The following is a 288358-nucleotide window of genomic DNA, read 5'->3' on the forward strand; positions in this document are numbered from 1 at the left end:
AGAAGGAAAATGGGGAGCAAAGTGTGGAAGGGTACACTGGACTATATGGGTGCTTTGGTGGTAGGTGTTGTGGTAAAATACACTTCACTAAGTGTGAACCTGTACCTCTGAATCACATATAATGCTACCTCAATTAAAAAAATTTACAATTACTCAGACCTCACTAAGAGAAAAATCAAGGCTACAAGAAACATAAGGATTTCTCTAATATGAAAGAAAAATGGAAAAATGCATCAAAAATGACAAAGATGAAAAGTTATAAAAACATTATCAGGCGATATCTTGCAAAATTAGTATTATAGCATCAGAGATAAAAATAGGTATTTCATTTATGAAATGGTGCCACCAAAAATGAAGATTATTTAAAAGAGCACTTGGAAATTGAAATTATGCTAGCAAAAAAAATTTAAATCACCTGAGGGGTTAACAGAATTGAGAAAAATTCCCAGAAAATAAAAAGACAAAGACATAAAAATAGAAAAGAATCAGAAAATTAGATAACCAGTTCAAAAATTCCAGAAAGAGCACAGAAAAAATTAGAAAGCTAATTATCGAATTAGTAATGTATGCCAAGTTCATAAAACTGAGAGATAAAAGTTTCCAGATTTAATACGTTAACCTAGTAACCCACCCAATGAATAAGATCAAAGACCTGCCATCAGTACATCAGCAATAAAAAACTATTGAAATGAAAAAATGTCATCACAAAGGAATCAAGAGTCATCAAAGTCCCACACCAATCAATATTAGAAGCTAATATTTTCAACTAGCTAATGGTTTCCAATTTTCTTACCTGCTACATTATCAATTGTGAAGTAGACTTTTTAAATATGCAAATCCTTGATAAATTTACTTGCAAAGGTCACTTCTCCAGAATATACAAAATTAAAAAATATTCTTCACCAAAATGAAGGCATAAAATAAGACAGGGTTATAGAAATAAAGAAACTGAGGATACAACAAAGAAAGAAGCAAAACAAGTCTTGAGATGGCAAAGAAAGGATGTCCTGGGGTGATCACTGTGCCCAGATCCAGAAAGTTTTAATCCAGACTGAGTAGAAGCAAAGAGGGCCCCCAGAAATTCACCAAAAAAGTAATTAAAACAAGCCAACATATTACCTAATATTTTCAATGTATTAAGACTTATTTAGATATGACAGGTAATAACAGTGAAAGCATATATGATTATTTAGAAATAAATTTAATAATACTTGAAAGTTGCTAAGAGATGTTTTAAATGTTTTAAAAGTTTTCACCACAAAAAACAATATGAGATGATGGAGGTGGTTATCATTTTGCTATTTATGAATGTATCAAATTAACATGTGTGACTTAAATTTACAGTGTTACAAGCTAACTCTATCTTGAAAAGCTAGAAAAAAGTTTTTCAAAGAAAATAGATATATTTAGGCCCTCCCCAGTGGCGCAGGGGTTGAGCGCTAGGCTGAGAAGCTGCCCGCAGCCTCTGCAGCGCCAGTTAGATCCCTGGCCGCCAGCGAGGGTCCCACACGGTGCGCAGACCTCTCCTGCTGCACCCACTGCTCCCCTCAGCAGTGTACTTCGTTGGTCTGCCTGTTCTGCTCCCGCTCTGTCTCTGGTGAATTCTCTCACCCTCCCGCACTTCCGACTATACCCAGTGCTTGTATAAATAAATAAATAAATCTTTAAAGAAAAGAGAGAGAGAGAGAGAGATTTAGATATGCCAGAAATTTGGGAATACTTTTTTCACTCATAAAAAAAAGGAATGGACTCGCATATTTCTAAATCCTTTCCAATTCAAACATTCTATGATCTGTAACCCCTGACCCAAATTCTTTAAAGATGAAAATCCATATTTTAGGAGCAAGGTCAAAGAAGTATGTTCGCGCACTTACCCAGGGTGGGGAAAGAAAAAGCCAAACAGTAACATTTAGAAAATATTTTATTTACATCAGTATTTTAATAGTTGACTCTTTAGATAAATAATCTGTGCTTTATCCAGTCAAATCACAACCTACTTCACCACGCCTTCCTAGCACATATTTATTTTTAGGCAGTTTCATCATATAAACTAACTGGAGTTCCCAAGGAAAGAGCCATAAACACATGAGAAGAAATGCTCTTGCTAAGACCAACATCTCCCACAGACAAGCTCACTGACTTGTAAACAAAGAAAAGTTAAGGGGGAAGAAGCCACACAAGCATAAGACTCATTAGCCAGCTTACCCTTGCATTTGCTAATGACCAAAAATGAAACCTTAACTATGTATGGAGTGTTCTAAGAAACTGGAAATACATGTGTATTTTCTGAGAAAACATTTTTTTTCCTTTTAAGTCTCCATATAACTATTAGAATCAAGGCTAGTCATAGATTTATTATTTAGTGGAAGTGATCTTCCAAACAGTGATATAAAAAGCTAGTTTCTAGCTTCACTTCTATGCTAGATGTTGCCCTCAATTGTATCTTTCTTGTTGCACCCCTATCTGACCCTCTCTACTACATACTCCACCATACTTGGTCCATCTGTCTTCAGATACCCTGTTCTTCCAGGATGATTTCCAACGCTGCTATTGTTTACAACTAGCTACTAGAGGGTCACTATCAACAAGTCCTGGGAACAAAGATACTGGTCAAGAACAACATGCTCAGGTGTTTCAGGAAATTAGAAAAAAAAAAAACTGAGAGAAAACTCCAGGTTTCCCCACAAACTTTGTTCTGTACCATATTCAAAAAGTCACATGAAACCTTGGAAATCAGAAAGCCCAGGAATAAAGCAGCCAAAAGCTGACCAAATCTGACTTGGAGTTGAGGAGGTATTCATCTAAAAGTGTGTTTTTGAGCTGCTGCATTCACGTGAACACTGTAAATTTTAAATCTAGCTAAACTGGGATTCTTAATGTCTTGGGAGGAGCCTTCTTCTGAATTGGTTATCTGCAGTAAATTAAGGGACAGCTCAACAACTTGAAAGTATTTCATGCAAACAGCAGAGGGAACAATTTATTACACTAGAAAACACTTCTAGATTTATATTTCTCTCTACACAAAGCTCACATCAAGAAATCGCTGACATCCATGACAGAGTGTGAATTCACCTGCCTACAGGAGTAACAGAAATGACTGGCCACATGTAAGCATGGGAGTGAAGGAAAGTATAGGGAATTATGGAAGAGCAGCTGCTGTGAAGCTCTAGCCAACTGCTGTCATGCAACAGTATATGCCTACTGTCATCCTATGTTTCATTCTTGAACTGAAAACTTTCCCAGTTTTTAAAACACTGGAATGAAAGAGAAAATCTGGAGACTTACACCAACCTAATCTAGCACATTATGGGGAATCATACAGATTTTTTTTAAGATTCATTTCATTTATTTACTAATGCATACAAGAACTGGGGTGTAGGCCAGAGGTGCGGGGTGTAAGAGGATTCACCAGAGACAGAATGGGGAGCAGAATGGGCAGATCTATAAAATACATGGCTGAAAGGAGCAGCAGGTGAGGCAGAAGAGATCTGCTGCTCCATGTGGGTTAGTTCCCTGGTCGGGGATTGAACTCATGCCTCAGTGGCTGGCAATAGCTTGATAGTGCCGAGATTTTAATCTCTGCACAACCAGGGAAGCCCCGGGTTTTAATCTATCCCAGTCAAATGGCTCTTCAAGAAGAGAGTGGGCATCCTCATACCAAGGTTTAGGGAATCCTTTGGAAGATATTTCCAATTTCTAATACTTCAAAGGTGACCTCTGACTCTTGACATGCACTTCATTCTCATCAACATCAGCAGGAGTCCAGAATTCATCAGATCAATTATATCAAGATTTTTAAATGTAGACCTTCTTTTTATGTCTCCTATATCAAACACATTTGTTTCATATTCCTTTGAAGTATGGATGTTAGCCTAGACAAAGAATATTGAATTGTTTCTATTTAAGAAAATATTTGTACTGATAGGAAGCTAAAAGAGTGAATCACATAAGATTCACATTCTTATGTGAATCGACAAAATAGCAGTTCTCTGATCTTCTGTGGTTTCCATTAAAACTTTCAACATCAAATTAGGTAAAAGTGTCAGGAGGTATTCATAAAAGTTTGACTGTTCAGGAAGGATTTAAGGATATGAGTATACAGTCAAACATTAGGACATTATCAGTATTTTTTATTGTATTATTTTTATTGAGATAATATTGGTTTACAACACTGTACATGATTTATAAGTATAGATTCACATATTTTCAAATGTCTGTTACCATGCCACACCCACCATCAAAGCACCCATGATCCTTCACCATAGTCCTTTGGGTCCCCTCCTGCTGTGTCCTCCTCCCCCATTCTGGTAGCATCAATTCTACAACCATATTTCTAGGGTTTGCTTTGATTTGGTTTTATCTGACCCTTTATTATATTTCTCTATCTTCCACATATGAGTGAAATCATCTGGTATTTATCTTTCTCATTCTGATTTATTTCACTTAGCATAATCCCCTCCAATTCATACATGACATCAAAAATGACAAGATTTCATTTTTTATAGCTGAGTAGTATCTCATTATGTATATATATATATATACACACACATATATATATATATATATCACATCTTCCTTATCCACTCATCTGTTCTTGGGCACTTAATTTGTTTCCAAACTTAGCTATTGTAAAAAACACTGCAATGAACATTAAGAGTGCATAAACCCCTTCAAATTAGACTTTTTGTATTCTCCAGGTAGATACCTAGCAGTGAAATTGTTGTATCATATGGTAGTCTATTTTTAATAGTTTAAGAAACCCCCATACTGTTTTTCACAGGTGTTTACCCAGTTTGCCTCCCTACCAAGAGTGTACAAGTGTTCGTTTTTCTCTTATCAACACTTGTTTGTGATCTTTTTTATATGGGCCATTCTCACAGTTGTGAGATAATTTCTCATTGCGGTATTTTTCCTCAGAAAATATTTTGCAAAGATTATTTCTACAGGATATGACCATCCAGTCCCTTCATTTATCTCACACTTGAAAATTTTTATATGCTCTAATTTGCCTATTACCAGATTAATTTATTAGTAGCTTTGATAGATTACAAATTAAATCCCTTCATCTAAAGGAATTTTGGGTTTGTTTCTCTCAAAACTAAACAGGTTTTTTAATATAAATATTTATTTTATTTATGCATACAAGAACTGGGTGGGGTCTAGGATGCAGGTACGGAGGAGGTGAGAGGATTCACCAGAGACAGGCTGGGTAGCAGAACAGGCAGATCTATTGAAATACACTGCTGAGGAGAGCAGTGGGCAGGAGGTCTTCTGTGTCATATGCGGGTCAGCTCCCTGGCTGGGGATTGAACTCATGCCCTGCAGTTACTGGCCATAGCTTGATAGCTCTGAGGCTTAATCCCTGAACTACCAGGGAGACCCCAAAACTAAACAGGTTTTAAAGCACCATATTTTATTTTATATATTTTTACATCATTTTTTATTTTTGCACAATGTATGCATTTTCATCTTGATTATATTCCCCATACAAACTTAAAATTTTAACTACTACTTTAGTGGGCCACATATTTTAGTGAAGACCATGAAAAGAGAAATGGGTTAGAAAAAGTTAAAATTGAAACACCTAGCAACATCATAAATTGAATTGCCTTGCAATAACCTAACAACAAGGTTATAAAGTTGAAAACACTGTAAGGGTCAAAAGCTCAAAATCATCCAGGATTTCTAATTAGCAAAATTCAGACCACAGAAAGGAGCTAAGTTCTCAAGATTAAATCCAGATGATGTTCTTGACCTATCTACTTAACCTATCTGACTGAACCATGGACTCCTTTCCCCTATTAGATATTTGAGTTACATTGCTTTGGACAATTACCACTAGTAGGTTATTTTCTAAACACCCACCCATAAGTTTTAGATTTACTATGAGTCAGTTATGTTTTTCTCAGATCACTTTATGCCAGTTTTCTTACCATTGCAATTATGTAATTTAATTAAATATTGCATAAGCTGATTAAGTCTGAGTATGAAGAGAGAATTTTTAATTTCTATGAAAACCTAGTTGAATTCTTTAGAAAAAAATGTTTATAAAGCCATGTCTGGAAAGAAAATTCTTGAGGAAGGTATGAGTAAGATATTTGTGAAAGAGAAATATTCATAAAGATCTAGACAGATTCTTTCAGACTGCTTCACAACTGTCTTTAACTTCTACCTCTACTTTTAGTATGTTGAAGCTAGTTGAAACACAAGACAGAGCATTGTGGGCACTGCTCATCCAAGAAAGATGACTGAGCACTCTCAATAAGTATGCTTACACTCAAAGACAAGGCCTTGAATTCTTGAAAATAAGCGAACAACAAAGACATGTAAAACATGGTATTTTTTTTCATGACTCCCTTTTCAATTCAGTGATAAATTTATTGTCAGTGCCAATCACTTCAAATAATAGAAATTCTATTATGGTCATCACAATTACAAGGTAAGATTTCTACCAAAATGTTTGATGTCTGTGATTTTTGAGTTTTAAACCTTTGTCACAAAAGAAATTATTATCTTCGGTTTCAATATCCTAGCAGGGCAATCAATTGCAAAGTTTAGGCTTTAGTGAGCTGAAATCAGGGTAAATTTTACAGAAAATTTGCCTCTATGAAGTTGCCTTTTTCTCCTTGATCTAGTGAAAATTGCTTATATAATAACTAAACTTATCAATTGGCTTATATTCTCTGAAATGAACTGTGTCATGGGTAAGTTGGGTAAAAGAAGTCAACAATAAGGTAATGGGTGGAAACCACAATTCTGATGATGAACATAAGTAGTATATATGGAAGTTTATTTAAAGGGCTGTACACCTGGAGTTTAATTAATGTTATAAACCAAAATTACTTTAATAAGTAAATAAACAAACTAGTTATGCTAAATAAAATCTCTATAATATTCATAATTAGGTCAAAAGAATTAAAAATCACTGGTAATTTTATGTGCCAGACACAGCTAAAAAAAACCTCTATATTTATACGCACTCATTTTATCAATGAGAAAATTAAGGTTCAGAGATAATAAATACACTGCACATAGTCACTGTCTGTGATATGAGAGGCAGAACCAAGGCTTATCTCTGGTCTCTTAAGCTCCAAAGCAGGTGCTCATCATCACAATTCTATCAGGAGTCCCGCAGTATGTCTTTTGCATGCTACTCAACTAAAAGCTTTCAGATTCTTTAAATTATTTGGATTTTATTTTAAAAATTGTTCCATACAGCTTTTAATCATTGGCTTTAATATGCAATTATATAAATACAAAACACTGGATTCTCCTTCACACAATTTCTTCAGATCAGAAAGGTACACATATATATTGCTAATCGAAAGTACTTCCTTCCATCGAAAGATATGCGATGAGATGGCGGCGAGGAGACGCTGCGAGTAAGATCTCCCATTAAAAAAAGTTAATAGGGAGGAAAAGCGGCAGGTCCCAGTGAGAACTGGGACACGGAAGATAAACGGACGACTCCAGCAAGCTGCCCGAAGAAGAAAGTTGCCATAAAAGAGGACGAGAAGGGAGGGAAGCGCAGAACCCTGCTCCCCTCCCCCGCCCACAGAGGCGGCACTCTCCGACCGGCAGAGACGAGGGAAACAACAAACCAAAACGCCCAACAAGAAAAACGGACACAGCAAGCGGGACTGTGAGTGGAAAGGAACTATTTCAGCCACCACACCCCGTGAACAGGAGCTGAGGCGAACCCTGAAGGATCCGCTGCGGAGGTGAGCTCCAGGCGCCATTAAAGAGAGCCCCGCCCACCAGGAGGAGACCAGCACCAGCACACAGCCCCAGCCGCCCGGTAAGCTTGCGCAAAAGCAGCGCTCGGATTGCAGCTGCCCAGGGCCCTGCGCCTGCGACCTAGGCTTGCGGGGAGACAGCGGAGGCCCTCCCTGAGTGAGCAGGAACAAGGTGCCCAGGCAGGGGAGCGGGATTCAAAAGGCGCCATTCCCGCGCCACTGATCTGGGCTACAGCCCGCGTCCTGGAACTGAGGGCTTTGGAACTGAGACCCGGGCGGAGGCCCTCCCTGAGTGAGCAGGAACAAGGCGCCCAGGCAGGGGAGCGGGATTCAAAAGGCGCCATTCCCGCGCCACTGATCTGGGCTACAGCCCGCGTCCTGGAACTGAGGGCTTTGGAACTAAGACCCGGGGCACGAAATTAGGGGCGTGGGTTCCCCACGACGGTGGGGCACAAGGCAGACACAGCACCCCAAAGCCGTTGAGGTGTACCCTACCATCCCCGCTCTGCTCCCTGTCCCACAGGGTGGAAAATCAGCTCCCCAAGGGCTCTAGGAGAGATCTCTGGTGCCACCTAGGGACTTGACCCCAGCACAGGCTACTGAAGGAGCTAGTGGCCAGCTGGGGAGTTAGCCCACACCGGGCCCCTTCTGAACAAGTAGTCTGAGCCCACAGGGAGAGCGAGCACCCACAGCCGGGGCAGACCAGGCGCGCAGAATAGTGTGCCTGAGACCAGAAGCGCAGGGAGTGTGTCCCACATCACCATTTTAGAACAGGGACATTTCTTCAGTAAAGACTACCTGCAGAAGGCTTCCTCAGGAGCCAGAGGTGAGCGGGGGAAGTTCGCCCACGCCAGACCCCCTCTGGCCTGCAGTCCAAGCCCAGAGGGGAGCAGGAACCCACCGCCAGGGCAGACCAGGCGCACAGGGGAGTGTGTCCCCACATCGGCATTTTAGAACAGGGACCTTTCTCCAGTAAAGGCTGCTTGAAACTGACAGATGACTCCTGGAAGAACCAGAGGGGAACAGAGAAGCCCACCCAAGATGCCGGCAAGTCCCAACAACACAGTGTCCCAACGCATACGGCAAATTAGAAAACAGACAGTAGGGAGGAGAAGAACCACACGCAACCTAGCAACTCTCCAGAGAAAAAGCACACCACAAAAAGAAAGCCAGCCCCCAGATTGCAACGACAATAACTTGGAAGAATTTCTGAGCCTTCCAGAAAGAGAATTTAAAATTGCCGTGATTAAAAAACTGACAGAAGTCATAAAGGAAAACAAAGATAAGGGAAAATAATCAACGATCAGAAGAATGCAATTGAGTCCCTAGAGAGGGAAAACAATGGTCAGAAGAAAGAAATTGAGTCCCTAAAGAGGGAAGTAAAAGAAATGCAGGAGATCAAAGAATTAATGGAAGAACTAAAGAATTCTGGGAAAAGCAATGAAAGCAGAATAGATGAAATGGAAGAACGAATAAGTAATCTTGAAGACACAGAAATAAAAAGAACCAAAACAGAGAAGGAAAGAGAAGTACGAAGGAAAAAGAACGAAGAAAGACTTCGGGAACTATCTGACTCCATGAGGAAAGGAAATATAAGAGTTATAGGAATACCAGAAGGAGAGGAGAGAGATGTAGGAACAGAGAAAATATTCAAAGAGATAATTGAAGAGAACTTCCCAAATGTGAAGAAGGAGCTGAAAATTGATATACAAGAAGCAAGAAGAACACCAAACTTCCACGACGAAAGGAAAAATACAGCAAGACACATAATAGTAAAGCTCCCAAGAATCCAGGACAAGGAAAAAATAATGAAGCTGGCAAGAGGGAAGAAACAGATAACATTCAAAGGAAAACCAATCAGGCTGACATCAGACTTCTCCGAAGAAACACTACGGGCAAGGAGAGAGTGGAGGGACATAGTCAACAGACTCCAAGAAAACAGATGCCAACCAAGAATACTCTATCCCGCAAAGCTCTCCTTCCTCTTTGAAGAAAGAATATGGACCTTCCCAGACAAACAGAAACTCCGGAATTTCATTGCAACTAAACCCCCACTCCAAAAAATACTACAAGGAGTCCTAAAGCCAGAACCTCAGAGCGACAAATAACAATGAAAGAAGGCCAAAAAAAAAAAAAAGTTATTAAAAGAATAAATAAATAAAATCAAAGGAAAGACAAACACAATGGCAAATACAGATGTTAACATATCAATATTAACTCTAAATGTAAATGGACTAAACTCTTCAATAAAAAGACACAGAGTTGCAGCCTGGATTAAGAAACAAAACCCAACCTTTTGCTGTCTCCAGGAAACACATTTAGCTACAAAAGATAAAAATAGGCTCAAAGTTAAAGGATGGAAAACAATCCTACAAGCAAATGGACCAAAAAAGAAAGCAGGAACAGCTATACTTATATCAGATAAAACAGATTTCAAACTCAAAAAGATAAAAAGAGACCCCAATGGTCACTACATTATGATCAAGGGGACAATACTTCAAGAAGAAATAACACTCATTAACATATACTCACCAAACGAAGGAGCACCAAAATATATCAGACAACTGTTGTCCTCTCTGAAAACAGACATCAGAGAAAACACATACGTAGTGGGAGACTTCAACACACCACTATCAACAATGGATAGATCAACAAGACAAAAAATAAGTAAAGAAACCAAAGCTCTAAATAAAGACCTAGAGCAATTGGGCTTAACAGACATCTATAGAACACTAAACCCAAAAAAACGGAGTACACATTTTTCTCAAGCGCACATGGATCATTCTCCAGGATCGATCACATACTGGGGCACAAGACAAACATCAACAGATACACCAAGATTGAAATCATATCAACCATCTTTTCTGAACATGAAGGCATCAAACTAGAAATAAACCATAAAAAGAAGGCAAGGAACTTTCCTACCTCATGGAGATTAAAAACCACACTACTGGAAGACCATTAGACTAATGAGGAGATCAAAGAAGAAATTAAAAAATTTTTTGAATTGAACGACAAGGAGGACACCAATATCCTAAATGTATGGGATGCAGCAAAAGCAGTAATAAGAGGAAAATATATAGCAATAGAAGCTCACATCAAGAAACAAGAAAGAACGCAAAGAAACAACCTAATCTCGAAGCTCAAAGATCTAGAAAAAGAACAACAAGAAAACCCCAAAACCAGTAGAAGAAAAGAAATAATAAAAACCAAAGCAGAAATAAATGAAATTGAAACTAAAAAAACAATCCAAAAGATCAATGAAACCAAGAGCTGGTTCTTTGAAAAAATCAATAAAATAGACAAACCCCTAGCCAGGCTCACAAAGGAAAAAAGGGAGAAAGCACAAATAAACAGGATCATCAATGAAAGAGGAGAAATCACAACGGACACAGCAGAAATCAAAAGAATAATCAGTAACTACTATGAACAGTTATATGGAAACAAGTTTAACAATCTAGAGGAGATGGACAAATTCCTACAACTCTACAATCACCCAAAGCTAGATAAAGAAGAAATAGAACACCTAAACAGACCAATTACAATTAGCGAAATTGAAATGGTAATCAAAAACCTCCCCAAAAACAAAAGCCCAGGACCTGATGGATTTACAAATGAATTCTACCAAACATTCAGAGACGAATTAGTGCCTATCCTTCACAAACTCTTCCAAAAAATTGAGAAGGAAGGGACAATACCAAACACGTTCTATGAAGCCAACATTACACTAATACCAAAACCAAACAAGGACAACACAAAAAAGGAAAACTACAGGCCAATCTCCCTAATGAACACTGATGCAAAAATCCTCAATAAAATTTTAGCTATCAGAATCCAACAATGTATCCATAAGATAATTCAGCACGACCAAGTTGGATTCATTCCAGGGGCACAAGGATGGTTTAACATCCGAAAATCAATCAACGTTATCCAACACATCAACAAAAAGAAATATAAAAACCATATGATAATATCAATAGATGCTGAGAAAGCTTTCGACAAAGTGCAACACCCATTCATGATAAAAGCCCTTGAAGTTCTTGGGATACAAGGAACATACCTCAACATCATAAAGGCCATCTATGACAAGCCAACAGCCAGTATCATTCTCAATGGTGAAAAGCTGAAAGCAATTCCATTAAGATCTGGAACAAGACAAGGATGTCCACTCTCACCATTGCTTTTCAATATAATACTGGAAGTCCTAGCCAGGGCAATAAGACAAGAGAAAGACATCCAAGGAATCCAAATAGGAAAAGAAGAAGTCAAACTATCACTATTTGCAGACGATATGATATTATACATAGAGAACCCCAAAAACTCCACAGAAAAGCTAATTCAACTCATCAATCAGTTCAGTAAAGTGGCAGGATACAAAATCAACACGCAAAAGTCAGTAGCCTTCCTATACACAAACAATAAATCTGAAGAAGAAGAAATCAAAAAGACCATCCCTTTTGTTATTGAAACAAAAAAAATCAAATATTTGGGAATAAATCTAACAAAAGAGGTAAAGGACCTATACAAAGAAAACTATAAAACACTGTTAAAAGAAATAGAAGAAGACACAAAGAAATGGAGAGACATCCCCTGCTCATGGATTGGAAGAATAAACATTATTAAAATGGCCATCCTTCCAAAAGCAATATACAGATTCAATGCTATTCCAATCAAAATTTCAATGTCATTCTTCAAAGAAATAGAAAAATTATTGATGAAATTCATATGGAATCACAAAAAACCCCGAATAGCCAAAGCTCTCCTGAAAAAAAAAGAAGGGAATGGAGGCATCAGACTCCCAGACTTCAAACTATACTACAAAGCCATAATCATCAAAACTGCATGGTATTGGAACAAGAACAGACATACAGACCAATGGAATCGAATAGAAAATCCAGAAATAAACCCACAGATTTATGGTCAACTAATCTTTGACAAAGGAGCAAAGACTATGCATTGGAGCAAAGAAAGTTTGTTCAATAAATGGTGCTGGGAAAACTGGGTCGCTACATGCAAAAGAATGAAGCTTGACCACCACCTCACACCATACACAAAAATCAACTCAAAATGGATTAAAGAACTAGACATAAGACCTGAAACCATAAAATATATAGAAGGAAATATAGGCAAAACACTACGTGATTTGCACATCAAAGACATCTTTACAGACACATCACCCAAAGCAGTGATAGTGAAGGCAAAGATAAACAGCTGGGACTATATCAAATTAAAGAGCTTTTGCACAGCAAAAGAGACAATAACAAAAACAAAGAGAAACCCCACCAACTGGGAGAACATTTTTGCACCCAACACTAATGATAAAGGACTGATCACAAAAATCTGCAAAGAGCTGATGAGACTCAACAACAACAAAGAAAATAATCCAGTCAAAAAATGGGCAGAAGAGCTTAAAAGAAACTTCTCTGAAGAGGAAATGCAAATGGCCAACAGGCATATGAAAAAATGTTCAACATCACTTGTCATCAGGGAAATGCAAATCAAAACTACCATGAGATACCATCTTACACCAGTGAGAATGGCACATATTAAAAAAACTAGCAACAACAAATGTTGGCGAGGGTGTGGAGAAAAAGGAACTCTTCTGCACTGTTGGTGGGAGTGCAAACTGGTCCAACCACTGTGGAAAGCTGTGTGGAGATTTCTGGACCTACTAAACATAGAGCTTCCATATGACCCAGCAATTCCACTCCTAGGTATTTACCCAAAGGACACAGAAACATCAATTCCAAAGAACACCTGCACCCCTATGTTTATAGCAGCACTGTTTACAATAGCTAAGCTTTGGAAACAACCCAAATGCCCAAAAATAGATGACTGGATCAAGAAGATGTGGTACATATATACCATGGAATATTACTCAGCATTCAAAAAAGATAAACACATGCAATTTGCTGCAACATGGATGGCGCTGGAAGGGATCATGCTCAGCGAAATAAGCCAAAAAGAAAAAGAAAAATACCGGATGGTCTCACTCATAGCAGGAATCTAGAAAACTTAAATAATGGACCAGGAAAATAAATAACTATAAGAAAGTGAAAATCAAAATCAGCAAAAAACTATGAACCAGAGACACTTAGGGGGGCGGGGGCGGGAGGGGAGGGATTGGGGTCAGAATGGGGGGCTGCAATTGTATGGGGAATATAACAATAAAATTTATTAAAAAAAAAAAATAAAAAAAAAAATAAAGAAATCAAAAAAAAAATAAATAAATAAATAAATAAATAAATAAAAAAAAAAAGAAAGATATGCGATGATTAAATCTGGGATTTTTTAACTCATTCATATAAGCACCTACTCTGTGCCTTGCGCTTAGCACTGAGAATAAAAAGGTGTCTAAGATATTGTCATTGTCCTCAAGGAGCCTATGGTCTGGGTGAAGAAAAGATACTGAAGTAGTTGTAACATGAAAAAATAGTAGTTCTTATAGAGACCCATACCAAATACTGAGAAACAAAGAAAACTTAATAAATTGAGTACAGAAGGAACATACTTCAACGCATAAAGGCAATATATAACAAGTGCACAGCTAACATCGTACTCAACTTCAATGATCAATTGGGAAATGCAAATCAAAACCACCATGAGATACTACCTCATATCTTTTAAAATGGCTATTGTCAAAAACACAAAAAATTGACAAGTGTTGGTGAACATGTAGACAAAAGCAAGTCCTTGTACACTGTTAAAGAAAATATAAATTGGTGCAAACAGTATGGACAGCGGTATAGAAATTCATAAAAAAATTAAAAACAACTACTACCACTGTTGAAATTCTACTTCTGGGTGTATATCAAAGGAAATGAAACCAGGATGTCAAAGAGATATCTGCACCCCCTTGTTCACTGCAGCATTATTGACAACAGCCACAATACAGAGATAACCTAAATGTCACCAACAGATGACTGGTTAAAGACTATATGGTAGACATATATAATGAAACATCTTCAGACATGGGAAAGAGTGAAATCTCACTACTTGGGACAATGTAGATAGCCTTTGGGGCATTACACAAAATGAAATTATTCAAATAGAGGAAGACAAATGCCATATGATATGACTTATGTAACAACCTATAAAAGTCAAGCTCACAGGGGGCCTCCCCTGGTGGTGCAGGTGTTGAGTGCTGGGCTGCAAAGCTGCCCGCAGCCTCTGCAGCGCCCGTTCAATCCCCGGCCACCGGCGAGGGTCCCACATGGCGCAACAGACCTCAACTGCAGTGCCCGCTGCTCTCCTCAGCAGTGTATTTCGTCAATCTGCCTGTTCTGCTCCCCGCTCTGGCTCTGGTGAATCCTCTTACCCTCCCGTGCTTCTGACTGTACCCAGTGCTTATATAAATAGATAGATAGATAGATAGATAGATAGATAGATAGATAGATAGATAGATAGATAGATAGATAGATAGATCTTAAAAAAAAAAAAAGTCGAGCTCACAGAAACAGAAGAAAAGTGGTGGTTACCAGGAGCTGCAGGGGAGGTGGAAACAATGGGGAAATGTTGGACAGAGTACAAACTTTGACATATAAAGTGAATAAGTACTGGGGATCTAATATATAGCTTTGTGATAACAGATGACAATATTCTACTGTGCACTTGAAAGTTACTTAGACAGTAAATGTTCTTAAATGATCTTAAATTTTCTCAATCGCAAAAAAGAAATATAACTATATGAAATGATAAGAGGTGTTAGCTAACACTACAGTAGTAATCATATTGCAATATATTTAAGTATCAAGTCAACATGTTGTACACCTTAAACTTAAACAAATGATATGTGTCAGTTATACCTCAATAAAGTTGGGAAAAATGCAAAATGGTGATAAATTTGTAAAACAGTTCTCCATAGAGAAGCATCATTAACATTCTTTACAATTACTGACACATGTTATTAATAAAAAGCAGATGACCTTTAGTCAATTTTGCTTTGTGTTAAACTCTCTGCAGACAATGCATTGGCTTCTGCCAGCACCCAGGTGAACCATTCCTACCACCAATGCCTGGATCTGTCACTATGAGTTTGAACTAAGCCTTGTAAAATGGAGATGACAAGGGATGTCATTTCAGACAGAGTTCTGTATTTGGGCAGGCATGGTGGTATGAAAAAAAAAAAAAAAAAACAGTAAGGCAAGAAGTTTTGTGTAGCTAAAGACCAGTTTCAAGGAACCAACTTCATATAAAGATAACATATAGTCAAGCCAGAATCCTAGCTGACTGACTCAGAAATCCTGATTTTACCTTAAAGGCAATGGAGAGACCGGATAACCTGATGTTCTCCAGAGTCCTAAGTTCAAATACTGGTGGTCATGACAGTTCATGGATCTGACAGTTCATGAACCTATCAAATCAAGATAATAACATAATCCATATAGTTGTATGGATTAAAGGTGATGATGAATGCTAAATACTTTGCATAGTATGAATGGACAATATACAAAGAACTCATTAAGGAGTTCAAGCAGAAGAATGTCAAGATTAGATCTATAGTTTAGAAAGATTTCTCCGGCAACATGTAGAACAATAGAGATGAGTGAAAAAATTTATGAAAGTACAGGTAGAGAAGGGGAAGATATGAACTCCAGTTGTGGTATTTGAAACAGGAAATAGTTTCTAGAGGTATTTGGATGAGGAAAGAAGGACTAAATATGAAGGAGGGGAATATGGACACAGGCCACATTTTCTTAACTTGCCAACAGTCCAAAAAACAATGATTCACACAGTATATATGGTGATTTTTTTCACTCTAAATGCTTATTTTACCTTTCAATAAAAAATTATGCATTTTGATTAAAAAATCTCAGGAATCAAGTACACCAAGTTCAGTTCTGACTCAGCCCAGGTTAGTTCGAATTTCTCTATCCCGTTTCCTCATTTGTAAACATGAAGAAAATGCTTTCTATAAACCTGCTTATTGGATTTTGAAAAGGGTGAAGTATTTCATTACCAATAATACTGTTAGTTTCATAAAAGGCATTGAATTAATAAAAATGCAGTTTTTCATGTTTATTGTATGTAAAGGGTAGTGGAAAATCTCTACATTATTTTTTAGCTTTTCTGTAAATTTCAAATCATTTCAAAATAAAAAATTAAAAAACAGATAAGAGTATACAAATGCACCTGAAATTCATGTGTGAGTCTAAATAGCTATTATCAGAGATGCAGTCTGCAAAGAAATGGGACTATTCAAGCTGAGTTTAAATGATGTTCCCCGGTGGATTGAATGACTGCCCAGTGACACACTGACTCTTGGAAACTCCCTTTTCGTAGTATTCTTAAGTCTGTTCTTGCCAAACATTTCTTTCTTTTCATGTAAGAATGACAGTAAACAGCCAAATCAAACAGGAACTGTTTGGCTTGTTTTAAAGAAATCTTTGGAAAACTGCTTTGAGTTGCCATTTGTCATTGCCACCCAATCCTGGAGATGTGGGGATAGAAAACTGCAGTGTCATTCCTCAGCCTATCTCCAGGAGCTTTTCTTTTTTGTTCTTTTACACAAGATCAGAAGATCCATATGGAGTTCTTGGAACACAAGTCTCTTAACATAGAAGGGTAGATGGGCATTTTTTGTTAATCAAAAATGATATGTCCAAACACTGTTTATCAATTTTCATTTTTCCTTGAACAGAAAGGCTTGTTAAAGGTCTTGATTAATAGGAGACATTAATAGAAAAATTAGATTTATGTGTGTGTTTTACATGCTCAGGTAATCTGAATATGCACAGAAAAAATACAAATAACCACTGCTTACTACATATTTATAATGTGCTAGGCAACAACATAGTACCATTTCCTTCCAGCCCTTATGGGAGAAGTATCAAGGTTCCTCAAACTATTAAAAATAGATACCATATGATCCAATAATTCCATTCCTAGGTATCTAACTGAAGGATACAAAAACACTAATTCAAAGAATATATGCATGCCTATCTTCATTTTAGCCCTATTCACAACAGCCAAGCAATGGAGACAACCTAAATGCCCAACAACAATTGAAAAGAACAGGCAGTATATACACTTAAAGGACTCCTACTCCACTCCTTTGTTTAATATGAAATATTACTATTTGCAACTACATGGATGAAACTAAAAGGGATTAAGAAGAAAAGGAGAAAAACAAAAACCAGATGATTTTATCCATATGTGGAATATAAAGAAAACAAAGCAATAGACCAAATCAAATTAAAACAAACCCTTGAAATCTGCTGAACTGAGGCTACCAGAAGGGGAGGGTGAGGAGACAGAAACAAAGGGAGAGGGAGCCCAGTGGACTACATTTGTAAGATTTTTATGACTTTGGTGGGAAGCATGGTGTGATAACATATATTTATAGATATAACCTATACCATTAAAACATATACAGTGTTATAAAACAATGTTACCTCAATAAACATAATAATTAAAAAAAACAGGCTTTCTTCACTGTGAAACTACTCTTGGGAGCCTGACCTAAAATCACGCATCTCCATCCAACCACAGGAAAAAACTTTAAAGCTCCAACAGTGAAGCAGAGCCTCTCCAAGCACACATAATCACAGGATTACAATTCTTCTCACATACACACGTGCAAAGGAAGGCCTTTCAAATGGAGCAAATACTCCATTAAATACTCAATTAAAGCCATTTCCAGAATGTACAAGAATGTGATTTAGGTCACACATATGATGTCAGAACTATGGGTTGAATCTCATCAATGCAATGAAGCAGAAGAAAATAAGATTGAAACCAGTTGTTTGGCTTCATGTAGCTAAAACAACTGCCTGATTAACTAAATTTTTCTCTTTCTAACTGGTTGTCATGGTATTGTGCTGATAGAATCTTAGACTGAGCCTGCAGACAACAACAAATGTGTGACATTCTGCCTTGACCCTTATATTGCAATTATATTAGGGCTGTCATTCTTAGATGGCATGGAATCACGATAGTATTAAAAATTTCAGAAATTTAGGGATGGAAAAGCCAAGGCATCAGTGAAAGGGCATATTTTAAATTATTTTAAAAGATGGCTTCATTATTTTCGAATATTATAGACATCCAAAACTCAGATATATGAGTACTAAAAATAAATTCAATTAAGAAAATGAAAATACAGCAAATGGTCTGCAATACATAGTAATATGTCAAAAATCTAGTTATCTCACTGCACAGACACCAGTTGCTTTATTCTGGGATAAAGGCATTTTTACTCAAGGATAACTGCAATAATGATGATAATCATTAAAAAATTTTTGGATATTTATAACATACCAGAAGTTCAACATATATTTTCTCATTTAACTTCCCCATAGCTATTTGAGAGATGGTTTAAGAAGATCCCTATTTTACAAATGAAGAAACTGAATTCAGGTTTCTTGCCCAAGATCACTGTTATCAAGGGACAGTGCCCCTTCCCACTAGTCTCCATGGCCTAAAGCCTTAACTCCACCCTGAATAACCTCTGAATGAGCTGGTGTCCAAATTGCTTATGTCCAAAGTTGATTCCTCTTCAGACACATTTCTAATCCATTCTCAGTCCCTATTCCTATTTCATTGAGACCAGAGGCCACCTTTCAAATAAGGAATCAATGAATGATAATACACAGTTAACAATTTTCAAATTGAATATTAAGGCTGGACATCGAAAACAACTAAACTGAAATAACCAACTCAAAGAAATTTTTAGTAGGGTAATAAAATCCAGGATTTTAATCCATTTCCATCATTTTTAAGAGCTATCTCTATCTCTATCACCCTCTGTTTCTCTGGCTTTATTCACTGGAGCAATTAAAACGAAGGCTTAAAACAAAGAAAAATGATTTTTCTCCCTAAGCCAAGAAAATTCAAATTCCTAGGATCCACATTTGATTTCATCCTTTCTGTGAAGGTGTGTACAGTGGCTGTGGAAGTTTCTCTACAGCATGATTCCCCAGATACTGCAGAGAGAGGGTGGAAGTGACACCACGCGCTCTAGAGACATAAATAGATACCAAAAGAGAATTAAATCAGCAAGCACACACCAGCACAGAGACTCTTTTATTTGCCCCAAGAGGTTCAAAAGTGGAAGAATGACAAAGTATGCACTGTGTCTCAACTGGCAGAAGAAACAACTCATTATTTTAGAACAATTCCTAATGTTCATGACTTAAAAATAAAAGGAAATGGGCAATGATTTTTCATCTATAATGGGTTGACAGATCACAGCTCCCCCCTACACTTCCCCTCCCCACTCGATTATTAAGTAAAACGTCAATATGACTATGCAACTAAGTTGTGTCCTGCTTTCTTTTTGGGGGCTAACTGGTTTGTGCTCCTAATTCCCAACAGAATCAATTAACTGCATGATTTTAATAGAATGCTTGAAAGTATAGGGCTGTTGCTGTAAAAATTAATTGTCTTGAGCTGATTTCCTGTAGACACCGTTAATCAATATTATGCCATCTCACACGCAGCTGCTCACCTTCTTTCCGGTTATACAAGAGAGAAAAGAATGTGACTAAGATGGCCACGTGCTCTGCAGGTGTGTGGGTGACATTTGAATTTTTAACATCTTGGAATGTAAAATCCTGGAAAGAAAATTAATAGTTTTGTTTTTTAAGCTAAAGTTCTTACATTTTCAAAGTGAGTTAGATTAAATGATTCATTTAAACAAAGTATGAATGGAAACTTCTTGTAATAATAGTACCTAAAATTCGATCACTTGTATGTATCAAACTCTGGGCATTATACCCATTGATATCATAGAGTATTGTATATAATGATTTGGTATGTTCAGAAATAAAATGATGCAGTATATATCACAGAGAGTTTTCTAAACTTCTAGATGAGCATAAATATCTGAAAAGAGCATTCACTTTAAAATAAGACAACATGAGGTCCAGATCTGGCTCTGCCATCTTCTATGTAACCTTGAGTGAGACAATGTTGGTCAAAATTTCCTCATCTGTAATGTAAAAGAGTGAGTAAGTGACATCTAAATTTCTAGTTCTAAACCTACTTGATTTAATAGAAAAATCAAACAAATGGTCAGATAAAGACAAGTTTTAAAACCAACCCCTGAAAGTGGACCACAAATCTATGACTTTGAGGAGGGTAGGAGCAGAAGGGCTGAGAATGCGGCTGGGAAGTGGGAAAGAGTACAATGGACTATGCGGGAGGACTATGGGCTTCAGAGATGGGGATGCTTCAGTGACTACACCTGAGGGGTGAAATCCTACACTGTCCAAACACTAGCAAGAATGTAAAACAATGGTATCTTGATAACAATATTTTCTAAATATAATGAAGAGAAATCCGAGAAATTATAGCATAATTGACCCAATAAACACTGTGTGACCTCACAATTCATTGCTTGTCAAGAACAATAACCTAATAAATATCTAAGTGATGAAAAAAATATAAAGTTACTTGACTTAAAAACAAAGGACTTGGGACAATTCACACAAAGATGGAAAACCTCACATATACTTCAGCAAATGTTAGATAACTGGGTATGCTAGTTAACTAGGACTATGCTGTCCAACACTGCAGCCACGAGGCCAATGTTAATTTTTTAATCCCCTCTAGTAGTTTTTTAGCTACAACTCTTGTATTTTTCCAATGATCGCTACACATTACAATATGCTTTATCATATTGTAGACTACTGCTATTTTTTAAAAAAGTAATCTTGAGATAGCTTCTTTCAATTATATTTTATGCCCAAAATTATGGGGTTATAGCTCCAAGAATGACTAAGTCACTGAGCACTTAAGTGTGCTGTAAGAATCAAATATACATATAATTACAAAGACTTAGTTTGAAAAAGTGCAACATATCTCATATTTTTATATTGACTACATGTGAAAATAATATTTGGGATATATTGAATTCAATAAAATGCATTATCAAAATTAATTTTACTCATCTTTTTTACTGTTTTTAATGTGACTACCAGAAAACTTTAGGTTATATATGTGGCTTGCATTCTCCTGTTACTGGCCAGTATTGTTATAGGTTCTAGTTGCTTAGCAACAAGCAAAACAAGCAAATCGCCCCGTCCCAAGGAACCTGCACTTTAATGGAGGCAGGAAAGAATAAATAAGCAAGTAAATAATTAATTTCAGATAACAGTACTATGAAGATAATAAAATAGAAAATTGTGCCAGAATATTTTTCTTTAGATAGACTGGTCAGGAAAGATCTTTAACTGAAGTGACATTGAAGCTGAGACCTGAATGATTAGACATGGCAGCTTAATACAGATTTGAGTGCAGAATGGCCCAAGAGGAGGGGCACGAACTTGGGAGCAGACTTGAGATGTCTGTTTTTAATGGACATTGAAATACATATATTTATGACACAACATTTACCAGAAGTATTATCTGTAGGGTCCATAATGGATTTATCAGGAATTGAGCATTGTTTTAGGAACTGTCATATATATTACTCCATTTTGTCTACCCAGTGACTCTGAAACGGTGCAAGTTCAGAGAGACAAAATATCACGGTTGGAGTGGGTTCTCACCCATGCGCTTACAACCGCAATTGCAGGACACGACTCAGGCTCAGGGTTCAACAATCGCAGGGTTTATTTATAAAGGGGAGAGAGATAGAGAAGTTGGCAGAGAGGAAAGAGTTAGAGGCAGGCATGGAGACAGTAGCAGCGGTCAGGTGGCAATTTGAAATAAAGATTAGACATGAAGGTCTGGAAGGCCAAAGGTCTGGAAGGTCTCTGAGAAGGTGTCTCCAGAGGTGGCACCACAGCAGTCAGCAACAGAAATCTGAAGACCAGTCTGGCAGCACTAGACACCAGACCAGTTGGCACCAAAGGCTACAGCACCACAGGTTGGCGCCAGATATGTTAGTGGAAAGAACCAGTGTTACAGCTCTACAAAGATCTTCCTGGGAGAGAATCTGGCTGAGTCTGCCTGACTGCCTTCTTGGAAGCTGACTGGAGCCTGGCTTATATACTCTTCAGGGTGCCCACCTTTCAAACCAGATTGGTCCTTTTTTAGTTGGTTTTTTTTGTTGTTGTTGTTGCTTTTTCGTGGGACCCTTGCTAGTGGCCGGGGAACGAACCGGCGCTGCAGAGGCTGCAGGCAGCCTTGAAGCCCAGCACTCAACCGCTGGGCCACCAGAGGAGGCCCGGTCCTTTTTTTAGTTGACTGACACACAAGGGAGCTCCAATCAGATCGGTCTGTTTACAATCCCAGTTATTTGACTGGTGCTGGTCTAACCTTACCTGTGTGTCCAACCTGAACTATACTGAAGTTGGACTTCAAAACTGAACACCAGGAGCCCCTTTGGCAGCGGTTTAAGTATAAACCTGATTGGTCCCTATAGGAGTTTCAATCAGATTGCTCCATTTTCAATCCCATGCTGATTTCATGGGCTCCTCTGCCATCTCTATATCTAAAATTGTGACTCAGTTTCCACTATACTGATGAAGAAACTAAAGCTCAGAGGGCTTAAAGGACCTGCCTGAGGACACCCCAAGCAAAGGAACAATGAGGCCTGAAGCTCCTATCTTCACACCTCAGATCTAGGACTCTATCTATGGCAGCCCTCTGTCATGTCATCTTCACCCAAAGTACACAGGATAAGCACACGAGATTTCAGAGGAGATAAGGAGGTCTCTGCTCTTTTTTTCTGGCTGTTCTTTACTGCTCAGTGGCTCACAGGAGTAAGTTTAGAGAAATGCAAGTTCCACCATCAACCACTTGACAAATTGGGAATACAAATTTGCCCTTGGGCAACACAGTTACTAGACATCATTGTTCATTTTTGGAAGGAAAGGAGGAAGAAACCCTTAATCTCTCACTTTCCTCTCTTCCTCTTAATTATTAAGCATTTATCTTATTCATTACACTTGGTTACTAAGCAAGCATTTTTGTTTGTCCATCCTGCTGCAGATCAACATGTCTTCATTATAAACTTTTCTCATTGAGTGACAAAGATTACAAGGAGTAAGCTAAAAGACCCATTTTCTGCCCATTTTAGGACAGGATTATTTTCTTTGTTGTTGTTGAGTCTCATCAGCTCTTTGCAGATTTTTGTGATCAGTCCTTTATTATTAGTGTTGTGTGCAAAAATGTTCTCCCAGTCTGTCGGGCTTCTCTTTGTTTTGGTTATTGTCTCGTTTGCTGTGCAGAAGCTCTTTAATTTGATGTAGTCCCAGCTGTTTATCTTTGCCTTCACTATCACTGCTTTGGGTGATGTGTCTGTAAAGATGTCTTTGATGTGCATATCATGTAGTGTTTCGCCTATATTTCCTTCTATGTATTTTATGGTTTCAGGTCTTATGTCTAGTTCTTTAATTCAATATGAGTTGGTTTTAGTGCATAGTGTTAGGTAGTAGTCAAGCTTCATTCTTTTGCATGTAGTGACCCAGTTTTTCCAGCACCATTTATTGAACAAACTTTCTTTGCTCCAATGCATATTCTTTGCTCCTTTGTCAAAGAGCTAAAAAGAAACTTCTCTGAAGAGGAAATGCAAATGGCCAACAGGCATATGAAAAATGTTCAACATCACTTGTAATCAGGGAAATGCAAATCAAAACTACCATGAGATACCATCTTACATCAGTGAGAATGGCACATACTAAAAAAACTAGCAACGACAAATGTTGACCAGGTTGTGGAGAAAAAGGAACTCTCCTGCACTGCTGGTGGGCATGCAAACTGGTCCAACCACTATGGAGAGCTGTGTGGAGATTTCTTAACCTACTAAACATAGAGCTTCCATATGATCCAGCAATTCCACTCCTAGGTATTTACCCAAAGAACACAGAAACATCAATTCCAAAGAGCACCTGCACCCCTGTGTTTATAGCAGCACTATTTACAATAGCTAAGCTTTGGAAACAACCCAAATGCCCAAAAATAGATGACTGGATCAAGAAGATGTGGTACCAAACAATAAATCTGAAGATGAAGAAATCAAAAAAAAAAAATCCCTTTTATTATTGAAACAAAAAAAATCAAATATTTGGGAATAAATCTAACAAAAGAGGTAAAGGACCTATACAAAGAAAACTATAAAACACTGTTAAAAGAAATAGAAGAAGACACAAAGAAATGGAAAGACATCCCCTGCTCATGGATTGGGAGAATAAACATTATTAAAATGGCCATCCTACCAAAAGCAATATACAGATTCAATGCTATTCCAATCAAAATTTCAATGTCATTCTTCAAAGAAATAGAACAATTATTGATGAAATTCATATGGAATCACAAAAAACCCCGAATAGCCAAAGCTCTCCTGAAAAAAAAAGAAGGGAATGGAGGCATCACACTCCCAGACTTCAAACTATACTACAAAGCCATAATCATCAAAACTGCATGGTATTGGAACAAGAACAGACATACAGACCAATGGAATCGAATAGAAAATCCAGAAATAAACCCACAGATTTATAGTCAACTAATATTTGACAAAGGAGCAAAGACTATGCATTGGAGCAAAGAAAGTTTGTTCAATAAATGGTGCTGGAAAAACTGGGTCGCTACATGCAAAAGAATGAAGCTTGACCATTACCTCACACCATACACAAAAACCAACTCATATTGGATTAAAGAACTAGACATAAGACCTGAAACCATAAAATACATAGAAGGAAATATAGGCGAAACACTACATGATTTGCACATCAAAGACATCTTTACAGACACATCACCCAAAGCAGTGATAGTGAAGGCAAAGATAAACAGCTGGGACTACATCAAATTAAAGAGCTTCTGCACAGCAAAAGAGACAATAACAAAAACAAAGAGAAACCCCACCAACTGGGAGAACATTTTTGCACACAACACTAATGATAAAGGACTGATCACAAAAATCTGCAAAGAGCTGATGAGACTCAACAACAACAAAGAAAATAATCCAGTCAAAAAATGGGCAGAAGAGCTAAAAAGAAACTTCTCTGAAGAGGAAATGCGAATGGCCAACAGGCATATGAAAAAATGTTCAACATCACTTGCAATCAGGGAAATGCAAATCAAAACTACCATGAGATACCATCTTATACCAGTGAGAATGGCACATATTAAAAAAAACTAGCAACAACAAATGTTGGCGAGGGTGTGGAGAAAAAGGAACTCTTCTGCACTGTTGGTGGGAGTGCAAACTGGTCCAACCACTATGGAGAGCTGTGTGGAGATTTCTGGACCTACTAAACATAGAGCTTCCATATGATCCAGCAATTCCACTCCTAGGTATTTACCCAAAGGACACAGAAACATCAATTCCAAAGAGCACCTGCACCCCTATGTTTATAGCAGCACTATTTACAATAACTAAGCTTTGGAAACAGCCCAAATGCCCAAAAATAGATGACTGGATCAAGAAGATGTGGTACAAATATACCATGGAATATTACTCAGCCTTCAAAAAAGATAAACACATGCAATTTGCAGCAACATGGATGGCGCTGGAAGGGATCATGCTCAGCGAAATAAGCCAGAAAGAAAAAGAAAAATACCGGATGGTCTCACTCATAGCAGGAATCTAGAAAACTTAAATAAGGGACCAGGAAAATGAATAACTATAAGAAAGTGAAAATCAAAATCAACAAAAAACTATGAACCAGAGACACTTTTTGGGGGGTGGGGGGCGGGAGGGGAGGAATTGGGGTCAGAATGGGGGGGTTGCAATTGTATGGGGAATATAAAAATAAAATTTATTATTTAAAAAAAAAAAGAAGATGTGGTGCATATACACCATGGAATATTACTCAGCATTCAAAAAAGATAAAAACATGCAATTTGCAGCAACATGGATGGTGCTGGAAGGGATCATGCTCAGCGAAATAAACCAGAAAGAAAAAGAAAAATACCGGATGGTCTCACTCATAGCAGGAATCTAGAAAACTTAAATAAGGGACCAGGAAAAAGAATAACTATAAGAAAGAAAATATCAAAATCAACAAACAACTATGAACCAGAGACACTCTATGGGGGTGGGGGCAGGGAAAGGAGGGCTTGGGGTCAAAATAAGGGGGTTGTAATTGTATGGGGAATATAAAAATAAAATTTAAATAAATAAATAAATAAACATAATGGAAAAAAAAAGAAGACCCATTTTCTTCTCAGTAGAGAACTGTTTAACTCTATGGAGAATATGCAAAATCCAGTTCACTTAGAAATTGAGACCTTACATTCTAGGTGAAATAAGTGGCCCAAATTTGTAGTTTTCAACTCACGTTATCAAAGAATTTAGACCTTCCATTTCTCTCTGAAGGAAGCTGCTTTTCTGGTTTTATGTCCACCTTTTTGGGTGTCCTTTCTAATACACCCAGATAAAATGGCCCCCAAGTTGAGAGGTCTGAGAGTTCACAGAGTTAAAATCTTCTAGCAGAATTAGCCCCCAAAATATGGAGATCTGGGACATATAGGAGGTGCTCAATAGATCTGCCTTAGGTTGTTTTCCACTATCCAATTTACCAATCCCAGGAATAACTCGGTTCTTATCCTAAAACTATCCTCTAGCTGTCCATGATAACAAAAATGTTGAAGACTCAGCATTGTGAACTGGAATGATCACTACTGCCCTTAATGTCAAAGCCAGGTTCAAGCCTAATGTAAGTCTAACATGTAATTTCCCACAATTTTACCAGCAGTCCCTCTGAGCTCCTGTTTTCTTATTGATCAAGTGAAGCTACTACCTGCCTTTGGTGTCTGTCTGAATTGTGAAAATCAAAGGATATAAGGAAGATGAAATTGCTGTGAACAAGTGTTAAGTGTAATGATTCTCAGAGCACTAGATGCCTGAGTGGAAAATAAATAATATATGCTAAAAATTTCCAGCATCATAAAACATGGTACTGAGGCACAACCAGAAAAAAGGAGGGGAGAATCCTATGATAATATTATGCTGTTATTATTCTGGCCAATTATCACAGTTGTCCCAATTCTAGCCCCAAAGTCCCATGACCCAGGAAACCCCTCAATCCCAGACAAACATAAAATGTGAACCACTAGGACATCATATTCAGTTATAGGAAATTAAAAATGCTTCGTTAAGAATTGTTCAAGACTCAGCTATGAAATTCGCATTACCCCTCTTCTCTGAATATTAAGACCAAGAATGTGAGGCATATTTCGCTGAGCATGATCCCTTCCAGCTCCATCCATGTTGCTGCAAATTGCATGAGTTTATCTTTTTTGATTGCTGAGTAATATTCCACTGTGTATATGTACCACATCTTCTTGATCCAGTCATCTATTTTGGGCCAAGATGAAAATGCATACATTGTGCAAAAATGAAAAATATATAAAATAAATAAATAAAAAGAATGTGAGGCAAACCTAGGCAAAAGCTGTAAAACCCCCTTTTCGGCCTCTGAGAACCCTGGTTTATTTCCTACCGCATAGAACATTGTAAACAGCAGAAAAACATCAGCAAGATAAAATGGTGAGTAAAAAGGCAAAGTAAGAATATTTTAAAAATCAAAGAATACAATTTTACAGCCCTTCTGCTCTACCCAGCCAACTAGTACCTTACACCCTGACTGTCTGTGTGTGAAGGTTAAGAAGGTAGTTAAAGCTCAGTATCCACCATTACAAAAACTGCTGAGAAATGCAGTCACTGATTCCTAACATAGAATAACTCTACCACCTATTGTTTTAAATATGCACTTTCAAAATACAAGCAAGTAGAAGGCATTCTTTTCAACTCTATTTATTCTGATTGACTTTTCTGGTCAAGGCCCTTAGAGTATGAGTTCTCTTGGCGAAGACAGGAAAGAGTGTCATATTCAATATTCTAAACTATTCATCCCAAGTTCTGAATTAGGAACAGGCAGTCTGCCTGAATATACACTAATTCTAAAATTTATTCCAAAGAGGTAATTTTGCAGTGGGAAGAACAACTTCTTAAGAACTATGTGCAGAAAGCATACCAAGAAAAATGAAAAGCTTTGGAAAATTTCTGGTGTGCAACCACATTTGGAGGTTTCACCAAAATATTTATTCTGGTCCCTCCATCTCTAGAACAGATTTTTGAACATATGGCTTAAGGACATTTTCTCTATCTTTCTGCTGCCTCACAATCTCATAATTCCAGTTTTGTAGGTACAGACATATATGAAAATGATGTGTGGGGTTTTTTTTTCCTTCAAAATAAAGGGAAAATTAGAAGATAAAGTATACTAAAAAGTGCACTCTTAAAGGACTTATATAAAAAGCTTGCAATGCGCCCTACTGACAAGGAAACTATAATGGCCCCTAAGAATTTGTCTAATATTATTCTTTCTATATTCCTTGTAGATTGCATATAATTGTGCTCATATGGAGCTAAAAATAGTTTCAAATTCTGATGAGGTATAAAAACAGAATAAAATGACAGGCCTGGTACACTTACTAAAATAATCAATAGTACCTCATACTTCTGTATTTTTACAGCTCCTTGAGAAAAATGATCTATATATACCAGAGTGGATTATTGGCTGGAGGAGGATAAAAAGGCCCTATTAGCCCATGATGAATTCAAAAGATCATAAAAAGACATCATTTGTCTTTAAAAATAAATCCAGTAACTTACACCCTACACATTTCATCATAAGGCTTAAGTTTATGATGTGGCTTTTAAAAAAGGTGTTCTGGGGGCTCCCTGGTGGCACAAGGGGTCAAGCACAGCACTGTGAAACTATCCACAGCCTCTGCAGCACGAGTTCGATCCCCAGCCAGGGATCTACCCACATGGCATAGCAGACCTCTCCTGACTCGTCCGCTGCTCCCTTCAGCAGTGTTATCTCTGGCAGTCTGCCTGTTCTGCTCCCAACTCTGTCTCCAGTGAATCCTCTCACCCCCTGCAACTCTGGCCTGTACCCCAGTTCTCGTATGCATAAACAAATAAATCTTTAAAAATATAAAAATTAAAAAAGGTGTTCTTTTATATGGTATTCTTAAAAATAGCTTAGCTGTGGTTTATTTCTCTGTAGGAAATCCTAGTATAATCTGGCCCTGTGTTTTGCTTTGTCTCTCTCTATGCAACCTCATATTAATAGCTCTAAATGCATAAAGAAAGTACTTGTTATGTGCAAAATCCTATGAAGTTTATACATATAAACTTAATCTTAACATTAAGGATACTAAGCACTATTTTTATCCCCATATCAGATAAGAAAACTAAGCAAAGAGAGATTTTCCCAAGTTCTTCAGAGTTAGTAGGTGCTAGAACCGGGATTAAAAAGCAGACAGTTCAGCCATGATCTTCACTACCACCTCCCAGCCCAACCAATTGCTACCTATATCCCAGACATTTCTTGCTTCCCTATCCCTCAGTCTTTCAAAGGTTCTTACCAGACTCAGCACATTTGGACATGTTCGTTTTTGCTTGCAGAATTCTTCACTGCTTGTATCTTCTTATCATTTCTCTCTGAGTCTAAATGTCATGTACTTAAGAGGAATTCCTTGCACCCCCTCTAAAGTTAAATGTCTCTTCCCTATCGTGTCCTATCCTTGCTTATATCTTTTATAACATTTATCACAATTTGCAGCAATTTAATTCTTGCTTGTTTCTGTCAGACTCCCCAACCAGAACATTCTCTCCGTGAAAGCACTGCTTGTTTTGTCACAGCTGTATATCTAGCACTAGACTAAGCACAGTACCAGGCACATAGGAAAAGTCAATAAATATTCACTGAATGAATGAATATTAAAGACCTCTGTACAGAGTCTGAAAAAAAATCACCTCCCCGGGGCAACTTTCAGGTTAAATTAAAGCTAAGTCCAGCTATAGGTTCAGAAAAGACATTATGGATCAAGGTTATTTGAAGACCAGGCCCTTAGCATAGTCCATGAATGTGAGTGCAATCTCAAGACCTTTCAGATTTCCATCGTCCTGAAAATGGTGAGAGCCACATTATTACATGCTGCATCAATTGCCAAGCAGTCACATACCAAGCACCTGCTAAATTCAAATGTATACAGAAGAAGGCTGAACAAGTGGGGAGGTTATTTTGTCATCCCCTACTCTCTTATGCTGCCTATCAATGCATGTTTCCACCTCAGATTCTAACTTTTATATAAAACTCATCTAAAAGTTTGGTGCTGTAATGGCTATTAAGTCCCCAATTATTCTATCAACCTTTAAATGATGATAAGACTAGAAAGTCTTACATTCAAAGCATTAGCACATAATTATCTTATCTGAGTTTCTAAACCGTATAGCCATTAGTCCAGAGTTATGCTGAGCAGAAATTACTACTTTCAATTACCAGTATTGCAGGCCTTGCCTCAGATCAGAGGGCCTCCTACCTGTTTTCCAGTCCAACACTCTGAAGAGGAAAAGTTTTTTAACTACAGAATCTATTGACTCTCAGAATCCTACAAAGTTAGGCCTGGGAAAAAGTCACTCTAACCCCAAAGTAACATCAATCAACCAGTGACTGTTCTGTGAAGGTCATAACAGGAAAGAGATAGAAAACTCAGTGGGTAATCTAAAGAGAATTTAATAGAAGAATTGTTTATAAAATTATGCTCAGGGTCTATGGAAACAAAAACCTAATAGTGCAATATTCCAGGACTAGCCAGTGATGTGCATATACCACCACTAAATACGACAGTGCAAGAGGAGCCAGCAGTTCCCAGAATCAGATTCCAGAGGAATTGACTGTGGGAGTAGGTATATGGAGCAGGTCATCTGACAAAGAGATGCAGATTGCCTAGGGTGCCATGGCAAGGAGGAAATGTGAATACACACCCCAACCTACTCCTACACCCATTCATTCAACCCAACTGGAATACAAAGGGTAGGGAACCACATTCTGGAATCTAGAATGGATGAAGAATGATGTTAACAGATTTACGGAGGAAGAGGGGAAGGAAGTTATCAAGAATAGCGACCCTGAGTTTCTGGGAGTGAAGCATAGCTATGGTGACCAATTAGTCCCAGCAGGTCCAAGATATTACCAGTTTAGCATTTAAAACCCTGCATCACAGGAAGTTCCTCAGTCATGGGCAAATTAAGATGGTTTATCACTCTCACCTCCAAAATATGTCAGGAGTGCTAGTGGCAGGCCGTGGTGGTGGTTCCCTCCAGACATGGAAGAAGTTGTGCTGCAGAAGGAAGATACTTAGTGGTGTGAGCTTATGTCCTGAAACACCCACTGTCTTAATGGGCGCTAGTGAACTTGCTCTCCATGAACAGAGTGAAGTAGCTGGGTGACTAGTAAGGGCACAAGATTTCAAACTAAGTGTCATGTATTGCTAGGTTACAATGAGCTTCTCCTCCTCTAGTCCTGAGTCTTCAACTATAAAATGTGGGTTTACAACAAGACCAGAATTTACCAAAGTGTTCGCTGCAAAACACACAAGACTGTTGATGAAAAGCGAACTCCATGATTACATATTATGAAAAGTGCTACACACTGTGCCCCCTCCGGGAGAGAACATGCCCTGGTATCCTATGGTTTCAGAGAAGTTGTACAGTCAGGAAAAGTGTTTAAAGATGTGACTACAAACTTTTCCCCTGCTAAGTCACACCTTTCAGCATAGAAGTGGTGCTCCATGGAATGGACTTTGGAAAATGCTGGGGAAGGTGACTTTCTGTTGTCTCTTCCAGTTATAGCATTCTGTGACTTTGACCAGTAATGAGTGAAAAGGCATAAAATTATGTGACTGAAAGTCAAGCAATGACATTTTCACTTCATGATAACCAGCATTAAAGACCCACAATTCAGAATGGAGTCCTTGGCCAGTGGATTAACAACTTGAAAAAGGAGTGGGGGGAAGTCTTTTGGATAAAATAGTTGAAACTCATCCAAATTTCTTTTTTAAATGAGACCGGAGGTTAGGAAGAATTCACAAGAACCTATTAATTGTCTTCCCAGAATCATGATTGTGACAAGGGGTTCATACCAGAAGCTCCTAAATATAATGAGACTAATTTGTAAATGTTCCCATAATGCACTAATTCTGAAGGAGCTCGCTGTCAGGGGAAAGTTTCTCCTGACCTCAGTTAATGACCTCCTTACATCGTGAAGCATGAAGATTGATAGATCTTGTAATTTTATCCCTGTTAATTTAACTGCAGATGCTATTCTTGGGCAACTTGGTGATCACAAGATTTGAAATATTGATAAGAATCTATAGGACAGCAGTAAAGAAATAGCGGTTTTTAACAGACTGTGAAGGAACTTACAGCTTGTTAAAGAAAACTGGCTGCAGCTCAAAAATTCATGGGAAACTGACAGAGTGGGAAGCATTTAAGATAGAGTCAAGGAAGTAAACCATAAAATTTATATTTATGAAGCCAGCAATGCCAAATGAGCAACAGAATCCAATGTGGCTGAGTGTGGAAGGGAAGACACAGAAGCAGCAGCGATATGAGACTTATTAGAAAAATTAAAATGCACATGACTACAGTAATACATATTTTACCAACGCAACATTTGTTCTCAGAATCATTGAAAATCTTCCTGACTTGGAGGTAGCTCTGCCTGGGATAGGATTGGACTACCTAGTACCCAAACTATTCCAGCACCTGAGAAGGGCATTTATTAGTGATCCCTATGCATCCCTTGGCCCCTGCTCCCCTCATTCTGCCACTATGCTGGCTCCCAAGACCTTGTATATATGCAACACCAGTTATCATGTTAGGAAACTCAACTGCACAACTCTCTGGGTTGTGAAATATAACAGCCTTTGTGAGAAGGCCTCAGAGTGTAAGAAACTGCATTTTGTATAGGATATATTTCCTTCAGGTGTTGTCAGATGATGTTTTGTTCAAGATGTAATCTACCCCTGAAATATGGGGGAATTTTGATGCTCAGCTATGAGGGGGAAAAGAAATGTTGATAATTGCCAGTTCATTTTGGTGTTGTTCTATTGAAAAGTACTGCATTATCTCTACTTCAGAGATAAAGAAAACAAAATGGAAAATGGTTCAGTAAATGGGACCAGCCAACTAAGCTGTGGGAAGTCACCAATATACCCAGGAGGGAGATAATATATACACTTTTATTACATTTGAAATCTTTACCCCTCGAACTTGAGAAGGTATTAAAAATAGTACATTGAGCTCTTCTTCCATTTCACTTTACTCATTCCTACTGACTATGCTGAAAAGGAAAGAAAAGTTGAAGAGGAATTGTAACGTAAATACAAAAGAGAAGGAGAAGAGAGATGGCATTAAAGTCAAATGGTCACATTGGTGGTTACAAAGCCTCAAGTCTGTGAGCCTGTGTATGGAAAATCCTGTGGCTGGAACTCTTTAGGGAAGTGGTTTCCATCTGCTCAGAAATGAAGAAATCAAATTATATCTCTGGAAATGAGGCACCATCACACAAATGCAACAACACTACACTGAAAAATCCAGTGGGCCGGATTTTAATCCCAGTTTTGCTATAGTCTGTGTGACCTGGAGCAGCTATGCAAGCACTCTATGGATCAGAGGTGGTTTACTTCTGTCTCAACCCCTCAAGTGCTGTTCATAACTGGAACATATTTAAACCAATGGCCAAGCAAAATTGAGTTTTTGAAGAAAGTCTCCCTTCAGACAGCTGACAAATCAGCACCCTATGGTTTTTGTTAGCTAAAAGCTATATTCAGCAACCTAAGTCCCCTGGATCTCAAGCAATATTTTTCACTTTTCTAAGAGGTCTGGGATAACTGAGCTCCTATCTGTCTGCCATGTCTTTGGGGTCACACATTGCCCAAAAAGAGACCAGGTTAAAAGTGCTCATATGGTCTAAAAAATGAGGAACAAGATGCTACAACATAGAAGAATTTGCTGAAATCCAAACCCACCACTATTATCATGGAGCCCAAGTATTTACTCCACATACTAGAACTCATAATAAATGCAGTTAACAGACTATTTTTGTCAATCTGTTTTAAGTTCTACATATCTTGAATGCAATAGCAGAGGCTTCCTTTGTTTCCTTGTAAAAGACATTGCCTGACAAGCACAGAGAAAAGTATAGTGACATGTTTTTATAGAATATATCACCAAAGACTTATTATGAAGCTTGAAGCATTAGGGTTTTGAATATATATTTTAAATAAATAGAGAAGTAATGATGGGCTCCCAACAATTGTAAAATTAGAGGTTCCAGCACTATTCTAACAGATGGCATCCTGCTTTGTGTTATCGTGTTTGAGTTAGCAATAGTCTTCATTATAGAGAGATATTCTTCATTGTGTGATCTTCATAATAGGGATTAAGTAAAGGATATAAATGCAGTAATTTAGCAGATCTTATTGTTAGAAAGTGCTCATTTACTACTAACTTGCAGCATGATTCTGTTGCTTAAAAAATGTTTTCCTGCTGTTTTTTAGCAGCAGGGAGAATACAACTCATTGTTGTTAAGGTTGTTGGTTCTAACAAGCTTTCATTAGGTATAAAAACCCATAAAGAATCAATAAATACTTTGTGTTTTTCTAAAGAGCATTCAAGGGTGGGTACTGTTAATGTGTTCATTGTGTCCAAACAGTATTAGCCCAAGAGAAATAATGAGAAAAATCATGAATAGAAAATGGAAAATACTGTTAGTAATGCTTTCCATGCAATAAAGCATTTTAAGTCAATAACTTACTACTTATAAGCTGGCACGATTTTTTTTAATTCCCTTACATAACAGACCGTTTATGTTTAATAGGATTTTCTGCACAAAAATTACATAGTCCTGATGTAGCTATTAGCTGTTCATGGCAACCGTCCATCCTGATCCTATTCCCTAAGTTAGCCTTACCCATCCCACCCCACAAGGGGAGTAGCCAATTTTTTCTTTAAATGTCATGGCTTCTTCAGCTCTATCCCAACATTGCCTGTTGACCCTACAAGACCTATTACAATGCAGTGAACATGTTGGTGCTCAATAAATGTTTCATGTGTAGAAATGAATCACCTCTAATAACTAATTTATTTTCTCAAAATTGCTTGCTTGTGGTAAATTTGGATTCGTAGGAACGCCATCTGTGGAAACTGAATCAATAAGCTCACTACTTACTATTCAAATCATTTTTAATATTACAGATCCTTTTGAGCAATTTATGAAAGTAATGAATTCTCTCCCCAGAAAAATTTATATGTACACATACATATCAGGTTCATATAACAATATTTTTGCTTACATCTTTTTAAAGAAAAATGGATTCCCTGACCTTCCAAAGCAACAAAATGCTCATGGAAATGCTGTTGATACACATGCATCAATTTTGTTGGTCTATACTACACCAGATTTGAGCAATGTGTTAAAGAATTCAGTTTTTAAGAACAACCATTATGTGTATATCACAGGGTACTTGCATTTCAGAGCTAATTATTTGCTTCTCAAAAAAATATTTCAATCTACCCAAAAAAAGACAGTAAATATCTTGAAGCCAAAGATTGAATCCTTAGTCCCTGCCAAACAGTTGGCCTTGGTTTGTTTTGTGTGTTGGAGGAAGACATGGTTCCCCTGCAGTTTCTGTAAACAGCTATGCTTCATTTAAGTATCTGCATTTAGGTCATTAAATGCTTGTATAGAAGTGCAAAAAAGCCTCTGTCAATTGAAGATTACTCAGAAAAGAAGATAAAGCATATCTCAAATTGTAATGTAAGTCAATGGAAAAAGTGATTTACTTTACAAAAATGAAATTTACACAAAACTAGTGCATAAATCAATATCTCCTCACTCTCATGAATAATTTGAGTCACCTAGTATAATTTATAGCCTTTGTCATGAAACCAATTTAAAACACTATTCCAATTTTAGTAGCACAAATCCTGATACAGGAAACTTGTCTGAATTGCATTAATTTCTCTCCAGAATAAGGGATGTGAGTTCTTCAAGCATCAGGATTTTTGTTTTGTTTTGCTTTGCTTTGCTTTTTATCTCTTTGCTAAAACAAATTTTGAAGTTTGCTATATCATTGTCACAAATAATTTTCTCTATATGAAGGTTATACTATAGCTACTACTTCCAACTAAAAAAACAAACAGTATATTGAGGGGGCTTAGTTACTTTATTCTTCTTATGGAAATAGTAGAAAATTCCAGTTTCCAACATCACAAGAATTTTTTTTTTTTCAATCAGGAATGTCTTATTATGGAATATTACTCTTTCCCAGTAAACCTTTCAGTTTTGAGGTGCCAAACTGACTACCCATTAATTCAGCTTCCTCCACATATTAATTAATTAGTCTGCTAGGGCTACTTTAACAAAATATCCAGACTCAGATACTGGCTGGAAGTTGAAAATCAAATGGTCAGCAAACTTAGTTTCTCCTAAGCCCTCTCTCTTTGACTTGTAGATGGTCATCCTCTTGCTGACACTATACACAAACACCTTGGTGTCTTTTCCTCTCTTTATGAGGACACCAATCTTGGTAGATTAGGACCCTATCCTAAGGGCCTTGTTTTCACTCTTTAAGGACTATATCGCCAGGTATAATTACAGTCTGAGAAACTGACAGTTGGAATTTCAACATATGAATTTTTAGAGGACACACAATGTTATGCTATGGGTTAACACTCCAGAATCCATGAATCTGACAGCTTGCCTTCTCTTATCTTGCCTATCTCATATTTCAGACGATCTCTCTCTTCACTCACCACTTCTGGCTAAGTTTATTCTGCAGAACCAAGTTTAGAATCCCACGGCCATGGTGTCTCTCAAGTTATTATATAGTTACTTTTGCTTACTTTTCTACTATTGCCAAAGTAACAAGGGGCAAGGAAGAGAGTTCTAGGTAGAACTCTGAATGGTTTGTTTATTGTACTTGACTGTGTATGTGCACACACTCTTTTTGATATAGAAAACAAACTTTTAGTCCTTTGTTGGAATTTAAACATCAGTAAATCAATGACAATAATTCCACTTACATTTGTGTTAACTCTACATTAAGAGGTGAACTCTGGAAGAAAACCCAACAACAGAGAATGAAAAGGAACAGTCAGACAAATGGGAAGAGGTCTATGGAAAATGATGTCAAAGGAAAATGAAAGAAAGAAGTTCATATGCTGTGCAGATGACTTTAGGTGTGTTGACCAATAAAAAGTCACAGGGTTTAGAAATTAAGAAATCACTGAAAGTCTTAAGATCAGATTCAGTGGAATGGAATAGAATTTTTGAATTTTATTACACACTCTTCTCTGGTACACATATAACATTCTCGAGGCTAGAACACATGTCAGTTACAAAGCAAGTGTCAACAAATTCATGAAGATCAAAATCATAAAAAGTATCTTCTCTGATCACAATGGAATCAAACTAGAAATCAATCACAAATGAAAACAGGACAACCTCAGTATGTATTGACTGAAGAACACACTACTAATGATTATTAGGTTAATGAGGATATCATTATTAAATGATATTTAAAAATACCTACAGACAAATGTAAACCCAAGACACAAACTATTGGCACCTATTGAACATAGCAAAAGCAGTACTAAGAGGACAGTATGTAGTAATATATTTACACAACAATAAACTAGAGAGATCTCAAATAATCTTACCTCTCCACTTAAGGAGCCAAAAAAAAAAAAAAAAACCCAAGAACAAACAAAATCAAAACCCAGTGGAAGGAAAGAAATAATAAAAATAACTCAGAAGGAGAAAGACAAATATAGATGGTTTCATTTTTATGTAGACTATAGAGAAAGAGAAAAAATGATCAGATGAAACTGAACTAATAATAAACCTTAGAAAACTGATATGGAATTGAGGTTACCATATGGGAGGAAGATTGTGGATAGCAAAGTGTGGAGGGATACTGGCATAGGGCTGAGGGTGCCTTGGTGTTGAGTGTGGTGTGATGGCATGCATATGAGGAGGTGTGATACTATGCCTTTGAATTACATGCAGTGTTGTAAACCAATGTTACATTAATTTAAAAAAAAAGAAAAACAGTATAGAGATTTCTCAAGTATTAAAAATAGATGTATAATATGATCAAAAAATTCTTATTCTAGATATCTAGCCAAAAAATACAAAAACATTAATTAGAAGCAATGTATGCACTCTTAATTTCACTGTAGCACTCTTTACAATAGCTAGGCTATGGAAACAACCTAAGTGCCCAATGACAGATGTGTGAATTAAGATGAGGTATATATACACAATGGAATACTACTCAGCTGTTAAAAAAGAAGACGAAATCTTGCCATTTGTGATAACATGGATGGAACTGGAGGGTATTATTCTGAGTGAAATAAGGCAGAAGGATAAAGAAAAATGCAGGATGATTTCACTCATTTGTGGAATATAAAAAATAAAGCAAAGGCAAAAACAAAAACAAACTCTAGAAAACTGATGACAAAACTGAAACTACCAGGAGGGTTTTGGGATAAGAACAAGAGGAGGGGGACTAACTGAATATGGTGGAGGATTATTGGGGTTTTAATAAACATAATTTTTATTAAAAGATACAGAGGGAAATAAGATAGCAAGTAGCATGTGGTGCAAGGAAATGAGTTTGTGAAGATGGGTAAACATTATTATAGACTTAGAAAGGGCATGAAATATAAAGAAATATTTGAGAAATAGAGTTAGAGAGAATATAACAAATGAAACAAAGTGTGGGGGGAAAGAAATGGCATTCAAAGGATGAAGTTCACAAGAAAATACTGGGAAATTAAATTGTGTTGAAGACTTAGTAAGAAAGAAAGCCCACATCTTTTCTAAGTGGGGCACATCCAGAGAGAAGGATTCCAGCATGACCAAAGGAAAGGCCTCAAGTCTCTCCTGGGGTTGGTAATACTAAACAACTTCAGTAGTTCTCATTCAATGTTTATTTCAGATGATACATAACATGTGTCAGGTGTCAGCTGGGATAAGCAAAGACTTGGGAAATGGGTTCTTCTTCAAAGAATCATTTGACTAAAAAATCAACTAAGCAAAGAATCAATTTATCAGATGCACCCATTTATTTGAATTTTTTTCTCTTAACTATGTATTTGTTTTAAATACTACATGAGATTTTGCTGATTTTTTTTAAGATTTATTTATTTATGCATACAAGAGGTAGGATGTAGGCCAGATGTGCAGGGGGTGAGAGGATTCACCAGAGACAAAGTGGGGAGCAGAACAGGCAGATTGACTGAAATACACTGCTAAGGGGAGCAGCGGGTGAGTCAGGAGAGGTCTGCTGCGCTATGTGGGTTCTCCTCCCTGGCTGGGGATCGAACTCGTGCTGCAGTAGTTGTGGATAGCTTCATAGTGCTGACACTTAAGCCCTTGCGCCACCAGGGAGGCCCCAGATTTTGCTGATTTTTAAAGATTTGGGAGATATTTTGGTTGACTGATTTTCATTTTGTGTATTATATCATCATTCTAAAGAATTTAATTTGTAAAAGTTAAATGTCATGGAGTGCTTTGATCTAATTATGAACATATATAATATTCAGAAAAATATATTGAAGTCATACCAGGTAGTCACTGAAATTTCAGTGTTTCCCTTGAGAGTTCAGTTTATTCTGGTTATAGTATATTTTACTCATTTTTGACTTGTCCACACAGGCATATTTAAAACACTTTTACCAATTTATCAAATAGAATAGCCCACCTTATGTTGTTGTCACAGAAGTTTGCAGGCAAAATTTAATATGTAATATAAACGCTTTTATTACTTGACAGTTATTTTCCCCCAAGAAAGTACAGCATTTCTAAGATGCAAAGGGTAATGAACCTGTCAACTATTAGGTATAACTTTATCACAGAGAATCATCCAATTTGTATTGAATCATCCAATTCCATCTTTAAAAACTCTGCTGTGACCTTCAAAATTAAGAATTTTTTTTTTTAAGAATATGCCTATCACTTAATGCATAGCTGTTTACTTGGATTCTTTATGACTCTAGAAGCTGCAAGCTTGAAATTTCCTGCAAAGGTACTGGGAGCCTCAGGCAGCATCAGCTGCAAGGTCACTGGGGGAACAGTGATTCCAAGACCAGGATGTATATATAATCGGCCCCTTAAAAAACTGCGACACTAGCTCCCTCAAGCCTAGAAAAGACCTGAGCAGGAGTGACCACCTGGGGGCACTTTTAACTAATGTATCATTTGATCTCTCCATCAAATGTTGTCTTTAGAGTGGATATAGTTCAAATTTGAAGTCCTAATAACATGTTCCTTTATAATAAATGCATGTGAGCAGTCTCATTTTCTTTCCTATCTTTAAATGGTTCCAACCTTTCCTTTTTCTGCAATCGTCAACAAGTTGGTGTCTCTGGAGGTTTTGCATAGCAGTATAAACATTCATTTTTCAAAACTCTGATATAGAATATATGTGTGTCAAGATAAATTTTATTTAGGCCAAAAATATACTTCTTATTAATGATAATAATATATTGGATTAATATATCTTTAGGGATGGAAAACAGTATCCCCTGATCCAGACATTCTGATCATTGACCTCATATGGAATCTGGAACATGATTCAGAGTCATATTGCTGGGCCACAATCACAAAGTCGGTCTCAAAGTATTTAGTTAGGGGAACTTTCCATAATGATCAAGCATCTGCAACCAGGTTTCCCAAGTTTATGTTCTGATCAGCCATAAGTTCAGATATCTTATTACTTAATATTTGCAAGTTTTTTAATATCTTTCTGCCTTTAATTTTTCATTCATGAAAGTAGGTGAGAATTGGATGAGTTTACATATATGTGTATAAAAATATATAGATACATAGACATAAGGAAACAGATATATAGATATAGATAGATATAGATACCAGGTATATAATGTGCACTCAATATTTTATTTTACACACACTGGAAGAGGCTATATAGATCATAAGCTATGATCTATATACCCTCTGTGTATTTTTCTTCCATGTCTGCTTTTCACAAGTCAAGGCTAAAAGTTGAACTTAAACGCTGTTATTGCTCTGACATGGAATCTAATCATTCATCCAAGAAATATTTATTGCATGCATACTATATGTCATGCTTTGTGAAAGCGTAACCAAAAAAATAGTGACAAATAAAACTGGTGTGTTATAACCTCAAGGAGTATACAGTCTAGTAGAGAATGCCTCAAACTATAAAAAAAAGCACAATTAGAAATCATGTAATGAGTGATGTGAAGGAAACGAATAGATGTAAAACAGATGTAAAATGCAAAGATTCTCTCCATTTAAACCTGCCCTATGAAAGCTGGTGACCAGATCTGTTACTAGGCAAGAATATAAGTGTTTTATTCTCTACATCAAATGATATCCTCACAGAAAACTAACCACATCCAGAGTTAGTCTCCTTTATCTTTATCTGCATCTGTATATGTTGAAGTAGCTGTGGCAGGATTCACCTATCTCAAAGGAGTTAATTATTAAAATAGCAGTGAAATCTTTCCCTGAAAGAAAAATTCAGAGAGAATTAATATATCATAAAAGAGGGAGAGGGGCCTCCCCAGTGGCACAGCGGTTGAGCGCTGGGTTGTGAAGCTGCCCGCAGCCTCTGCAGCACCAGTTCAATCCCCAGCTGCGGGCAAGGGTCCCACATGGCGCACAGAATTCTCTTGCTGCCCACAGCTCCCCTCAGCAGTGTACTTCGGTCCTTCTGCCTGCTCTGCTCTCCCCACTGGCTCTGGTGAATTCTCTCACCCTCCTGTGCTTCTGACTGTACCCAGTACTTGTATAAATAAATAAATAAACAAACAAACAAACAAACAAACAAACAAATAAATAAATAAACTTTTAAAAAAAAAAAGAGGGTGAGAAGTATAGAAAGAGGGAGAAAAGAAAAATTAGAAGAGGATGAACACTCCCCTGACTCCTCTCCATGCTTAATCTTCTCTGCCTAGGAACCACATTTCCATAACCACAGGTTATGTTTATATCCTCACTGGCAGCTGGGAGGTCTGAAGAGTACACTCCAAAGAGTCTTGGGCTCCTCCACAATATTGATCCCCTTGAGCATAGCTTCTCAGAACTACTGTTCCAGAGGAGGCATTGATCCCTTGAACATAGTGGTGTTAGGCCTCCCTGTGCCAAAGGAGACACAGAGGTGCATTAGTATTATCAGTGACCAACTGTCTCAGTTCGCCTGGGACTGGATATCCCAGTATGTGAAACTTTCAGTGCTGAAAGTAGGACTTCCCTGAGCTAATGTTCATAGTTAGCCATCCTAATAGCAGGTAGTATCACCAAGGCACACATCTTATTTGCTTTATACTCTGGAGTATCTCTAATATGGGCCTCTAGTAATGGAGCATAGTGGTTAAATATCGGTGGGGGTTGGGGGGATTCTTGAATTAAACTACATATGTTCAGATCCAACTTCCACTTACAAACTGGGCAACTTCAGACCTTTTTCTGAGTCTAAATTTCCTCATCTGTAAAATAATGATGTACTTCACAGGTTTTTAAAATAATGGATGCAAAGCTTTCTACACACCACCTGGCACATGGTCAGTACATTGTTTGTGTTGGCCACTAATTTACTATTTTAACAGATCCTCAACAAATATTTGATGAATGAACATGTAATTGCATGTACTTTTGATGGTTTTATCATGTTTCTGAAAGTTTCCCTATGACAGTTGGGAGTATGAAATAATGGGAGTAATGAATAAAACACCCCTACCCCAGTAGCCCACCATCCCCTTCCTACACCACTCTATATCACAACTCCACTTAAACCTTCTAGATCCACCAATGTGGCTCTTAAAAATATTTCATCGTTCCAGCAATAGGGTCACATTCTCTCCCTCCCTTCCCTACCTTATCAGCCCACCTTCTCAGGAAGACTTGGCTACCTTGTAATCATTATTACAGTTAGTGTGGGAAATAGTTGGTCAATTCAGCCAGTATCCAAGTAATAAACACAAAAGGAAGAAGATAGGAGAGGCCCACAGTGTGCTATTTCAGGGTTTGGGGAATTGTATAACCAGAAGCCAGGTCACACTTAATCTGCCAGGAGAGAGGTTGTATTTCAAAGGCTGACTTCGAAACAAATCAAATATGACCCATCCAAAAAGGTCTGCTGCATAAATGAAAACACCAACGCTTACTATATAAAGAGTAAGTCTCATGAGGAAGAATCTTAACTTCCAAATTAAAAGCTGTTTGGACTCCCAGTAAAAAATGTAAAAAGCATAGAACAAAAAATGTAAGTACAGAATGTAATACCAGCCTTGACTTTCAAAGAGTGACAGACATTCTGGATCATTTTAAAATTACACTCAATAACCCCCACCAAAATTCTGATACACCCTCCTTGGAATCTCATCCTCCTTCAAACACACACACACACACACGCACATGCACATGCACACGCGCACACACACACACACACACACACACACCCCACATCCCATCTAAGTCACTGGCACTGTTTTCTGTGGTTACGCAGGGGAGTGTGTCTCATCTGGCAGGAGTGATACTGGTGGGAAAACAGGACTGAGAATCCACAGGTGGTGGTTTGGAGCACTAGGTTAGAAGATTAGAAATACTTATTTCCACCCAATCCATTTGTGACTGTGGTAAATCATCCACTTCTTTGTTCTTTACCTACTCCAGCTTTAAAAGAATCACAGTCATTTCTGTCTAGGGTACTATATTATTAATAAAAATAGGTTTCAAAAGTTCTGCTTAGAAGAGTTTGTCAAAAAGCCAGGAGAATGTAATTCCTCTATAATGATATCAGTCCTCTGTACCACCTAAGCTTTGGAAATATGAAGATATTTTTAAGCAACAAGAGCTCACAATAAAATCACTCTCTACTACATATTATAAGTTTATTCCTCCTTCATAAAGTAGTTCATTCATATTGAGAGAAACAAGTGGTTTCTGATTACAAAACATACCAAAAATACAACTATCACCAGATAGTATATGTTGGGTAAATAACACTCAATCATGTGAGTCAGCCAACTACTGTGGATACAAATATATATTTTGAGACATGCTGGCTATTAATCAGTAGTAACACCAATGAAAAGAATGAAAAATTTCATTCCAAGTTGACAATTGCAATGTTGCACATAATATTTACACATTCATCCTCCACATAATTAGTCACATTGCTTGTTATGATAAAAGGGCTTTTTTCACATATCTTTTCTGATTTCTTAGGTATAAAGGCGTGTTCTATAAAGGGACAAACACATTGTCTGCTTTTAATTTTCCCTGTGATTTGAAACTTTGTTCACTGAAAGTCACACCTGGAATAATAGGTGAGTCATTCTATGAGTCTATTATGAGCATATCAGTCCAGTGATATCAAGTAAACATTGTCATCAATAAAAAGTACACCCTGTTTTCTGAGTCATTGTGCCTGGTGCATTCTTTTAGAACAGAGTCAGCAGCATGGGGTCAATATCTTGACCTTACAGAATAAGATCCCAACTTACCTGCCTTTGCTGTTTAAACCTACTATCTATTCATGCCTGAGTACCTGAATAGTTTTCTCTCTTGAGTGTTAGAGACCAGATAGAATCAGCAAGCAATCAATAATTATTGACAGAGAATCCTTTTCACAAACTGAGCACTGACTTATCTCTCCATTTTGACTTCGCTCCTCACTTAGATGAGACACTCTTCCTACTCTCAAAGAGATCAATGTTGAGTGAAAAAGTCAAAACATACACTTGGAAAATTAAATAACCATGCAAAATTTAATAATGTGGCTGAAGTAGGAATGTCTAAAGACAATAACTGACTAAATGCTAAGTGAATGATATTGAGGCCACTTTGCAAACAGTGGTCCAGGACACCCAAAATGGAAGGTCTCAAGGCTGCAGCAAAAAAAGAAAAAGAAAAGCACCAAAGAACTGGACCTTCAAAAGATAGATGAGTGACTTAGGAAGACGTGGCATGAATACACAGTGGGATACTGTTAAGCTACCAAAAAGAAAAAAAAAAAGATAAACTCTTGCCATTTGTGACAACGTGGATAGAACTGGTGGGGATTATGCCAAGTGAATTACATCAAAAGGAGAAACACAAATACCAGAAACAAAACAAAGGGTCAGATAAGCCAAACCAGTAACAAACTCTAGAAATCTGACTGTAGAACTAAGACTACTGGGGTCAAAGGGAAGGGACAGAGCAAAGTGAGGAGGGAGCATAATGATTATAGCGGAGGACTGTGGGTGTCTTGCAGTGGGTGCAGTGTGATAACAACACATGAAGGGGAGATCCTATACCTCCAAGTAATATACACTGTTTAAAGTAATGTGGGGGATGGGGAGGAAGAGGGAGGGAGGGAGGGAGGGAGGGAGGGAGGGAAGGAAGTGCACTGCAAGAAAAAAGAAGAGCAATTATGAGCCATCACCTTGGAGAGGAGCCAAACCAAAAATCCATGGAGTTGTAATTTCATGGGAAGAATCCATGCACACATATGAGATGTCAAACAAGTATCAGAAAACTCACAGAACAGGGAGTTGCCTAGTAAATGGGTAGAGCTTGAATGGGAGTTAGTGTGGGTGGGGTTTCTGCCCCAACTAAGGCAAATATCAGAGCTAGATCAGTTCCAGAAATTGAAAGTGAGAATCCTAGCTTGCTAAGAAACACTGGAATGGCAAAATACAAAGATTAGGTCCACTTTTCCCAAAGGCCCTGTAGTCAAAAATTGAGTAGGCACCCTCTATATGAGAAGTGAGCAGAGGAAGCGCTGCAAGATGTCTTGACACCATTTCTCTCTTCAGTTGCCCTTTGGAATTAGGAACCCAGGAAGATACCTGTTCTGCCTGAGAGACAAAGTTGGAAGGTGTCAAACACATTCTTCAGAGCACTTGCAGCAAATAATCCAGACTTGGCAAATATTATCTAAGCATAGGTAATGTGGGGCTTTTTCAAGCAAGATATAAGCACATCATAAGTATTCTTGAGCCACATGTGCAAAAAATGCATAATTTAAGTATAAAATATTAGAAAAATATAGGAGTTCCTTGTAGAATTAAAGATAATGGGCAACAAAGTTAGAAAGGATAAGAAAGGGGCTGACAAGCTATACCTCCCAAACTGTATCATTTTTGTAAATGAATGGTAAATCAATAAAAGTTTATTAAAAACAAAAAGAATAGGGCTGAGATTTGGGGATTCTCAGCAGGGGACACCTGGGGAGCCTCTCTCCAGAGGCTCTCATTAAGGAATTTTCTTCATATCTGCGTGAGTTCAATAACATTTTTTTAAATTCTCCAGAAAGTATGATTGCCTGTTACGAAGGACTTTCAATCCTGATGCAATCATTTATAACAAGAAGAAAATGTGAGTAGAACAAGAGGAACTCTGTGAGCTGCGAAGCCTCCACAGTATATACCGATTACATACACCATCATTCACTGGACTAGGCCGCATGAGAAACATCAACTATGATGAACTGGAATACAATGAACCAGCCAGCCAAGTACAGTGGTCTTCATGACAATGCAAATGGAAAACAGAAACAGGCACTTTTCTCTTCTTTAAACAGGGAGAGCACTCCCCGTTTAATATTGAGATGAGCACTCCTTCAGGGTATTCTCATACATAACTGTGCTTACCTGCCTAACATATAATTTATATAGTTATAGTTGCCCTTTCACATTTTTTTTTTGTCCTTAGACTGGAAGCATCTCAGAGATAGGGATGGTTTCTTGTTCACCTTTGCATTTCTAGGACTGTAGCAGGTAATTGATCAGTAAACATTTCTTACATGTCTGTTAGACTAAGGATGGTTGTGGCTATTGATCAGACTCAGGAAAAGTGGTGTTTTGAATAAACAACATAAGGCTTGAAGATGGAACCCTTTATCCAGGACCCATGAATGCAGTCCTGCATTCATATTAGCATTCTAATATGCTAATTAGAAATCATTCTCCATAGGCAACAGAGCCCCACAACACCAGCTGAAGCAAATGAGCCCTTAGAGTAGTTCTAGACTCTGCTCAATCAACCCCTAGGCAAAGCCTGGATGACCTTATTAGAGGTTGGACCTTATCAGAGGTTGGGCAGATAGGTTCTGTCACATCAAACGCTAGTTCCTCCTCCATTCACATTTCCTTTTTCTAAATATTTGTGCTAAAATGGGAGAAATAAATGGGGGAGTGAGGGGGTTTTTTGTTCCGCTTGAGCCTCATCCCCTAACCAAAGAGAAATAAGTTAATATTTTACATCTGTATAACCCATCCGTAAGTTATAAAGCTATAAAACTTGACATCTGGGCAATGTGATTATATCTTCTGCTCCCCAGTGAGATTTCTTCCAGTCTTGTGGTAAGGAGCTTTCCTTTTCTAAGTCAAAATTTGGTTGACCCTCCCAAAATTCTATATAATAACAAAACCATATCCACCCAAGCAACCAGTTAGGCCCACTAGCAACTATTGCTTTTTTGAAAAATGCTTCCAATATAACAGACCCTTCCCCCAATTCAGGTCATCAGTGATCACTCTTAGCATTAATTACCATGTTCTTCAAGTTAATTGATCATGGTCAATACTATAGAGTTAATTAATCCTCATGGATCACAGCCATCTACTCAGAAATTTTTTTATGATAAAGGAACATGGGTTATAATAGGACTGACTATGGGCTCTTTATGCTCTTCATGTGACTTTTTAGCAATATTGTTCATGCTAATTAGTTGCCAGATCTTTGGAATATTATCAAAAGAAATCCTCTAGCATCCAGACTAAAAGTCCACAGTTGATGCAGAAAACAGGGGTGAGAGCCCAAGAGAAGAAGTTTCATCTGTCCTGGCAGGGAAACCCAAATAGGGAATCTGGGTAATAAGGCAGACAGCTTCTACAGTAACATTAGTATCAAAGTAAAGGATAACAATATTATTAAATCTAGTATAAATACATAAAATGTAACCATATTTGAAACCAAATAGCAACTGTCTTTTAAAAAAAGCATTATATTGCTTTCTGGGGAAGCATATATCTAAAATTATAATAATTTAGATTGCTTTAGATTCTACTCAGAAGCATTTTGTTAAAAGATTGCCTTACATCATACTTGAAAAACATAAGCAGACTTTTACCAAATATAGACATAAGGATCATAAACTGAATATAGAAACCAGAAGATAGGCTCAGTGGAAACCAAGGGAATATTGACATTGTATTATACTTGGCAGGGAAGAAATAGAAATTTATAATGACTTACTACCCTTACATAAAAATAAAGAATTAGCTGAAAAAATACTCGAACTATCAAAAATAGTAAGACACATTTTGGCAATAAGTAAGGAAGAAGATTTATTTAACATTGAAGAGGGTTGGCAGACAGGGACTAAAATAAGAAATAGTAATATCACATATTAACTTTGTTCTTAAACATCCACACTTAATGTATCAACTTTGGCTGTTGTTATGTGCCTTGGCAATTCAATAAAGTTACTGAAATGGAAAATTGAAAATTTTTATTGTGATATTTCCAATTTCTCCACTAGTAGAGTAGTTTAATAATAAGCCATTGCATATGCTTTCAGCATTCTCATTAAAATGAGTGAGCTATCATTTTTCTTTCTATTTCTAGCTATCAGCAACTTTATTTACCAGTGCCTATTAAGTAGAACACAAAGTTCAGCTAACCATTTGTGGATGTTATTTCTGAGCAGGCAAGTATTATCTATTGCAAAGATACAGAGTTAAAGCTGGAAGGAATCCTAAGTGGTTTCATATTCCATGTTTCATATTATCAATGAGAAAACAGAGGTTTAGAAAGGTTAAGTAACTTGTCCTGAGTCAATGACTAGTTGATGGCAAGGTAGTTGCTATACTTCTAGAAAGATCTATTAAAGCAGACTATCCTAGAATACACATATTTCAGTTTTTGAACACAGGCCTAAACATTCTTGTCTGGCACAAAAAAAAAAAAAGGATATAAAAACAAAAAGTGACCCAAAAGGAATCTTAATTTATGGAAAGTCTACTTCAGCCTTATCACATGGAATTCCACCATGCAAAGTAATCAGATTCCATTATATTTACCCTAGTTGGGCATGGATATTTTCCTTTTGGCTTTTATGAACCTGCCCCCATTTTATATACTTTTAATGTTCTATAAAATGTCTCTTTGCATTCATATCAGAGTTGTGTGGAATATCGATGACGTCCTGATCTGTAAGGTGGTATTTTCATAAAGCTGCATTAATTCCTTTGTTAGTCTTTGCAGAGTAAATCTACTTCTAATCTGGTACCTGCCACTAAGCTGCTCATATCACTAATTTATTTCCCTTTTAAACAGCAATTTAGGCATGTTTTCTTTGGCTCAGGCTCTACATAAAACATTTATATTAACTATTAACCCTCCTAAGGCATTGTGCTTCATCAGAAGAGAAGAAAGAACCAGGGATGGATCCAACTCTTAGTTCAAGTTGCCAATAAGTATTACGACCTTGAGCAAATCATTGATTTTTCTCTGAGACTTTCTTTATGTGTAAAATGTACTAGGTCAATTTCATGACCCCAAACATCTAAAACTACATTTCTAAAAAGATTATTTTAAAGTCATCTTTCACAATAATTATTATGTTTATATCCTAAACTTGAACCCCATTTACCTCTATATATCCAGTGTGTATGTCAGTCCTAGTATTGCGGCAAGTAAATAAACAACAGTAAAATGCGATGTCTCTCTTACCACACGGTGAACTCCACAAAAGGTTAATTCATTTTTATAGGCTTTGTGCCTGGCAGAGTTGACATTCTATAAATGTTTGATATATGGGTGGATGGGTGGATGGGTGGATGATTGCCACAGCATAATAGTAAGGAGTGCTTAAGTGTATGAGCTTACATTATGTCTGTAAATAGCGCAGAGATCATTATCTCGAATTTTATCAGCAGAGCTAGCACTTATATGTAATGTTGCCTGTTTATAGCATAATGGACTACACAGTACATCTTTTATAATCTGATCTCTTCCTACCTAATTTTATATTTTTAACCTTCATTCTTGACCATAAGCTTTTTTTTTTTTAGATTTATTTATTTATTTATACAAGCACTGAGTACAGTCAGAAGCGCGGGAGGGTGACAGAATACACCGCGAGGAACAGAACAGGCAGAGTGACGAAATACACTGCTGAGGGGAGCAGTGGGCAGCAGGAGAGGTCTGCGCGCCATGTGGGACCCTCACCAGTGTCCGGGGATCGAACCGGCGCTGCGGAGGCTGGGGGCAGCTTCGCAACCCAGTGCTCAACTGCTGCACCACCTGGGAGGCCTGACCATAAGCTTTCGAGAGCAAGATCTGTGTCTTGCTGATTCACACTATCATTCTGTACCTATTCGTATGAGGTCTTTCATCAACTTTAACTAATTAAATAAATTCAAGAGTATTTTCAATACAATAGTGGCCAAATAAAATAAAATGATATATTTCGTACAGAGTAAAATATTTTTTCAGGGAAAAATGTTTGCAACAAGTTGTCAGTGATAATAAAATTACTTTTCTCTTTTTACCCTTTTTTAATCTCAAAATTTCATCCCTATAAATATCATTTATTCTTAATGACTTTAATTTCCTTTATAAACAGTCAGTTTATAATTAGTGTAATATAATTAAACCTAGTGTAATCTATTGAGAGCTCACAGAGGAAAGGAAGCATGAAAAGTCCTTTATCTCTCAACTGCATTTCCAAAAATATCACAGTAAGAGTTGTATTTGTATAGTTTCAGTTTATATAAAATACAGTGGAAATGTAAAAGCATTCTCTCTGCCCTGCATGTAAATTATCTCTCTATTGCTTCAATTAGACTCTGTCAGATGTTAATGGTTCAGTACTCCAAATAACATGGAATAGTACCTGAATATTGACTCTTGGTGGTATGCCCTACCCTCTTTTGACTTATTATCATGTGATTCTAAGGCATTTTCTTTAGGAAGATGTCTTTTAGTTATCAGTATCTCAGTGTCCATTTCTCTAGTTGAGGTATGCTTTTCCTTCATGCAATTCTCTTTATCAAGCAACATAAGTTTCTTGATTGCTATCTCTTAACTCACACACACTCACAATTTCATATTGGCATAAAGAGTCTATATTAACACATACATAATGTTAATATTTTCTATCTCACTTTTTAAATAGTCATCACAATTTTAATTATGCTATTAATCCATTATAATTACACTCATTATTACAAATATGATTTGTTCATGGGGGTCTCCATTATTATAAGCAGTATTTTATATTACTGTATAATAAATGCTACCAATAAACCATAATTGTTAAAAACTCCCTTAATGTATTTACTATTTTGTTTCATCAGGTCACACATAATCAACATGGGTATATTTACGTCTATATAAGCTGCAAAGGATCTAGAATAATTCCTCACTCTTAAAAAATTACTGTCATGTTAATAAAAATAATAACTAAGATTTATTGAGCAATTGCCACATGCCAGTTGCTGTGCTCCATCAAATGCATTAATGTAGATTATCTCATCAATGTTCCAAGAAGCCTAGAGGTAGAGGCTTTAATTATCCCTATTTAATAGATAAGAAAACTGAGGCTTTAAAAAATTAAATAATGACTCAATTGTTTTCAGCTAGATAAATTGTTTTCAGCTAGATAAATCTAGACCTGGAATTCAGATAATTTTAGCCCATGTTATTGTGCTGGGGGTAAAGATAAACCTGCTCATTTTGGGAGATAGATGGCTTTTGAATGTATGGCATTATTTCTCTAACTCAGGGTTGCATATCTTTTAAATTCTGTCTTAAAACCAAAAGTATATAGAGTGCAAATTGAAATGTTTGCAATAGGAATTACAGGCTATCAAAAATATAATGAATCATTATTGCTGCAAAATTAGCAAATAAGAGTAAATCAAAGTAGAATCATAATAAGTATTGTACAATTACAAGCATAATTTCATAACTGTGAATTTGCCAGTATCACCTGATTAACTTATAGTTAATAAGCTTATTAGCTATGTACCTTAGCAGCTTTTTCTTTTTAGTGTGTAAGGTTTAAAGTTTAATTTCTTTTCACAAAGATTAATCAAAAATTTTCCAGCTGCCAAAAGATACTAAAGCCAAAATGATTAAAAGTAAATTTAAACACAAAGGTTTTGATATAACCACATTACATCCCATCCATTTATGAACAAAAAAGCAAATATGTAAAATGTGATATTCACTGTTTCCTTTATTTTCCATTTGCCATTGTCCAACTACTATCACAGTCATAAAGGTTATATGCATAAAATAGATATGAAATCATATTCCATTTGAGTGTTTAAAGAATGTAAAAGCCTTTTAGAAAATCTGCCTAATATATTATCTTAATAAAGGCAACTTACGAATCAGAAATACTTCCTAGATTTATGATTTGAAGCCAAAATTGTATACAATTTAAGAGCCAAATATGTCTTGTTTTTTAAGAGTATGAAACATAAAAAGTTTAAATATTTCACTGGAAGCAAAAAAAAATACTTTGAGAATATAAGCATTCACCCAAATAGCCTTCAGAACAAAAGAGTGCATTGTGATTCATTTCAAAACTGCTGCTCTAAACAGCAAAAACTTACTGAAGGTTTGTCCTATTCAACTCCTCGGAGGTATACATACTCTATGGAATATGCCCTCAAACAACTTATGTTTTAGACTGTTTTGTTTGTTTTTCCTTTTTTAAATTATAAAAAGAATATAACAGACATCTGTCTCACAACAAGATTAAGAGAGTTTAAATATTTCTTAGCCTATTTTTATTACATAAAAATCCAGGTAGATCTTACCAGAACCAGTAACTCAGTTTTTCACTTAGAATTCCTTACCCTCAGACCTTCTGAGTCCTATAGTAGTATTATACTTTTGTTTACAAAACCAGTCTACAAAAATTTCCCTTCACCTGAAATATAGTTGGTACTTAGGCATAAGGATGATTTAACATGAGTATATTTTTAAGAGGTATACTGTTTTCAAAATGAAACTGAGGTAGAATTAGAGCAAGGATAGCATAGTCATTGGTTACAAGTTTGGATCTATAAGAGGCTGAGAGGGATTCCAGTACTAGAATACCAGACATATGCCCTTGAGGAAATTATTTAATTTCATTAAGCCTCAATTTTGTCATCCATAAAATAGATATGATAATGTTATTTCCCTAATAGAGCTGCTATGAGGACTAGGTGATATAAGTGAAATAGAATGTTACTTAATACTGGGAACAAAGCACATGTTCAATGAATGGTAGCTAGTCTCACAATTAGGAAAGAAGTAAACTGGAAAGAAAAGGTAATAGATCAATTTTCAGGCATGTTGCAACAACAAAAAACCATAATAAAAATAATTTAGATGACAGTTCATGCTTCCCTGGTGTACTATTATAAAGTAACTGTTTGGGTTGGACCAAAGGATAAACTGCAAGTAACTTTCATCACCATGCAATTAAGAAATGACTATTTGACCTAAGGAAGAACCACATGTTCTGAGGGAATTATGGATAATTACTCGTTAAATAATTCACTAAAATTAATCACTTGTCATGTTGTGAACCACTTGGTCATGGTTGAAAAAGTTAAGTAAAACAATGATGCCTGCATTCAAACTTCTATGTACCCAATTACTTACTTGAAATGAGCTCAAAGATCCCATTAGAAGACCTAAATTAGGGTTACAATAAGGAAAATATGTAAAAGAAAAGCCAATATACTAGATATCTTTTTCAAATGCATTTGGAAAATGTAAATAGGTTTTCCTTCTTTAGTCACATGGATTTGATTTTGTAAGACTAAGTGTAATATTTTAATGGAACAGTCTTGGGGGATTATTTTTTATTAAGGTATAATTAACATAACATTATATTAGTTTCAGGTGTATAACAAATTATCCAATATTTGCACATATTACGTAATGATCATCATAGTAAGTCCAGTTGATATTCCTCACCTCACAAAATTACAAAAACATTTTTGTGATGAGAGCTTTTAAATCTTTGTTACTCTCTTAGCCACTTTCAAATATCCAATGCAGTATTACTAACATGCTCTATATAACATCCCATTGCTTGCTCATTTTGTGATTGGATGTTTGTATCTTTATACCCATTCACACATTTTGTCCACACCCTCAATTCCTCCCCCACACATACTCTCTGGCAACCACTAATCTGTTCTCTGTATCTATAAGCTTGGTTAGTTTTTTGCTTTTATTTTTTTTAGAACCCACATATAAGTGAAATTACATGGCATTTGTCTTTCTTTACTTGACTTACTTCACTTAGCATATTGCCCTCAAGTTCCATTCACGTTGTTGCAAATGTCAAGATTTAATTCTTTTTGATGGATGTTAGCTGAACATATTGAGATAATCATTTCATAATGTATGTAAATCAAACCCTCATGCTGTACACCTTAAACTTTACAGCGAAGTATGTCAATAAAACTGGAAAGAATAACCTTATACTTTTTATGCCTAAATAATATTCCTCTGTGTGTGTATGTATCATAATTTCTTTATCCACTCATCCACTGACGAGTGCACTTAGATTGTTTCCATGTCTTGGCTCTTGTAAACAATGCTGCAATGTACATGAGGTGCACAGATCAACCTTTTCAAGTTTATGTTTTCTTTGGATAAATATCAAGAAGTGGAATTGTGTGGTTATACAGTAGCTCTAATTTTTAATTATCTGAGCTCCCTCCATACTGTTTTCCATGAAGTCTGGACTAGACTACATTCCCACCATCAATATACAAAGGCTCCCTCTCTTCCTATCCACACCAATACCTGTTACTTCTTCCTTTTTTATAATAGTCATCCTAACAAATTTAAGGTGATGCCTCATTTGCACTTTCCTCATGATTAGTGATGTTCTGTGTCCTTTCATGTACTTGGTCATCTATGTATCTTCTTTGGGAAAATGTCTAGTGAGATCTTCTGCCCACTATTACATTGGATTGTTTGCAATTTTTGCTATTGAACTGTGTTAATTTCTTATATATTGTGGATATTAACCCCTTATCAGATATATGATTTGTAGCTATTTTTCCCATTCAATAGGGTGCCTTTCATTTTGTTGATGAGTTCCTCCACGATGTGAAGCTTTAATTTTATCCAGTCACACATGTTGATTTTTGCTTTTGTTGCCTTTGTTTTGGGTGACAGTTCCAAAAAAATCACCATCAAGACTGATGTAAAGGAGCTTACTACCTATATTTTCTAGGAGGAGGTTTTAGGTCTTATATTTAAATCTTTAATATATTTGGAGCTAATTTTTGTGAGTGGTATAAGATAGTAGTCCAATTTCATCCTTTTGCATGTCCAGTATTCCCAACGTCTTTTACTAAAGATATTGTCACCCCCCTTTGTCCAAAATTACTTGGTAATATATGTATTGGTTCATTTCTGGACTCTATACTTTGTTCCATTGATCTATGTGTCTGTTCTTATGCCAATGTCATCCTGTTTTGATTACTATAGAATTGTAATAAAGTTTGGAATCAGGGAACAAAGCCTCTAGCTTTATTCTTTCTCAAGATTGCATGGAATATTTGGTGTCTTTTATGGTGCTGCACAAAGTTTAGGAGTGTCTGTTCTATTTTTGTGAAAAATGCCATTGGAATTTTGACAACGATTACATTGAATTTGTACTTTGCTTTTGGGTAGTATGAAAATTTCAACAATATTAATATTTTCAATCCATGACCAAAGAATATCTTTCCATTTATATGTCTTCTTCAATTTTTCAACAATGTCTAATAGTTTTTAATGTATATGTATTTTACCTCCCTGATAGTTATTTTTTGTACCTAATATTAACTATAAGAATGAGCTATAGGGCCTCCCCGGTGGCGCAGCGGTTGAGCGCTGGGTTGCGAAGCTGCACGCAGCCTCTACAGCGCAGGTTTGATCCCCGGCCACCCGGCAAGTGTCCCATATGGCCCACAGACCTCTCCCACCTCCCACTGCTTCCCTCAGCAGTGCACTTGGTCCATCTGCCTGTTCCATTCCCTGCTCTGACTCTGGTGAATTCTCTCACCCACCCACACTTCTGACTGTACCCAGTGCTTGTATAAATAAATAAATAAATCTTTTTAAAAAAATTTTAAAAATGAGCTATATACATTTGCTACTTTTATAAGTTTAAAAATGGTTAAATATCAACAATTTTATTAAGTTCAACCTAATCATCTGGGATTTTCATAACATACTATTAGTTCAGGGCAGGATTGCAAGTCTCACACAGCAGACCATGAAATAGCATAAATCTATCTTTTAGGAGAATTATCAAAGTGGGAGGTTAGAAAAAATAGCAAATACAGAATCCATTTTTTGATGGAAGGTAAAGAGCATAAGATGGCATTATGAAAGTGGACTTGGCTATATCACACCTATGCTTGAGTAATCCTTGAGCTGCCAGTTTGAATTATTGAGTAGTCAGTAGCCATATTTTACAGGTTACCAATTGACATAGTGTGAAGGCCTCCTTTTGAATAATTCTGCACTCTGAGCTAAGTTTTTTGCTTTAAAAAAGTTAAATTTCAGGGAATGATAGACATAACTCGTGCACACTAATATCAGCGTTTCTCTCCTCCTGGAGAACATGAGACATCCCACTGTCCAAAGCACTTGCCGTTAGCTGGGACCAAGTGAATAGTTGTGACCAATGAAATATGAACAGGAAAAATGAGCATCACTTTTCATATCTAAAGAATGGAAAAAGGTTCCCACTTATATAATGAAAATATCAAAGAGGTCTTGAATTAAGATTGCAGAGTCACAAGAATAATAGAGCCTAGACTGCCAAGTCCCTTCACAGAAGACCACTGCTATGAAGAGTCACCCAAACCCACTAGATCTTTGCATAAGCTAGAAATGAACTTTTACTTTGAAAAGACATTGAGAATTTGGGACTATTTGTTACCACAGAATAACCTAACTTATCCTAACTATGGATATCTGCAAAAAATAACTGATTATCCCTCAGGTCTTCTATAGAATTGTGTGTTATACAGTAGCTCTAATTTTTAATTATCTGAGCTCCCTCCATACTGTTTTCCATGAAGTCTGGACTAATAGATAACCTAACAGATAACCTGTAGGCTATCAAAACAATGCATAGAAAGATACTTAATGTAAAAACTCTAAAATGATATCATGAGTGAAAATATGATTTTTTTCTAGTTCCCCAAATTTTCTTTACTTTGGGAATTTTTCAAAAAAATAAAAACAGAAAATTTAAAACTCTTAGCATTCTCCACACACACTCTTCCACCACCATCACGCCCACACACACTCCCAGAAAAGATTCAATCATGTGGGTTTTTGGTTTGGGTTTTAGTTTTGATTGTTTTGTTTTGTTTTTTTGTTTTTGTTTTTTTTTTGTTTTTTTTTTAGTTTTAAGGAAAAGTTATTTAGGGTTTGAAGCTAAAAACTTGAAAATAGGGCCTGAGATTTGAGACTGAAAATGCTCAATCCTGTTTTCAAAAATGTGTCAAAAGATGAATTAAAAGCTTTTGGGGGCCCAAACACTGGAAATATTTTGTTTGATCCTGACCCCTCTACTATATGTAATCCAATAGGTCAAGCAAAGTCATAAACATTTTTTAGGAAATTCTGCCTAACAAGATACATAAAATATCAAAATAGTTTCAAAATTAGCCAAGTTAAAAAAAATCAGCCATAGGGCCTCCCCGGTGGCGCAGCGGTTGCGTGCTGGGTTGCGAAGCTGCCCACAGCCTCTGCAGCGCCGGTTCGATCCCCGGCTGCTCCCCAGCCACCAGAGGAGGGTCCCACATGGTGCGCAGACCTCTCCTGCCGCCCGCTGCTCCCCTCAGCAGTGTACTTCGGTCCTTCTGCCTGCTCTGCTCCCCACTCTGGCTCTGGTGAATTCTCTCACCCTCCCGTGCTTCTGACTGTACCCACTGCTTGTATAAATAAATAAAAATAAATCTTTAAAAAAAAATCAGCCATAAAGACAGTTTCTAGACCTGCTCCTGGGGTTTTAAACCAAATAGAGTTGTCTGTGTATAAATTTGTCAATAAAAGCAAACACAAGGCACTGAGATGCCATTGGCAGCAATTTGCTCTCACAAATTCTACCCAAATTCTGAAGTTTGGATGTTAGTGTTTTGAACTTAACCAAAGAATTTGCTTCCTGGCATTTGATTCCCTGCACACTCCAGGAGGCAGAGTATACTTGGCCACTAACCAACACTGCTCTTTTCTCATTTTGAGGAAAATCTATTAAATCTACTATTTAGCTGTCACCATGTGTTAGGCATATGTTAGACACTTTGTACATATCACCTCAATAGATACACAACAGCCCTGACTGATAAGGATTTTTATCACCTTATTGTAATTGAAGGAACCAAGTAACTTGCGAAAGATACAGCAAGAGGTCAGGATTTAGTCATAGATCATAATCCTAAGCTTTTAACTATTGATTATATTATCACTGCATCCATATTTTCATCAAAAATAAATATTTACTGAGCATTTATTATATTCCAGGGTCTGTGCTAAATAATGGTTATACAGGTGTGAACAATACAGGCTATCTCTAATTTCATGGTAATTGCATGCTAATAAAGATCATGTCATAAACATGTAAACAAATAATATTTCTGCAAGTAATTAATGCTATGAAGAAAATAAATAGGTTAAGTGATAGAGAAGGGCTAGAGGGGCTAGAGGAGTAGATAGCAGCATTACATAGCTGATATAGAAAGGAATATTGGGAAGGATTCTGTCATTTGAAAATCTGGGCTGGGAACATTCCAGACTGAGGGAATTGCAAGTTCACAGGTGCAGGGTCAGTAATGAGTATGTTTTCTTCAAGAAACACAAAGTAGTCTACTGTCACTGAGCATAGTGACACAGGGAAAGATCTATGAAGGAAATGAAAGAGGTGGACAGAGCCCCATTCTGCAATGCCCAGTGCATACGCTAATGGCTAATGTTTAGGTATAGGTCAGAGGAGAAAAGTGACATAATTACAACATAATTTTTTTTAAAGATTTATTTATTTATTTATACAAGCACTGGGTACAGTCAGAAGCGCAGGAGGGTAAGAGAATTCACCAGAGCCAGAGCGGCGAGCAGAGCAGGCAGAAGGACCGAAGTACACTGCTGAGCGGAGCAGCGGGCAGCAGGAGAGGTCTGCGCACCATGTGGGACCGTCCTCTGGTAGCCGGGGAGCAGCCAGGGAGCAGCCGGGGATTGAACCGGCGCTGCAGAGGATGCGGGCAGCTTCGCAACCCAGCGCTCAACCGCTGCGCCACCAGGGAGGCCCTACAACATAATTTTTTAAAGTTCAGATAATGCATCATTGTTAGTAATGAATATGGAGAGAGAGAGACTAGAAAGACATGAATGTATAACATAACCCAAATCCTCAGGTACAGAACCCTTAAAGCAAATGGGTTTTCTGCACCCTCAGCAATCAGTTCTATCCAGGAAATAGTGAAGTTTATTGAATATGAACGATCAGATTTTAATTTACCAATTTTTAGTGAAATTGGGCCTCCCTGGTGGTGCAGGGGTTAAGTCTCAGCGCTAACAAGCTTTGGCAGCATGAGTTTGATCCTTGGCCAAGGAAATGACCCATATGGCGCAGCAGACCTCTCCTGTCTTGCCCGCTGCTCCCCTCAGCAGTGTATTTCAGTCAGTCTGCCTGTTCTGTTCCCCACTTTGTCTCACCCTCCTGAATCTCTGGCCTAATTCTTATATGCATAAATAAAATAAATCTTAAAAAATATGTTTAGTGAAATTTATGGGTGTCTTCTCTTCAGGTTGGGATATCCTCCCAAGGTGAAATATCCTTTATCACATTAGCACTCGAAAATTATGTTTGTGGAGGAGGCCTCCCTGGTGGTGCAAGGGGTTTAGATGCAATCTACGAAGCTGTCTACAGCATCTGCAGCACGAGTTCGATCACCTGGCCAGCCAGGGAGCAACCCACATGGTGCAGCAGAACTCTCTTGACTCACCCGCTGCTCCCCTCAGCAGTGTACTTTGGTCAATCTGCCTGTTCTGTTCCCCACTCTGTTTCTGGTGAATCCTCTCACCCCCACACCTCTGGCCTGTACCCCAGCTCTTGTATGCATAAATAAATAAATCTTTTTAAAAATTATGTTTGTGGAATTGAAGACAGCCTCTGCAATAAATTCCAGGCTCCATAGTTTACTTACACAGCATGTTATAGGTGGAAAATGAAAACATTACAACCATAAAATAATTTTATTAAACACTGCATATTGAGAAAGTAAAACAAACAGAATCCTTATAATCCAGAACTTGTCTTACTTTTTTGGAAGGAAAAATGATAGTACCATGTGGACAAAATACATCTGGGTAGAAGACATTACAGAGCTATCATTTTATCATGCAATATCTTTGTTTGAAATAAAACCAAGATAGCATAGTACTGTAAAAATATAAACCCCACAACTTCTGAGACTGTTAATAAGAAAATTAATGAAATTTTTCACAATTCATGGGAATCTGGCTATGGAATTTACAGTTTATAGTCTTATAGGAACTAAAGGCAAATTTCTAAATTTCTTTCAGAAATATACCCCATTAGCAGCTTCCAAAGTTCAAAGTGGAGCATGTACCAAGATCCGAGAGATAAGATTATAACCAAATCTTAGCAGTTTTTTCCTTTACTCAAAACCATAAAATCTGATATGAATCAAATTATCAGGAATATTATGATAAACATAACCAGTTTATATGAAATCTGGAGTATAGAGCCAGAAATTTATATGTAGAAGGAAACACAGCAACTAAGGTGAGTTCAGAATAAATATGAGTGTCCTAGAAGAAACAAAGAAAGATTCGCTGTACTTTACACTGTAAGGTAACTTTGTGCCTCTGAGAAAAAGAAAATCCTTATTTTCTCATGAAAGAATAAAGCACACACACATTTCAAGAACCATGAAAGCCTTAAGTAAGGAAAGGCCATCTGGGCAACTAGATTACCTTTATAATCCACTCTTCACTATTTCATTTGGTACTATTTATGTACCTCAGAAAATTAGGTTTCAAGGAGAGTTCCTTGAAAATTTCCTACCAAACTATATTAACGCTAAGTAGTAACCAATAATCCCGATGACTAGTTTAAATTATACCATATGTCTCTGTCTCAGTGATATATTTATTACTATTTTTTCATTAGGGCTGTATTACCAAAATACATTTTGGAAGGTTACAGTTCTGATTGGGAAAACAGTAGCTGACAGTGGCTATCAGTGAGTTAAATTCTGAGAATCCGAGGAGATAATACTATACAAGATCTCTTCTCACCTTTTATTAATTGCAAAATAAACAATTATAAATAACAATCATTCTAGAAGAGAATGATACCTTTTCCTTCATGGGTGCCCTTTGGGGTAGGATCTTTGGGGAATTCAAATGTCCTGGCCTGCCAGACCCATATACATATGGATACAGTGAAGCATAGTCAAAACTATGTTTCATTCTCTAGCATACTTACAAAAGAGAAACAGCATTTTCATCATCTCATCTCATTCTGAGATAGCATGTTACAGTGGAAAGTATGTAGGATGAGAAGTGAGAAGACTTGGAGTAGTCTCAGCTCTTCCAAGATCCAGCAGTTTAACAACATGGAGTCTCTCTGGTATACGGAGCCTCAGCTTCTTGGTTCACACGATAAACTTAAATCACTTTCACCCTCCAAATTTTATGATATGATTATTATAAATTCATCTAAGTAGACAGAGTTAAACAGATAGTCCTTCTACTAAAGATATGCTGATGAATATAAAATCACATTATTGTGATCTGTAGTAATTCAAAACTAGAAAGGCAGGGTAACCAAAAAACAAAGAAACCTAGATCCCAAATTCCTTTTATTTGTAAGTTTAATATACTCTGCCAAGTATCTTAGCAAATCAACCAGGTTGCTATTCTTATTTCCCTTGAAATTATGGAATGATCCATAAATTATGGAATGATTCCTAAATTATGGAAAATTAAGGAAAAGAGAAAAAAGGTATTAAAAGGTGCTGAATAATCCATACCCTAAATAATTACTCTATGATCAGAAGGTGGTTTTATTTGTTCTTTTGTTTCAGGACCAGGGTTTGGGGTTCTAATAAATTACTTTACCCCTTATTACATAAAGTAGTTTTACATTATAGTAGTTTCCAAACTTTTCTGATAATGTACTCCATTAGTTAAAAATGTTCAGTATTGGGCCTCCCTGGTGGCACGGGTGGTTGAGCACAGCGCTGTGGGGCTGTCCTCAGCCTCTGCAGCACAGATTCGATTCCCAGCCGACTAGGGAGATACTCACATGGCGCAGTAGACCTCTCCTGCCTTGCCCGCTGCTCCCCTCAGCAGTGAGTTCGGTCAGTCTGCCTGTTCTGTTCCCCGCTCTGTCTCTGGGGGGTCCTCTCACCCTCCTGCAAGTCTGGCCTGTGCCCCAGTTCTTGTATAAATAAATAGACCTGGGGCCTCCCTGCTTGTGCAAGGGGTTAAGCACCACACTATGAAGCAATCTGCAGCCTCTGCTCAATGAGTTTGATCCCTGGCCGGCCGGAGAGCAACCCACATGGCACAGCAGACCTCTCCTGCCTCACCCGCTGCTCCTCTCAGCAGTGTATTTTGGTCAGTCTGCCTGTTCTGTTCCCCACTCTGTCTCTGGTGAATCCTCTCACCCCCACCCCTGTGCATCTGGCCTGTACCCCAGCTCTTGTATGCATAAATAAATAAATTTTTAAATAAATAAATAAATAAATCTTTTTTTAAAAGTTCAGTATTCATCTCCCCATTATTTATTCATTAATTTATTAACCAGTTTGCTTATTATTACACATACCATTATACATTATAAACACACACAAGCAAAATTGTTCAAAATAATTCAATGATAAAATAGATGACATTTGTTATTATCTTGCTGACCACAGTCTTTCATATTATCATTAGCCTATATCTCAAAGTACAAAATATTTATAAGGCAAGCCTTATTGTTAGTAAAAAGAGGATATAAATACGTATTTGATATGTATTCTTGATTATTTCAATGGGGAGGGGAGCGGAATTCTTATACAGGTGAATTAAATAGATCAGCAGTACTGTTTGCCTCTGCATTATGTCCAAGAATTCTTATTACAGTAGAAAAAACATCAACTCCACCAATTCCCTGGTGTTTGCTTAAGCTTATATTGTTAGTCTTACCTCCTTTGCACTTTCAAGATACTTTTCTACTTTCTGACTATTGGGTTGATTAAAACATGATAATGGAATCATTAATTCTTTGAGTGAACATACATAAACACCAATAAGATGTAACACAATGAAAATGAAGGAGGTATATGGAAATATAGCCCCCACATGCTGCAAATCTCCCAGTGTTTCCTCAAGACACTTGTGCAAAGGACAACGGAGAATACTTGACCTACGGGCAAGTGAGGGTGTCAGTATCAATATGTATAGTATATACTTACAAGAACTTAAGTTTTTTAAATAAAAAACATAAATTAAAGTTCAAATATTCATTCCTACTTTACAGCCTACTTTGGAGACCAAGGTTATACATGGTTATGATAAGTAACCAAAGTTGCTATATTAAGCATTTGATTTTTGAATTATCAATGGGCTATAATCATGTTCTAGGTACACAGCAGCATACAGGGAACTTTAATGGAATCTAAAAGCTGAGCTAGCTTGAAAAAGCATTTTTTACCATGGCGACTATATGATTCTTTTGCCTGTGCTTCAATCATTGGTGACCTCAGAAACAAACAATAACAGAAATAGTTGGAAAAGACATTTCTTTATTTTGAATACTTATTCTATTATCAGATCAAGATAGAAACTTTCAGGTCTTGATTATTCTGCGAGGTACTGCAAAGGTTTGTTCATTGCTTAAAAAACACACCATTACATGATTCTGTTCATTGGTAATCTTGAAATGATTAGTGATATTCTATGAGTATAGATTGTATCTAAACTTTTATATTCCTTGTAATTTGTCTTAATCCTCTCAGGTTGCCATATCAAAATACCATAGACAGGATAGTTAAAAAACAGAAATTCATTTGTCATAGTTTGAGTTCTAGAGGTCCAAAATCAAAGTCCCAGGGGATTCAGTTCCTAGTGAGAACTATCCTCCATCTTTGAAGACAGCTACCTTGTGGCTATGAGCTCACGTGCCTCTTCACAGTAGTGGAACAAGCTCTCTGATGTTTCATAAATACAATAATTCTATCAGATCAGGGCCTTACCCCGTGACCTAATTTAATTTTAACTAATCCCATAAAGACCCTATCTCCAAATACAGTCACACTGGGGGTTAAGAGCTTCTAGGTATGAATTTTAGTCACAAAATCTCTCTGCATAATTAACATGCTTTCTTTCAACAAATATTCATTGAATGCCTTTTATATCCCTGGCACTATAGCCAAATTGGTGTTCTCATTCTAGAGAGGGAGACAGCAGACAGTAAGTGTGTGTGTGTGTGTGTGTGTGTGTGTATCAATAGGAAAATTTAAGTAGATTAAAGAGATAGAATTTGAGAGGGCTGAGAGAGAGTGCTATTTTAGAAAAGGTACTACCTCTCTGATAAGGGGCAAGGGATTAAATATCTAGTGTAACTGCGGAGGAGCAAGCCTTTCAAAGTTTAGAAGCAGGAAGTTCAGGCTCAAAGGCCAAGAGGCAAGAATATGAGGGTTCAAAGAACAGCAAAAAGCCCAGAGGCTGTGGCAGGGTATGGGATGGGAGAAAGTAATGGAAGGGGGTAGCAGGCAGGTAAGGCCTTGCAGGTTGGGGTCAAGATTGTGTTGTATTCCGTGAACATTAGAAAGTCACTGGGTGGCTTCTGAACAGAGGATTGACCTAAGTTAACATACATACTTTCAAAGGGTCTTCGTAAATGCTATATGGATAACAGAACACAGGGGCAAGGCTACGAGCAGGAAGACAAGTTTAGAGACTTTTTCACAAATACAAATGGGTGATGCTGGTTTGGAAGTGTGACAGTAGAGGAGGCTGAATTTGGAACACTTTCTGAAATTATATGAGATATGAAAAAAATGATAAAAAAAAAGTCTTTGCAGGACTGAAATTATTCTAGGTTCACATGAAAAGAGGAATCTAAAAGTGACCACTTGAAGGGTGTCCTATCCTAGTCTTCCATACTAATGCATACAACATTTCACGAGTGCAATTATATTTGCCCTTGTCTATTTAGTCTCTCCTTCACTGTCATGTGAACTGCTGGGAGATAGGACTTGTTTCTATCTATGTAGGTCACTCTTAAAACACCCGCACCAAGTTCAATACCAAAGTCACTGTCTGAGACGTCATTAAATCTTTTAAAGAATGAGTGAACTTCCAAAGCTTTAAGCAATCTTGAAATGATATCTCATTAGAAAGAGTTGAAGGAAATAGAGACACTAACATATTTTCATTAGATAGCAGGTAGCTCTATAAAGATTGGGTAATCTTTCCTAGCTATCGTTTCATATTATTTAAGTCTAAGATAAAACCAATTTTATCCCTTCAAAGACATGCTGTGTCTCCAATAATATCACCTCCTTTTGTTACACTTCTTGTGGAGTTTTATCCTGATTTAACTTCATAATCACATTATACATTTATTTACTAATTCTTAGAAAGGTATTATTTCTGCTAAGAAAGAATAATAGAGGGCCTCCCCGGTGGCACAGCGGTTGAACGCTGGGTTGTGAAGCTGCCCCCAGCCTCCGCAGCACCGGTTTGATCCCCGCCACCGGTTGAGGGCCCCACATGGCGCGCAGACCTATCCTGCCGCCCTCTGCTCCCCACAGCAGTTTATATCGTCAGTCTGTCTGTTCTGCTCTCTGCTCTGGCGAATTCTCTCACCCTCGCGCTTCTGACTGTACCCAGTGCTCGTATTAATAAATGCATAAATAAATAAATAAATCTGTTTTTTAAAAAAGAAGCTATTATCTTAAAAAAAGAGAAAGAATAATAGATACCACTAGCCTTCATTATTCAAACTCAAGCAAAATGATAAAAATGGAGAGAACTACAGGTGATTTTTGAATCTTATTTTCAATGATTGCAGGCTGCCTCTCCCATAAACTTTTATACCAGCTGTTAAAAGCTCTCCAAATTGATTTTGTTACATTTCATTCCACCCTCCTTATCACAAGAGAAGTGAGAAAAAAGAAAGCAAAGCTACTGAGAGTTCTGGAGATGTGGAGGTGCATGTAGTGACAGGCCTAGGTAAACCTGAACATGGCAGATCTGAATTATTCTGAGGTGACCATACTTAGAGCAGGGAGCAAAAGTTACATGTAATATGCTGTTTTCTAGTATTCGGTTTTATTTAAAAATTAACTTCCTTTAATCTTTCCCCTGAAATGTCACTGGGCTGGGTTTTGAAAGGCAAACGTGCAGAAGCCTGCAGGAATGATGGAGTCTTTGTGTAAACTACACAAGACGACACCAAGTGATGTCAGTAGAACCCACGGATAGAATCGCTCGAGTTTCCAGCTCTTGACCAGAGAACGTCCGTACAAGAAAAGGTCCTGGACGCTGCCAGAAACTTTGCCCAGACTTGGCCTTGGTTTATACAAGTCGCTGCCCCGTCCCGGCGCCCCAAGCGAGGTGGGTGGGTGGGGACACCGACACTGGAGGGCGGGATCACGAGCACTCGGTCCAACGAGGCTGGGGCGAGGGGGGCAGGTCCAGAAAAGAGGCCGGCGCAAGTGGGGTGACAGCTTCAAGGCGTGGAGAGGCGGCCCAGGGGTCTCAGGACTGGTTTTGGCTCCAGGGCCCCACCAAGGGGTGGGAGGTGCGCGTAGCCCCAGGCCCGCTGGGAGGGGGCGGCGGGGTTACGGAGGGGGGGCGCGGGGGTTGGTGGTGGGGGGGGATCGAGGTTGGAGAGGGCGGGGTCGGTGGGGCGGGGTCGAACGCGTCCCCTCGCGGCTTAAGCCGGTGCGCTGGCCGCCCGCGGACCCGACAGTGAGCCGCCTTCCTTGTCACCGGCGTCCCGAGGTAGCGTTGGCGCGGGGAGGAGCGGGGCGGGGCGGGGCCGCTGAGGGGGGCGGGGGCAGACAAGGGACGCGCCCAGGTGGTCACGGTAGGGTGGGGGATGGGCGGTGCCAGCGCACCCCAGCCCCTGCCACCAGATTAGCAGACTCAAGGAATGCCAGGGCATCTTTTTGCACCCCTAAAACGGCTACCCTACAGTGACCCCCTGATAGCTGCCCAGCTGCTCTGAGAAAGCACAGGTCTCCAGAGGGTGCTTTCATTCCAAAATGTTTTGGGTATTTTCTGCACCTTCCTACCAAACTGCCCACCTCCCACCCCCAACACAAACACGCACACACACATACACACTGCAGGCGGGGGACTCGGGGTGAGGGGGGCCTAAGGGATTAGAGGAATAGAGTCACTGTCGTCAATCAGAAGAGATTAGAATGTGGGCCGGACGTGTCGGTGCTGGGGACTACAGAAAGTAAGCTCAGCATCAGCTCCTCGCCTCCGACCCTCAGGTGACGCCTGATTGATTTTTCTTAGTTTGTTTAGCTCTGAAAGCCTGGGGCTGTTAAAAGGTTTGGGTCTAGAATGAGACTTTGATCGGTAGAGGCTTTCTTTGTCCTGCCCTCCAGCAGCTTCTTGGGTCTCTAGAGGAAGGGTAGATTGGAAGATCCTAAAAAGTTTGAAGTAGTTTGCTTTAAAAAAAAAAATAAAAAATAAAAAGCAACTCTGAATTAGATTTTATTTTTCAGTTTACTTGTATGCATTATAAGAATCAATAACTGGTGATGTTAGAAAGTGAGTTCAGAGGGCATGGCATCATTAAAATTCAAAACTAAGTTTACTGTATAATTTTAGAAAAACTGAATTTCTGCCTTATGTGCTTTTTAATGTGCTGTATTACTGGGATGCTTCCTTGTGGGGAATCCTGTCACACCACCTTAGCCTTGTGGGACAGCATGTTCCCCTTCTTACTAGTGTTTCAGGTAGGTGGGACCCCCTCTTCCCAAACCTCTAGCCTGGCTCTCTGGTGAGAGGAAACAGGTATCAGAAATGTGCTATAGGCCAGTTTGGGAGCAAATACGGAATGCATAGATTTTTTTCTCCTCCTATTGAAGTTTTCACGTATTGGCAATTTAAAACTCAAAGTATTGTTTACCACCTGTCAGACTCCCTCAGAACTGTAAGGATTAACTAATAAAAGATTTGTAAAATGCTTTCTGAATATAAAATTCCATAAATATGCTAAATAGTAATAATCCACCCATTGTTAAATTTATGTAGCTGCTTCTGTCATGCATACAAGATGATTTAGAATGCATGTTTCCTGTCAATTAAACAATAAGTTTGGAGTAGAATAATGAGTTTAATTCACATCCTAGGAAACTTTGAAATAAAATTTCTCCCATAAGGCACCATCAGCAGAGAATCATAAAGTAAGCATTTGAAAAAGCTATATATGGGGTGGCATTTACCTTATGGTTAGGGAGAAAGGGACCGAATGAACTTGTGAAACTAAGAAATACTCAGCCCTGGTTCCTGTATGCCTGAACTATAAATATTCCTTGGGGTAAATCTATGGGGAGGGCAAGCAGGTTTTGTGGGATGGCCTTGTAGCTGTCTGCTTTAATCCATGAAGTAAGCCTGTTGGTATTATAAGGCTGAAGTTCACTCTATGGTTTTGTTCCTAGATAATGAATAAAATCCTTAGCTATTTGGATAAATTATTCATTCTTCCAACATCATGAGCTTGGTTTTTAAGCATACTCAGCATTGCAATCATTTTAATATCATGAAGAAAATTGAATTAGTTTCTTCCCAGTGGATTGAGTGACATGTGAACATAACATTTTTCTCTTTGCATGTATTTAGTAATGAAGTGTGTCATTCTTCTGTTTACTGGTCTCCGAAAGGAATACCTGTTTCTTAAATGCTAATTTTAAGTATAAGTACTACTGTGGATTGTCTTTCTTGTCTTATGAAGATTCATCTTTAGATTCACTTTAGATTCATCATTAGCAAATTAAGTTGTGAAAGCAAAACCATGAAGTTAAGGCTGTTTTTCCTTCCCCTCTTGGTGATCTTTTCTTCTTACAGTCCGTTCTCTCAAATGGAGACCTGCTAAATAGCCCCTTGTCTAGAATTCTACAAATCCCTCTCTACCAGCACCACTCTTCATATATTCAAGTAACTTAACCTCTGTCCTACTTTGTCTTGATTTTCCAGTATTTGGGTATATAGGAAAATGCACTAAGTGAAAAATCAAGAGCTTGCATTCATCAGGTATCTCTGATGTATCAGGTGCTATGCCACATTATCTCATTCATCTCTGTAACAATCTGATGCAATAGCAAGAGCTCAAAGAAGCTTTGGTGCCCAAGGAGGAACAAATACAAGTCAGAGAATCAAGAGCTGAACCAAGGTAGTCTGGCGCTTCCTGCTGCATTGTGAGCCTAAGAAGAGTTCATGTTCTGGACTGAAGCGTGGAAATGCTTTCTCATTATCTAACTTGTCATTTGACCTCAGATAAGTGCCTTATAATCTCTCTGGACCTTTGATTTTCTTTCTCCAGTTTTGAGTTAAATTGACTCTCAAGAGATGGAAAGGACTGTTTCTAGATTTTGTTTGCCTAGCACATAAACTGCTTCCCCCACACCTGGGATTACAGAATATGTTCTTCCTTGCTCTGCACTTTCTTCCAGCATCCCCACTTCCCCTATTTATCTTTATCTTTTATTCTTCCTTTAGTGTCAGGTATTTATCACCTCCTCAAAGAGGCTTTTCCTGAACGCCCTTCTGTCAATCTCTATCTCAGTCCTTTGTGAGTCCCTGTAACACTAATTACAAACTACAGTTGTTTTATTTATGTGTCAGATTACTTGTGGGTGCATTTATCTTCTCCTCCATAACTTTCCCCGTCAGACTGTAAGGTGCATGAGACCAGAGGTTTTTTTGGCCTAACTTTTTTCATTATTGTATTCCCAGGACCTAGCACTGTGACACATAGCAAACAGTTGGTGATCAAAAAATACATGTGGAGTGAATAATTATCTCTTATAAAAGACATGTGCATGGCTAATATACAGTTCCTAAATGAATAACCTAAATGAAAGATGATCCACCTCACATTGTTCTAAAGAGTGACCCTGAATTGTGATTGGCGATCCACACAAAGTAACTGAGACAGTAGGACTGTCTTCACACAGGACAATGGATGGACGTAGTGCATATAGTCCAACTCCATATTTTCTTTTATCAAAGAAAACTGAGCCTCCAAATGATAATAGAATCGTAAATATAAAAAATATTTGAGAAACCAGGTAATAGTCCATACCATTGTTTCATTGATGAGGAAACTGAAAAAAGCTGAAAAAGCTTTCTGAGCTAAAAGCTCAGAAAAAGCATCCTAAAGTTTAGAACCTACATCTCTGACTTCCAGACTTTCCCTATTTTCACCAAGAGGTCAAAAAGCTCAGGGACTACCCCGTCAACAGGGTTAAGGAGCTAGTGGTGCTGTTTCTCAGAAATTCCAAAGAATCTTAGGTTTCCCAGACCAATCTTGGGTAGCATCATTAGTACGTGGCAGAATATCCTACTTCAGATAATCTTACTTTAAAATTTCCTATGGCCTCTATAAACTTTAGTGACTCATTTACTCTCTTAATGATCTGTTAGGCAGCTTTTTAATACCTATCATTAGTTTACCAACTCTATTTAAATACTTAGAAGCTTCAAGTGGAAAATCTACTGTGCTGAGAATTTAACGTTAGTGTAACAGATTCAAGATACATTTAAAAGATGATTGAATTTTGAACTCCAAAATTCAAAATATGTTTATAAGATAAGGACTAAAATAACTTTTATTCTCTAACTTAGAGAGCAATCCTTGCTAGAGTATTACACCCCATATAAAAGCAGTTCTTAAACTTTAGAGGACATAAAAATCATCTGGAAGGCTTTTAAAAAACCCAGACTGCTTGGAGTCGTTCTGCACAGTTCTGTGAGATTGGAGCCAGACAAATGCATTTGTAACACCGTTGGTGATTTCTCAATCAAATGGTCTGAAGAAAGGTCTCACTTTGAGGTCCAATAATAATTTAGGTATGTTTTTGATTTTTCCAAATTCCTTAAAATAGGAATTATTTAAAACAAAGATATTTGAGGAGGAATTCAATGTATTTGAATCTAGATGATCAAAATTGGTGTACATATATACCTATGTGTGTATGTATATATATATATATATATATATGTTTGTATACATATAAAATGATACAGCTATTTGCTTTGATATTGGCTTCAAATCAAGAAAGTTTAAACATGTTTCCTGTAGACCACAAAAATGAACCACTAATCAGCAATAAATATTGAATGTGGAGAAATAATGAAGGCTTCTACACTGAGGATGATTACATTCAGTGCAGATGAAAGATAAGATTAATATCCAGAAAACATTCAAAGACTAGGTTGCAGATCAAGTACAGGATGTTCAGTTCAATTTGAATTTCAAATACACAACAAATGATGCTTTAGTATAGGTATGTTACATATATTTATTTGCTAAATCTGGCAACTTTGCTCAAGAAACATTAGCTTTTTTTTTTTTTTTTTTTTTTGTGGGACCCTCGCTGGTGGCTGGGGATCAAACTGGCGCGGCAGAGGCTGTGGGCAGCCTCGCAACCCAGCGCTCAACCGCTGCACTACCAGGGGAGGCCCAAGAAACATTAGCATTTAATGTCATTAGTTCCTAGAAAAGGGCAGAGGTTGGGTACCGGGTGATTATTAGGCTTTGAAAAATGATTAAAATTTCTGGACTCCTGAGAAAATGCCCAACAGAACTATCGCAACTATTCCTTGGATTTCAAGCTACCAACTCAGGAACATCATGGTTATCTATGGTAAGCAGAGGCTGGCTCTTCTAGCTACTTACTTTGGACCGGATGATCTGGAAAATGGCTTCGAAAACTAGAATTTGAACTGAGCCTTTAAAAGCAGGAATGTGGATTTACAGGGCTTAGGAATCTTTGAGGGAAAGTAGGTTCCTTATGGTTTGAGGATGTTTAGTGTGGAATACTTAGAAATTATTTTGGGCATGTTAAAGAAAAGTACATAAATTGTAAAAAATTCTAAAGGGTTTAAGGACTGCCCATGCTGGCTGGCAATAGAGTGTCCTCATTGACATTCAATTAGGAGAGAACATGATCAAACAAAGAAGATATAATGGAGAAATTGTAGGGAATCTGGGTTTCAGGATCAGCAGGCCCAGTATAAACTCCTCTATTAAGCTGTGAAGCTTTTGGTATGTGGGCAACTTCTATGAGTCCCCACCTCCTGGGCTGGGAATTGGGGATAACAGTAGATGCTACTAACAGGGTTGTTGTGAGGATAAAATGAAGTTGTGCAATGCTTGGCACAGCACATGATACAGCATAAATATTCAATTAATGATACCTAGTACAATGATATGCTATTGCAGCTACTACTGTCCTTTTATTATTTAATGGGGATTAGTCTCCTAGCCTTGCAAAAATAGTATTGGGGGAGTAAGAGAAAAATGATTGTTCTAAATTTGGATAAGGCTTTAAAATCTCCCTTTACCAACTTGAAATTTCATTGTCAAGAAGCAGTGAAGGCAGAAACAAGTTAGTAAAATAATGTTTGAAGTCAATACATTCAACTCTAATTTTTCCAAGGAGAGGGAATATTAAGAATTAACCAAATAATTTACTCTGATCCAAAGTCAAGTAAACTTTTTTTAATTGTTATGTGTTACCCTTAATAGCAGACTTCTGTCTCCTTTTGTTTTCACTAATATTTAAATTAATTTGCACCTGATAAGCCCAGACTAGTAGTTCAGAATGTTGTCTCCCAAGGCCTTTTAAACAGCAAGGTGAGATGAGTTTATCATCGATAATTCACAAAGCAAGCTGGAGGATGGAGATGATATCATGGTGCCTCTGGAGTCAGACTGCTTAGGTTACAATCCCTGCTGGGTCCTCTAGCTAGCTTTGTTATTTCCAAGGGTGTGACATAAAATTCTCACGTGGCTCCTGATACACAGTAAGGGTCACAGAGAATCATGTGACTTCAGTGTATTTTCTTATCTGGATATTAATTCTTTAATTTAGTCATAAAGAATTTAACTCAGGAAAACATCTACTACTGTGGGAGATTATTTATGACCTTCAGCCACATCTTAATTTGTTGATTTACACTTGCAGGGCTGTTAGAGCATTTCCAAGCCATAGAGTATGATGTTCTCATTTCAATTTTCGTTATATGTTCCTTTCTCCTGCTCATCCATCTTCATTTTTTTACAAGGTGATTGGTGCCTTTCTAAAGAGCTTTGGATTTCAAACTGTACATTAAAGCATTTGGGTCTTACAATTTACTTAGCTCATAAACCTGTGTTATGGAAAAATACAGGATTGGTTTAAGGTACATTATGGTTACATGTATGGCAGTTATATTTTATTTGGTCCGTACTGAGCAATTTGATGACATCTCCCACAGTGCCTTAAAGAAGTGGCAGATGCAAATATTTATTGAAGGAATTTAATGCACAATAAAATACATCACATTCCCTCACATTAGAAGATCTATTTTTTTTTTTCAGAAAAGGAAATGAAAACAAGGAAAAGATATCTAAACACCATGCAGAAAATCATTAGTTTTATAATTTTAGGCTGAAGTATTTCAAATGAGTTTTAAAAGTGAAGTTGGGGAGCTAACATTGACATTTTCTAAAGGGGCTATGGATTATAATAAACTTGTCATTCTTAATGTCTCTGTACTAGTAGGTTCTTCTTTCTGGAAAGTTCTTCCCTGAGATCTGGTATGGCCCAGCTGACAACTCCTAAGAGTGGTCTTCCTAACCACCCAATCTTATTTACTTCCTATTATATTACTTTATTTGTTATAGTACATTATCACCCAAGTACTCCATATTTGTTTTCCCAGCATCTATTACAGTGTCAGGCACCAGTCAGGAGTGAATACATAATTTTCCAATTGGTGGAATGATCTTTAAGGGTTATTCCCTCTACAAAGAGTAATTTTTAATCTTCTTGGTCCAATTCACTTTTCAGAATTGGATTAAAATCATGAAATTTCTCCTAAAAAATTTACATGCAAAGAATTTTGCATGTAGCATGAGTCGCAGACCTTAGACTAGGAATCTCAGCTGTAAAAGTGTATGTATAAATATTAACAAAATTAAACTGAAATACTGAGCTAAATATCTCAAAGGCTTAACTATTATGAACATCAGTATCCTAACGTTAGTACATTTATGGTAATATATCATATGATGTCTTAAAATATTTTGTGACCTCCAAAGGAAAAAAAAGGATGATCTATAAATGTCGTATATTTTATTTATATGCTGGGAAAGATTTACAGTTTATAGAAAAAGAATAATAAAAATATATTTCAAGTAGGCAAAAGAAAAAAATGAGAAAAGATTAAAAAATAAAAATAAAGTTAAGAATGTAAGATAGGGCCAGGAGAGAGATTCATACTCAAAATTTATGCCATGAAATTCAATTCTTGCTAGAAAAGAATGACAAATTTTGGTCTGTTTTTTAGCAGCCAATGTGAAAGAGGAAAAAAAAAATCAGTTATGCCTTGCAGAAGATCAGATTATATATACATGCATATATATGTGTGTGTATATGTATGTATATTTTATACATACATGTATATGTATATATGCATATATATTTTAAATATGAATATATGTTTAATAGCAAACTGTTTAATATACTCAAGAAAGAAATTTGAGTATAGTAATAAGGAACAGAGATTATATTTCCAATGTTTGTTTTTGGCAAGTGTCCATGTACCTAATACTGAAATAACCTACAATAAGATGTTCAAAAATAACTAGCACCTTGGATGTTTATAATTAATATTTTATGACTTTCTGTAATTTTTTGTTAGCAGTCAGTCTTATGGAGAAAAAGAAGCCTTGCTAGGTCAGTGAGACCCACCTCGATCTCAGGAAAGGAGGGATGGTTGAACAGACAGGGAAGACAAAGGCTTTCTCCATTTTCTTACATCCCCATTGGACTCCACCCCATTCCATACTTTCCTCTATTGAACACTATTTAAATAATGTGCAAAAAGTTCTCAAACACCCCTTTAAGGGGTATGCATCTAGGACATTGACTAACACTAGTTATTCTAGCTAACCTCAATTTCATTGGATAGCAGTCCATTGGGGACTTGTGTGCCTTCTCTCTTTGAAAAAGCAAATACAATAACTAGTTACTCAGAGCATTATGTGGATTTGTGGCATTCTCCAAAGGGCTATAAATGGATCACATTGACAGCTTTTTTGTCATTCTTAAATGGAATGTGTTTCTACCCCTTTGTGTTAAATCGAAATCAGATGGCATTTCTTATTTCAATGTGGAATGTTTTCACTCATAATTGCAAAAGTGCATTCATAACTGATACTATTCTAATGTACAAAATTTGTCTTTCATTATTGGGGGGGTCTGTATTTGGAATGTAACTGAGGGAAAACAACTCGCACAACATTTTGTTTTGCCTATGTAGTGAGATCCTGATACAGTTTCTAGAATTCTGTCACCATATGGACACAAAGACAATTATACTGCATGTAATGACATGGATTTTAGAAGCAAAGATATAAAAAGACATACCCAGCAGAATGTCCATAATCCAGAGACCTAAAACATTTTTTTAAATTTTGCTCTCCTTTGTCTGCCTGCATATTATGCTCCTAGTCTTTCCTTGCTTTCCTTATAGTGGCTCTTGTCCAATATATGCTATGGCAAAAAATTGTCAAGAATATAATAGTAATAGTGTATGGTTTATATGCTTAAACCAGTTATTTAAGCCCAAGTGAAATTTTTCATTAAAAAAAAAAATCCCTCTCATTCTCACCCATGCTGAATCTGGGTGAGAAAGGAAGCACTTCTACTTTGATTTCTTAAGTCCATCAACAAGCAACTATAAACCAGAGACACACTACAGGGGGGGAGGAGGGAGTAGGATCAAAACAAGGGGGGTGGGAATTGCATGGGGACTATAGCAAGATGAAAATGCATACATTGTGCAAAAATGAAAAATGATGTAAAAATATATAAAATTAAAAATAGCAAAAAGCTTAAAGAATAAGAATATAAAAATATTTTTGTGAACTGTACAATGTTTTGTGTTTTAAGTTAAGTGTTATTACAAAGGATTGAAAAGTGATAATAAAGTTAAAAGGGTTATAAGAAAGAAAAAAGCTCTTGGTGCTCTTATGTTACTGGTCTCAACACTGTGTTTATCTTTAGAATTTTTAAATGCTAGGCTATAGGCATATTTTTCTTGCTGAATTTATATCTGTGTCTATTTTCATACTCATTTCATACACTCATGTTTTCAATAAAGTCATCATTGTTGCCCCAACTATGGGCCAGGCACTGTTAAAATGCACTGAAATATATGCCCACATTTGGCTTACAGGTTGCTAGGGGAGACAGTTGAAAGAAAAACCCAAGAAAGTATGAAACTGAAACTACTGCAAATGCTACAAAGGAGAGACTCAAGGTTCCAGAAAAAGACATCAAAATGATATATAGGAGTGAACTAGACAGGGTTACAAATAGGCAGACCTGGGAAGGAGAGATCAGGGTCAACATGAGAGACTAAACGAAAGCTATGGTGAGCCACAGTGACAAGAGTATGGAGAGCAGGGGTGAATTGTTTGAGTCTGGACATGGAGTCAGGGATTATTACCATGAAAGACTTTTAAGCAGTATCAAAGGATATGCCTTTATCCTAGGACCAATGAGAAGGTTGGTTTGGGAGATGCAAGGGGGCAGAGCTTCAGTTACTTACATCATCAATTTTATATTTTGAAAAAAATATTTCTTGCTACAATGTGGAGTATGGATTGGCAAGGGGTGAAAATAGAACATTTCAGTTGAACTTTTTCAGCAGAGATATACTGATAGCTTGGCTGAGGGGAAGAAGGATGAGATGTTAGTGATTTTTTAAAAGTGAATGAATTAAAGAGATATATAGAAGGGTAAAATTGATAGACCATCTTCTGTGATATTTACATGGAGTACTGAGGAAATGTCAGGGAACACTGGATGACACATTTGTGACAACAGATGCTAAATTCAGTGTTGATATTTTGATTTTGAGATGTCTTGAAAACACAGGACAGAGCAAGCAGATATTGAGTTAAGGGAGTGGAGCTTGTCGGAGACCTTTGGGGTTTGGATATCTTCACATTCATTGTTCTGATAAAATTGTTCTTTTATGTACCAGGCACTAGGATAGGCACAAAAAAGATCTTTTTCATCCCTAATAGAAGATCTGCCATAAAATATATTTCATGTGCTAAATTTAAATACATGCTTATTATGTGATTTAATTCAGTCTTAAAAATGCAACATTTTTCTTCAGATATAAACACTTAATTCTTAGAAAATGATCACATTTCACATTTATTGTGAAATTTCAAAAAAGAAAAATAACATGTCCATTTCTACTTGTTTTTTTTTTCTCATCCTCTCAACTTTCATTACTTTTGTATGCCAAATTTAGAAAGTCTCGCTAAATGTCACTTATTCAGAAAATATTTTCTAGATCAGCATCCTTAACTCTATGTTCATATGCTTTCATGGTTACTGTTTGGCCTTTTTAAATCATCTAATCTTTTATTAACATATTCAAGCACTGAATAGTACACCATGGAAGTCAGAAATGTGAATAAATCTGTTTCCCTAGAGAGATTATAAGCTTTCTGACAGCTCTTGGTACTGCTGTTTCTAGAGCTGTATCTACAGCCAGTTCATATAACATATACCTGAAGGGTGTGATCCTATACCTCTAAATCATATACAGCATTGTAAACCAATGTTGCCTCAATATGTGTGTGTGCACGAGTGCACATGTGTGTATATACATTTGTGTACACATATACATATATATAATATGTGATTTCTGTGTTATGAGTATAATTAAGGATCCTTGGGTCTATAGAAGAAATTACAATGAATTCTTACTCAAGAACTCAGAAGGATCCCTAGAAAAGGTAAGAATTTCAAACAGCAGAAAGCTAGTAACCAGAGCCACAGAGGCAGGAAAAAGCTTTTGCAGGGGAAAATGGTTTAGTATGATGGAGTAGTTATGTAGACAGTAGTAAATGTACTGATCTCCAATCTTAGAAAGCTCTGCTGAGAAGTTTTAGACTTTATACTGAAAAGAACTGGAGAGCTATTAGAAGTTTTCAAGCAAGGGGGAAAGTTTGGGGTTTGGAAAGAAAACTGGAATTACCAGGAAAGCTGGGAAATAATGGAGACTGGAAGCATGGAGGATATGAAATGGGAGGCCATTGCTTGGCAATGAGATGGCAGATAGTAGATAAGTTTCTGACATGAAAATGGCCTCAGACTATAAAAGGAAATCGAACTTCTGTGGGCAAAATGGCCCCAATCTGTTGGATGTGTTGTGGGGAGGTATAGCAATGGAGAGAGAATGAAGATGATGCTCTGGATTCAGTCAGAGTGGCAACAACTGATTTTAGGTTAAAAAAAAAATTCAGGGCCTCCCTGGTGGCGCAAGGGGTTAAGATGCAACATATGAAGCTATCCTCAGCCTGGAGCTACCCACATGGGGCAGCAGACCTCTCCTGACTTGCCCGCTGCTCCCCTCAGCAGTGTATTTTAGTCAGTCTGCCTGTTCTGTTCCCCACTCTGTCTCTGGTAAATCCTCTCACCCCCCCACACCTCTGGCCTGTATCCCAGTTCTTGTATGTATAAATAAATGAAATCTTTTTTAAAAAATAAAAATAAAAAAGATGAAATCTTAAAAAAAAAAAAAAAATTTCAGGAGAAGATAGAGATAAGAATCTAGCCCAGAAAACATCAAAAAAAAAAAAGATTTAAGTCAAGTCATGGGTGTGAAAGATATTGCTGCCAAGCAGAGAAACTCGAGGAAGACCCATACTTATAAGGAGATAGAAAAAGAAAAGTGAGAAAGAAAAATTGATAGACAGATCTTGCAAAACTGGAAGTAGGTTTCAAGGAAGCCAAGGAAAACGTGGATTTCAAGGAAGAAGCCTCAATGCTTTGATGTGTTACATTTACATTATCACTTGGTTGCATCTTTTTCCTTTTCATTGCCCTTCAGAATTGTTCATGAAACGGCTGTGCAGCTGTCACTGCTGTATCACATTTGGGTCCACACTGCACCTGTGTAGCTTATCCACCATGTACTGACTAACAGTGACTAGCCTACAGTCACCAGCAAGCAGTGACTTCCTTTAGAAATTCTTAAGAAAATGACTACAGTGAAAAAGCTCCTTGAGTGTTTTTTAGGAAGGCATGATAAGAGAAAAGAGCTGGATGACATATTAATTGGGAATTAGTGAGTTTATATTTAGGATTTTGCTAATTCAAGCTTCAGGTCTGTCTCTAAGAATAATACAACTGTTATGATAATAGCAACTACCGCCAAGAAAAAGTAGTTTGCCTTTCAATTTTCATAGTAACTAATCAGATCTACTGTTGTTAGTCTGTTTTATCTCAATGTCCCTATGTTGTTCTTTACATGAAGATTTTTAGCACAGCAGACCTCTCCTGTCTCGCCAGCTGCTCCCCTCAGCAGTATATTTCACTCAGTCTGCCTGTTCTTCTCCCCACTCTGTCTCTGGTGAATCCTCTCACCCCCACACACACACCTCTGGCCTGTACCCCAGTTCTTGTATGCATAAATAAATAAATCTTTTTTTAAAAAAAGATTTTTCTGTGACTTTCTTACAGGACAATAAAATACTTGGTTTCTTTGAGGGAGGTGATGTATTTCCTTCTTCCTAATAAGAGGAGTCACGGAAGAAATTGGTTTCCTTTTACCTACATTTCTAAGCAACTTACATCTAAATTATAACTTCAATCATTTGAACTGTGCTAATACATATAAGTAGTATACACACTTCCTCCTTTTTTACTCTAAACACTGTTTTTATTATCTTTATCTGTATTTCATTTTTATTTTAAAAGCCACTCAAATCCTTAAAATAAAGAGTCAGAGTATAAATAAAATACTTTTACTATGAACTAGATGTCTTTCCACTCACCATCTGATTTGAACATCAGAAGAACAATTCATTGAATAGTTGCTACTGTTATTCCCACCCAAGAAATGAGGAACATGAACCTCAGTGACGTTAGGTTCATGTCCACAAATCCTGAATGGGATTTACCCCTGGTCTTCTTTTTCAAATGTGGTAGTCATTTCAACCTTTCTTGCTCAAATTTTTATAGGCAGTTGGTTGATTTGTAAATGACATATGTTGGCTGGCTGGTTTAGCTCTCATTCTGATGAGAAATAATCACTGGTATAATAAACTAGTATTGTTTTAGCAATTTTCTCCTTGATGATAAAACATTCCATGCTTGTATTTCCTTCCTAGATTTTATAACAATCCAAAAGCACATGAAAGAGGCCTCATCCATCAAATATTCTTGATTAAGTTATAAAAATGGAATTGAAGCTTATTTTCTCCCTTCAAATGGTAAGTAACTGCTAATTTGTTGAACAAAAATGACTTTCCCCTCCTAATTTGTTCACAATATATACAAAAGAAATGGAAATCCTGCTTGTGTAAAGATGGTGTGACTTACAAATAATATCCCCATTTGTTTTGGGAATGTTTCATTTAAAAAAAAAAAGAATATTCTGTTTTCAGGTCAATTGTGATTTTTATACATTCTAGTTTATTATCTTTTATCTATTTTATAGTTTGAGTCATTTTGACCTACATGAGTTTTGATCATAAAATAACATAACTCTTCTACCCACTTTATACACACTTCAAAATTCTTCAATGACTAGCATCTTGTGGAGAAAATTGACATGTGGACTCTGGAAATTCACAAGACAGATTTAGAAATGCCAACTTGCTGTGATGGGGCATTTCTCTTCATCCCAGAGCCCTTAGTTTGCAGTATCTACCTACCCCTTTCGGCCTAAGCTCTGACTGTCTTTAATTGGAAAAACTTATTATCACTTTGCACGGGGTTGCAACTGAGTCATCCCAAGTGAGCAAAAGCATCTTATGAAGAAGGAGCCACATTATTGAGTTATTGCACCCGGGTATTGTGCCTAAAGGATTTGAGACAGTGGTTTTGACAGTTTACTCTTTGCTGTCTAGCCATAAAATCATTTGTAATTTTCACTTTTTGTTGTATTTTATTTTTATGTTCTAATGCATATTTAAAGGAAAATGTCTATAATATATAGTTATGAATATTGTAAATTCTCATTTATTCTAATGAATTAGGAAGGTTGGCATTTCTGTTTTTGTGGGAAGGCTGAATTATAGATAACTTTTAAACAAATGTGACTTTGATTACTTTAAACTACATATAGTAACTTCAATAAAACATTACAAAGTAGAAACCCTTAAGGAGATCTGAAATAATAAATCATACCAACATTTTGTTATTAGCATATAGATTGGATGTACGTAGGAGCTCGTAAAGTACCTGAGGTTCACTGAAAATTGTTTATTCTGTGTCTAAAAAGTGTACATAAGATTGAAAATAAATGTTTAAAACATCATATATTATCTACCTATAAATAAAGTGTTTACACAGCAAAGGTAAACATCAGTCTAGCTCTTGAACAAATTATCAAAAGATTTTAAACTTATTGATGCTCTAAGATAATGAGATATCACCATGTATGCATAAATAACTTAAAGAATAAAATCTGCTGATCCTTCTCTCATATGGGTATTTGTGCTAATGAATCAGGATCCTATTTACACTATTAGTCCCCAAAGTAATTGCTTATTTGAAGAAGTTCTGTCTTATGGGTTTTCAGTTAATTAAATCCATTTGCATTTTAAGCACACATTTTAAATTCTCAAGTCCTATTTTTCATAAACCAGATTCAAATATGCTCATGTAATAATATCTCTCATTAAGGCATTACTCTTTCATTTTTAAAGGAACTTTCAGAATAGCCATATGCATAAAATACTTACTAATGAAATCCAGCCACTATTTTAGAAAAGTCAACACATTAAATTTTTTTTAGTTTAAATCTTCCCATTCCCCATTCCTAGTGGTGATTTAGTATGCCACCCATAACTTCAATTTCTAATTTTTTTGGTTTATTTAATTTATAAAATGATGTTTTTGCTTTGATTTTGCATGACAATTTTAAACTTCTAATATCCCTTTATAATTACAAGCACTCTTTTCCCAAAGAGTAGCTTTTTCAAGGTATAAGCATATTAACCGACTGATGTTGCCAATCCAATTAGATCACTAAAATACCAAGTAAAATTCTTCTAATTCTAAGGAACTGAATTTAATATTGCCTCGTGGTTTTCAAATATCTGAGAAGTTGAGAATTGAAGGACTTTAATGACAAAGTTTGTAAATGCATTCATTATATTCAAACTATAGAAATCTTTCAGAGCTACCCTAGCTTGGAACTTGAAAAAACTACTGAAGTTAGGAAAGCAGAAGCAGCAGGAGGACAGCCTAGGTCGGGGGAGGAACCACGGCATCCATGCAATGGGCCCAAGGTTTAGAATAAAGAGGATAGCAAGGACAGACTGGAGAAAAGGCACACAACAGCATGATTTGGAAAGGAAATTTGAAATCATGATCAACTGAACTATCTATTTATCTAGTTTCTAATTTCCTTAGGTTCATTCATTGGTTTCTCTTTGCAGAGACAGGAAATGCATAATTTGGATACACTTAGATTGAAATTCTAGCCTAGGAATATATTTGAATCACAAAAAAAAGGTAGAAATGGAAAAAAAGGAAGAAGATATCCTAAAGTTAGAATAAATATGACAGCTATATTGTACCTTTTAGCAGTACTGGACAATAGTGTGTTTTTATTATCACCTTAATAAGGCATTATACTATTATACCATCAGTATGAAAAGGAAAACCATTTTTGATGACTGAAAAATTCATATACTTTATAAAAAATTTTCATTCAATTAAATCTTACTGATTTATTTAAGCGATGATCTATATAAAGTATAATACCTATAGTGTCCCAAGAAAATACAATTTTCTTTGTAGCTGGAATTGCCTTAAGGAAGCATTTATTCTCATTTAAAGAAAATAGGAATAAAGCACTTATATTACCATTTGTATAAATGTTTAATACTGAATAAAATATTATTGTTTAGTGTAATATTGATTCTCAGTGTAATACTCCTTCATAATGGCATGCTAATTGGTAAATTAAATCAGGCAGATTCAAAAACCTTGAGAATAGACAATCTAACACTTGTAATTTTTTCATTAGTTTCCAGAATTCCAATTAAAATGGAATTCATCTGTCAGATAAAAGACCGTGGGACAACAAAAGTTCTGTGCTCTATGTCATAGGTACCTCCACTTCGTTCTCACCGCTCCACCTCCACGATGAGATACAGGAGTGAAGAGGTTGGGAAAGAGGGACAATCTTAATTTGTGGATATCACGCATAGAGTAACAGCATTCAAGAGTCAAGAGATCTATACTCACTACAGCTCTGTAATTTACTATGAGACCTTAAGTAATTTACTTAGAATTTGTAAAGACAGTTTCCTCATCAGCTATGGTATTAATCTGATAGTACTGACCCCCTAGAATTGTTGAAATAATTAAAAAAATATATGCAAAGGGGGGGATTTTTGCCCACCATGAGACATTTAGTTTGGTCTGTCACAACTGAAAGAGTTTGTATGCTTCTAGTATCTGGGAGTAAAGCCAAGGATGTTGCAAATCTTCCTAAGATGCAGACGGTCCCCACAACAAAAAGTCATCTAGTCCAAAGCATCAATAGGACCATGGTTGAGAGACCCTAAAGTAAAGTGAAGTAATTTATGTAATGAGCATAGTGTCTGATACACAGTAGGTGTCAAAATAAATTAGTATTATCATTGTTTATTTGAGAAAGAACTCACAATCACCCACATAGTACTATAAGTAATTCACTAAGTTCATCCCAATACAGTTAGTCATGCCTATCTGCTAAGTCATCTACTCGGGGTTGTCAATTTTTAGGTGTTTTGGGAAAAGACTGACCCACTTAATACTTGACTACTCTAGAAGTCCCATAGATAGGATTGTAACAAAGTTTATGGGCTATGATTTGATTCATACCATTTCAGAAATCAGAAGAAAATAGAAAAAGACAAATAAAAAGTATCTTACAGTATAATATGAGCATTAGTTTTTAACTTCTGTCATTATTAATGGCTCAGGAGTTTCCCAATGACTCTCTACTTATAAAATAAACCCATATTTGGACAAGTGACTAGAAAATATGATCTCCTAGTTAATATAAGATCCTCATTAACTATGTATATGTTACCTGAATATTATCAATTTTAAAACCAGTTGAATGCAACAAAACAGTTTTTGCTTAATGTGAAAACATTTTGAGAGAAACTTGCTTAATACAAGATTTTCAAAGTCAGGCAGACCTGAGTTTGGATTTCAGCTTTATAACCTTCAGGCTGCGTGACCTTGAATGATTTGCCTACTTTCTCTGAACTTGATTTCCTCATCTATTTAATAGTCATAAAATTACCTCATAGAGTTGTTGAGAAGACTAAATGAGACATACAGCATGGCATATATTAGCGGTTAATAAATAATGGCAGTTATTATTTTCATCTTATTATTTATTCTGGGAATGATAACTGGTGTGTAGGTACTTTTTATCAGCAGAGACAGTTCATATTACATCCATTACATAAATAAACAAAAATCCTAGACTCACATCAATAAAAGAAAAAACATACATATTATAAATTTGTATGTTTGAATTTGAATTTCCCACTGAGAATTCTTTTAAGGAAAAGGTAGATTTCCTAAATTAAAGAATGAATGATGTACACACATTTTTCTGGCATATTTTAATATAGTTGATAATCCACTTTTTAATTAGCTACCTAATTATAATTCAATAGAAATTTCCCTAGGTAAATGTAGTAACCTACTTCTCAGGCGAAAATGGCACTCTGAGTGGGTCCTCCCACTGTGAATTTTGCACTTTTTAAGGTCCAATTTGTTCTAAACATAAATAGCACAGGAGAGTCAGAGAGAACTCTGTTTTATAACCTAATATTTATGACCACCAAGAAGGTTGACTAGAATGGCTAAATTCATATTTTAGTGTTTTACTTTTATATTTTCTTTGTTCTCTGGAGAAGAACCATTTTTTTTTAAATCCACCCATCATCCATATATTTTAAATTTGAAAAAACACTTACTAACCCAAACTTTGTATCCCCTCATTTTTCCTGGTGATTTGCCTCTTCTTAACTCTTCAAGTTTCCCCAACTTCCAACTGAAACACACCTGGACTCTTTTATTTTTTTCCCCGAGGACTAAAAGTTATCTGAGGAAAACACTTCGACATTGGATAGGCACTTAATTCTGCAACCTGGACCATGTTAATGAGACAGAGTTTTTCTCTATTTCTTAGCAACAGATGTTGAAAGTTGCCAAAACCTTAATAGTTATTTTTTTATCATTGTATGTTCATAACCTTAAAATGTATTCAAACTTGCCATTTAGAGATGTGGAAGTAAAATTAATTGTTTTATTGAAATGTTTCTTCCAACCAGTTTTCAGCATGGTGTAGTTTTAATATAATTCTGAACTACTGTCTATCATTAATTTCTCATTCATATTCATTAGACTTATGTAGATAAGAGAGTCGAACTTTTCATTTTAATCAATTCAGTTTCTCTCCTTCCACCCAGTAGTTTCTCTCCTTTCTCACCCAAAGTTTCTCTCCTTCCACTTGCCCTCTCCAGTATATTTTCAACAAAATATCATTCCTCAAGGTCATATCTGCTTCAAGACTACCATAACTATAGTCTCCTTCTGCTCCTACCCCCACATTCACTGCACTCCAGTCACTCTTGCTTTCTTCTAGTTCTGCCAGCACAACAGGCATATTCCTGCCTCAGGGCCTTTGCACTTATTATTTCTTCTGCCTAGGATACTTTTCTCCAGGAATCTGCATGACTTGCTTGTTTTTTCTCTCATCTCTTTCAAATCTTTGCTCAAATGTCAAGTCAGTAATTACCTTTCTAAAATTGCCTTTTCCCACAATTCCTGTTTTCCATCTTTGATTTATTTCTCTTTATGAACTTGTCACCTTTTGATAAATTATACAGTTTACTCATTTATTTACTCTCTCTCCCTCCACTGCTAAGGTCCATGAGGAGACTCAATTCTACAGTTGGATTTTTGGATTTGTTTTGTTTTGGTTTTGTCTGTTCCTTTATTTTGTTACTCTGTTTTCCACATGTGAGTGAAATTATCTGGTATTTGCCTTTCCCTTCTGACTTAATCCCCTTAGCATAATCCGCTCCAGTTCCATCCATTTTTGTCATAAGTGGCAAGATTTTGTCTTTATTTTTTCCTTTTATAACCAAGTAGTATTCCACTGTGTATATATACCACATCTTCTTTATCCACTCATCTGTCCTTGAGCTATTAGGTTGTTTGCACAACTTGGCTATTATAAGTAGTGTTGCAATGAACAGAAGAATGCATATATCCCTTTGAATTAGTGTTTTTGCATTCTTTGGGTAGTTAACTAGGAGTAGGATTGCTGGATCATATGAGGGCAGTAATTTTTGTTAGTTTTTATTGGACTATCCCAAGCACCTATGCTAGTACCTGGTGTACCCAACAAGTACTTAAATTGAAGTAGAATTTCACCCTTGTTGGTCTTAAATTTTGTTTCCTTCAAAGTCTTAACTTATGTGCATTAGTTTTATATTCTGATGCTGTGCCATTACTATAGTTCCTTCAGCAAAATTTTGAACCCCAAAACTCCCAGTTGGATATAAGAGATGGAGGAAAATAGTTTCCTTGTTTCCTTTGACCAGTGATAAGCTTTAACTGGGATACATTCACATTTTAGCCACATTCCTTTTCCTATTATTTTTTCTATTAATCAGGGAGGTTATCATCAAGATGGTGAATGCACTGAGGTGAATTAGATTCCTGACCAAACACTCCTGAGAATACTGATGTAAAAATGGGTTGGTACAGATAGAAATGCTACACTCTATAAATAGTTAAATGAAAGAAAATTAAGGATTAGTTTCCTTTTGAACTAGGTAAACATACCTCTTCTAGCATACATATTCTAGCATAAATATTAGAATCTTAAACATGATTCAAGAAAACACCTACCCCCTGATGACAAGAAAGTCATAAATACAGTTCATGGCCCCAGATTAGTCACTGTTTATTATTGCTGGCAACACATGGTACATAGGGGAGATCTGGCAATATTTCAGACATCTCCAGCCATTTATCATTTCATAGTGGAAGATGATAAGATATTTCTATCTTAACACCCCCTAAAAAAGGAAGTGAGCAAAGAAACATCTGATATGCTTTATTGAGAGTCAAAGGGACACTGACAATGTTAAAAATGTGCTGAGTGGATTACAGGTTTTGTACAAGTTGGTCCTCTAAATAAAAAGATTCCATTTAAAAAAGCAGAAAAAGTAAGTAATAATAAAGGAAATATGTTCTATGTTGCTTAGTACTCCCTTGTGCCCTTGAAATACATTTCTGAACTTGAGCTGAGAAACAGAAGCTTGATTTATCTCTAAAGCTTGTAAGATTATGAGCAGCATGACAGCCTTGAGACCCTGCTGTGTTAGGCCATGCTGCTGTCCCAACACAGGCTTACAGTTCAGAACAGCTTGATGCAATATCCAGGGACCCAGAGCACCCTCTCAATCTAAGATTTCTTTTCTTTTTAATCTATAAAAATAAAGCAAAGCATGTAGCATGTTAATAACTTCTGCCTTATTAAAAAATTCAAACCCATTTTCGCTTTGTAACTACTATCTCTGTACAAGTGAAAAAACATAAAACCCTTGAGAGAGGACTTAAAAATGTGACTAAGGATGGGGATGTAAACAGCCAAGAACTCTGTTTTAAAAATGGTGGCTATGAGCCACTCAAAAGATTTTAACAAAACCAATAACTCCTGCAATGCTCTGCAGAATTCCAAAGACACCATTAAAAATTTAATAAAAAGTCTCGGCTTGGTTTTGTGTATGCTTCAATAGCAAAAAGATATATTTAATGCAGAGAGTGTTGAATTTGAATTAGTACAAATATTATTAATTTAATGTTCATACTGCACTTTATGGTTTATAAACTGCTTAGCAGTAATTTTATATATATTTCCCTCACAGCACCAGAGTAAAATATATCAACATTTTATTTTTCCCATTTTATAGATGAGGCAACCTTTAATAAGTGATCTATTTCTTTCCTGTGCATATTGGTTAACTGGTAAATGATTAATTTATGTCTACATGAACTTCATCATGCAGAGTATTTATTTTAGTGTGAGTTGGTATTTATTTTAACCGCAAAGCATTACAGTACCCAATTATATATGCATGTTTTAAAAGCAGTAAAACAGCCACCAGTAGTTAATGCAACATTAAGTCAGGGATTTTAAATCCACAGTAAATTCTGAGCTAGGGTATTTAAATCAGCCATCTCCCTTTCTCCCCTCTAATTTGTGTGGATGAAAAATGGCCTGTCTATAAATGACCACAGGGCACCTGTCCAGCAACACAGAAAAGATATTTAAAATCTTAATTATAAAATAAAGAATCAGAAGGTTTATAATTACATTTGGCAAGAGTGGAAGAGTAAACAAATTTGATCATTTATATCTGCCTGTGGAATAACCTGTGATTATGGGGGTTCAATCTTGGTCGGTCCCTTCTTTGTTTTTTTGACTTTATTTCTTCCTTTTCATTTTCTTTATCAATTTTTGCATCAGTAAAATGGTTGTTGTGGCTGCTCGTATGAGGAAGTATAACCAACCACACATAGCTGACACCCCCTGCAAGACCATTATTGGCATCATTTCTCCATATTGTATGTATTGAGCTATAAGTAAAATTGCTTCTCTCAATGTGCGTGGCACTCTAAAGTCCAAAGTTCTCAAAATTCTCCCTAAACACTGAGCCAGCTAATACTCTTCTAATATTATTTCACTACTTTAATCCTTTAATTCAGAAGACAAAACACCAAAAGTTCAGTAATTTTATCACAAGTCAATTTTTTAATTAATTAGAAATGTTCTTTCTTTACTTGATAATTCATAATTCTCTTTCATTTATTGATCTCAAGACTCTTAAATTTAGCCAATAAAACTGAGATTTTAAAATATTCATTGCAAACAGTCCCTGGCCTAATTTCACATGCAAAAGTTTCTGATAAAGTCTAAATATTGGAATGTTAGCTGTCAAAGGCAGAAAATTTAAAACACAGTGTGTGTGCTGGATATTTAAACTCTTCCAGAATCCAGAAATTGTCTCTTTCAAAATTAAATGTATTTTAAAACCAGGAGAGTATTTGAAAATACAGAAAGTGTTATGATATAAATTTTATGAAAATATTTTTATCATTAAATTTTTTATACAAACTAAAATATAAACCCCATTATGTCATATTTCATTATGTCATATCTAATAAAATAAGAATATATTATGAAGTAATATTTTAATTTGTGTGTTTTGCTATGGAATCTGTTACACAGGATCTAATTAGGGTGTAGAAGTAATAAAAATGAATTTTTTTAAGCCAGGAGCACAGCAACAGAGGAATGTCATTGAATGTCATTCTTCTTGGGTTTCTTGCTGAGAGATCATTTACGAGGAATCAGTACTTCAGTGTGCATTCTTCTAACTCAGAGTTAAATATACTTGATCCTTAAATGGGTATTATATATTATTTTTCCCTATAATGAAGACGTACATGTATACCACACACACACTCATACACACACACACATATATACATATATATGTTAGAAGATTAGTTATCTTACTGTTAAAAACAGAAAAAATACATGTACAATCAAAAGAAACATTTCAAATATTAGAATATAAATTCAATATATGAAGTGTAGAAATTTTATCCTTTTAGAAATCCTTCCAAGTAATAAAAAATCCAAATGAAATGCTAGTATAGCCACAGTTCCAATATCTAGTACCCCAAGGCTTTTCCCAGCCCCAGACTTTTTTGATGGTATTTATTATCCCCATTTACATTCATTTGACCCATATTACAGCTTCAAAGTTGGACATATCATTTTCCCCTGAGACCTCCATGTCCTCATATAGCCTTACAGAAGAACTGTGAATTTATATCAATTTCTGGTGCAACAATGAACTAAATGGGCAGAGAACCAGGTTAGATTCCCTTACACCTCCTCATTTTCCATCATCCTATCACAGGACACGAGATACAGTGAACATTCCATTATTGTAAATGCTGAATTGGCTCCCAGGTCTGTCCTGTAACCCCAGAACCCACTGTCATGGTGTTTCTGTTTTCATTGTTTGTCATCTTTTTTACCTAAATCTGTTAGCTTTGCCAAAAGAAGAAAAAAAAAATTTGAGGAATCATATATGGAAAACTGAGAAAATATTCATACTAAGTAAAAACACTTTCCTTTCAAAAAGAGAATATATATGAAATCAGGTATTCTAAATATGGAAAATTTTTCATATGGAAAATTTTCTGAAACTCAGTTTTGTGTCCAGATTAAGTCACTACAGCATTACACAAATATTAGCTAACATTTCCATGTAAGCAAATAAATAGTATTTAGCTTCAAACTTCAGCTTTTATTTTACAGATAACACTCTCACAAGCAAAAACCCTTACAAGCAAACATTCTCTTCCACAAGAAGTACCAAAAACTGAAATTCAAAGGGGCAAACAGGGGCATACCTTTCCAGTATTGATAGGGTAAGATGATTCCGATCAAAAAATTGGGGTTTCCAGGCCACAAAGCAAATGTGTCCTTGATTCCATTAGATTCTCATAGCTTAAAACACCACCATTTAGACCTTCCAACTTATTCCCTCAGCTCTAAACCCAGACACTTAGCAATGTGTTCATAGGCTATAATTTTTCTTCCACATACTTATCTTTATATCTATACATACTTATAAAGAGAAAATAGAGCATTCAATACAACTCATTAGTTTGACAAATATATTTTATTGTAAATTAATATACAGACATTCTGCTTGTAAAGAAACTTTTACATTACTGTGGATCTTACCACTAAAATCATTTTAAGACTGTATAACTCCGAGCCACAGATATAAAGGTAATATTTCCATTTCTAGAACACAAGAAGGCTAGAGAGTCATTTCTCATCCATGCTTATAAAATATAGCCACTGCCATGTATGTTAGCAAAAGGCCCTCCCACCCCATAGAAAAGGGAAACTAATGCTTATAAGAAATGATAGTGGGCCTAACAATACTGATCACAAGAAATAAAGTTGTGTATGCAGGTCAGTAAGTGATAGAGATGAGATTAAAACTCAGATCTCACATACATCCTTTGAATCAAACTTGTATATTTACTTAGAATCTACAAAAAGCAACAGGGGCCCTAATTAGGAGAGGCAGATAAAAGTACCCTGGCTGCTAGAGAATAAAAACTGATAATGGATATTTCTTCCAAATAAGTCTAAACCCAAATCTCATGCCCTCCTCCTCCCCCAAAGGGGTAATCTATAACTACAACTCATTTCCATACATGCATGGAGAAACCTTGTCTGATGATTTAGATATAAAATTTATTTAGGGCTTTGATTTTCAGATGAAATGGAACATAAAAATGTTTGTTTGAAGTGAACTTGAGAATTCATTATATACTCCTTGTCAAAGAATTGGAAAAGCAAAGCAAAATGATTGCTATGTTACCAAGCAGTTTCATAGTTGTCTTTTATTGTCTCATCATAACTCTTTATTTGACCTGGGGAGACAGAGAGAGAGAGAGAGAGAGAGAGAGAGAGAGAGAGAGAAAGAGGTGTAAATTACATATATATATAAATAAAATAAGCCCAGCTGTCATTATTACATTTTATTAATTGAAACACAGTTTTGTTTTCAAGTATATGTTTATATTATTTAGCTAAAACTAATCTGACAAAGATCTTAAATCTATTTAAGCTGATAGGAATAGAGGTGGGCGAACTCCTAATTAGTTATAAGCTTAGTGATACAGATGAAATATTTCAGATTCTGACTGCATGATAGCTACTAGGAGTACTGTATTTCAAGTTATACAGACAGAAAATTCTGGAGATGATTTTTTCATCTTAAAGAATACATAGAAATCCAGTAGCATTTATTAAGTCATTTTGATTTAATTTAATGAAGTCATTCTTTCATCTATCAGTAAATTATTTTTGTTTATACTATTCACAAAACACTTTTGTTATGAAAGATCTTTAGGAACAGATCATCACCAAAGGTTAAAAAATATATAACCTACAGAAAATCTTTTCGGTGATTAGCAAATCTCTTTAATTAAATCCTTCCTAATATCGAAGTTAAAACCGCTCCCAAAATGTCCCGTATCTTCTCTTCTACAAATAATGTAACTCTAAATCATTTCCCTTATTCTTGATCTTTCATCCTTTTAATATTTAGTTTGAATCTATATTCCTTGCATTCTCCCAGGCCTCCAGGCTTCTTCTAAGTCACTATTTCTTAACGTAATCTTCATGTTACTAATAGTGTCAGGGTTATTTGAGCATAAAATCCCTCCTCGTTGTAGCCCCAATGTTTCTGTGTTATAATCCACAATTTTTTTTTTCAAGATCTCACAAATGAAGTATTCATTAAAAACAAAAGAAAGACATATTACAGGTAAGCCTCAAATAAGACTGAAATTTTTCAGGAAGAAGGTGAACTGTTTTCTGTTAGATGCTATTTTGAATAGAGATGGAAAGATAACTAAATGACCCCTTGATGATTCTTCAGACCTGAGATTTTATAATAATTTTAGCTTCCAGCATCTCATTTTCTCCAAACACCAAAATCTAATCTGCCCTAATATGAGTATGTTTAACAGATGAAAACCTTTAATGAAAAATTGTTTCTTTGGAAGTCAATTTTCTTAACAATTGCTTATATTTTTCTTTGAGGCATATTTAATCATTAAATCATTAAATCATATTAAATTATATTAAATCATTAAATCCAAAGAAAATCATAAAAGAATAGTCAGAAGCCATACTATGTAATGACATTAATTTATTCCTTGACTTCTTTGCCTGTGTTGTTCTGCATTAGAAACATTTACTTACACAGATAGGTACAGTTAGAGTACTCATGAACTCCCTCCTTTCTTAAACCTAAAATCATTCTTGCTTTAAACCCAGATTGTTTCTGTTGAAACAGGAGAGCTTTGTTAACTTCACAGGACATTTTATTTTTTTTTAAACATTTATTTATTTTATTTATACAAGCACTGGGTACAGTCAGAAGCGCGGGAGGGTGAGAGAATTCACCAGAGCCAGAGCAGGGAACAGAACAGGCAGACCAACGAAGTACATTGCTGAGGGGAGCAGTGGGCGGCAAGAGAGGTCTGCACGCCATGTGGGACCCTCGCCCAGCAGACGGGGATCGAACTGGCGCTGCAGAGGCTGCAGGCAGCTTCACAGCCAAGCGCTCAACCCCTCCGCCACTGGGGAGGCCCTCACAGGACATTTTATTTCTAAATGAAGCTATCTTCTGAGCAGAGGTACAGAGAGCAAATTACATATGACAAGACTGGTGAAGATTAGCAGTAGTTAGATTAAGCTGTCTTTGAGCTTTCCATGTACTCCACCACTACTGATTTTGCGAACTAAGCCAATGATGATACTTGGAGGCAAAACAATTAGGTTATTAGTCTTCACTACTTTTTAATCAGCTATTTTTGAACCAGTAGAAAACTTTAGATATGAAGTGAAAAATAGACCTCACATATCAAATGGATAATCTGCTTGATTCCAGATTCAGATGCCAGTATTAATATTAATTATATTATTACTACTACTATTGATGATAGGAGTGTTCCATAAAAACTAGCTACTCTGAGCTAATCACTGAATATACTGTTATGTATATTCTTCATATTAAATCACCACAACATGTCTATGAGGTTTTGCCACAATAAAAATGGTGAATTACACACATATTCTGGGACATTTTTTATCTTCTGAAAGTGACTTTGAGTGTTCATGAATATTTTTACAATGAGTTGTTTAGCATTCAGTTGCTTTTTTTGTTGTCGTTGTTGTTTGGTCCAACTGCAGTTTGGATGATATAGAATGAACATGGAAAACCATAGCATTAGTCTTGGACTGTAAAAGCCCCATTTGTGTTGTGACACAAATATAAATGTAAAGCAAGCAGAAAAAGTGCTATGTAAGCTCTTTTCTGAGCTTAGTATTGTTAGAAAAGATTTAACTTGTATGTTGTTTGGTTGCTTTTCTATTGTGTGTTCTGTAAGTGCAAAAAGATTTATGCTAGGGCTAAAAATGATTCTGAAGTCTTACAGTGAACTAGTTTTATCAAAAATTTGCCAGTTCCTCAGGTAAGTTGCAACACTGAACTTAATAAAATTACCAAGAGTCATGACATACAGAACTAATATTCAATACAAAACTGAATTGTACTGATCGGCAACTATTTGATATAAGGCACTAAAACAGAAAAAAAAAGTTAATATTCCTTGTCTCTTGAATAAATTCATGTTTTATGGGTGGAATAGTGGTTTTATATACCTAAAGAGGGTAGCATTCAGTTGTGCCAAATATAAACTATAACTAACACACACATCACTTAAGTCCCAGTGTATTCAAAACTGGGAAGTATTTTTATGCAATAAGCATAATTAGAATAGAACTGTCATCAAAACGACCTGTTTATTATTATTATTATTATATTCCTGAAAGAAAGGTTAATAATGACTATTATAAGCAAATGATCAATGAATCACAATGACATTCTGCTAAACGGCCAAAAGCAAGTTTCATTCATAGCAGTGAATGATCTCTCTGCCAGACAGAACTGGAGGCCACATTGGAAATGCAGTTTCTGGGTGTTGGTTTTATCCTGCTGACCCTGTGTATATCAATCAAGCAGTTGGCCCAATTTGCCAGTTCTTTCCTTGCTGACATGTGAGGAGTAAATGAGCTGTAGTTTCTGCAGGGCTTTCAACTTTGGATGGGGGGAAGGGATTATATAGTTTTTATTGTTCCACTTCTATAACTCCTAAAAGCACAACCTAAAAAGTGACGAAAAGCTAACGCAATGTCATAGTCTAATAAATGGTTAGTAAACAGTTCTAGAACTAAAGACTCTCAAGGTTAAAAGAGAACTTAAAGGTCATGAATGACGATCTCATACTCACGTGATGACTGCTGATATTCAGGCAGCACTGGTAAGATGAGTCTCTTGATCCCCCAACCTCAGACTGTTCTAGTTAATACATAGTCCTTAAATCAAACTATAACATGTCTGTAAATTCTACTTATTGGTCAACTATGTACCTTTGACTACTGAAATGTTTACTTCCACTTTGATATCTTAACAAGTTTCTTTCCAGTGCTTCCTTATTCTCTCTGGTCTCTTTTTTTTTTTTTTCCAATATTCTACTCACTTTCTTCTGAACATTCTCCAATTTTTAACATACTCAGAGCATAATCCAACCTGCACAGATGTCTCAGTAGGTTATATTTGCTGCTAGGACCTCAGTTTGCCCATTTTCCCTTGAACCTAGCAAAGTGTCTAGAACACAAGGGGTGGCCTACTATTTTTAAAATCAAAATACTCAAAACATGGCATTGGGGTGGTTATATTATCACACCTACCACCAAAGCATCCATTGTCCTTCACCATAGTCCACTGGGCTTCCACCAGACTTTACTCTTTACCCTCCCTCTCAATTCTACGGTCAGATTTCTAGGGTTTGGTTTGGTTTGTTCCTTTGTTTTGATTCTCTGTATTCCACATCTCAGTGAAACCACATGGGATCTGTCTTTCTCCTTCTGAGTTATCTCCTTCAACATAATCCCCTCCAGTTCCATCCATGTTGTCACAAACGGCAAGTTTTTATCTTTTTTTTTCTTTACACAGAGTAGTTGTTGAGTATATATACCACATCTTCTTAATCCATTTAGCTGTCATTCAGCAACTATTAATGTAAATAGTGCTGCAATGAATATGGGAGTGCATATATTCCTTTGAATTAGAATTTTTGCATTCTTTGAGTAGCTATCGAGGAGTGAGATGCTGGATCACGTGGTAGATCCATTCTGAAAAACCTCCACACTGTTTTCCATAGGTACTGGATCAGTCTATCCTCCCATCAACAACATACAGGGATCTTTTTTCTCCATTCCCCAAAACACTTGTTGTTTTTGGTCTTTTTGGTATGGGTCATTCTCACATAGTGGTTCTGATTTGCATTTCCCTGAGATAAGTGATGATGAACCCTTTTTTCATGTGCCTGTTGGCCCTCTATATGTCCTCTGTGAAGCTTTTTATTTGCTCTTCAAGTCCTTTAGATGACTCCTCAACTGGATTTTCCCGAAGTCAGTTCATTTCATCAAAGTTTCTGATCAAAAGCTGTCTTTCCATAGAAGGAGCCCCCTTGAATCAATCATGATGCATAGTTCCTTCTGTCCTCCCCCTCTTTTTCTTTAAAGTATCATTGCTACCTGGAGTTACAAACATGCTTTGTTTATTTGTTTACTGTCTATCTCCTCTACTAAATATAAATTCTCTAAGAACAAGGACTTTGTCCTATTTGGTTTGGTGTCTGAGTGCCTAGAAATAGTCCTGCCGCAGAGAAGTTTCACAATAAACATATGTTCCATGAATGAAGCAATAAATAGAGGGTTTAAAATAAAGATGCACAGACTGGAAAGAATGTCACATTAAAAACCACCAAAGGGTTTCTTCTTATAGTTTTCAACTTTCTTTCACTTCAGATTTATGTGCAGCTACATGGTAGAAATTACTTGTTTTACAGTAAATTTTATTTTTATTTTTTGGATTACAATATAATCAGAATTGCTTTGATCATCTCAAAACCACTTTATAGACAAGTTAGAAACATAGATTGGTAAAATTTAAAAGAAATTACTCATAATTCTAATAGCAGGAAAACTATTAAAAGATTTTTGGTATATTTAAAAATTTTTTCATACTTCTCTCTCTTTTCAAGGCCTTTTCCCTTTCAAATTCTTATGCTACTGAATTCTTCTAATCTGTTCCCTGAACTTTTAAAAATCTGTTTTCATAAATTTGGCATATCTGTATATTTTTCAGACCTTCTATTGCTATGATAATTTTTAAAACTGTATTTTTATTGTTCTGTAAGATGCCTATTACCTCTGCATGCCCAACCAGTTTCCCCTTCTTTGTTAGAATTTGATTATTTTTAAATATCAGTTCCCCATTTTTTCCCTCAAATTTTTAATGAAATCATCAATGAAATCATCAGGTAGGCAAGTCAATTATCTATCAGGTGTCCTAAGTTTAGCAGAAAACGAACCATAGAACAGTTGCGTAAAGACCACCATCAATACTGTATTTCATAAAATACTTGCCTCAAAGAAAAAAAAAGAGCTTGTTTTATTTTATTTTAAGGACTTATTCCACCACTAAGAATATACTATGAGAACTAAGATAATGGAAAAATGTTGAAAAGAGACTTCCCAGTAAATCTACATTCATTAATTCATTCAGCAGTTAATTACTGAGGACCTATTATGTGTAAAACAATGTTTAATGGATCTGGGATACCAAAATGAAAGAAATGAATATTATTTAGGGAAAAAACTCCAATTACTTCTTTAACAAATATTTATTAAACTTCTACTATGTGCTAGGTACTACATTAGGCACATAAGGAGGAAGAACCATGTGAACGATAGGAACACACTTAGGTTTAAATCTCTACAGTATATTAGCTTATGAGTTGCTAAATAATTTACTTTATAAGTTGAGACTTATAACCTGTACTTAAATGACCACTATTCAACTTAAGAAATTATCCAAAGTACTGGTAATAAAGATGAGTAAAACAAATCCCCTATTCTCAAGACACTTGAAGTTTAGTAGATAATGAACATAAGAACAAAGCATATCAATAATATTTGTTGAATAAAATTAAATAAAGTACAGGGTAAAATATACTATTGTATTAATTATCTGCTCTACTGAATGGTAATTTTCTTGGTACATCTGGGACCCCTAACATAGTATTGTATGAGTAATGGAATACTCAACAAATGTTAAGTGGATGATCAAATAGATGTTTTATAAGTAACACTTCCATGATATCATCCTAAAGTCATAAAATTCTCTCTTAAAGAAAAATGTTTACTTCCCGAAACCCCATTAATCATTTAACTTCTGTTTTAAATTTTTAGAAATGAAAAAGCAGATTAATTTCTGCCTCTAAGATTGGATTACAATAGATATAACCCTAACTTCAATTTTTATATAAAGAAGACTGAAGACCTGAGGGTATTTTAAGTTGGATATATCATGTAAAAATCCCAAGTTGATCTTTGATCTTCACTTCAAATTAGTGAAGCTTCTTTGTTCAGAAACAAGTAACACTTTGGCAACTTTGGAAATGTTTGCTTATGTACAGACTGACCTCATAGAGACTGAAGGAGCTGGGGTTTCTGGTTTGTGGAGCATTAAAAGCTGAAAGTATAAACAGTGACTAACACATAAGCAGCTGTTTCTTAACAGGACAAGAAATAACATGTTTACAGTGCTACAGGAAAATTAGGATAGACAAAATAAAGAAGTTTTTATCTGCTGAGAGTGACTCTGCATTAGGTGACGCCAGTAAAGCATACAATGAAAAGATTTTTTGAGTATTATACAGCTATACTTGAAGTAATTTTAATTAGTTTTTAATTGTCTTTCTTAATAGAAATTGGATAGACAAGAGTTTCCAATCTCAAATTTTCACAAGTTTGAGAGACTCTATTTTCCATGTGTCCCCTAGAGGGCAGCGATGATCCAAAACACAAGAAAGGATTTACTCTCAATATTGAATCCTCTCTGGCATCAACTTTTACTCTTGTACCATTACCATTTCTCACAGATTGTTCTGTAAGTGGTTAGAGGCTTGCTAATTTCTGAGTACATAACTAGAAAAATCATTAAATGTCAGGAAAACAATGCATGATGTTTCTATTTACAGAGATTTTTTAAAAAGAACAAATATTTTATTTGTGTGTATCTCTTAACATACAAACACACCCTGATTAGTCCTTTTCATGCATTCTTTCATGACTTTTGGAGTATATGATAGTGTGAGCTGACTGGAAAAAAAATATGTTTCGAGGCAAAGAAATCAGATATTTTCCCTTCAGTTGGCTTGAAACAATTCGTAATATAACCATATGTCTAGTCATTCATTCACTCAGAAGTTACTAATGCGCAAGAACCACTGTATTTGATAAAGTGCAGGGTAAAGAAATGACTACAGGAAACTTTTAATAAAAAAAGTGATTCTAAATTACATGATACAGGGAAGGGTGACACGGAAAATGTACTTACCTAGTTGTGAACTTTGGGAGAAATGTAACATAAAAAAGCTTTGCCCCTTTTGCAACTGTTTTGGGTTTCTTTTAGAGAAGCACAAGTTTGAAGCCCTTGTTCTGGTCCAATAGAAAACATAACTTTATATTTAAAGTGTGGTCACCAACTATAGGAAACTTCCTAGATAAAAAGGAAGAGTCTGAGTATGTGCTTTTCTACTGCTGAGGTTTTGTTTTAGTTAATGTTGCTGTTTAAATATTTTATTCTGCTCAGAGACATTTTTATGCAAAGGGTGCAACTTTGAAAAGAGACTTTTTGCAAGGTTGCCCTAAAAGCCTCTTATAATACCTGTGAATTTATCTTCAGGGATCTCTTTATTGTATTTGGATTATTTGCTGATTAAACTTCTTTACTCACTTTCATCTTATGAAATTGAGAACAAGATGCAAACCTCAAGTATCTGAAGGAAAAGATTAATGATGTCAGAATTATTCAGTCAATATTTGCTGAGCCATTCGGGTTTTTTGTATGGAACAGAGAATAATGAAGACTATCTACCTTACAGCACTGAGTAGCTATGAGAACATTCCTGCCATAACTTTTGGTCAAACCAAATGGTGTGGTTTATTTATGTCATTGCTTGTTTATGCAGATCACTTTGGCTGGAAATTATACATATTTGCAATACTTCCTGAGAGAATTCTGCCGTCACATCTGGAGTCATGGTCTGTCTGAGTTATAATCACTTTTCTTGTAACATTGAAATGTTAGAAAACAGACTTTCAATCCCAGCAATATAGCTAATACTCACATATGATGGTCTAACTCTAGATAAGGAATGACATATTTAAGTACAGTGAAGCTAGTGTGTAGTTCAAGTGACACTATTTTGAAGAACTAAAGTGGCAGAGTCATAGTACTGGCAGTATACAACCCAGGACCAACCAAGGAAAGGGATAAAATTGTTACAACTGGACCACAATCCATGGCATCTTTCTAAACTATTTCTGTTTGCCAAAACTGACTAAGTCAACTGTTATTACTTCTAGGGCTGCCTTAAATCACCTTAAAGCTTTATCAAAGGACAGATAAACTTCTAATCACTTATCACGTGGAAAATTTCTTTAGAAGAAAATTAAAAAAATTATGCCTGTTTGAAAAGACCTAGACATTTACACTAGACATTTTATGATGTATAGAAAAACATTTTACAATTTGCTTCTTCCTGATGATGTGGAAATGTCCCCTAAAAGGCCAAAGAAATTATTTGTAGAAAGAACAGCTGTAAGAAGGACTTCTGATTTTGTTTTGCATTTTCAGTTTGAGATGAGTCTATAAAAAATAGCTACTATTTATCATTAATCATCCTTGTCTCCTCAGCCATTTCTGTGTGCTTATATTTAAGAGGAAATTTTTTATATACTATCTGTGTACTTTAATATATTCACTATTATGGGAAAATATCTTTTCCTATTGGGAAGGATTATATTGGAGGTCATAGATGACCATATGATTTTAACTTAATTCCAACAAAAATCTATAGGCTACTAACTGCATATAAGCTATATGATTGGCAGAGATTTCCACCATATAGTTTATTTTGAAAGTTTCTACTCAGAACAGTCCTACCATTGGATCTCAGGCACAGAAAATTGGCCAGTTCCTCTGAAAACATAAACGATCACTTCATTTAATAGCATTGCAATAACATATTAATAGAATAATAACCAAGCCTTCTTAAAATTTACAGCTTGTAAAATCACTTCCATACACAGCAATGCATTTGAATTTCACACGGATCCTAGATGGGTGTAGTTATGTTCATTCCAGACATTTCTAAGAATTAGAGGGCTTGGAGGAGTTTTTCAAGGTCACATAGCCTGAAAACTGCTGAATTCCTTCTCAGACAGTGTCCTCACTCTGAGTCTAAATTTTTGTGATATTTTAATGAGAGTATGTCTACCAGGTTATTGCATTCATTTTATTACATAAGCAGGCCATTTATAATGTTGATGTAACATATGCACAATGGAGCTGTTATTATGCCAGGCAATATACTCAACATGCAGGTCTCCATTTTAGAGAAGAGGAAGCAGAACCCCAGTGAGACTAAATAATGCATCTGGAACCACAGTTAGGAAACACTGGAGCCAGGGTTCTAATTAAGGCATAGCCAGCTTTAAAGCCACATTGCCTGCTTGGAAAAGCACTTCCCTTCCAGAGTCACTATTACTCTAGATTGGGCTTTTCACTCCCATAATTGTTTTATTTTAAAACTCTGCCAAGCAATTCAGTCCTGATGTTTGCCTCATGGTTGTGTATTACCATTGAATACAAATTTTCTAGGTACTCCAAATGACAGTGGTAGAAGCTTTGTTTAGAGTATCATTTGCATAGCCTGGATCAGTTCCTCCTGAACAGCCACAGAGGACCGACCACCTGAACCAATCCAGGAAGTTCCAGAGTCCTTTGAGAAAAACAGCCATCCCTCCCCTTCCTTTAGTTGATCAAAGAATTGGAAGAAAACGAAGGCTTGAGAAAAGCACAGTTGACTCTGAGTACAGGAAAATTAGTGACTCCCCAACCTACAAACCCAACCCCAAGTCAATAAAAAGAAAACAAAATGCAATAAGAAGTAGTTTGAAAAAGACTTCATAATACTGCTCTTAGCACTGTGGACATGATAGTGACAGGGTATATTCCTGAAGTGCTAATAACAAGTGCATATGTTTCAGAGGTGGTACTAATGAAGTAGTAGTCAAGACATCAAATGGCACAGGTCAGTAGGAGTTACCAAGTTTCCAATACTGCCCAGCAGGTCACAAAAAATGCAATCCAACCAGAGTCATTACAAGTTCTTTCATGACTTGGGCTATGACAGCTTATAAATAAGAAAGCATGACAATATGGTGGCAGCTAGATCTAAAAGTAAGATCATTTAAACCTCTCTTATGAATATTTTCAGATATTCAAACTCTCAGAGGGATACTATAAATATGACTTTCAGTAAAAAATTTTAAAAAGTCATTTTCTAATACAATATGTTGTGTTACAAATGAAAATGGTAAAATTTCCATTTCTCTGAGGGGCTACCTTTGTGTAAGCAACTTATTTACATCTGGCAAAAACCATGTCTGACTGTGGACAACAGACTCTGCTGGATTACTTAGATAAACATACTATTTGATTAAATTCAGCAGTATAATCAATAGGGGGGTTAATGGCTGTCACAATAATTACATTCTATGAAATTCTACGGATGCATCATTTAATTAGATTTTTCACTTAATACTTATCAGAGAGTATAAGAAATGTTATAGTTTTTTGCACATGGTAATGAAATCATTGGTACATTACCAAGATTAAATCATGCAAGAAAATCTACCCTTCTGTGTTCCTTCCTGCTAAAATTATCAAGTTTTTACTGTACCACCTGTGATGATAGGCAGGCTATGCAGAATTTCAAAGCTTCCACAACACCTACCAATCTCCATGTCAGAATAAATTAGTATTTCCCATTTACTGTTTATCATTATGGCACTTTTGAGTCTAATTGCTGATTCTTAAAAAGATTAAAAACATCTACCTTTTGATTGTTCACTATGTGCTATAATGTGCTACACTTACATGATATTAATCTGCTTCTCAGAGTAAATAAACTTTGGAGTTTCCTTCCATTATAGAGATGTGGAAACTGACACACAAGTCACAGAGATGCTGAATTGAAGCCAGGATTGACACTCAGATATGACTCATCCAATTCTCATCTACTCTAATCCACTGATTTCACAGATACATAAACAAGTCCAGAGGGGTTCCTGGTCTTTCCAAAGGGCACACGGCTGGATAGTGGCAGACAAAACTAGGACTCAGATTTCCCCCTGTTCTTTTAATTGTCATTAGAGGTTACTATAAGCCTGAGCTATTCAGCTTTTTACTTTGTTTCACTTCTAGTTCAGCATAGAGCAGGCAGGCTCAGAGACATATAAGTGATAGGCATCAGCACTGCTGCCTGTGATGTGTAGAGTAATCATATTTTTAATGGACTCTGTCTGAGTCCTAGCTTGTCACATCACTCTTAAAGAGGGTCTGGATTAAATCTACTGCTCACTTCGCAGTCAGCACTTGGCATAGTTCCTCAAATGGTAGAGTTGGATGTCTGTGAATTTTGCTTTCTTCCATATCTCTGGAAACTTTTCTCAGAGAATGCCATAACATAGCTTTCTATTCTAAGACCAAGAACTATGACTGCTTCATAATGTACCTTCAAATAAATAGCAGTAAACACCATCTGACCACATATTTCCCTGGTTTTAAATACTCAAAAGTTTTCATCATGAATCTGTGTTGAGTTTTATCAATTGCTCTATCTATATCTATTGAGATAAAGTATTCTACTAATGTGGTGTATTTTACCTGACAGTTATGTGTCTTAACTATATTTTGGTCAACATAGACTGGTCCAAACAGGTTGTTATCATATATAGACTGCTAGTAGACCATGCTACTAAGGTTTGTGTAGGTACATTCTATGGTATTAGCACAAAGACAAAGTCACCTAACAATACATTTCACAGAAAATCTCTTGGTCATTAGCAAGACTATATTGATTTTTTAATGTTAAACCAACCTTGAATTCTTGACTAATGTAGATATTTTACAGTATGTAAATCATACGTCAGTGAAGTACAAGCTTTAAAAATCATTCAGATAGTTTCACCTCACCCTAAAGCCAAATTCATTAGAATGGTATTCAAGATTCCTGTTTGCCCGAACAGCTGGCTAACCTTTTCTTCATCTTGCACCATGGACACACAAGACCACTCCTACTTACTCAACACTATGGTATTCTTTGATACTATCATATTCCTTTAGCACAGAATAGCTCTCCTTAAAAAAAAAAAAAAAAAAGAATAGCTCTCCTTCATACCTCCCTTCCTCCATCCAGTTCTGCAACTTGGGCAGAGCTCTGTGAGGACCACCTGTCTGTTTCATATGGCATCAACTTGGAGTATGCAGCTGGTACTGGAGGTCCCACTTCCAAGATGTCTTCAATCATCTACTGTCATATTGGTGCTGGTTCTACTGGGAGCTTAGCTGCAGTTGTTTTCTGGGAGTTTGGCTTATTATCCATGTGACCTCTCCATGTAACTAAATTTGATTTCTTAAGAATGGCAGTCCTAGCACAGTCCAATTTCTCATATAGTAGTTGGTTTCCTCCATAATGCACAAGCAGAACATGCCAGGCCTTTTTAAGGCCTGGCCCAGAACTAGTACAGCTTTTTTTCAACTTCATCATCTCACTAAAGAAGGTCACAGCACCAGCCTCTCAAAGGGACCACCTTGGAATGCAGGAATATCAGGAGGTATGGTTCACTGGGGACCACAAAGTAATATTCTACCACAGCAAGAATGTTACCATATTCATGGTAAAAATGAAGTATTTTAAACTTTTACTCTCTCCTCTCTGTTAAAAATGTGATTAATGCTTGATTTTTCTGAAATAAAAATATCTTGGAAATTCATAGCTAAACAAATTTTCATTCTTATCTAGATAAATATTGCTTTATAGATCCATAATGTTTACTCATCAAATTAAAAGAAAAAAATTAGCTCCTCTAACCATTGCACTATGAAGGTCCCAAATTACTTCCAAAACTAAAAGCTTTCAGGTTTCTTTTCCAGAAAGTCCAGTTCAGAAACCTTGGTTCTAAAAGCAAGGAGAGTTTAACATTTTTATATTGGACAGTCTCAAATTACCAATTTCTTACTTACATATTGTACTTGGAACTAAATGTTTTCAAGATTCAACAATATGCATATAAAAATGAAGTCAAGGGGCCTCCCTGGTGGTGCGAGGGGTTAAGCACGGCACTGTGAAGCTATCCACAGCTTCTGCAGCATGAGTTAGATCCTCGGCTGACCAGGGGGCTACCCATATGATGCAGCAGACTTCTCCTGTCGCCTGCAGCTCCCCTCAGCAGTGTATTTCAGTTAGTTCGCCTGTTCTGTTCCCCACTCTGTCTCTGATGAATCCTCTCACCCCCCAACCCCCTCAAATCTGGCCTGTACCCCAGTTCTTGTATGCATAAATAAAATTAAATCTTAGTTCCAGCCATGGAGTAGGCAGTCAATAAACATTGTTATTATTGTAAATATTACCACTAAACAAATTATTAAGATTAGACAAATTATTATAAATATTCTTTCAGTTGTTCAGAAGTAGATTACTAAATTTGCCATCATCTAAAAACTTTTTTTTTTCCCTTCTACTTAATTATATTTTTTAATCTGCCTCTTAGCATTCTCAATCTGAATTAGTATTTAATTCAGGTTGGTTTTGAAGATGAGAGAAGGTGGGAATATGAGTTAACACCTAAGACTTAGTGATGATTTTAAACCACTGTATCAAATTGTTTGGGAAGAGTTGAAGTTACTCAAGAGAGGATTACCAGTCCATTAACAAATGAGGCTCAACTGTAAAATTTTTGTAGAATCCCACATGATAGTAGTTCAGTATAGTCACTGAGAAAAATCAATGGGGGGAAAATTGTTATGAAGTTAATAACATGTGTAAATGAAAAATACCTCATCTACTATAACAGCATGTACTCAATTTTCAAATAGAAACATTCTTTTACAAACAACAAGCTTGGTACACATATGCTTTTTCTCTTTACTCTGTAATCAAACATTGGACTTTTCTGAATATCTATCACTGACAAGTTACAGACCACAAATTTAGACTAAGAGAATAAAAGCTTCCTAACCCTGGGAGGCTGATTCTATGCTACTCCTAATTACTATGTTTTATAATCAGTATTGTTGGTATATTCTCCATTGGCAATTTAAATGAAAATATTTGTGCTATGTATTGATAGCTGGCAATTATTCATAGTTTGGAATAACCCATGGCAGCCACTCCTTGAATAACTGAACACAATAACCCACATATCTGCCCAATCAGAAGGAAGCTTCCTTCTTTGGGATGATTGATCCAAACACCTTTTTTGTATTATTTAGTCAGATGTTCACAAAGTATGTTCAATGGAACACTGTAGATTATTGATAGTTATTCTAAGATCACAAAGTGTCTCCTGGTCAAATATGTATGGGCAGCTCAACGTAGACTACTTTCCTCTCATAAATGTGTAATTTACTTTCACATATAAATGCTCTAAGAAATACTGATATAAGAAATAAAACTCTATTTAAGAAAAGGATAAAGTACAAAGTAGTTACCAAACTTATATAACCATTTATAAATAAAGAACTATTCCACTTTATGGAGTCTCACTGTTCCAACAGAATATACTCTGGGAAATGCTATTTGACTATTTTCTCTTCTCCTATTTACTATAAAATTCACTATTGGATAATTACAAAAATGCTTTTTTCTACTTTCCTCCCCTCTGATTTTCTTCCCTTATCCTCACCCTTTCCAACCTATTAAGGTTGCCAGATTTAATAAATAACACTTATAAAATGTACTTCTTAATGTAAGAATGTCCCAAATACTGCATTGGACATTTAACATTGAATGTTATTGGGTGTCCTGTATTATATAGGGCAATCCTAAACACAAGCCAAATGAGAGCCATCAGTAATGAATTAGTGAAATTCAGTGTAATTTAATAATAAGTACATGGAAGGAATTCACCCAATGCTGTTTAAGTATTTTATTGAATCTTCATAATAATAAAAGTGTAAAGCTCTTTCTGAAACCACTATGTCTTTGATCTTTTTATAATATTTTCACATGACCATTAAGTCACTCTGAAACTTGATTGCCATGTACCCTTTAACTCCAGTCTGACCTCTTTAATTTTACAGATGAGGAAAGTGAGCCCTGAGAAAAGAGATTTAACTTGCCCAGGAAATTCTCCCACAAGAATTTAATAACAGTCAGTCTTGAGTTCTTGTTACCTCTCAAGCCAATGGTCTAGTTTCACAATGGAGGATCCTTCTTATTGTTCATTGTATACAGGAGGACCAAAAAATACCAACTCAAAAAGAAGTAATAAACTGGTTTATCATATTTTCTAAATTGTAGCTAAGTTTACCATGTAAACAAAGAAAATAAAGAAATGGAATACACTAAAATAAACATAAGCTTAAATTACACTGGATATAGCATATTTTTTTTAATTATTCGGAAGGAACTTGATTATCTCTCAGTATTTCAGTCTCTGGTATTGTAGAGTATGCAATAGCACAAATGTAAAGAGAATTCCAGAGTATCTCTTGTATGTCTATGTTTCTATTTATAAACTGTTGTTCAGGATATATATGCTTTTTTTTTACTCATTAGTCCCCTCAAATGTGCTACTGAGAACATCAATAATCACACAGTACAAAAATGATGCTTATAAGAACAATAGTTGTGATAACTTCCTTTTATAGAATCCTGAAGAACCATTTTGTATTTACAGTGATGGTATATAATTAGAATTATATGTATATATATACATACACTATTAGAAGCAGGTATTGTTTGCAGTGGGGTATTGAAAACTGCTAAGAAAAAAATAACAGGTACAGCTTGTATGAAGCAAAAGATGAATAACACTTAAAATGTATTTGACTTCTGGCAAGTGACTTAACCTTTTTGGTCCTCACTTTCCTCATCTATAAAATGAAGGTGATAATGATACCTCCCTCATAAAGCCACTGTGAGGAATTAATGAGAGTGAGTATAAAAGCATTTAACACTATGCCCAATGCAGAGTGGTGCTTACTAAATATTAATTAGTATAATTACAGATTTAAAAGTCAGGCAGTGCTTTTTTGTATTCATTTCAGTACACTGATATCTTGCCTTTTTATTATACTTTAATCTTTGTAGAAAACATTTTTATTATTTCAAAGTACCTTTTCATGGAGGATCGTTTTAATATTGGCAGCAATCACAGAGAAACAAAACCATGGAGGGTACTTTTCCCTTAAAATTGCGGCTCTGTCATAAGTCACATGGATAACCTGTATGTATATATGAGTGATTAGAAGAAATTGTACCTTGGTTCTCTTGTAAAAGTGTTAGTGTTTACCATTACTAAAAACCATTTACTATGGACTTACTTGCCCAAACTGCTATTCAAGGCACTGTGGGGACAGAGACTCAACAGTTTCCATGCTTTTCATAGACTTCAGGCTCCTCTAAGATTAATGTTGTGATGGGAAATGAGGTTTTGTTCCTGACCCTAGGATCATCAGCTTATGACAAACTGAAGGATTTAGCTCTTTCAATGTTGATCCTAACCTGTTTAACTGCTTATAGCATTCACATGTATTAGTTAACTTGACCATAAAAGGGAGTTTACCGAGTGGTGAATTGTAGGCCATGTGAAATATTCAGGTAAACATAAATATTTACAAAACTAAAGAGAGACTGCAATTGTGTGCATAGAGACAGATGGTCATGACTCCAGTGTAAAAGTTTAAGTCCTCTGTGCTTTAAATAGGGAAGCATTATGAAAAAGAGGTGAGATGCCAATAAAGGAAAAGCCACCACAATTCAACTTTTATCTGCATACTGACTGGTAGGCCTTCTTCCAGGGTCAGTGGATTTCTAAGAAATTTGTATTCCTTCCAAACTGATAGCTATACACAAATTATTGTACTATGTACTCAATTTTTTCAGAATATTTACTTTCATAATTGAGGCAATCAGCATTAGAATTCTGGGTTAGATAGAATTCTGGCTCTCCCTCTGCTAACAGAGAACAAGTCACTTACCATCTAGGAAGCTTCATTTCCCCATGTCTTTTATTTGAGATAACAGTTCTCAACTGTGACATGAAGATTAAATGACATGTATATTAGAAATGCTTGGTTAACAGAAAAATATGACATGAGTATAGTCATAATTATTTATCTGAAATAGGTTGTGTGTGTGTATGTGTGTGTGTGTAGTCATTTACTTTTCTAGTTCCTACAAAGAATTTAGCTCACTTCTTACATGAGAAAAAAAGCAGCAGTTGAAAATAAATGACAGAGCAAAAAAACCTCAAACTCCAATTACTAAACTTTCCACCTTATAGAAAGTATTTGGTGGAAGTTATTCTGTATAATACTTACAGTCAGCATTTGGGGGATGAGTTATGGGAGTAATATCTTTCCTATATGCTTAATCTTTGATACTTCCAAATCAAATGATACCTGTGCTGAACAGTATTTTTAAATGGCCACATAATGAGTCCATTTTTACAATTACCAGTGTGTATAGACGTTTGTATTTTATGACATTTCCACCAACTTTATTTCACTTAGTCCTCTTAACAGCTTTTTTTAGAAAGTTATTATTCTTATCCTCATTTTATATATGCAACATTGATATGCAATATTTTAAGGTACTAGCACCAAATTAAAAGGCTAGCTCTCCAGTTCATAACACAATTCCATTTTCCTACTTTTTCCTATGCTGCCTTAAATATATATTTGGGAATTTTTCTTTGCTTAGTGATGACAAATATGGCTTTATATTTTTTATATGAAATAGTTTGTCAGGCAAGCTAGCCTTAAACATGTTATGACACGTAAATTTTGACATCTATGTTTAACTAGGTATGGTCAAAGTCTAGCATAAACACATTTTGTAATATTAGGAAATAGCTTGTTCCTAAAACAATGTTTTCACATGCAAATTTTTCCAGTACCTATTTTCATATATTTAAAAAAAAAAAGATACACATTGTGCATTAGACTATGGTGTTTTTCTTCTTTCTAGTAATGTGACATCCATGTTTCCCAATTAGAAATACCCTACTAAAATCAGACGGATGACCATAAACTGTTTGCTACCTCATCTTGCACATACTGAGCTAAACTAATGGAACACCATCTTGGTACGAGGGATTTGACAGGAAGAAGAGAACAGTTGTAATTGTGGAGGTTGCAAATGACATTTTTACCAAACTCCTCCATCCAAACAGAAAACTTAATGGATGGTTCCATATATAATGGGTTTTATACTAAACTGCACAAATACATTTTACATGCTTTAAGAAAGGATACCTTTTTGTCTGTTTCCAGCACCTCACTTATATCCATTGATGCCCAATAAAATAGGGATTGCAATGTAAAAAGCATTTTTGCCATGACAGAACACCTAAAAAACACAGTATTTAATGCTTTTACCTTTATATTGGCAATCATGGCAATTTCAAGGTTAAACCCACTAGATTAATATGAGTTCATGCATCCATAAATATAAAACAGATGTCCCAGGAGGATCAGAACATTTTCGTTCTTTCTTTTCTTTTCTTTCTTTCTTTCTTTCTTTTTTTTTAGGAGGAAGGGAATCGATATTAATTTATTTATTTTTATTTGGGGGTTACATTTTTGTTCTTCATATATGCACACGTCCCGCTCACCCTTCACCAAACCACCTGAGCCAACACCTCCTCGGTCTCTCTCCCCCTGGCCCCTTCAGATCATTTTCTACCTGATCTTCAAACACTTGGTACTAATGAAGCGCCCCGGAATAGTCTGTCTTACCTTTCTGTCGTCCTGAGCTGGACCTCAGCCTTTGGGAACCAGGCTGTCCAGACTCACGGCATCCTGGATATGGGAGCTACAGCCTCAGTTCTGGCAGGTTGGTCTGCAAGATGTTTGCAAAGGAAGTCCCCACGCTACTCAAGTCCAGCGCCTACAGGCCTTACTCCGCCCTGCAGCAGGGCATCCCGCTCCTGCAGTGGCCCTTTAAACGCCTGAAAACGTGAGCCAGCATGTCGAATATTATCACCAGCCGTTTCATCTTAGAACTTCGAAGCACCGCAACGTTCGTTGCCTGCGGCAAAGCCACCATGTTAACTCCAAGAAACTGCTCCAAACACGAGTCTTAAATTCAGGCGCCAGAGCGAGTTTATCCTCTTCCAGTCTTGAACCCGTGCAGTATCCATGAACTACCTGGAACTCACCACCCAGAGTATCTTCTGAAGAGCCAACTACAGCATCATAATTGCACAAACGGAGGGAAAGTGGCATAAGCAGAAGTGCGCTCCGCTCAAGAATCTGTGGCAGCCACAGCTGCAGCCCTTTCTGGGGCGCCCTGGCCTGGAAAGGCCTTTGCACCTGCGCAGTGAGCGGCCTGGGGTCTGCGGTCTGCTACCGCGTGCTGGCTGCTTCCCACTGTCCGTTACCCACCCCTGAAATGTAGGCTTATAAAATAAGCCTGAAAAGAACCTCTCTATAGGAGTTTTATGTAAGTACTTGAGACTATGTTATGTAAGTACCTGAGAAGATTTTCTGTAAAAAGCGATGGAAATAGAAATGTGGAAAGATAGTGATTGAAAGTCGTTATCTTGAGATAGAATCTAATTTGCAATTTGAAAATACTGTCATTCCAGAATACATTTTTGAGAAAACACTCAAAACTCAGTAGTAAAAAATAAACAATCCAGTGATAAAATAGACCAAAGACATGAATAGATATTGCAGCAAAGAAGAGCTCTGGATGGCATTTAAGCATATGAAAAGATGTTCAACATCACTGTTTATTAGGGAAATGCAAACTAAAATTATTTCGAGTTGTCCCTACAAAGCAACTGAAAAACTTAGACAGCTGAAATTTTTTAAAAAATAATAAATGATAGTACCAAGTGTTGGTGAGACTGGAGAAAAACCTGCTGTATAATACATAACTGGTAGGAATGAAAAATGCTTCATTCACTATGGAATATAGCTTGACAGTTTCTTAGTATATGACCCAGCAGTCACATTCTTGGGCTTTCATTCCAAGGAAATTAAAACTTATGTGCACACAAATACAAATGTTTACAGAAGTGTCATTCATAATAGCAAAGTGCCAGAAAGCACTCAGTCTCAAATGGGTAAATGGATCTATTCATACAATAGAAATTACTCAGCAATAAAAAGGAATGAACTGTTGATACATCATCACCCTGGATGATGTTCAAAGGCATTATGCTTTGTAAAAATTAAAGATTCAATCTTACAACATAACATGCTATATGCTCCCATTAATATAAATTTCAAAATGACACAATCTAGAAATGGAGAACAGATTAATGGTTGTCAGAGGAGGCATGCAAATACAAAAAAAGTAGCTTGAGGAAGTCCTTTTGGATAATGGAACAGTTCTGTATCTCGATTGTGTTTTTTTTTAATCCTATGACTTTGGTAAATATTTGCCATGTAAACTAGTCAAAAGTTTTTATACCACTTTTGTGCCGTGCAATTCTGAATGAGTTTAAATACATAGCGTTAGTTTAATTAAGCTTAAATACCAACCTCATATTATTAAAAGTGAAGATCATTAATTGTATTAGCAAGCAAAATGTAAGTACACAAATGTGGATTATTTTGTGGTAATAACAAAAGCGGGCATATTATTCATGGCGGTGCTTCTAGGAGATTATTTGCTATTGCTCCTTTTCTCTCTCTTTCCTATTAGCAAAGTATAGCTTGTACTCCTTGTTATATTTTCTCCAGCTTTTGGAAATTTCACATGTACAATTTGAAACTACATTGCACATTGTGGCAAACTCTTGTCAGATCATTGCCCTTGTTTGGAAGGTCTTCCTAGAATAATGACTTTTCTTCTACATATCTGAATTACTGTTTACACCAATTCATTTTCCTGAAAGTTCATCCAGTCAGTTTCCCTCAAACTTAGGCATCCAATTGAGTAGTTTCATGATGACTGTTCTTTAACCCTTTTGAAGAAGCATCATTTGGAAGGCCTCTGGAGCCTATATGCCCCCTAGGAATGGGGAGCAACATAGAATGGTAGCCTGCTAACTGGGCTCTTTTGTAGAAAATGTCTTTCTGATACTAGCACCTAAGTGCTGCTTAAGTGTGTCATTTAACGCTCTTTAAATTATAACTGAAGAAATAAAAGAAACTGAGGCTATCAAAAATGCAGGTTAGTGATAAAAATAAGGTTTTGGCACTGGCTGTCCCGGATACAAATGTAAGAAAACTACTTCTGTATGCTTTAGTTTCCTCATCTATAAAAGGGTTATGATAGTCATAGCATCCACCTCATTAGTTGTTGTGAGGTTTAATTAAGAAAATGAATTTTTAACCTCCTAGCCCATTGCTTGTCATATATGAGAGCCATAGTACATGTTCATTCCCATTTCTCTTGATTTTGTACCTTATTTCTTTGCCATCTGGGGCAGTTGAAGAGAAATGACTTGTGATAAAGAGGACTGATTGTTAGGAGTGAACAGGGTTAATTAACTTTTTCCAAGAAACATGCTCCTGAAAACAATGTATATTGATTAAACCTTTCAAAATGGCGTCACTCTTAAAGAGACTGAGGGAAGTCAGTTTTGTGCCAAATGAAAGATTACCCCCTCATGTATCTGTTTTGAAGATCTTAGCATCCTGTTACCATACTTAACTTTTCAACACCCTCTGTCCCAGTTATCAAAGACTAGGAACTGATAACTCCATTTCCAAAGGCAGTGCAGTGAGAAAGCCTTAAACAAAATGGGTTACCTGTAATATCTTTCCTTATAAAAATGGTGAATTTCATTATGTTCTGGGGTCTCTGGGGGGGTGTTCAGAAAGCACCAGGCTGACGTTCCTCTGGAGGGAATATAAACTATATATATTTGGGTGAAGAGTAAGTAGTCCCAATGGATTGAAAGTCATCTGGGATCCAGGGAAGGCAAGAGAATATTCCATCTGGGAAACTGACGATGGTGTCCTAGAAGAAATTGAGAGACAGAAGTGCCTGCTTGCTTTTAGTGTTTTTTTTTTTTTTCTTTTACTTGGGGGATAACACAAAGTAACAGTCCTTGCAATAAAATATGATTAGTTTTCCCCAGCCCTTCAATACCTCAGGAACACATTACCTGAGGACAGCTTGAGGACTAAGGACCACTGTTGCCATCTTTGTGTCCCAGCCCTTGGCACACACACAGCCTTCTCAATAAAGACTTTTTAAATGAATCCCTTAAGGTAGCTAAAAACATCAATACCTTTGTTATTCCAGTTGTCTCTTCATAGGCTGGGCGTGAGAAGATTTGAGGCACACTAATTTTAGGAGGCTGACTGAAAGCTTCTTCTCTTGAGGGATGGAGTCCAGGCTGGTTGTGTTCAATGTCACCTCCTTAGTATGCTATCTGACAGACTATGAACATTCAATAAGTGTTTACTATGTGAATGTATTAAAATTACCCTTGCCCTGCCCTCAAAGCTCACTGTCAGAGTGGAAGCAGTGAGAAGAGTTCTTGAGGCCGGATGTCATAGACTTCTAAGAATTCACACAACCCTTGAGCAACCAGAAGTCAATTTCACTTCCTCCCTCAGCTATTTATTTGTCAGAGGTTATGAATCGCTGCTTCACTTTGGGTTGAGGGGGGCTGAGGGGTTGGGGTGGGGAGGGCAGGCGGTGTGTCACTACGCCCCCCCCCCCCCCGCAGGGACCCCAGGAGTCAAGTCACAGAAGAAGGTAACCCAGAGGGGGAGCCCTCCAGCACGTGCAGCTGCCCAGGGAAGGAGGAGGCTGGGCTAACGCAGCCCTTAGTCAGCAGCTGGGCTCGGTTTTGAAACAAAAGCCAATGTCCTCCCTCGGAGTCCGCGGCCGGTCAGCTCCTAGGGGGAAGAAAGCCCTGCTGTCCAGCCGGTTAGTGGCCCAACTTACTTTTCCAGAGCGTGGGACAAAGGGCCAGCACTTGTACGGGAATGGGTGGGATGTTGCTGACAGGGGATGGGGGCACAGGTCGCCCTGACCCTCCCCTCCCAGCCGCTTTGGGGAAGAACCGGGGTCTCCGGGGCGCTGAGCCTGTCTGTCCAGGCGATCCGCAGCGGAGCCGGGGCGCCCTGGGTCTGCGGAATGCGGAGGCACCTTTGCAGCCCGCGCCCCCGCGCCCGGACACACCAGGCCCTGGTTTCATGAATGAAATCCAATCGTGTGGATATAAATAGCCGCGAAGGCTGCTAACGTCACGTTGCGAGCCGCGGCCGCCACGGCGGCGGAGCTGGGTGCCGAGCGCTCCATTCCGCCCCGCTGGCCCGCCTAGGAGCCGGGTGGGGGCAGGAGGAGAGGGGAGGGCGGGGGTGAAAAGGGGCGCGCACCTCTCCTCCAGGACAGGCGAGAGCGGCCGCGGCGCCGGGCGAGCCCGCTAGGCGAGGCAGTGCCATGCTGCCTTTGTGCAAAGTTGGGCGGCGGGCGGCACGCCGCGCGCAGGGGCCCGGCACACTCGCGACCGCGCGCAGTCGTGGCTGCTGCTGAGTGGCTGGGGGCCCCCCCGCTCCCCCCAGCCTTGAAGGCGGAGAGAGCTCGCGTCTCGCTCGGCTTCAGGGTAGGTTCTGTGTCGTGAGTGCGCTGTGGTAGGAAACTTCTGCAGCAGCGGTGGAGCCCCCACCGCCCCCGGCCCCGGCCCCGGCCCCGGCCCCAGCCCCAGCCCCAGCGGGTGGCATGTGGGAGCCCCAGGCCGCGCCAAGCGGTCAGCAGAGTCCCGAGAGAGCGCGAGAGACAGAGAGAGAGTTGTGGGACTGAACTGCTTTGCGAGCTTCTCTCGCCCCTCTACGAGGCCGGGAACCTCACATCTGAGGCAAGCAGAAGAGATTGCTGGAACACCAGCACAGCCGCACCCCTAACTTGGAGCTGAGGAATTGTACAACAGGCTCCCTTAGCTGTCTGGCTGCGCCAGGGAGAGGGTGGTACCGCTTTGTCAGGAGGGTTTGGTTTTTTGTTTTGTTTGTTTGTTTGTTTGTTTTTTTCATCAAAGAAGAGTGGTGGGGAGCTGGAGGAGCAGAAAAGGGGGGATGCACTATCCCCTTTGGCGCTTGCACCCCTTGAGAGTTGACTAGTCAGCCCACAGTTTGGCAGTCCCCACCCCCCAACCTCGTGTCTATGGAGTATGTTGTGAGTTGCTGTGACAACAGTAGGAGCTGACTGGAGGGGTTTGCAAAACACCTTACCTTGTTGTCTTTGTGTGCTCAGATTTGGGGAGAACAAGGGAGTGGAGGGAGATGTGCAGACAAGGGAAGTCCACCCCTTCCACAAATAAAATGGAAGGGAAGGCACAGCTATGTAAAAATATATCATTAGATCTTACTTACTTAGCTGCGCAGTTTCTATCCTCAGCAGTACCAAACATCTCAACTGAGGAGCAATGTCAATATTTGGACTTGGACAAGCCAGAAAGTTAGAAGGGAGCGCCTAGCGCAGAGTTTTGACTTGGCTTTGCACATCAGCACACAAGCTGTGCCTTTTGAGCTGACTGTACACATTTATAGGGGCATTGAACAAAGCACACACACACACACATAAATATACACACACACACAGAGGCACCCAGACCTAGCAGACATAGGAAGATCTAAGAAGTTAAGACCAGAACGCTTGCCTTGACTTTGAACTTCCCCCAACTTGTGCTGTTCACAGAGTCCTGTTGAATCTCAGCCAGGTGATCAGCTTGAAGTTTCACTAGTTTGTGACACCTCCACGGTCCACCCCCAACCCAGGTTGCTACATATTGTACACTGTACTGTGTGGCCTCTCTAAACTGCCAAAAATCAACACTGTAATCAGTAGTTTTCATCTTTGTATAAATGTCCTCTCTCCTCTCACTATCAGTAGATAGAAACTGCCATAGGCTGTGTTTGTCTGATTTAAGCAAGTGATGGACTTTTCTAAACATACACTGATGAATTTGTTTACAAAGCTCTTTGGAAAATTGGAATTATATATCCTCTCCAACAACTTTGTAGATGCCTAATATAGAAAATAAACACAAGCTCTTGTCAGTATAAATTATGTCTGCATACTGCTCTGCAGGTGAACTGAACAGTAAATTATTATATTAAACAAGGGTTCCTCTGAGATTCCTGGATCGTATTTGGATATATTAGCTGGAAAAATGGTTTAATTAACTTGTCCCAAATTGGAAGACTTAAGAAGCAATAAAATCATGGTCAATATTCTTCTAAACTGGCCTCTAAATTGCTATTTTCCCAAATTTTGAGGTAGTGTAAATTTAAGTACATAGTGTTAATGTGAGATCATAGAGGTAGAAATAGAAACACAGTTTGTTGTCATTAGCTTAATAAGATAATTTATTAACTATGTCAATATAATCTAATAGGAAAAACAGAAACAATTTGTTTTTATTATGATAATATTGTCTGAAAGTGCTATTTTGGAGGAGTAGCATATCCATTTCTGTGATCTCTGTTTTGTAATATGCCTATATGGTTTTCATTGTTCCCATCCATGATTTGTGGCCAAATGTTTTTTTGTATCCTCAAATGCTCAGAGGCATATTTTTACAAATGCTACAAAATGTTAACCTAGCTATTTCAAGATGTGTTTGACCCAGAGAAATACCACTTTAACACTGGCACTTAGTAAAATAAAAGTAAAGTAGACTCTGCCCTTTGGGAGTGAGAAAAGAGGAAAAAAATGTATGTTGAAAATTTTAGTAGCTCTCAATATACTGCTGCGATGAAATGGGATTAATAAAGTATTTCTCTCTTTTGTGTAGGTAAGTCCGGCTGCAAGCAGGTTGTTCTGTTCTTCACTTCCTGCAGTCAGGTCAGTGTCTTGGTGCACATCATGACCATAGACTGATGACATCCTGTGTCTAATTCTGAGCATGCATTTCAGAACAGGTTTCTTTGCCATTTGTCTTAAAACCATTTATCTTTCTTATTTCTTTGTGAACTCACTTATGAAGATCACAAGTTTGATAATGATTAAAATGACTCTATGTACTCTGTGAGTAAAATGGCACAAAAAAATGTGCCTTGGACCAATTTTCAAGTCTTTTACAAGACTTTGTGGGAGGGAGGCAGAATAAAAGTGGTGCCTGAACAGTTGAGGATACTGGGGATCTGGGTGCTTTATAATTAAGGTTTTGCTTCTATCCTAATCTTAGCACTCTAGAGCTGGATAATACTTGATATAATAATAGTTGACATTTTGAGTGTGAACTGAAGTTCAGGTAATGTGCTGCATTCGTTACATTTATGTTCTCATTCTTCATCAAAAAGAATTCCTGTGAGTTAAGTCATTCTCTTGATCCCCAAAGGATCAATAAGGGATTGGAAGTACACAGAAGTTGGATATGATACTCAATTCCTACTTCTAGTAAATAGAAGAAATATGAGTTTTTTAACTCTGTCTTACTCTAAAACCTAAATTCTCTAGTTGAAAAATTCTTCTCTAATAGGAAAACTGGGGCCAAGAAAGGTTAAGTGACTCATCTAAGATAACTTGGTATTTGCAGCTTATATAGCATATACTGGTGCATCTATTGCAAAAAATATTAATTTCATTCTCTTAAGTAAAAAGTGAAATAAAAAGTATTTGTGTGTACTTTCTGAAATGGCACTGTCAAACTTTTAAGTTTTAATTATGGGATCTCTGGTCTTAAGGATCTTACAAACAGGTTTAAAAGACAATATATTAAATATTCATGTATGAAAAATTAGAGAATAAATCCAGATCATACGTGCCACACTCTGAAATATGAGGTCAGTGGTACATTTTCAAAAAGTTCAGCTTTGTGCACTCTGTGAGATTACTTTGCAATTCCTTGTGTGCATGGAGAGAAAGTTTCCAAGCACATATTTTGCCTGCATAGATGATAAATGTGTGAGAGTTTAGAAGAAGACAAAATGTAGAATTTCAGCCTAGCAGGGAGAGATTATGCCATCATCCAGAGCTGCTAAATTACAGTATCTCAAACTCAAAGGCATTAATACTTCAAAAGCATTGTAACAAAATTGTGAGCTGTTTGAATCTACACAGCATCTGTGAGAAAGCATTACAATTTGGCATGATGCTTAAAAGTACTGCATTGCTTTTGGAACCTCAATTTGTCTGAAATGTGCCATGTAGATAGATTTGGATATATAATAGATAAATTGCAAACAAAGTTCTGAAAATGGCCAATATTTAAAAATTAAGCAGGATATTTTCAGATTTTGTGTGGATTGATAACCTTCTCTTATTCCCTACATTTTGTAGAATAATTTGTTGTTAATCCTTCTTAAGGAGTACAATATAAAAATGGAATAGGGAGAAAATTCTTAGAGATAACCTTAATATGTCATTTTTTAAAATGCACTGATACCCTCAATTCAAGCTAAGAGCCTTAAGAACTTAATTAGTTAAGAGATAATTTTTAGCATTTAAGGGGTTCTTATAAGCTGTCCTATAATAGTTTTTCCAGTAAAAGTTGTTATACAATGTATCACTGCAAATCAAATAATAAGAGCACTCTTATATTGGGAAAATCTCATTACAGGTTAAGTCCTCACCATCAACTGACATTTGGCTAGCTGTGACAATGGTATATCATAAAAATATCAATATAATTACCATAAACCTATAATTATTTAAAGATTAAAATTATACCCTCAGTCATGGATTGTGAGTGCCAAAAGAGAACTTAGGATAGTATCTGTAATTATAATTTATCTAATAGTCATCTGTTTGCTGTTTTGACCTTCAGAAGATTTTAGTTTATGTGCTTGACTTATGTAAAAGATGACTGGAAACATTTGAAATTTCACTTTCTTTTTGCTCAAGAAATTTACCTGTAGAAAACAGGAATTTTTTTTTAGTCCTTCTATTGGTCTTTCTTTTAGAAAACAGGCAATTCCATCTCATTATTTTTAAAATCTCACTCTTCACGTAATAGCATTCAAAGAATACAGGTAATTTTAATCTGGATCTGGCATTTACTTTCTTTTCCCACCACCCTCACAACACCAAAACAAAACTTTGAAAGGGAAGATAAGTAACAAAAAGCTATGCATATTGAAAGTGGCAGGAGGAGGGAGAGTATGTGATGGTGGGGGAGAGGGAGCAAGAGAAAACTTTGGTGGGAAGGACAGAGACAGTCACACAAATGGATAGGGTGTGTATGGGCTGGATATTTATATGTCAAAATCAGGATTGTTTAGGTCTTTTTCTGAACAAAGTCAAACTACCCACACCCTTTTCTCTTTCGAGAATATTTTGTTCCATGTGCACATAGGGTAAAAATTAGAAAATGGGCAGGTAAAAACACTGAATTGAAATGTGGATATGACAGCTACTCTTTCCAAATATCCCAAGACACTTCTGTCTTTAAGTATTCCTTCCAGCTGTCTCATCAAGTATATCAGCATGTCTCTGATAAGTTTTTATCCACTAAAGGTTGAATTAGAAAGCTTTACACAGAAAGAAGTGCCAATAAGTCCAGAAGAAGCAATTACATTTTCTCCACTCAGCATTGGAATTTATATACTGCAAAGACACAGGTAAATGGCAAGTTCCCACAACTACTGAAGTTAAGATTTCGGGCTCTATCCCTCTGTAGAAAGATTTGTTTTGAATTGTTGCCCATCCATAGTCCAAATTTTTTATGACCACTGGAATAATGATAACCAGCTCTTATTATGCTCCTACTAGATGCCAGACATTTAATGCATTACAGCTAATATTAATTATCACTTCTAATGTTACAAAAGCAAACAATGGAATTTTGATATAAATAAAAAAGGTAATAGGACCTCTTTAGAAGGTAGAGCTTGGATTTGTCCCCACAACTGCCTAAGAACTTGAATATATATTTGTTTTTAATGAACTCCTAGAAATAAAAAACACTGTAAACCATTTTATTCCAGGCTACTCCTGCAGATAGTGAAATATAAGGTTTGAATAATTATTCTTATGGATTTTATATTTTATGTTGTTTTAACTACATAGCAGGTTTGCCTGGACATATTTGTTGACTCTTCTAATATATCCATTTCCAATATATTTTGATGGAAATCACAATCTTAAAAAGTTGAGTCATGGGGTTTTGAATTATGGAGCCAGAATTCTTCTTAAGGAAGAATGGATACTTAATCCAACCCCATGTAGAGATGGAAAAAAATGCCACTCAGAGACTCAGTATAACTTACCCACTCTCATAGTTAATAAGTGACACAGCAAGAACTGAATCCAAGTTTACAAGTCCCAGCCCAGGGCTTGATTCTATTGCTTGACTTTATTCATAACTCTTCCTGAAAAGTGCCAGTCTTCTACCACTCCAACTTAGCTAAAATATTCCTATCAAGTAGGAAATAAGACCTAAGAAAACCTAAGAAACTTCCAGAAATGGGTGATAAGAGAATATTCCAGCACTGTAAAGATATGGTACGTACTAGGGGAAAACTAATTTATCTACAGTAATGCCCATATAGAATAGTTCTTTCCTCTTCCTCATAACCTAACAGCCCCATGCCAAGCTTATCTTTGTTAAGGGATCAGTTTTAATCTTGTATGGGGCTTTTACATTTTGCCTGTGAAGCTTTTCTTGTTATTAGCTATGTTACATAGATGAAATACCTTTCTGGAGTTCATTGTGCTCCTCTGTAAAATGGGGACAAAATGACCTCTTTCAGAAGACTATGAGGATATTATGCAATCACATAAAGCATGCATTAGTTGCACAATGGGGTTAGTTCTCTTCTTAACCTTCCTAGAGTATCTCCAGGGAAAATGTTATAAGACATTAGGATAGACAGATCATTTTGCCCCTACATTTACTAGAGTCATTGGAATTCTGATATAGCAAGGGATGGTTATAGTAACATTTCTTTTCTTGGCTAAAAACAGACTTGATGGGCTCTCCAGGTACCAGTGGCCCAATCACAATTACATTTGCATTTGTTTTCTTCACACTCTAGAGTTGTCCAAGTTTTACTTGAATTACGTTATTGCTTCGGTGTCTCTCACAAACTAATACAAAATTACTCCGGGAAATATGTGATTCTCATTTCCTTCCAAATACTGTTTAAGTATCTAACATGCTTTCCACATAGACCTTTGTGTCTCAAAGCAACTACTTTATTTTCAGGCAAATGACGAAGAAATATTTCCTATGAATATTATTGCCCATAGCACATTTTTGCTTTCAATTTCAAAACAAGTGAGACTTTCCTACCATCATTTCACTTTCACAAACTCTAGCACTGAGTATTTGCTCTGTGCTGGCACCGTCTTTCTGTCATGTGTTGCTGACTGATACATTGATAGGAAAGGCATAAGCACTACAATTTCCCCCTTCCCCCCCTCAACACTGATAACCACCCTGGCCTAAATTACATCTCTGGGAAGTGTTTCATCACACTCCTCTCCCCAGCTGCCACACTTTGTCATGTGGCACTTGCTGCCCTGCTTTGGATTTTTGGAACCAAGTTTTTGGCGACATGTGCTATTCATCACACACAGGGGAAAGCTACTGTTGGGGTTGTTTCTTGCTTGTACTTTTTTCTCCCTTTTTTTCAACTAATACTCTAATAATCTAAGTAGCCCAGAATAGACTATATTTTCCTAGTGACTCAGTTTCCTTTTTATTATTTAACAGATATTTATTGCAAGGCATGTTTCCTTTTCTTTAGGTAGAAGGGTCACAATTGTGTGTTTTCCCAATTTTTTGGTAGCTATACCTTTGCTAAGTGCTTAAAGATCACTAATGTCCAGATTGTCATAACCTTCTTACTGTTCTCAAATTGATTACAAATATTTCTGTTCATAGTAAGGAGTTTCCTTTTAAAGGAATACTTGAGACCTGAGGATATACTTTTCTCACAAGCTCTCCACTGATGCCAGTGGTGCTGGTGTGAGGGCCACATTTGCATTAATGAGGCTTTAAGGAGCGGTTGTTACTTTATCTTATGCTGGCTTCCTACCTAGTAAGCTATCAGACTCTTATTTTGTTTGCTTGTTTCTTAAATCATAATAGAATTCAGGGAATCTTAAATATGAAGGCATGTAGATAGCAGTGAGCTGGTAAATCAACCAGCTGTCTGAGGGAAAAAAATGCATCTACTGCATATATAAGTTGATTGTAAATTTTACTGACATAAGGAATGTAACACAATTTACAAAAAAAATAATAAAATAACCAATATTCTTTATTGTAAATTCCATATGGCCAAGAGGATGCTTCTTGTTTTTGCTGAACTCATCTATCCATAACCTACTTATGATGCAATTGATGAAGGGATATTGTTCCTATAGTAAAGTTGGCTGATATTTTCCTTTTTGTTAATGAATCAGACAAAAGTGAAACAACAAAAGCATGTCAGAACTAAACTCATTCTTCAGATATATGAATGACTTCTTTGCTGAACCAATTAATAGCTTTTAAATACTGAAAGGATGTTTGCTAGAACGTGCTATTCACATGACATACTTTTAAGTTTAATCTGCGTTATTAACATTTTGAAATCATTTTCTTAAGTCAAGAAAATCAACAGAACAATAAAACAAATCCTTATGTAGTGGTTGCCAATTTTTGTGGTGTAAATATTCCCACTGTAGAAAATTTCAAGCTACTACTGTGACTGAGCATGGAGTTGAGAAGAAATGGTACAGTAGCACGCATACATAATATTACCTCTATACAGTTAAAATTGATATAAATAACCACAAAATATAGGTAACAGTAAATTTAGTAATGTGATTAGAAAGAGATGAGTCATAAGTATTTATATAATTTATTTAATCAAGTTTCATATTATCTAATTTTTCATAGTGACACTATTTGAACAGGCTTACAAAACTCCTAAAGATTTGGCAACCAGTTCTTGTGGATTAGGAAGGAATAACACCACCAAACCATTAGATATAGACCATCTGATAGCTTGCTAGGTTCAGTGATTGTCAACCTTGGCTGCACATGATAATGTCTCAGGAAAATTATAACCTACAGCCTTACTAGATTTGTTTTAGGGCTTAGAAATCTAAGTGTCTTTATTTCCTTTTTTGCTTTCCACATTGTAGTTGATTGATTTTGATAGTTTAGGAATGAATACATTGAATAAGTGGCACTGTGAAAATGCACAAAAGAAAATTTATTGGCATGTATCTTATTTAAAAATACACCAGTATTGGGCTTCCCCCGGTGGCGCAGCGGTTGAGCGCTGGGTTTCTAAGCTGCCTGCAGCCTCTGCAGCGCCGGTTCGATCCCCGGCTGCTCCCAGGCCACCAGAGGAGGGTCCCACATGGCGCGCAGACCTCTCCTGCCGCCCGCTGCTCCCCTCAGCAGTGTACTTCGGTCCTTCTGCCTGCTCTGTTCCCTGCTCTGGCTCTGGTGAAGTCTCTCACCCTCCCACGCTTCTGACTGTACCCAGTGCTTGTATAAATAAATAAATAAATAAATCTTTAAAAAAAAAAAAATACACCAGTATTTAGTTCATATGTAAAAATTTTCACAAACTAAACACACTTATCTAACCAGCACCTAAATACAGAAGTAAAACATCACCCATACCTAGAATCCACTGGTAAGTCCTTATCCAGTCAGTGCCCTACCAATTTACCCCTAACTTTGACTTCTAATATAATGGATTAATTTTACTTACTTTTGAACTTTTATATAAATAAAATGTCTTTTGTGTCTTGGTTCTTCCCTTCTATATTATATTTATGAGGTTCACCCATAATGTAGGTATAAGTTTTTCACCCATTTTTAGTACAGTATAGTATTCCATTGTATAGACTTCATTTTATCAGTTTACCCATTCTAGTGTTGGGAAGTTGTTTCCAGTTGTTGACTGTTATGATTAGTGTTGCCAATAACAATTCTGTATGGACAAGAACATTTAAATAAAAAGTATTCTCCCTGTGATCCTAATGAGCAGTTGATCTCTTGGCTGCCTTCTGTACAACTCCCCCTCCTCTTTTTTAAATCTCATAAAATAGGGTCAAGGCTAATGATTCTTTTGTGTGAATGTACTTTCAGTACCATATCCACAAAGCTGTGTGCTTCCATTCATTATAGTATGTTCTCCTGGCTCTTTTCAATCCAGGTTTACCAATTCCCCCTTTCATCAAGACATCTGCTCTTGTGCACTCTAAATACGGATGAGATTTGGCCTCACATCAATAGCATGGAGGAATAATAGACATGGCAGAGATGGAGCCAAGGCTAAAAATGGCAGTTGATAATTAAGGCTCCTGAAAAGAGACTTCAAGGAAGGAAATTGTTTCCTTTTGTGTGTTTCAAACAAAAATCAACAGTGAGCCCTTGGAATAGTTTGCATTTCAATATTTTTAAAAATTTATTTGAAATAGACCATAGACCCTCTTCTGACAAAACACCAGAAATGCCTCAAAGCCTGATGACTTGTTCTGGAAAGATTAGAGAAGGTTTTTCACATTGGCTCATCCCTATCCTTTGTTGTACAGCAGGTGTATCCTGGTTGCATCCTTGAAGGTTGAATGGGTGTATCATTTTTTTCATCCTATGGTTCTATTGAGCTGTTAGTGCTGTTAATAGTTAAGGAAGCTGAAACTAGAAGCTCCAAGATGAAATTGTTGATGACAAGATGGCTGCTCAGAATTTAAAAAAAAGAGTTCCAGGAGCAGTGGGGCTATTTCCTAGTATATGAAATGCACTTTACATAAAGCTCTCAAGGAATACAGAAAGGAGGGGAAGAAAATAGACATTATTTCCACATAATAAAGGAAGAATGTATTCGCACACATGTAACTATTCTGCACCCTGTTTTTCCTATCTCACCTTCACATTTCTGTAAAATTTCTTTGCTATAAAATAACACATGGCCATAACAGAAAAGATGGAGTATATAAATAAGAAAAAAGAAATAAAATCAATTATAGTCCTACCCATAAAAGATTTTAGCATTGATATGTTAATATATCTCTACCCCAAATTTTTCTGTTTATATTTAGGTACATAAATTTTAAGGAATGGCATTACTATGTAAATTTTTTGTGATATTTTTTCATTTAAAGTTTTATCATGAAAATCTATAGCAATAAATGTATTCCTATAACACATTTTTGATGGTCATCACTCCCCATTATCTGGATTTTTGTTTTTTTCTTAACCAATCTCTTGTGGTTGATTTGTAAAATTGTTTCCAGTATTTATTTCCCACAAATAATGACATGATGTATGCTCCTTTAATCAAATCTTTGTGTAAACCCTAAGGTTATTTTTCTAAGGAAAAGTGTAATTGGATGACAGTTATGAATGTTTTCAAGTCTTTTGCATGCCAGTTGCACGCCAGAATAATGATATCATTTTCCAACCCCCAAACAGTGCCTCATCTTGCTTTTTGGAAATTGTTAACCTGTGTAATTTTTAGAAAGATTATAATATTCCATGTAATCATTTCTACCTAGAGTTGGAGAGCATTAGAACGTGTTCTGAAATATAAATTACTAGTAATTTATATTTTAGCTAGTAATATATAGAGAGATTTTATACATATATAAAATTTATTTTATATATAATATTTTATATATAGTATAGTATATTTTTACATTATATATATATATAAAACTATCAGCCAAATAAAATGAGATTTTAAGGAATCTAGCTTGTCTACCAGAACTTTTGCATTTATGTTCTAATTTTGCTAAGAAATCCAGGGAGTGGGAGGGGGGAATTTTTCTTCACTTGCCTGAACCAGAGCATAATCTAATCCTAACTGGGCATATCATTATCTCATAAATGATAAAATGCAATTATTTGTTTATAATTGTATTTGAAAGTTTTAACTACACGTTGTTACAGAAGCTGATGCAGTGACAATGTTTAGAGAATGCTTTCATGTACAGCTTAATACCAACTGCTATACAGACTTGGCTTCAGGAGGATGGACTTCTGAGCACATGTAGTATACAAAATCTATTGTAGCTTTCTCATATGAGACTTACAACCTTGATATCTCCTTAAAAAACTGTCCAGTATTTTAATTATTAATTCTTAATAGAGTTTCTGGATCTAGCTAATCTCACTCACATGAGGACTATAGGCCCTCCAAAACCATTGTACATGGTCTTTTGTTGCTTTATTTTTTTAACTTACATTTTTTTTTGAAGTATAACATGTAGAGAAATGGGTACAGATCACAAGAGTACATACAGTTTGTTGAATTTTTGCAAACTCAGCGTACCAGCCCTGAGATCAAGAATCAGACACCGCCAGCATTTTTCTTCTATCACCACCCCAATGCACTCTCACGGTATATAAAACCCCTGTTTTATGTTCTTAAGTTAGTAATTTACAGATTTTGATTTTTCACTGAACCCTTTCTTTAGATGAGCTAGCTGTGGTCTGCATTGATTGAACTATTCCCTTTGCACTGAAAATGTGTAGAATCTGCCTTTCCAAGTAAAGATCATAACAATAGGGCCTCCCCGGTGGCGCAGCGGTTGAGCGCTGGGTTGCGAAGCTGCCCACGGTCTCTACAGCGCCGGTTCGATCCCCGGCTGCTCCCCGGCCACCGGAGGAGGGTCCCGCATGGCGCGCAGACCTCTCCTGTCGCCCGCTGCTCCCCTCAGCAGTGTACTTCGGTCCTTCTGCCTGTTCTGCTCCCCGCTCTGGCTCTCGTGAATTCTCTCACCCTCCTGCGCTTCTGACTGTACCCAGTGCTTGTATAAATAAATAAATAAATAAATCTTTAAAAAAAAAAAGATCATAGCAATAAATTCATGCACTGAGTCTGTATCAGTCACATTTATCTGTTTGTGATTTGTAGGTGCAAATCACACATGCACAGCATGCATAATGCAAACAGATTTGGAACTTCTTTCTTCTTAATAAATGTAAAGCTGCATTACACTGTGTTGATCCAAGCTTAAAATATCATAACTACAATTGTCTGCCAGATTATTTTATGTGCTATGTTTCCAAACAATTTCTTAAAATTGTTCATTTCAGTTACCATAAGTAAAACATTCTGAACACTAAAAATTTAAAAACCAAATTTGTCCCATCTTCTGTTTAAGATAGAATTGTATATATACTTTAATTGTATCCTTGGTGTCCACAGCTATCTTTGTATGTGGTTCAATTTCTGTGCCTGATATTCAATAAATTATTTAGATTCTTATAGGTTTTTTAGATGAATACTTGAGTTAGAAATAAATATGTTCCATAAAGATTTGGTTTCAAGAAACAACTTAAACATCACTAAAAATTATTGGATTATTTTTGAAAATCGTTGGAAAAATTATTGGACCTTATATGGTTAGTACAATTATCAAGGGTTAAGCTTACGTGCTAATCACTTTTTTAAAAACTAAAATTTTTTCCCATTATATAAAACATTTAAGAATATTATTCAGCCATAGAAGAAATGAATGACTAGTACATGGTACAACATGGATGAACTGTGAACATTATGCTAAGTGGAAGACAGATACAGTAGGCCCCATATTGTATGTCTAGGACTCCATTTATATGAAATGTCCAGAACAGGCAAACCCAGAGAGACAGAAAGTAGATAAGTGGTCTTGGGAGCTGGGGGAAAGGGAACTGGGAAATGACTGCTAATAGGCACAAGATTTCTTTGGGGTAGTGATAAAAATGTTCTAGAATTAAGTAGTGGAGATGGTTGTACAGCTTGGTAACCACCCTGAAAAACACTGAATTAGGCATTTTAAAGGATGAGTTTTAAGGCATGTGAATTTTATCTCAATTTACAAACAAAGAGTAGTATACTTTCACTGTAGAATATTTGGAAACCAAAGGAAAGAAGAAAAATGGCAAAAACAAGTTATATCCCCATTATTCAGCAACAATCACTGTACTTGTCCAGTGTACTTCTTTTCCATGTTTTTCTGTGAACTGTTACAGGAAAAAAGTCAGTGTTGGTTCCCTTAAGATGACAAAGACATGATTATTATATTTTATATTCACTTAGTTATTCCCACCCATCACCCCCCCACCCCCGCCAAGGAGAAACTGGTCCTAAAGAAGATCCATTTAGTTGAGGGAGAGAGGTATAATAGATGGACATGCAGAACAAGGAAGCCAAGAGCAATGGGTAGTCAAGTACGAGGGGGTGAAAATGAACCTGAAGGGAAAAGGTCTGGGATCCTGAGAGGCAAAATGACAGATTTGAGCAGTTGTCACAAGATGAGATACCCCTAAGGAAAGATTCCACAGGATTTTAGGACTTTTCCTGCAAGATGCCTCTTATATTATGTGAGCCACACCTCTCGATTCTTAAATACACATGTTGTTTTCAGGGCTTTATACAAGTCACATTTGGATTTCTTTTAGATGTGTCACTGTGCTAAGATGGTACTTAATGTGAGAGAATGAGGTGGCCTGATTTTATTTGACTTACACATACTTGTTTACATAACTTTCATCAACAATATTTAGAATTACCATCCTGTTCTTTACCCTCAGTGTAGCAGTGTTATTTTGCTATATTATTGCAATCTCACCATAAACATAATTTTAGATAATGACAATCTTAATAGGTAAAACTTACTGAGTGTTCTCTTAATGCCAGGCATAGTGATTAAAATATTTTACAGGAATTTTCTAATTTAATCTTTACAACAACCCATTGAAGAAGGTAATTATCCCCAGTTTGTAGATAAGGAAATAGAGATTTAGAGAGATTAAGTAATTGCCCAAGATCACATATTAAATACATTAATTAATTACTCCCCCACTTATCATACATTTGGATTATTTCCATTGTTTTTGATTGTTAATAAAAATATGATAAATGTACTTGCTTTTAGACAATTTTTGTTTATAAAGCTATTTCCTTAGATTAATTATCAAAGTATCAAAATATCAAAGTATTTTTAGAATTTCCATGTGGTTGAGGTTTTTAATGTTGCCATAAAATTTTCCTTTAAATTTTTCTACTTCTTTCTTTGTGGTTAGAGAATTTGGTTGGTATAATTTATGCTTTGGGGATTTTTTGATCCAGAATATGGTCAGCTGTTGTAAATATGCCAAGATAAGGAAGTGGACTCTTTCAGTATAGATTTTTTTTAATGTGGAATACTTATTAATTTAACCCTATTATTTATGCTATTCGGATCCTCTATATGTTACTTTTTATTTTGCTTTTATTTTTTTAAGATTTATTTTATTTATTTATGCATGCAAGAGCTGGAGTGTAGGCCAGAGGTGCGAGGGAGGGAGTGAGAGGATTCACCAGAGACAGAGTGGGGAGCAGAACAGGCAGATCTACTGAAATACACTGTTGAGGGGAGCAATGGGTGAGACAGGAGAGGTCTGCTGCACTATATGGGTTAGCTCCCTGGCCAGGGATCAACTCTAGCTTGAAGTGGCTGCTGATAGCATTACAGTGCTGAGATTTAACCCCTTGTGCCACCAGGGAGGCCCTATTTTGCTTTCTTAATCTGATATCAACTCTGATTTTTCATCTTATGTGTTTCAGTTATTTTCATTAATTTCTCCTCATTACATTTATAAAACTTGTTTATGTTTTATTTATATAATAAAATTGGCCACTCTGATTCCTTATAGCAATCTGAAATTTTTTGTCTCCTAAATCTTTGATATAAAAAAAGCTTTATGTTGTCCTCCCGTAAATCACAACTTGATGATTGAGAAATATGTTATTAGATCCTTTCTCTAAGTCTTTGTGTTTTTTCTACTATCTTAAAATAGTGAATGTTGTTCAAGTTAATAGTCATCCATATTATTATTTCTTTATAGAAATAATATGACAGTCAGGATAATTATTAGATTATTATTCAATTACTTTTTGCCATTAACATTTAAACATTTTACTGAAACATTTATAGATTTAAAGTCTTATTTTTCTCCTTTTTCTTCTACTCCTTGGCCTCTCCTCCCCTTCTTCCTCTTTGTGTTGGGATAATTTTGTTCCATTAAATCACACTTGGCTCCTCTAGTTCTTTAAGAACCCATTCTCTCCAGGGGATTACATTCTCAGTTAGCCCCTTTTCTATTATTTCATTACATCATCACTTCCTTCTTTTTAGAGACCGTCTCATGTTTCATCTTTACCTCACTAATCCATTTTATAATACTACATTTTCAAGGCTGCTCTTTACTGTTGCCAGTATGGGTTTTAATTTGGCTACTTTGTATTTAATTTATACATGGCTTTTACTACTCCTATTTCCTATTTATAGTTTCATCTGCTGTTAGCTTATATTCTGCATTGTCTTCCTTTGCATGATCAAGTATACGGATTAAATACTTTAAAAAATTTTTTCTTCTGCTGTTTCTTACAGCATATCTACTTCAGCAGACCTTTCCTCTACATCTTTTACTACTAATCCTTTGCTGTGCATCAGGTTTTTAACAGACTGTATGTTGAATGGTCTCTGCTTACGCCATCCATGGGGAAAAAAAGGATTCATCCTGGTCAAAGATGGAAGTATATTGCATAGTACGTAGAAGTATATACCCTTGTATAACCTTAGCTCTGTCAGTAACCAAGGCGGGGCACTAAATAGTACCAGAAACTCACCTAGTCCTCGAGCAAACAAGGAAAGCTACTCAGAGTGGTATCAATTGAGGGAACTTTTAAAAGTAGGACAATGGTAAGGAATGTCACTACTGAAAATACAGCAGTGTTTAGGCTTAGGGACTGCATGCTGTGTCTCCCCTCCCACTCCTCTTGCATTGACCTCGCGAGATCATTCGCTTCTGTCACAGTTAAAAAGATCTGGTTGAGCAGGCTGAAAGGGGCAAAAACAAAAGTCTTCCCAGGCTCAGCACTGCCTGCCTGCTCCATCCTCATACAGGACAGTCACTGGAGACTACTCTTCCCTGGTAGCAGCATGCTGGGTTCCTAATGCTTTTGGTGGTTCCACAAACTACTCTTCCCACCAATGCCAACTCTTGTTCTCCAGATCCCGGACATCTGTAGCTTAGAGTATCTTGCTCACCTCCCAGGCCCATTCTCTTCCTTATTGAAATGTGCTCTCTATCTGCTTGTCTTCACTGACTTTCTCACTTGACTTTGTGGAAATGAATTGGGCACAATTCCTTCCACTACTAGTATATGTTTACTCCTTTTCCTTAGTTTCTGATACTGTAACTGAATCTGCTGTCTTGAATAATGTTAATTTTAGTGAGCTGAGGGTAGGTGGGTGGGGGATCCAAAGCATCTGTTCTTTCATTGATATCTTGTCTTGAAATCCAGCTAAGTATGTCTTGTGACGTGGCCTCTTCCCGGCATAGATTGAACTCCCTTGTCGAAGATTCACTCTCATGTCCTTTAGAAATCATTCCCCAGATGTAGTGAGTATATTGCCTCCCATTTTTTTCCTTCTTTCCCAGCCAAGCAGTGACTCATAAAGGGTTGGGAATTCCTTGACTTAAGATGTTAGTGAGAATAGTTGAGACTCAGATGAAATATTACTAAGGTCATAAATTGGTTCTAAGCACTAGACATAATAAATGATTACACTCCTCTATTTTTCTAAATCAATCCTAGCCTCAGCCATGCCTGTCTACTTTTATTGGGCTCCCTTTGTCCCCACCTCCCTTTTGGTGGAAGGGCCTGGTCCTTGGTGGTTCCCATGGTTACTGATGCTCTTCCTGCTAGGAAGCCCTAACTCATGCAATGCCATCTGTCAAATTTACTCTTGTGATGGGCCACACAGATGTCCCTCACAGTGTGGCTTCTCCACGACAACAAGCTCAGCTCACATGCTGCTGCTTTTGAGGCCATTTATTGATAATAACCAGATAGTAGAGTTCAAGCTCTCTGCCAGCCCAAGGGGAGGTTTCTAAGCAAGGTGAAGTAACTTTACTTTCATTATTAGCTGAACAAATACTTATTAAAAGCCAATATGGCCAAGCCACTGTGAAAAGATCTGAGGACTGAAAGATGAGTAATAGTCTCTGTATCGAAATTTTAATCTTGATGGGATGGAAGCAAAATATACATAAACATAATTGTCAATATTATAGAGGGGCGGAGCAACATGGCGGGCGAGGAGACGCTGCGAGTAAGATCTCCCATTAAAAAAAATGAATAGGAGGAAAAGCGGCAGGTCCCAGTGAGAAACTGGGACACGGAAGATAAACGGTGGACGCCAGCGAACTGCCCGAAGAAGAAAGTGGCCATAAAAGAGGACCAGAAGGGAGGGAAGCGCAGAACCCTGCCCCTCCCCCGCCCACAGAGGCGGCACTCTCCGACCAGCAGAGAGGAGGAAACAACAAACCAAAACGACCACAAGAACAAACGACGCAGCAAGTGGGACCGTGAGTGGAAAGGAACTATTGCAGCCACCACACCCCGTGAACGGGAGCTGAGGCGAACCCTGCAGGATCCGCCGCGGCGGTGAGCGAACGGCTCCGGGCGCCATTAGAGAAGAACAAAGACCCCGGGAAGACGCGCACACAGCCCGGGCTGCCGGTAAGCTTGCGCGGAAACGCGGCGCGCTCAGGGAGCTTGAAAAGCAAGTGCAGACCTGGATCGCGGCTGCCCAGGTCCCCCGCGCCTGCGACCTAGGCTTGCGGGGAGACGCGCGGAGGTCCTCACTGAGGTGAAGGTCCTCCCTGAGTGAGCAGGAACCAGGCGCCCAGGCACGGGAGCTGTGCAAAAGGCGCATTCCCGTGCCACTGAACTGGGCTACAGCCCGCATCCTGAACTGAGGGCTTTGAACTGAGACCCCGGGGCACGAAAATTCGGGGCGTGGTTTCTCCACGACGGTGGGGCACAAGGCAGACACAAGCACCCCAAAGCTGTTGAGGTGTACCCTACCATTCCCGCTCTGTTCTCTGTCCCACGGGGTGGGGGGAAGGCGAAAAACAGCCCCCAAGGACAATAGGAGAGATCTCTGGCGCCACCTAGTGACCAGGAAAAAAAAAGTCACTAACACCCTATAAAACAGGACATTTCTTAAGACTGCTTGAAAGGGCAGAAGGTTTCTGGAGGACCCAGTGGCCAGCCGGGAAGTTTATTCCACGCCAGGCCCCTTCCGACCAGCAGTCTGAGCCCACAGAGGGAGCAGGCACCCACGTCCGGCAGACCGGTGCGCAGAAGAGTGTGCCTGAAACCGGAGGCGCAGGACTGCCATCCCGCTTCGCCATTTGAGAACAGGGACATTTCTTCAGTAAAACTGCCTAAAACCAGCAGAAAAGCTCCCCAGAAGACAGAGATGGCTCCTGGAAGAGCCAGAGGGGAGCGGAGAAGTTCACCCAAGATGTCAGTCAGTCCGAGCAACACAGTGTCCCAACGCATACGACAAATTAGAAAACAGACAGTAGGGAGTAGAAGAACCACACGCAACCTAAAAACTCCTCAGGAAAGAAGCACACCACAAAAAGAAAACCACTCCCCAGATTGCAACGACAGCAACTTGGAGAACTTCTGAGCCTTCCAGAAAGAGAATTTAAAATTGCCATGATTAAAAAAGTGATAGATCAGAAAAAGGAAATTGAGTCCCTAAAGAGGGAAGTAAGAGAAATGCAGGAGATCAAAGAATTAATGGAGGAACTAAAGAACTCTGGGAAAAGCAATGAAAGCAGAATAGATGAAATGAAGAACGAATAAGTAATCTTGGACATAGAAATAAAAAGAACCAAAACAGAAAAGGAAAGAGAAGTACGAAGGAAAAAGAATGAAGAAAGACTTCGGGAACTATCTGACTCCATGAGGAAAGGAAATATAAGAGTTATAGGAATCCAGAAGGAGAGGAGAGAGATGTAGGAACAGAGAAAATATTCATGGATTAAATTGAAGAGAACTTCCCAAATGAGAAGAAGGAGCTGAAAATTGATATACAAGAAGCAAGAAGAACACCAAACTTCCACGACGAAAGGAAAAACACAGCAAACACATAATAGTAAAGCTCCCAAAATCCAGGACAAGGAAAAAATAATGAAGCTGACAAGAGGGAAGAAACAGATAACATTCAAAGGAAACCAATCAGGCTGACATCAGACTTCTCTGAAGAAACACTACGGCAAGGAGAGAGTGGAGGGACATAGTCAACAGACTCCAAGAAAACAGATGCCAACCAAGAATACTCTATCCCGCAAAGCTCTCTTTCCTCCATGAAGAAAAGAATATGGACCTTCCCAGACAAAGAGAAACTCCGGAATTCATTGCAACTAAACCCCCACTCCAAAAAATACTACAAGGAATCCTAAAGCCAGAACCTCAGAGGACGAATAACAACGAAAGAAGACCAAAAAAAAAAAAAAAGTTATTAAAGAATAAATAAATAAAATCAAAGAAGACAAACATAATGGCAAATACAGATGCTAACATATCAATATTAACTCTAAATGTAAAGGACTAAACTCTTCAATAAAAAGACACAGAGTTGCAGCCTGGATTAAGAAACAAAACCCAACCTTTTGCTGTCTCCAGGAAACACATTTAGCTACAAAAGATAAAAATAGGCTCAAGTCAAAGGATGGAAAACAATCCTACAAGCAAATGGGCCAAAAAAGAAAGCAGGAACAGCTATACTTATATCAGATAAAACAGACTTCAAACTCAAAAAAAATAAAGAGACCCCAATGGTCACTACATTATGATTAAGGGGACAATACTTCAAGAAGAAATAACACTCATTAACATATACTCACCAAACGAAAGAGCACCAAAATATATCAGACAACTGTTGTCCTCTCTGAAAACAGACATCAGAGAAAACACATATTAGTGGGAGACTTCAACACACCACTATCAACAATGGATAGATCAACAAGACAAAATAAGTAAAGAAACTAAAGCTCTAAATAAGGACCTAGAGCATTTGGGCTTAACAGACATCTATAGAACACTAAACCCAAAAAAACGGAGTACACATTTTCTCAAGCGCACACGGATCATTTCTCCAGGATCGATCACATACTGGGGCACAAGACAAACATCAACAGATACACCAAGATTGAAATCATACCAACCATCTTTTCTGACCACGAAGGCATCAAACTAGAAATAAATCATAAAAAGAAGACAAGGAACTATCCTACCTCATGGAGATAAAAGCCACATTACTGGAAGACCACTGGACTAACGAGGAGATCAAAGAAGAAATTAAAAAATTCATTGAATTGAAATGACAAGGAGGACACCAATATCCTAATGTATGGGATGCAGCAAAAGCAGTAATAAGAGGAAAATATATAGCAATAGAAGCTCACATCAAAAAACAAGAAAGAACTCAAAGAAACAACCTAATCTCGAAGCTCAAAGATCTAGAAAAAGAACAACAAAAAAACCCCAGAACCAGTAGAAGAAAAGAAATAATAAAAACCAAAGCAGAAATAAATGAAATTGAAACTAAAAAAACAATCCAAAAGATAAAAAAAAACAAGTGCGGGTTCTTGAAAAAAATAAATAAAATAGACAAACCCCTAGCCAGCTCACAAAGGAAAAAAGGGAGAAAGCACAAATACACAGAATCATAAATGAAAGAGGAGAAATCACAACGGACACAGCAGAAATAAAAAGAATAATCAGCAACTACTATGAACAGTTATATGGAAACAAGTTCAACAATCTAGAGGAGATGGACAAATTCCTACAACTCTACAATCACCCAAAGCTAGATAAAGAAGAAATAGAACACCTAAACAGACCAATTACAAGCAGCGAAATTGAAATGGTAATTAAAAACCTCCCCAAAAACAAAAGCCCAGGACCTGATGGATTTACAAATGAATTCTACCAAACATTCAGAGACGAATTAGTGCCTATCCTTCACAAACTCTTCCAAAAAATTGAGAAGGAAGGGACAATACCAAACACGTTCTATGAAGCCAATATTACACTAATACCAAAACCGAATAAGGACAACACAAAAAAGGAAAACTATAGGCCAATCTCCCTAATGAACACTGATGCAAAAATCCTCAATAAAATTTTAGCTATCAGAATCCAACAATGTATCCATAAGATAATTCACCACGACCAAGTTGGATTCATTCCAGGGGCACAAGGATGGTTTAACATCCGAAAATCAATCAACGTTATCCAACACATCAACAAAAAGAAATATAAAAACCATATGATAATATCAATAGATGCTGAGAAAGCTTTCGACAAAGTGCAACACCCATTCATGATAAAAGCCCTTGAAATTCTTGGGATACAAGGAACATACCTCAACATCATAAAGGCCATCTATGACAAGCCAACAGCCAGTATCATTCTCAATGGTGAAAAGCTGAAAGCAATTCCATTAAGATCTGGAACAAGACAAGATGTCCACTCTCACCACTGCTTTTCAATATAATACTGGAAGTCCTAGCCAGAGCAATAAGACAAGAGAAAGACATCCAAGGAATCCAAATAGGAAAAGAAGAAGTCAAACTATCACTATTTGCAGATGATATGATAATATACATAGAGAACCCCAAAATCTCCACAGAAAAACTAATTCAACTCATCAATCAATTCAGTAAAGTGGCAGGATACAAAATCAACACGCAAAAGTCAGTAGCCTTCCTATACACAAACAATAAATCTGAAGAAGAAGAAATAAAAAAAACCACCCCTTTTATTATCGAAACAAAAAAAATCAAATATTTGGGAATAAATCTAACAAAAGAGGTAAAGGACCTATACAAAGAAAACTATAAAACACTGTTAAAAGAAATAGAAGAAGACACAAAGAAATGGAAAGACATCCCCTGCTCATGGATTGGAAGAATAAACATTATTAAAATGGCCATCCTACCAAAAGCAATATACAGATTCAATGCTATTCCAATCAAAATCTCAATGGCATTCTTCAAAGAAATAGAACAATTATTGATGAAATTCGTATGGAATCACCAAAAACCCCGAATAGCCAAAGCTCTACTGAAAAAAAAAGAAGGAAATGGAGGCATCACACTCCCAGACTTCAAACTATACTACAAAGCCATAATCATCAAAACTGCATGGTATTGGAACAAGAACAGACATACAGACCAATGGAATCGAATAGAAAATCCAGAAATAAACCCACAGATTTATGGTCAACTAATCTTTGACAAAGGAGCAAAGACTATGCATTGGAGCAAAGAAAGTTTGTTCAATAAATGGTGCTGGAAAACTGGGTCGCTACATGCAAAAGAATGAAGCTTGACCACTACCTCACACCATACACAAAAATCAACTCAAATGGATTAAAGAACTAGACATAAGACCTGAAACCATAAAATACATAGAAGGAAATATAGGCGAAACACTACGGGATTTGCACATCAAAGACATCTTTACAGACACATCACCCAAAGCAGTGATAGTGAAGACAAAGATAAACAGCTGGACTACATCAAATTAAAGAGCTTCTGCACAGCAAAAGAGACAATAACAAAAACAAAGAGAAACCCCACCAACTGGGAGAACATTTTTGCACCCAACACTAATGATAAAGGACTGATCACAAAAATCTGCAAAGAGCTGATGAGACTCAGCAACAACAAAGAAAATAATCCAGTCAAAAAATGGGCAGAAGAGCTAAAAAGAAACTTCTCTGAAGAGGAAATGCAAATGGCCAACAGACATATGAAAAAATGTTCAACATCACTCGTAATCAGGAAATGCAAATCAAAACTACCATGAGATACCATCTCACACCAGTGAGAATGGCACATATTAAAAAACTAGCAACAACAAATGTTGGCGAGGATGTGGAGAAAAAGGAACTCTCCTGCACTGTTGGTGGGAGTGCAAACTGGTCCAACCACTATGGAGAGCTGTGTGGAGATTTCTGGACCTACTAAACATAGAGCTTCCATATGATCCAGCAATTCCACTCTAGGTATTTACCCAAAGGACACAGAAACATCAATTCCAAAGAGCACCTGCACTCCTATGTTTATAGCAGCACTGTTTACAATAGCTAAGCTTTGGAAACAGCCCAAATGCCCAAAAATAGATGACTGGATCAAGAAGATGTGGTACATATATACCATGGAATATTACTCAGCATTCAAAAAAGATAAACACATGCAATTTGCAGCAACATGGATGGCACTGGAAGGGATCATGCTCAGCGAAATAAGCCAAAAAGAAAAAGAAAAATACCGGATGGTCTCACTCATAGCAGGAATCTAGAAACTTAAATAAGGGACCAGGAAAATGAATATAAGAAAGTGAAAATCAAAATCAACAAAAAACTATGAACCAGAGACACTTTTTGGGGGGTGGGGGGCGGGAGGGGAAGGATTGGGGTCAGAATGGGGCGTTTGCAATTGTATGGGGGAACATAAAAAATAAAATTTAATATTTAAAAAAAAAAAAAAAAAAAAAAAAAAAAAAAAAAATAATTGTCAATATTATAAACCAGCCTCTGATAAATGCCCTAGGAGATGGTAAAAAGGAAGAATGTTTTGAGTACATCTTCTTCCAAAATGTAACTTGTATCTGTTGATTTCACACCACTCCAACCCACTGTCCTTTGCTCCCTGGGAGCATTTTGGAGCTTCCTAACTGGTCCTTCTGCCACTGCTCAGATCCCCTGTGCTGTGTTCGCCACACAGCAATCTCAGTGATAACAGTGATTCTTTTACAAAACAAATCAGATCCTGCTGCTTCTCTGTAAAACTCTTCAGTGGCTTCTCGCTAAATTCAGAATATAAACTGACAGTGGCCTAAAAGGCCAAGCCGACCTGGCTCGGGCTGCCTCTCTAACCTCCCCTCTCCCTGGGCCCCTTCACTCTAACTTTTCCGACCTGCTTCCTTTTCCATCTTGGGACTGAGTCCTTCCTTTTCCTTCAGATAGCAGGGAAATGGGACATCCTCGCAGAGGCCTCCTTCATTTTTCCTGCAGGTCTCCTGCCCATTATTTTCTCTCAAAACACACTTTTATTTTTCCTCAAGGAACTTATCACATTTATGATTATATTTAGTTCTCTTTCCCACCTGATTCTGAGGTTCATGAGGGTAAGAAACATACATGACTTGTTTACTACTGTATACCTTTAGACTTTGCACTCACTTAGTGCTCGGACTACATTCCTTTAACCAAATGAGACTGCTTGAGTCCTGACAGTGGAGAACCCATTGAGGGGGTGGACTAGGAGCATGAGAAAGGCTTTGAGCAGAAGTAGTAATGCAAACAGAATTGTCAAAGGAGAGGCTACATGACATATTTGTAGACTAAAGTAGGCCAGTAATGTTTCTAGAATGTGGTTTCGAAATCTACCCTGGAATTTGTATGCAACTTTCAAGTCATTTTTTGATCTGCCTTTTTTTTTTTTTTTTTTTTTGATGGGGGGAGGGAAGCATTTATAAGGGTGGTAGAAAGAGAGAAGAGGAAGTTTATCTCTAATCATAGTTCATCTCCCCCACCCCGACACCGAGTTTTAAAAAAAAATAGCATGATCTTGTGTAGTTGATCTCCATTATCAAAGGGTTCTGGTGAAGATGTGAGCGGATGTTTTCAAAAAGCACCTCCTATTATGTGTATTCCTGGACTTCTTTGCAGTGCCATTCCTGTTACTTAATCTCTTCTCTCTCCTTTTTTTTTTTTTAAATCAAAACTTTCTGTTACAAAGATGTTGTTGATTTAATTGCTGAAAGGCAATTTTATCCTGGAGATGTATTTATATGAAGTTTTGATTTCGGGAAGCCCAGCCCTGCCCAGCCCTTACCGTCTCTCCCAGCTCTGGACCCGTTCTGCATTCCAGCTGAGATGTCTATATTATGCAGGAAGCAGCTCCTGCCTGCCTTGGACTGGTGATTAAGAGCTCAGGATAATGAAATCTGCACAGTTGCAATTTGGCTGTTGGCTATAGTTATTATGCAACTCTTAACACTTCCCTTTTGTTTTTGTAAATAACATAAAATTCTGGTTTTCTTTTGGAGCTAACTCTTCAAATACTCTAAAATGTGTTCCACTCATATGTTTTTAATGAACAAATTAAATTATTTCTTAAAGTGAAGATATATGCTTTCCTAAGGGACAAGAAAATATAAACTCTGCAATAGTATTGTTCAAACTGTTTATGCACAGCTAAAGGAAGCTAAAATTACAAAGGCCTCTATGGGCCTTAGATTTTGCCTTTAAGCAGACTGCTCAACATGCCTTGATTGAAATAGCAAATGTAACAAGAGTCATAGCAAAAAGGATGATAAGAGGCAGCACATTCTGATGGTAGGATGATGTGGAACAATTAAGAGATGTCAAGTGAGGTGTCTGAGATAAATATAAACTTTTCCCTGGCCACTCTCCCTAATTTTTGAATTTCTAATGTGAGAAGAGAACAGTACTCTCACCTGAGTTCAGATAGTGGTGGTAATACTAAAGTGCACCTCTATGGAGCAAGCAGGGGTATCTTCAGTTGAATCAACAACAGTGCCCCTGAATTACTGAATTATGGAAACAAGAATCTGACATGTAGTGTGATTGAGGGAGTAAATGTGCCTGGCACTTCCCAAGAACCTGTTTCATAAGAGAGTGATGGAACACGATGAAGGTTATCATCTCATGGACCGAAGGTGGGGGTGCGGTGTCATCATGGGAAGGGGAATGATTTAAAGAAGAGAACAGGGCAGCTGAGGTCACATTTGGCTCTGTCACTGTTTTGCCATGGTTGAGCGTAAGACAGTCACAGCTAAATTTGGAGACTGTTGGACCTGAGTGAATAGTCAGAGAAAGCTGTAACATAGAGGGGCATTGTGTACTCATATATTTTAAATACTTCAGCACATAGTGATACCCTAGAAACACTTGATGATTCATTAAGTGCATGAGAGGGGTACTTTCAAGGTGTAACCACAGAGAAGAATATTAAAAACTCAACATCACCATTCAATGACTTTCTAATATAGAAAAAAAATGAGTGAGTGTGAGAATGTGTGTCTGTGTTTGTGATTGCTTCTCCCAGAATCATTTATTTGCACAGAGGAGAAAGTTGACTCATCAGTGGAGCATCAAGGAAGTTAGGAAAGCTTTTAGATGAGTTAATATATGAAACAAGGTTTTTAAAAACTAGGAGAAATTGCTAGACAGATAAGGAACAGTAGAGGGTTGCAGAAGGAATGGTATTTGTAAAGATGCCAAGGCAGCAAACAACATTCAGAGTCTACAAAGCTATTTTATGTGGTTAAAGCATGTTGCTTTAGTTTCCTATTGCTGCTGTAAACAAGTTACCAAAAATTTAATGACTTAAACCAGCACATTTGTTATCTTATAGTTGTGAAGGTCAGAAGTCTGAAATGGTTCTCACTGGGCTAAAATCAAGGTGCTGGCAGGAATGTTCCATCAGGAAGCCGTAGGGGAAGATCTATATCCTTACCTTTCCCACGTTCCACAGGTCACCTGCATTCTTTGGCTTTGGGTCCTTTCTTCTATCTTCAAAGCCAGGCAGCATAGCATGTTTATATTTCTCTTTGACTCAGACTCCCTTCTCTCTCCTTATTCCACAATTAAAGGACCCTTGTGATTTCATGCTTCTCTCCAGATAGTTCAGGATAATCTCCTTGTAGTAAAGTCAGCTGATTAGCAACCTTAATTCCATCTGCTGCCCATTTCCCATGGCATATAACAGAACATATTTACAGATCCCAGAGATTGGAATGTGAACCTCTGTGATAGACCATTATTCTACCTACCAAACATGTTGTACAAAAGTTGAGAGTGATAATGAGGGGAAAATTTGGCATGATCCATCAATTCTGGGTGGAAAAGCTCATCTACAGAAACAGGGCAAATAATTTGATTTTATTTAAATGGAGGCATCAAGATTCTTGTGATTTTCCTAAGATATTATGTTTGCCAGCTATTACAACATAACAAACCACTCCAAAACTTGGTGGCTTAAAACAATGATTTGTTATTTTTCATGTTTCTATAGGTTGGTTAGGTGATTCCTTCACTGGGCTCACTCGTATAGGTACATTCAGTTAGAAACTTGGCTGGACTAGAAGATCCAAGATGGGCTCACATTATGTGGCAACGGTGATGGCCACTGGCAGTGCCACCTTGGTTGTACTCACTGTAAATTCACATATTTTGCTAGGCCAAGCCAACTCCCTTAGATGACAGCCTAGGACTACATTCCAAGCATGAAGGTAGAAACATAGGCCCTCTGGTAGCTTTGACTCCAGAACTCATACAGCATCACCTCCACCACGATCTTTTGAATTGGGTCAAGCAGTCACAAGCCTAGCTCAAAATAAGGAGGAAGGGAATAGATTTCATCCCCTGCTGGGAGCTGCTGAAGCAGCCAAATTTCATCTAGCACAGGCTATGAGGACAGGAGTTTTTGTTCTGAGAGTAAGTTTTTGAAATTCTGATGTTTCATGGCTAAAATGTTTCTGAGTACCAAATATCCACCACCTGATCAAGAAGTAGGAATAATTTGAGTATGACAAAGACCACTGGTATTGAAGAGGTAAAGAAACTATGAGGCTAGGGTGTGAGATGATTCATCATGTGGACACTACAAGAAGGCTGACTTGGTGGTGAATGTGGAGGAGTGACCTCTAACCCAGTCGGTGACAGTAATAAATGCAGAGGCAGATATGGAGGTAACCAAGCCAGATGGGCTAATTTGGTAGCCAGGAGATCATCACCATGAATTAGCCTTTTAGCTCGTAGACATTGGCACTCAGGACTCCTCACCAAGTCCTTTAATTCCCAACCTCCATATTATTTTGCTCACTTGTCAGTTTCAATGACCACTTCTGACTTCCAGAGTACGTAGAGAGATTCTTCAGTATTTTAAACCGTCAGACTCAGTAACTTGAGGATTCAGTGAAAGTATGAAATGAAGTTCATCTTCAGATATGTATCTAAAGGCAAATGGATTTTCCCATAGATCAGCAGGATTTATGATGGTAAAATTTGAACAGTGTTAAATGAGTAATATCCATTACTCTCATTCTAGGTAAATAAAAATCAAAAAGCATAGAGTCATTATCCAGATGGTCCTAAGAGCTCATTCACCCAGAAGAGTACAAAATATGGATAAATTAAGGCTCATAACAAGAAGGATTAAATTGCATATTTTATAATTACTACTATAATTTAATGTTTATTTGTTTATATGTAACAGAAGAAAAATTGGTTTACAATACAAATGTAACATGTATTTCCATCGTTGGCTATGACTTCTTATTCTTAAAATGCCTTCTAGATTGCTACAAAATAAATTTCTATCCACTCCCCCGCAAAAAAAGGAAATTCAGCAAACAGCTCCTGAAAATTCCATGTCTAAAATGAGTGACCTGAACTATAAACATCTAATTTTGCCCTGCCTTTTATTTCCTTGCATGTTGTCCTTTTTGCACAAAGCTCAACACTTTTGCAGTCACTTCAGTTTTGAGCAGCTTACTGGAGATAAGAGGACTCATGAATGTAATTCTTACCTTTGACACAGAAATCCTTTCTGGAACTGTGCTTATGCATGAGATATATCTATAAATAAGAAATGATAGCTTTTGTAATCATAGCCTTAATATAAAGCTAGCAGGGCTTCTGCCCCCATCAAAGTAGTCTTCTCTAAAGCTTCTCTAAAGGTATACAACTATACCACCAATACTGCCATGATTCAAATTATTTGGGAGATTCCTCTTTGAGAACTGCTATTAAAGCTAGTTTGCAAGTCAAGAAAACCAACTCTTTGTTTTTCTCTGTCATATCCCAAACATTCCACCAAGTTTTAGGGATTGGCTCCTGTGATTTCTGCCTATCTAAAAAATTTAAATAAAATTTACTCTCAAAATAAGTAAGGTTTTCCACCACGCAGGAAATTCAAAATAATATTCCTCAGGTTCCAGAGTTATGAAACCTGTCTTTTTCACACATTATCCCATGGTAATATCACCGAAAACTTGTCATGGACTGTTAAGAAGTGTTACCATTTTTTTTCTAGAATCTAGAAATGTCCCATAAAAATATTTTTAACCTACCTTTCGAACTCTGTTATCCTTTAGTTAACTATGACATGCTCTCCTCTCCCCTCCCCACCCAGAACCTTTTCTGCCCTCATTGCATAAAGTCAACTGTGGCTCCACCTTGCTTCTTTGTTCCTCAGTTTTCAATGAATCACCTTTATTTCCTCTACTAAATTGTATCTTTCTTACTGGCGCTTGTTATTTTTAAGTTTATGATTTTGCATGTAATTCTGGCCTTCTACCTGCCTCAATTTTGCCATGTAAAGAGATCCATCTTCAGCATCATGATTATAATTTTTGAAGCCATCATTGTGTCAGGTACTGCACATAAAACATCAGTTTCCCTCATCCTCACAACAATATTAGGAGATGGTATTACAATTTCCCCTGGGCAGATGAGGAAACTGAAAGTCATTAAGTGCAAATAACTTGCCCAAAGTTAAATGACAGGAAATTAGGGAATGTTATGTCCATCTAAGGCAGGGCTTCTTGCCTTTGACGCTGTGATGTGGAGAATTCTTTGTTGTGGGGCCTGTTCTGATCTTAGTAATAGGATTAACTGCATTTCTGCCCTCTGCTTATTAGAAGCCAGGAACAAACCCACCCCCCAACCCCGCCACACATACACACCCATTGTGACAACTGAAATGTCTCCACATTTTGCCAAATGTTCTCCAATGGGTATTTGAAAAATCTATGATCTAATACCAAAGTCATGCTTTTGCCACATTATACTATTAAATAAGGCATTAATAAAACCACAGAACTTTCAGGCTAAATTTTGAAGAGGTTAATTTTAGAAGTCACCACACCTGACTGATCAATAGCATTGTAGATTTTACTTATGATTCTCTTTCCCTACCAAGGACCTTCCGGATCAAGCTTTCCAGGTGAGGACAGGTTCTGTCTATTTTAAGCTTCTCCACGGTGTAGGATCACATTCTAACCTCACCACACATCTGTTCCTTGAATCACTTCACTCCACTCCTGCCAAGTAGCCCTCCAGTCTGGGGTTTAACACCTCCTATGAGTGTTATAGGAGACAAATCCTTGTTCAGATGTTTCTAACTAAGAAAAAACATTCTTCTTAATAGTCTTCCTTATCTTTTTGCCTCTATACATACCCTTAACCTCGTTATCCAAATTATCATTTTTCTCAAATCTTTTTTGAGAAAATACTTATTGATTTCCAGGAATATGTTAGCCTTAATCTAAATAGTTTCTATGCCACAGTTGTTAAAACCATTATCAATTATTTAAAATATGACCATCTAACCTGTTTTTTCATCTTCATCAAAGAACAATTACAATACATTAAAATCTGAAAATCTCACTTGGTCGGCCACCCATCGGCTGCTGCTGGAAGCAGACTGAGGAGATTCCTCCCCTGGAGAAGCAGTGCTTTCCCTTTCCCTCACTCAGCCACTCTCATTCAACTTTTTTTTTTTTTTTTTTTATGGTTTCAGGAAAATTCCAGAGTAGCCCTTATCTTAGAAAGAGCATTCTTTACCATATGCTCCAGACTTCTTGATGAAAACACAAAGAGGAAGAGAAAGTTTCAAATCTTGCTTTGTGGTGCCTCACTTGAGAATATTTTTTTAATGAATTTATTTGGTTAATAAAAATAAATGAATGAGTAAATAAGCATACATTCATGTTATCTATGTATCAAAATTCAGAATGCAGTATACTCTTCTTTAACATTGGGAGTACTTTGATTCTCCTCTCAGTCATCGTTATAGTTTAGAACTTATAGAAAACATCTTTTTAACAAAAGATAGTTGGTCACTAGAAGTCTGTGATGATGTGGACACCACTATTGTCAGGGTAGCATATCCCTCAGTATCTGAGTTTAGACCTGTAAGCGATGGGTCCCTTTCGTGGTTCAGCACTAGAAGCTTGTGAGTGATGTGTGTGTCAGCAATCCCCACTCGCCTGATGGCTCTGTAGGCAGGTTGTGTTTAGAGAAAACCAAAGAGAAAATAACATGTTAACCAGAAAGCTGTTTGGGGTCAGAATAACAGTCTGGTGTTTTTATATTTGTGTGAGATATAAAAAGAATGCTTAAGTTTCGGTTAGGCATGGTATGAGCTTTCAAACTTCTTGCTTACGTTTGAGCAACCCCAATGAAGTGCCTAAACCAAAGAGAAGACTGCCCGAACTCCTCATGTCTCTGGTTGCTCTAGAAAGCCTGGGTCCTCATAACATGCTATCCACTCTCTTACTGCAGAGTTTTATAAATGGACACTGACATGGACTACGAAAGACCCAACGTTGAAACCATCAAGTGTGTTGTTGTGGGAGACAACGCTGTGGGGAAGACTCGCCTGATCTGTGCCAGAGCATGTAACACCACGCTGACACAGTATCAGCTGCTGGCCACACACGTACCAACTGTGTGGGCAATTGACCAGTACCGGGTCTGTCAGGAGGTAAGATGTATGATGTTTCTTTAAGATCTTAAAGGCGGGCCTCCCTGGTGGCGCAAGGGTTAAAGACTCAGCTCTATCAAGCTATCACCAGCCACTGCAGTTGGATCCCCAGCCAGGGAGCTAACCTCCCCTGTCTCTCCTGCTGCTCCCCTCAGCATTGTATCTCAGTAGATCACCTTTTCTGCTCCCCACTCTGTCTCTGGTGAATCCTGTCACCACCCCCCACCTCTGGCATACACCCCAGTTCTTGTATACATAAATAAATAAAATAAATCTTTAAAAAAAATCCTAAAGACATATCCTCACTATTGCCACTCTGATTTTAAAAAATGGGGATAGAGGTGGGATGGGGAAGAGTGGGGAGCAGGAATGATTTTTGCATTTAAGACAAAAGCTAACCATTTTAGTGCCATGAGAGAAAACAAAAACAAAATGCACGCTTGGGAGTATGGCTCTGGTATCCTGAATGAGGAAGACACGAGTCATGTGACTCCAGGAAGAGACTTAGAACTTCACTTAAGTCCCATTAGAGGGAATAAGGAGGCAAAGTACAAGAGAATCAAATGGGCCTTGAGGGGTCCAACCCCAATATCCCTCTCTGGGGGAGCCTCTGATTGATACTGAGCATAAATGTGTCTCCTGCAGGTCTTGGAGCGTTCCCGGGATGTTGTTGATGAAGTGAGTGTTTCTCTCAGGCTTTGGGATACTTTTGGTGATCATCACAAAGACAGGCGTTTTGCATATGGCAGGTAAACCCAGATGAGTGTGGTGTGGTTGAACTTGAGTGCAGTTTCCTTTCCAAACCCTGCAGCTGTGTCATAAACCAAAAAAAAAAAAAAAAAAAAAAAAAAAAAAAACCACATCATACGGCCTTGAAAAGTGTTGTGTTCTGCACTGTATCTAAAAAAAGAAAAGAAAAGTAAAAACCATAAAAACAGAACATTGTTTCCTGATGTCAAGAAAAGTTGTCTGCCTCATCACTTGGCTTCTCCCAGGAAGTATTTTATTTAAAACAACCAGTGCTACTTAAACTGTGACATTTTCTGCAGAAGAATTCTGTTGTGCCCTCCACCTTGGGCTGCTTTGATTGCTGTTTTCCTAAGTAATACTTTATTTGACTTCCGTTAGAATATTTTAAGTTGTTTTAGCACTTGGTCACCTCACTTCAGAAGATCTGTTGGTCTTTTCATGACCATATTAGCAGAGTCTGATGTTATTTGCTCTCAGCTTTGTTATCCAAAAAGTCTATTGTTTTCATTTTAAGGTTGCGTTTTAAAAAGAAAGAAAAATATCTCTGAAGTCTTTACAAAGTACAAAGGTACTTTACAAAGTACCTTTCCAAAATGAACTGAAGTGCTAATGTCTATTTTCCATTTAAACCAAAAAGAAAAAAAATCCAGTAAAGAAAAGATTAAAGTTTGAAGGGCATTAATATGAGTAGAACATGCTCAAAGTGCCTTAAAATATTTAACAACTTCTTATCACCATAAATTAAAGTGTCGGTGAATGTGGTATAGCTATCAAAATTCAGATAAAAAGATTTATTTTTTTAACCCCTTAACTGTAAATTAACACATTTCATTTTAAGTTTAGAATTAAGGCCTCATAGATCAGTTGTCCTTTGTACACATCAAACATCATGTTACCTCACAGGATTGGATTAGTTAGATAATCCAAATACATGAGTTACTTCTTGGTAAGTATTTCTAACACTTAGTGAGATAAGTGTTTCTAAAGTACCTCTATTTCTTCAAGCCAGTAGCTCTGTTAAGCCTCTGAACAAACTTACTGGTGTTTATTCAAATGGTCTAAAATACTGAATAAACTGCTGAAAGGTTTTACCCAATCCCTGAGTAGTTTACACACTGAAAGAATCTGTGATTTAGGCCAGTTTGTTGAGAGGATCCCAGAAAGAGAACTTTCCATATGTCCATATTGATTTTAATGTTAAAAGAACTCTTGAACTTAATACCCAGAATCATGGACACTTTTCTTCTGAACTCCCTCTCTAGTTCTATTTTCTCTTACCGTGATGTCCTCGATTCCTATCTTTAGTTGCCATTCTGGTCTTCTCTTTGGTTCAATTATTCCACACACACAAAAATAGTAATAATATGTGAACCTGCCTGTAAGGACTGCGCAGTCATATTTACAATTTCTGTGGTTTAAAGGAAGCTTCATAAAGTGATGATTTAAAGCAAAGTAAGGAGAGGTAGAATACATTTCAAAAGGGCATTTTGCACTCTCACTTCTAAAAACGAGTCCAGAAAAAGATGGGCCAAAAGATAAACTTACTAAGATATTTGGGTTGAGTTTCTAGAGACCACATTTCAGCATCTTAGTGGTCTGTTGCCACTTGAAATTGACCTTTTGAAATAATTTTAACTTGATCCCACAATGTAAAACTTTTATTGTGGTAACACAAGGGCTGCTTCATTATCATGTGAGATTCCTGTATAGGATGGATTTAATGGTGCAGTGACCTTCATAGATCTGATATTGACAGGAATCTACCCTGGGCCTCTTCCAGCAACCTGACAGATCTGGGGTCATTTTGCAACGTGTCATGCCTGTGCTTGTTCACTCCCAACAAAAATAAGCTGATCTTTCATGTGACTCCATCAGTTCAAAGGGCATTGTTCTACTCGCCAGTCTCTAATGTTTGGTTCTATCTACGGCAACCTGTTCCCCCTTTAGATGGAAACAGGACATTCTTTCCAAGCCAAGTCTGAGCAGCACAGAGGGGTTTCAGGAAACACTCCCATGTTTCTGGATGAGTCTCCTAGCCTCACATCATGTGCATGTTTGTGTCTTGTATTTCCTCTGTCTTTTCCGATTCTCCACAGCCTCCAGGCATCCTGCCCGGGCTCCCACCACGAGTAAAGAACAAAAACCAGAGCCGTTCTGTCTTGGACCCCAGCATCTTTCTATAAACACTAAATACAGAATATCGTATTGTGTGTCACACCAAAAAAATATATCTTTGTGGACAAGTTTGATAGTAGCAGGAGTTTCTTTTTGTCATTATAGAACAATTTATTGCTATGTGAGAGCTGTTTAATTTCTTTATGACTTCCATTTTTAGCTTCATGTCATTCGTGAAAAAAAAATCTTAATTACAGTTTCTGAAAATAAGTTATTGGCAAACCTGTTGTTTGACTGATGTTTTTACTATACTTGGCATGAATTACGAGTCAGTGGGATGTGATATATTCCTTATATTTGGAAATATATTTGGAACCTTTTAAAAATAATTCATTTGATTCTTGTGAAAACAGTGAGAGAAACCAGGTTCATAGCAGATGCCTCAGACCTCGCCTTAAGTTTACTCTGCTTCTTAGCACCAGGGTAATTAATAAGTTGCCCCCTCAAACATTCTTTGGTATGAACAAACTCTAGTTTGCAGAGTGGATCCTGTGGACCAAGGTGGTGCCTGTCCACTAACCGGAATTTGCAATTTTCTTAGCTTTGTATAACTCTAACCAGAATATCACTGTGTTCTTTATAATTTAAAAGCAACTATTCAACCCACTTTTTAGCTAATTACAAAATTCCCTCCAATATATCAAAGGCTAGAATATTAGGTGCTTTGACAACATTAGTTTGGTTCAACTATTCAGGAATGCTAGGAAGAAGAGTTTATCTCCATGCTACAGTTGAATAGTATTGAGTTCCTTTACTACCATAGATTGGCCAACAGTGAGTTTCAGAGGCAGACCCAGTTCTGCCTAATGCTGGGACATCACTCTTTCCACTGGAGCAGACTACCTCAACCTCATTTTACATCGATGTAAATGAAAACCACCCCACCTGAATGAGCTGGGTGTGTGTTTTCTCTTTCATTTTTGTGCAAAGTCTTAGAACTAGGAGAGATCTCAAAGGGTCATCTATTTGCCCCTTTTTTTGTTAGATGGAAAATCATACATCCAGGAAAAAGTATTAAAAGGAGTCCTTCTGTTTGATGGAGATGAAAAATAGCAAAGTAGCATTAGCACCATAACACTTAACACATTTGAAATCTATCAAGCCCTCTCATCTGAAGTGAGTGACTCCAGCTCACTTGTAGCCTTTCTTCTCTCCACCTACCTTCTATCCACTTTTGGATGAACTTTTGAATCTCTTTTCTGGGTCTTTTAAAATGTCAAGAACAAACTGTACATAGTAACCATGACTGTAATCAGCTGCTCTTTTTTGGTGAGGAAGGAACCTCTTTTAAAGAGATACCACTCCAACAAAAAACTATGAACCAGAGACACTTTTTGGGGGGTGGGGGGCGGGAGGGGAGGGATTGGGGTCAGAATGGGGGGGTTGCAATTGTATGGGGAATATAAAAATAAAATTTATTATTAAAAAAAATTTCAAAATAATATAAGTGGTGACAGACTCAGTCAGAAGTTGAAAAAAAAAAAAAATAAAGAGATACCACTCAACTCAAAAGTTTTTCCCTGAAATTATATAAGACTGAAATGATCACATTTAGGTCCCTGGCACTAAAAATAGAGAAGTATGATGGTCTGTACCCTCAACAGGACATCTAGGCCCCAGAGCCCATTTCCTGTAGTCACACTACACATAGATAATTTCAAATGATATTGTTTCCATTCCTTGATATTCCTCATAATTGATCTACCTTAGTCAGATAACCTTCAAACATTTAATAAAGCGTATGGTGTAGGAGGTGGTGGTGACAGAAGCTATGACTTAATTAGGGCTTCTCATGAGCCAGACCTGTGCTGAGTATTTTATGTATCTTGTCCCACTTCATGCTTGTGGTCACCCTGCAGAATAGGCTCATTTCACAATTGAGCAAACGGACACAGAAGCGGCCAAGGTCAGACAACTAAGAATGAGTAAAACTGGACTTTTCCTGTTAATCCTGTTTGACTCCAAAACGTGTATCTTCCCACTCCACCAGTCTATGATGACTGATGATGTTGGATGATAACAAACATACTTTAAATTTATTCCTGGATCGGTCTAATTCTCACACTATTCTATGTGGACATGGAAGACCTGCATTCACTATCATCTACTCAAATAATTCCATTGTTCCTCTTAAGTTCTTTAGTACATAGCAAATAATCTTTTGCATAAATCCATACATAGCTAAACATGAATCCTTTCACTTTCAATCAAAATGCTATCCAAGCAAACTTTTTGTGAGTGAGTGGGAATTTGGGGTATATTATATGGGGTTTATTATACTTTCTCTCCAAATGTAGCTTAAACCTACAGAACCATTGTTAATGTCCTTACATAGTTTCTGGGCATTTTCCTTCCAGGTATAACCCATTTATTACGTAATTACTCTTACACACCGATTTTCCAAAATGTTGCTAACTCTTATGAGAAGTAAGGTACATGTTTGAAATGATAACATTAATTGGAGTCATGATCCTGTCTGGCTAAGATGGGTCTGGTTTCACATTGAAGTAAAATGTAATCAGATACACAATGAATACAGCCCATTTTGAATGCCTGGTTGAGGCCCTTTTAAAAATTCAAGACTGTGAGTGACTGATGTTTATGTCTTTGTCTGGGATTGACTGTACTTGCAGCTTATTGCAAGGGGGAAGGTAAGAAACAACTATTGTATCTAGAATATTTTGAATTATCTCTTCTTGTCCATAGCACATTCTAAATACTGGGCCAGAAGTAGCATTCTAATAATTTCAGGAAGGCAGACAGCTATTGGACCATGATATCTATCACATGGAGGTAGACCATGCCAGGATTAGGGTGGAGCAAGTGAGGCATATACCTTGGTCATAAAATATAAATAATAATATTTAAATGGCAGGGTCACTATCAATGATTTTTTTCTTGCCCTCAGGTTCAGTACAGCACTAACTTTATTTCAAATTTTAATAGTTTGTTGTTCATAGAAATTTTTGCCCCTTAATGTTGATTTTTATTTTTAGTATTATATATCTGGATTACTTCGTTTTGCGGTACATCTTTAAATTTTGCATCTCAGACAAGTGCTTTACTCTCCTCACCCAAGTCCTGGTCCTGATGATGTACTTCATAAATTCATTCATAAATTTATACCAGAGTAGCAAAACAAGGAACGTTAGCTATGCATGCACTTTATGGAAAAGTAATACAATCCACATTTTTAAATGGGTAGTTTAAAGGTATCTAGGACACTTATTGCCCCTTATGTCCTGGCATAAAGGACTAAGAATTTTCCAGGCTATAGAAAGCTGTAGAAAGATATAAGAGCAGGCGAAAGGACAGAAACTGTCATTCCCTAAGAAGTTAAACTAAAACTACTTATTCTCATACTTGGAATATACCTAGGCGTTCTTGTTATTCTGATGTTGAGGTCTGTGGAAAGGTGAATTAGCAATTTTAGCCAATACCTGGGTGATAATAAAGCAGGTAGTCCTCAGACCATTCTTTGATAAACAATGCCAAGGATTGATTACCATACTCTTTACTGAACCTCAGTCAAAAAGGAGGAACTCTGTGGAAAATTAGGGACTTTTGAGTGAAGGTAAGGAAGGGAATGAGGGGGTGGGGACTAGGAAAAGGAGAGAATTAATTCCATTTCTAGAAAAGTCTAGAAAATGCTATGCATTCTATAGTGATGGAAAGATCATGCTTTACCTGGGAAAGGAGATAGAGGAAGGGACAAATTACAAAGAGACACAAGGAAACTTTGGCGGTAATGGAAATGTTTACCATCTTGACTGAGACAATAATATCCAGGGGTGCATACATGTCAAAAATTTAATCAAACTGAACAAAGTTTAGTGTATTTCAATTGTATCTCAGAAAAAATTTTAAGTGAAATCTTTTCATGGACATTCAAAGGAGTTTATTACATGTGAAGACATTTGCATGGTAGATAATATATCTTTTAATTATTTATAGGACTTAAGTTAGATCTCACTGAAAATAAATCATTTGTGTGAACTTAAGGGGACAATGGGACAAGACCTTTAACAGCTGAAAATAGGAAATGAGTTGGTTCTAGAATATCAAAGCTATGATGGGATGCTATCAAATTGTCCCTAAATTATGCTGGTTCCTGTTTTGCAAAGAGAACCCTCCGCTGTATGGATCATAGCCCAAGTGGAGTGGCCAGGGTGTGTGGCTATGGTCACATTTATATCTTTTTCAAAGTAGATACATTTGACCAAGTCCCAATGTGATAGCCAAATAGAGAACACCATGTTCCATGAAAGTTGCCCATTTCATTCTCAAGTAGTAACACTTTTGTCTTTTGCAGTTGGTTCTTTATGGAACTAGAGAGGTAATTTTTATGGAACACAGAGGTGATTTCTGAGAGCACACAAATGATCTCCATTTTGTACTCAGTCACCCTTGCTGGCAGTTGGGTGCAGAATTGAGCAATCAAGTGTGTCCTCTCATGTGGCTGGTAGCTCCATGACAAGTGTGCGCTTCCACTCCTGTTTGTTTCTCTGGATTGAGTCCTAGTCTGCCTTTCCAGTCTCATTTCTTGCTCCACACAATAACCAAATATTTATAGTTACGTGTCCTCTGTAGCCTGTAGGCCCACAATCATGCATTACGTCCAAAAGAAGTTACACCCCTACTCCACCCGTTCCTTACATAAGTATTTAAAGTATTTACGTTCTTGTTTTAAATACTTAGAACAGGCATACATACTCCCAGAAAACCTCACCTTCTTATCCTCTCCATTACCTTTAGAATCCAGGTGAAATGTCTCTCCTTTACATTTTCATAGCACACATCTGCCATGTAGTCATGATCTGTTTGTCTGAAAATTGAGTCCTTAATCTTCTCCCATTCTCCTATTCCTCTTATCCTATCATTTCTAGTATCTTTCAAACAAAGATATTTCTTTCTGTTCTATGCCTCCTATGCCTGCGCCCGATACAGGGTAGGAGCTTATTAAATGTTAGTTGAATAAGTGCATGAATCTAATGATAGATCTCATACATGCCAGGGTCATCTAACACATTTGCTAGGAAATCATTATAAACATCCTAAATCTTTGTAACAAACTCCGGGTTATATTAGGCTGAATTTTATATTTTTACTTTTATAGTAAGAATAATAAGTCATAGTGATAAAGATGGAAAACACTGTGCTTATATTCTCCATAGTGAATTAGCAAGTGAAAAGATGAGTTGGGAAACCAGGAGAAAGGGGAGGGAGGTACAATCAGCCACACCTCAAAAGCTTCCTTTCGTTTTCTCCCCACAGTTTGAGATTTGTAAATTTTGTTTGGAATGCTGTGTGTGAATGAGTATCCTTAAGCAGAATTGCTTGTACATTTCCAGCTATGCATTATTTCTCCCCTGGGTATCATTTCCAAGATCTTTATAATAATCATTTAAAAAATAACTATACAATCTATTTGCCCAAAGGTGAGGGCAATTAAGTAGGCAGTTGCAGGTGCATTATTACTGTTTTGTGCTCATCCAAACCAAACCAGCAAAAATACATTCAGCTAAGGCATGCAAATAATTAAAAAAAATGTGGTAGAAATTTCTGGATTCAAAAGCATGCTTCAAGCCTAGGACTGCAGTGATGTTAAATCACCTGACACACTGAAAATATTTCTGTACCATCCTTTGGCCTGCTGTCCCACACAGTCCCTCCTTCTCTGAACTGGTACATCTTGTACTGTAACCGAAAGACAAACATCAGAAGAACTGGGATTCCTCTGCCCAGTGCAGTCCTGTCCCCAGGATGAAATTGTCCTTGTGAAGTCACAGTGCCAAATGAGATAGGAACAGGGCTTGATTGATGACTGGGGTCACTTATGTTCCAGGACCAGGAAGGATGCTGGCTGCTGCCCAAGCACTGGTCATGTGGCTGGGAAAGGCAGTCCTTTGTGGTTCAGTCCAGAAAAGCATTGATAGACCCATAAGATGCCACAGAGATATGAATAACAAGAGCACAGAGATGGGTAAAGAGAAAAAGGAACATGTGCATTGTCTAATATATTAATTGATATAGTGTTATCTGTCTTCTCTTTACCTTTTTCCTTTTTGTATTTATAGCTTGAATAATTGGGTCAAATATAGCTAAATGTGTTGGTTTTTCATCATGGAAGAAAACACATCAGTTTGTGATGTTTCTATATTAGAATCTCCTGATGAACATATGTATTTCAGGTCATACATTCTTTCTTTCTAAATTAGGTGGTATAAGAAGAAAGAGACTGTTGAGTAATCCTGCAGTGTCTTCTGAGGATAATTCTATTACCATCTTTGAGCATTTGCCTGTCAATAAAGGACACAAGCTGGCAAGTCAAAAGGAAAAGATGTCTTGAGAATGTTCTGCCATTTTTATTAGCTGCTGTGTGCAAGATACATCCCTGGTGACTTTTGACAATAATTGGTACTTTATACTGTTTACAGAACACAATCAAAGATATTTTTCTTAGTGAATCTTAATAATCCTATCAGTAATTTTTAAGATTGGCCATTCATTAGATTGCCACAATTATTATACCACTTTATTTTCTCCCCTGAACGCCTGTGCCCCAACCTCAAAAGTATAATCAGAAAGACATAGTAAATCACAGAAAGATAAAGAAAATTACCAATCCCTTTTAAATTTAGCATCTTGACTATCTCTTTATTTTAGTGATTTTTTTTGGTTTGTTTTTGCTGTCTTTTATAAAAAAGATTGGTCTGTAAAATAGAGGGTGCTTCCCTCAGCTTTAATTCTGTGTAACTAATCCAGAAATAATCCCAAAAGTAACCTGCTCATTTCTTTACCATTTCCTTTGCTTCTGGAGATAATCTAATTCCTGGAAGAGATCATTAATCCACTGTTATTATGGTGCTTTGAAAATATCCAATTATATGGGGTAAATGGATTTTTGAGATAAATTCAGATAATTAAAAAATATATTAACCGGTTCATCTCAGAGAGATTATATGGCTGTCTTTCTGCAATAATTGTCTAAAGAAATATAATAACTCACATTCTATTGGGTTGTTGGAAAAGTCATGATGTATTTTTTTTTTTTCTAGTAAAAATGCATCGTGACTTTTCTGACAACCCAGTATTTCATTTTTTTATTAAAACTTAAATGTATCCCTTTACTTATTTGGGGCCTCAATTCATTTCTTTCAGACTTTGAGTCTGCAGACACATTTGCATTGGTATCTTTTAACTTCCAGTATTTATAAGGCCTTTTAATTTGTTAAGCAATCAAGGACCTCTTTTGAGAAAAACAAGTAATAGAAACGAGTAAGGAGAAATACGAGTAGGAATGAAAAATAACACTCATAGTCTAGTGGAAAGACAGCAACATAAATAATTATAACTCAGAGTTTAGAAAGGCTGAACTAAGATGTCAGTACCAGTAACAGAGAAGGAATTGCTCCAGGCAAAAGCTCTGGTGCCCTTGCTGACTGACTCCTCTTGCCAGTATCCCACATCCGGTAGGTCCATTAGCAAATCCTATTGGCTCTGCTTCCACCTATGTGAAGAGCTCAGCCACTTGTCACCACCTGTATTGCTCTAAGGCCAAAGTCACCATCATATCTCTCAGTATTACCATCTTTACTGGTTCCTTCTGTTTGCTGCCCCGCCCCCTGCCATGTTATTTACTATTTTGCCAGTTTTCATTGTAACACTGGGATATTCCTGTTTGAACCTATATCGTGTCATTTTGCTTAAAAGTTCCTAGTGGTTTACCAGTTCAGACAAAGTAAGAGCCAGAGAGAGCCAGGAGAGACTTCCTACCTCAGCCCCTTTGTTGCCTGTCTGAGCTCAGCTCAGCCTGGCTTGCTCTTCCCCCTCAGAGCAATATCCCAGGCATGCTCCTGCCTCAGGCCTCTGTAATAGTCACTTCTTCCATAATGTTCTCTCTCTAGGTACCATCTTGTTACCTCCCTCATTTCCTTCAGGTGTTTTCAGAAATGTCACCTCATTGAGACCCTCATTGACAACTCATTTCATAGCTATTTTCTGTCTCTCTTTCCTGCTTCATTTCCTATTTGGTACTTATTACTACCTAGCATACTGCATATTTTATGTATTTTTCTTGCTTATTGTCTCTGTTCTCCACTAGAATGAAGCATGACGAGGATAAGCACAAGATCAGAAATTTGTGTCTGTAACTAGCTGTTGTATCCCCAATGTCTAGAAGAGTTCCTGGTACACAGTAGGTTATCAGTTAATTTTTCTGGAAGAAATGAATGAGTGATTATTTATTGATTTGAATAACTTAACAAGTCTTTGCACCTTTACCCATCAAAGAAGATTGCTGAGTGGCCTGGATAAAAATCTTTTCTTATTGTGGTAGAATGAGCTTGCTTTTTTACACAGTTTTGTTTCAGAAGAACTAGGGAAGTTAATCCCAGAGACCTCCCATCTGGCATTATAGAAGAGGGGTTTTCTTACGTCTACAGCTAGTCTTGCTCTTAAGAGAAAGCATTTACAGTGTAGGAAGAAAGATCCTCAATCATTGAGATTCAGGGAAAGTCAGAGAAATGAGAATGAGAGATAGAGTAAGGAGGCAATTTGTTAGCACGATTTCACCTTCTGCTATTAAGCAAGCCTTTATGTCAGTGCTTCCTGCTTTCATTGACTAAGATTTAAATGATTTCGAATAAGATGGCTTAACTTATTTATTTTAATAAATTACTTGTGCTTCACCCAATTTCACACATATTCAACTTTTACTGATAATTTCACAAAGGTGTGAGGCTATACTAAAGGAAGCATAGATTGCTGAGTAAAAAAAGGGATATCAAGTGAATAATAGCCAGTGTCCATTGGAGATAACATACAACCTTCCCTCCCCTGGGGCCATTGTTCCCTGTGATATTTGCCCTATGATGGTAGAACCAACCAGTTTTAAGACTTGAGTATTATCTATCTTAGTGTTTGGTGGCACTGGTGGGATGTTGATACTACATTCCAGAACTTAAGAGTGTGCATTGCCTTTCTCCCGTTTTTGGAGGGTGGGGGATGAATGATTTAAAATGTTGCTTCCTACTAAAAACATGCAGTTATGGGCTTGAAACAAATAGTTGCGCATGCTAATCACTCCCAAATCTGGATATATTTCAGGGTGTTTTCACAGTTTTCCCCACATAACATCTGTACTTAAGAAGCCTCACTGCTATTGGTAAAGTATTGACTTGATTTCTCTACTCACATCCAGGGCACTGCATGGTACTGCCCTGCTCCCCCACCCCAGATCCCCTGCCAGGCACTCCCCTACAGGCCTCTCCATCTTCCATGAGTATGAGCTTACACAGCCATTCATCTCCAGGTGGTCATGTTCACCGTCACTGACAACCCCCTCCGCATCTCATACACACCGGGCTGCTCCCCTACTAAAATTTTCCAAAGTCACTTGTTATACATTCCTTTTCTCTGCCATGCTATATCCCAGCTGTTTTGTGCTGTTTTGAACTGTCTGTTTGCATAGCACTGTCAGACTATGTGCATGAAAGGTGTGTCGTTGACATGAATGGTTTTGAATATGTTTCTGTAAAGAGCCTACCTTGATTATGGGGGGGAGAAGGAAGCTTAATGCCTCACAGGTGGAGGTGAGGGTCTCCTATTTAAATCTTTGCCAGAAGGGGACCTGTGCTCATTGGCAAAGAGAAGAAGGCCATTAAAATGTGACTGTGATGTCTACTAATATAAAGGATATGGTAATTTCTACTAAAAAAAGAAATAATGGGCAGTAGTGACTTGTAAAGAGGTAGGACCCAGCCATAGAGCAAAAGGCTTAAAACTATGTTTAAAGAGATCCTCCCAAGCAAGACTCAGGTAAATATAATTGTTAGCTTTCTCTTGGTCACCAGATTTCATCAGCAAGAGACCCAAGCAGAATTGGCACATTGGAGAAGACATTTGACTGTCCCACACACAGCCTTCTGGAGGACTGGGTAGAACCCACTGTCTTTCACATCACCCATCAGATTGATCTGGTCTTAAGCACATCATAACCTAGAAATTACTTTTTCACTTGCTCAGATAAGAAAATCAGAGAATTGAAGGACCTTACTTGGACAATAGTGGCAAGGTAGATGGCACCAGAAAAGGGAAGACAAACTAATAAGACAGAGAACACTTTCGTGATAGGCAGAAACTTAGAAAATGTATTCCTAACAGAATTTTGATACTGATTATCTACTCTATTTCAATCACTTCTTCAAAGGATGAATTTGCTATTTCAGTTTGGAAAAGTAGTTTAGCTACTGTTTGCTTCTCTGATCTTGTTTCACTAAGTTCACTATATTTGACTGTAGCTGTTATAAAGACAGGCATTGAAAAGATGTGTGGCATTTGCTGTTTAAAGTCTAACTCGGGCCAAAATATGTGGGTAAGATGTACTTTTTTCATATTTTTCTTTCTTGAATTCCCCAACAAAAATTGGTCCCAACTTTGTATGCACTCCTTATGTTGTCTAAATATCTTTGCCAATCTTTCACATGCTATCTTTGGCCCATGTTCTCCGTAAAAGATAACTGCTGTAAAAATTTTTTTTAAATTACTTTTTTTGTTTGTTTTATATCTAGAAAAAAAAAACTGATACAACTGAGATTGGCTTTATCAGCTTAAGAATTTTTGATCATTTGATCTCTCTCTGATCCCCTCCCCACTTCCGATATTTTCAAAGAACTGGAGATTTACAATTATTTCAATTGAGAAATTTACTTTGTGTCATTTTTGTACTTCGCTAATCAAAACACTCTTTCATAGGTATTATTTGATGTGTTAGTACCCTAGTGAAACTATTATGTTGTTATTTTTCTTTCCCCACCTCAAAAAAAAAAAAAAAAACATTTCATAGATAAGCAACTGAGACCACACCCACTTAAGTCCTTTGTCACCCTGGCTTTCTATAATAAAGTCACTTAGCCCAGTCAAAAAAAATTCCAAATGTCTTCCTGTGCCTTCTCAATATTAACAGTTCTGGAGTTTGGAGTTTTGTCTACTCTGCTCTTTGCCTCTGCATTCTCAAATCCATGTGCATTCTACTTCAAATAACTGTAGGATTCCATTTAAATCCTATCACATTCTTTTTACAGCTGAAATAGGAACCCAGAGGTCATTTCTAGGCTGATCCTGATGCATGTGAGAATATCTTCATCACACTGCCCCCTCCCAATTATTTTTAAACTTAACTCTTCAAAGTAAAAAAAAAAAAAAAAAAGGACAACAGAACCATGGAGGTAGAAATGCCAGAACTTGCCTTTTTCTCTTTATCTTTCATAGGAATGGCATTTTAAACATGAGCTTATGTCAGACATTGAACAGTCTCTACACAGGAATGAATGTTTTGATTAAAAGTTGTTTAATAGCTCTAGTTCCTTGGAATTCTGCCTAAAGCCAGAGATATTCTTAGCTGCAGGTCTTGTGCCTTCTTTGAAAAAATAGAAAAATGGCTCAAAATCTATAGGGAATAAATGACATTTTCTAAATAGTTACTTGATCATATAGATGTTTATCACAGACCACACTGATGTGTTTAGAGTTAGAAATTGGAAAAGAATGTTGGGATGTGGAGGAATGAATCAAAGTGGCATCTTTCTATAGCTCTCTCACTGTATCCACTGATTAGCTTTTTGGTAAAAATCAGGATTAAGGTTCTACATTCGTATGGCAGACCTGAAGAATATGATTCTATGTAATCCGTACACAGTGTTTTCTTAACTAGCATTTGTATTTAAATCAATAGTGTTTAACCAAGAATATTTAAGCAAGTTGTAAAATATGATCTTACTCTTTAACTTGCTTTCAAGGTAAAATAATGGAGACATGCTCACCTAACACCTAAGTATGCCTTAAAAAAAGGGAAAAAAGAATAATTTTATTACATGGAGACAAATAGAATTTTGGCAAATAGAATAAGTTATTTTCACTTCAGATGTTGTGCTACTCTCAGCACAACCTCTTTAACTATCATCCTTTTGAAACAAAATATTTACAGAGCTTTGAGTTATTTTTCTAGCTTTCCAACGGCATTTCATGCATTGAGATATTGATGTGACATAGTTAGAAATTGGACCCTCCAGACCCGTGTTGAATGATGGCATTGTGCTGCTATCATCAGGAGATTCCATTTTTCCAACCCCCAGGGTCCTGTCTGTACTTGTTTACAGGTCATATGGATAGTAACTAGTATGTGTTCAGTGGTATAAGTGTTATCATGGTAACCTTGGCAACCGAGCTAGCTCTGATTTTTAAACCTCACTTGCTGTATCATAAAATGAGATAACAGAATTGACATTTAGCTACATGTCTGTCATATAAATTAAGCTCTGTGAATGATTTTCTTTATAGCCATGTGCCTTAATGTGGCAATAGTAGACACTGATTAGAACAATTTTATACATATTTTTCCACATTTAGGTGCTGGATAAATTTCCTCAATTCTTTCTCTATTATATTGAATCTCAGATATTGCAATATTATTCTCACTATGTCAAAATTCATGGTGCTTTTATTTTAGATCAGGCTGAAGCTTATAGCAGAGCTGCATCAGATAGCCTATATAAATAGGATTATGAATAATAGAAAACTCAGCTACTAAAAAAATTTAAAGCAAAATTTAAAGCGTTCTTGGCTTCACCGGATACTGTTATTTATGCTGATTAGAATTAAGACTGTGCACAGAATATTCCACTAACTCTAACTAAATCAAAATCCCAAAGACAAGACATGATTCCAATTCATTCATATACTTATGCATATTTTTACACATATTATGTCTTCCATTGTCCAAGAATCTTTGATAATATCTTTCTTGCAAGGACATTCTAAACTTGCAGATTAATATATTAATCTATTTGGAGTCCTACATCCTCCTTTTGTATTTGGAAATATTTCAATGTCAGGATTTTTCCCTTTATTTGTTGTAGTCTGGTGCAGTTTTTCTTAGATATAAATTTAAAGACTCAACTTGTGAATTACATTTAATGTAAGCACCCTGCAGTTTTCTGCATTGCAAATGATTATTTTTAGAAATTTTATGGTTGCCTGGATATATTTGTTTGTCTTCATTGATATGTAGAGGGAAAAGCTCATTAATGATTTAAAAGGGAGGTGTTTTGATTCATCGACTTGATTCTTCTCATTACATAAACAATAAAGGCAATAAATTAACATCTAATAAAATTGTAAGAGTTTATTTCTGAATTTAACTGCTAGATAGTCTTAAATCCTTAGGCATAACTTTTCCTATTCCTTATATTCCTCTGCTGTAATACTTTCAATGTCATCATTCAGCATATTTTAACCTGAAATGCTGCTTTATAATTCTTGTTAAAGATACCATTTAACAGCTATCTGTCAAACACCATAATTGAACAACTGTTTCATAAAACAGTTCTTTGGCTTCAAGAATGGTAAGTCATTATATAAAAATGGAAGATCCTTATGTCAAAATTGACTATAAAGCATTTTTTCTTTTTCCCATATACTTGCTATGTGTCATATATAACAGTTGAGAAATCTGCTTCCAACATTTTCTCATTTTTATTAGCCATCCATCTAACTCTTGTAATTTTTATGTTAAATACTACCTTTCTTGCCTTAAATCTACTAGAGTCAAAAATTTTGTAAACTCGGGACTTTTTCTTTTCAGAAAAGATAAGTGGTTGTGCTCTCTACATGTGTGCTTAAGTGGAAAGAAGGGCAGAAATCCTTCTGTGTATTTGCCGACCCTGCACAGCAAATACCTGTTATGTTTTCAGTAATGTTTTCAGTTTAAACTGTTTGCTTTATCTCATTGGGTTGAGTCATCATCATCTTTATGTTTAAACTGGTAAAAGGTACTTCTTATTTTCTTTTATCTTGTAACTATTTCTTTTGAACAGAAATAGTTCAGCATGTTGTGATTCCAGGATTGAATCAAGTGTGGGGGACCTTCTATACTGTAAAATACTTTATTGGAACCTTTACAATGCATAGGCGCTCTTCCCTGCACTATGGAAGGGAACTCAGGCTGTGTGGGTGCTGGAATGTGGGGGCTTATCTGGCTATCTGCATGACTCTGAGATGTACTTTAATATTTTGTCGTTTTTAAACTATGACACAGTATAGCACGAGGTGGTTGGGGGAGAGGAGGAGTCATAATGATAAAAGGGGGGGTAGTTAAAAGACAATATAACTTCTTTTGTGATTTCCTTTTAGGTCGGATGTTGTGGTCCTCTGTTTTTCGATCGCTAATCCCAATTCCCTAAATCATGTGAAAACCATGTGGTATCAAGAAATCAAGCACTTTTGCCCTCGTACACCTGTTGTTCTAGTTGGCTGCCAGCTAGATCTCCGCTATGCTGATCTTGAAGCTGTTAATCGTGCCAGACGCCCTTTAGCGAGGTAAGCCAAGGGACTCAGTGTTTCACTGCACTGGCCAAATTAAAATTTAGAGGTAGCAGGTGTCTCTCTAGCCTAGGGTTCTGTTTTGCAATGGTTCTGTAACCCCATCGCTCAGCCATACACTTTAAGTTGCTTGTTAATCACCCAGGATCCTTCTCATGTTCACCATCTCCTCTAGATAGGAACCTATTTCTGTAAAATGGTTTACCAGTGTTTGACGTGAATTACTGAAGTATGAATGGCATAGTGTGTATAAAAGTGTTTTGAAATTTGTAAAGTCTTTCCCCACCCCCATTTGTAAAATCTTAAAGTGTTAGCTACTCATATTAATGTCATTCTTGAATTTATGTTATTGTAACACAGTCAACTAACATCCAGAGTAATCGGTTGTAATCCTTGACCATGGGAAGATCAGATTTATTCAAATACACATATGCAGGTTTTTTTTTAAGTTTTTCTGTTTCTACAATCCAACCTCTGTATGTATTTCAGTCCTAAGATGACAGTGTCCAGCTTCAAAAATCCAAGTGGACAAATAATTGCAAAGCAACAACACTGCATTTTGAGTGACTTTAGTGATTATATTTGTAAAGTGTCACCAGTTTAAAATAAAACTTGGGGGAGGATTTATTTTACTGTATTTAAAATGTGGATATTGATTAAGGGGGGAATAAGTTTATAAAAGGCTGTGTTCCTCAATAGTCTATGAAAAACTATTGTTTATATGTTTATATTTAACTACCTCTTTTGCTTGAGAGCATAACTTTTCCAGAAATATTTATATTAACACTGCTGGTGAAGGAGAGAATTGGGTTGAATGTCGTATATAGACTTGTTGAGTCTTGATCATGCACACCTGAGCTTATAGAATGATGTAATGCAATGTTACTTCAATTTTTAAAAAAAAAAAGTCATCTTTCAATGTTTGCCTAATAGACTCATTACAAAATTTTATATTTTCTTAACTTTTTTATGCTTTCACAGTAAAAGCAAATGGAAATTTCTTTAGATGATTTCTGACATCTAGGTCCTTTATTTTTTAAGATTTATTTATTTATTTATACAAGCACTGGGTACAGTCAGAAGCGTGGGAGGGTGAGAGAATTCACCAGAGCCAGAGCATGGAACAGAACAGGCAGACTGATGAAATACACTGCTGAGGGGAGCAGCGGGTGTGGCAGGAGAGGTCTGAGCGCCATGTGGGACCCTCACCAGCGGCCGGGGATCAAACCGGCGCTGCAGAGGCTGCGGGAAGCTTTGCAGCCCAGAGCTCAACCACTGCGCCACCAGGGGAGGCCCTCTAGGTACATTTTGGATAAGTTTTCTGAAAACATTTCATGTTTAGTTTCCACAATCTATTATTAAGTGCATATAGAATAAAAATGGAATACTTAGAGTCACATAAAGGGAAAGAGGATGAATGGTAAATGAGAGATGGCCCCTAGTCTCAGGATCTTTCTATGTCACAGAAGAGGTTGAGGTCATTGAGCCTCACACCATAGAGGACTGAGGAGAATTACAGAGCTCAGGAGGACAGTGGAGGGGACAGTCATTTCTACAGAGCAGTCTGGGATTCCATAAAGAAGATGGTATTTGAACTGATTTTAAATCATTCCCTAGTGCAAGGAGCTCAAACTGCCCCCCAGGAGCAAACCTTGAAGTTAAACCTTCCCTGTACTTCCCTTTGGTCTTTACAACACCCTAAAGATTTTTTGTTTTTTTTTTTTTGTCTCTTCCAACCAACTTTCTTCAAGTGCAAATTCTGTCTAATATTATCTTATTTCTCTTAAGACACACATTAACTTAGGTCTAGAAAGCTAAATATTTTTTTAGGAAGATCAATTCATAAGAGTATGTCTCAGAATCAAGTATGTATCTGTGAAGAGTGTAACAATAGATCTCATTTGCCTATGTTCTGGCATTCCATTGTGTCTTTTCAATAATTATGCTAGAATCACAACACCATTCTGCTTATACTGCTTCTGATGTTTGGGCCTTCCTGGGTTTGATTAAATTATAAATAAGCCTTCTGTGCTAGCCTAAATGGTATAGACTTAATTCCATAGGCTTTGTGGAGCCAGAGGATTTTATTTAAATAATTTTCTGCTAAGTCATACTTGCTTTATGTAAGGATTTTCCATGTAATGCTGAACTATGGATTAAAATATAGTATGGGGCCTCCCCGGTGGCGCAGTGGTTGAGCGCTGGGTTGCGAAGCTGCCCGCAGCCTCTGCAATGCTGGTTCAATCCCCAGCCGCCAGGCGAGGGTCCCACATGGCATGCAGACCCCTCCTGCTGCCCGCTGCTCCCCTCAGCAGTGTACTTTGTCAGTCTGCCTGCTCTGCTCTCCCCTCTGGCTCTGGTGAATTCTCTCACCCTCCCGCGCTTCTGACTGTACCCAGTGCTTGTATAAATAAATAAATAAATCTTTAAAAAAAAATGTAGTATGGAGAAATACTAATTAAAGGCTAATGCTCTAGCCCAAGAAAAAAATGATGAGGGCCTAATCAATAAGAGTAGAAGAAAATAGAAGAGGAAAGATATAAAAGATTCACAATTCTATCAGAAGAGACACAGTTTTGGATGTGAACCATTTAATTTTGTATAGGGAGTTCTAGACTCTAAATGCTTAGTAGAGGTCTCTGGGCAACTTGGGAATTTGACCTTAGGCAAACACTTTAAACTCTCTGCCTCAATTTCTTCAGAATGTAGGATGAAAATAATACCTATTATTGTGAGTCTCAAATGAGAAAGTGTATATGGATTAATTTATAGCTATAAAGCAAAATTTAAGTATAAGGTGACAAGGATGAAGATGATGGTGACAATAATGATCACAAATAACATCTATTAAAGTACTTTTCTAAGTGTAGTATCTCATTTAAACCTCCCAATAAAAAAGATTAAATACTAGGGAATAAACCTGACAAAGACGTAAAGGATGTATACAGGAAAACTATAAAACACTGTTAAAAGAAATAGAAGACACAAAGAAATGGAAAATATGCCCTGCTTATGGATAGGAAGATTGAACACTGTCAAAATGGTCATCCTACCCAAAGCAGTTTACAGATTCAATGCAATTTGAATAAAAATCCCAATGGCATTCTTCAAATAAATAGACAAAGATTATGGAAAATCATTGTGGAACCACAAAAGACCCCAAATAGCCAAAGCTCTCCTGACTGAAAAGGGGTAAAATGGAGCTACCACTCTTCTAGACTCTAAACTATACTATAAAGCCATAATAATTCAAACAGTGTGTTACTGGAACATAAACACACACAGCATAATGGAATAGAATTAAGAACCCAGAAATAAAACCACACATTTATGGACAACTAATCTATAACAAAGAAGTGAGGTATATACACTGGAACAAGGAAAGTTTCTTCAATTGATGGTTTTGGGAAAATTGAACCATCACATGCAAAAGAAAGTAAGTATCTCATACCATATATGAAAAAATCAATTCAAAATGGATTTAAAACTTGGTAGTAAGACCTGAAACTATGAAATATAGAAAACATGGACACAACACTCCATGACATAAACTTCAGAAACATCTTTGCAGATTCATCTCCAACAGCAAAGAAAACAAAGGAGAATATAAGTACTGACATTATATCAAACTAAAAATTTTCTGTACAATGAAAGAGTAACCAGAATGAAGACACATTCTACTGAATGGCAGAAAATATTTACACACCATCCATCTGGCAAGGGACTGAAACCAGAGATCTACAAAGCTTATACAACTCAACAAAAAGAAACAAATAACCAAATCAAAAAATGAGCAGAAGAGCTAAATAGGCACTTCTCCAAAGAAGTCATGCATATGACCAACAGACATATGAAAAAGTGCTCATCATCACTTACCATCAAAACCACAATGAGACATCATTTCATACCTGTGAGAATAGCCCATAGTTAAAAAAAAAAAAATGTACTGACAAGGATGTCAGTACTGACAAGGAGAAAAAGGGACCCTCGTATGCTATTGGTGGGAATGTAGACTGGTCCAGCCCCTATGAAAAGCTGTGTGGAGGTTCCTCAAAACACTAAAAATGAATCTGGCATATGACCCAGCAATTCCACTTCTAGGTATCTACCCAAAGAACACAAAACGCTAATTCAAAACGAAACATGAATGCCTGAACTTATAGCAGCATTATTTACAATAGCTAAGATATGGATATACAATAGCCAAATGCCCCAGAATGGATGAGTGGATCATCATATATACATACATACACAATGGAATACTACTAAGTGATCAGAAAAGAATCTCATGCCATTTATGGCAACATGGATGGAACTAGAAGGGGCATTATCCTAAGCAAAATAAGCCAGAAGGAAAAAGATAAATACTGGGTGGTGACACATATATGGAGTATAGACAAACCAAACAAAGGATCAGACAAACACAAACTTTAAACCAACCCTTGGAAAATGACCATAGATCTAAAGTATCTGAGAGGAAAGGGAGAAAGAGGGAGGGGAGGAAAAAGGTGGGAGATGAGCACAGGGGACTATGCCGGAGAATTATGAGTGATTTGGTGATGTGAGAACTATGGTGACTACACCCGAGGGAAGAAAATCTTTATTGTAAAAAAATAAAGAAAGAAAGAAGGATGTAAAATAATGGTCATTCAATTAAAAAAATTCAAAACACAAAAAATAAACCTCTCAATAGTTCTTAAGATATAAATATTCAATATTATTATTTTTCCTATAATACAGATGGCAAGAACAGAGGTTAAGTAACTTTCTCAGGAACAAATAGTGAGTAAATGACTGCTATTTCAGTTACTGTCACTACTACTAAAAGTATTTTTCCCTGCATTCATAAGTCCTTGGAAATAGTTGAGGCTGGTTATATATTTTCCAAGAGCCTTATTCAATCAGATGCTTATATAGGCCCTGGATTTTGTGGAGTTTCCTCCAAAAAATAAGGCTGATTCTAATTTTTTTAATATTCTATTTCAGACCCATAAAAAGGGGGGATATTTTGCCCCCAGAAAAAGGCCGAGAGGTTGCTAAAGAACTTGGCATACCATACTACGAAACAAGCGTTTTCGATCAGTTTGGAATCAAGGATGTGTTTGACAATGCAATCAGAGCCGCCCTGATCTCCCGTCGGCATCTGCAGTTCTGGAAATCCCACTTAAAGAAAGTTCAGAAACCTTTACTTCAGGCACCATTCCTACCTCCAAAAGCCCCTCCACCGGTTATCAAAGTTCCGGAATATCCCTCAACAGGAACGAACGAAGCTGCCTGTTTACTGGACAATCCTCTGTGTGCCGACGTCCTGTTTGTCCTCCAGGACCAGGAGCACATCTTTGCACACCGAATTTACCTCGCTACCTCCTCTTCCAAATTTTATGATCTTTTTTTAATGGAATGTGAAGAAGCCCCAATTTGGAGTGAAGGAGCTTGTGAAAAAGAGAAGCATAGCCAAGATTTTCAAGGATGGTCATTGAGTGTTGACCCAGATGAGGAAAGTGAGGAGGGCACCCCAAGGACACCTCAGGCAGGTCAGTGGAAGTTCTCAAGCCAGGACCTGTTCCAGCAGGAGACTGCAGGCCTGGAAGCCGAGGGCCTGATTCCAGAGACTCAGGCTTTGTCAGGCTGGAGTAAGGGGTTCATTGGCATGCACAAGGAAATGCAAGTCAATCCCATTTCAAAGAGAGTGGCCCCTGTGACTGTGGTCCAGATGGATTCATCTGTCCAGTCAGGCCCCTTCAGGACCCTACTCCAGTTTCTTTATACAGGGCAACTGGATGAAAATGAAAAGGATTTGGTGGGCCTGGCTCAGATTGCAGAAGTCCTGGAGATGTTCGATTTGAGGATGATGGTAGAAAACATCATGAACAAGGAAGCCTTCATGAACCAGGAGATTACAAAAGCATTTCACGTCAGGAAAGCCAATCGGATAAAAGAGTGCCTCAGCAAGGGGACATTTTCAGGTGAGTGGGTCCAATGTAAAGTCATCAGTACCCTTGGTTGTATTATATCAAGCATGTACCAAACTTGGGCAGGAGAAAGAATCACCATCACTGCACGTATATGTGATTATTTTTCCCATGTACCTAAGTTCCATGTATCCACTTCTTTAATTACTGTCAGACCAAAAGGATAAATATTACTATCTCCATTTTGCAGATGAGAAAACTGAAGGGAAGCGTAGTTAAATATTTTGCCCACAGCTATACAAGTAGTAACGATGAGGCCAAGCTTTGTATCCAAGCTGCTCCCTAAAGCATGGGGTATCACAGTGTACCCTGAGCCAGAATCTGTTAGCTTGCTGCTTATAATTCCCCTCAGTATCCCTTCCCTCACCAAGTCTATTATCCATTACCATTCCTCACTCACTGATGACAAAAATCAGTGACCTCTGCATCCTAAGACCCCTGAAATCCATGAGGTAATTTTGATGACCCTGAGGAGCCCCATCAGGGGTGCCTCTGCTGTGTGATGCCACCTCCTTTTCCATTCTCACACTACTTCAACCTGCTTTTCTATATTTATGTAGCCCCTTCTTTGTCTTTACTAACTATGCCCCGTGCTGCCCACAGCACCCTTACAGAATTGCTTAAGCACACTGCTGGCCTGTATACAAGATGGCTTACTGACCTAGGCTTGTACTAACTTACATACCGGGACTATTTTTGTTCTGAAATTGTCCTCTGGGTGTTTGGGTATTTCATTGTATAAATTTGACTTCCTGACTTCTATTTATATTTATGCTTCTATTTATCTGGATATTTCTATTTTTGTCTCTATCTTTCATAATGTCTGTCATGGTAATATACATTTAATAAATAGTCACTAAGCCTGTTCTTTAAAGCTTATGAACAATATTTACTCCAAACATTGACCACCATGGTATAGAATCAGTCTTGAAATTTAATTAAAAGAAATATTACAAATCTACAGTAAATTAAACAATGGACCTTAGTTGATTAAATGACCTTCTCCGTACTATACAGGCATAATGACCAAATATAGTGTGGGAACCTCAATTGTATTCTCCCTTTAAAATAAAAAAGCTGGGCCTCCCCGGTGGCACAGTGGTTGAGCGCTGGGTTGCGAAGCTGCTCGCAGCCTCTGCAGCACCGGCTCAATCCCTGGCTGCTCCCCGGCCACCAGAGGAGGGTCCCACATGGTGCGCAGACCTCTCCTGCCGCCCGCTGCTCCCCTCAGCAGTGTACTTCGGTCCTTCTGCCTACTCTGCTCCCCACTCTGGCTCTGGTGAATTCTCTCACCCTCCCGCACTTCTGACTGTACCCAGTGCTTGTATAAATTAATTAATTAATTAATTAATTAATTAATTAAAAAAGATAAAAAATAAAATAAAATAAAAAAGCTATAGGATATTTAATTTTGCGATAACGAAATATTTGACTATGAACTAGATAAATGATGATAGTAGGGAATTATTGCTGATTTTCTTAGGAGTAGTAAAGGTATTGTTATCTATGAAAATGTTCTTAGAAAGCTTGATAAAATAGTTAGAAGTGAAGTATCATTCTAGTCATTAAAAATATCTACACAAATATTTTAGATATGATAAATGGCTTATCACTGTACTGTTTTTCATTGTTCCATATATTTGAAATTTTCCATGATAAGGTGGAAAAATTGTTCCTTTCCTTTATGTTTCTTTATTATTCAGAGAATTTGAGTCATGACCTTATATGTAATATTAAATCCTTACTCTTTAATCCTTGGAGAAGTGGGTGTATGCCAAGGGTGGTGGGGGGGGGTGACACAAAATCAGTAAGACATAGAAAATTAGTATGAGAGATGGAGGTTGATGGATATGAATTAGAAATCTCAAAGAGACGGGCTCATGGTTGTGCTTTCTCAATCCTTGGGCAGATGTGACGTTTAGGTTGGATGACGGTGCTATCAGTGCCCACAAACCACTGCTGATATGTAGCTGCAAATGGATGGCTGCCATGTTTGGGGGGTCATTTGTGGAAAGCGCCAACAGTGAGGTATGTGCCTTCTGAAAAGCCTAAGTGGTATCTTTATGGATGTACATGTGAATTTATATGAAGTGTTTAATTAGCCACATGACTGATTATTGAACTGTTTCCATGAAATAGTTTCTTAAGCTGTGCTTGAGTGTTCAGTCATCTGCTTTTTAGTTGTATAATTATGAGAATGTCCTGTTTAATATTCACAGTTTATGTTTGAGCACCTAAGCACTCTACATGTAGATCTTTCACCTGCACAGCTCTATCAGCCATGAAGACACCCACCACCTATACTTTTTACAAAATGTCACTAGACAAGATACTATCAAAATCACATCATACAAGAGGCCTCTCTTCCAGAAATCCAAGACCATGAAAAGTTTCTTCAAACACTTAGTTCCTGGGCTAGCTCTGCCCCTAACTAACCAGATGGGAGGCCATAAGAAGCTACCTCCTTGTGTCTCAGTCTCCTCATCTACAAGATGAGGGCTGTCCCAGGGATCCCCCTCGAGGTCTCTTTAAGCTACAACAATCCCAGGAGTTCTCTCCTGGCGTGCCTTGCCTGAGGGCTTGCTGACTAGACAGACACAGTCATGCAGCAAATGTTTAGTCCTCTGAACATGCCAATCCAAGTGCTTAGGTCTAGTGCAAGGCCCCGGCTCTCTAGTCAAACATTGGCCTTCTCTCCAAAGGAAGGACATTCATAGAGCAGAGCAGAAGTACCTTAGAGATCCTGTAGTTTCATCTTTTTACAAACTCTGTTGGAAAACAAAGAAAAATTCTATTCAAGCACTTCTAACTTTAGTCTAGAGGTGAGCAAGCATTTTTGTTGAGTTTTGCAAGTATTTTTCAACCACATTTTTTTTAGATGTGGGGACACCCATCAAGTTTATTGTCTTAAGGGGTTTGTTTTGCTTATCTCAGCATCTCTCTACATTTTTAAAAAGAAATACAGAAAACAATAGCTAACTTTTTGGAAAGGTCACTCACTCCAGAAATGTGAGCACTCCCATTGTGACCCAGGAGCCTGCATTTGCATCCCCAAGTAGGGAAACAGAATCCTAGAATCACAAGCCAGGGTGGCTGAGGCTGAGGAGGTTACTAGGCCACCCTCCTGCTTCCAGAATAAACTGCAGCTGCTTCTACACCAACTCCAAGCAAAAGGCTGTCTGCTGTTTGGGGAAAAGATGTTAGAATTATCCTAATGATCTTGTAACCTCTATCAGCCTCTGTAAATCATGAGTTCCTCATGTGTAACCAAATGAAATCTATCCTATGCCATCAAATGTGTTTTGGAAGCCACTCCGTGGAGGGACCTCCACTCCGTGAAGGGACCAAAGTCCCAGCTTTTCTCTGTACAAGCTGTGTGGCCTTGGCAAGTGTACACCTTCTGAGCTCCAGTCTCCCCATCTAAAAAAGAAATAATAACCCATAATAACCTCATAAGCATTAACTAAATGGTGGCCGCCCTTAGCTTATTTTGATGAACAGTGTTGAGGATATCCTTTCTCTCCTACTTCCAAGAAAACTTGGGGAAACCACTCACTGATAAAACCTCGTCCAATTAGCATTCTTTGACTTCAATAATCTCCAGTGATAACTAGTCCAGGGGCTTTCTTCCCTTATTTTTCCAGCACACTGAAACGTGCACTGATTGTGCCTGCTATTAATGTAGCAGAGAGAAGTTCATCAAAGGCAGGAATGCAGGCACAAAGGGACACTGTCAGTGCTGACCTCACAGATGCTAATCCCCTTTATCCCTTCCCAGAATGGACTGCAATCATCTGTAGGAGAAATGACCAAAACAAAAACTTGGCAGCAAGTGTGAATACACACGTATATGGTGGTCAATGGCCACTGCTGGAGGCGGCTACCTGTTTAACCCCCACTGGAAAAATAAGGTCACTCTCCACTTAGAACTATAGCTGAGGTTCATGATGTGTGTAGATCCAACCCAGCTCAAAAGACAAAGACCAAGGAACCAAGGAACCAAAGGACTGTGCCAAAATTCTATAGCCAGTGTATCGAGAGTGACATTAGCTGCTGACATTTTCTGCCTTCCTTTGCCCCTAATCTTTATTTCCAGTTTAGACTAGAGCAGTTACGTTGTTATGAGCTCTAATCTCAGATTGACCTTGGGTAAGCACTGACTCTCTCTAAACCCACGTCCTCACCTGTAGTGGGGAAAACAAGAGAACCTCCCTCAAAGGGCAGGTAAGGCATGAGAGTGCATGTGTAAAGCATCACATTTGGTGCCAAGGACATACAAACACTCAAGAAATGCAATGACTGTTTTCCTGGAGGATTCTTGTTTAAATTCTGTCCATGAGGAATTAAAGATCTTTGTTCCCTGAATGCCCCAAGTTAAAAAGCCCCCAGTTCCTTTTTTAAACCACCCAAGTGTGGTGGAAGTAAACACTCCATGATTGATTTAGCCTATATTTGCCCTGGGATTTGTCCTTTCTAGGCCACTTTTAAATCTTTATTGTCTTATGAAAATCTGACTCCCCTACAAAATTCAGCCTATTATTTTTTTGCATTAATAGATTTCACATCATATCCAGAAAGAAATAAAATATGCCCATTGATGTGACTTTGAATTTTTTTTTTTTTGGTCATTTAATATTTAAGAAGACACAGTACTTATATTTTTCTCATTACTTTTAATGTAGCAGTAAGCATAATTCTCTCCCCAGAGGTACTCAGCAAGTGGTTTATTAAAAATGTATGCCCGGGTTGTAGTAAGCAATGCTTTGGTTCTAGAATACTTTCTCATTCTCTGTGAGACTATCTCTAATTATAAGCCTAATAGTCTGAGCTGATCTTTGCAATTAAAATTTTAAACCAACTAAACTGGAATATGGGATGTTGTTTAGGGTAGCATTATGTTCTCATTCATTATTCCTTTTTTTAAAAAAAAAGAAAGTACATCAAGCAAATAGGATGCAAATTTTTAAATTGCATTTCTTATTTATATTTATGTTACTTTTAAAGATTCTGTGGACTGGTCTCTCCATTGTTACACATTTCATTGTAAACATTGAAATCACAGAAACAGCATTTTCCAAAAGCAATCATGCAAGGGAAATGTGTGTTCTGAAAGCTTCTTTGGTCTGTTCTCATTTGCTGGTTACTTCTAAGGATCCCTAAAGTTATTTGCCCTCCAAAAAAGTCATTGCTTCAAAAAAAAAAAAAATAGCACTGTGTTAAGCAAGAAGGAATGGTATGTCATGGACGATTACAAATGTCAAAATACTCCAAAGGTATTGAGAATGTTGGAGCAGGGCTGCTTGCTGGAATCTGTCATCTCCTGCTGCCAGAAGTAATTTATTTTTATTTAGGATGTCCATTCACCATGAGTTAGATCCCACTCTTACTGAACAATGGTAATTTTGGATATCTTCAAAACTCAATCACAGTGAAGAAAAATTTTTAGATATGATCTATTCCAAGTTTCTCCCATGTAACTGATGAAGAAACTGAGGAACAGAGAGGATGAATGATTTGTCAAGTTAGACAGCATTTTAGGAACAGATCCCTGGGCCCACCCCAGCCTTTCACCCTGTCCTGCAGGCCATCATTTGCAGAACAGCTGACACCCCCATATCTGAGAGAGTAGGTATCCACAGGAAACCCTGGGACTATTTATAATTACAATTGCTAACACTTTATCAGAATCAAGTAGTTTATAATTGTTCATCTTATTTGAACTTAGAAATCTGTTTCTTAAAAACTATTAGTGAAATATGGTGCTTTCTTATACTACAACACAAACCTTGCTTCCTTGTATTAAAGGTTTCCAGCATGACACGGCAGCACTGAACATAGATTTTAGAATTATACTCCTTGGGTTCATCTCTTAGTCACTGCTTACTAGTTCTGTGATCTTGGACATGGTCCTTAACCTCCCTGAACCTTGATTCCCTTGTTTATAAAATGGCAAATAATAGTCTCTTCTTCCTAGAGATCTAAGAATCAAATCATACCATGTTTGTGGGAAGCTCAGCATTGTACATTATGCATAGGAGATCGTCAATGAAGGTTAATTTTTATAACCATCATTCCAATAATAAACACCATTGACACCTTCCTATACTACATCAGGACACATCATGGAGTAAAGATCTCATATGAAGATTTGCTGCTATGTGGTGTACATCCCAAGCCCAGTAATCAAGAACTCCACTCCTCAACATGTCCCTGGCTCGCTAGTAAACTCTAATGTGCATTTACATGGGCAACAATTACAGATACTCAGGAATATAAGGGGAATCCTACAGGGACAATTCATCACACCCAATCACTCCCCCAAATTTCCCAGACAAGGATTTCTTTAAATTTCTCAAAATGCTGATAGCTGATAATGGTCGGTAGTTGTGAATCTATGTAGTTGTGCCATGGGAAAAAATAATGAAGTGTTACCTTGAGCTAGCATAAATTGATAGAGCATTGAAATCAAGCCAGTCACTGTGGCACCTAGGTGATTGCTCATCCTCTGTTTTGACATCTTGGAAAGCTGGGCTCTAGCATATGTCAGCAACAGTGTGGTTTGCAGCTTCCCCCAACACCTGTCATGTTGCTAGGAGATTTCTTTCCCACAATACAGTATTATAAGGTACTTGGCAAGGAGAGCCCATAATGTCATCATACATTTACAGCCCATTTGTCTGATTTATAAGTCCAAATAGCCATTTAAAAATTCCAAATCAAGCTTTGTCAGGTAGCCCTACTCTTTTGTCATCTACAAATCAAACTGTTATGCTTAAAGCCATAAATACAAAATGACTTCTGTGCTCAACCTCAAAGCAAGTGTCCCAGACTCACTAATATCGAATCACACAGTTGGGATATTTATAAGCCGTATCACCTGAAAATATGCCCACTGATTTCTTCAACAGAACTTAGCTTTTCAAATAACATTTCAGGTCTATCTCCCGAATATAAACAAGATGTCAATGCAGGCGGTATTGGATTATCTCTATACCAAGCAGTTGTCACCTAATTTGGACCTGGACCCACTGGAATTAATTGCCTTGGCAAACAGATTTTGCCTTCCACACTTGGTTGCACTTGCAGGTAAGGCTGATGACTCGGGGCCATGTGGTATGTGACTGTCATATTGATCAAAATTGCATTTAAACAAAAATAAGATATCTGCAGTAAAAATTAATTTTTTATCACACAATATAGGACTGTCAAATGTATTAGGCAAACCGATTCAATTCAACGAATATTTCTTAAACTCCTACTTTGTGGTAGGTCCTGTTAGAAGAGATGGAGATGAGTAACATGTGACCCCTGTCATTGAGGCCCATGTGCTGTGCATTCTGCCTCATTTGTGGATCACAGAATTTGAAATAGAACTGTTGTATCCATGTTATCCCCATAATGTGTGCTCAGACATAATCTTTCATTAATTATTTTTTTAGTGAGGTAATATTTGGATACACCCATCAGGTATTGCCAGTATAGTCTTTAAGAAGGTGGCAAAAGGGGGAGTGGATAAGAACATAACCTATAGAATCAGATTGCTTGAGTTCAAATCCTGGCTTTGCCATTTTGGGGCTGAAGGACTTCATACTCGTTTAGCTGTTCTTTATCTCCGCTTTCCCTCTCTTTAAACTGTGGATGATATTATTCTATCATAGAGTTGTTGTGAGGATTAAATGAGATACATATATTTAGAACAGTGTCTGGCACCTAGTAAGTATTATGTAAGTGGTTTTCTTAAAGCTATTTTAGAAAATGTTCTGATATTGTCAAGATCATTTTGGGAGAAAGAAAAAATGGGAAACAGCCTCACTTCACAAAATTGTTTGTATCATTTCTCAATTTGTTCATTTGGTAAGCTGCAGCAGGTCTAAATAAGATATACACATTCAGGCCTTCCTGGTGGCACAAGGGGTTAAGCACCATACTATGAAGCAATCCTCAGCCTCTGCAGCACAAGTTCAATCCCCAGCTGGCCAGGGAGATACCCACATGGCACAGCAGACCTCTCCTGTCTCACCCACTGCTCCCTTCAGCAGTGTATTTCAGTCAGTCTGCCTGTTCTGTTCCCCGTTCTGTCTCTGGTGAATCCTCTTGCCCCCTGCATCTCTGGCCTGTACCCCAGCTCCTGTATGCATAAATAAATAAATCTTTAAAATATATATATACACATTCAGATAATCTTTTGCTTAAATTTAAACCTTCAGCTTCATTCACCAGAGGTCACAATTTACAATTGTGTTTATTGCGACATTCAGTTGACTCCTATTAATACTGAAAACAGAGCTAGTGCTTGTTTTGTTCACTGGCCTATCCCCTGCACATAGAAAAGTGACTGAACATATTAGATTCCCAAACATTTGTTGAATCATTAAATGAGTGAAAATGAATGTGTGAACATGTCATGTCTGCACTTGACTTTCTGGTGATGTTTTTGTATTTTAATTGTGTTTATTAAGAGAATTTTGGGTTACAACACTGTATATGTTTTAGGGGTATAGGTTCACACTTATCACACTAAGCTCAGCACCAGAGCCCCAATAATCCTCCACCAAACTCCATTGGGATCCCTCCCCTTCCTCCCCCCTCTACTCCCCTTCCCATCACCTCAGTTCTGCAGTCAGATTTCAAGGGTTTGTTTTTGGTTTGTTTTCATCTGTTCCTTTGCTTTGTTTCTTTATATGCACATACGAGTAAAATTATCTACTTCAGGTTTCCACTACATTCAATCAACTGAAAATTATAGTTCTTTCCTTGTCTTACTTCTTCCTCAATTGGATAGAAAGAGATAGTGGAAGATTTTCTATTCAATTTTTAAAAAAAAAATATTTTTAACCAATACAACTGGAATTATAGTTCCAAATGAGTGTACACATTGCTTTCTAAATACCAACTCCAAGAGGATGCAGTGGGCAACCCCTTTTTCAGAAGTATGAGTTCTAATCCATTTGACGATCCACAGTTTTTTACAAGTATTTGTCTTTTGAAGATAAATTTGATTGTTTTGAAATAGTCAAAAGTAATTTGGAGCCAAATCTGTTGAACAAGGTTTGTGGCCAATCTCAAAGCAGTGCTATTTTTGCTTAAATGTTAAGTACAGTGAAAAAATATGGGGCTATTTTTCCACAAAGAAAATGACCCAAAGAGAGCTTCTTGTGTGAACTAGACTTGTTTGCATGTTTATTTACTTTGGTTATTAAAGGCTGTTATTACTGTTAATGACTTTTAATGTATAACTTCTTAACATGATTCCTTTAACCATTTAGTGCTTGATGTCTGCTATTCTAAACTGTGGAACATAGTGTTTAGAACATAGTATTTAAAAATCAGTTGGGGGGGTCTCCCTGGTGGCCTTGGGTTAAGTCTCAGTGCCTTCACTGCTACAGCCTGAGTTTGATCCCCGGCCAGGGAGCTGACCCACATGGTGCAGCAAACTCCTCTCTCACCTGCTGCTCCCCTTAGTAGTGTATTACAGTAAATCCACCTGTTCTGTTCCCCACTCTGTCTCTGATGAATCCTCTCACCTCCCACAACTCTGGCCTACACTCCAGTTCTTCTATGCCAAAAAAACCCCATCAGTTTTGGAGTGAAAATGCTTTGTAAGCCAATGTGTTAATATCAAGAAATATTGCAGTTACCTAAAATTAAAAGGCTTGATGAAATCTCTGGGGAATTTAGTTCCAAATAGTTCTTTTGCCAGTCCAGCTAAGGAAAGTTACGTCAAAGAAACCATTCACGCCTAGATACCATATTGTCCAGACAAAGGCATATTGACTAGTAAGTATATAGAGCCAGAGCAGCTTTGGACAATAAACTGGCTGAGATTCTGTATATAATACACTAGATCAGAAGAACAGATGCAATGCTAGAGATAAGAAAAGAACACAGGGCCTCCCTGGTGGTTCAGGGGTTAAGACACAACATATGAAGCAATCCGCACCCACTGCAGCACGAGTTCAATTCCCAGCCTACCAGGGAGAAACCCACATGGTGGGACAGACCTCTCCTGTCTCACCCGCTTCTCCCCTCAGCAGTGTACTTCGGTCCTTCTGCCTGTTCTGTTCCCTGCTCTGTCTCTAGTGAATCCTCTCACCCCCCGCATCTCTGGCCTGTACCCCAATTCTTGTATGAAAATAAATAAATCTTAAAAAAAAAAAAAGGAAAAGAAAAGAACACATCAACATTATGGAGCTAGAAAGGCAACACCTAGACTGTACCTGCACTTGTCCATCCGAGAGGTGGGTGACAGCCCAGATGAAGGCAAGAAACAGCTTAGTCTCAGAACCACAATTTAAATTCAGTTTCGAAGCCTCAGACACAGCTCCCAGCAGAAATGGCTCTCCCAACTGGAATTTTGTTCTTTCCCATAGATAGTCTTCCCCATTTGTAGAATCTAAGAGGTTGCATAATAAACAGGTCATCCATCAGCAGCTATTGAAACAGACATATGCATTTATGTTTTTATTTCTCCATATGGATTCATTTCTCTGTACTCAACCTTTCTACTGTCAGAATATTGAGAATCGAAGTGATGTGAGAAGGGAAACTGTGAAACAGGAAGATGCTAGAATGTCTATGGGATTACAGAAAGGTGCTGATTGTCTAGAGCAACACTGTTTAATAGAACTTTCTACAATGATGGAAGCATTCTATATTGGCATTGGCTAATACTCATGTGGCTGTTGAGCACTTAAATGTGGCTAGTGTTGCTGAGGACCTGAATTTTTAATTTTATTTAATTCTAATTAATTTTACTTTAGTCTCAAAGTAGTCAATAATTACCCTAGGAGACAATGCAGATCTGGAAGGCACTAGCCAGAAGTGCTAACGCCTAGATACCATATTGTCCAGACAAAGGCATATTGACTAGTAAGTATATAGAGCCAGAGCAGCTTTGGACAATATACTGGCTGAGATTCTGTATGTAATACACTAGATCAGAAGAACAGATGCAATGCTAGAGATAAGAAAAGAACACAGGGCCTCCCTGGTGGTTCAGGGGTTAAGACACAACATATGTCATTGGTGCAATGTCTATGTATTGCAATGTCACCATCACAATTGGGCCCCTAAATTCAATTCAGATGGTTGCAGAACTGTCTCAGATACTTCCTCCACTCTTTAGTGGTCCCAGACCAAACCCTGCTGGCAAGATGTCTGGCTTACAAGGCAAAATCTAACTTTCTCCTTTTGCTTCTCTTCCCCAGAGCAGCACGCCGTTCAAGAGCTGACCAAGGCCGCAATGAGTGGTGTGGGCATTGATGGGGAGGTGCTCTCTTATTTAGAATTGGCCCAGGTTTGTAACAATTTGCTTTTCACCTTTTAAGTGTGTTCAACCAGTTCATTTAATTCTGATGAAACATTCCTCTGTTGCATCTGTCTAAATAAAGATGTCACCACTGAGTCACAGAGGCCCCCTGTGTACACTGAGAAGATCTGAGAGTTTTATGTTTCATGCACCATGCACCCTGCTGGGCTTCATTTGAAAAAGCAACAAGGACTCTCCCCCCACTCCAACCCCATTGTCCCCTGAGGCACAAGTTTCACATGTGGGAGAACAACTTTGGGGGTATGACAGAGAAAGGTTTTGTCTCTCCTCTTTCCAACTCTTGGACATGTGTTGACCTAGATCAGACAGTTTCTAGGTTTCCGTGAAATCCCGTGGAACCCCACACTTCACTGCAAGTCTCCTGGGATTTTCTAAGATCAGTATTTGTTAATATTGATCATGTGATTCTGTAAACCCAATACACATTTTCACTTCCCTTCTAGAAAGAGCCTAAAATCTGGCTTCAGCTTTGTTACTGAATAATGTACTCAAGGCATAAAGCTAATCTCTGTCTCATTTCCCCCATCCATAAGAAATGGGGATGGTAATTCACACCCAACCAACCTTGCAGATTATTTTAAGAATCAAATGGGACAGAATGTCTAAGAAGGAGCTCTGAAGAGTGGAAACATTCTCATGTTCAAATGATCTAGTTCCTGGCATCCTGACCAAGAGTACACTCTGAAGGAACTAAGAATAAATTCTTCAGTCTTTTCTCAGTCTTCTGAGTTCCCACTTTCCTTGTTCCCTCACTCAGTTAGGACAGTGGTTGCCAAAGTCTTGGTCAGGCAATTTAAATCCATATTTCTCAGTCAAGTGAAAGAAGGTGGTTTCAGGGAGAGAAGGGAGGGAGATAGCAGGTGTTCCTCAGGCCCTTTCAACTGTGGGCATAGAAGATGGTGCAGATTCAGAAGCAAGAGAGGAGCAATAGAACATTCGAGCACCCTGGTCATTCTGAATTAGCATTCAACAAATATTTGTTATTTTCTCCCACATAGCAGACACAGCCCTAGACAAGAGAATATGTAGATACAAATGGTGGATTCTCTGCCCCTTCTGCAATGTGCAGAAATAGACATTTACACAAATATTAAAATCCAATGTGAAAAACAACCTACTGGAGATCGCAATTAAACTATGAATAGATGTTGACTGCAGTAGAATGAGTGCTTGTCCTATGCTTGGGAGTGGGGTCTTTTGAAGCACTCCTGGGCAGGGAGGTTGTGCTCTCTCTGGTAAGTACTCCTCCTGCAGAAAATAAAATGACCTGGGGTGTTAGACAGGTCTAGTCCACCTGAGATTTGCAGTTATGTCTCTTTGTTTGTTCTGTGTTTCCACCTATCATCTCCCCCAACTCCACCCAGAAATATACCATGCAAGGAAATAAGATTATTGCTAAACCTTGACGAGCCTTGATAGGAAGACTTGATGGTGGAGTCTCCCATAACTTAGTTTATTTATTGTATCTTAGCCCATTGGTATGCTGGTAAGTATTTAACAAACAGCTTGCAGACAGGTGCGACCCTGACCTTTTGCATTTTCCAGTTTCCATGGTATAAACATCCCATCTGGACAGTTTAATGATATAAAGTCACTAAACTTGGAGATAAGAAGAAATGCACACCATCAACCGTCTTAATTAGCGGGTACAAGCCAGCCCCAGTGCACCACTGCCCCAACGTACAGTCAGAAAGAAAACTCATATCAGGAGAAGCTAGAAGCACCGATTAAAATTATCTATGATGTTGAGGTGGTTTTTCATAGTTTCTTGAGTTAGTGTCAAGGACTTTGGCTTTTCTCTTGGCTGTAATTCACAATGGAGTTGTGGCCAGAGGAAGCACATCATAGGCTCCAGGGAAGTTTTGCCTGATCAAGAGAAACATGAAGAACAACCAGAAAATGGACGTGTGAGGTGGTCAAGGACAGAAAGAGCGAGGGACTGGAGGAGTGCTATGAAACTCCTGTCAATGACAGTTGACATTAACAATTGATCAGAAGTGAATTGACAGGGAGCTGTCAATTTTGGAGCTTCAGATCTTTTTCAGTCACAGTCACCTTAGCTGCCACCTCACTGAGCATCTGCTCAGAAGGCCAGAGTGAAGTGTTCTCTTCCCTCCCACCCTGTCCACATCACCTGTTCTTCTTATGTAACCAAAGGACAGGTATAGGACAGCCACGCATTCCTCAGTCTCTTCTTTCAGATCTTTCACCCCAGCAAGCTGAGCTCTGTCATGCGACACGGAGGGTTCTGTTGCCGAGGCTTCCTTAAACAGAGATGACATTGCTACTTTCAGCTGTTGGCTGGTGCCTTCCAGAGGCCACAGTCACTTATCACTAGAGGGCCAGGTGGTGGGGGAATGTGGGAGAGCAAGGCATAATTTAAACTCCTGATCTGATACAGTGATTATTTTTGGTGAACCTATCACAAGGGGCAAGGGAGGGGTGTGCCAAAGCTGTTCTTGGCTGGCAGCAGAACCAAAGTCAAAACACTGTAGTCAAAACAAGAGGTTTGCTGAATTAGTCATACGGGTCCTGTATTTCTTTCACCCGTACAATGGCTCCCTATTTCTTTGTGGCTCCGTTCAGAAAATAGAGTCTGATCCCCCTTTTGTTCAATTCCCTGCAGTTTCACAATGCCCACCAGCTGGCCGCTTGGTGTTTGCACCACATCTGTACCAACTACAACAGTGTTTGTTCCAAGTTCCGCAAGGAAATCAAATCCAAATCCACAGGTAAGGCTGCATGTCCCCATTCATCCAATTCTCACCCCCTCTGGCTGAAGTGTTTACCCTCTGTGTCCTTGAGAAGGAGCACGAGCAGCTGGCAACTTGTGGAGAGTTCCTTGTGACTGGCTGAAGGTCACACATTCATGTGACACAACACAAGGAATTGTAGGTTGGGAATTCTCTTTGGAGAACTTCATTCCTGGTAGATTCAGGTGGAGTGCCCTACTCAGGGTGCCCTACTGAGGAGCATGCTGAGGTTGTCAGCTCACCCTTGGTGTGGAGGCAGGCTTAGAAGCAAGCTTTCACTCTGCAGTCTGTGTACACTCTGCAATCAGGTGGCCCTGGGTTCAGATTCTCTGTGCCAGTTGCGTAACTTCAAGCTAGTGATTCTCCCTCCAAAACCTTTAGTGCCACAGTCTTCAAACAGTTCTACTCATAGTCTCTGCACATTAGGTTGCTGAGAGGACATGTAAGATAATCATAGATGAGATACATTAAGCACAGAACCTGGTGCATAGAAGTGGTCTATGAACTGGTACAATGACTCACACCTTTCCTCCACCAGACAACCAAGAATACTTTGAACGGCACCGCTGGCCCCCTGTGTGGTACCTGAAAGAAGAAGACCACTACCAGCGTGTGAAAAGGGAACGAGAGAAAGAAGATATTGCACTAAACAAACATCACTCGAGACGAAAGTGGTGCTTCTGGAATTCATCTCCAGCAGTTGCCTGAGGAGGAAGAGAAGAAAAAAAAAAATCCGTAACCTGACACACCACTTGTAAAAGCACTACTGTAAAATTAGTCTTATTTAGAGATAAGATGTAGTTCAGGTTTCAGGCACTGATCTTCCTCCACTTTGTGCATTTATCTTTGTTGGGATCAAAGCACAAGCTCACCATCCATGAGCCTGGACAAAAAGGGAAATTGATGCTCACTGCATTCCTTCAACTTATATGTATATTTTTTGTTAGAAGGCTTAATAAACTTTAGTCTGTTATTTCATTTCTTTTTATACAAAGAAAAAAAATCCAGCTTTCATGTTTCAAATTCCAAATTGGAAAATATTTTTATATGGTCTCTTATATTTTGTTGAAATGAACTACTATGTATGACTTTATTTTACAGGCCACAAATTAACCATGAAGTCGCCCTGTGATTCTCTTCGCCCACACAACCATTGAGCATTATTACATAATTAGAGGGTTATCCTTTTGTTGTGAAGTAAAGGGTTGGAATGAAATTCCCCCAAGTGCAAGTCAGAGAGTGTTTAATCTTTGTGCTGTCGAATAACATTGGTATAATTACCAAGTCAACTCTAAGAATGTGTATTTACAATATTTGCTGTGTAATTGCTAGTAATTATATGGTTATGTGTGCCATGTAAAATACAGTGATATCAAATCTTCTGTTGTTTGAAATGTCTAGATTCAAGAGGATAATCTTTATAATCATTAGAAGGGCTTATTAAATCCCAGCATTATCCAGGGCAAATTCGCTGGTGGACCTGAACACAAAATATACCATAAGAGCATTTCTGGTTGGATTGCTGTATTAGGGTTTATGTATTCTCAGTATTCCTTGATCTCGCCATGCGACTGCATGCAGATTCTCCACTGACTTGAATCGAGATGGGCAAAGGAAAGGGTCCCAGGACTCCATCCCACCATTTGTGGGCTTGTCACATCTCACCACCAGAAACAGGCTTCCTCAGGTCTCTCACCTGTGGCCAACTTCACTTTGTGAAATACATATTTTTAACTCTTCCCAGGGAAAATTCATGTCGCTCGCTGCAGAAGTAGGCTAAGGCAGACCACCCACCCCTGCTGAAATCAGCAGGGCCTGTGAAAGCGCAAAGCTGGAGGCTGGGTCCCTGCATTCTCCAACACAGACTAGAATCTATTCCCAGAGTCTAGGAAATGGTGCTATTGTGAGTTAGTTCTGACCCTTTGTCATTATGGTTTTCAGTGTTAAAATAGAAAGTACTGAGCAGGGGAGCTTTCAAGAGGCAGTAAATCACTGCTTCTCTGTGGATTAAATATTACATCACTAGAGCATTTTATAGCCAAGGCTCCATACCTGCCATGGAATGTTATGTGGTGAAGGCTGTATCTTATTCTGTGTCAACTTCCTGAGCTTAAAGGCTGTTGATTTTGTTTATTTTTTCCCCCTAGCTTTCAGAAGTTGGAAAAGAGACAGTTGAATCCAAACCTCAATGTTGACAGCCATATGCATTTGAAAATATATCCAAATTACAGATGGGTATTTATTACTGAGAGTGAAACACACTGTACAAGAGTTTGGAGGGGCTCAAAAATCTGCCCTTCACTCATGACAAAGGAGAGGGCATTAGAGTAGGAATGGATGATTATAAAAGCATCCACTTTAATTTTTGGTCAATAGGGTTGTAAATTTTTAATGAAAGGAAAAAAGGAGACAGAATGAGGGAATAAATATCAAGACTCAGGAAGAATCAGCATATATCCCGTTATAAAATGGTAGAGGTTGAGTATACAACGAGTAGTCAGAGTTGAATTTATACAACCAAAGCTCCCATTTAATTGTAATCTTGCCAAAACATGGACATACAAATGAACCTGGGGTATAAGCAATAATCTCCACTAGTGTTTGTTATCAGCTACTGAAACCAAGTGGCTGGTTCATTTGGTTGATGCTGACTATGGCCTTTAACCATGGTGGTTTGTTTGTGTTTTTTATTTCACAAAAATCCAATAAAATTGTTTAGCTATAAAATGCCTCCAGTTGTTTTTTTTTTAAGGACTGCTATAGCATATCATTTGTATAATTGTATTAGCTTTTTAAAAGCTATCAGCATGTTAAAGATTGTGGGTCATAGGGGCTGTGTGCCCCAGTAACAAGGCAATTTGAAATACTGTCATCTTTGTTTTCAGTATTGCCACCATATTATATGGTGTTTTATATGCCACCATATAATAAGGCAAATGAGGGGTCTGGTTAATACAGTTGTCACTAGGCATAGTATAGCCTTGGGGAAAAAACAGAAATGATACTTCTACCCTAATGGACTTATCATAATCTGAGTGTGGGTAATTTTGCCATCAGTTAAGGGAAAGGTTGTATTTGGGGGGACTCATGAAGATCAATCTTTTCTTCAGAAGATCTGAGAAAGGCTTTGCAAAAATCAGTGCACAATTTCTGGTAGTGCAATGTTTACACAAGTTCAGAGGAAAGAAGCCTCGCCAGTGAGATCTCATAGAGGGACTTTTATGGGAGGATGTTCCCTACAGTCCCATGAAAAGAAACTGACAACTGTTAAAAAAAATAATAACTACAGAAATAAAAGAGTTTCCCAACACATCCCACACTTTTTAAAACTGGGTGTTCCAAATGGCCCCTTTTCCATATGCATACCAGTCAAGTCTTACATGTAGACTGTTAGTCTAAGTTTCTCCTAGCATAGAGCTTGGCAAATCATAAAAAATTTCAACAACCTGATATTGACATTATAAGAACCACAAATGCTACTGGTTTAGAATAAATCAAGAATTTTCATTATGTATATTTAAAAAGCAAGAACACAATCCTTTTTTTTTTTGGTACCCTCGCCAGCGGCCAGGGAACAAACCGGTGCTGCATAGGCTGCGGGCGCAGCCTTGCAGCCCAGTGCTCAACTGCTGCTCCACCAGGGGAGGCCCTAGAACACAATCTTTTAAAATAAAATTTCACACTTTCTTCCCTTCTATGTTTTTCATCAAAATTAGTTTTTCACCACCATAACATTAGCTAAAAAAATGAATTCTATTAGTTAGAGGAAGGAAAACCCAAGTGAATCCTGAGTTTGGAAACTATTTTACAAGTGCAGCATTTCTGAAATGAATTTAGATTGCTTTCCTGAAAGCTAAATATTTACCAGGGTTTTCCTTGAATTGTAAAAATAGATATATGTATATTTGGTATTTCTTAAATGAATACCCTAATTAGATGCTGGTGGACAAGCAGAAAAATGTGACTATTGCCTAAAAGATGTAAAGTTAAAAGTTAGCCATGGAGAATTTATTTGTATTATGTATGTGTATGTGTAAATAATCAAGAAACAGCATATCAAAGCAAAAAGAAAAAACAGAGAGATGGAAGGAGGGAAGGAGGGAGAGAGGGATAAAAGAAGGGAAGAGAAAAGACTAAGAAATTTTCAAAAGAGGGCCTCCCCGGTGGCGCAGCAGTTGAGCACCGGGTTGCGAAGCTGCCCGCAGCCTCTGCAGCGCCAGTTCGATCCCCGGCTGCTCCCCGGCCACCAGAGGAGGGTCCCACATGGCATGCAGACCTCTCCTGCCGCCTGCTGCTCCCCTCAGCAGTGTACCTCGGTCCTTCAGCCTGCTCTGCTCCCCGCTCTGGCTCTGGTGAATTCTCTCACCCTCCTGCGCTTCTGACTGTACCCAGTGCTTGTATAAATAAATAAATAAAAATAAACCAAAAAAAAAAAAAAAAAGAAATTTTCAAAAGAAAAGTTGTGGAAATTGAACTAATAATTCTGAATTTCTTCCAAAGTACTAATTTATGGGATTGCTCTGTATCTCATGACTATTTTCAGATAAAGACTTTGCTCCCTTGAATTTGCAAGTAGGAGGCAGGTTATACGTTCAACATGAAAAGAAGGTACTGGTGTGGCAACGCCTGTGACGTTGTAGAGAAGCAATGCTATTCCCTTTGGCTGTATTTGAAAAGTTCACTCTATATTGACAGTGCCACCAACTTGGGTATTTTTATTTACACGGTTCAAATGCATGTTTTTTCACTGGGTTCCTGTGCAGGTGCCTCATTAGATATTTACAGATTATTGTCTACAAAATATGGAAATAACTTTGAAGATAATGCTTGGGTGGAAATCAATCAATCATACATTTGCACATCCAGAGACATGAAAGTGCTAGAAACAACAGTAAGAGATGTGAAGTCACTTGCCAGCAACTCACTCCTATTGCTCACCATTTCTCTAGGAACAGAATATCTGAGTGACATGGACTTCCAGTAGAAAGTAGATTAAAAAGGTGATAATCAAATGTGGCTCCATAGGAGAAGAATGTAAATTCTTTGAGTGTGAATGCATTCACAATTCCAAAAACAGGAATGACTAGATTTTTCAGACAATCAATGAGGACAACCCTTGATTCATCTCTGCTTAACTACCAACCAAAGTTTGGGCTTTTGCTGTCTTGTTTCTTCCCCATCCGATAAAAGAAACATCATTTTTGACTTGCTGATTCCTGGCAGTCCCTATTGGAGTGATAATGCCCCTGTAATGTCAAATATAACCATTATGTGGAAAGATACACTACCTCTGTAAATGCTGTGATCATGTGAAAAATGAGAATGTGTTTCATTGAGTTTTTGGTGCAGGGTAAATTAGATGATTTAGGTAAAAGTACCAGCACAGTGCCTGGCACATAGTGAGCACTCAGTAAATGAATTCATGTTCTAAGCATGTTGAATACCAAGAGAAGAAAATCAAAAGGAGCACAAAGGGGCCTCCCCTGGTGGCACAGCGGTTGAACGCTGGGCTGCAAGGCTGCCCGCAGCCTCTGCAGTGCCAGTTCATTCCCTGGCCGCCGGCGAGGGTCCCCAAAAAAAAAAAAAAAGAGGAGCACAATGAGTTTGGATAATTCTGACTTTCAGACATTGGAAAGTTGTGAGAAATGACTCAGTGGCCTGCAGGAACTCCTCCAACAAGAACCATAGGTGTAGGCTATTAAAGGTAAGCAGAACACAGAGATGGGGAGGGACACTCAAAAAGTAAAATGGACCCAGGGGCATATGGGGAGAGCATGGGTTGATGGAAGCACTCCTTGGAAATTCTGAAGAACACCTGAGATAAGCAATATGGATTTAAAAAAATACAATGTGGATGAAAAACATTGCATTCTCTTTTGCTTCTGTGTCAAAAGCCTTCTAAAATCAATTTGAAGAACATCAAAAAATAAATTCACCTTTATGAACTTGCTAAAATTATAGGACTGCCAACATAATCATTCTCCCCCAAATATACACAAGACCTTATTTGAAAGGGCATCATTGAAATTTCCCTGAATTGTGCAAAACAAATTTAATAATCATTACTTGAATCTAAACAAATTTCTTTCACATAGCATTTTATAGTCTTATAGCATCTTCTGGAAAAGACCCAAATGGCAATTCTTATTCTTCCATGATACCCCCACTACCTTCACACACACACACACACACACACACACACACACGCAATCAGTCTAGGAGAAATAAATGATCAAAATCTGAAGATTTAAAATTTGTATTCAATATGAACTGCTTGGTTTCCATGGTATCTACTGACTGACTTTTTTTTTTTTTTTTTTTTTTATAGAGGCATGCTTTATTTATTTATTTATTTGTTTGTTTGTTTTGTTTATACATGCACTGGGTACAGTCAGAAGCGCGGGAGGGTGAGAGAATTCACCAGAGCCAGAGCGGGGAGCAGAGCAGGCAGAAGGACTGAAGTACACTGCTGAGGGGAGCAGCGGGCGGCAGGAGAGGTCTGCGCGCCATGTGGGACCCTCCTCCAGTGGCCGGGGAGCAGCCGGGGATCGAACCAGCGCCACAGAGGCTGCGGGCAGCTTCGCAATCCAGTGCTCAACCGCTGCGCCACCGGGGAGGCCCTACTGACTGACTTTTACTGAGCCTACCCAAGGACCTGAAATAGTCGCTCAGAGTCGAAGCATTAGGATCTAGACCTGACTCCTAGTTTTAATAAATCAGTGGAGCTCCCGACTGCCCAAATGCTAAGAAACCTGCCAGTAGCAGCTAGAGGGTGATGTCTGCCCTTAGATCATTTGTTAAGTTTGATTTACACAATTCTATGGGGAAGAGAGTGATTTTATTGATATGTACATCTTTTCTCAACCTGCCGAGAGAGAGTGAAAGGAAATAAATATCTGACGTCATTCCAGTGCTATTGCTTTTTTTTTTTTTACTGATTTTTCCTAGTTACGCTTTATTTTTTTTTTAAATAATAAATTTTATTGTTATATTCCCCATACAATTGCAGCCCCCCCATTCTGACCCCAATCCCTCCCCTCCCGCCCCCGCCCCCCTAAAAGTGTCTCTGGTTCATAGTTTTTTGTTGATTTTGATTTTCACTTTCTTAAAGTTATTCATTTTCCTGGTCCCTTATTTAAGTTTTCTAGATTCCTGTTATGAGTGAGACCATCCGGTATTTTTCTTTTTCTTTTTGGCTTATTTCGCTGAGCATGATCCCTTCCAGCGCCATCCATGTTGCTGCAAATTGCATGTGTTTATCTTTTTTGAATGCTGAGTAATATTCCATGGTGTATATGTACCACATCTTCTTGATCCAGTCATCTATTTTTGGGCATTTGGGCTGTTTCCAAAGCTTAGCTATTGTAAATAGTGCTGCTATAAACATAGGGGTGCAGGTGTTCTTTGGAATGGATGTTTCTGTGTCCTTTGGGTAAATACCTAGGAGTGGAATTGCTGGATCATATGGAAGCTCTATGTTTAGTAGGTCCAGAAATCTCCACACAGCTCTCCATAGTGGTTGGACCAGTTTGCACTCCCACCAACAGTGCAGAAGAGTTCCTTTTTCTCCACACCCTCGCCAACATTTGTTGTTGCTAGTTTTTTTAATATGTGCCATTCTCACTGGTGTAAGATGGTATCTCATGGTAGTTTTGATTTGCATTTCCCTGATGACAAGTGATGTTGAACATTTTTTCATATGCCTGTTGGCCATTTGCATTTCCTCTTCAGAGAAGTTTCTTTTTAGCTCTTCTGCCCATTTTTTGACTGGATTATTTTCTTTGTTGTTGTTGAGTCTCATCAGCTCTTTGCAGATTTTTGTGATCAGTCCTTTATCATTAGTGTTGGGTGCAAAAATGTTCTCCCAGTTGGTGGGGTTTCTCTTTGTTTTTGTTATTGTCTCTTTTGCTGTGCAGAAGCTCTTTAATTTGATGTAGTCCCAGCTGTTTATTTTTGCCTTCACTATCACTGCTTTGGGTGATGTGTCTGTAAAGATGTCTTTGATGTGCAAATCACGTAGTGTTTCGCCTATAGTTCCTTCTATATATTTTATGGTTTCAGGTCTTATGTCTAGTTCTTTAATCCATTTTCAGTGCTATTGTTTTTTGTTTTCACAGTTTGGGTTGTTTCTGAGTGATGGATATACTCCTAATAGGGTGGATGAAGTCTCCATATGTGATGGTAATCTTTGTTGAAACTAGCTCTTTCCAAGAACAGCATTCATTTCTCAGTTTCAGTGGGGATGTTCTTCTCAACCATGAATGTCCTAAAGCAGAAATGATTGCATTCACACCTATTGAGATCGATCTCTCCTGTCTTAAAAAATATTTGGTAAAAGTAAGGTCCTCAGATAATAGCCATGAAAGCGTGCTTCTATTTTGTGTCTTGACCCAAAATCCACCCATGGAATCAAGGCCTTCCAGATTAAAGATAATTCCAGGGCCTCCCCAGTGACGCAGCAGTTGAGCCCGGAGTTGCGAAGCTGCCCGCAGCCTCTGCAACGCCAGTTCGATCCCTGGCCGCCAGGCAATGGTCCCACATGGCGCAGACCTCTCCTGCCACCCGCTGCTCCCCTCAGCAGTGTACGTCAGTCTGCAGGTTCTGCTTCCCGCTCTGGCTCTGGTGAATTCTCTCACCCTCCCGCGCTTCTGACTGTACCCAGTGCTTGTATAAATAAATAAATAAATCTTTAAAAAAAAATTTACCCCAATAAGAGATTTTAAAAAAAAAAAAGATAATTCCAGAATTCCCGATTTCATTTCTCCTAAAAAGGATCACTGATTCTCAGCAAAGTCTGTTAAAAGAGGTCCCTTCAAGTCTGGAGGACCACTTTACAGCTGTCACTTTCCCATGCAACCATCTCCCTCACCCCAAGCCTCATCCCTCCTTCTAGGCCTTGTCCTGTAGAAATTCCATTTGACAAATATCAAATCATATGCAATCAGATGATATAAATGATCTGGAAGCTTTATATATTTAAATATATAAAATATATAAAATATATATAATATATTTTAAATATATAATATAATATATATAATATAATAATATTATATATAATAATATAATATAATATAATATAATATTATATTATATATATAATATAATAATATAATAATATATAATATAATATAAAATATATATAATATAATATATAAAATATATAAAATATATTTAAATATATAAATATAAATAAATAGATTTTATATATAAAGCTATATAAATTTATATAGCTATATAAATATAAATGTATATTTATATAAAGTATATCTATAAATATATATACACTTTATATGTATATTTATTTTTATTTATATATACTTTATATAAATATAAATTTATATAAATATGTAAATATAATTGTCAAATCCTTCAGTGGTTCACAATGAACACCTGTAACCCCAGATCTCTGGCAACAGAATTGAATTTCTCATCTACTTTATTTTGCCAGGAAGTAATTTTCTCTGTATTTAGTCTTGGAAATTTCTTTTATTTGTGTGGCACAATTTATCCACTTCTTATATTGGAAAGTCTCATAATCATATATTGATTTAGTCCTCCTTCTACTTTGCCAAAGTTTTGATATGAAGATTATTACAAATTATTTCAATTCATCTAAGATTTCTTGAATATCTACTATGTACCAAAAATAGTCAACAGTCTATGGTCCCAGAGAGCATCCAGCATCTGGTTGGATACCCCCAAATGATCACAACAATAAGACAATAAATAAGTATATCAATATTTATGTTATGGACTAGGTGTGGAAAACAAGTTTCATCCCATCTGCTAACTCAAATCAGCAGTACATGAGTAGATTGTGAGTTACTATGAGGCATAGTCTAGGGCAAAGAGTGCTAGCATTGTTTAATAGTGTCCAACATGACTCTGGGAGGGGAACATCAGACTTCATTAGCATAGTTTTATTCATTCCACAAGTTTTTATTGTACAGATACCCACCTGTTTTGGCAACAAGCACAGGTTGAGCAGAAGGTCTGAGGGGCCAAGAAGCTGGCAAGACCCCAGCCCCCCAGAGAATCTGTCCACTTTTCTCCTTGGGCTCTCTCTGGAGTTCTCTCGTGGTCTCTTCCTCTCATAGCCATTCTCCATCACAGCTATCCTCTGCGTGATGCTGCCCTTATAGCCTCCGCTTCCAGGCACAGGTGTGCCCACTTACGCATGCCCACACCACCCTCCAGGTGTCCACCATCAGGCATGCGTGCCCCATGCCCACACTCCCAGGCACCTTCTGCATTCAAGGCGCGGGTGACAGCCACAGAGGCCAGCAGCATAAAAGCCTGAGCATTTCACTTACCCTACACCGTCTAATCTATGTGGGCATATTCATATGTACCAGTGTCCCTATCATTATGAAATTTGTGTTCCATTATGGGAGATATGCAATAAATACCAAGAAATATGTCATTTATTGGTAATTATGAAGCAAAAAAGGAAGTGATTGGAAAATAGTCAAGAAAATAATTTTAAGCAAAAGTGGTCAAGGACATCTCTCTGAGGGGGCGTTATGTGAGTAGAGAATTGAATTAAATTCAAGTCAGTGTAGGGTAAGTAAAGTATCAGGCGTTTCTGCCCTCCCGCCATTAGGGTTGATACTGGATCCCTGTGGTCCTGAATGCATGCCTGATGGCGGGCACCTGGAGTAAGGTGTGGGCATACATAGGTGGGTACGCCTGGGCTAAGACTGGGCTTATAAGGGCAGCGTCACAGGGACGCCAGCAGAGCAGAACGGAACAGCAGAAGCAGAAGAGAGTGAAAGAGAAACAGAGACCACGAGAGAATGCCCGAGAGCTCAGAAAGAATGAAGGTTCACCAGGGGCTGGGAGGCCTGCCAGCCTCCTGGCCACACCACACCCATGCCTGCTGTGTACCTGGTAAATTCCAATAAAAGCTTGCAAAAGCCACTGAGGGCTCCAGGACTCTCTCCTTCACCCATCTTCACCCAGTTATAGAGATCCTGCCCTGTGTCATTCCTGCCCCTACAATCAGAAATTTGGAGACACACAGCAAGGCCAGCTTGTCTCTACTCTGGGACGTCAGCTAAGACTTAGAGGTCAGAGCTTACTAAATAGCTAGGAATGGAAATCATCATTAACCACATATTCAGTGGTTTGCTGACTCTTAGTTGAGACCTCAGTAGGGCTGTTGCCTGGAAAACCTACTTTGGGTCTCCCCTTAGGCTCTATCAGCCTGCCTTTGTTGGGACTTTCCTACAGAATGGCAGCTGAATTCCAAGAATGACTGTCCCCAGAGAGAAAAATGTGGAAATACATAGCATATATCTGAGCCAGTCACAGGTTGTCAATTCTACCATACTCACTGAGGCAATCAAAAGGACTCATTCAAGTTCAAGGGAAGAGAACGCAGACTCCACCTCTCAATAAGAGGAATATCAAGGTCAACTTGTAAAAACACAAGGAATAGGAGATAATGTTGCTGCCCTACCTGCCACAATACCTTGGAATAAGACTTTGGGGTGTTTCAGAGCTGGCTTTTGATTGGGAGAGGTAGAAAAAGGAAATAATGCAGGGTACTCTATGCCCAAAGGGAGAAAAGGAGCTCCAGGCACAGCAGACCTCTCCTGTCTCACCCGCTGCTCCCCTCAGCAGTGTATTTCAGTCAATCTGCCTGTTCTGCTCCCCGCTCTGTCTCTGGTGAATCCTCTCAGCCCCCACACCTCTACCTGTACTCCAGTTCTTGAATGTATAAATAAATAAATCTTAAAAAAAAAAAAAAAAAAGCGTTCCTGATGTGGGGCCAAGGATTGGAGCAAGGAAAAAAAAACTCAGCCACAACTTACTTTGCTATATGACATCTTCTTTTGCATGGCAAGTAATTGCCAGGACCGCTCTGACCTTTCTTGCCTGATTGTGGCATTAACTACCCCCCTCACTTGACCATCAGGAGCTCCACCCAGCTCGCATAAGCTTGTGGTCATTAAAATGATTACCTCTCAAGTGGGGAAGTCAGCATGTTTCAGCAACTTCAAGTGTCTGATGACTTCCTGCTGGTTCTTCCAGATAAGAAACCACCCCTGTAAAGACCATGCCCTGTCATAATTCTCACACAAACTCTCCAAAGAGGAGAGTTTTCACTAACTGGGTTAGTGAAAGTGCAAAATAAAACATTTCTTTATAAATAACAATTGCACATCAGACTAAATTAGCTATGACCAGAAGGGAAGGGAGGGAAAGAGTGGGTCAGGTATTAGGGGTCAATTGTATGCAAAAGATAGATTTGGATTTTAAAAATAAATCAGGGGCCTCCCCAGGTGGCACAGGCAGTTGAGCGCCACGCTGTGAAGCTGTCTGCAGCCTCTGCAGCACCGGTTCGATCCCGGCTGGCCAGCAAGTGTCCCATATGGTGAAGCAGACCTCTCCTGTCTCGCCTGCTGCTCCTCTCAGCAGTGTACTTCATCAGTCTGCCTGTTCTGTTCCCCGCTCTGTCTCTGGTGAATCCTCTCCTGCTCCAGCCCATCTGGCCTGTACCCGGTTCTTGCATAAAAAAATTAATAAATCTTTTAAAAATAAATAAAGTTTTAAAACACAATAGCAGCAGAGTAATATTCTTTTTAATGGAAGAACCAGAGAGGCCAAAAGTAAATAAAGAGTAATATCAAATTACCAAAAGAGTAATTACCAAAAGAGTAATATCAAGAGATCTGTGTGTTTTTAAAGCAAACTTTTTTTGGTGTGTCTTAAGTGTGCTAATATACACAGAAGCTGAGGCTATGATTTTTCCCCTGACTCTCATGCTACCTCCCCTGTGGTCCTCCCCTTCCTGGGATGCCCCAGGCCCACATGGCAAACACCTAATAGACTAAGTGTATTCCAGTCCAGGGATCTGTGAACATTCTGTTCACTCAGTGATCAGACGCTCTTTCTCCAACTATATGCCAGAACACTTTTCAATTCAAGAATCTGTACTGGGACCAGAAATTAGAAAGCAATCCTCATTTTTATTGGATGTCCAACCACATAGACCTCTTTGGGTTTCTATCCACTTGCATATTTTTTGAGGAGGCTCAGAAAGATCCTGCAGCAACTAGAAGTAGCCATCTCAGCTTAGAGTTGAAAATAATTCATTCTTAGAGTTCTATAATTACACATATTGCAACTCACTAGTCTATTTTACCACCAGAGCAAAGAAGCAGCAATTGAATCTCTCACATGGCTCCTTTGAAAATAGTTTTTTGATGATTTCTAGGTAAACTGATGGTTGTCTTTGAACCAGCTGTCCACAGCTGGACAATAGCTGACCAGGCTGCAACCCCAGTCATCTCCTGGTTGCTCCTTTCTCTCTGAGTCTAAGGAGGCAGGATGTGCGCACAGGAGTGGCATGGGAAGAAACAGCTAGAAGGGATACCAGTTAAAAAGCAGTGATGGTGGGCCTCCCCGGTGGCGCAGCGGTTGATCTTTGGGCTGTGAAGCTGCCCGCAGCCTCTGCAGTGCCAATTCGATCCCCGGCCACCTGGCGAGGGTCCCACATGGCACGCAGACCTCTCCTGCTGCCCGCTGCTCCCCTCAGCAGTGTACTTCAGTCCTTCTGCCTGATCTGCTCCCCGCTCTGGCTCTGGTGAATTCTCCCACCCTCCTGTGCTTCTGACTGTACCCAGCGCTTGTATAAATAAATAAATAAATCTTTAAAAAAAAAAAAAAAGGCAGAAAAAGCAGTGATGGTGGCTAAAGGAAGCAGTGCTGTGAAAGAAAACACAACCCCTTCCCCTTGGATAACCTTTCCAAAAAGAGGCATCTGTTTTTTATCAGAATCACTAACTTATATGTATTCCTGGGCATCTGGCACTATAATGTTATATTCTGCACTTGGCTTTCACAAAAACTGATATTCAGATCATTTAAGGTGAATGGAAACTTGGCAGATGATGTTTGAGGTAAGTATCTGAAAGGGTTTTCATCCAGCAAGTTTCCTAGAGTTATCCATGCTCAAGGCTTAGAAATACCTTGAGCTCATTGCTTCACAAAAATGTAAAGGCTTACCATCTTATTACACTTTGCAGACATTGTGATTTTTTACAACCTGAAGGTTTGTGGCCATCCTGTGTCTAGCCAGTCCAAAGATGTCATTTTTCTGAGTGTGTACTTATTTTGAGTTTCTGTGCCACATTTAATTAAGGTATACAATTTGTTGTTTTTCTTTAGACATGGTATTTTTGCACACTTAATAAACGACAGCGGAGTGTAAATATAGCTTTCATATGTATTGGGAAACCAAAATATTTTTGGGTGACTCATTTTATTACAATATTTGCTTTATAGCAGCTGTGAAACTGAACTGAACTTAACAGCTATGAAACTGAACCCACAGTTTCTCCAAAGTATGCCTGTAGTTGTTTTCATTACTACAGGCACAACCATTTCAGAAGGGAACCTTCAGCCCCCTGTCCATATTACAGCCATGCTCACACCCCTCTCCTTGAAGGTGGAGTCTTATGGCAATTCTTTCAGAGCTTCTCTGAACCCCAGTTGGCTCCTTCCCCACAGTGCAGTAATCAGTCCGGCTAATGAGGTTTGACACTGGACAGGATTTCTCAGTCTCTCTCTTCCTCAAGAAAGTGCAGGAAAGGCCAGAACTTTGTATTCCTTGCACTGAGAGAATACCTAGGCCAGGACTTCAGCTGTTATTCTCTCCTGTGCCTTTTCTCTGCCAACAATGGGCAAGTAAGCAGGTGATAGTCCTCCCTGAATCCAGCTGTGAGTGCTCCCAACACTCCCCCCAGATAGGGGGTAAAGTCTGGGTTTGAGAAGCAATTGGAGGCACTCATTTGGTGGAAGGATCTAGCCAAGGTCTCTAACCAGCTCACTAGGAAAGCCTGAAATTCAGGATTACTAGGCATTTGACCCTGAAACAGGGGTGGTCAGTAGGGCAGGAGGACGGTGGTAGGAAGGGAGACCGGAATAGGCAGGAATGGCATATCCACCTGCCCAGGCTCTAAGACAAGAGAACCGCCCAAAAAATGCCCCCAAAAGCCAAAAGACCAAAAACCAAAACCAAGAGCTATAGCAATACAATACCCACACTAAGGTTATAGCTGAATGAAGTACAGTGCCCAATAAGAGGACAGGTCACTGTCTGTGGGTTCTTACCTGCACACACAAGAGACCTCAGGCTCCATAAACAACCATGGGGTTTATTTTACAAACAGGGGAAACAAAGAGCTTACTGTAGCCACAAGTGGCAGCTCTCTCACCCAAACAGTGTCAGTGATGGTTGCCAGTAGTCACTAGGAGTGCTGAACAGCACTAGCTGGTAGTGATGGTCACTACCTGTCCCCCAGAGGCAGTATCAGAGACACCAAGGGTTAACAGCTCTTTTTGAGTTGCTGTTATACCAACAACAAACAGTTCTTTGAGGCACCAGGACTGGGGCCTTTGGTGCTCCTTTCAGGCAACATCAGAGATAGAACTGGAGGACCAGTCTCTGACAGAGGTCTTTTGCTTCTCTTCCCTCCTCAGATATCTGTTGCTGGTTGCTTCTTTTATCCTTTCTTCGAAGGCCAGGAAAGGAGTCTTCCCCTTCTTTCTTCAGAGAATGGAAACATCTCTCCTTTCTTTGGAGGCTGGAACCAGCTGTTTTTCTTCAAAGGCGGGAACTGTACCTCCCTCAGCTCCCTCTGACCTTGACTTATATTCTCTTTCAGGGTGCCCCACTCACAAGTCTGATTGGACCATTTTTCAATCCTGTGGCTAATTGGACCATTTAGAACCAATCAGCTCAGGGCCTCCCTGGTGGTGCAAGGGGTTAAGATGCAATTTATGGGGCCTCAATGGTGGTGCAAGGGGTTAAGCACCACACTATGAAGCAATCCACAGCCTCTGCAGCACGAGTTCAATCCCCAGTCGGCCAGAGAGAAACCCTCATGGCGAAGCAGACCTCTCCTGACTCGCCCGCTGCTCCCCTCAGCAGTGTATTTTGTCAGTCTGCCTGTTCTGTTCCCCACTCTGTCTCTGGTGAGTCCTCTCACCCCCCACAGTGAGACTGATTTGAAACCTCCTGGTAGAGAGCAGAGCCAACCTCCTATACCCCAATATCTATTGGTTCATATGACAGTTCCAAGTTCCAGCCACCTGGTTTGAGCTGCTCAAACTAGATAGGGGTAGTTAAAATCTAGATATTTAGAAAGAAATACATGGCTTGGTTAAACAATATTGCTTTGGAGTAAATCAGTGAAGCATTCTAACAGCCCTGCTGGAGTCAGTAATGAAAACCCTTAACCCTTTGTTTCCTGGTATTTTGAGGTCCTAGAATTAACTCTCTTAGCCATTTGTGTCTGGGTTCTCTGAGGTCCTGGTTTGGTGGCAACACAAGTTTGCACACTTAGAATGAGAGCAGGGATTTGAATTAACTTTAGTACTTATTCACTTATTTTATTTGTACCTTAAATTTGTTGATTGATTGATTGGAGTTAAATAGATTATTCTAGAGAGAATAATAATCATGTGTTATGGAAGGAATATGCCTCCCTCCCCAATATACACATACATTCTTCATATTGAAACCTAACACCCAATGTGATAGTAATGGGGGGAAGACGTTTGGGAAGTGATTAGGACAAGGGGGGAGACTTCATGAATGGGATGAGTACCCATAAAAAAGAGACATGAGAGTTTCCTCACCCCTTCTACCACATGAAAGACAATCAGTTAAGAACCAAGAAGCCAGCCCTCACCAGATACCAGATATGTTGTTCCCTAATCTTAGACTTCTCAGCTTACAAAACTGTAAGAAATAAATTTCTTTTCTTTATACTTTATAAGCCACCCAATCTATGGTATTTTTGTTATAGCAGACCAAACAGACTAAAAGTGCATGAAACCCAAAAAACAAGGAGAAAATAAAAGGAGACGGAGATCCTATTTGTATTAAAATATCTACTGAGATTTACAATTAAAGCTAATGACAGTGTTAAGTATTGACAAAAATAAAATAGAAATTATAGAAATGAATATGTAGAGTCCATTTTTCCTATGATTAAAGTTGTACTTCACATGACTGGAGAAGAGATGAAATATTTAACAAATGTTGAGACACTTGGGTAGTTACTTGAAAAGAAAAATAAAATATATCCATAATTCCATATCACTTCTAATTTTAGCGATCTCAATGTAAAGTCAAACAAATATAATCATAGAACTATTCCAAAACTGTGGATAAATTTCTTGAGAATGGGACATTTATGACTGATTCAAATCTGTAGGAAATAAAAGAAACAACTGATACTTTCAACTATATAAAAATTTATGAGGACCCTAAGGGAGAGAAAATGTGACTTACACAGTCCACAGAGATTCATTGTGAGCTACCAAGTATAAGGCTAGTTTCTTTGGTCTTTCTCTCAGTTAAATCTATTTTTTTTCCACTTTTTGAAATTTTAATTTATTTATTTTTTACATTATTGCTCATTTTTGTACAATGTTTTATTTCTCTCCTCGGGTGTAGGCCCCATAAAATTACCACCACTACCGAGACACCATAGTCTTGTGAACTGCCACCATAGTCTCTTGTGCGCTTCCCTCCCCTGTTTTGACCCTTCTTCCTCCTCCTCTTCTGCTGAATGTCTCCGATTTATAGTTTGCCTGCTAGTTAGTCTTTTTTTTTTCTGATCCCTTGTATGGCTTTCCAATGTTGCTCTCCTATAAGTGAAACCATTGATATTTTTCTTTTTCCTTCTGACTTCTTTCTTTTTTTTAAGATTTATTTATTTATACAAGAACCGGGGTACAGGCCAGATGCACGGGAGGGTGAGAGGATTCATCAGAGACAGAGCAGGGAGCAGAATAGGCAGGTCTACTGAAACACACTGCTGAGGGGAGCAATGGACAAGACAGCAGAGGTCTGCCGCGCCATGTGGGATTCTCGCCGGCCGGCAGGGATAGAACCCCCACTGCAGAGGCTGCAGACAGCTTCACAGTGCAGCACTCAACCGCCTGCACCAGCAGGGAGGCCCCCGTTCTGACTTATTTCACTGAGCATAATCCCTTCCAGCTCCATCCATGTTGCTGCCAATGGCATGAGTTTTTTGATTGTTTTGGCTAATTCTAAATGCTATCCACCATAATTCCCTTACTACTAAGAACCCTCCTGTTCTCTACTTGAGTCCATATCTGTAAACTCCCTCACCCCTACAAAGCCCTATTATCACTATGAGGACAGTGTCTCGGGTTAGGTTCAGTGTCCTCTGAGTGAAATGTGCATCCCATTTCCACATCGCTAGTTGGCTAAAGTTTAACCTGTGATGAGATTCTGAAGGCGTCCAAAGTTCACAAGTGTCCTAATGTGCAGGTACAGGTAATGGATCCACCCTAAGTCTGGCAGACATGGCTCTATGACAGCATCTTTGTTCACTGCAGAAGCAGGAGTCCAACTGGATACAGTATTTCTCCGGTAACCCCTGATTAGAAGACACCTCTTTGGGAAAGATAACAATGACACAGAAAACCTATTTCCTGAGGCCTCCCTGGTGGCACAGGGGTTAAGATACAACCTATGATGCTTTCCGCAGCCACTCCAGCACGAGTTCAATCCCCAGTCGGGCAGCGACCCACATGGCACAGCAGACCTCTCCTGTCTCGCCCGCTGCTCCCCTCAGCAGTGTATTTCATTCAGTCCGCCTGTTGTGTTCCCCATTCTGTCTCTGGTGAATCCTCTTACCCTCACACTTCTGGCCTGTACCCTGTTCTTGTATGAATAAATAAGTCTTTTAAAAAAGAGAGAGAGAAAAGAAAACCTATTTCCTTCCGTCAAGTGTCTTAGCAGCAAATTTGAAAATTAAGAGGCTAGAAGGGGCCTTAGACAGGATGTGAATCAACCACTAGTTTCTCAGGAGGCATCAGTGTAAACTCACTAGGAGATTGTAGTCAATGGCATACAAGAATTGGGGTGGGGTACAGGCAAGTTGTACGGGAGGGTGAGAGGATTCACCAGAGACAGAGCAGGAAACAGAACAGGCAGACCCACTGAAATACACTGCTGAGGGGAGCAGTGGGCGAGACAGGAGAGGTCTGCCGTGCCATGTGGGAATCTCCCCAGACAGCTGGGATTGAACCTGCACTGCAGAGGCTGTGGACAACTTCACAGCACTGTGTTCAACCGCCTGCACTACCAGGGAGGCCCCTTCCTTAGGCTTTTTAATAGATATCTATATGACTTCATGGGGCCTCAGCTACAAGCTTACCCAGGTCTCAATGGTGGCAGATGAGAAAGCAGACCACAAAACCCATATGTGGGGAGTAGGAACGAGTCTTTAGGATACATGGGTAGTGACAGCCCCTCTGTTCTCTGGCCACAATAGTGGCTCTGAGTCCTGTGAGTGGCCACTGAGAGGCCATGAGAAGCCTTGAGAGGCCACCCGGAAGAGCTCTATTTGCTTTTATAAGATTTATAGACAAAACTGGCACAAGGCCAAGTTTAGGCCTACTTTATAGAAATATGTTTGTGCAAGCAAACTATACGTCAAAATTGCATTATTATTCACTGCTTTCTGCACATATAGACTACATTTCAAGGCTCCATGTTACCTACTAGGCCACCTGTGCTGGAAGGTCATGGCAAAAAAGAGTCTGAGAAACTCTGAGAAAACTGTTTTCCCATGGGCCCTAGAGACCTCTTCTTAAATAATTCTAAAGACAGGGAGGTCACTGTTCTCTACAGTAGCCTGTTGCATCTTTGGGAAGCTCTAGTTGCTGGAAAACTCTTTCTCATATTAAGCAAAGTTTTCTTCTATATCATTTGCCACACAAACCCATTTGCTCACTGATATCTCTCAGCACATCTTCCAGCAGAAGCCACACAGGGATGCTCCAGGATCCTGTGGATGGAGCCCTGCTCCTCACCAATACAAGACGGCCTTCAGCAAGCCCCTTCTTGGATTTCTACCTTGGCCGTAATTCCATCAGGGATGGTCTTCTCCCAAGTCTGTGCTCTCAAATGTTCCATTTCTGAGAGCTGTGCTAACAAAACTGCACTTTCACCGAACTATGTTTCTCTTTCTCCTGCCATTTAGTGTGATCTCCATTATTCATGAACTCTTCCAGTATTCCTAATGCCAAAAGCTTTGCTGCCACAGGTGTAGAATTGATTTTCTGGAGTGTTCTGCAGCCTATAAGATGCTCTCACCCATTATCTGAAAAGATTTTACCTGGGGCCGGGCATCAGGCAGGGCCAGGTAATGCAGGACAGTTTCTGGGCTGTGTTGCCTTGGAAACCATGGAGATCTAAGATGAAGTTCAAGGAGGAGAGAATAGCAAACAGATTTCCTCCTCAAGTGGCTCCCACATCCCTCGCCCACGCTGGGTAATAAGACTCCAAAGGCTACTGCAAGTTTCTATTTTGGCCAGCATCCACTGAAGAAAACTTCCAGGAATATTTGCGAAGATGTTTTCCACTGAGGATGCTAGTCTTCTGAACGGATGTGCCTTCTGAGCTCTATTTGCTCTGAATAAGTCATGGTGTGGTGAGAAAAGAATGGACTTTGCAATCAGACACAAGTTCTAGCACCAGCCCTGCACTAGAGAAGTGACCCCATCACTCCCAACCTCTGTTCATTTATTGGGCAAACTACTACTGAATCTCTTTGGCCTTTGTGGCAGGCAGAATAATGTCCCCTTCCCAAAAGTGTTCATGTTCTAATCCTTAGAATTGATGACTGTTATGGTATATGGTAAAAGACTTTGCAGCTGTAATTAAGTTAATGACCGTGAGATGATTGGGGAGGGGGTGCTGTCTGGCTACTTACTGCTGAAAAGCCAAAGCCTAAGACAAGAGTTGATGAAAGGAAGTGAGATTTAATCAGGCACTGTTAGCCCGAGGACATGGGAGACTACTAGTATGGGGGAGACAAGGGAAGGGGAGAGGCTGAAGGGCCTGTGTCAGGATTTCAGAGAAATAGGCAGGGGTTTCTGGGAACTGCATGCAGGCTCCTTTTTCTTCCAAGTTTGGTCTTGGCTGGATCTGTCATGGTGCTGGTAGGTGTGGTGTTTTTTACCTTGGCAATGAGGTTGTGGCTTAACCTGTCTTACCTCTACCTTGATCTTGGAGTTCCTGCCCTGTGTTCTGGTTTTGTCTGCAAGAAAAAATATAAACAGAAGCAGATCAAGGACAAACACAGCAAGGACAAAGGTGGTAGGGTCACCAAGCAAGCAACAATTCCCTCCTCTGATTATATACTGCTCCTCATTCTTGATGGGCAACGGGTGAAGGTTCATCTTGTGGAACTGCTTCCTGCTAAGTAGGGACAGAGGACTGGGGTTGCAGAGAGGAGCAGACTCTTTCTCTAGCTAACTTGAAACATGGCTAGTTGTCACAGGACTGTAATCCTAATTGTAATATCCTTGAGTTACAATTATTTGGCAATTTTAACATTTCTAGCCTTTCAGAGAAAAAGAGAACTAAGAAATTAGGAGACAAGGGTTAAAAATCAAAAGAATAACCATATTCTAGTAACAGTTAACCAGAGGACCAAGTAGAGATTCATCCATCTAGTCAATAGAAACGGCTTTGTTTATAATAGGAATCCAGGGCCAGGATTCAGGTTTTTCAAGGTGCCCTGCCTCAGGGTAGCTCCTTCTTCCTTTGTGTTTTCAGTTCCCACCTGGCCTCAGCTTAAGGTTCTTGCTATCACTCATCTGTTAACATAAACCTCCTTAAGAAAGCTAGGTAAGTTTTTTCTTTTGTGCTCTTAGGGACTTAGAGTATTTTAACTATTTAATCTCAGTTATGTCATCACCATGATCTTTTTAGGTGAAAGAGGGAGTTGGGGAAGTGAGAGCAGGAAAAAGGAGATTAAAACTGCAGCAGAGATCAAGGGATCCAAGGTAATTTGGCAGATGCTCGATGCTAGACTGTGGGATCTTGAGGAAAGGCTCATGAACTAAGAACTATAAGTAACCTGCAAAAAAAAAAAAAAAAAAAGGAAAAGACCAAAAAAAAAAGAATTCTCCCCCAAAACCCCTAGACAGAACTCAGTCCTGCCAAACACTTGGTTTTGGTCTGTTGAAACCCATTTCAGACATCCAGAATGGTAATAATGATTCTGAGTTGTAGGAAACTAATGCAGCCTTTAATTTCTCATTTCTCTTAAAAGACTCACCTACCTCCTTCTCAAAATTTGGAGTATCCATTTTAGTTCTGATCCTATTGAAAATCAGAGTAACCCAACCTTGTCTGAACAAAAGGAGAAGAAAAAATTGAGTTAGAACTAGGCTGGGACCACAATAACACAGGTAACATTAATTCGGTGCTTCTAAACATGTCACATATATTCATTCACTTCATTCTTACCACACATCTATAAGGTAGATATTTTATATCCCTCTTTGATAGATGACAAAACTGAGGCACATCAATTTAAGTAAATTATCCCAGGTCCAAGGGGACAGATTTTCTCCGAGCCCAAACTCTAAAATGTACTCTAAGTAGCACATAGTCCCAAACTTGAGAGCTGGGGAAAGACAAGGTCAGGTTCCCCCTGCCACAGATGTACCCTACAGACTGATCTGAGATTTAAGACAGCAATTTCCCCTCCTTCAGGAGGCTGAAGAGAGGTTGGAGAGGGGGTGGGAGCCAATCTGCCAACCCCATTTCTGAAATGCAATCACTGCCTAGAAAACTTTCTAAGGTACTTATAAAGAATGGTTTGGGACATGGTGCTTTTACTCTAGGCTTTATTTTTTGCTGATCTGTAGAAAGAGACTCTAGTCATCTCCCAGCTGACCAGACTATGTGGGACTCCACTCAACAGGGTGACTTCTACCTGCCAAGACACTGCAGGGTGACCCTAACATAGGCAGCAGGCAAGAGAAGAATGCAGTGATGGGCCAGTAGGTTATTAAAAGAGTTAATATTTGAAAGGTGCTAAGAACACACCTTGTCCACAGTAAGGCTATGTAAGCATTTGTTTAATTTATGATCTGACATTCCTTCCCTGGACTGGAGGATGCCAGTAGAAGTTAGGTAAGACAGTGCCTTTCAAACTTTAATGTGCACACACATCATCTGGGGATCTTGTTAAAATGCAGGCTCTAATTTGGAAGGTTCTAGATGAAGTTGAGGATTCTGTTTCTAAGAAGTTGTTGCAGATAATGCTGGACTTTGAGTGTGGAGGAGGGTGTAATCACCAATAATACAGATCTGGAAGCTCACCCCATTATGGAAGGGGACACTGATGTCCCTTTGTGTATCCCGACCACAGTTAGAGGTCTGGCCTTTCAAACCTTTCTCTTTCTGAGCAAGAGGTTCTGGCCAGGAAGCAGCGTGAAGCCTGGCCTAGAGAGCAGCAATGGGCCATTTCCGCTGAAGGCTGGCTCCTTCTCAGGCACGAATGAGGCACTTAGCGCAGAGGCCAAGGAAGGAGCTGACCCTTAAATCCTTCAAAGCCTTGCATTCCCTACAGAATAAACACCAAGCTCCTTGAGATTTACACCCATGTCAGCGAAACTCATTCTTGATCACATTTCCACCACATCACAAGGCTCCCCAACTACTACTGGCTAGCCAAATAGCCTCTCACTTGATCAAACAATTTATTCTATTGTGAGGAGCTCTCAGCTTGTCGTGCGTGCTTGGACAAGGTAAACTGCACTGCTTTTGACCCCTCAAAAATCCCTCCACCTTTTGTGCCCCATCCATCTTCGAAGCCCTCACTTCTCAAAGAGTGGTCCACGGCCTGGTGGCAAAGGTATCACCTAGGAACTTATTAGAAATATAGACTCTCAAGCCCCACACTGAATCACATCAAAAGATTCATTTAGCAAGACCCTGGCAATTTGTGAATACACTAAAGTCTGAGAATCACTGGCCTACGCCACTTCTATTTATGAGATTGACTCACAGTTCATACTCAGCCCCCATCTCCACTTCCCTGTCGCAGTGGGTCAGCATGACCTAGATGTTGAGTATAAATTTAGCCTCCCCTCCCACTCTCCCCTTTCAGATATGTCTAGTCCATTCCTCATCTTCCTCTAACAGGACCAATTCTGCAACAACAACAACAAAACCCTCCTGAAGTTAGTGTCAGAACATTCAAATAGTCCTCAATTGTGAATCTTTACAGTAATTTTTTTCTTTCTAAATAAGAAATCATCTGCCTGAAGATTTTAAACTGTGACTCCTCTGCCAGCACAGTTTCATGGTTGCATTAGGTTTTCCAATCTGACCCCTGAGATTGGCCACACCCCGGGGGTAGGAGTTTGCCTTGGTGGGACAGAGAGGGGAGTCATGAATGTCTAATATATCCACATAATGATGTTTATGCCCATATGCATAGGCATGCATGCAACAAGATACACATGCCATACTGTGTCTAAGCCACAGCATTTTATTTGCTGCTTTTTAGCTTAATATGATACAATATCACATCAGTAAACATTTTTGGAAAACATAATTAATCACATCATGAAACTCTGTCATATGGTTCTTGGTCATAATTCATGTAACCATCCCTTCACTGTTGACTTTTTTCCCCCCATTTTTTGTATCTTTAACTTTGACATCTTTATCACATGATCAATAAAGTTACTTAGACTTTTCATTTATTTCCCAAACACTTACTGAATAGCCACTAAATGCCAGGTGCTCTGCCAGGTGGTAAGGATGTAAAGATGAAATTATTGAGAGGCTCATAGTCTTCAAAGAGACAAGCAGATAAACAAATGCTTGGAGTGTAGTAGGGCCTGTTTTTTAAGGGATTTACAAGGTGTGAAAAGAAAATTCTAGGTCATGAATAACAGGATTCCCCAGGTAGGTCTGATAATTTCAGAAAGTACTGACTAACACAGTCCCTCTAAGATAAAAATCATTGTCATTTACGTGTACATCTTGTTCATGCCACCGCTGGGTTTACGGTAACAATGTATTTTCATGACATTTTCCATATCTATCACATTCTCAGTATCAATATACAGCTTCATGAATCTCTTGTGGTACCAACAAAGCTCTGAAGTTCCCCTCCCAGTTACTACAATTTTTCCCAGAAGGTTTGGAGCCAGTGCCAGGACAACAAGGATAGGATCTGTCACCCTGGAGAGCAAACACAACAAGGGCTAGGGTGGGATAATTTCAGCTGCGTGGGCAGGGTTCAGAGTAGGACTCCAGAGACAGGATGAGATTGACATGCAAGTCAAGAGCCATGCCTGAACAAATGGGGTGTAACTAAGGGAGACATGACTGCAGTTCCCCTAGGAGCTTTGAGTCTTCAGATTCTCCTGCCTATCTGCACACCAAATCAAGATTCTACCACTAGAGGGTACATCTGAATAAATGAATGAGTGAATGAAAGAATGAATGAATGGACTCTATTTCCTTTTACACACCTAACCTATTCTTAGTCATTTTTGATCATTGATATCCAAACTTGAGCATGTACCCCTAATCTGTTATTTATTATAAGCATATCTATACCATAAGACACACATAGAAACAGAAATGGCCAAAAGATAAGATGAACAGTAAACATAATTAGATTCTATTTCACCCTTCTAAAGCGCCAGTGGATGTTTTTTTGCCCAGGGAGCATCCTCAACCTACCATGGCTAGAGATCTTACCACTTAATGACAAGAAGGGCCCAAGGCAATTGTAGCTACCCCCAAAGGCCCAGGTAAGCAATTCCTGCAGGCTCCTACACTCCTTTGCTACTCATTTGGTTTTAGCAGAAAGGGGCAGAGTCATGGAGGGGGGAAAAAAATCTCTTTTTAGGGGCCTCCCTGGTGGCACAAGGGGTTGAGATGCAGACTATGAAGCTGTCCATAGCCTCTGAAGCATGAGTTCCATCCCTGGACAGAGAGCTACCCACATGGCACAGCAGACCTCTCTTGCCTCCCCTATGGCAATCCTCAGCAGAGTACTTGGGACAATCTGCCTGTTCTGTTCCCTGCTCTGTTTCTGGTGAATACTCTCACCCCCCACACCTCTGGCCTGTACTCCAGCTCTTGTATGCATAAATAAATAAATCTTTTTTTTTTAATGTCTTTTTAAAGAAAAAGTCCTAAATATCTCTCAAGATCACACCCACAAAAAATGGAAATAGTGTGGTCTAGTAGTTTGTCAAACTGACTTCTTTAACAAAGGACCTCATAGAGCTGTTAATATGCTGATGTACTTTGTAAACCCCAGGAGAAGACTAGAGTCTGTTCCCTTGGAAATGAGATTGGAAATCACACAAACTGGACATGCATTATACAATTCCATTTGTCTAGGCCCTTTTTGTGTGCTCAGAGGAAGGGTTCTTCAATTTGCCCACCACTGTCCTGAGTACTGTCACCCAGCTTAACTCTTCTATGAATCCTTTAAACATTTGAGGGAAATTAGTTTGAGATAGAGAAGTAACCATGAAAAGAATTATCTGACAGCATTAAGTAACCTTTGCTTGAAACACTCAATTTCTAATTTAAATATAACCGAAATGTCAATCAGTTAAGTTGGTAATATAATTACTTTCTTCTAACAAGTTTTCAGAAAGCTTATAATGAATTTATCAGCAGTGGAATTTAGGTTCACATAAGAGATCATCATTTTTGAGTCCTAAATACAGCATGGACACAAAAATCATATAAACATACACATAAGCAAAAATATAAACATAAGCAAAATCATTTAGCTCACAAAGAAATTAAAAGATGACCGTTACTAAATTAGAAAGAAAAAAAAGACAAGCTGGTAAGAACAATGGATGTGTTGGTCTGATGCTTTGTAGCATTTTTATTTCATGGAAACAAACTTTTTGCAAAGTAACTGAACAATATATTTTCAGAGCCAAAAAATGTCTGCAATCCTACTTCTTAGAAATAATTCAAAGTGTGGAACCAGGACAGGAAGTGAAGGAGAGGCACTTTACACGTGAATACATTTTTGTATTTTCACTTTTAATAGCAAAAATTAGGAAAAAATCTAAATGTTTTATCTTGCAGACATTGGTTAAGTAAATTTGGGCATATCTCCTAGAAGGAATACCCTGCAACCATTAAAAATTTAAATTAAAATGTGGGATATGTAGCAGCATAAGAAAAAATTTATTTTATAATGAGCAGAAAGAGAACATGATACAAAAATGCGTAACAATATGAAAACCTTATGTCCATAAAGGATTATAAAAAGATGAGCTCTTCTAGTAGACTGGTAAGACTATAGCTGGATTTCTGTTGTTGTTTTACTAAAATTTTACAATGTTATTATATTACTTTCATCCTTTAAAAATATTTTGGAGCATAAAAATGGTTTGCTACCCGTATATTACTAAGTAGGTAACCATATACATGTTTCAATCCAAACGAATTTTTGACAGGGAACAGAGTATATTTTTAAAACATTTTCTCATTCATCTGTAGATGCGTTAAAATTCTACTAAATTTTCAATGATACAAATTATCTTTTAACTTGAAAGGTGTGCTAAGGCCCTTAGATAAATATAACCATTTCTGGTGCCCAACATGATTATTTTAAGTAATTTTACAAAATCCATTCCACTCTTGCTGCACCTGGTAATTAAATTCAAACATCCTGAAGAAGGCCGCCTCATCTCCCCGAGGCCCAAAGAGAATTTCAATTGCCATTTAAAGCTTCCAATTAGTTCACAACATAAAATTACAATTTACTTTTGATATTTTTTCCTCTGGGTCTAATTTTTTTGCTCCTCTTCTAACCCATATTGTAATTATGCTTGCTCAATCTTATGCAAAACATCTCTTTTTTTCATGATGGTTTTACTAAAATACAAGCTGGCTGGTTAGTCACTGGGTCTATTTAACAATGCCTGTTCCGGGGGAAAATCTGTCACTCCACGCTTCTGAGTAGGGCTCTCTGACAGACCCCAAGACCACCTGATCCTGCCCCCACCTCCAGCCCCTGTCAGCTGGCCCAGGAAGCTGCAAGACTCTGTGGTGGAACTTGCACCGCCTGATAGCTATTTCCATTTCCCTAACCTGATTTCCCTCTGGCTCCCATTGTGACTCAGGGACCGAAAGTAGCAATTGAAGTTTATCTTCCTACCACTTGTGGCAGGATAATTTATTGAGATATTAGTTTCTGTTGGTTTTTCTTACAACTACCCCAAAAAGATAGCCAAACCCTTCCCAGTTCTTCACATCAGGGATTGTCTCCTCACCTCTCTTGAGAGCCCTGAGAGTGAGGATGGGGGAAGGTCCACCTCCTGTCACTCACTCCTGACTCTCTCTACCTGTATCCCCCAAACATGGAGAGAAGCATCCCTAGGACACTAAGCCTAGGGGATTTGGAGTAGCAACAAAATGGTAGTCTAGTAGGTAGTTCTTCCTTCCCAGAGACAAGAGGAGGCACCCCAGTGCTGGGCTCTATACTTTAGAGAAGTCCACTTATCATGAACACACAGACAAGTATATTTATTGTCATTAAAGGACATCCTAAACATCCGCTCCTATACATAACAACTTTTAGGCCTCAGGAAAATTCCTTTCCCCAATTCTTGTTCTATTTCCTCAACTTCATTGCATCTAAATGCTATGAAATTTTGTGGATTGTCCAAATGACGATGGCAGAGATAGACACTGCTTTAATGTGGAGGAAGAATTTGGAGGAAAAAGAGTTCAGATAAAAGAAAATACAAATTAATTGATTTGTCAAATCCTTTCAATTGGTATGAATGCAATAAATCTTGCAAATGAAATGTTAATTCACAATAGTGCCAAACTGTTTTTTTTTTTCTTATGTTTCAAGTCCCAGTTTATAGTTACAAAGCAAGCCAACACTTACAGAAGTATTTGCAATGTTTTCACATGGTGGTTAAAAAACATTTTTAGGATTTATATTAATCAAGTTTTTACACATGGGTCTAGATTGTTACATTCTAGATTGCACAAAAATGTGAACTTGATTTACTACAAATGGCAACTACAAGAACAATGAACACTAGCATTGTGATAATTTTTTGAATCTAATAAACTAACAGTTTATTGTCAGTTAATAGCTAATAAAATTAAAACTTCAAAATTCATTTCGAATTTAAGCTATGTTTATGCACCTTTGATTTATAATATTTGATATTAATTAGGAATATGTATTTTTATTTCAATAGATAATGCTAAAAATCTTAAAAGCAAATGACTTTTCAAAAACAAATATTAAGCTTTAAAATTTACATTTGCTTTAATTTTATACTTTTTAATGACAACATGTTTTAAATTTTTTTTAATCCATTGTTTTTTTACTATCAACAGAACTAAAATTTGGTGAAACATTGATTACAAGTGATTTTTCTTGATATAAATGAAAGGAAAATAAAGCTTATGGAATAAATACTAAGTAACTTATAGAATGGTATGTATATTTATTTTATCACTCATCTAACCAAGCTTAATAAAAATTTAATACATTTGTTTTCGAGTATTTGACAGATTCCAATCATACAAAAAAACCCACAACTTTAAACAGATTTTAATTTTGTAATTATGAAGGTACATTTATTGTAGTGGAAGGACAGAATAGATTTTATTTACCAACTTGGCACTTTGATTTATCACTTCAATATACTTTAAAATATGGTATGATGTCTCCTTTTGTGCTCTTGTGTTACTGGACAAAGAGTCTAAATATTGTCATTGGGTCAGAACCTCTCTCACTAGTTCTGGGTCTGGCTACTCTCCATCACAAATGCAAACAAAAGGGAAGCAAAAGAGGAAAAAAAGAATTTTCTAACAGGGGAAAGGGAGAAAGTCCAGTCACCCACTATAAGTGGAGTTCCAGCTACAGGAGCTGGCAAGTTGGGGTGAGACTGCTGCTGCTGAGGTCCCCAGGTCCCTTTCAGGGAGGCTTATACCCCCCCCCACCCTGCTGGAGAGTGGCCCTTCCACAGCAGTCACAACTGAAGAGCAAGGGCATGAGCCTGGCTCCTTTTAAAAGCCTCACAGTGGAGGGCCTCCCTCGTGGAGCAGGGATTAAAGACAGTGCCATCAAGCTATCTCCAGTCACTGCAGCATGAGTTCCATCCCTGGCCAGCCAGTGAGTAACCCATATGGTGCAGCAGACCTCTCCTGCCTGGCCTCCTGCTCACCTCAGCAGTGTATTTCAGTCAATCAGCCTGTTCTGCACCCCACTCTCTCTGGTGAATCCTTTCACCCCTGCACCTCTGGCTTATACCCCAGTTCTTGTATGCATAAATAAATAAATCTTTAAAATAAATAAATAAAAGTTCACAAAGGTTGTCCAACTTTTCCTCCTTCCCAGGAGTCCCCTTGGCGAGTGGAGTTTCCACAGTGGCTCTGCACCCCCAGTAGCATAGTCAGTGACCAAAGTGAGGAGACAGAGTCCAGACCTTCATCTTAAAGGCAGTGAGAATCTACATCCATGTAGCTTCTCCAAAAGAACAACTAAATTGTAATTAAATTTGGTTTCTTCTCCTACTCAGCCAATTAACTGATATTAATTGCAATTCTAGACAAATCCAAAGAGAAGAAAGATCTGCTTTTCTAGTGTCTGCGATGAAATCGGCTCCACCTCTAAGTATGATGGAAAGTGTCATTTCCAGATGCAAATCAAGTTTTGTGAGTTCTAACACTTTTCTAGTTTGGGTGGCTCTTTTGAAGGACATGAGAACAAGATTACAATTTCAAAATTAGATATTGAAAAAAAATTCAGAAAATAACAAATCATAGATTCATGAAAACTAAGAAATACCACAATCAGAAAACTCTTCCATAAAACCCTTTATAATTGCTTTTTTCACTACATTTTTTGACAGCATGACTTCCTCATACAATGACTTCATTTTTGTATGAATCATTCATTTTCATGAGTATCATTTTTAAAAGAATAGAAATATAATTCTATCCTTCTACCAAAGTTAATCAATACAGTCATTCACTGCCTAATGACAAAGATATGTTCGGAGAAGTTCATTGTCCAGTAATTTTGTCATCCTGCAGACATCATAAGAGTGTAATTACACAAGCTTGGATGTGTAGCCTCTACACAACTGGGCTATATAGTATCATCCATTGGAACTAACATCAGATATTCAGTTTGTCACTAACCAAAATATCATTAAGCAATGAATGACAGCGTGGTTGTTGTTTTTTTTTTAATTATTGATAACTGAAAATGTTCTTTCAACTTCACAACATGTTATTGGTAGCTTTCTGTATATTTTAATGATGACTAACAAATGTGGAACTCTCCCAAATTTCTTCAGCATATGAATTGAATGATTCTAAATATTTCAAGTTTCCGTTTCCAAACTTGACTCACTTTTAAGATTCTTCAAATGGATAATACTCATTAACCAATTTGTTGTCAGGGTCCTCTTGTCGTGAGATCAGACCAATCACCAGAGCAGCCAGTAGGAGTGTTCCTGGAAGTCAGGAATCATGTTAGGATGCCAGCAAACACTGAATTAGAAGTGACCATGAACCATAAATATAGCCATTGAAGCACAGACTAAATGTATTCCCAATTCAATTTCCCTTTAACTGAATTCAAAAATATACTTCCAGCCCACAGAAATATGCTTCCTACACAAGGGGAAGTGTGAATGAGGGGAAAAAAACAGTGATCTTAACCAATCACAGTTAAAGCATCTCACTTCCGCACATTTCCCATATGATTTGGTGACGCATGGCTAGTCTCCTCTCAGGCTTTGAAAAGGTGAGTGAGAGGTGTGGAGACTATAACTTTAGTAGTTTCACAGTATATCCACTTCAGGTGGCTTCCTAAGGAAAATTCTAATGCTGTTTCTGTTATTAGGCAGGGAGATGTGTACCCCAGGACCCCCAAAACTGTCTGCTCTAAATGAGTTCTGCCATCTGCTCTTTAAAGAAAAACCAGGCTCTAGTGCGTAAGACCTTCAATGAAAAGGAACTTTAATACAACTAGTGTGCAATGAAGAGGTAGGAAAAGAATAGATAAAAATAGTTTTCACAAGAAGCACCCAAAGTTACCCATCCCCTGGTGGGCAAATGCCCAGCCAAACAGCGTTGCCCCAAAGCAGGATCACCGAGGCCTAAAAGCCTGACACAAGTCTAAGGCACTGTCTGGTGGGGAAGAATAGGAAAGGAGCAAAAAGGGCCAGACAAGCTCTGGATGGAAAGGAGCAAAATCAAAATACAAGTCGAGAGGCCTCCCTGGTGGCACAAGGGATTAAGACGCAACCTATGAAACTAACAGCAGCCACTGCAATACGAGTTTGATCCCCGGCCAGGGAGCAACACACATGGCACAGCAGACCTCCCCTGTCTCGCCGCTGCTCCCCTCAGCAGTGTATTTCAGTCAATCTGCCTGTTCTGTTCCCCACTCTGTCTCTGGTGAATCCTCTCACCCACCCCACACACATACACCCCGCACCTCTGGTCTGTACCCCAGCTCTTGTATGCATAAAAATAAAAGTCTTTAAAAAAAAAAAAAAGCAAGATACAAGTCAAGATAAAGGCTGTTATTGTCAGCCTCCCCCACAGTTCTCTCACCATGTCTCTGTCTCTTTCAAGTGTCTTCTTTTATGTCCCCCAAGTCTCTGGTACAAGGCCAAGAAGCAAGCGCAGCTTCTTCACATGTCTCTCTGCTCCATGTGCCTCCTCCAGGTTTTCTTTTGGCTCCCCCTTTTTCTTCTCCCAGTCTTTTCTCCTCTCCTCCCTGCTCAGCTCCACCCTTCTTTAGGGTGGGGCAGGGACCCTCCAACCTCCCCTTGCCCTGGGGATTATCCTGTTAAATTGCCTGAAGAGAAAATGGGTTCTGGCAGGCAGAAGCAGTGGCTGTCTATTACCATCACTTTGGCTTTTGTCCTCTCAATCAGTAAGATAATATCCCTCCCCAGGAAAAAAATTCTCTTCTAAAAAAGATTTCCATTCTTTTTCTCTCTCTCACTCTCCCACCCCCCACCCCTCACCCCAAACAGATATACACTGGACAGATATACATCCAAAGATGTACCATATTCTAGGCCATAGAACCTGTGAATTTGTAACTTCTACACTAAAAAGAACCTTTGCACATATGACTTACCTTAGGAACTAAGATGGGATTATCCAGGTGGGTCCCCTATTGATGGAGGGCAAGAATAGGAAAAAAAAAAAAAAAACTGAAAAGGAGGTGCACTACAAGACCAGAAACCTGGCCCACACAAGGAGGTGGGGGTAGAAGAGACTAGAGCCATTGACATAGCTATGAAAACCAAGATCCTTAGGCACAGAGACACATTTAGGGAAACTAGTATCCTTAGGCGCAGACTATGATCCTTAGGCACAGATGCCTAGATTACAAAGCATTACATCCAAGCAGGTGTCTGAGGGCGCATCCAAAGGTAAAGATATGGAGATTGAGCCCATGGCAGAATCTCCTCAGGTCCCTTTCAAATTCTACATAGTTACCCAAAATTAGCAACCAACTGATGGCTCACAAGGAGTGGCCCCTCCCAACAGAAGAAGACTATGTCAGTGGAGTCTCCGCACAGGCTCGGACAGCAATTCCACTGCCCACCGGTGACTATGCAGGTGCCTCTTTTCACCAACTGTCTCCTGCAGGGCAGCAGCCTCCCTGCCTGCCCGTGACCTGTCAAGGCCGCCCACCTGCAACCGTGCAGGCCTCTCTTAGCAAACCTGTCCCTTCTGGAGCAGCTCTTCCTGCCCGCTTGTGTCTATGCAAGTGTCTTTAACTGTTTTATCCCTTTGTAACAGGGTGGTCCCCAGGAAAGGGGGAGGTTCCCTGCCCCACCCAAGGGAGGGTGGAGCTGAGCAGGGAGAGAAGAAGCTGCAGAAGGGACTGGGGAAGGAAGCAGGATGGAGCCAGAAGGAGACCTGGAGGAGGCGCATGGAGCCTAGAGACACGTGAAGAAACTGCGCTTGTCTTGTGGTCGTGGACTAGGTGACACAGATGTGGGTGAGACCTGTGGGGAGGTGACAATGGCAGCTTTTATCTTGATGTTGATTTTGCTCTTTTCCTTCCGGGCTTGTCTGATTGTTTGTGACCCTTTTCTGTGGGTCCCCACTGGAAGATGCTTTAGACTTGTGGCAGGCTTTGGGGCCTTGTTCTGGGCCAATCCCATTTGGATGGACTTTAACCCAAGAGGGGACGGGTTAACTCTGGATGCTTCATTTAGAAACTAGACTCTTTGCCTTTCCTGTATTGTTTCCTAGTTTTATTAAATTTCCTTCCCATTAAAGTCTCCTACATTTTGTGTTGATGCGGCGGATGGCAGAACCCATGTAGAATAGGCAGGTTTGCGGGGTTTGGGCTGCCCCTCTCCCTGCCCTATAACACCTTCACTAATAAACCTGCCCTTTAAATATAACTAATGTCTCTGTCTCGTGGAGAAACTCCCAGGAAACTTGCCACGTGTCGCTAAAATGGGATCTCTGGTTACACCTTTCCCAGAGTGAACCCAAGGAACCCACACTCCAAACCCACAGACTCCAAAAACCCCAACAATATCACCGACTCTCTAAAACAAGTGTCCTTAAAAGCAGGAGTCAGGAAGTCAGAGACAGAGGGAAACCTGGAAGAATGGGTAGGAAGATGTGAGGGTGTTGGCTTTGATAAAAAAGGACACTCACCAAGAACTTGGCAGCAAGGTGCCGAAGCTGGGAAAGCAAAGAAATGAATTTTCCCCCAAGCAATGCAGCCCCATGACCCCCTGATTTCATCTCAGTGAGACTCGTGTTAGGATTTTTAATCCACAGATCCGTAAGGTAGTATATTTGTGTTTTTTAAGTCACTATATTTGTTCTAATTTGTTACAGCAGGAATTGGAAACCAATACAGATATTTTAATGTAAACTTTCCAAGTATTTAAAGACCTTTATGTATCTTATACGCTTTTTAGACTTCTTTCCCTTCTATTTGTACTTTATTTTAACACTAGTGTCATAAATTTTCTGAGACCTTTTGTACCTGAAAATATTTTTATCATGCCTTTGCCTTTCAGCTATATCCACAGTTCTAGATCAGAATCTTTCCCCCCTTTTAAAAACAACATATCTACTTTTTCTGTAAGGCCAAAGAAATTCCTTTTGATTTGACATTTTAGTAGATGCCATTGAAGTATTTTTCTGAATAATTATTTGGAATCTTTTGAGCCTAGGATTTTCATCTTTCTTTCATTGAGGATTTTGTCTCCATTATGTCTTCCTATATTCTTTTTATGACCCTTTTCACTCAAATGTAAATTTATGTTTCTTTATATCACCTAGGTTTATTATTCTATTTGCTTTTGCTTTTCACTTTCCCTTTATTGAGAACTCCTCCATCTGATCTTCTAATATATTGATTTCCTCAGCTGGATCTTTCTAATACTTATCCTCTGTGTTGGAAATTATTTTTCTATCTATTGTATTTTCCATAACACATTTTTCCACATGTTTTTCTTTTTAAAATAGTTGCTTTTTTTTATGCTCCTTATATTTTTCCCTTCCTCTTTTAGTATATGTTTTAGGTTATAATCCTACAAGCAAATGAACCAAAAAAGAAGGCAGGAACAGCCATACTTATATCAGATGAAATAGACTTCAAATTAAAAAAGGTAAAAAGAGACATAGATGGACACTACATTATGATCAAGGGGAAAATACACCAGGAAGATACAACACTCACCAACAATACAGTATGTGTTTTAGGTTGATTTTAAACTCTGTCTGTTGTTCTAATACTGCTTCTAAGGAAATCGTGGAATCCACGTTATTTTTCTCTTTAAACAGGTATCTGGTTATTTCAGCTTGTGCCTCCTATCCCCCTCGCTTACTTCAAATGCTGGGAAGCCCAAGTCTATCCCTGACTGGGGACTGAGGAAGTGGGATAATCCCCAGGCACCCAACAACAATGATTATTCCTCCCTCCAGGCATGCAGGGTGAAGCTGCCCTCCAGGGAAGGTCTCCTTGGAGGGGGTAATTGTGCCCAGGGAGTGCTGATGGGGAGCAGTGGGGAGCTCTTGAGCAGGACTGCTCTAGACCAGCGGGTCCCCAGTTGTTTTTTCTGTCCTTCACCCACATCTCCTCTCTGCTGCCCTCTCTCTGCTCCAGCATTTTCCTCAGCCTCCTTGTGATGTCTAGTTGTTTAGCATAAGATGACAGGAATGCAAACTATGTAGCCTGGAGATAGCGCCTGTTTATCTTTGCCTTTTCAAGGACCAGGGCAGGGTCCAGCACATGATGAGGGTCCCAGAAATAATTTTGTAGTAATATAGTGATAAATTGGATGAGAATGGCAAAAGAATGTGTTTACATATTGCTTACACTCACATTTTGGCTATTTAGCAAAGATTGAACACAGAAGGAGAGGCTATATAGGGAATTTTATTTTAATTTTTGGTAGGGTACCATGTACTTGATTGGTGGTTCAGGATGAGGCAGGGGCCTCTAAGCCTCTCCCCTCTGGGGGGTGTTTGGGATGAAACTGTGACAGGTCAGGAGGGACTCAGTGTGGACAAGCAGGGGAAGGACTACAGCCCCAGGGACTCTATCTTCCTCAGGGCTCTCCCTGGGGCTGGTGGTCCAGGTGATACTGTAATTTCAGGTTTCAGGCCTACTCTCCCAGCCAGGAACAGATCCCAGGCTGCAGTGGCAGCGCTGAGTCCAAGCCACTAGACCACGAGTTGGTTTCTCACGAAGCCGCAGCAGGAACTTCGCTGACATTCAGGCAAGCAAGTGAGAAGAGGCAGGTTTGTTTAGAGAAAGAAAAAGTTTATTAAGGAGAAAAGGAACAGAAATAAAGTGGGACTCCAGGCTGGTGGAACCAGGCCAGGGAGGGGTAAGAGAGCTGAAGTGGAGTCGAGCCCCAGGAAATATACTTTCCTTCCCTAATTATTCTAAAGCCCCAACCCTCTATATGATTGGTTAGTTCTTGGTGGTCTCACCCACTCTGCCTTACTGTCTCTGTACCCAGAACTAAGTCTCTGTGTCCCCTTATCTTAGCATACTTTTCTTTATCATCCTTGTTCCAAAAGCTCCTGTTGCCCCTAGCTAGTCCTGGGGTGTTTGATTAGTCCCATTTGGAATGTGTTGCCCTCATCTCTGGAGCCCGCCTTATTCCTCTGAGGCTTTTCCTATTCTATTATGACCCCAAGAGCTCTCCCCTAGCCTATTATAATAGGGTGGTTCCCAGGAAAGGGGGAGGTTTCAGGTTCCCTGTCCCACCCAAAAGGAGGGTGGAGCTGAGCAGAGAGAGAAGCTGCAGAGACTGAGGAAGGAAGGAAGCAGGATGGAGAGCCTGAAGGAGACCTGGAGGAGGCACGTGGAGCCAAGAGACACTTGAAGAAACTGCGCTTGTCTTTTGGTCGTGGGCTGGGTGACACAGATATGGGTGAGAGACCTGTGGGGAGGTGACAATGGCGGTTTTCTCTTGTTTTTGATTTTGTTCTTTTCCTCCGAGACTTGTCTGGTTGTTTCTGATCCTTTTCTATGGGTCACCACTGGAAGATGCTTTGGACCTGTGGCAGGCTTTGGGGCCTTGTTCTGGGCCAATCCTGTTTGTGTGGACTTTTACCCACGAGGGCATGGGTAGAGTTTGGGTGCTTGATTTAGAAACTATATTCTTTGCTTTTCCTGTATTGTTTCCTAATTATATTAAAGTTCCTTCCCATTAAAGTCGCATATGTTTTCTGTTGATGCGGCAGATGGTGGAGCCTGTTTGGAGCAGGCAGGTTTGTGGGATCTGGGGTGCCCCTCTCCCTGCCCTATAACACTATGACTCATGGGGGCTCTTACTCCTTGAAGGTCATGTAGATCATAAGGTCTATCTCCCTGTTACTATATTTGGCTATAGCCAAATCCATTATCATACCAGGAAATTCATTTTTATACCAGGAAATGAGCTTGACATTGTAGACAATGCCAGCCCCAGCATCGAAGGTGGAGGACTTGGTGTCACTGTTACAATTGCAGGAGACAACCTGGTCCTCGGTACAGTCCAGGATACCTTTGAGGGGTCCCTGTGATGCCTGCTTCCTTAAAGATTTGTTTTTATTTATTTATGCATATAAGAACTCTGGTGTAGGCCAGAGGTACGGGGGTTGGGAGAGTGGGTGAGAGGATTCACCAGAAATAGAGGGGAACGGAACAGGCAGATCTACTGAAACACAGTGCTGAGGGGATCAGCGGGTGAAACAGGAGAGGTCTGCTGCTCCATACCTGGTTATCTCCCTGGGGGGATCGAACTCAGGCCATCCAGGCGAGAGCACTGAGACTTAACCCCTTCACCACCAAGGAGGTCCCTTCACCACCTTTTTGATATCATCATGTTATAGGGCAGCCCCGATAGAAAACAGGTTCCCTGACTGTGGGTCCTCACCCTCATGCCTTAAAAGGACTTATCAATACTCTACTGCAGGCACACACGAAAGGTTAATAAAAGGTTTATTTATAAGGGAAGGGCAAATGAGGAAATGTACAACTCAGGGAGAAAAGTGGGAGACAAAGCTTTAAATGTGTCCTACCTGATCCGCTGATCTGGAATCCCAAATGGCACTCTCTGAGAGCTGGCCGCAAGCCAGGAGCCGTGAAGCCAGGAGGCAAGCGAGAGAGCGAGCCCCCCAAGGCCCATATGTTTGGTTTTTATACCCAACCTGGCTGCTTAACTCCACCCTCAGGTCCCAGCCACCTTCCCTTTGGTGGTGACAGGATTTGTCTTTCCCAATGTCTTGTTGGCTTTGGTCTGGAGTGGGTGTAGAGTCCACAAAGCCTGCATGGAATTAGCTCATACTTGGCAGCTTTCTCCAGATGGCAGGTCAGATCCACAACTGACATATGGGGGTGGTTTCTGCTTCCAGTCTCTTTCACTGGCAGATTTCTTTTCTCTCTATCCTGGTTCCCAGGGATTCATCCTGAGCACTCCTCTCACTCTGTTCTCTTTCCTTGCAGGTTCTCATTGAACCCCAAGGTTCCTGCTACCACCTAGGCAACGATGAGGGCTAAATGCATGCCTACAATCCCCTTCTCTGACTACCACCAAGTACCTCCACCTGGAGTTCCTTCTGGCATCTTAACCTCAGATACCTTCCCCACCCATGTCAGTCTCCCCATCTCCACCCACTCCAGAAGTTCAGTGTTTAGTTTGACTGACCATTTTCCTCCCAGCTTTATCCAACTCCATGTGTCCACTCTGCCTTATCCTTTATTTCCATTCTCATTACTCCCTTAGTTGTGACTTTCATCAATTCTTAATGTTTTTCAAAAACCTCCTAATTGATTGTCCTTCCTCTGGTCTCTCCTCATTCTTCACAGTCATGTTATTAATTTCCTTGGCATTATTTGCTAGCTCTCGATCACAGAGATAACAAAGCCTATACCTACATATTAATACTCTGACTTCTGAGATTCCTGCACAAAAGTATAAGCTTTACTTAGAGCTTACCTTGCACCAAGCTGTTGGAACTATTTTACATGTCTTATTTTCATTTTATCCTCACTAACTCTAGGGTAATACATTAATTTTCCAGAGGAGGAAACTCTAGGGTTAAATAATTTGACCAAAATTACACAATAGGTAAGTGAAAGAAAAATCCAGGTTTTGAAATCAGACATACAGAGCATTCACACTATAATGCATATTTAATCTTATTTAAATCAGGGTTTTCTATCATATTCAATCAGAGGCCCCTTTTTTCCACAAAAGTATTCTGCACCCCATGCTCTTCAGTTGTGCCACACATGGGTGCTATTCCCTTCTGTCTCCTGGCAGAGCCATTTGTGTGTGTTTCTCTTGTCTTCCTAGAAGTGTTAAACTCCCTTAAAGAGACCTTTAATCTCAGTCATCTTATCCTCCAAACCTCCCGGAGTGTCTGACACATAGTAGGTTTCCAACAGGTATTTGTGGACTGAACACATATTGACAGCCGTTTAAACTTTCACAACTTATATTTAATTTCAAAAGGAGGGAAGCAAATCCAATAAATTAAATGCTAGAAAATGGAAAGTAGGAGCCTTCGTACAACTTTTCCAAATCCTTTCATATTGCTCCACTTCTGCTGTTTACCAAGTGAGTAAGGAAATTTAAAAAGCAGCTACAAGCTGTTTTAATAGTCAGACTTAAATTCAATTTGGAATCAGTACAGAGAAATATTCTTTTTGAAGGCTCTTAACTGAAGAGAACTGGAAATTATATTGAATAAAATTCAGAAAAGTCTCAATCATAGCTTAAAATTTGCACTTTGAAAGAGAAAATACATAACAACATTCTTAATAATGTCTAATAATTCCCATAACATAGGGCACCAAAAAATATTCATTCTGAGTAACTACATCTCAAATCCAGCTACTTGTCCTTCCACCTGGAATAAACAATGAGCACCCTCTAAATGTCCTATTGTTAAGAGCTACCGGTGCAGAAGGAATTTTAATTTTAGAAGATTCAAGTTCAAGCCATGAGTCATCTTCTCCATTTCAATCAAATTCTCATAAGTATACGCTTATTGGCTAAAATGAGTATTTCTTACTGCAGAAAAAAAGGAATCTGAGCAAATTGGCACACTGACTTTCAAAAATTTAATCCAGACACATCTTTAGTACCAAAATAAATAAGCCTTGCCCCAATTTGCAATGTCTTTTACGATAACAAGTTGGCTTATCCGCACACGGATCATTCTCCAGGATCGATCACATACTGGGGCACAAGACAAACATCAACAGATACACCAAGATTGAAATCATACCAACCATCTTTTCTGACCACGAAGGCATCAAACTAGAAATAAATCATAAAAAGAAGGCAAGGTACTATCCTACCTCATGGAGATTAAAAGCCACACTACTGGAAGACCACTGGACTAACAAAGAAGAAATTAAAAAATTCTTTGAATTGAATGACAAGGAGGACACCAATATCCTAAATGTATGGGATGCAGCAAAAGCAGTAATAAGAGGAAAATATATAGCAATAGAAGCTCACATCAAAAAACAAGAAAGAACTCCAAGAAACAACCTAATCTCGAAGCTCAAAGATCTAGAAAAAGAACAACAAAAAAACCCCAGAACCAGTAGAAGAAAAGAAATAATAAAAACCAAAGCAGAAATAAATGAAATTGAAACTAAAAAAACAATCCAAAAGATCAATGAAACCAAGAGCTGGTTCTTTGAAAAAATCAATAAAATAGACAAACCCCTAGCCAGGCTCACAAAGGAAAAAAGGGAGAAAGCACAAATACACAGAATCATAAATGAAAGAGGAGAAATCACAACGGACACAGCAGAAATCAAAAGAATAATCAGTAACTACTATGAACAGTTATATGGAAACAAGTTCAACAATCTAGAGGAGATGGACAAATTCCTAAAACTCTACAATCACCCAAAGCTAGATAAAGAAGAAATAGAACACCTAAACAGACCAATTACAAGCAGCGAAATTGAAATGGTAATTAAAAACCTCCCCAAAAACAAAAGCCCAGGACCTGATGGATTTACAAATGAATTCTACCAAACATTCAGAGACGAATTAGTGCCTATCCTTCACAAACTCTTCCAAAAAATTGAGAAGGAAGGGAAAATACCAAACACGTTCTATGAAGCCAATATTACACTAATACCAAAACCGAATAAGGACAACACAAAAAAGGAAAACTATAGGCCAATCTCCCTAATGAACACTGATGCAAAAATCCTCAATAAAATTTTAGCTATCAGAATCCAACAATGTATCCATAAGATAATTCACCACGACCAAGTTGGATTCATTCCAGGGGCACAAGGATGGTTTAACATCCGAAAATCAATCAACGTTATCCAACACATCAACAAAAAGAAATATAAAAACCATATGATAATATCAATAGATGCTGAGAAAGCTTTCGACAAAGTGCAACACCCATTCATGATAAAAGCCCTTGAAATTCTTGGGATACAAGGAACATACCTCAACATCATAAAGGCCGTCTATGACAAGCCAACAGCCAGTATCATTCTCAATGGTGAAAAGCTGAAAGCAATTCCATTAAGATCTGGAACAAGACAAGGATGTCCACTCTCACCACTGCTTTTCAATATAATACTGGAAGTCCTAGCCAGAGCAATAAGACAAGAGAAAGACATCCAAGGAATCCAAATAGGAAAAGAAGAAGTCAAACTATCACTATTTGCAGATGATATGATAATATACATAGAGAACCCCAAAATCTCCACAGAAAAACTAATTCAACTCATCAATCAATTCAGTAAAGTGGCAGGATACAAAATCAACACGCAAAAGTCAGTAGCCTTCCTATACACAAACAATAAATCTGAAGAAGAAGAAATCAAAAAAACCACCCTTTTATTATCGAAACAAAAAAAATCAAATATTTGGGAATAAATCTAACAAAAGAGGTAAAGGACCTATACAAAGAAAACTATAAAACACTGTTAAAAGAAATAGAAGAAGACACAAAGAAATGGAAAGACATCCCCTGCTCATGGATTGGAAGAATAAACATTATTAAAATGGCCATCCTACCAAAAGCAATATACAGATTCAATGCTATTCCAATCAAAATCTCAATGGCATTCTTCAAAGAAATAGAACAATTATTGATGAAATTCATATGGAATCACAAAAAAACCCCGAATAGCCAAAGCTCTACTGAAAAAAAAGAAGGAAATGGAGGCATCACACTCCCAGACTTCAAACTATACTACAAAGCCATAATCATCAAAACTGCATGGTATTGGAACAAGAACAGACATACAGACCAATGGAATCGAATAGAAAATCCAGAAATAAACCCACAGATTTATGGTCAACTAATCTTTGACAAAGGAGCAAAGACTATACATTGGAGCAAAGAAAGTTTGTTCAATAAATGGTGCTGGGAAAACTGGGTCGCTACATGCAAAAGAATGAAGCTTGACCACTACCTCACACCATACACAAAAATCAACTCAAAATGGATTAAAGAACTAGACATAAGACCTGAAACCATAAAATACATAGAAGGAAATATAGGCGAAACACTATGGGATTTGCACATCAAAGACATCTTTACAGACACATCACCCAAAGCAGTGATAGTGAAGAGAAAGATAAACAGCTGGGACTACATCAAATTAAAGAGCTTCTGCACAGCAAAAGAGACAATAACAAAAACAAAGAGAAACCCCACCAACTGGGAGAACATTTTTGCACCCAACACTAATGATAAAGGACTGATCACAAAAATCTGCAAAGAGCTGATGAGACTCAGCAACAACAAAGAAAATAATCCAGTCAAAAAATGGGCAGAAGAGCTAAAAAGAAACTTCTCTGAAGAGGAAATGCAAATGGCCAACAGACATATGAAAAAATGTTCAACATCACTTGTAATCAGGGAAATGCAAATCAAAACTACCATGAGATACCATCTTACACCAGTGAGAATGGCACATATTAAAAAAACTAGCAACAACAAATGTTGGCGAGGATGTGGAGAAAAAGGAACTCTTGTGCACTGTTGGTGGGAGTGCAAACTGGTCCAACCATTATGGAGAGCTGTGTGGAGATTTCTGGACCTACTAAACATAGAGCTTCCATATGATCCAGCAATTCCACTCCTAGGTATTTACCCAAAGGACACAGAAACATCAATTCCAAAGAGCACCTGCACTCCTATGTTTATAGCAGCACTGTTTACAATAGCTAAGCTTTGGAAACAACCCAAATGCCCAAAAATAGATGACTGGATCAAGAAGATGTGGTACATATATACCATGGAATATTACTCAGCATTCAAAAAAGATAAACACATGCAATTTGCAGCAACATGGATGGCACTGGAAGGGATCATGCTCAGCGAAATAAGCCAAAAAGAAAAAGAAAAATACCGGATGGTCTCACTCATAGCAGGAATCTAGAAAACTTAAATAAGGGACCAGGAAAATGAATATAAGAAAGTGAAAATCAAAATCAACAAAAAACTATGAACCAGAGACACTTTTTGGGGGTGGGGGGCGGGAGGGGAAGGATTGGGGTCAGAATGGGGCGTTTGCAATTGTATGGGGGAATATAAAAATAAAATTTAATATTTAAAAAAAAAAAAAAAAAAAAACAAGTTGGCTTATCTTTAAACTCGCTTAGCCATATTATATCACACATCACAAATCCACATTACATTATTAGTGAAAGAAGTCAGTCCAAAAATTAAATGTGGAAAGTTCTGTAGAGCAAAATTCTGTAAAGGTAGTAGGATCGTGACTGTGAAATCAAATCTGTCCTCAAGTGGCCTCCAGAATGTTTTGCCCCGTCTTGCTTTTAGCCACGATTCAATGACCCTTTACTATTTTCAGGAGAAAGTGTAGATCAACAATTCCCTCCATGTCCTCAACACTTCTTTCTTCATTAGCTTTGTTTCTCAATACTTTAAGTTGTCTTTTTAATTTTATACCAACTGATGGTCACACAATAGTTTATGAATAACTGCCCCTGGGCAATAGTCATGTCCTATTCATCTTTGCACCTCTATAGCACCTGGACAGCACCTGGTATAATAGCCTATAGCACCCGGGCAGCACCTGGTATAATAGCCTGAGCACAACAAATAATCCTGAACTTTTTTTTTTAAGATTTATTCATTTATACAAGAACTGGGGTACTGGTCAGAGGCATGCAGGAGGGTGAGAGAATTCACCAGAGACAGAGCAGGGAGCAGAACAGGCAGAAGGACCAAAGACACTGCTGCGGGGAGCAGCGGGCAAGGCAGGAGAGGTCTGCTGCACCATGTGGGTTTCTCCCTGTCCGGTGGGGAATCGAACCCGCACTGCAAATGCTGTGGACAGCTTCACAGCGTGGGGCTCAACCCGCTGTGACATGAGGAGGTCCAACCCTGAACTTTTACCTCTTGACATTGTAAGTGAACTGTGTTCTGGAGTGTGTTACTGATTTTTTCCCCCTCATTTTACCATCTAATAAATTGCCAGCATAAAGATAGCCTTACATTGGGCTCTTGGTTGAAATCGGTTAAACCAAGTTCAAGTCCTTTCCCTCCAGGGAAACAGATAAGACCTCAATTACTCACAAAACCATCAGTAACTGGTACCAAACACAATCAACTTAATGTGAGATGTAAGATTATACAATTGGATCATCTGGCACTACCCCAAATAAAGGTTTAATTTAGCAAGCTTTAGACAAAGTATACATACATGAACAACAAAATATTGCTAATTTTTGTTATTTAATCTGAACTAGTCTGGTCTAGTATGAAACTGACATGTGAGTTTTCTAGGAAAGTATATATTGCTAAGTAAGCTCAAGGCATAAGTGGAATTTGTAGGAGTTTGCTTAACCCATTTAACAAGGCAAGAAATTAGGGTTTATTGAATCTATTAATGCTTAAATGCATATTATACTGATTTAAATAATACATACTTTCAGTAAGACCCTTGAAGCATTTTACTGGCACTAACTTCAGTGACTAAATACTGAAACTTAAGTCAACCTTTCTCTAGTTCACTTGATGAGAAAATAAATTGAGCAAATGAATATAACAAAGAACTTCCAGCCCAGGTGCAATGAACATTCCAATGCAGGCATAATCAACAAGTTTGCTTACTTACAGCTTCTTCCCTTTCAAGATTCATGGCCAGAGCCTCAGCACTCTTATCTACAAGGCCGGGCAGCCGGCCAAGCTAGTCTCTCTCTCCAAGGCTATCCCCGAATGCCTGCCTCTTTCCCCCCTTGCCTTTCCTCCCTTGTCTGGGGACTTTGCTGCAAATGGTTGTACTCTGCTGAAAAATGATGTTATCAATGTAACAGATATGGACACAGTTGTGTATAAAAGGAACCCTTAGTCTTTAAACAGGTGCTCAGACCTTACGGGGCTACCCAGGTCTGGGACCTCATGTATGAGTAATAAAGCTTCTCCTAACCTCACCATTCCTGAAGTACCGCTTGTTCTTCCTCTGCCTGGGTAAAAGGCTAGAATTTATTTCTACAACACACAGGCATTACAGAAAAGCTGTAACTCACTTTACACACATGGAATTATATTAATCACTTATATACAATGAAGCATAATTAATCATGTATACACATGTGTATACACATACCTGTAAATTAAGCCTTTAATCTATTAATGTTTTAGATAAGCATTTTTTAAATTTTAGCAAATATATATTTATAAAAAATTAGAAGTAATAAAAATATTAAATTTCTCACAATCCTAACCACCAAAGACTAGCATTTAACATTTTAGATCTTCCCTTATTGTCTTCTTCCTATGCATATTTTTGCATAATCTTAATCATAAAATAAATCACTTTTGCACATTGCTTCCCATTTAAAATTGTAACTTAAATTTTTTGATGGTTGCATAATATTGCATTATGGATATGGGACCTAATTTATATAACTAATTCCCTATTCTTAGACATTTTAAGTTATATCTTATCTTCAGATTTAGTAGTAAATGTTGCAATTATCTTTTGGTAAGTAACTTTTTTTCATATTTCAAGTGATGTCCTCAAGTTACATTCCAAAGAATAGAATTATGTTGTTAGAATTTTCATCTGTATTATCAAACGGTCATGCAGATTGGATTGATTTTTATTCCTACCAGCAGTGGAGGGGGTGTTACCAATTCATTCTCAATCAAGATTTTCTCTCTGAGAATCTTTTTCAATTCTACAGGCTAACTGTAGAAAATCTGGAGAAGTCAGAGAAGAATGTCCTTGGTGCCTCATCATCATCTTTTTTACTCCTATTCATGAACCCACCTCCATCTGCCTTCCCAGCCCCTCATCTCCCTCAGGTCTAGAGTGTCCCTGCCTTCTCCACCAGAATCCCACACTCCAGTAAGATGCTAATTGTTGGAGCCAGATTTAAGCAGGACAGGCTAAGAGGAGGTGTGTGCTCTTTGTGGAGAGAATTTGTTATCTGCAATATTCCCCAGAGTGGCAAGACTTTTAGATGGACTTGTGGTAGTCAGGAATATCCCTGTGGACCCTGGATCTCACCACAAAGAAGGGTGCTGACTTGTTTTGAAAGAACTGTTTTGAAGAGGGAAAGAAAGAAAACATTATTTTTGTCTTAATGAGCTTTATTGATTTTTCCTCACTGTAAGAGTAATATATGCTTCTTATCAAAGTTCTATTGGAAGAACTGAGGAAAAAAAACAGAATCACTTGGGATTGCATCATCTAACAGAGCATTTACGTGGACACCTCTGAATACCCTCTATCTTCATCTTGAGCTCCTGTGAAGTTGCAGCCCTCAGCACATTCGGTCCTGACTGTTTTTTCTTGATCAGCTCCCAGAAATTTGTACTCAATCAGGTCTTCAGAATTGGAACCAGAAAAGATAATATAATTTCCCATGTTAGCTCAGAGGGTTTTGGTAACCCAGACCTCAGTTCTTCCCCAGTTACTCAGAAGACAGCACACTTCCTGTCTGTGTTCAAAATCCAGAGGCATTTCCTGGAATTCAACTACCTTCCTCTCTTTACAGAGGAAAGGGACAGTTTGGAACACAAGCCATTCAGAGTGGGATCTTAAATATTGGCATACTGTTTTCCTTGAGTATAATTAACACGTAACTTCCGTTTTACTTCTTGTTTGTCATACTTTTGGCCAGACATTTGACTCAGGTCAAGTTTCTGACCTTTTCTTATGCAACTTAGTTTTCCTTGGACGCGCAGAGCTTTCAAACTAATTTGGGAGACTGTATGATGTGGTGGTAAGGGCAGGGGCCCTATAATAGGACACTGTGTGAGTGTGGCCTTGGTGAAACAGGCACTTCTATGCTGACTGGGGGGATGGTAAAAGATACAAGTCCCTTGAAGGGCAATGTGGCACTAGCTATTAAAACTACAGATGTCGGGCTCCCTGGTGGTGCAAGGAGTTAAGTCTCAGCACTATCAAGCTATGGCCAGCTACTGCAAGATGAGTTTGATCCCTGGCCACGTTGCTAACCCACATGGAGCAGCAGACCTATCCTGTCTTGCCCGCTGCTCCCTTCAGTACTGCATTTCAGTCAACCTGCCTGTTTTGCTCCCAAATTGGTCTCTGATTCAGCCACTCACTAGCTCCCCATGCCTTGCACAAAGTTACAAAGTTATAATTCTCAACAGTGCCCAATAGAACAACTTCTGAGCAGCTCACTAGTCAAGATAGTGACACAACTGCAACATTGTTTTTCTAGCCCCTCCCTGTGTGACAGACATTGTCCTCAGAGCTAGGCCACAGGCAAAAACAAGGCCAATGAGGCCTGGTTCTCATAGCACCTACACTCCAGGGAACCACAGGTAAAGAAGCACAGAGAACAAAACCATATTTGCAGGGTGGTACCTAAGTGAGATGGGGGTGAAGGTAAATTGCAGAACTCAGCTAGTTGGTTTAGGGTTTGTATATGCTATTTTCACATGAATGGTGTTCTAGTGTCTAATTCTTTCCCAAAGATTGAGCATTTCAGACGCTTTTTCATCTAAAGAGGAGGAGGGGAGAAATCAACACGAAGTCAATCACCAGTTTAAAATCTGGCTCCACCTTTCACTCACTGAAGCCTGTTCTCTCAAAAGACACAGTAGCTATTGGGCTGGAAGACCATTAATTAGGGAGATCCGGACACTCTAAGATTCTACTGCCCAATTATGACATTAACCGTAATATCATGTGATTACATGGCAGAATTAACCATGATATCATTGCCATGACTTTGCAGACTTTTTTTTTAAGTTTCTCTCTTGCTGAGAGAGCCCTGTGAAGCTCTATGTATTAAGGATTCAGGTTTTTACTATCCTGGATGCAAAAGGTCACATTTTTGGCAAGATGTGGCTAAGCAAAATCCCATGTGTGTCTATAAAAATAAATAGTAGTTCCAAAGTATCTCTTGTTATGAGGCCGGGATGTTTCCCAGATTTTAAAATATATAATTTAAAATTCATGATTCTTTTGAGAAATGCAGTAAAGTAAAATAAATCTTCTCTTTTATATACAAGTGCCTCAGGGAAAAAAAGAATTTTATGTAAATAGCCGCAGGTGGTGATGAAACAGTATTATAACAAGCCCTTATAAATTTTGGAGTTTGCCAAGTGGACTTTGAGCAAAATCTCCAGTCTTCACAAATTCTGTTCCTTCTCCTTAGAATACTCTTTTCCTTCCTCCCTACTTCCACTTAAGTAACAAAAATTTTCTAATTTTCCTTTCGTTGCCACTGAGACATCCCTTCCTCTGGGAAGCTGCCATTGACTCCTCAAGACTCAGCTGCCCCCTCATCTGTGTTCTCTTTGCAACCTGAGCTTTAATCAAATGATTTAAATAATCTCTACCCCTCAATTTAAATTAAGCTGTTTTGGGATTCTTTTTTTTTTTGCCCTTGACCACAAATGCACAGAACTGATTGAAAAATAATCCTTGGATTATAATATATGTTATGCCTAGCACTATGTTATAATCAGTATTTTATCTGTACATTTATTTATAACTGTACTCCCTGAAAGAAATATAATAGTCATATACATAGTTCTAAATTGTCTGTAATATATGTGTGTATGTATATATATGCAGCTGTAAAATAAAAAAGCATATATATATGAAACAATGGATAATTTAGGTTAATAATTTAACATAATATCCAAGAGATATTATGACATGATTCTCTCATTTCAACAGATAATCAGTATAAAAATTATTAATGAGATGTTTACATTTGGAGACTGTCTTAATTAGATCTAACCACATTTCAAGTGATTGACAGCCATGTGGTCAATGGCTTCTGTATGAGACAGGACAGATTTATACTGCAAATATTCTCCATGAACACACCACTAAAAATAAGAACTAAAATATTACCAATAATTTATATTTATTTGTAGGCGCTTCCCTCGTCCTGTTTCTCAGCTGGTCTGCCTGTTCAACTAGAGATTAGGTTCCTAGAGGTCTGAGAATGTAGATTATATTAGGTAGATGCTTCCTTCTCACTGTTTTCTCCAAGTATGATTCCCAGACCTTGGAAGTCCCTGAGACATTGTTAGTTCTGCAGTATTTTCATAGAATTACAATGTTATTTTTCTTTTTTACTTTTTTACTTTTTTCTTTTTTACTATTTTGATATTTGCACAAATTACAAAAGCAATGGTGTATAAAATTTCTGCTCTCATCTTAGCACAAATCAAGACAGTAGCCCATAGATACTGTATAATATGTATAGTAGTCACTATTATCATCAGTGGCAGGCATTTTGGTTTTAAAAAATGCAAATTTTATTTGAATGTCCTTGATTCAGCAATAAAATTTATAAATTTTATTAAACCTTGGTTATTGAATGCTTGCTTTTTAGTATTCTATGTGATAAATGAGGAGCATGCCTAAAGCATTTCTGCTGCATGGCAAAGTACAATAGCTGTCCAAGCAAAGCGCTTGTGCTGATGTCTGAGTTGTAAGATGAACGAGGGACATTTTTCATGTGACACCACTTTTTTTCATATGTTTTACAGGAAGGGACAACTGACTAATTATAGTTATTCAGACCAGGGAATTTCATGGACATTTTCTCAAAATAAACAGAGTCAACCTGTCATTTCAAGGAAAATAACTGACAATATTTGTTTCCCATGATAAAAATTGGAGCTTTCGAGTGAAAACTTCTGGAAAATTAGTGTCCACCACTCTGCATTTTATAGCTTCTAAATATCTAAAGGTCAATAGTGAAGAGGTTAATAGAGATATTAATAAATTTGATTTCCTTTTTGAAATTTTATAAAGAGTGGCAACATTTAGAAGGTACATATTACTCAAGAGGTCAATATTTTCCAAATGGCCAGCATATGATATTAATAAAACCATGCACAGATAAAAGAGCCTTTCAAAGAGTGATAAACCGTGGGTTTAAATGTAATAGAGAATAAAGTGTTCATCCATCTGATTTCATATTTTACATAACCGTGAAGAAACTATGATTTGGCTCTATGTTCCTCCTCATTTGACGGTCACCTCTAGTTCAGTGCCAGCCATGTCCCTGAAACAAGAATGGTGAAAATTGCTGTGAATGGGTTCCTGGTCACCAGGACTGATTTTAACTCTAGCAAAGTGGATATTATTGCCAACAACGACCCTTTCATTGATCTCAACTACATGGCCTATATGTTCTAGTATGATTCCACCCACAGCAAATTCAATGGCACAGCCAAAGCTGAGACTGGGAGCTTGAGAACACTGGAAAGCCCATTTTCAATGGGGTAATATTTTGTAGAGTCCACTGTTGTCTTCACTACCTTGGCAAAAGCTGGCACTCACTTAAAAGGTAGAGCCAAAAGGAGGAGCCTCTCTGCTCCTTCTATTGATGCCCCTATGTATGCTATGGGCAAACATGACAAGTATGATGACTACCTCAAGACTGTCAGAAATGCTTCCTGTACTATCATCAATTGTGTGGTCCCCTTGGCCAAGTCAACTGTGACAACTTTGGAGGGACACATGACCACAATCCATATTCTCGCTGCCACCCAGAAAACCATGAACAGCCTCACTGGGAAGATGTTCAAGATGGCTGAGGGCTGCCAAGAACATTATCTCTGCTTCTACTGGTATAACCAAGTCACATCATCCTTGAACTCAATGGAGGGGTCACTGGCCTGGTCCTCTGTGTCCCCATCCCCAAAATGTTGGTGATGGATCTGATCTGCCACCTGCGGGAAAGTTTCCAAATATGACACAAGAAAGTGGTGAAGCAGCCTTCATGGGGGCCCCTAAAGGGCATCCTGGACTACACTGAGGATCAGGTTTTTTCCTGTGCTTTTAACAGAACACCCACTCCTCCACCTTCATTTGTGCGACTGGTATTGCCCTCAATGACCACTTTGTTAAGCTCATTTCCTGGTGTGACAATGAATTTGGAAATAGGGTGGTGGACCTTATTGTCCACTTCCCCTTCAAGGAGTAAGAGAATCTTGGATCACTAGTTGCAGTGAAAACACAAGATGAAAAGAGATTCCCTCAATGGCTGGGTGGAGGAGACCTTTCCATTCCAGGTCAGCAGAACTGGTAGGCTGCATTCATCAATTTATCTCCCTCTTTTTCTCCCTGAGTTATTCATTTCTTCATTTCCTCTTCTTTTGTAAATAAACTGTTTATTAACTTTTTGTGTGTGCCTGCAGTTGAGTATTAGTAAGTCCCTTTTAAGTGCACGGGTGAGGACCCACAGTCAGGCAACCCATTTCGTATAAGGGTTGCCCTGTAACACTTCCTGATGTGATGTACTGAGAAAGACACAATATTTCTGTGGTATTCTTAACAGAAATGCACATCCAGTATCAAGTCATGAAGAAATATAAAACAAATCCAAACAAAAGGACAGTTTACTAAATATTTGGTTGTACTTTTCAAAAATGTCAATATTGAGGGGAAAAAACAAAGAATTAGTTTCAATTTTAAAAAGACGAAAGAGACAGGAAAACTTAATGCCACATATCACCAGGGAGTTTCTTTTACTATAAAAAAAAAATGACAATGTAAAAGCCTAAACAAAACCTGTAGATTAGAAAATACTGTCTTAATGTTGATCTCTTGATTGAAATCATTATACAGAGGATTTGTACTAGAATATTCTTGTTTTAAAAGAAATCTGCAAGGGTGGGTTGAGTAGGTGCAATTTCAGTGATTGCCTTTCCAAATAGTTCAGAAAACAACTGGAAGGAGAAAGAACAAAAGAGCAAATGTGATAAAATGTTAATATTTAGAATTCAGGGAAGTGATATTCAGAAATAATTTCCATTATTTGTGCAACTTTTCTGTTAGTCAGAAATTATGTCAAAATAAGGAATTCAGAGGTTGAAAAAGAAAAAGGCTTGCTAAGTGAATACACGTGTAAATCTTTTTCTAGGTACTCCATCCGCTTCAGTTTCTGGATTTAGATGTTAGGTCTTAGAAAAATTAAACAGAGAAAATGTAAAGTCTTTTAATGGTTATGATTACATTCTTATATTGCATCAATAATACATGCTACAAGTGCTTCCAAAATGTACCTATGCTTGTAATATTTATTTAACAGATCTTTTGACCCAGCAATTGAGGTTTTCATTACATGAACTCCAAATAATTTTATTTCTACTTTGATGTGAGGGAAAGGGGATTGATTGCCTGCTTCTAAGTCTGAACATGGAGTAATTATAAAACTATTTTTGCAGGAATTTTGAAAGACACTTGAGTCAAATCTTAGTTCTTTGGCCATCAGGGGTTAGCACAGTTGGTAGGAAAGGATAACACAGCCTGCTCAATTGGAGGAGGTTCTGGATGACAAAGAAAGGGGGTAGGGCCCGGTATCAGTGATTCTTCATTCCATTTCTCTGGTCTGAAAGTGCATGGCGAGTGGCTTGACTGCTCTGAGGTTGAAAAAAAAATCCTGGACCTTCTAGGATTGGCTGAAATGTGTCTGATTAAAAGCCTAGTCCTTGTATAATTAGAAGCAGATCTTGGGAGTGAGCGAAGAGTTTTTTGTTGTTTTTTTTTAAAAACGGAAAAAAAAAAAAAAAACCACCACCACACTCTCCGTCTTAACATTTCAATTCTGCTAAAGAAGGCTGGCCTGCCTCCCTCTAGCGGTCCTAAGTAGGATGGCCATGGCCCGAGGAGCCATTGTGTTTCTGAGTATAGCTTCCCTGTTCAAGAAGGGGTTCTCCATTTAAAAGCCCAGACCCTAAAAAATTAGTCAATCTAACCTGGGCTAAGGAGAGCAAAGTAAGAGGTTAAAGAACTCTTTCAGGAGCACAGCAAAGTAAGGGCAAAACCAGGACAGAAACATCAGTGAACTGCCCCCACCCTTCCTTCCCCTAAAATACTTGGCCTCCTGCAGACCCTTACATATTCCACCCAACTCATTTCCTAAGACTCCTACTCCCAAGTCCCAGGCTCCATGGTCTTCTACTCCCTACTTTCTTTTTAATATGGACCCTGCATGGCATTAGATTGTATCTGTTCATTGTCTTCCAGCTAAACTACAAGTTCCCTAAAGGCTGTTATATCTTCATTGCTATCTCTCCAACACCTGTCACATGGTGAGTAACTGTACTAGATTCCCAAGGCTGCTGTGACAAATTACCACAAAGTTGGTGACTTAAAGCAACATAAATTTACTTTTTTACAGTTCTGCAGGCCAGAAGCCTGAAATTGGTTTCATGGTACCCAAATCAAGGCAGGGCCACAATCCCTCTGGGGCCCTGGAAGAGATACTGTTCTTTGCCACTTACAGCATTCCTTAGCTTGTTGTTAGCTATATCAGTCCAATCTTCATCTTCAAATATCTTCAACATCTTTAAATATCTCTGCTCCATCTTCATAATGTCTTCTCTGCATGCCCCCTCTGTCTCTTCTAAGAATGGCATTAGTACCCATCAGATAACCCAGGGTAATCCACTTGCAAATCAGGAAATTGAGGTCCATAAAAATTAAGTGACTGTCCATGGTCAAACGGGTAGGAGCTGTAGAGGCTGGTTGAACCCGACAAGTCTGACTCCAGGACCTTAATACCATCCTGTACAAGAGTCTGATAAGCACTTGTGGTTTGGTGGCTCATGCTTATAGATGAACCCAGTGAATTATCCTAAATTAAATTCTATTCTCAGCATGGTAGGGATCAAGGAGATCAAGGATCCACCCCTATCCTCCAGGATGTATCCATTTATTTGAGAAAAAAAGATGTAGAGTCAAATAGTGGTAACCATTGTGTTGAACAGTAACTGAAAGAGGACCTGAAAGCATTCCTGGGAACTTGTAATGTCATTTCTCCATTTCTCCATATGTGAAATGATTTGTAAAAATTCACTGGTGTATGCTTTTGATTTATGCACTTTTCTTTGTATATATTATATTTTGAAAAAGGCATAAAATAAGGACATAAAGTCAAGACTCTGGGAAATGTAAGGTCTGCAAGAGAGGACATAAAGCAGTCTTTGCCACAGCACTGGATGTCTGAGCTATTCCCCAGCCTTCTGACTAATTTTCTGACTAATGAAGAACTATGAGGTAGGAAAGTGAAGGATTGAAATTGTTCCAAGACCTTTCATATCAAAATTCCCAAGAAAAGCCCACCACAAACTCAGCATGATTGTAAAGCAGAGTTAAAAAACATTTTAAGGAGGCCTCCCTGGTGGTGCAGGCGGTTGAGCGCAGCACTGTAAAGCTGTACAAAGGCTCTGCAGTGCTGGTTCAATCCCAGCTGGCTGCGGAGCAACCCACATGGCATGGCAGACCTCTCCTGTCTCGCTCGCTGCTCCCCTCAGCAGTGTACTTCAGTCGGTCTGCCTGTTCTGCTCCCCACTCTGTCTCTGGTGAATCCTCTCACTCTCCCGCACATCTGGCCTGTACCCCGGTTCTTGAATAAATAAATAATAAAAATCTTTGAAAAAAATTGTAAGTAATATTCTAAAATGTTGCCTATATTGAATAACTCACCAAAAAATAAATCTATTATCATCTGAATTTGGAAAACTCTGGGCTAAACCAATTTAGAGCCTTTATTTGATGCAAAACTTATCAGAGCCTTGAAAGTATTAGCTAGAACTATAAGTCTCCAAGAGGGAGATACAGTTTGCATTTTTATCAAATTAATTTTACTATGGAATACTTTGACACTTTTAGGATTTAAGGGAAGAATTTGGGGAAGTGCTATTATAGAAGTCTAATTTACAGATCCAGTTCACCCAAAGATCTTAGAGGCTGAAAATCATCTTTCAAAGCATTCATTTGGGTCTTTCTAGTTTACTCCTACTGTGTCTCGACAGCAGAGGTACCTGGTTCAGAAGATCAAACTGAAAATATTCCACAACTTAAATGTCAATGTTGGGGGTTAGAGGACAGTTAGGGAGCAGGCAGGGTTTGGGGTGCAAAGAGAAAAAAATATGACAAGCTCCAGATAATCCTGAAAAGTCCTAGTTAAGACTCTTGGTTATAATGAATTGGAACCACCAGAGTAGTTTGTTGGGGGAGAGGGGACACTGTTGTTCAGATCCAAGGATTTGTTGTATATGCATCTGTTCTTTCAATAACTTTCTAGTATGGGAGTTTCTAAAAATATTAAAAATAGATCTACCATATGACCCAGCATTATCACCCCTAGGTAGCTATCTGAAGAATAAAAAAAAAAAAATAATTCCAAGGGATATATGCACTCCTATTTTCATTGAAGCACTATTTATAATCACCAAGTTATGGACACCACTCAAGGGTCCAAAGACAGATGAATGGAGAAAGAGGATGTGGTATAGATACACAATGGAATACTACTCAGCAATGAAAAGAAAAGATGTAGTCTTGTCATTTGCAACAACATAGACAGAACTGGAGGGGTGTATGCTAAGTGAAATAGAAAGACAAATGCCAGATTATTTCACTCATATGTGGAATATAAAGTAACAAAACGAAGAAACGGAGAAAACTAAACCAAAACAAACCGTAGAAATCTGACTGCAGACTTGAGGCTCTCAAAGCGGGAGGGAGGGAAACCAAACGGGCGGGGACTCCAATGGACTGTGGTCGAGGATTATGGGTGTTTTGGTGGTGTGAGTGGCGTGGTTACATGCATGTATAGAGGTGGTTACAATTATCTACAGTATCAGAAGTCAATGTTATTTCAATAAAAAATATGTAATTGAAACAAAAATAAAGAACTTTCTTGCCTGCTATGTACATAAAAAAATGCAATTTCTTGAGGAGTCAGTCACTCCCAGTGCTTCAGAATCACGATCCCACTTACCTTTACTGACCTGTCGCTGTGTCCTGCAGAGGGGACTCTGCGGACTGTGCTAGTCATGCCTGAAATCATTTTCTCCAAATAGCATGAGAGGTGCTTGCATTTTTAAAACATGATGTTTCTTTCCCCTAAAATTTTAGTCCATGAAGGAAAATTTAGTTAATTAGCAATATTTGTTTTTGGAAACGTTATTTGAAGCTTCACTGGGCAGGATTTCAGTTGTTTTCAGCTATTACATCTTCCATTTTTAATGCCATCGTTTTGAAAATGGATTGACTTCAGAGGTTTTTTTTTTTTCCCCCCTTTGGAGATTTTGCACATTGGCCCAAATGGGTTTTTATTTTCCATTTTAATTTATACAGTATAAATATGATGTTGGACTTCTTTGGAGTTAACAGTTTCACTGTGCAGATGTTTCATGAAAGCTTTTTCAATTCATAATGTTGGTTTAAAAAAAAATTTTTTTATTAGGCTGGCTGCCGGCCAGAAAAAAAAAATCACTATTCCATTTTGCATAGAACGGTAAAAAATTTCCCTTTGCCTGTTCTTTCCCCACCCCCAGAGAGCGACATGATTATCAGGATTAAGATGCCACAGTGACATCTTGTGGTCAACCACCAGAGAAACAGAAAAAAAATGATCGTGGTGGGAAGATCGCAGTGATTTAGTTCCTTCTCCCACAAGTATTTCTTGATTTACTTTATTTGCTTTTTATTTACCACTTGGCTCAGATTGCTATAGATTTCCAGGTTGTTTTGCTTTACGGAAAATATTCAACTTTGCCCTCCCAGAAAGGATAAACATGTTGTGTTCTGGAAAGGAAAGACATAACTCTTGTTTTTGGCTTTGCTTGAACTCCTCATAAAAATAGAGTTGCGCAAGTTTCAACGCTGAAAAATATTGAAATCTTTCTCCTAAAAAAAAAAGGACAGGAAGCAATATACTAAAGGGCTTTCATTTATTGTTCTAAGTTCTCAGAAATTAATTGGTTTGTTTATTTTGCTTGTTAATATTTGAATGAAAATGCATAAATAATAACCCCCAGTCTTTATTTCTGTTCCTAGCTAATGTCAATGAAGATTCTTGAATCATTCTTTTTTTTTTTTAAGATTTATTTATTTATTTATACAAGCACTGGGTACAGTGCGGGAGGGTGAGAGAATTCACCAGAGCCAGAGCGGGGAGCAGAGCAGGCAGAAGGACCGAAGTACACTGCTGAGGGGAGCAGCGGGCGGCAGGAGAGGTCTGCGCGCCATGTGGGACCCTCCTCCGGAGGCCGGGGAGCAACCGGGGATCGAACCAGCGCTCCAGAGGCCGCGGGCAGCTTGCAACCCAGAGCTCAACCGCTGCGCCACCGGGGAGGCCCTTGAATCATTCTTGACTTTTAAAAGAAAAATGTACCAAATATTATGCAGCCACAAAATGTTTACAAGAAAGATGATACAATGTTAAAAGAGAGAGACACCAAATTATATATGAGATCGGAACCTATACGCATATCAATGTGAGTATCTCTATGGGAATATGTGTCTACACAAGTGTGGTTGTAAATGTCCACATCAAGTTTCATGTGCAGGGTGGTGTAGACACAGAAATAAACCCAGAAGGAAGTATACATACTAATAAATGTATTCTGTTCATTACATTATCACTAATAATTTTTTATTTTTTTCTATTTTTCATTTTTATTTAAATGAGCCCATATTAAATTCATAGTCAGAAAAATATTCAGAATTTTTTCATTAAAGATCAAGATTCTATTTGTTTATGTGTAAAATATCTCCATTTCAGGAGGACATTAAAGATCAAGATTCTATTTGTTTATGTGTAAAATATCTCCATTTCAGGAGGACATAGACACATGAAAATAAAAATTTCTGCAATTTGAGATGGCCAGCAATGCATTGAGCTGAGGGACCAGAGTGAATTCCAGTCACAGTCACTCTGGAAGAGTTCAAATGCTTTAGTTTCCAGAAACATATAAAGGTCAGCCTGTTCGTTAGATGAGTTGTGGGGAATGGGGTCTTTCTCTGTATATGGGGCCACCCCCTGCAGGAAAGGTTTGCCCAGGCCTTTAGAGAAATTGTGAAGTAATCAAGATTTTCACTGGTGCAAAATGTGCATATAACTATTTATTCAGTAGCTAATACATTGCAAGTGTTGTGCCAGAATTCCTGAGTTATATTAATTCTGATACTGACAATCTTACAAGGTATTTATAAAAATGAGAAAGGTAAGAATTGCAGATAAGTGTCCCAAATCACATGACACTGGCAGTGTTAAAGTTTAAATTCAGTTCTGCTGGGCTCTAAAACGCATGCTCTTTGCACTGGCTCTGCCATTCCCTGACACTTTCAGCAGATGACACACCTTTAGTGTCCTAGACCTCCAGAAACACCAGGCCAGATGTCTTTAAAAGCCACTGACATACATCTGGAGAAGAAATCTCCAGCAGGTTCCACTGTTGTGTTGATCACTTTTATCCAGCTGTTTTTCATGTTTCCATGGAAAGGAGAGGTTTTCTCTCTATCCCCTAGGAAAAAGTGGTAAATACTCTGGTTGCCTCTCTTCTCCCTCACACATTAAACTCATGGGCAGAATAGAGCTGTGTGTGATGGGGTAATATTTATGAGAGCCTGTCATCCATTGGGCACAAGAACCAAGAGACAGCATCTCTCCACTATAACAAAAATAAAAAACTAGCCATCAGTCCCCTCTATGTGAACCCAATAAATGTTACACAATGCCAATAAAATATTAATGTTGTTCACTAAGTTGATTCTAATATTTAAGTGGAAAAATGAACAAACAAAAGTGGCCAAGAGAATTCTGAGAAAGAATGTCAGATTTTTTTGCATACCACAAATTAAAGCATATCACAAAAACTTGAAAATGAGTAGTGCTGATAAATAGAGGTCAATGAAAAATAATAAGAAGTCCAGGAATAGAGCTGGAGGCATATGTAAATTTAGTGATATTTAGTGGTGTGATAAAGGTTTATTATAGCTTAAAGAATAACATCTCAAGTCAATAAGAAATGATATATTAGTCAATAAAGGCTTTAGGATATTGAACAGGCATCTAAAAAATCAATGAAAGTTAGATCTCATAATTCACAACTTATACCAGGAAAAATTCCAATTAATACAAAAATTTAATGTAAAAAACATTGACAGTAATATAAGAAACCATAGGAGAATTCTTCAATAATTTCAATAGAAAGTACCTTTGTATTTTTGACACACTTAAAATACAGAAGCTACAAAGTTTTGCAGAAAAATATCAAAGACAAATGACATGACTGAAAGAAAAAAGTACTTGAGTGGACACTATACAAATTCCCCCAAATATGTAAAGAACCCCTAACAATCCACAAAGAGGGTACACAGCAATGACCCCACTAAAAAATAGACAACATGAACTAAATCTTCCCTGTAAAGAAAACTTAAGGTAGATGAAAAGGGACTCAATGGCTCACAATCAGAGAGATGCAATTTGTAACTCTCAGAAAGTATTATTTTTGCACCTAGTACATTGGCAGAAATCAAGCTTTGGAAGGAGACTGTTGGTGAGGGTGTAGGGAAATGGGGGTTCTCCTACATTGCTGGTGAAAGTGGAAATAAAAATGTCTTTGAAAGGCAATCTGCAAATGCTTATATCCTTTAACCAAACTATTTCACTTCCAGGAACTTATATAACAAAAAATGTTCCCACATGCATATGACTTACGTACACTGTCTTTCATTGCAGTCATGCTTACATAACAAATGCCTGAAAACATCCAAACAGAATCAAGAGTATACTGATTAAATAAATTATAACATATCTATTGTACATAAGGGGATACTGTGAAAAAGAAAAGGGGGGGCGGGTTGAGATGGAAGGATCTAGTGCAGCTTAAAAAAAAAAAAAAGGATGAAATGATATAGTTATGTAGGTACTCTCCAAGAGGCATTTTTAAAGTAAAAATCAGGATTTAAAACTGTGTAGAATGTGCTACCTACCATTTGTTTTACAAATAAATAATAAAACATCATATATATACAGATGTATGTGTGATCTATTACTAGTAAAATTGCTAACTTGGGGCCTCCCTAGTGACATAAGGGGTTAAATGTCAGCACTATGAAGCTGAGCCACTGCAGCAACAGTTCGATCCCTGGCCAGGGAGCTAACCCACATGGAGCAGCAGACTTCTCCTGTCTCCCGCTGCTCCCCTCAGCAGTGCTTTTGGTTTGTCTGCCTGTTCTGCTCCCCATTCTGTCTCTGGTGAATCCTCTCATCTCCCATACCTTGGCCTACACCCAGCTTTTGTATGCATAAATAAAGTAAATCTTTTTAAAATATAATAATAAATAAAATTGCTAATAGTAGTTGTCTAACTGCTATCAACTGCTAACTGCTAACAACTATCCAGAAAAAAATGGCCTCTGAAAATCCCTCCTTTCAGAATGGTGTTACTTTCATGATGTTCAAAGCTGTGCTCTCCCCCCAAAGGCCAAGGGGCCCAAAGCACAATGTGTGAATGGTACCCTCATGGAGGTCTGCCTCCCGCCTAAGTTGTCTTCTAAAAAAACAGTGGGGAAGGTCTTTTCAAAGTATAGGAACATTTTTTTCATAGCTGAACACTCCTGAAACTTACACATTATAAACCAATGTTACCTCAATTTTAAAAAGTATAAATTATCCATGTTTTATTTATATTTTAAATTTTGTGTTGAAGTACCATTGACTTACATCGTTTTCATGGTTTAAATATTAGCAATAGGTGAAGTTGAGTGGAGATTTTTTTATACCCTTCTTGGAACTCTCTTGTAAATTTGAATTTTTTTAAAGTTTTTAAAAAGGTATCTCTGATGCATCATGTATATAACTGTTAAATTTAAAATATATCTTGTGATGGTGGAAATACAATATGAAGCCTCTCTGGACCTTGATTTTTTGCATCTCTAAAATGGGACAATATTGTCCCTTCTGAAGGATCTCTTGTTGTCCTTTTCTAAGTTTTTATGGAACGGCATTATGTGTTTTATCCAAACAATAACAACTGACCAGAAAATAGGAAACAGTTGGTTTAAGATGACTAATGAGTAGTGTCATCCTTGAACACAAGGTTAATATAAGTCAAATAGGGTTACTAAGAGCCTACATTTAACCATTTTACTACCTAATATGTCAAAATAGGTGATTTGTATACATGTACCTCTGATTCTAGGACTTACTTCATGAATTATTAGGTGAGTGGATTTTGGATAATATACTATGAAGAAACTATGATAAGAGATGATATCGTTTCTGTTTTGTACAGGTCAAATCTTTACTCAAAGATTCAAAGAGAATATGTAAATTTATGCATGCATGATTCAGATGATAATTTAATTAAAATAATATAACTGAAAGAAATCTAAGAGAATTAAAATGACTTCATCTAAAAGGAAAATGTGACCTAGGAAAAAATAAATAAGTAAATAAATAAAATATAAATTAGATACACCCCCCCCCAATAGTTTGAGCTTTCATTTTTCTCTTAATTAATTGATGTAAGTTTGGGATTCTAGACAACAATTTATTTACATTAGTCTTAAGAAAAAATTAATGAGTTCTTTTTCCGCAAAGAGGAGGCACATTATAGAGCTGAGGTCTCAGACACACAGAGGTACAGTGACTTCCTCCCGATTCTGGAGCAAGAGAGAAATCATTCAGGGTTCATATTCACATCTTCAACTCTCCACCCTGTTCTGCTTAATCTTTGCTCTTGAGTTCCAAATAATAAAAATAACTGATCTGTTGCACACTGGACACTTACTAAATGCTCACAGTAATCCTAGAACGTGAAGATTCTTAGTCATTTTTTTTTTTTTTTTTTCAGTGAGAAAACAGAGGCTCAAAGTGGTTAGATGACATTTCTAGTAAAGCTAAAGAGTTGAAAGGCTAAAATTCCACCACGGATTAATCAGACGTCAAGGTTATTTCTCCTGGATGGAGCAACTTCCTATTCCTCTGTACTATTCTTCAGTGCTCACTTAGGACTCCCTTTCTGTGTTTCTCTGTCTAATCATCCTTCCTGGTATATCGAATTTTGTGCTTTCCTTTGGCTTCAGTAACTACGAATTCTTTTCCTGCCTGCACAATAAAATTTCTTGGGAAGAACTTTAACATGCTTGTGCCCAAAACTTACAGAGACACTTTGTTTTAATTGTTCTGGGATGGATCTAAGAATCAGTGTTTTCAAACCCTGGCCTCTACTTTAAGAGTGTTTGAATCAATTTTGTATTCCCAGAGCATAGTAAGCACTCATTAAACATATGTTAAGTAAATGAATGAACCAATGAACAAACACGAGGTTAAGACAGAAGCCACCATTATCTTTAGGCAATAAAAAAGAGGAATTTTGAAAGACTTGGGCTAAGTGAAAGCTTGAGATAAATGCAGCGTCATTTTGATCTCCTCTGGGACGCTGGAAAAGGAAGCTGCATCCCTGTAACCCAGTCCAGAGCCTGCACAATGGAAACCTATAAATAGTAGGCCTGCATCACATGAGCATTATGTAATATAAGTTCACCGAACTGGGCTCCCTTTATCACTCGGGCTTAAATTGCACTGAAATGGAAACTCAACTGATGCCCCGTGTATTTCTTTCTCCAAAAGATGAAAGCTCCGCATTCGCCTGGACTATCTGCTGGCCCAAATTTAAGGCAGGTTGCCAGGTCTTTCGTGCTAAGGAATCCCTGCTATCTTTCCAGATAACAAGTAGGCAATTTCAGCAGAATTATTATTATTTGCCATGATAAGAGCAGAATTTCCCCCTGATCAAGTGAAAAGGCAGTGCACGTCAGGTCAGCTTTTCAGACCTTTGGGAAGACTGGATCGTGGGCCCCAAGAAAGAGAAAGATACGCCGCACTCGTATGCACAGTTCCAGAGAGGTCATCCTGCTTGTTCCCCCAGGAGAGATTTGCTGATCATGTGAAATCTTTTGTGCAACACCCAGATCTACTCTGCATTAACTCAGTTGGAGGAGATTTGTTGTCCTCTGTAAAATGATAGGGCACCGGCCAGCCTGGCGGAGGGAGCACTGAGTTACCTCTGGATAGACGACTGATTCTGATTGGTAAAGGAACGTTTTGAAATAAATTTTTTCCTTGATCCATAGGGTAAGCATGGGAGGCACAGGTTTGGTCACTCCTTTTTTTTTTTTTTTTTTTTTTTAATAATTCTATTCTTTTAAAAAAAAAAAATATTTATTTATTTATTTATTTATACAAGCACTGGGTACAGTCAGAAGCGCGGGAGGGTGAGAGAATTCACCAGAGCCAGAGCGGGGAGCAGAGCAGGCAGAAGGACCGAAGTACACTGCTGAGGGGAGCAGCGGGCGGCAGGAGAGGTCTGCGCGCCATGTGGGACCCTCCTCCGGAGGCCGGGGAGCAGCCGGGGATGGAACCGGCGCTGCAGAGGCTGAGCTCAACCACTGCGCCACCGGGGAGGCCCCGGTCACTCCTTTTTTTTCTTTAACACAGTCACTCCTCCTTCCCAGCCTTGCCTGCAGCTGCCGGTGTGGCCACGTTCTAGGCAATAAACAACGAGCAGCTGTGAGGTATAGACATGCCCAGATCTGATCATGCCCATTTCTTTTTTTTTTTTAAGATTTATTTATTTATGCACGCAAGAACTGGGGTGTAAGCCAGAAGTGTGGGAGGTAAGAGGGCTCACCAGACAGTGGGGAGCAGAATAGGCAGATTTACTAAAATACACTGCTGAGGGGAGCAGCGGGTGAGGCAGGAGAAGTCTGCTGGGCCATGTAGGTTAGCTCCCTGGCTGGGATCAAACTCATGCTGCAGTGGCTGGTGATAGCTTGATAGCGCTGTCTTTAACCCCTATGCCGCCAGGGAGGCCCTGGTCATGCACATTTCTCCACTGCATTTATCTGCCTCCTGGGTGATGGAGGTGCCTCTTACAGCAATTCTGGAAGTCATGGACTTAGGATGCTAGAACATTTCCCTGAATGAATCTGCTAAACTTTTCATTACCAAGTGCTGTCATAATAGGAAGAAATGTCTCTTGTAAGATCTGTTTCTTAGAACAGTAGGCTCCTATATCTAAGTGTATATATACTTGTATATATATTTATAATACTCACATGGAATTACACTTTAACATTAAGGACCAGATCTCTTATTTGCTTTGGAAGAAAAGATCACCCAAAATAGATTAGCCAAAAACCTTTATGCCAACCTGCCTTTGCTCCCAAGAAGTTCTGAGAATTGACAAGTTCATAATTCTTATTTGAAGCCATAAGTAAGCTTGTGCAAAGATCACCTGCTGTATCTCTAATGTAGATGAGCAATTTTTCCAAATTTTATCTTAAAACAGACACCCCAAACAAGGACTTTATTAAAGGCTTGGATTGAAGGGAAGAGATACTTCAAGTAAAATTCACATTATGCTATAGATGGGTTTCTAGAACAGTTGATCAAAATTCAAATTTTTACCTATCTGGTAAGTTTCATACAACAAAATATGTCAAGAAGATGAAAAACAATTCATCTTCAAAGATCTTTTTGCAGTTCAAATAATAACATTCTCTAGAAAAGTGTTTTCTGAATTATCACAGACTAGAAATTCTCTAAGTGAAACACAACCTATATTTTGCAGGAGCCATCAAATATTTCAATGATATCACTGAAGTGTAAACAAAGACAGATGGAAAAAGAAAATAAAACACTTGGATGAAAGGAAAAAAATAATCTTCAATCCAGAAATGCACTGTGGTAGAAAGGAAAGGATTTCTGGGCAAGGAATAGGCAAAGAGTTTCAATGCACAGAACTGGATGAAGAAGAACTTATATTCGTTAGTGAAGTTGGTAGAATGCTCTGGAATGGACAAATTAGAGCTTTGTGAGACATCTATTACCAAATGTAAATGGCAGTAGGAGAGATGAGAATTCAGGACCCCAACTGTTGCTCCTTTGAGTCTAGCTAGATGAGGAGCAAGGAGTAAATGGGGTTGATAAAGTATGGAGCTTATTTGGAAAAAGGTAACTCTGGAGGAGACATCCAGCAACAAATAAAAATAAAATGGATTCTCTGGGTATGAGGGAGAGGAACTAAGCTCTTAAAAATCAGAGTCCTGACAGAAGGAAGCTAAAAAGACATCCATCATTCCTCTGTCCATAGAAAGATTATTTGGCACATTCTGTAGGACCTTACATAAGGTCCTAGAAATCTTGTATAATCTTCTCCTCAGCCATTAGGTTAAATGTCAACCCAATAGACTCTGGAAAATTTCCCAAATGAGTCTTTCAGCTGAGTTTTATATGCTGTTCAGAAAGGAGAGGCATTGTAGGTATGAGTAGGGAACCCCAAATTCTTAATTGCCCACACTATCAATAAAATATTACTAAGAACAAAACATAATGCATGTTACTAATTGACTCAAAAAGCATATATATACATTACTGTATTTAATTCTCACACATTACATATACATAAAACATTCCCAATAAAATAAATTTTATAAGAACACATCAATTATTTTCTTCCTGAGTCCCTTATGGGTTGTCTTGTCCACCTCATTTTGAACACCTCTGCCTTCGATCTTGGTCCTAGAATGAGACCCTGTCTTCACAAGAGTGATTGTGGTATCAAAGAGATGAAAAACTCTTGGCTTGTGGTTTAGTTAAGTAGTAGCTTTACAGAACTATCCTCTAATTGTGTCTAGGTTAAAAGTGTGAATTGCACATTATCTAATAATGCTGCACTAGAAATCTGTTGCCTGAGAAACTAGAAGAATGATGTGGATCTAGAGCTTAAGGGATAACTCGTAAGTAAAATATGTAAAACAACTCATATTTTACATGTGAGTTATATATGTTATCCCTCTGGAATTAGCAGGGTACACTAGGACACTGAAGGCTTGATGGGTTTTCTATGATGCTTGTTTAATTCAAATTTGAATGAATAGATGGTTAAACAATAGAATCAATGCATGAAGACATCTCAAGTAACAAGGAAAATGCAATTAAGGTATAATTCTCACTTGTCAATAAAAATTCTCTACTGCTGGAGGAATGCTCATATTCGATCTTGACTACAATCTGGAACTCACAGGACCAGGACTCAGCCAGAGTTCTAACTTCTCTTCAAGAGCTCTTCTTCAAAGACCTAAAAGATCTAAGCAGATGCCTCAGATGCCTGAAGACCAAGACAGGCAACAGAAAGGTGGGCTAGAAACCAGCTAAACAGCATGCTTGAGGTCTGATGAGGGTGGCCATTGTAACCCGTGAACTGTTTTCTGCTTTCTGGGTTTGTGATGGTTTTGTGATTTGACTCATCAGCTACACTATAAACTTAAAGAGGCCTGGGATACAGATTGTGTCTTTTCTTCTGTCCCCACCATGCTCTGCTGAAATGAGAAGTAGACATTGGAGCCAAACCAATAACTCTTTACTTAACAAGCCACGTTAGGCAAGGCATTTAATCCCTATGACCCTCAGGTTCTTCATCCATCTAATTAGAATGGTGTGAGCTATCTCAATGGAACACTCAGAAGAACAAACAAGACTTTTGTGAACTGTGCTACTATATACAAAAGTAAGAAATTAAAGTAGTGAATAAAAACCTGTTGAAATGCACTGAATAGAAGAAGTGATGCATTTCTTTACACTAGGCACAGAATCAACATTGCCTCTATTTAAGACTCCTTTAAAAAATAAGAGTATATAGAAAAAGTTAAAAATAGAGAGCAAGTTCACACATATATCAACACGTCACATTGTTGTCAACGAGCTTGGAAATTTGGAACATTCATGTCTTTATGGATAAATAAACAAATATAGATTAATGTTTTGCCATTTCACAGTTTAAATATATGTTGTGTGTGTGTGTTATTGGGAAAAGTAATACACCTGTTATAAAATACTGGAGTCCTAAATACCACTGTGGTCATCACTGGGATATTTGTAAGCAGAATTACTCTCAAATTTTATTTGTCTTCTTTGTGCCTTTTGCTTTTCTCTGAGTTTCCTTCAATAAGTATCTTTTTTTTCTGATTCTGAAATTTTAAAAAAGAAAAAAAATCACCTTATTTATATCCTACATCTGCCTTGGATTAGTGGTTGAACATAGTCATTTTTTTTTAAAGATTTATTTATTTATTTATACAAGAACTGGGGTACAGGCCAGGTTCGTGGGAGGGTGAGAGGATTCACCAGAGACAGAGTGGGGAACAGAACAGGCAGACTGACTGAAATACACTGCTGAGGGGAGCAGCAGGTGAGACAGGAGACGTCTGCCGCGCCATGTGGGACCCTTGCTGGCTAGCTGGGATCAAACTGGTGCTGCAGGCTGAGGACAGCTTCACACCGTGGTACTCAACTGCCTGGGCCACCAGGGGAGGCCCAAACATAGTCATTTTTAAGAAAAAATCTACATTATGTTAGGGGACAAGAGTGAAATGACACAGAGAGTCCATAGGAAATATCTAATTGAGTCAAAACCTGACTTAAAATTCTTGATCAAACATCTCCTAGACCTATAGTTTAAAAAATATGTATATAATACTCTTATAAAAACAGGGATATATACAACATACAACCGTATTTGCTTGAATTTGTATTCAAAAACGTTATGGTGGGAAAGGGAGTGAGGAGGAGTAAGAGGTAGGAACCAGATGATGGAGACAAGAAGCAAGATTTGTGTACTTTTTCTTGTATTTGAATTTTTAAATATCATTTGCAAGTAATAACTATTCTAAATTGCAAGCATTTTAAGAGCTCCTGGGCTTTGTTCTGGAGGGTGAGTCGTCACGGTGGGTTTGTGCTAGAAGCTGCCATTGCCAGTGGAGATATGGGCGGCCGTGGAAATGCCAGCCTCATCCTGAGCTCATTCCCCTCAACCTGCTGAGCAGTCGTGCTTGGATTTATCTGCTGCTTTGAGGCAGCACTAGGCGCTGCTCACTCACCCCTATGTGTTCTCTGCTCTGTGTTCTCTCCAACCCAGCATGGTTCTTGGTTGCCAGTTGGCCACATTCAGTAGAACTGGTTTCATTTCAGGGACTCGCCCTGTCCAATAAACTTTCCAAGTCAGGCTCAGAATAAACTGATTTAAAAAAATTCCCATTATAGGCTTAAATTCAGATGAGTGTGAAGTACAATTGGGCTGGAAATGCCTGGAGGTGTCCTCACTGAAGCCATGAACCCTACACAATCCCAACTAGGAAGGGCAGCAAACGGAATCTGATACTTCCTTCCTTGAGCCATTCAGCGACACCAGTGGGAAATGCTGAGTTGGGGCTCCATGCTTGGCCAGTTGAATCACTCCTCGCATTTTCCAGGCAATCAAGGCAGCAAATGTCACCTCAAAGCGATACTCAGAAGAATAAACAAGACTTTTGCAAACTGGTACTGTAGACAAATGAAAGGAATGGGAAGGCAAGGGAGGGCACCTGGGGCCCACTAGTGTGACTCCACCAACCAACAACACAGGAGGATAAGCTGGGAATGAACCAGCCACTGTCCACTGCTCTCAAGCCCAGGAAAGGGCTCTTGAGACCCTCTGGTCAGACTGAAAAAAGGACTCCACGGACACCAGTGAGGGCAGGCAAGGAGGCAACATTTGTTCATTGGCCAAAAAGCAGGGCAGAGAGCTCCATGGAGTCCTCTCTGGGCATGAGAGACTCCCTAAGTTGCCATGGGTAGGGGTCTGTATTGGTTTTAGGACTGCGGTTAGAGAATAAAGGAATTAAACTTTATTGGCCAAGAAAGCAAGGAGAGTGGACTTGGCTCAAATCCATTGTTGCTAGCTGTAGACACCAATCAGCTGAGACTCGGTGGCTGTGCAGGGCTGGTGACCATCTCCAAGGTGATCTTCTCATCGAGGCTGTGTGCCAGCAGCTCCAATTTGAACTGTTCTGGTCTCAAGGTCTGTAACTCTCTTCTTCTGGGTCTGTAATGCCTCATTTTTTCCATAGCAGCCAACTTGATAAGCTATGGAGAGATAGCTCAGGAATGCCCAGACTAGAGAAAATTTCTAATAAAAATAATGGACCACGGAAATTTATGGCAGCAGGTGTTCAGGCCTAGAATCATCAAGTTTTTAACCTCTTGTTTATCAGCCTGTGGGATCAGCAAAATTTTATCCTTGAGTCCTGTTCTGTCCTTGTTTCAGACCCTTCTGTTTAAGAAGTATGTCAGTGCAGGTGGTCCGGGTCCTACAACTCAGTTCAAGATTGGTGGACCCTGTCTTATCATCAATGTTCCATGCAACTCAGGGAAATATGAAAGCTATGTGAGAACTACATTGAAATTAAGTATTGAAAAGGCAAGTATTGAAACTGAGGAAATTTAATGTAAGAAATTAGTTACTTAGGAATCGGAAGAGCTGAGAAGTCAAGGAGCAGTCAGTGAGGCAACCAGGGACTCACCACTTCTGGTCCCACCAGCACCCTAACATATAGAGACAGAAGAGTGGGGCTAGAGGTGACCCAGAGTTAGGTTGTCAGCAGCGTGGACCTGTGTGATGAGTACTAGACCTGCAGAAGTGGACTTGTGTGATGAGTACTAGACCTGCAGAAGTGACTCCATCTGAGCATAAGGGAGACAAGCCCTTTGACCTCTCTCTTCCCTTTCTGCCCACTTTCTCGCCACTGCCTCCCATGGGGCTAAACCTAGAAGCCAACCAGGTGACACAGGAGTCTGGGAAATGCAATCTATGAGGTCAGGTCTAGGAGTTAAAGAGTTGAGCAGGGGACGGACAAGGAATAGATCTGAAACAAAATACCTTTGCAAACGAACAAAGACAGTCATATATAATAAAACTTAGAGCAGCATTGCCTATAAAAGCGAAACATGAGAGGGCCTCCCCTGGTGGCACAGCAGTTGAGCGCTGGGCTGCGAAGCTGCCCACAGCCTCTGCAGCACCGGTTCGATCCCTGGCCGCCGGCAAGGGTCCCACATGGTGCGCAGATCTCTCCTGCTGTGTCTGCTGCTCCCCTCAGCAGTGTATTTCATCAGTCTACCTGTTCTGCTCCCTGCTCTGGCTCTGGTGAATTCTCTCACCCTCCCGTGCTTCTGACTGTACCCAGTGCTTGTATAAATAAATAAATAAATCTTTAAAAAAAAAAAAAGTGAAACATGAGAAGTAAATGTCAATTAATAGAAGAGATTAATAAATTATACTACACACAATGGAATACTCCACAGCAGTGAAAGCAAACGAACTACATGCATTTATCAACATAAATTATTCTCATAAAGCCAAATAAAATACATTTTAGAATCCTTAATATAGGGCCTCCCGGTGGCGCAGTGGGTTGAGCACTTTGCTGTGAAGCTGTCCGCAGCCTCGACAGTGAGGGTTCGATCCCGGCTGGCCGGCGAGAATCCCACATGGTGTGGCAGACCTCTCCTGTCGTGCCAGCTGCTCCCCTCAGCAGTGTATTTCTGTCGTCTGCCTGTTCCGCTCCCCACTCTGTCTCTAGTGAATCCTCTCACCCTCCTGCGCCTCTGGCCTGTACCCCAGCTCTTGTATAAAAATAAATAAATCTTTAAAAAAAAAAAAGAATCCTTAATATAATTTAGGTAAAGCATAAAGGCATGCAAGATGACTATGATGATGACAAAGTTAGATCTGGAGTGAGAGAGAGGAAGAAAAACAGACACGTACAATTTTAAAGAAGTTGAAAAAATTTAAAGAAATGCATGGGGGCAGGGAGATGTGATCAGGATGAGATGCAGTGAGGGTTTCAAACAAAATGACACTGAGTGAACGATACATGGGGGCAATATGTATTGCTATTTATAGTTTATATAAAAATTCACAATACATTAACTTTTAATTTTGCAAGGAGCTTGAAGGTATGAGTGATGTGGGTCTGGCTATTCTAAATGGCAGGAACAGACTCCATTATATTAGTTTTTGACACAGGGCTTGATGCCATTGGCAAGTGTAGACTGGGCCAAGAGATCCTCTCCCAGCTCCCCTTCCCTCAGGGACTCAGTTCAGTTAGGCAAACCATCAACTCTTGCCCCAGTAAGCTCTAAACACATGGATCTCATCACAATGGTGTTTTCCTGGCTGTCTTGTAGACACGGTGGGTAGGAGTTACACTCCTGATAACAGACTGCTTTAGTTTTCTCAAACCTCAAGCAGGCAGCTGCTCTGTGTCTCACAATGGTGCGAAGCACATTTCAGACCCCTTCAAGGGTCCCATTGGTCTACTTCCCCTTTAGACTTGGTCAGAGGGTAATGTTCTCAAAGCGTGGCCACAGCACTGCATAAAAAGGTTGCTATTCTTAAATCACCATGCCAGAAACCTCTCCTCTCCACTCTAAGCCTTTACTTTTTAAAGATTTATTTATTTATGCATACAAGAGCTGGGGTACAGGCCAGAGGTGTGGGGTGGTGAGAGGATTCACCAGAGACAGAGTGGGGAACAGAACAGGTAGATTGACTGAAATACACTGCTGAGGGGAGCAGCCCGGGAGCCAGGAGAGGTCTGCTGTCCCATCTGGGCTGCTCCCTGGCCTGCGGGTGAGAAGGGATCAAACTCATGCGGCAGAGGCTGGGGACATCTTCATAGGTTGAGTCTTAATCCCTTGTGCCAACAGGGAGGCCCCCTAAGCCTTTACTTTTCTTTTTTCTTTTTTTTTTTTAAGATTTATTTATGTATTTATGCAAGAACCGGGGTACAGGCCAGATTCTCAGGAGGGTGAGAGGACTCACCAGAGACAGAGCCGGGAACAGAACAGGCAGATTGACGAACGGAATACACTGCTGAGGGGAGCAGCGGGCGAGACAGGAGAGGTCTGTCGTGCCATGTGGGTCGCTCGCCAGCTGGCCGGGATCGAGCCAGCACTGCAGAGGCTGCGGACATGTTCACGGCGCCGCGCTCAACCGCCTGTGCCACCAGGAGAGGCCCCTTTACTTTTCTTAAGTTAAAGGAGTCTAAAGGAGGCCGGCTTCATGGGTATTCGACCTGAGCAGTCACATAGGTCCTTCATTTTCAATGGACTTGTGCTTGGTTTAATCTCTACTGTTACCATCTGCAATTTCTTCTTAATTTTCATACACGAGGTCTCATATATTCATTTTGCTCTAGGCACTGGAAATTGTGTATCTTTTCTTGGACCTAACAGTACGTAAAAGTTTCTAAGAGTCATTTCCTTATAAATCTACATATCAGATATGGAATTCTGATCCCTACTGATTGCAGTTAACTAATTCATGTTGTAAGTCAAAGCAGGCGGGGAGAGTGCCATTTTAACATATTACATTTATTTACTTGCTTATAATGTGTTCCCTACACAGGAGGAGACCACCAAGGTAAAACCATCAGTCTGTTTAGTTCAACACTGTTCAACACTGCCTAGCACAATATCTAGCTCATAAAAGGTGTTTAATAAATATTTGTTGGATGAGCAAACCTTCGCAGAATCATTAAACTTATGACTGACCCAGAATTGTTTTGTAATAACTGTTTATATAAAATTCACGTACCAGATTTAATCCAGAGGAATCTTCTTAAAGAACTTGCAAAACTCAGTACTGATTTTTGTCATAGAAAAAAAGTATAAAGTAGGGACATGCTCCCTCAAAATCTCCAACTATTGTACATTTTTGCTTTAACACTGCTTTTTTTTATTTTCTCAAGATCACCACTAACATTTTATGGAGTACTGGCTTTAAGTGCACCGTGGGAGTTGTTCGTTTGGCTTTCTTGGCGACACTAAAGCACATCTAAAGTTCATTATAAAATGCCTAATCTTCAGGTGTATTTTCCCACAATGGCATTGTTGCTCTCATTTAATGACCCTCAGATGAGAATACTTTGGAACATAAAAATATTTCAAACTGTAAAACGGGAGGTGTTAAAATAAGTGCAAAGTCTTCACCCCAGGCACCTGCAGGAGTTCTGATTCAGGGAAATCACAGCCTGGTTCACCCAAAACTCACAAAGGGCTGCAGGTTATTTCTGTTTTACCAGCCACGGTGCTGAGTGGCAATGGCATAAACCAGTTTGACGGTTTGCTCAGCTTGCTAACTTTAAAATGAGTTGCCAAAAATTAGAGGTATTTTTTGCACTGTTTCAAATTCTACCTGAGACAATACCCAAACTTTATATTATTTGACATTTGGATAATTTGACATTTGGATAATGTAATTCAAATACATTCCATATGTCACTAGGTTATCTCTGTTTCGATGTGTCCATAAACACACTGCTTTATAATGAACACACTATTGGAATGTGAATAAGCAGAGGCAATAGCTTTGTGCTGTGCCCAGTGACCTAAAGTGATTTTGGCAGCAAAATTAAACAAGAAATACTTAAGTCCATTTTGTTCCACATGGCAAATGATGGAAGTGAAATATCTAACTAATACCTAATATTTAAATCCTAGACAAAACATTTCAGTGCAAATAGGGAAGTGCTGTATTTACTCTGATTCAAGTCAAAGGTAGCAGGATAATTAGTTTTCTTTAAACAACATTCAGCTTTGCTGACATCTCATTTTCCAAAAGCAGCTGTTAGCCAAATATAGTATTGTTTATTCACTCCCTGGAAGGCTGTTTTTAAAAAGCGCTTCTTCTGGTAAAAATGTTGCATCACATAATTGGAGATAACAGGAAAAGTAGGAGTTGCTGTTTGTATTTAAATAAACATCTGCTCAAAAGTCCAGCTTTCTGTTTGTGAATAATTCTTTCATTTTTTGCCATTCGGCACACTGAAAATTGTTTATTCCTGGCTTTTTGACCATGGGAGGAAATATTCCAAACATGGTAACACAGGAGATGTTTGTTTCTCTTGAAGGACAAAAAAGATGAAGTTGGGCTCTTTGCTTTTTCCCTTTATTCCAGTTCCAGAGACCTGAGGAATAGGTAACATATAACTATCACAACATATTACTTGAGAATACTTTTAAATTGCCCTTGCATAATTTACTTTTTGCTACTTCTTTTTAGAAAATTCCTGTAGCATCTGAGTTAATTCCCAGATTACCATCTAAAGGGAAATAGAGGGTAAAGAACACACCTAATTCTTGCAAAGAAAATACCTATCATTTACACGTGCTCCTCACATTGTTGGTTATTTCAGTTTTAATTTCTAGAAACTAAAAATCCATCTAACTTTCTTTGATTTGACTTCTATTTTCTCCTCATGGTCATTTGGGTCTCCTGCCTGAATGTTTTATCCTTAAAACATATGCATTTTTTTTTTTACTCCAACTTCTTGACCACAGCCAATCTAAAACAGAACAGAAATCTCTTTAAACTGCAAGTCAGAAAACCAAGATTCTATTTCTTAGTGTTGCTGAAATCCACTGGCTCCTCCTTGAGGACAAAATTGGATGATGTCCAAGATCCCATCCAATTCTAAAGCTTTATGATTTCACTAACTTAGAAATGAGATTTACTGCTAAAAGTGGGTGCATCACAGTATCAAAATCTGGGGCGAGAGACGGGAGATGTTTGTTCATTGGGGTTGTCTTAAGCTCTTATGACCTCTGTTAGCACAGGTAATTATAGGCTCCCAATATAAATAACATATTTGTCATCCAGCTCGTGGGGCTTCATATTGATGCAGGCTGGTCAAAAACGTTTTGTGCTCACCGGTGAAATTGCAATCTTTTTATGTTCTGAGCCATTTTTTATGTGTATGAGAACTACTTCAAACAAGAAGCCAAAAAGCATTTATAAAACTATGTTCAAATTCTAGTAAGATTTAAGATGGAGCAAAAGCTGTCTCCCTTTTGGATCCTAGGAGCAAATAACATGACGAAGACATTTATATTCTTTTGCACATAAATACATTTGTCATGATACCAGAACCATTGAGACAAATGGTTATGTTCTGTTGGGAAATGTATCTTTTCTGTTACAAAGAATGTGTTATGGTATTATTATGCTTGTGGTTTTATAGTTTAGGGCATTTTTATTAGGGTAGAAGCTTCTGTCTATTAAGTAGCATATGTGACTTAATTACTACAAAGCTCTTTACAAATATAAAGAACTACTACTGCTCATTAGCAAGTAAATTCTCCAAATACATTCTGCGTTTGTTCTTGAATTGTTTCCTAAATAGAGAAGCATAGCATAATTTTGAAATTCTATTTCAAGGGAAGGAATGATTGCCTATGGGAAATGTTTTACAGATTTCTACTGCTGACAGGTAAAATGTAGGTACCATATATAAACATTCCTCAAGTTTGTGGTTCTTTGAAAGATCACTAAGCATAAATACATTTATCAGCTATTATTCTATACAACCAATATTAAAAGTTGTAGTTGAAACAAGGCTATGACCAAGAGCCTTCAGAGTAGAAAAATATTTAATTTTGCAGATATCTACAAGGGTGCTTAAAATTGAGTACTCCTTTAAAATTATTCAGTTCTCTTGGTATTGATAACTGCATTCATCAGGACTCTTTAAGGTTTGAAGGACAAAATTCCAACTCAAACTTCATGGAAAATATCCACATCTAAGAGGGATACCAGGTAGCTTACAAATTTTAATATAGTACTGCAGGAACCAAGGACATCAAGCTTACAAGAATTTTTCTCCTTCACTTTCTCACCTGGTTCCAGCGTAGGGGCGATGCCTCACACTTCTAGTCAATTTGTAACAGGTGGTCCCCAGGAAAGGGGAGGTTCCCTGCCCCACCCAAGGGAGGGTGGAGCTGAGCAGGAAGAGAAGCTGCAGAAGAGACTGAGGAAGGAAGCAAGATGGAGCCAGGAGACCTGGAGGAGGCGCGTGGAGCCTAGAGACACGTGAAGAAACTGTGCTTGTCTTTTGGTCGTGGACTGGGTGACACAGATGTGGGTGAGACCGTGGGGAGGTGACAATGGCAGCTTTTATCTGGATGTTGATTTTGCTCTTTTCCTTCGGGCTTGTCCGGTTGTTTGTGACCCTATTCTGTGGGTCCCCACTGGAAGATGCTTTAGACTTGTGACAGGCCTTGGGGCCTTGCTCTGGGCCGACCCCATATGGATGGAGTTTTACCCACGAGGGGATGGGTAACTTTGGGTGCTTCATTTAGAAACTAGACTCTTTGCCTTACCTGTATTGTTTCCTAGTTTTTATTAAAGTTCCTTCCCATTAAAGCGTCATATGTTTTGTGTTGATGCGGCGGATGGCAGAACCCATTTAGAATAGGCAGGTTTGCGGGGTTTGGGCTGCCCTTCTCCCTGTCCTATAACAGATTTGGCGCCCAACGTGATTTAGGACAGAGCCATCCGTGGTTAGTCAGCCCCATGGGGAAATTGGGCTTCCCTGTGGCGCTGGCTACCATAAGCGCAAATGTGATTTTTGGTTTCTCCGGTGTGTTTGTTTCATATGTCAATTTGCTGTTGAAAAACTGGCTTGGGCTTTGTGAAGATCTGTGTGTCTGTATGTAATTTGTTGTAGTGACTTGCTAAGACATTTGATTTTGTGGAAATTGTTCTGTGCCGGTTTTACTCAAAAGATTAGGCAGTACATTGGACCATGTGGCCAGATCAAAGATGGCGTCTGAGGCCACTTGGAACTTTTTTTTCTTTCTTTTTGTAATCTCTGCTGTCTCATTAGCATTTCTAAAGGCAATAATGGTTCTTCAGTGGTATGTTGCTTGTCTTTGGCTACTTCCTGCTCTCTGCCTGATGGATTTTGCAAGCCAATTGTGGAGCAGAGGTGTTTTAATTAGCAAATGTATGCCTGGGTGTTAAGGAAAGCGTAGCCTTATCAGTAACTGGTAATCGCTGGTATCCTTGATGGATTCTTGGAGATAACTTGAATTTTTGCAAAGTCTGGATCAGAAAAATTAACAAGATTTTGTCTGAGTCTTGAAGGATTTGCTATTGTGAATTTTGTCTACATAATTTGTTTTGGGCATGTTTGCCATTTTGAATACTGGATTTGTCCAATTGCTGGTGTAAGACAAAATTCTAAGTTTCTGCTTCCTACTGAGGAAGGTCTGTTGTGGAAAGCACTCTTTAGGGTGCATCATGTAACTGTACCAGGTTTTCATACCTGTGTTGTTGTTGCCCCTCCCTAGTGGGGGAGGTGTAATCTGTGCTTAGATGTTTAATCTGCTCTTTCAGCTTCTGTCCCAGAGTGGCTAACAGAAGTAAGGAGATGACTCCTTTTAATTGAAAGTTAATTACTGATATTTTGATTTTGCTTTTTCGGGTTCTATTCCAGGAAACCCAAGGAGTGCCTGCTTGGTGGCTAACAAGAGATGACTCCTTTTGCTTGAAAGTTAACTGTTACTTTTATTCTTTCAGTTGCTGTACAGAATACCCCAGGATTGACTTCTAATAAAAAGTCTTCAACACTGAAAACCCTAAGGTGATAAACAAGGTCATGTAACTCTTGTGATTAATAAAACTTTTCCTTCCTATTTCCAAAGTCTTAGGTTTGCAGGATGACAACTGGAAATTTTTCTGCCAGCAACACTCCACATTTTTTTTGGACTTTGATATTTTTTTTTCTGAGCCTATGGAGTAAAACTGCAGTTACATAACATATTCTACGTGGCATAACTAAAAAAAAAAAAAACTGTCTTTGTCTATATGTTGTATGTCTGTATGTCCTTCTGTCTGTCTTGACCTCCAGTGATTGACAGATTGGTATACATGGTGCCCATAGACGTTGGAAAAAAAAAAAAAGAGTCCGGTTATGAGAAAAACAAAAAGTTATGGTTTGATTGTCAACATTGTGCTACTGAACTAAGCCGGTGCCTTCATAGAAATTAAATATTGTTGTTTCTGTTACTTTCTGATATTTATGGCAAAGCTTCCCAGAAATCTAAATTCAAGTACAAATTTGGTAGCCTGTCATTTGACTGATGCAAGGAAATTTTGTGGAACCTCAGTAGAGCTCCTGAGACACTCCACGAAGTTTCTCCTTTTCCTCCTGGGAAGGCATTACATGAATTTGTTCTATTTGGCTTTTACCTAATGGAGTAAAACTGGAAGGGAAGCATTGTCACTTGGGAAAATGGTAAAAACTTTGGTATGTCCAATATGTTAACAGTAGTATCGGGTATGTATGTAAATTGTCAGTGGTGATTGTCACCTTGTAATATTGTATAATTCAATTGTTTCACATCTACAGAAATTGTTTCTGGAAATATAGGGAGAAAAGGTCTCAATAGATTCCTATTGATGGAACTGTTGAGAGAAAAAAACTTTCCTACAAAGGACTGAATAGACCTGGAAATACACCTGACATTTACAAGTTTTCTTTGACATAATACTGGAACTTTTTTTTATGCATTCTGTCCTGAATCCACGAAATTTTTGTTTTGTTTTGTTTTGTTTTGACTAACCAGGATCTGCAGAAAGGTTGTAATTTTTTTCCAGCAAAGCTAACTTGTCACATTTTCTCTCCCCTTAATACCAACACAGCATACAAATAGTGGTAGTAATTTTTGCTACTTATTTCAGAGTCTGTTTTTGCATAACTTCCATAGGGATTTTGTCTGTTTTAACGAAAATTGGACGTGAGTTTGATTGTGTGGCTTTGTGTGGAGTTCTTCCAGAAAGTTGAAAAAGAGCTGAACCAAGAAGAGGAGAACCTGTTTGCCTTGTTTGTAGGGTTCCAGAGACCTCCAAAGAAGGTGGGGAAGCTTGCCTCCATTGGCAGGACTGGACAACCCGGCCAACGAAAAAGCCCTGGTACCCTCGAGAAGAGGAAAGCCCAGGTGGAGTCTGATGAGACCAACTTTATACCTGAAGCATACATCGACTGGATGCCACCGGTTCGCTCTGATCCTGTGTGGAGTATTTCAACAAAGCCAGCTAAAAATTGCTGTTAGTTATTTCTACCCTGTGATTTTATGCAAAAATAGGAAAAATGGTTTAAAAGTAAATTTAGTTTGCAAACTTTTGCTTTGCTGTTAAAAGTTTGGGATCAAGGTTGAGAAAATTTGTGTTTTTGCATAAGTTGAACCATTTTAACATTTTTTCCCTGTGATTTTGATATATTTTCTGTCTTGTTTTAGCTAACGCTCCAATTTTTTTTTTCTTTTGGCTTGGATAATGGACTATTTTCAAGTAATGAAAAACTGTCATACTGGACATTCATGGACAATGCTGCTGACTAATTGTTGCTTCTCTTACACACATTGTAACCCTAAAAAAAGACTGTCTCCTAAGACTATACCCTAACATTTGTGCCACCATAGATATGGTGGAATAAAAATTAAAAGGGGGGATTGCAACAGGGTGGTCCCCAGGAAAGGGGGAGGTTCCCTGCCCCACCCAAGGGAGGGTGGAGCTGAGCAGGAAGAGAAGCTGCAGAAGAGACTGAGGAAGGAAGCAAGATGGAGCCAGGAGACCTGGAGGAGGCGCGTGGAGCCTAGAGACACGTGAAGAAACTGTGCTTGTCTTTTGGTCGTGGACTGGGTGACACAGATGTGGGTGAGACCGTGGGGAGGTGACAATGGCAGCTTTTATCTGGATGTTGATTTTGCTCTTTTCCTTCCGGGCTTGTCCGGTTGTTTGTGACCCTTTTCTGTGGGTCCCCACTGGAAGATGCTTTAGACTTGTGGCAGGCCTTGGGGCCTTGCTCTGGGCCGACCCCATATGGATGGAGTTTTACCCACGAGGGATGGGTAACTTTGGGTGCTTCATTTAGAAACTAGACTCTTTGCCTTACCTGTATTGTTTCCTAGTTTTTATTAAAGTTCCTTCCCATTAAAGCGTCATATGTTTTGTGTTGATGCGGCGGATGGCAGAACCCATTTAGAATAGGCAGGTTTGCGGGGTTTGGGCTGCCCTTCTCCCTGTCCTATAACAAATTCATCGCAGTTTAGCAAAATAGCAGATTGTGAAGGTCTCTCCAAGTGTTTATAGCAAAAAGGACCTTGATGGATCTTGTTTAGGACATTTGTAACCCCTTGGCCAACTGTTGCTTATGGTTTGTGGTATATCATGATTGATCCAGTCTCAGATATCCTTACGAGCAAGGAGTAAAGAGTCAGAATTAAGAACCCAGTATAACTGAAGTGAGGTGCCTCTACCTTTGAGCAAAGGCAGTAGACTCAAGGCTGTGAGGATATAAGAGCAAGACAGGGTACTCACCCTCATTGGACATAAATGTAAGGGAGAAAATGAAAGTGCTCTAAGAGGCAACATATGAAGTACTGAAGTTTCAACAGGGAAATAAATTAACTTGTGCCAGAACTTTACCTACTCTACAACTAATGCTGCCATTTCAAGAGTTTAGGCACTTATTTCTACAGCAGGAAAATAGTTCTGCCTAATTTTTGTAATTAACAAAAAAAAAAAAAAAAAAGAATATTTAGGGCACCTTGGCAAAAAAAGGACATGTACTTTAAATGCAGGATACCTGGCACTCTCTCCACACCTCACGACACTACAAAGTAGGTAGTTATTATTACCATTGTAAACTTGAGGAAATTCGTCCTCCATTATAGTCGAAGACACCCATTCAAAGCCACAGACAAAAATGACATAACTGAGAATTAAGCCCTAACGCTGGCTACAAAGTCCAGAATTTTACTTTTGTCAACAATGAAAATAGATTTAAGCTCTAATTCCAGCTTGACCTCTACTTATATGCCTGACTTTACTTATTTGTTTGTTTGTTTGTTTATACATGCACTGGGTACAGTCAGAAGCGCGGGAGGGTGAGAGAATTCACCAGAGCCAGAGCTGGGAGCAGAGCAGGCAGAAGGACCGAAGTACACTGCTGAGGGGAGCAGCGGGCTGCGCTGAGAGGTCTGTGAGCCATGTGGGACCCTCCTCCTGTGGCTGGGGAGCAGCTGGGGATCGAACCGGCGCTGCAGAGGCTGCAGGCAGCTTCGCAATCCAGCGCTCAACTGCTGCGCCACCGGGGAGGCCCTATGCCTGACTTTAATTCTGTCTGTACCTCTACGCTTTCTCTATAAACCAAACAAGCTGATCAAATAGTTCAATTTCTATCCAATTCTCTAGAACACTGTGCCCATGTAAGTGTTTCTTAAAGTATAGTCCCTGAACCATCAGCAGAACTTGCTAGAAAAATATATCCATGGCCACAACAGACCTACTGAATCAACGTCTGGGAATAGACAACAAATCTGTTTAAGAGGTTTTCCAGGGAACTTTGAAAACCACAGACTTTTCAGCATTTTAAAGGAATGCTACTATTTTGATGCTTCTTTTTCTCAACAACCAAGTCTAAGATTCTCAATACATTTCTTCAGCTTTTAGTTGTCTTACAACTTGGCATTTACACTACGGCATGTCTTGCTTGTCCAAATCACTAAACGTCGCTCCTTTCTCCAAAGGGACTAACGTTACAATCCTGTCAATACCATTATCATCCCATCTCCAAGATGCTATTTTTATGTTGGAAATAGCTGTTCCTTTACAGGGTCTTTTATTTATCCCTCCATCCCCATCCGTCACTTCCCTTTAGTCATTCAATACTCTAGTAATCTTATCCCAAATCTATTTAAACAATGCCCATTACTCCCTTCACTCCACACTCCACAAACTCTCATTACCTTTACTCTGCCCACAATGCAAGATAATTCTATCTTATGGGACCTCACTAACTCCAGTTTGAATATGGCAACTATTTAAACAAGGAGAGATAACTAAAGTCCTACTATGAACTAAGGCTTGCTAAGGAAACTGATATAAGAAAGTTTGTTCCATCCAATAGAGAATTCAAGGCCCTCAAACACTAGAAAAATTAGTATTTTACTAATTAAAAACTATTTTAGCATTTTTATACAGGCCACAAAGTTTCTATTGGGTCATTAACTCAACTCTAAAACACTATTACTTTTTCAAAACATTTAATTCATATGTCATGTCCCCATAAATAAGATTTTACTGTAAATTATGTATAGATGTCTGTATTATTACTGTTTATGTATTTAATTTTAAAAAATCCTCAAGATTAGGACAATGTTTACAGCAATTGTCACAGCGCTATGCTCAAGTAGATGAAACTATCAAATTGATGATGAAATATACAGCCTTCTACTCTCACAGAAATTGAACAATTTAAAGATACTGCACAATGCTATGAACTTTTAATACAACTGAAAGTAAATCTAAGTCTAAAGTTATTAAACTCACCAACAGTTGATAACTGGCTGTATAAGTTTCCTGGGATACAATCCAAAATTGATCAAGGGTAGGACCAGAGTGAGGCCCCAGTATATCTAACGCACAACAGATTTAAAAACTAATGGTGGACTGCTTTTCAATATAATACTGGAAGTCCTAGCCAGAGCAATAAGACAAGAGAAAGACATACAAGGAATCCAAATAGGAAAAGAAGAAGTCAAACTATCACTATTTGCAGATGATATGATAATATACATAGAGAACCCCAAAAACACCACAGAAAAACTAATTCAACTAATCAATTAGTTCAGCAAAGTGGCAGGATACAAAATCAACACGCAAAAGTCAGTAGCCTTCCTATACACAAACAATGAATCTGAAGAAGAAATCAAAAAAACCATCCCTTTTATTATTGAAACAAAAAAAATCAAATATTTGGGAATAAATCTAACAAAAGAGGTAAAAGACCTATACAAAGAAAACTATAAAACACTGTTAAAAGAAATAGAAGAAGACACAAAGAAATGGAAAGACATCCCCTGCTCATGGATTGGAAGAATAAACATTATTAAAATGGCCATCCTACCAAAAGCAATATATAGATATAATGCTATTCCAATCAAAATTTCAATGTCATTCTTCAAAGAAATAGAACAATTATTGATGAAATTCATATGGAATCACAAAAAACCCCGAATAGCCAAAGCTATCCTGAAAAAAAAGAAGGGAATGGAGGCATCACACTCCCAGACTTCAAACTATACTACAAAGCCATAATCATCAAAACTGCATGGTATTGGAACAAGAACAGACATACAGACCAATGGAATCGAATAGAAAATCCAGAAATAAACCCTCAGATTTATGGTCAACTAATCTTTGACAAAGGAGCAAAGACTATGCATTGGAGCAAAGAAAGTTTGTTCAATAAATGCTTCTGGGAAAACTGGGTTGCTACATGCAAAAGAATGAAGCTTGACCACTACCTCACACCATACACAAAAATCAACTCAAAATGGATTAAAGAACTAGACATAAGACCTGAAACCATAAAATATATAGAAGGACATATAGGCGAAACACTACGTGATTTGCACATCAAAGACATCTTTACAGACACATCACCCAAAGCAGTGATAGTGAAGGCAAAGATAAACAGCTGGGACTACATCAAATTAAAGAGCTTCTGCACAGCAAAAGAGACAATAACAAAAACAAAGAGAAACCCCACCAACTGGGAGAACATTTTTGCACCCAACACTAATGATAAAGGACTGATCACAAAAATCTGCAAAGAGCTGAGACTCAACACAAAGAAAATAATCCTGTCAAAAAATGGGCAGAAGAGCTAAAAAGAAACTTCTCTGAAGAGGAAATGCAAATGGCCAACAGGCATATGAAAAAATGTTCAACATCACTTGTAATCAGGGAAATGCAAATCAAAACTACCATGAGATACCATCTTACACCAGTGAGAATGGCGCATATAAAAAAACTAGCACAACAAATGTTGGGGAGGGTGTGGAGAAAAAGGAACTCTTCTGCACTGTTGGTGGGAGTGCAAACTGGTCCAACCACTATGGAGAGCTGTGTGGAGATTTCTGGACCTACTAAACATAGAGCTTCCACAGGATCCAGCAATTCCACTCCTAGGTATTTACCCAAAGGACACAGAAACATCAATTCCAAAGAGCACCTGCACCCCTATGTTTATAGCAGCACTATTTACAATAGCTAAGCTTTGGAAACAGCCCAAATGCCCACAAATAGATGACTGGATCAAGAAGATGTGGTACATATAAACCATGGAATATTACTCAGCATTCAAAAAAGATAAACACATGCAATTTGCAGCAACATGGATGGCACTGGAAGGGATCATGCTCAGCGAAATAAGCCAAAAAGAAAAAGAAAAATACCGGATGGTCTCACTCATAGCAGGAATCTAGAAAACTTAAATAAGGGACCAGGAAAATGAATAACTATAAGAAAGTGAAAATCAAAATCAACAAAAAACTATGAACCAGAGACTCTTTTGGGGGGCGGGGGCGGGAGGGGAGGGATTGGGGTCAGAATGGGGGGGTTGCAATTGTATGGGGAATATAAAAATAAAATTTATTATTTAAAAAAAAAAATAAAAATAAAAACTAATGGTGGGCCTCCCTGGTGGCGCAGCGGTGGAACGCTGGGTTGTGAAGCTGCCTGCAGCCTCTGCAGCATCGGTTCGATCCCCAGCAGCCGGGTGAGGGACCCACATGGTGCACAGACCTTTCCTGCCGCCCGCTGCTCCCCTCAGCAGTGTACTTCATCACTCTGCCTGTTCTACTCTCTGCTCTGGCTCTGGTGAATTCTCTCACCCTCCCGCGCTTCTAACTGTATCCAGTGCTTGTATAAATAAATAAATAAATAAATCTTAAAAAAAAAAAAAAAAAAACTAATGGCACACAGACATGTCTGTTTTAAAATTGATCGGATGCAGCACAATTGGCACAAGCCAATTTAAAAATATGCAAGAGAAAAAGACCCAACTCAATGGTTTTTCATCCAGTCACTGACACTAACGCTTTATACAGGACTACACAAAATGTGAAGCAGTATGAAAAGCAGGTCACTCATTCACTCAGTATAGCAATTGAGTGCTCTACCACCTCATTTCCCTGGTTCATCAGTTAGCTTCTAAACTGATAAATTGTTAACTTTTCAAATATTGTAAGTGCTTCTTTCAAAATCACAAAGCCTCAAACATTGGTAATATCCATACATGTATATATTGCTAGAACTATATGTAAAATACACAGGTAATTTCTATTCTAAGTGGAAGGATGAGAGAGACAAGTGATTAAATGATAGTTCTGAATCAATAAAGGGTTGCAATTCATCATCTGAAAGACAGATTTCAGACCAATACTTAACTTCAATTGAAAAAATACATGTCTAAAGATGAAATTTCATCATCTCAATTAAATCTGGGGTCTCCCCAGTGCCTCAGCGGTTGAGCGATGGGTTGCGAAGCTGCCCGCAGCCTCTGCAGCGCCAGTTAGATCCCGGGCCGCTGGGCAAGGGTCCCACCTGGCTCACAGACCTCTCCTGCCATGCCCGCTGCTCCCCTCAAGCAGTGTACTTTGTCAGTCTGCCTGTTCTGTTCCCCTCTCTGGCTCTAGTGAATTCTCTCTCACTCTCCCACGCTTCTGACTGGGTACAGTGCTTGTATAAATAAATAAATCTTTTAATAAATTTTTAAAAAAGCCATTCATCAATTAAATCTATTATCCCCTATCATTTATATTATTCCCTCCAAGAAATCTTAATAACTCTCCACAATACGACCCCAAAGAACTTCTTCGAACACTGTGTTACTATTGATGGCTTCCACGAAAGGATCTAGAACAAGTCCACCAAACTCTCGTCTCACAAAGTCTCACTGTCAAACAGTGACTATACTTTCTCTTACAGAGTGCAAAAAATCCAAGATAACAGATTATGTAGACCAGTCAGTATATAACCAAACAAATTGGGTATAAGAATCAATAACAGGGGCCTCCCTGGTGGCGCAGCCTATGAAGCAGTCCGCAGCCTCGCCAGCTCCCCGGCAGGCCAGGGAGCAATACACATGGTACAGCAGACCTTTCCTGCCTCACTCGCTGCTCCCCTTAGCAGTGTGCTTCGTTCAGTCTGCCTGTTCTGTTCCCCACTCTGTCCCTGGTGAATCCTCTCACCCTTTGCATCTCCGGCCTGTACCCCAGCTCTTTTATGCATAAATAAATACTTAAAAAAAAAAAAAAAAGAGTAACACAAGGATGCCTGTTTTAGTCACAAGTAACAGGAGGAAAAACAGAGGGTCTATGGTCATAGCACAGATGTACACTAAAAATGATAAAACTATTTTTACATATATTTCTCTTGATTATAACAACTCAGGCTTCACATAGGTAAGAATCACAAAGAGCAGCATTATTCATTAAACAATTTAATTCCCAAAGCTAGTGATTTTAGGTAAATACTTATACATTAGAACCTTCTAAGAAAACTGCTAATAAACAACATCATGCCAAAAATTGCACATAGTGTTTTTAGTCAGAATTGAAAGCCAAGATAAGCAATTCCTTTGTTATTATTTTTGATCAAGGCTTAAGAATTCACAAAGACAAATAGCTTTTATACCCAACCTAAAAATAAGATGGTTCATAAATTTTCTGAACTGATATTCTCTGCTCTGGACAATCCTTTATTTTGACTGTAAACTTTAGCAAACCTTGGCGTGCTTTAATATTAGTGTTGTAAATTTCTGAAAACCTCTATAAATTTAGCATTTTTTCTGAAATTTGGATAGTTTTTTTATCCTGCATGCTTAAATATTAAGGTCACAAATTGAAGTATCAGTAGAAAAATATAAATCCTTAGGGCAAGAAATGACAAGAAAATTTAAGGAGTCAGAGCATAAAAACTTAGCATATTTTCCTAAATTTTAGTGGTTCCAACTATAGGAAAACCAAACTGCTATATGGGCTTGAAATGATTTAAGCTAACAATTTTTCCCAATTCTTGACACTAATAGATTTATAGTTTTATTATAGTAACAAATAGTTGTTTCAGTGAGATCTACACACATATACAGATTATATTTAAATTCATATAGAACAATATTTACATATTTAAGTTATACTTTTGAAATTAGAAGATGAAGTAGTTAAGTTTTACAACAAAGAAAAGAAAAATACACAAGACAAAAATAGAGTTAACAGTAAAAATGTAACTGTCTGCTCTTGATACAACATGTGGAAACTCTTTGTCAGAAAACTATATCTTCTTAATCTGATTGTCCAAATCATTAAAATATGGATGATTCAGGGCCATTTTGCCAGAAATTCGTTTGGCTGGATCATAGACTAACATTTTCTGGAGGGAAAAGACAAAAAGAGGGTTTTAATTTATTTAAGAAGTGAAACAAAAATTTTTTAAATCTTACCTTTTTTACCAATCATAAGTTAATAATCCTAATGAAAACCATAACTATCTCATCCTCACCCAATAAAAAACCAAATCAACAAGCAGACTAGATACATTTAATATTCAGTTGCCATGTGAACACTTACTATGTAGCACTATATTAAGTGCTTTGAACTTATTACTTATCTCTCACAATAAAAGACAGGTATTAATCCCAATTTACAAGTGAAAACACTGAGGCTCAAAAAGATTAATAACTTGCTCAAGTTCACAGAGTTAAGGAGTGGTAAGGCTAAAATATGAAACAAGATTTATGATTTACAGAAGTGGTTCTCAACTGGGCGAGATTTTTCCACTGAGGGGACAATTAAGCAGTATCTGGGACTTTTGAGTTGTCACAATTGGGTGGAATGTGATATGAGGCTCTCTAAGGTAGAGGAATGAGATGCAATTAAGTGTCTCTTAATGTACAAGACAGTCTCCTGAAAGATCCAGTCCAGATGTCAATAGTAACTATACTAACAAACTCTAACTTAACAGTATTTGACCTTTGTCTCCTTAACTGAAGTGAACTTCTTTGTTTGAGTATAACAGGAGTCAAAAGACAGATTGTGCTCATAAATTGAAAGACCTTTTAAGTCTTACCAACAATATTTATATATAAACTACCTGAATGGCAACTGGCAGACTGTAAACTAACTGGCAGATAAGGACTTTGGAGCACACAGTAAGCAGCTGAAAAATCTGAGCTGAATTAGGTGGCATAATGACTTATAAACTGAACATCCAGTAAGATCTACATAATGATAATAGCAATAGACTTTGTTTTCTTCGTTTAGTAACATGAGAAATCCTTTTCCCCCCCTGGAATCACATCATGTGAGTCATCAAAATCAGTTCTCTTTTAGAACTCTCCTGCACTGTTGGTGGGAGTGCAAACTGGTCCAACCACTATGGAGAGCTGTGTGGAGATTTCTGGACCTACTAAACATAGAGCTTCCACAGGATCCAGCAATTCCACTCCTAGGTATTTACCCAAAGGACACAGAAACATCAATTCCAAAGAGCACCTGCACCCCTATGTTTATAGCAGCACTATTTACAATAGCTAAGCTTTGGAAACATCCCAAATGCCCAAAAATAGATGACTGGATCAAGAAGATGTGGTACATATAAACCATGGAATATTACTCAGCATTCAAAAAAGATAAACACATGCAATTTGCAGCAACATGGATGGCACTGGAAGGGATCATGCTCAGCGAAATAAGCCAAAAAGAAAAATACCGGATGGTCTCACTCATAGCAGGAATCTAAATCACTTAAATAAGGGACCAGGAAAATGAATAACTATAAGAAAGTGAAAATCAAAATCAACAAAAAACTATGAACCAGAGACTCTTTTTGGGGGGCGGGAGGGGAGGGATTGGGGTCAGAATGGGGGGGTTGCAATTGTATGGGGAATATAAAATAAAATTTATTATTAAAAAAAAAAAATCAGTTCTTTTAAAAGCTCAATTTTTAAATACCGTTGCAAAAAAAAACAAAAAAAAACTTCCTAAAGCAGCTCTAAGACTATTTTTATCCTTATGGGTTTGGGGATTTTTTTTTTTTTTTGGGGGGGGGGTTGTCTTATTTTTGAAGAAATAGTTGGGAACAGCAATAAAAAGAAAGGGAATTTTAAGAACTATACCAGCCTTTCTTCTTGTGATGTAGAGAGAAAGGCGAAAAATGAGAGTTCATTTCACGCAGTAAAAGGATTTAGTCACCAAAAACATCAAACAATAAAGAAAACAGCTATGTCTAGGAAGAACTACAGAGATAAAAATGCCAGAAAGAAAGGTCACTACAAGTCAGCAACTGAAAATAACAACAAAGTTATATTAACCCTGGTCTCTCTTTCAGAATATCTATAGCTATCAGATTAAAACCAAAAAAAAACTAATGCTAAATTTTCCTCTCACAAATCACTGATGTTTCTTGGTTTTATTAAAATTAATGGAACTAGTCATACATTAAACATAAGAGACATAACAGTCATGAGTCTTGCTTGATAAACATTGTCTTTTCTTCCCTATTCTAGTAAAAAAAAGTTAATTATGTTCAGAATCATCAGTAATGTCAGTTAGTAAGAAGGGCATCCCTTACCGAGAGCAGATCCAACCCATTTTCATCCAAGTTTTTGACATGGGATGCTAGGCTTCCTGGTTTCCATTTAGGGAACGTATTCTTGTAGTCTTGTAAAGATTCCACTTCTGGCCACACTTCATTATTGGGCGTGCCCAAAGCTCTAAAATTCATTAAAAAATTGAAAATTGTTAAAATATAAAAATAATCTTGCTACGGGTCTCCCCTGGTGGCACAGCTGTTGAGAGCTGGGCTGCAAAGCTGCCTGCAGCCTCTGCAGCACCGGTTCAATTCCTGGCCACAGGGCGAGGGTCCCACAGGGCGCGCAGACCCCTCCTGCCACGCCCGCTGCTCCCCTCAGCAGTGTACTTCGTCAGTCCACCTGTTCTGTTCCCCACTCTAGCTCTGGTGAATCCTCTCACCCTCCCACGCTTCTGACTGTACCTAGTGCTTGCATAAATAAAGAAACATATAAATAAATATTTAAAAAATCTTGTTACATACAGACCCATTATTATTTAACTTGAAAGTCCTTAATGTTTAAATATAAAACAAAAAATACCTGAAAATTCTGAAGAGTTGATCAATTTCTGAATCCCCGTGGAAAAGTGGCTTCTTAGTTGCTAATTCTGCAAATATGGTGCCTATGCTCCAAATATCAACTGGAGTTGAATAGCGAGCTGACCCCAGCAGTACTTCTGGAGATCTATACCAGAGTGTCACTACCTAATACAAAGCAAATTTTCACAAGGAGTAAGTGTGACACATTAATACTTTTATTTCATTAGCACTGTTGTGCAAAAGGTTTTTATATTTTTATTATCAGGTTGCCTCTGATATTACTATTTAAACATCAACTATACACAAAATATCAAATGGAAGATAAATATTTCATTTTTAAGTTCTATTCATATGAGGGGAGGACCAGATAAGTAAACCAAGTATTTTCTTGCTGTTGAAACAATTAAAGTGAAAGGCTTAGAACCCAAATTCAGATAGCCTTTACTTAAAAATAAAGCACATTGATAAGGGGCAGTGAGTGTGTTTGTTTTTGTCTGACATACACAAAATACACGTACTGCTTAAATGCTAAAGACTGCAATGAATAAATCATTTAAGTCTATTAGTAGTGGTCCAGAGATAATTTATTTTAGTATATAATTTATCACACAATAAAACGTAACATTTAATATAAAGTCAATAGCATCTGTTTTAGACAATGGGTAACAAGTAATCTTTATTTAATAACAAATATATATAATTTTAATTTCCTCTAGACAATATATGATTAGCTCATTATCTTTTCTTAAAAATTTTTTTTTGTAAGAAGAACTAGGGTGTAGGCCAGAGGTACAGGGGGGGGGTGATAAGTTCACCAGAAACAGAGTGGGGAGCAGAACGGATGGATCTGCTGAAATATACTGCTAAGGGGAACAGCAGGCAAGACAGGAGAGGTCTACTGTGCCATGTGGGTTGGCTCCCTGGCTGGGGATCGAACTCAGGCTGCAGCGGTAACAGCACTGAGACTTAACCCCATCAGGGAGGCCCCAAATATATTTATTACTTAATAAACAATTTTAAAAAGCCAACACATTTAACCAAATGAGCATGGTTGTAAATTTTGATCTGGAGACAGTCTGGGTGTAAGGGTAAATAATGCCACATAAAACACAATAATCCTTTACTACACAATTCAACATTCCCTTTCCTTCCAGAAATACCAATGAAATGCAAAATAATAAATATAACAATGATAACACATGATTATATTTAGTGCTTTCTAAATGAATATGAATCAGTATATCTTAAACAACAAAATCTGTCTTTTAACCAATTTGTGTATCAGAGAGGATCCAAAGAGGATACAGAAACCGTAGTGCTTTAAATGGGGATATTTTCATATTAAGAAATATTTAGCTATTTAACAGGGAATTGGAATGAGATCGATTAATAAGAAACAATGAAAACTAAATGCCTCTCTAGCATCTTCTACTGACAAAGCTTTATATCACATAAGATGGCAAAGGAAAAGTATCTAAAGGTTCCAGTTCCATTTTCAAATAGCAAGCAATTAAGGGTGAATTTAAAGCTCAGATGCGGGCTTCCCTGGTGGTACAGCGGTTGAGCGCTGGGTTGCAAAGCTGCCCGCAGCCTCTACAGCGCCAGTTAGATCCCCGGCTGCTCCCTGGCCACTGGAGGAGGGTCCCGCATGGCGCGCAGACCTCTCCTGCTGCCCGCTGCTCCCCTCAGCAGTGTACTTTGGTCCTTCTGCCTCTTCTGCTATCAGCTCTGGCTCTGGTGAATTCTCTCACCCTCCCGCGCTTCTGACTGTACCCAGTGCTTGTATAAATAAATAAATCTTTTTTAAAAAAAAATAAAGCTGAGATGCAGTAAGCTGAAACTGGCACAGAATGGAATTATTTTTGAGTTATTTTTCCCTTGACTTGAAGAATAAATACAGAAGGCAATCCAGCATATTCAAAAGCACTAAAAAAAATTATTATACATACCTCATGTGTATACACTCTAATAGGTATTCCAAAAGCTCTGGCAAGGCCAAAATCAGCCAATTTAATTGTTCCTTTGTCATCAATCAATAGATTTTGAGGTTTTAAGTCTCTGTGTAGAACTCTTCTAGAGTGACAAAACACAATCCCTTGTAGGATTTGGTACAAATAACTCTGGAAGAAGGAAATATGTTAGAAAAGTAACCATAGCATATAATGATTTTCTAAGTATTTGTGATAGATTTGCTTCAAAAATATAAGAAATGATGATGCAGGGAAATGTTTAACTATCAGGACACTTGAGAACACCAAGAAGCATTTGGGGGCAGGAAATTCCATTTACACACACCATCATGTTTTTATACCTAAAACAAAGGTAATCATTTACCTTATGTAAACTTCTATATTCAAAAGAATACACTTATTTTGGGGGGCCATGATTAACTCACAATTTAGCTTACTATACATAAACTTTCTTAAATTTGTATGTATGTATTTAGAACAATTTCTAATTTCTACCTTGAGTAAGGTTGGTCTTTTTCATCTCTGCCTTTTATGTTTACATATGTATTTCCTCTTTGGAAACATTGGTCACAGATTTCAAAGAAATGACTAACAAGATATTAGTTGTTTATATGTTCAGAAAAGTATTTTACAAAGCACTTATTGCCAAGACAATGTAATGAAGCAAAAAAGATATTACAAAAATAGTTAACAGAATTAACATACAAAGTTCAAAGTTATAAAACACATTAAAAAACAAACAAACTACCTATTGGAACTGGTTAGCTATTTAGGGAAAACATTAACCACAGTTCTTACACCAAAATTATCTGGTCCATCCTGAATCTAAGAGACAAAAAGGCCAAGGAAGGGATAACCAACTAAAACTATTCCAAAAAATACTGTCATGTATTATCTAAAACATATGATCTTTGAGTTAGGAATAAAGAAACAAGACCTAAAAATCAAAATGCCTTCTCACATAATAGATTGCTAAGATATTTAAAAGATTATTAGAGGGCAACTAGCCCTATCAAGATTTTAAAAGTAAACAAACATCTCCAACCCATGAAAATTCCAGCTATAAGAATTTATTCTAAAAATTAGCATATGAAGGTAAACCTATGTCACTGCAATATCTTTCTTAAAAGAATGACCCACCAAGCACAAAAACAACTAAATGTTCATCAATATGGAACTGGTTTAAAGAAGTTCATCAAAAATTTAGACAAATAGGTAGACCTACTTGTCCAAGTTTTAAAGAGAAAAAGAGAAAGGGGTATACACACACACATATACCTAACACACACATTCAGAAATAATTCTTTTTTATAAAATATGTTCACAAATGGACACAGCCAACAAAAAAGCACTTGTAAGACCGCTAATCAACTAACAACTACCTCTGAGGAGTGGGTTGGGAAAGTTCCCAACACACAGTACATTCTTAAAAACAGTCCATGAGCAATTGAAATAACATCTAGTAATAAAATGACTGACTGTGATATGAAAAGAAATATTCTTCCTTGTTCTATTTTCCAACTTCTTTTCCCAAACTTATTTCCATAAAACATAGGGACTTCAACAGAGTAGATCCATAATAGTCACAGTGGAAAAACATTAATGGAATTAGATATGTTTCTTACCTTAACAAGTGAAGAATCCATGAACTGACCAGGAGGGATAGAATCCAAGTATTTTTTGAGATCCATGGAAAGAAATTCAAAGATGAGATATAACCTGGAGTCCTGCATAAGCACATCTTGAAGACTGAAGAAAACAATTACATGAAAAACAAAATAATCTAGCAAAGATTTTTTTTCCTACGCCTCTCTCACAAAAAGAAACTACTTCCATTTTCACAGCAATTATCACAAAAAGTGGGTTATAAAAATTTTTCTATAAAAATTACATGCTGTTTTTGGGAAAGAAGACATGGTAGCTTCCCCAGTTGTCAAAATCTTAGTATACTAAACTAAAATTTGAGAAAGGAATCTCAAGGCAGCAACTGACACTTAAGTCACATTATACATGAGCTAATAACTGTCAAACCACTTTTTATTCCAAAAGAACACTTTCTTCCCCTTTATTTATTTTATATACTTTTTACATCATTTTTCATTTTTGCGCAGTGTATGCATTTTCATCTTGGTTATATTCCCCATACAATTCCCACCTCCCTTATTTTGGCCCTAATCCCTCCCCCCTACCACCCCCCATCCCCGTAGTATGCCTCAGGTCTATAGTTGCTTGTTTACTTTTATTTTTACTTTATTATAATTAATCGTTTCCCTGGTCCCTTATTTAGGTTTTCTAAATTCCTGCTATGAGTGAGACCATCCAGTATTTTTCTTTTTCTTCATGGTTTATTTAGCTGAGCATGATCCCTTCCAGCTCCATCTATGTTGCTGCAAATTGCATGAGTTTATCTTTTTTGATTGCTGAGTAATATTCCATTGTGTATATGTACCACATCTTCTTGATCCAGTCATCTGTTTTTGGGCATTTGGGTTGTTTCCAAAGCTTAGCTATTATAAATAGCGCTGTTATAAACATAGGGGTGCAGGTGCTCTTTGAAATTAATGTTTCTGTGCCCCCAAAAGAACATTTTTAAAGTTGACTGCCTGTTGTTCAGAACTTGTCTTTCCATTGAGATAAATTATAAAAAAGTATTAGCTGATCTTAATAGTTACTCATTATCTTCAGCACCAGAAAAATACAACGAAATCCTATCTTTGACTGTAAGGAAGACAACCTCTCGGTTCAAATGAAAAGAAAGAAAAAACTTTCTCATCTGTGCCAACTACCTATCTTAGGACTAGAAGGGGCCCTTAAGGAAGTGGGAGTTACAAAGCTCTGTGTAAAGGCCTTTTCTCCATGGCCAGTTTACCTTGATTTCCCAGGCCCAATACTCATCTCTTTTACCAAGCTTTGTGAACCATGTTCCTGCTTCAATCTATTTTTTTTCTGTGCCCAGCATTGTCAATTAACAAAAATAGGAATCTATTCCTCTCAATAAGCTTAGGGCAGAATTTGCAAATGTAAAAATTACTATATTGAAATTCACTTTTGAAACAGTTTGTGCAAAAGTTTAAATTTAGATATCATAACATACCTGACTATATTTGGATGACGAAGTTCTTTTAATAGGGAAATTTCCCGAATTGCAGTACTAGGAACCCCTTCCTCTTCACTTTCTAGTCTGATTTTCTTCATTGCTACCACTTGGCCTGTAGTTTTGTGCCTACCCTTATACACAACTCCATAGGTACCTGAAATACACAAAATAAATGTCTACTATGGACAGAAAGTATTTTACTGATAATAATCTCATCATTTCTAAAAAGAAATTGAGGGTAAAATACAACCTATCATGTCAGTAGTTAAGAAATAAAATTCATGTAGTTGTCACAATTTTCCCAAATACTTAATTATCAGTGATTTCCCATCACATTAGAGAACAAAATAGATCCTTTGCAAATTGGAATATATCTCCTGTGAAATACCCTATAATAAAATTAGGCATACAGTGTAATGATTTGGGTCCAGAAAACAAAGGCACAACATTTTCAGAAAACTCTGTATATCAGAGTGCTTTATGCATTGAGATATAGAGCCAACAGTTCTCCAGAAAAGATGGAGATAAAAATAGTTCATTAATTACTGAGTAAGTCTAATAAAGTTCACATTATCTATTAAAATAGTTCATTAATTACTGAGTAAGTCTAATAAAGTTCACATTATCTATTAAATTGTAGGGAATCCTTATACTTATCCAGAAGTTGTTATGCCCTTCAGATATGAGTAATAATGTCAATATAAAGGTGGGATCTTTGGTAGAAGTGGGGAGAGGGATAGATACAGAGAATGGAAATGGCAATAAAGGAGATGGACTGTTTAGCTAAAACAAGTCCAGATACATGATATACCTAATCCTCCAGATAAATGATTTTTGAAGTGGGGTAGAAAATTTAGGGAAGTCTTGAATGCCTTAACTATAAGTGAAATATATATATATAATAGCTTTTGCTATTTTTTCTATGACATCAGTAAATTTCAAGTGACCAGAGAGCATTTTTCTAGGGAGATCTATTCTAGCTTTCATCAGTTTCTACAAAGGTAGCCATGTTTCAGAAAAGGTTAATAAGAACCACTAATAGAATATCTACTTTCTTAATTATAACTGTCAGTAGCAAATTGATATATATATATGAAATTATTCTCATTTCTTTTAATACAAAAGTTCTATGTACTTTATATCTTCCTAGATACTGGTGTCATCTTTTTTTTTAAGATTGATTTTATTTATTTATGAGTATAAGTGGGGTGTAGGCCAGAAGTGCAGGGTGTGAGAGGATTCACCAGAGACAGAGTGGGGAGCAGAATAGGTGGATCTACTAAAATACACAGTGGGAGAGACAGGAGAGATCTGCTGCACTATGTGTTAGCTCCCTGCCCGGGGATTGAACTCAAGCAATAGTGGCTGGCGATAGCTTGATAGCACTGAGACTTTAATCCCTGCGCCACCAGGGAAGCCCTTGGTGTCATTTTAAAGTTACAATCTGACATAACATCCATTTTGTTAATTTGATTAAATTTTGTACTTTTGGAAAACCAAAATTATTCCATTAAAGAACTGCTTTTATTTAAACTTCACAACACCCTTAAAAAAAAAAGTAGGTAAACTCCTATACACTTAAAACCTGTACATTTCATTATCACAAAAGTAGGTAAGGCATGTAGCACACTCATAAGCAGACTGAAGATTAAATTACTCATTTGCATAACGTAGTCAAATAAGTAGTCAATGGTAAATTCAGACTTTTTCCCCCTAGTCTGTCTTCTCTCTCTAGTGTATAACCTCATCTTGCCCTGCAGTGTACTCATAACATTGATTAATTAGAGTCAACACTCAAAACGAAGAAATGTTAGATGTGGTCAGATTATGGAGACCTCGTCATAAGCAAAACAATCTAATCAACACTGTGCCTCCTAAATATTAAATAAGGTTCCATAGTTACTCTCTATGATCTCAACACTCAAGATTTTTGTAATTCAGAAGAAGGCAGAGTACAACTTTGTAATATTTGAAGTATAGATGCACTTAAGAAATTGAGTTGGCAAAAAACTCAATTATCAAAGAGGAAAAGGCAGAGAAACTATTCTATTAAGATATTAACCACAAAACGAAATGCATGGTATCTTGGCTAGACCTCCAAAAAAAGTATTTATTTATTTTTTTAAAGATTTATTTATTTATTCATACAAGACCTGGGGTACAGGCCATAGGTGTGTGTGGCGGGGTGAGAGGATTCACCAGAGACAGAGTGGGGAACAGAAAAGGCAGATTGACTGAAATACACTGCTGAGGGGAGCAACGGGCGAGTCAGGAGAGGTCTGCTGCGACATGTGGGTTGCTCCCTGGCTGGCTGGGGATTGAACTCATGGTGCAGTGGCTGTGGCTAGCTTCATAGGTTGCATCTTAAACCCCTGAGCCACCAGGGAGGCCCCTTTATTTATTTATTTTAAAAGATTTTATTTATTTATGTATAGGAGAACTGGGGTACAGGCCGGGGGAGGGGGGGGTGGGCAGGGGGAAGAGGATTCACTGAGACAGAGTGGGAAGCAGAACAGAATAGACTGAAATACACTGCTCAGGGGAGCAGAGTGCGAAACAGGACAGGTCTGCTGCACCATGTGGGTCACCTCCCTGGCCGGGGATCGAACGCGTGCTGCAGTAGCTGTAAATTGCTTCATAGTGCTGACGCTTAACCCTTATCACTACCAGGGAGGCCCATGTCCACAAGTATTTAGAAGTATTTCCTGACAACTGACTCTAAATGGATTAAAAGAAAACTAAAATGCTAAAACACGCATAGATAATAAAGTAAGGTGCCAAAACACTAACATCTTAACAAAATGTATTACAGGTTTACTGCATAAATCAACTTCTCTAAAGGTCTGGAAATATTCAAAATAAAAAGTAGAGGGATCAAATATAACATTTAAAAGACAGTATTTTGTTAGAATTTGACCAGGCACCACCTGGCAAAAACAAAAAAGAAAATACTGCGTGGAAGGTGTCATCTAGGCCTTAAATTACTTCTAAAAGTTATTTTTTCAAAACAGTGTCTAGCACACAATCCAAACCAGGCAGGCATAGGAACAATCAAGATAATACAAGGCAGAAAAAGAACAGATTTCAGAAAATGAGACAAGGCAAAACATATAATACTATCAAATAAAATATGTAAGTATCACCTGAACCTTACTGCCAGACACTGCGAACAAGACAAAATCCCAACCCTCCTGTAGCTTACAGTGCAGAAAAAATAAAGAACATTAAGAATAATGAAAAGGAACAAAATGACTTGGACTAGAATGAGGGGGCTGGAAAGTAGATCCATTAGAGAATAGTTTCCAGGGAGAAAGAACAACCACTGCCAAAGGCCCAGAGGTCAAAGAGCAAGGCATATTTGAGGACCTGGAAGAAATCTAAATTACAGTTGAGTGGCATTAGATGAGGCTGGCTAACTGGGCTACCGTGATGATAGTTGTGAGATGAGTGGTCCTAGTAATAGCAAGTAGTTAATATGTGATGGTTTTTTGAGTTAAAGCATTCAAATAATGCTTTCCATGCATTATTCCATTGCATATCATAAATTTTGTAGTAAGCAGTATTCCCATTTGCTGAGATCCAGAAGTTAAAGGTTTATGATTGTCCCATTTGTAGACATCAAACTGGGTCATGTGACTATGTGTGTAATATACATTTGAAAGTGTATTTTTAACAGCTTCTATTTATAATAACAGTTAGAGTACATTTCACGAGTCAAATCTGTCATCTCCTATATGTCTACAACTCCACAATTTTTAAGGAAAAATACATTTACACTTAAGAATTTCCACACTTTTTCGGTGCCAAACTAGAATCAACGTTAAATTTTCTGGGAACTCAAGAACAGCATTAGACTTAGACACGCAAATCAAACTCATTTTTAACTCAATAGCAATATCTGTTTAGGTAAATGAATGCAATAAAATATTTAAGCAAATTTATTAAGAAAAAAGTCATAAAATCCAAGTTTACACACACACACGTGTGTATCTCCAATCCAACTAGTGCCCAAACTTTTTATTTCCTCCCTGGTCTTTTTAATATTCTTTGTATAAGTAAGATTCTGGAACACACTAAAAATACAGCACATACTCCTCAAACATAACTTTCATAAATTGGATTTTTATAAATTATGCTGCATAAGTTTTAACATTTGTTCCTGGAGAGTTTACAATGTTAATATCAAGATGACTATATAGAAACTTAGATATTCTGTTGAAGAAAAGAAAAAAAAAAGCAAAAGAATATTTTAACCCCGCATTATGTCATAGTCAGCAGGACCCCAATAATGATTATATCATTATAAAGTTGATGAGGAAAAAAAAAATCCCCAGATGCTGAACTGATGCAAAACAAGGTAAACGGAAAAACGAATTTTCTTAAAGAACCTATCAAGGACTAACTGTAGATATAAACATTGTTTAAAACTTTAATACAGAAAGGTAATGAATGATTATATAAGAAAATTATTGGTTTTAGAATAACTTAAAACATGTACAGTAGACAGGGCATTTAAACCTAAAGTAACTAAATGGAAATTTTTTAAATGACTTTAATAGTAATGCCTCTATTATTTAACAATAACCCTATATTTTGCCACTTTAGAAAATTTAGGTAATTTTAAAATAACTGTATAAGACTAAAAGTATATTTTGAAATTAACATAATTCTACTGCCCTAACCTATACCCCCAATACATATATAAGCTACCAATCATGTTTATAAAATAGAATATTGCTTAGAAGTATAAGATCATTGAAGTGAAGTGTTGTCAGGGAGACTATCCGCATAATTTCAGTTCTCTTGAAATGTGAAAATTCTGTGTTTACTATGAGAGACTACATATATTAATATAAATTAATACTACAGGAAACCATAAAGGGTGAACTTTAATAATTATTTACATGTCTTCATGTCAGAGACAAAGCATTGCCAAATCATCTAAAACATTAAAATCACTCACCTTCTCCAATTTTTTCTATTTTGGTATAGTCTTCCATAATTAATCAATGGATGTGGTAGATCCTAAAATGGAAGAAAAACTGACTTGATTATATGCAATTTACTCAAAGGATGGCTTTAAAAATTAATGATATTACATGTATTTTTCCATAATGCCAAGAGTTCAGTATTAATTTTCCATAAATGTTATATTAAAACAATGCTTACAAGAGAAAGGACTTGTGCAGTAAAACATTTCTACCTTTCTTAGTTCCTAAAACATTGCAAATACGTGTATATTCTCCACCAGTGTAATGTGCAGCTTCCAATCAAACCAGGCACCAGCTTATGTATCCTTGCCAAACAAAAGCCAGATGGTCTTTTTATGTAACTCTAAGGAGCAATGTGTACCAGAGTCATACTCAAATACGTCAACAAATGTTATTTGACAGAACTTGCGCTACTATATATTTTAGTAAAGATAACTCAAAAGAATCAATTTTTAAACACATGAGTAGGAAGCTAAAATGTGGACACATTGGAAACTGTTCAAAGCAGCAAATGGATGTAAGTAAAGTTGTGCAAGTGACAGTTCCAATCTTCTGCTTTTTGCAGTCACCTACACAAACATGATCAAGGCTTTCAAGGCACTGTTTACAAGAGCAAGAGATATTACTAAGGAGCCTAAAAGAAAAGGTGCATTTCCACAGACAAAGGTCCCCGAGGAACTAACCCCTTATTAAGTTCCACTCTCATATTCACCTTCCAAAAAAAAAAAAAAAAACACACTTCAGAAGTAGAGATAAATCTTTTTTAAACGGACAAATTGTACTATACTCGCCATTATGAATGGCAGTGGACAATTAAGGACAATTATCCTTTTCTCAACAACCAGCAAGATTTCACATGCCTGATGCTTACTAATAGGCGCTCACTTTGAACAAAGAAGTAAAAAAACTAACTTGATTTCAAAAGTCAGTTTCAATTCCTCCCCTCCATTTTCCAGTTCTATTTTAAGATGCAGTTTTAGAAGGCCTTTGAATGCCTCCGGGTGCTTCTGCATCCTGCAGGATGTAAACTATCACCTTACACTCCGAACCCTGCAGGCCTCTAGAGGAAGCACAACGCGCACAATCATCATTTCAGCATCAACCACGAATGGACGATATTAAAACACACGTTTGACCTCTCGGCAGAGCTTAGCTTCCCACTTTCTGTCAATTCCATAAGAACCACCCAGCATTAAGATAAAAACGAAAAAAGCCATTTTCGCCCGGGCTCTACGACTTAGCTAAGTGCTCAAGGGCCGGGGGCGCAGAGGCCAGCCCAGCAGGCCACAGGTGAGTCCACGGGATCGGTTTTTCGAGCCCGCCTGGGTTTAGTGCTGAGGTAGGCACCCGGGTGAGGCCTCGCTTCCCGCGCCTGGCGCCCGAGGGCCGAGCCTGGCGCCCCGCGGGGCTGCACCGGTGCGCGCATCTGCCGTCTACCCTGGCACGAGAGCCCCCTCACGAGCGAGTCGGCGGCCTCTGACAGAAAACAAGCCAACTCCGAACCCCGGCTGCCCGCCGGGGGCAGGCCCCTCACGCGAGGGACCCCGTCAGGACTCGGCCCCCCCTGTTCTCCCACCAAAGCCGGGGCCCAGCGTCGCTCGCACAACCAGGTCCCGGGCGTGAGGTGAAGGCCTGGCTTTCCAGCCCGGGCTCCCGAATATCCCCCGGCTCCTCACCACTCCGCCCCTGAGCCTCTCCGCCGCCGCCCGAGCGGGCCCTGCAGAGCCCACGTCCCCTCGGTCTGACCTGACCCCGGCAACTCCACCTGGCTGGTTCTCCCGCGGCGAGAGCGGCGGCCACAACCACGTTGGCGTAGCTCTTCCCTCGGCTTCCCAGCGCCAGCTTTGAAACTAAATGCGAGCAGTTTCAAACTCACCGCGCTAAAGGGTCCAGGATCCACCAATCAGAGAGCCCGTAGACTTTCAAAGGAGCCAATCAGAGCCTAACTACGTTTAGGTTGGGCTTTCCGGGTCGCTAGAGCGCGAAAGCCCGAAGAAACGGCGGCTGGAAAAAAAGCAGAAGGGCGGGCGCCCACTGAGTCTTGACGCATGCGCAGTCTTCCATCCCAGGAGTTTGTCGTCCTACTGTTTCTAGTCAACAGGAATCTACTGCTCACAATAGGTTGCCCCCCCCATGATGGCACAATAAAAATTTATTGTATTCAAAACAGCTCATCGCAAAAGTGATAGGCGATGTTAGGGCTGGACCGAAAGAATGCATTTGGGTTACTTTAAGAAAGAGATAATGGAAAACTCAAAGACAGTCTCAAAGATGTACATCTAAGTTTATACTAGATTATTGGAATATGTTAGATTATTGGGGATTGTTTATGTAATTGGAAATGTTTATGTGTGTGCTTTTGTCTCTGTGTTGTGTGCTTTACTTTTTTACCTTTCTTTAAATTTTTTATTTAAAATTTTACACTTGATCTTAGCCAAAGGCCGAGAAGCGATTATTTAAAATTTTTTTTAAAATTTTTACATCAGTTTTAAATTTTAAAATATTTTCATATCAGAATATTAGTAGTTCTTTTTTAAAAAAATATTTATTTTATTTTATTTTATGCATACAAGAAGTATGCTGGAGATGCAGAGGGTGAGAGGATCCACCAGAGACAGAGTGAGGAGCAGAACAGGCAGACTGACTGAGATACGCTGCTGAGGGGGGCAGCTGGCCAGCCAGGAGAGGTCTGCTGCCCCACATGGGTCACCTCCCCGGC

The 288358-nt window shown here is 38.2% G+C and overlaps 2 protein-coding genes across 14 annotated transcripts; one reads left to right on the forward strand and one right to left on the reverse strand.

Annotated features, from left to right (window-relative positions):
• Positions 1 to 67078: 67078 nt before the first annotated feature.
• RHOBTB1 (Rho related BTB domain containing 1) lies at positions 67079 to 188016 on the forward strand. Of its 11 annotated transcripts, none has more exons than XM_037497213.2 (12): positions 67079 to 67138; positions 80955 to 81056; positions 118409 to 118458; positions 147730 to 147931; positions 148577 to 148680; positions 165047 to 165232; positions 170222 to 171201; positions 173117 to 173235; positions 178143 to 178293; positions 182415 to 182503; positions 185163 to 185268; positions 185828 to 188013. In XM_037497213.2, the coding sequence occupies exons 4-12, from the start codon at positions 147740 to 147742 to the stop codon at positions 185995 to 185997; spliced, it is 2097 nt and encodes a 698-aa protein (XP_037353110.1). In that variant the 5' UTR covers positions 67079 to 67138; positions 80955 to 81056; positions 118409 to 118458; positions 147730 to 147739; the 3' UTR covers positions 185998 to 188013. The 11 variants fall into 11 exon arrangements, with proteins under 11 accessions (XP_037353110.1, XP_037353113.1, XP_054546586.1 ...); XM_054690611.1 differs by lacking the exon at positions 67079 to 67138 and adding an exon at positions 67513 to 67528; XM_037497216.2 differs by lacking the exon at positions 118409 to 118458.
• Positions 188017 to 272550: 84534 nt separating this feature from the next.
• Positions 272551 to 287646, reverse strand: CDK1 (cyclin dependent kinase 1). 3 transcript variants are annotated; one of them, XM_037496485.2, is made up of 8 exons: positions 287516 to 287646; positions 285612 to 285673; positions 280646 to 280802; positions 279177 to 279300; positions 277531 to 277701; positions 275583 to 275746; positions 275042 to 275183; positions 272551 to 272842 (listed from the first exon to the last, which is right to left on the reverse strand). In XM_037496485.2, exons 2-8 carry the CDS (start codon positions 285646 to 285648, stop codon positions 272744 to 272746), a joined length of 894 nt encoding a protein of 297 aa, XP_037352382.1. In that variant the 5' UTR covers positions 285649 to 285673; positions 287516 to 287646; the 3' UTR covers positions 272551 to 272743. The 3 variants fall into 3 exon arrangements, with proteins under 3 accessions (XP_037352382.1, XP_037352380.1, XP_037352381.1); XM_037496483.1 differs by lacking the exon at positions 287516 to 287646 and adding an exon at positions 287405 to 287509; XM_037496484.1 differs by lacking the exon at positions 287516 to 287646 and adding an exon at positions 287386 to 287509.
• Between the last annotated feature and the right edge of the window lie 712 nt (positions 287647 to 288358).

Source organism: Talpa occidentalis, unplaced genomic scaffold (genome assembly GCF_014898055.3).
Source record: "Talpa occidentalis isolate TD23 unplaced genomic scaffold, MPIMG_talOcc4v2.1 talOcc4.8, whole genome shotgun sequence".
Taxonomy (NCBI): Eukaryota; Metazoa; Chordata; class Mammalia; order Eulipotyphla; family Talpidae; genus Talpa; species Talpa occidentalis.

Bases quoted from the DNA above. Each gene is read 5' to 3' on its own strand.
- RHOBTB1 (XM_037497213.2), top strand. From the start codon at position 147,740: ATGGACACTGACATGGACTACGAAAGACCCAACGTTGAAACCATCAAG. The intron at 147,932-148,576 runs GTAAGATGTATG...TGTCTCCTGCAG, and splicing joins AGTACCGGGTCTGTCAGGAG to GTCTTGGAGCGTTCCCGGGA. The intron at 178,294-182,414 runs GTAAGGCTGATG...TCTCTTCCCCAG, and splicing joins ACACTTGGTTGCACTTGCAG to AGCAGCACGCCGTTCAAGAG.
- CDK1 (XM_037496485.2), bottom strand. From the start codon at position 285,648: ATGGAAGACTATACCAAAATAGAAAAAATTGGAGAAG. The intron at 280,803-285,611 runs GTGAGTGATTTT...TGTGTATTTCAG, and splicing joins AATAGAAAAAATTGGAGAAG to GTACCTATGGAGTTGTGTAT. The intron at 275,184-275,582 runs GTATTTTTTGTT...AATGAATTTTAG, and splicing joins CAACTCTTCAGAATTTTCAG to AGCTTTGGGCACGCCCAATA.